General features: G+C 45.5%; 6 protein-coding genes across 13 annotated transcripts; 3 read left to right on the top strand and 3 right to left on the bottom strand.

Annotated features, from left to right (window-relative positions):
* The first annotated feature begins 7490 nt into the window (after positions 1 to 7490).
* Positions 7491 to 17258, top strand: LOC138803027 (uncharacterized). The gene is made up of 2 exons (XM_069986847.1): positions 7491 to 7629; positions 15706 to 17258. The coding sequence occupies exon 2, from the start codon at positions 15717 to 15719 to the stop codon at positions 16509 to 16511; it is 795 nt and encodes a 264-aa protein (XP_069842948.1). The 5' UTR covers positions 7491 to 7629; positions 15706 to 15716; the 3' UTR covers positions 16512 to 17258.
* Positions 7913 to 11367, bottom strand: LOC138766376 (polycystin-1-like protein 3). Its single transcript, XM_069943952.1, has 2 exons — positions 11001 to 11367; positions 7913 to 9870 (listed from the first exon to the last, which is right to left on the bottom strand). The coding sequence occupies exons 1-2, from the start codon at positions 11365 to 11367 to the stop codon at positions 7913 to 7915; spliced, it is 2325 nt and encodes a 774-aa protein (XP_069800053.1).
* Positions 17259 to 62961: 45703 nt separating the features above from the next.
* Positions 62962 to 151287, top strand: ADAMTSL2 (ADAMTS like 2). Of its 4 annotated transcripts, none has more exons than XM_069986850.1 (19): positions 62962 to 63084; positions 117794 to 117912; positions 118463 to 118605; positions 121563 to 121638; positions 122059 to 122161; positions 123710 to 123855; positions 123980 to 124103; positions 124576 to 124656; positions 124745 to 124920; positions 125248 to 125578; positions 125751 to 126096; positions 132611 to 132714; positions 135497 to 135623; positions 137230 to 137443; positions 143268 to 143423; positions 145733 to 145903; positions 146176 to 146352; positions 146889 to 147033; positions 148203 to 151287. In XM_069986850.1, exons 2-19 carry the CDS (start codon positions 117796 to 117798, stop codon positions 148319 to 148321), a joined length of 2856 nt encoding a protein of 951 aa, XP_069842951.1. In that variant the 5' UTR covers positions 62962 to 63084; positions 117794 to 117795; the 3' UTR covers positions 148322 to 151287. The 4 variants fall into 4 exon arrangements, with proteins under 4 accessions (XP_069842951.1, XP_069842949.1, XP_069842952.1 ...); XM_069986848.1 differs by lacking the exon at positions 62962 to 63084 and adding an exon at positions 111937 to 112011; XM_069986849.1 differs by lacking the exon at positions 62962 to 63084 and adding an exon at positions 116160 to 116240.
* On the bottom strand, positions 69846 to 115196 carry MYMK (myomaker, myoblast fusion factor). Of its 5 annotated transcripts, none has more exons than XM_069986857.1 (8): positions 115063 to 115196; positions 113481 to 113612; positions 111545 to 111678; positions 100353 to 101381; positions 73377 to 73491; positions 71482 to 71630; positions 71280 to 71396; positions 69846 to 70375 (listed from the first exon to the last, which is right to left on the bottom strand). In XM_069986857.1, exons 4-8 carry the CDS (start codon positions 100440 to 100442, stop codon positions 70226 to 70228), a joined length of 621 nt encoding a protein of 206 aa, XP_069842958.1. In that variant the 5' UTR covers positions 100443 to 101381; positions 111545 to 111678; positions 113481 to 113612; positions 115063 to 115196; the 3' UTR covers positions 69846 to 70225. The 5 variants fall into 5 exon arrangements, with proteins under 5 accessions (XP_069842958.1, XP_069842955.1, XP_069842957.1 ...); XM_069986854.1 differs by lacking the exon at positions 115063 to 115196 and adding an exon at positions 113831 to 114073; XM_069986856.1 differs by lacking the exon at positions 115063 to 115196 and adding an exon at positions 113924 to 114073.
* Positions 151288 to 153567: 2280 nt separating the features above from the next.
* Positions 153568 to 209297, bottom strand: FAM163B (family with sequence similarity 163 member B). The gene is made up of 3 exons (XM_069986859.1): positions 207569 to 209297; positions 160193 to 160308; positions 153568 to 158972 (listed from the first exon to the last, which is right to left on the bottom strand). The coding sequence occupies exons 2-3, from the start codon at positions 160283 to 160285 to the stop codon at positions 158589 to 158591; spliced, it is 477 nt and encodes a 158-aa protein (XP_069842960.1). The 5' UTR covers positions 160286 to 160308; positions 207569 to 209297; the 3' UTR covers positions 153568 to 158588.
* Positions 209298 to 227323: 18026 nt separating this feature from the next.
* Positions 227324 to 271258, top strand: DBH (dopamine beta-hydroxylase). The gene is made up of 12 exons (XM_069986852.1): positions 227324 to 228003; positions 228398 to 228544; positions 228890 to 229147; positions 237170 to 237346; positions 245632 to 245734; positions 250918 to 251084; positions 258810 to 258953; positions 264166 to 264204; positions 265797 to 265856; positions 266363 to 266490; positions 267060 to 267219; positions 270586 to 271258. The coding sequence occupies exons 1-12, from the start codon at positions 227668 to 227670 to the stop codon at positions 270718 to 270720; spliced, it is 1854 nt and encodes a 617-aa protein (XP_069842953.1). The 5' UTR covers positions 227324 to 227667; the 3' UTR covers positions 270721 to 271258.
* Positions 271259 to 273749: the final 2491 nt, after the last annotated feature.

The raw sequence follows: 273749 nt of genomic DNA, 5'->3' as shown, positions 1-273749 counted from the left end.
CCTTCCTCTTTCATAGTAAATGTCTCCAGATGATGCTTCGTGTTTATTTTCAGTATAAGGTGGTTTCTGGTTTCACTTCATACATCTGGAGGCTTTGTATTTCCTTTCAAAATGAGAATTACATCAGGGAGAATTATATCTCCTATTTATGGGTCCCTTTACACAGAAAGATTATCTGACAGATTATCTGCCAAAGATTTGAAGCCAAAGCCAGAAACAGACTATAAACAGACATCAGGTCATAAAGGAAAGCAATTTTCAAATACATTTCTGGCTTTGGCTTCAAATCTTCAGTCATATAATCTTTCTGTGTAAATGGACCCTATTTATCTATCGCTGCGTTTACACGGAACACTTATCGTTCGAATTTTCGCAATAACGATGGCATTTGAGCGATAATCAGCTCGTGTAAACACAGCGAACGATCAAGCGACGAGCGAGAAATTGTTCATTTTGATCTTTCAACGTGTTCTCAAATTGTCGTTGGTCGTTCACTAAAAATTCACAGATCGCTTTGTGTAAACAGTCTGTCGCCAATTTACCCTATGTGTGAGATGGGCTTAAGCAATAATCAATTTTTCAAACGATATATTGCTCTGTCTAAACGATGGTCGTTATAAAAAAAAGACATCTTTATTTCAAAATCGTTAATCATTCGATTGGGCGAATTATTGCTCCGTGTAAACGCAGCATATCTATCTCCTATCTATCTCCTATCTATCTCCTATCTATCTATCTATCTCCTATCTATCTCCTATCTATCTATCTATCTATCTATCTTCTATTATCTATCTATCTATCTCCTATCTATCTCTCTATCTATCTATCTATCTATCTCCTATCTATCTATCTCCTATCTATCTATCTATCTATCTATCTATGTCCAATCTATCTCCTATCTATCTATCTATCTATCTATCTATCTATGTCCTAACTATCTACTATCTATCTATCATATCTATCTATCTATCTATCTATCTATCTATCTATCTATCTATGTCCTAACTATCTACTATCTATCTATCATATCTATCTATCTATCTCCTATCTATCTATCTATCTATCTATCTATCTATCTATCTGTCTATCTCCTATCTATCTATCTATCTATCTATCTATCTATCTATCTATCTATCTATCTATCTCCTATCTATCCATCTCCTATCTATCTATCTGTCTCCTATCTATCTATCTGTCTCCTATCTATCTATCTATCTATCTATCTATCTATCTATCTATCTATCTATCTCCTATCTATCTATCTATCTATCTATCTATCTATCTATCTATCTATCTTCTTTATTTTGAGCAAAATAACAAAACCAATAATCATCAGCAGGTCAGGGCTTTGTTGCAACTGCCTTATGCTGCGTTTACACGGAACGATTATCATGCGAATTTGCACGATAACGATCGAATTTTGAACGACAATCGTACGTGTAAACGCAGCGAACGATCAAGTGACAAGCGAGAAATCGTTCATTTTGATGTTTCAACATGTTCTCAAATTATCGTTGGTCGTTCAGTGTAAACATTCTTTCAACGATTTCACCTATGTGTGAGATAGGCTTAAACGATTGCAAAACTATCGCATAACGATTTTTCCTTACGATATATCGTTCCGTCTAAACGCTGATCGTTACAAAAAAAACATTGTTCATTCTAAATCGTTAATCGTGCGATCGAGCGAATTATCGTTCCGTGTAAAAGGACCACTAGTATCTAGCAGCCCCCTGCTCTCCCAGCTCACATACGTCAGACTCCATCCAAACCTGAGGGGTTCCAGGTGTCTTTATATACAAAACTTACCCAAAATGCAACACTCTTAAAGCAATATACACCTGGGTTTACATTTAAACATAAAAGTGTTACAAACCCCTTCTCTTCCACAGCATACAACCATAATACATGGTGTTAAAATAAATAGCATAGAAATACACAAAATACACAGGAAAACAAAACGCACAATAGCTGCACAGCTCCTGCTCAGCCTCACCTGGCGGGAATGATCTATATGATCTATATAAACCCAGCACCCCCCTCCCCTCTGGTTACTCCTGGGAAGTTGTAATGCTGGTGGATGCTGCACTAGGCTGTCTGTGCACAAATGGGGAACCTTGGCTCTCTGGCCGTTGCAAAACTCCAACTCCCATCATGCCAGGACAGCCAGAGCTTTGGCTTTGGCTGTCCATGCATGATGGGAGTTGTAGTTTTGCAATGGCCAGAGAGCCAATTTTCCCTACCCCTGTAATAGTGGATAGAAAGAGGTTTTCCTGGCCAACAGTGAGAGACATAACCCAATGCATCATCCCCTGCCCGGCACTATCTCACATCTATCTCTTCTATTTACAGACATGACTATGTAGTGAGGGATATGACTCGGAGCGGCTCCACCACATAGAGAAGCCATGAGGATCTATTTTTGCTCTTATTGAGGATATGAAATTGAATGGGCAGAAGTGTTGCAAGAATTCGTAGAAATGGCCGACACCTCTATACACTTCTGTTTAATAGTTTCTCTTACAGATGGAAAACACAGCGCACTATGTCTGTCACATGGCGGTCGGATACTGGTAGCATAAAACATAGACCATAAAATGTATAACCTTCAGTCCTCCAGCTGTTGCAGAACTCCAATGCCCATCATGGCTGGACAGCCGAAGCCATGCTGAACTACAGATATTCTTTTCTAGACGGGTGCACTATAGGGCGGCATACAAAGTGCCTACAGCTCTATTATACAGAATCAGCGAGCCATACTGGCTGTGAGCGCTGGACTCCTACCCAACATAGTGTGTATTCTCAGGCTGCTGCTTCACCACATGTACCAGCATACCCAGCGCCATGTCCCTGCCTAGTGAATGGGGTCTTTCATATATCAGGGAGATGGATGAATGACTCTGGCGGCACATCTCTATGGAGTCTCTATGTGTGTTTGCATAGCTATTCCACCATAGAGCCTCGCCCAGCATGTCAGTTGTTGTCACTATGCGGCACGTCCTTCTATCCACTGTGGGTGATGTGTATACTTTTACTTCCTCTATAAAACCTTCCACAGTGAGCTAAGGTCGTCCCTGAAGCTGGTGGTAACCATAGCATTGTCTGGCACGACGTGTGCACGCTCCGCGCTTTTATAAATCACTTTCTTACTTTTATCCAACGCTCCTCCAATGTGTCTGCAAAACCTAGAACCCATCATCAGCTCTAAGGTTTAGGAACCTTTGATGATGTCATCATAGGTCCCTGAGCTAAAGCGCAGCAGAGGGAAGGGTTGTCCAGGCAGGGGGGTGTCCCAGACTGCATTAAATATAACAAAGGGGATTCCCAAGCGCCATGATCTTCTTCACTACTAGTTCTGGTGATGGTACATGAGGACAGGAAATCCCTGCTGATCTCTAAGCTGTCAATTGCCATCAGCCGCTGACTGTGAATTTCCTGTCCACATAGAACATGACCAGGACTAGTAGAGAACAGTAACAGAGCCTGGGTGTTTGAGGGAGGGGGCCTGTATATTATATGTTATTTTCATAGCAGCCATTGCCACATATTAAAAAAACAAAAAATCACCTCCTGCCTGTACAACCACTTTACAGGACCTTTCATGATGTCATCAAAAGTCCAGTCAGCTTTAGCCAGTTGGGGCCATGAGTGGAAACTATGTTAGAGATTGTTCTACTTGCATTGGAAACTCAGGAGTCGACTGGGGTACAGGAGCAACAGGATTCTGGAACACCGGTGCTAGGCGGTGATGGCGACGGGGCAGACTTAGTCGTCGTTCTTGCCGGACCTCCTCCTCTCTCTCGGAAAATCGGTTGTCGACTCTGGTAGCCAGTAGGATTAGATCGTTCAGAGATGTAGGGAGGTCGCGGGCGGAGAGCACGTCTCTCACCTGACTGGATAGGCCCTTCTTGAAGGTGGCTAATAGAGCGGCCTCATTCCAGTCCAATTCAGCTGCCAGGGTGCGGAACTGGATGGCGTAGTCACCAACAGAGGAGCTCCCTTGAGAGAGGTTGAGGAGAGCAGTTTCAGCTGAAGTAGCACGGGCAGGTTCCTCAAAGACGGAGCGAAACTCGGTCAGGAAGGTTCGGAGATTGGCAGCAACAGGATCATCTCGGTCCCACAGCGGCGTGGCCCAGGCCAGAGCTCTACCCTCCAATAGGCTGATGATGAAAGCCACTTTAGAGCGCTCGGTGGGAAACTGACTACTTAAAAGTTCAATATGCATGGTGCACTGAGTCAGGAATCCCCTGCACAACTTGGGATCGCCTCCATATTTACTCGGGAGGGCCAGTCGAAGTCTCGAGGTGGTTGCAGGTGGTGGTGAGAGCTGAGCTGTAGTATGCTGCTGTAAGGCGGCAGTCAGTTGCTGGATCTGCTGCGACTGTTGCTGGATTGGTTGAGCCTATTGAGCGACCACTCTGGCGACGTCATGGAGATCAGGCACCTCGCCGGGATCCATGGTTGGAGCCTACTGTAACGCCTGGAGTAGTGGATCCACTGGACCGTCACTAGGGATAGCACTAACCTCACCAGGGAGCGGAGTCTAAGGGGCCGCTGGTTTTCACCAGAGCCCGCCGCAAGGCGGGATGGACTTACTGCGGCAGGCGACCCCCAGGTCGCTACCCCTGGCTTGGTTGCTAGTGACGGCAGGCGAGGTGAGGCGTGGCAGGAGCAGTAGGCAGGAGATAGTGCAGGCAGAGGACTGTAGACGTGCTCGCAGGTGGCGGACAGGAGTCAGGAACAATGGGAAGGCAGCGGGCAAGGACTAGGGACAAGGACTGAAGACAGGAACAAGGGACAAGGACTAAGGTCAGGAACAACAGGGAGCTGGGCCAAACGCTATGGGAAGCATGTAGAGGCTCCAACACCTGGAAGGGGGCAGAGCTGGAACTTATAGGGGAGTGATTGACATGTGGACCAATTAGGAGCGCACTGCCCCTTTAAATCTGAGACAGCCGGCGCGCGCGCGCCCAAGGAGGCGGGGACGCGCGCGCCGGCCGGCACAGTGAGAGACAGGAGCGGAGGAAGGTGAGGCGCCCCCAGGGGCCGAACTAGCAGCAGCGCCGGGTCCCTGCACAAGGACCCCCGCGGCTGCATGGGGCAGGAGGAGGTTGCGGCGGCGGCCCGGAACACGGGATGTCGCCGCGGCCGTGACACCCACATAGTATCCAATCCCCCAATAGTGCCCACATAGTATCCAATCCCCCCATATAGTGCCACACATAGTATCCAATCCCCCATATAGTGCCACACAAAGTATCCAATCCCCCATATAGTGCCCCACATAGTATCCAATCCCCCCGTATAGTGCCCCACATAGTAGCCAATCCCTCCGTATAGTGCCCCATATAGTATCCAATGCCCCCATATAGTGCCCCACATAGTAGCCAATCCCCATATAATGCCCCACATAGTATCCAATGCCCCCATATAGTGCCCCACATAGTAGCCAATCCCCCATATAGTGCCCCACATAGTATCCAATGCCCCCATATAGTGCCCCACATAGTAGCCAATGCCCCCATATAGTGCCCCACATAGTAGCCAATCCCCCATATAGTGCCCCACATAGTAGCCAATGCCCCCATATAGGGCCCCACATAGTAGCCAATCCCCCATATAGTGCCCAACATAGTAGCCAATGCCCCCATATATGCCCCACATAGTATCCAAACCCTAATATAGTGCCCACATAGTATCCAATCCCCCATATAGCGCCCCACATAGTAGCCAATCCCCCCATATAGTGCCCCGCATAGTAGCCAATCCCCCATATAGTGCCCCACATAGTAGCCAATGCACCCATATAGTGCCCCACATAGTAGCCAATGCCCCCATATAGCGCCCCACATAGTATCCAAACCCTAATATAGTGCCCACATAGTAGCCAATCCCCCATATAGCGCAACAACGTAGTAGTCCCCCCCCCCCATTACTGCGTCCCGACCAGAAAAACAATAAACCAGTAACTCGCCGGTCCCAGCAGCTTCTCTCCCGGCAGAGCGCGCACTCCCGTCATCCGGGGTGCCAACCGTCACTGTACCTGATGACATCACTCTGCATGCACTATACGTCACTGTACCTGATGACATCACTCTGCATGTGCCATATGTCACTGTACCTGATGACATCACTCTGCATGTGCCATACATCACTGTACCTGATGACATCACTCTGCATGTGCCATACGTTACTGTACCTGATGACATCACTTTGCATGTGCCACCTGATGACATCACTCTGTATGTGCCATACATCACTGTACCTGATGACATCACTCTGCATGTGCCATACGTTATGTACCTGATGACATCACTCTGCATGTGCCATACGTTACTGTACCTGATGACCTCACTTTGCATGTGCCATATGTCACTGTACCTGATGACATTACTCTGCATGCACTATACGTAACTGTACCTGATGACATCACTCTGCATGCACTATACATCACTGTACCTGATGACATCACTTTGCATGTGCCATATGTCTCTGTACCTGATGACATCACTCTGCACGCACTATACGTCACTGTACCTGATGACATCACTCTGCATGTGCCATATGTCACTGTACCTGATAACATCACTCTGCATGAGCCATACGTCACTGTACCTGATGACATCACTTTGCATGTGCCATATGTCTCTGTACCTGATGACATCACTCTGCATGAGCCATACGTCACTGTACCTGATGACATCACTCTGCATGTGCCATACGTCACTGTACCTGATGACATCACTCTGCATGTGCCATACGTCACTGTACCTGATGACATCACTCTGCATGTGCCATATGTCACTGCACCTGATGACATTACTCTGCATGCTCTATACATCACTGTACCTGATGACATCACTCTGCATGTGCCATACGTCACTGTACCTGATGACATCACTCTGCATGTGCCATATGTCACTGCACCTGATGACATTACTCTGCATGCTCTATACATCACTGTACCTGATGACATCACTCTGCATGTGCCATACGTCACTGTACCTGATGACATCACTCTGCATGTGCCATACGTCACTGTACTTGATGACATCACTCTGCATGCACTATACGTCACTGTACCTGATGACATCACTCTGCATGTGCCATACGTCACTGTACTTGATGACATCACTCTGCATGCACTATACGTCACTGTACCTGATGACATCACTCTGCATGTGCCATACGTCACTGTACCTGATGACATCACTGTGCTTGTATAGCGTAACTGCTCTGTCTAATGTTATCACCTAGTGAAGTTGTGCAGTATCACTGGGACTCTCTTAGCTCCCCAGATTGGATTGCAAGCTCTGCAGCCAGTTTTTGTATGCCCCTGTTGATGCACATGGAGTCCCCTTGTTTTTATTTTAGAGTATATTCCTAGAAACATAGTCAGTGCTGTCACCTGCAGCATGGTATGTATGTGTAGTAGATGATGTGTGGCTCTCTATGTACTGACAGCTCTGACGCTGCTCTCTATGAGGGGGTAGCTGTGCTCTGTTTAGGTCTCCAGGAGAGCTGGGGGTGTTACCTGGGCTGCCTCACCTGCCCTACCTTAGAGGGAGTGTCCGCAGCATCTATCAGTTTCCCCAGCCGAGCTTCATTCACTATTCACATACCGCTGGGGTGAGTACTCGCTTTACTCTGCTTTATCTCCAATCTGTGCAAACTTTTCCCAGTTTACCAAGACTGGATCCAGCTTTCCCCTGCACCCAGAGCAGAGCGGCACAGAGCTCAAAGGTAGCCGGCTGACAAGCCGACGGTCGAGCCTAGTGAAGCCCACCGCTAGTATGGGGCAATCTGTGCCGCAGTTATGGTCCGTACTAAAGCTTTCTATGGCAGCAATTTATGGAGATGATGGATCTGTAAAACTAGAGAGTGTGAGGAGTCCAATTGAAATCAATGGGCTCTAAATTTGTGCTTGGTTGCATAATACATTTTGCAGAGATTTGAACCAATTGGACGCTGTTGGACTTTCTGGGTTCAGTATATATGGGCCTTCTATACTGGGATTGTTGGCCTTTAGCGTGCCATTAGGATCACTAGACGTTGTAGGATTGGATTTGGTGTGTGGGCCTTCTATACTGGGATTGTTGGCCTCCAGCGTGCCATTAGGATCACTAGACGTTGTAGGATTGGATTTGGTGTGTGGGCCTTCTATACTGGGATTGTTGGCCTTTAGCGTGCCATTAGGATCACTAGACGCTGGTGGATTGGATTTGGTGTGTGGGCCTTCTATACTGGGATTGTTGGCCTCCAGTGTGCCATTAGGATCACTAGACGTTGTTGGATTGGATTCGGTGTGTGGGCCTTCTATACTGGGATTGTTGGCCTTTAGCGTGCCATTAGGATCACTAGACGCTGGTGGATTGGATTTGGTGTGTGGGCCTTCTATACTGGGATTGTTGGCCTCCAGCGTGCCATTAGGATCACTAGACGTTGTAGGATTGGATTTGGTGTGTGGGCCTTCTATACTGGGATTGTTGGCCTCCAGCGTGCCATTAGGATCACTAGACGCTGTTGGATTGGATTTGGTGTGTGGGCCTTCTATACTGGGATTGTTGGCCTCCAGCGTGCCATTAGGATCACTAGACGCTGTTGGATTGGATTTGGTGTGTGGGCCTTCTATACTGGGATTGTTGGCCTCCAGCGTGCCATTAGGATCACTAGACGTTGTAGGATTGGATTTGGTGTGTGGGCCTTCTATACTGGGATTGTTGGCCTTTAGCGTTCCATTAGGATCACTAGACGCTGTTGGATTGGATTTGGTGTGTGGGCCTTCTATACTGGGATTGTTGGCCTCCAGCGTGCCATTAGGATCACTAGACGCTGTTGGATTGGATTTGGTGTGTGGGCCTTCTATACTGGGATTGTTGGCCTCCAGCGTGCCATTAGGATCACTAGACGCTGTTGGATTGGATTTGGTGTGTGGGCCTTCTATACTGGGATTGTTGGCCTCCAGCGTGCCATTAGGATCACTAGACGTTGTAGGATTGGATTTGCTGTGTGGGCCTTCTATACTGGGATTGTTGGCCTCCAGCGTGCCATTAGGATCACTAGACGTTGTAGGATTGGATTTGGTGTGTGGGCCTTCTATACTGGGATTGTTGGCCTTTAGCGTGCCATTAGGATCACTAGACGCTGGTGGATTGGATTTGGTGTGTGGGCCTTCTATACTGGGATTGTTGGCCTCCAGTGTGCCATTAGGATCACTAGACGCTGGTGGATTGGATTTGGTGTGTGGGCCTTCTATACTGGGATTGTTGGCCTCCAGCGTGCCATTAGGATCACTAGACACTGTTGGATTGGATTCGGTGTGTGGGCCTTCTATACTGGGATTGTTGGCCTTTAGCGTGCCATTAGGATCACTAGACATTGTTGGATTGGATTTGGTGTGTGGGCCTTCTATACTGGGATTGTTGGCCTTTAGCGTGCCATTAGGATCACTAGACGTTGTTGGATTGGATTTGGTGTGTCGGCCTTCTATACTGGGATTGTTGGCCTTTAGCGTGCCATTAGGATCACTAGACATTGTTGGATTGGATTTGCTGTGTGGGCCTTCTATACTGGGATTGTTGGCCTCCAGCGTGCCATTAGGATCACTAGACGCTGTTGGATTGGATTCGGTGTGTGGGCCTTCTATACTGGGATTGTTGGCCTTTAGCGTGCCATTAGGATCACTAGACGCTGTTGGATTGGATTCGGTGTGTGGGCCTTCTATACTGGGATTGTTGGCCTTTAGCGTGCCATTAGGATCACTAGACGTTGTAGGATTGGATTTGGTGTGTGGGCCTTCTATACTGGGATTGTTGGCCTCCAGCGTGCCATTAGGATCACTAGACACTGTTAGACTTTCTTGCTTTATTGCTTATGTCTATGTGACATGACAAAATATATTTTTTAGGAACTCTTTAAGTCTATGAATGTAATCAAAGGAACCCTCCGGCAGGACTGACACACTGTTATGACTAGTTTAGGGCCTAAAGGGACGGAGCTTGAATAAGGGGTTATCTAGGAATAGTAAAACATAGCTGCGTTCTCCTAAAGATGACAATTCTCACAATGCTGTTTTTGCAAGAAAGCGACCATCTTTTTCTAAGCCTGGAGAACCCTTTAAGCAAGTGGATTTTCTGCTCCCCATATAACCATATAGAATTGTTCCTCAATACGCATTCTCCCTAAGTAGCCTTCACTATCTGCAATATAATCTTACATAACTTATCATTAGCTTATACTGGGAAAGATTAAGATAAAACCAGTTTAGAGAAGCTGCGGGCCTGTACTTTCAGTCAGGGTGTGGAGCTATATTTCCATTAGGCTTATCATCACCTCTGGATGTAGTCAGCAGTGTAAATAGTGGGACCCTTCATCCTGGTGGGACCATCCTGAGGACCGGATTCTAGTGGGACCATCCTGAGGACCGGATTCTGGTGGGACCATCCTGAGGACCGGATTCTAGTGGGACCATCCTGAGGACCGGATTCTGGTGGGACCATCCTAAGGACCGGATTCTAGTGGGACAATCCTGAGGACCGGATTCTAGTGGGACCATCCTGAGGACCGGATTCTAGTGGGACCATCCTGAGGACCGGATTCTAGTGGGACCATCCTGAGGACCGGATTCTGGTGGGACCATCCTGAGGACCGGATTCTAGTGGGACCATCCTGAGGACCGGATTCTGGTGGGACCATCCTAAGGACCGGATTCTAGTGGGACAATCCTGAGGACCGGATTCTAGCGGGACCATCCTAAGGACCGGATTCTAGTGGGACAATCCTGAGGACCGGATTCTAGTGGGACCATCCTGAGGACCGGATTCTAGTGGGACCATCCTGAGGACCGGATTCTAGTGGGACAATCCTGAGGACCGGATTCTAGTGGGACCATCCTGAGGACCGGATTCTAGTGGGACAATCCTGAGGACCGGATTCTAGTAGGACCATCCTGAGGACCGGATTCTAGTGGGACAATCCTGAGTACCGGATTCTAGCGGGACCATTCTGAGGACCAGATTCTAGTGGGACAATCCTGAGAACCAGATCCTGGTGGGACCATCCTGAGGACCGGATTCTGGTGGGACCATCCTGAGGACCGGATTCTGGTGGGACCATCCTGAGGACCGGATCCTGGTGGGACCATCCTGAGAACCGGATCCTGGTGGGACCATCCTGAGAATCGGATCCTGGTGGGACCATCCTGAGGACCGGATCCTGGTGGGACCATCCTGAGAACCGGATCCTGGTGAGACCATCCTGAGAACCAGATCCTGGTGGGACAATCCTGAGGACTGTTACCTGGTGGGACCATCCTGAGAATCGGATCCTGGTGGGACCATCCGGAGGACCGGATTCTGGTGGGACCATCCTGAGAATCGGATCCTGGTGGGACCATCCGGAGGACCGGATTCTGGTGGGACAATCCTGTGGACCAGTTTCAGTCCAGTATTGGTGGGGTCTCTGGAGATTCACACACTTCCATTACCCAGTGCCGGATTTCAGATCTTGTTGTTCTCATAAGTCTCTTCTGGGGCCACTATGGGTTACTACAGGTCACCGTAGAGGAATATGTGAGGGACTAGGAAGACAAACCTGTTGAGTTGGTTTTATAGCTGGTGAGTTAGAGTTTAACAAGATCCAGGGGAGGGCATTGTCTGCAGGATACAGGGGAAGAGTGGAAAACACAGGCAGTTCATTAAGATGACGGATCTAGCCATTATACGCCAGGTCCATATCCGTGTTTCATGATATATCTCTATAGGTCAGATGGGTTTTAAACATATATTAGAATTGTGAATGCCTGCAGCCACCACTAGGGGGAGCTCACTGACTATGGATCTACCATTAACCTTAATGGGAGCTCTGTATGCAGTGAGCTTCTCCTAGAGGAGTCCGATGTATATATCAGTGTGTATACATACACAGAATATTTTGGAACTAATATCAGCGTCCTCCCATATTAGTCACATGACCTTATCATATGTGCTGACAGCAGTAATGACTTCCCAGTGACCCATGTGATTTACCCACCAAAGATTATGTGAGAAGGTCTGGTTGCTATGGTACATGACCCAATTACTGCAGCCTTAGTATGAAGTTGCTAGGCAATGTGTGTCCCTAGCAACCAGTCAGCTCCAAGCAGAACTATCACAGACATTGAGGGCCTTAATGCTTTTCAAACCTGGCTTTTCTCTGCTAATCCGATTCTAGTAAACACATATTTACATGGAGATCCCCTTTAAACCCTTTAGGCTTAGGATTTTATTCGCATTTGCCAAGAAGATTGTCTCTAATTCTGGTTATTAACGTGTTATCAGAGTGTTAGTACAGCGACTGACCTGGCTGCTGAGCCATCCCTGCCGGCCAAGGCTTGGCATTGATCTCGAGGACGGGTTTAGAGGGCGGCCTGCCAACTCAGGCTGTAGTTCATTCAGCCCACAGTGACTTAGGTTGTTGTATCGGGGAGCGGGGTCTCTGTGTCCCATAGACCAAATAATCATTGGTTCACTGAGCTCTACTAGTCAAAGGAACAACAAAAATCATTTACCTTGTCAGGTACTATTATAGTGTATGGCATAGGTGGCATCACAAATGAAGAAGGAACACGGTATGAAATCTACAGCGTATACCTAACCTTATGTGTGAACCTAAACTTAAAGGGGCTATGCAGGATTAGAAAAAGCACAGCTCCTTTATTTTAAAAAAACAGCGCCACCCCATGTCCTCAGGTTGTGTGTGGTATTACGACTCCACTCCGTTTACTTTAATGGAACTGCAAAACCACATCCAAACTGAAGACAGAAGAGGCGCTGTTTCTGGAAGAAAGTGGCCATGTATTTTCCTGGATTCTTGTGATCAGTGGAGATCCCACTTTTTAGATATTCCCCGTCCACATAAATGAGACTACCCCTTTAAGTGTTTCTGCTACTTTTGACATCACACTTGCTCCTATAGCCAGCTCTGGAGTCTATGGAACCAGTCTCCTGCAGCCAGCTAGGAAGTGGAGCTATCAATGGGGGTCTGAACTGACAGGTGTGGTGCTGTGTCTGAAAAATCTCAGACAACCCCTTTAAGTATGGCCAGGAACATGACTCTTAAGAGGCTGAAAGGTGTCCAACTCAGGCTTCAAAATGTCGCAAAGCATCATGGTGGCAAATCGTGGAAGAAAAATACCTGACGTTTACAACCTAATGAAGAGCGACTCTATCACCTTCTTGGCAGTGATATCAGAAGCGGAAGACAATAAATCCAGGAGCGGTTACGGGTGACGCCTTATACCCTGGCCCCGAGACTGGAGCTGATGGGCCCCATGCATTCATCCGTATTGAAATGCAAAGTTCAATAGGAAGTTGCAGAACTGATAATAACACAATGACTGGACCTATGACGGTGTGTTCCTCAGACAGTACTGTCCTCTAGGCCAGTCCTATTCCAGGGTCACCAGACATCCGCACCCCACAAAACGGCCATCAATGAAACATATAACATGGGAAGTGTCTCCTGCATATAGCACTGCAAGGCTACAGTGCTAACCACTGAGCCACCATGCTGCAATTAAAGGGGTACTCCAGCGGAAATCTTTTTATTTCAAATCAGCTGGGTTTAGAAAGTTATATAGATTTGTAATTCACTTCTATTTAAAAATCTCAAGTCTTCCAGTACTTATCAGCTGCTGTATGTCCTGCAGGAAGTAGTGTATTCTCTCCAGTCTGACACAGTGCTCTCTGCTGCCGCCTCTGCCTGTGTCAGGAACTGTCCAGAGCAGGAGCAAATCCTTTTAGAAAAATCTGCTCTGGACAGACCACAGCCTCTCGATTTCCACCAGACCACAGCCGCTAGACCTTTCCTAGGACTAGATGAGCTCCCTGCGTAGGTTCTGGTTATATCCGCTATTCAGTGTTTGTATTTGCAGAGAATACGGTTTTATAGAACATGTCGGGGTCGTGTTACACGGTGCGGACCGTATACTGAACGCATTAGGGGACTGTCAGCTATTGACTTACATTCCAGGCAGTGTCTGACATTGTGACCGGACAAACAAGTTGTTCATCATTCCAGAGAGCGGTGACAACCAGCACCTGCCACACATTGTTCTGTATCACTACAATGGCAGACAGCTGATCCCTGGCTGAGGGTCGCACAAACAGCATCCTCATCAATCTGCTCCTGGGAAAGCTGGGTGACAACCAATCAAATGTGTACAGTCCTAAGGATTCTCACAGCTGAGGGTTTGTTACAGTTGTATCTGGACTCAAGACTGTATCTGCCTTGATCTGGAAGTTTGTTACAATCTATAGTCTACTAGGTTGCATTTGTTTTCTTTCAAATCAACTGGTATCAGAAAGTTATACAGATTTATAATGTACTTATTGTAATATCAAGTGTTCCAGTACTTATCAGCTGTTGTATGTCCTGTAGGAAGTGGTGTATTCTTTCCAGTCTGACACAATGCTCTCTGCTGCCACCTCTGTCCATGTCAGGAACTGTCCAGAGCAGGAGAGGTTTCCTATGGGGATTTGCTGCTGCTCTGGACAGTTCCTGACATGGACAGAGATGGTAGCAGAGAGAACTGCGTCAGACTGGAAAGAATACACCACTTCCTGCAGGACATACAGCAGCTGATAAGTACTGGAAAACTTCAGATTTTTAAAAAGAAGTAAATTACAAATCTTTATAACTTTCTGGCACCATAAGAGTACTGTATTATACTGTATAGAAACATTGTACTGAGTGACAAACCTTGCTCTGCTACATTAGCACCCTTAGTTGTGTGATGCATTAGTATTGGGTCTTTGTGCAGCGACATGACGGTCTATAAGCTATAACTGGAAATCACTCGCTCCAGAGCACAGTATACGGGCCGCCACAGTTGTGGTTCTCCTCCTGAGGCAACAGGTTGGGGTTCTTTGGGGTACCCAGAGTGTCTGGAAAGCTGGGTGATCTCTGTACAGGATCTGTAATGGCCGCCATATTGGTCGTCACTGTCACCCATCTTTTCCAGAAACAGATACATACTGGGTGAATAGGACACAAGAGGGAGATTATTTGGGAGACATTCCTGGTGTGTGCAGTAACTTGTCTTCCCGTCTGCTCGAGGCCATGGTAATTCTTCTTAGATTCTGATCCTATGCGGTACTTAAAGGGTTTGTTCACACCCTTATAAAGTGAGCTGTGGGGAGGGGGATTGTTGGTGCAGTGTGGGGCCAGCTGGGAGTTGTAGAATGTAAAATATTTTTAGATGTTTTTACATTGAGTGCTAAAAGTAAGGAGCGACAAGACCCCTCTGCTGCTGCCAGTGGCTGCGTTGGAAACTGCAGGGCTGCACAAGCTTTGGTTCCGGCACAGTTTAATATTGCTAGTGCTGCTGCATGTATATTGAGCCTGGGTGCAGGTGGGCCCATGATGTTAGGGGCAAATAAGTGGAACCCAAAGGAGGCAGCAGAGATAATATGAACCATTGCACAGTTATATACCTTAGTGCATGCATATATTAGGCAGCGAGCATATTTCACACATGTTTAGATCCACAGTATGCAGAAAGTGCTGATATAGGTGACTCTACAATCTATATCCTCTAGCAGCAGGTAGATTGGGTATAGCAGAGTGACACCTGCACACCCCGTAATGTAAATGCTCATAGACTTCAGTCACATTGGAGGTCCCCTTTAAGACGTGACTTACTTCTCTACCGTTTTGTCTCCTCAGATGCAGGCAGGATGGCACACAATCACCAGGGTGTCCCAAATGCGGAATCGGAGAAGGTTCCCCGAACAGCAGACCAGGAAAGATTTCCAGACCCTTCTCTATCAAGAGCGATGATTCCTGAAGACTCTGACTTCTTTCCTTCTGTCAGTCTGGCAGCCGCCTTACTCCTTGTCTTCATCTCTGTCCTTCCTATGTTATTGCAGCCTGGAACGGCCTTTGTCCCACTACGAAAATTGGGTAACGTTTCCAGAAAAGAGGCCAATTTCCATCCGCTCATCTACATCCAGCCTCGGTCCACGCAACTAACCATAGAGGCTCTGGCCAAAAACCAGGAGAAGAACATCACTGTGTTGGCCGTGGCCAAGGAAGATGCTGCTCAGACTCTTGTATGCTTCTCCAAGAATGTAATGGCTCTTTTATCGCAAGGCCAAGGTCATCCTGCCATCAGGCTTAGAGTGGAAGTCAAGGCTCTTGAAGACATTAGGAACAGCAGTGGCACAAAAGCATCAGAGGTCTTCTCTGTTTCGGTCATAACTCAGAGAACGGGACACGTCCCCCACTGCACAATCCTAAGGCCTACAAGCCCGATGGCTGGTAATGTCCATCTAATGGAGATAGCTTCACCACAAGAGGGCGAAGAGACCATGCAGAGAGACTCTTCCTTCATAGCTCATGACTTCCTGGAGCTTGTGCAGAAGACCGGACAAGTCACAGAGATATTTGAGGTCAAGGGATCTCCAAGACATCATGAGAAGGTCCTCCATGTACTTGGTGATCCCTACCTTGAGAGCGGCATTGTATGTTGACCCAGTGGAGATGATCGAACAGAACCCAATGGGCATTGTCTGGGCTCCTCATGGTGAGGCTCACAATCTACCTGTCCTGTCGCAGATACACACACTAGAGACTATTTATCCTTTGTGTCTGAAGAGTTCTCCAGAGAACCTGGATGCTCTAGAACAAGTCGAGAACTGAATATAGAATCTCTGTTGAAATGATCTGATTGGACAGCTTGGACTTCGGGACATATGATGCTTATGATGAGTTATAGGTGTAGGGTCCCATGGTCTGCTATTGACCTGCTGTAAAAGTGTCATATCAGATCTGTCCACTAGGGGTGCAAAAGCTCCCCACAATACTGGGAGCCATCAGTGGACATGGAGACATTAAGGTGTAGGGTCTGTCTCTCCTGCTGCAGTCACCTATTATGGGAGGTGCGGGGTCTGTCTCTCCTGCTGCAGTCACCTATTATGGGAGGTGCGGGGTCTGTCTCTCCTGCTGCAGTCACCTATTATGGGAGGTGCAGGGTCTGTCTCTCCTGCTGCAGTCACCTATTATGGGAGGTGCAGGGTCTGTCTCTCCTGCTGCAGTCACCTATTATGGGAGGTGCAGGGTCTGTCTCTCCTGCTGCAGTCACCTATTATGAGATGTGTGTGGTCTGTCTCTCCTGCTGCAGTCACCTATTATGGGAGGTGCAGGGTCTGTCTCTCCTGCTGCAGTCACCTATTATGGGAGGTGCAGGGTCTGTCTCTCCTGCTGCAGTCACCTATTATGAGAGGTGCAGGGTCTGTCTCTCCTGCTGCAGTCACCTATTATGGGAGGTGCAGGGTCTGTCTCTCCTGCTGCAGTCACCTATTATAGCATGTGTAGGGTCTGTCTCTCCTGCTGCAGTCACCTATTATGAGATGTGTGTGGTCTGTCTCTCCTGCTGCAGTCACCTATTATGGGAGGTGCAGGGTCTGTCTCTCCTGCTGCAGTCACCTATTATGGGAGGTGCAGGGTCTGTCTCTCCTGCTGCAGTCACCTATTATGAGATGTGTGTGGTCTGTCTCTCCTGCTGCAGTCACCTATTATGGGAGGTGCAGGGTCTGTCTCTCCTGCTGCAGTCACCTATTATGGGAGGTGCAGGGTCTGTCTCTCCAGTTGCAGTCACCTATTATGGGAGGTGTAGGGTCTGTCTCTCCAGTTGCAGTCCTCTATTATAAGAGGTGTAGGGTCTGTCTCTCCAGTTGCAGTCCTCTATTATAAGAGGTGTAGGGTCTGTCTCTCCAGTTGCAGTCCTCTATTATAAGAGGTGTAGGGTCTGTCTCTCCAGTTGCAGTCCTCTATTATAAGAGGTGTAGGGCTGTCTCTCCAGTTGCAGTCCTCTACTATAAGAGGTGTAGGGCTGTCCCTCCATGTGCAGTCCTCTATTATAAGAGGTGTATGGTCTGTCTCTCCAGTTGCAGTCCTCTATTATAAGAGGTGTAGGGTCTGTCCCTCCATGTGCAGTCCTATATTATAAGAGGTGTAGGGTCTGTCTCTCCAGTTGCAGTCCTCTATTATAAGAGGTGTAGGGTCTGTCTCTCCAGTTGCAGTCCTCTATTATAAGAGGTGTAGGGTCTGTCTCTCCAGTTGCAGTCCTCTATTATAAGAGGTGTAGGGCTGTCCCTCCATGTGCAGTCCTCTATTATAAGAGGTGTAGGGTCTGTCTCTCCAGTTGCAGTCCTCTATTATAAGAGGTGTAGGGTCTGTCCCTCCATGTGCAGTCCTCTATTATAAGAGGTGTAGGGTCTGTCTCTCCAGTTGCAGTCCTCTATTATAAGAGGTGTAGGGTCTGTCTCTCCAGTTGCAGTCCTATATTATAAGAGGTGTAGGGTCTGTCTCTCCAGTTGCAGTCCTATATTATAAGAGGTGTAGGGTCTGTCTCTCCAGTTGCAGTCCTCTACTATAAGAGGTGTAGGACTTTTCCATGTGCAGTGTCCCACTACGTGGCTTCCCAGCAACTTTGCCCGAGTTGTCGGACACAGAACTCCAGCACTTTATTGATGTTGCACTATAATGGTATCTATTGCACTACATTGTGTATCATACTCTAGACTGATATTATGGCAGAACAAATAACTATGAATATTAAACACCCATATATGATAAAGAAGGTTCTAGAAATATCCAAAAGGTCATAAATATAAGTATTCTACATGGCGTAAACTAAGCCTACTGCTTAAGAGAATCATGTTACACTACCCAACAAGGATAAGATGGTGGATACAAGTGCCTTGTTGCAATCCAGGATCTGATGGGCAAATTTTCTTATAAACATCATTATTTTTTTTCTAAGGAAGCAATGGGCCCCTCCTCGGTAGAGCCCCTATGCAGCTGCCCAGGTCACGCATATGTCATGTCTGCCACCTGGTTGTTCACAGGTTGCGGATCTTACACCAGATAGAGGAAGACCTGATATTGTCGCTTCCAACTCATCATGTGAGTCTGGAGCCCCCTAGTAGTCACATGTTGTCACTACACCACTTAGCCTGTAGTTAGATCGCCCTCTAGTGTCTGTTTTCTGGTAATACATATAGAAGTTGTGATACCTATTATATGTAATAAACACATCAGCTTTGCATCCAGGTCGTCTTTTCATTTTCCCTTCTTTAGATCAGATGGGGGTCACTGAATGTGAACCCACAGACAACTACTGGTCTACCATTATAGAAAGGCAAACACATGACGCCTGAGACAAGCAATGGAGACAATGGATCCTACACAAAGCATTTCTATATACAATGTAAGGTGGGCCACTTATTATTGAGAGAATGCATTATTATTTATCATATGTTACAATAAGGAGGCCACCAAACTTGGCAGAGATGAGTTACAGCCAGGAGAAGCGATCATGGTTGTCCGGGCATGAAAGAGAAGTGAAAAAAAAGTGAACAACCCCAAAAGACTCCAACTTTAGACACTGAATATAACTGCACTGTGATCACTAAGAGACATTATTATCGAGTGGAGGGTACAATTACTGTGCGAAGGGCACAATTACTGAGTGGGGGGGGGGCACAATTACTGAGTGGGGGAGCACAATTACTGTGCGGAGGGCACAATTACTGAGGGGGGTACAATTACAGAGTGGAGGGCACAATTACCCAGTGGAGGGCACAATTACAGAGCGGAGGGCACAATTACTGAGCAGAGAGCACTATTAGCGAGTGGAGGGCACAATTACCCAGTGGAGGGCACAATTACAGAGTGGAGGGCACAATTACAGAGTGTAGGGCACAATTACTGAGCGGAGGGCACAATTACAGAGTGAAGGGCACAATTACATAGTGGAGGGAACAATTACTGAGCAGAGAGCACAATTACAGAGCGGAAAGCACAATTACAGAGTGGAGGGCACAATTACATAGTGGAGGGCACAATTAAAGAGCGGAGGGCACAATTACTGAGCAGAGAGCACTATTAGCGAGTGGAGGGCACAATTACCCAGTGGAGGCCACAATTACTGAGCGGAGGGTACAATTACAGAGCAGAGGGCACAATTACAGAGTGGAGGGCACAATTACTGAGCAGAGAGCAAAATTACTGAGCGGAGGGCACAATTACAGAGTGGAGGGCACAATTACAGAGTGAAGGGCACAATTACTGAGCGGAGGGCACAATTACAGAGTGAAGGGCACAATTACATAGTGGAGGGAAGGGAACAATTACTGAGCAGAGAGCACAATTACAGAGCGGAGGGCACAATTACAGAGCGGAGGGCACAATTACAGAGCGGAGGGCACAATTACAGAGCGGAGAGCACAATTACATAGTGGAGGGCACAATTACTGAGCGGAGGGCACAAATACTGAGCGGAGAGCACAATTACTGAGCAGAGAGCACAATTACAGAGCAGAGGGCACAATTACAGAGCGGAGGGCACAATTACATAGTGGAGGGCACAATTACAGAGCGGAGGGCACAATTACATAGTGGAGGGCACAATTACAGAGCGGAGAGCACAATTACATTAGCGGAGGGCACAATTACAGAGCAGAGAGCACAATTACAGAGCGGAGAGCACAATTACAGAGCGGAGGGCACAATTACATAGTGGAGGGCACAATTACAGAGCGGAGAGCACAATTACATAGTTGAGGGCACAATTACCGAGCGGAGGGCACAATTACTGAGCAGAGAGCACAAATACTGAGCGGAGAGCACAATAACTGAGCAGAGAGCACAATTACAGAGCGGAGGGCACAATTACAGAGCAGAGGGCACAATTACAGAACGGAGAGCACAATTACATTAGCGGAGGGCACAATTACAGAGCGGAGAGCACAATTACAGAGCAGAGGGCACAATTACAGAGCAGAGAGCACAATTACATTAGCGGAGGGCACAATTACAGAGCGGAGGGCACAATTACTGAGCGGAGAGCACAATTACTGAGCAGAGAGCACAATTACAGAGCAGAGAGCACAATTACTGAGCGGAGGGCACAATTACATAGTGGAGGGCACAATTACAGAGTGGAGGGCACAATTACAGAGTGGAGGGCACAATTACAGAGCGGAGAGCACAATTACAGAGTGGAGGGCACAATTACATAGTGGAGGGCACAATTACAGAGCGAAGAGCACAATAACATAGTGGAGGGCACAATTACAGAGCGGAGAGCCCAATTACTGAGCGGAGGGCACAATTACAGAGTGGAGGGCACAATTACAGAGCGGAGGGCACAATTACAGAGCGGAGAGCACAATTACAGAGCGGAGGGCACAATTACTGAGTGGAGGGCACAATTACAGAGTGGAGCGCACAATTTCAGAGCGGAGAGCACAATTACTGAGCGGAGAGCACAATTACTGAGCGGAGAGCACAATTACATAGTGGAGGGCACAAATACTGAGCGGAGAGCACAATTACAGAGCGGAGAGCACAATTACTAAGTGGAGGGCACAATTACAGAGCGGAGAGCACAATTACAGAGCGGAGGGCACAATTACAGAGCGGAGAGCACAATTACAGAGCGGAGAGCACAATTACATTAGCGGAGGGCACAATTACAGAGCGGAGGGCACAATTGCAGAGTGGAGAGCACAATTACAGAGCGGAGAGCACAATTACAGAGCGGAGAGCACAATTACTGAGTGGAGGGCACAATTGCAGAGTGGAGAGCACAATTACTGAGTGGAGGGCACAATTACAGAGCGGAGAGCACAATTACAGAGTGGAGGGCACAATTACAGAGCGGAGAGCACAATTACAGAGCGGAGAGCACAATAACATAGTGGAGGGCACAATTACTGAGCGGAGGGCACAATTACAGAGTGGAGCGCACAATTACAGAGCTGAGAGCACAATTACAGAGCGGAGGGCACAATTACAGAGTGGAGGGCACAATTACAGAGCGGAGAGCACAATTACATTAGCGGAGGGCACAATTACAGAGCGGAGGGCACAATTACATTAGCGGAGGGCACAATTACAGAGTGGAGCGCACAATTACAGAGCGGAGAGCACAATTACATTAGCGGAGGGCACAATTACAGAGCGGAGGGCACAATTACAGAGCGGAGGGCACAATTACAGAGTGGAGCGCACAATTACAGAGCTGAGAGCACAATTACAGAGCGGAGGGCACAATTACAGAGTGGAGGGCACAATTACAGAGCGGAGGGCACAATTACAGAGTGGAGGGCACAATTACTGAGCGGAGGGCACAATTACAGAGCGGAGGGCACAATTACAGAGTGGAGGGCACAATTACTGAGCGGAGGGCACAATTACAGAGCGGAGGGCACAATTACAGAGTAGAGGGCACAATTACAGAGCGGAGGGCACAATTACAGAGCGGAGAGCACAATTACAGAGTGGAGCGCACAATAACAGAGCGGAGCGCACAATTACAGAGCGGAGAGCACAATTACAGAGCGGAGGGCACAATTACAGAGCGGAGGGCACTAAGTTTGCACCAATACACTGAGGACACTTGTACTATGTGTGGTTGTTATTGCTATTACTGTGGATGGAATTAATGGGGCACCACTGTGGGGTTGGGGTGGTGGAGCTTTGCACTAGTATTGTGTAGTAAACAAAGGGGGCACTACCATAACAGAGGGGCAGTAAGAAGCCACAGTTGTTTTGTTGGGTGCTTAGGAAGACACTATTACCATGTGGTGCACAGAGGCCAGGAGTCACGGCTGGGAGATGTCATGGTGGTCTGGGCTGGATGGAGAAGATAGACTCTGAACAGAAAAGACGCACCCTGTAGTGACTGACACATATTAGTGTTTATGACAGGTAAATCATTTGGGGGCAGGGGTGATGTATCTATTGGTATAAGTCTTCTCATAACAGGGATGGGGAACCTGTTGTCCTCCAGCTGTTGCAAAACTAAAATTCTTTTAGTCTGGCAACAGCTGGAGAGCCACAGGATCTCCATCTCTGCATTATCCCATCATACAATCATGCATCATACAATCCTCAGTCCAGTAGTACACACTATAAGACACTAGATGGCGTCATAACCCAAAGAAATGGTATTATTACTATGTGCTCTGGATTTCTAGTAAATCCCAGGTCTGTACATGTCCATGGTAAACACCGAAACCTAAGTTTTGTGTATGCAGGTTAACATAGTCTGTACCTAGATGCCCCATTATTCATAGTTGATTCTCTTTAGAACGTCTTTTTACATCGAGATCAAATTCGCCTATATCATTACCCCCTGCTGGTTCAATGTCTGCACAGATTACACCCTGCTGTCACACATTGCAGGAGAAGCAGTGTTTATATCAGGTATTGTACTATAGTGTAAAGCAACAGTGCAGCTTTGGATGTGATTAGAGTAGATGACTTAAAACGCACCTGTCATTTCATAACATTTTTAAAAACCTGCATAGAATTGTTAGATTAACCCTTCAGAGTGGTGAGAAGGTGACGTTAGTGCTATCACTGATGGTATTGGGCCCCTGAGGGCCCCCTCCATGGTGCACAGATATTTCTCATTCTCTACATTTCAGGGGACAGAGGTGGGCGATTTGCCAGTAGTACACACTCGGGACATCCTTACCTTTCTCTGACCAGTCACAGCACAGCACATACTCCTCTCTGCTATGCCTGACATAGTAATGGTGCATTGTACACTGTATGCTGCTACAGATGGCATCTAGATGAGAAGGTGTGACAATTCTACTGGGGTCGTAAGGTGCTGTGTGGGCAGAAATAAAACAAAAAGCAGCCGCAAAGCAGAGAGAGGGTTACACTAAGCACTGGACTTCTGATCCTGGTGCCAAGAAGCTAAAGTGAGGAGGAGATTATACTGGAACATTGTGAACATACAGCAGTAGGTACACTGCTATTTACACAAGAGGCAAGTAACTTTACAGGTGGTGAGAGATGAGCGGGAAGCCTTGATTTACCTTTCAGGAACTGTGAGGCACATCGATAATCGGCCGAATCGCTCGGTGGAATAGAGAAAACCATCAGCCGATGATCGTGTCATCGACTGATCGTTTATTTAGGCCCAAACCTAAAATCATCGGTCACCCACCGCGCATCACTGCGTGGAATAGCGATGCGCGGCGACGTTTTGAGAAACAGCATACATTACCTCCACTCCGTCTTCCTCCCTGAATCCCGCGGCGCAGCATCAGCTCCGGAGCGGCCTGACTGAGCTGTCCGACCACTCCAGAGCTGATGCTGCGCCGCGGGACCAGGGAGGAAGACGGAGCTGAGAAGAAGCCCTGCTAGAGGTAATGTATGCTGTGAGGGCTGCAAGTGCAGTGGCCCAGAACAGGCTGTTTACTAGTTTGTATCTACCTCTTTATTATAACTAGTCCTGTTCTGGAAAGCTATGGTCCACTGCAAACTGTGTGTATTGTGTCACTCCTCTCAGTATTCAGGTCTGCTATTCCATTCATTTCTTGTATGCATATTCAGTTATCAGTGCCTAATGGTATTATGTCGCCCCTCAGTGTTCAAATATGGTACTTCTCATGTATATTTCACTGTATATGCCTAATGGTGTGATGATGCAATGGCTGGATGTCACGTGACGGCCCCTGCTTTCATGCTAACTCCAATGGCCATCGAGCTTTGGCTGGGGAATACCATGTGACTTCCTGTTCTACCTCAGTCTATCTCCTGCCACAGGGGGGATAGGTTGTGTGTTGCTGCTGCCAGGGGCGTAACTACCACTATAGCAGCCATAGCGGCTGCTATGGGGCCCGCCGCATCAGGGGCCCCATGGCCTGTTCCTGCAATACACTGGGCCCCCTGAGCCGTCATCATTTGCAGCACCGGGTGGCCCTGCTGGTCTCCTGGGTTCTGCAAATGTCCCTTTAACAATCAAAAGTTTGCTATGGGGCCCAGCCATTTCTAGTTACGCCCCTGTCTGCTGCTCCTGTGTCACAAGGCCGCAACCCTGCGGTATCTGCTCCAGCTCCACAAGAAGTGTTCCTGGCTGTGTTCTATTCTCAAGTCTCAAGATCCTCATTTATTCTCCAGATCTGGGTGCCGTTCTTCAGTCATTCCTCTCATCATCTTCTCTAATCATAAACAGCAAGTATTCATCTCAGTTTCATTCCACCCAGCATCTCAACTTCAGTATCACTACTACTCCCATCACTCAGTACGCTATCATCACAGCCTATTGCAGCATCACCCATTACTCTGCCTTATCCAAGTTTGCCTTATACCCGGTTGCATCCGGAGAGACTGTTGCTACTAGTTACCACCGTTACAATAAATATACAACTACCGTTGTCTCTGAACCTTGGCATTGGTGTAATTATTGGTGCCCTGACTAAGGACAACGAAGAATCGCATGCCCAGCCTCTGCATGGTCAGGAGCCCGGTTCTCAGCTGTGTTGCCCTCGTGCCAAAACCGTGATAATCCTCTGGTCAGCAGCTGCCCCGGTTCCTGCCAGTAACTACACCTATTAGCGGAGTGGCCCCTAGGGGCCCGGGCATCGCACAAGGACATCGGTAACAATGTCCCTGCAGCCCTTGCTAACGATTGTTGGGCCGTGGAATAGGCCCAGTAAACGAGTGCCAATCTAACAGATCGACGTTCGTTTACATCTTTGATCGGGCCCTGCTTGGCCCGTGGTATAGGACCCTTATCCTGCATGTATAAAGCCCAGAATTTCTCAGGCTCTGCCCTTCTCCTGCACATAGCACATGTTAAGCCCTGCCCTGTGTTTGACCCTGCTCTGGCTGTTACTGGAGACAGAGTTCCCCTTACAACAGGCAGTGAACAGCAGATTACAGATAAGTGAGACACCTAGTGGTCAAACTTAGACCTGTTTTCCTAAGAAAATGAAGCGGCGTGGAGGGGGGAAGGTGTTTAACCGTTAAAGTATTTGCAAAGTTTCTCAATATTTATATAGCTGGTAAGCAAGGATTACAAATCATTCTGCAGAAGAGCAGTGCACAGTGTATATGTGAAGGAGATGCCGCTGTGCGAGAAGAAGGCTAAAACGGTTACTGTGTGCAGCCAGATAGGGATCTGTGAGCGAGTCCCTCTTGGCTGCTACCTGCCATTCCACCCGCTCATTGCTGAGATGGAGATAAAGTTACCAGTCTAAACAGCAGACTCGGTGCTGGTGAAGCCTGCATGGCCTCTTCCTGAGCTCTCCATGAGGAGGGGGCGGCTGTGCCCCCAGGGCTGTTCCCAACCTGCGTCATTACTCGTCGCAGGTTGTTGTGAAAAAAAAAAGAAAAGAAAAGCTCTTGAAATGAATTATTTTTTTATTGCCAGAAACAGCTCATCTGTTTTCCCTCCATCCCTGTCTGCGCTCTCCTCTTATCCTCCTCGCTCTTCACCATTCATTTAGGCTCCTATGTTCTGCCACAGGTCTCGGCTGGCATCAGATGCGACCAGTCTCCTATGTGCCAGGGGACAGTATTTCACTGACTGCAATGTTGTCTATAGGAGTTTGGGGGAAACCATTGTATCCCAATCAATAAGATGGGTATTATATATAAAGGGTTGAATGAGCTGGCACCCAGCTGGATACAGTGCCCTCCATACCATGTGATGTCCACCCCTATACTGCTATAGGAAACAGTCAGCAAGCTCTAACAACATTGGTGAACTTAAGCAGGGATTGCTGGAAGATTTCAGCTCTGAAGCCTACAGAATAGTGAGTGCAGCTCTGGAGTATAATACAGGATGTAACTCAGGATCAGTACAGGATAAGTAATGTAATGTATATACACAGTGACCCCACCAGCAGAATAGTGAGTGCAGCTCTGGAGTATGATATAACCTGTACAGGATAAGTAATGTCTTTCTTCGATCCCATCTCTTTGATCTTCCAATATATATGAATAAATCCCATTCAGCTTGCTTCTGTACATGATAGGAATGGGAAAGGCACAAGAAGATACAGGAAGAAGAAAGGAGAGGCACCGATCAGTATCTCTGGGATAACCTTCATTCCATAGATCAGTATCTGGTATCTCTTCGATTTTAGCTGCAGCAAGAAGATTTTTCTCCATAGAATTTTAAGGGGATGTCTCCCTTGTTCATAGGGTCCTCGTGCCTGAAACCTGTGGGGGAACCTAGCCACAAGTGTTTACATTTCCTGCAGCGCCACCACAGGGGATAGGAAGCATAACATGCCACCTGTATATCAATGAGTCGTCCATATAATGCACGGACAGGTTGGGTCCTCCAGAGGGGGTGACACTCTTTCTACCTCCTCTCTGCTCTGCAAAGACCTTTTCTCTTCTATACGTTGTATAAACCAGACAAACACTTTAAGAATTAGAAAAAAAATGATTTGGAGATTTCACCAGTGTAATATTAGGCAGAATGTGTGCTCAAGATCATGGGAAAGCTGGGTGAGAGCCCCTTTAAAGGCGGCCATTTTTCATGTATTGGGGGTTTATTGGTTTTAATCAGAATGAATCTCTATGGCAGGAAATTGAAGTTTGTGCGCACAGGAAAATCGCCGTCTGGTGGAAACGTTACCACCTGGGCTATTATCCTTGTTCTAATACGTAGGACACGAGCCTCTCCCTCTACCCCCGGCCTGGACTGCTTCTGATTTGGAGGTGACACTTAAGACGTCCACCAGACCTGTCACCTGCTGCCTCTCGGCTCCCGGCAGCTGCTAAAGACATTTGGACGCCAAGTAGTTCTCCCTCCCGGGATGGCAAAGTCTTTAGATTTTGGACTGGAAGGTGCTGGAAAGCGCTGTGTCCACCGATCTTCCTCCGTCTCCCCCGGCACCTTCGCTGCGGCTTTACAAAAACATATCGCTTCCTTGATTTAATATGGGCCAATTACGGCTTTGTGCTGTTAACATCATCATCAGGACTTCCAAGAAAGGCCTTAGTAAAATAAACCAAGGTCCCCAGCCCGCCGGAGGGGGAGTCAGACAGCTGAAGCCATCCTGATATAACTCTTCTGTGACATTAAAAATGTGACTATTGAGGACTGGGGGGGGGGGGCACCTCCTTCGCTATGTCTACCTTACGTCTTGGGATGGAAAATCTGCAAGGCCACAGTAATAAATGTCCTTTCTGCATAACTCAGGGCCGGCTACACATCTGCAGATGGATACCAACTGGAAAGGAGATTACAGGCTGAGCCCTTTCCTGGGTTGTCTGCCCCTCCTAATGAGGAACAGATTGGCTGCACAATGGTACCTACCAGAGAACAAATTCCTTACCTGGAACAGCGTTAGCAGCCGGCAGCTTTGCCATCCCAGTCCATCTAACATGATATATCGCTACTGGTGCTACTGGTTCTGAACAGTGCCCCTGATCATTTGGGATTGTTACAGCGATGGACCCTAAAATTATATTGGCTGTGCAGCTGCTGCTTGGCATTGAGTGCCACTGCTCCTCTCTTTATTCTTGCTTAAATGGGACATCAGATTGCACAGAAGCAGGGACACCTGTCAAAAGGCAGGAGTCCCTGCTCCTCCACATTAGGCGGCAGTGTTGGAGGGGGTGGGGGTGTTAGGGGTAACCAATAAGCAAAGATGCCTTGTGACATTGTGCATGCTCTGCTTGATATAACAGAGCACCTCCTCTGATTCTGGGGCTTAGTCTTTCCTGACTCAGCACTGACTTCCGGGTAGGTTACTAAGTTCTCTGGGTTATCCTATATATGCAGTGAGCACCTGCCTCACTATGGTAGGGAGACTGCTCTGTGTTTGGGGGCAGGGACACCTGTCTACCACTCCCTAAGTGAACGTTTAGCAGGGCGTGATGGGAGTTGTAGTTCTGCAAAATAGAGAGCCACAGGCTGCAAAACCACCACTCCGACCATGCACTGTCAGCAGGGCATGATGGGGTTGTAGTTCCAGGCATAATCTTACCTGTCCAGGTTCCTGTTCATCTCGGGTGCTTTGGCCTCTTCTGCTCAGGTGCGGCTGCTGTTTATGGGGCGGAGATAATCGCTCTGTGCCGAGGAGCACGGGGCTCTCTGTCTCTTGCCAGAAACCGGCTATTCAGTAGTCTCAGCCAGGGCTGAAACAACTGGAAAGGAGAATAGAGCACTGCAGTTCTCCTGAACCCACTGTCAATATCATAGCTGATTCAGGAGAACTGCAGAGTGACAGGAGGTGGAGAGTGGGACTGGCGAGCCCCCTTAGCGTCTGGGCCCCTGCAACCCCTATCCCTACGCCACTGTGCAGATATTATAAATGTTATGCTGCTTTTAGTGTAATACCATGTGTTATATCAGGTGTGTTTTAGTAAAGATTATTTCATCTGAAGCCTAGGAAAGGCTTTTTGACAGTACAAGCAGTACATTAACATGGGGACTGATATGTCTGCCAGTCACCTGATTTTTTTTTTGTTTCATTGAAGACAGACGTTAAAGTAAAGATGAACAACAGTAAAATAAAGTGATTATTCCACTTGTACTCACACTGGGGTCTCCTGAAACATGATAAACCGATAAGAAAATTGAAATTAAACATGTCTGCTGTGCGGTGTTCTGGATGGGATAGTATACCTGTTTTACAGAACTTTCCTGCACATGCATTTTATGGATTCTGTTAGGGATTTTGTTTGTAACACACAATCTAATCTCATTCTCTCACAAGAAGAACTGGAGGAAACATTTCTCTCCCTTTTTATTCTACTGCTGTTAATCTATTGACTGTACACTGATGTGTGTTACTGTATACTTGTTTGTTATTGCTTTAGTATATCTGGTACCATGTACAATTTCATTTGATACGTTGCGGGCTGCATTATTCCTATAAGTGAAAGGGAAGGGCAAACTTTTAGCCATGGTTCATCACAGGTTTCCTCCACAGAGGGTTTTTCCTCTCCTTGTAAGTTGAGGATTGGTTGTGCTTGGCACAATTTTACTAACCATTTTTTAACTAATTAAGGATTTTACATGTTATGGTGGTGAACAGGTTGAGCCTTAAAGGGGTTTTTCGACCTAACAAATCTATTTTTATTGGTGCCTGTTGGGAGGGGAGGGATACTTATACTTACCTTCTGGCAGGCCCGGACTGGTAATCTGGCAAGGCGGGCAAATGCCCGCTGGGCTGGCCAGATTACCAGTCCGTGGGCCGCATAATGAAAAAAATAAATAAATAAAAAAAATCACCGCTGCGGCCCGCTGCTGACGTGCTCCTCCAATCCAATCAACGTGGGGCCGCAGCGGCCCCTCGTTGATTGGCGGAGCACATCAGGAGCGGGCCAGCCGGGTCCAGATGAGAGGGCTGCGGTGGCGGAAGGGGGCTGCGGTGGTGTGTCTTCCCCCAAGTGCCGAGAGCCGCAGACGTGCCGCGCGCAGGCACGTCTGCAGCCACCTCCACCAGGCCCCCAGCGGTGACGTCACTTCCCTGACGCGCCGCTGAGGACCTGGAGAAGAGAGAGGAGAGCCGACGCCGCCGTGGACCGAAGATCCAGCCGAGGAAGAAGCTGCTGGGAACGAGGTGAGGTGAGAATGTTTGTTTGTTTTTTTTGTTTTTTAACCCCTTCATATGTGGCTGGCCATGGGGGGGGGCTGTTCTATATTGGAGGGGGATGCAGGGGGCTATTCTATACTGGGGGATGGACAGAGGGGGCTATTCTATATGGGAGGGGGATGAAGGGGGCTATTCTATACTGGGGGATGGACGGGGGGGGCTATTCTATATGGGAGGGGGATGCAGGGGGCTATTCTATACTGGGGGATGGACAGAGGGGGCTATTCTATATGGGAGGGGGATGCAGGGGGCTATTCTATACTGGGGGATGGACAGAGGGGGCTATTCTATATGGGTGATGGACGGGGGGGGGGCTATTCTATATGGGGGAATGCACAGGGGGCTATTCTATATGGGAGGGGGATGGACAGGGGCGGCTATTCTATATTGGAGGGGGATGCAGGGGGGCTATTCTATATGGGTGATGGACGGGGGGGGGGCTATTCCATATTGGAGGGGGATGGACAGGGGGGGGCTATTCTATATTGGAGGGGGATGCAGGGGGGCTATTCTATATGGGTGATGGACGGGGGGGGCTATTCTATATGGGGGAATGCACAGGGGGCTATTCTATATGGGAGGGGGATGGACAGGGGGGGCTATTCTATATTGGAGGGGGATGCAGGGGGGCTATTCTATATGGGTGATGGACGGGGGGGGCTATTCTATATGGGGGAATGCACAGGGGGCTATTCTATATGGGAGGGGGATGGACAGGGGGGGCTATTCTATATTGGAGGGGGATGCAGGGGGGCTATTCTATATGGGTGATGGACGGGGGGGGCTATTCTATATGGGGGAATGCACAGGGGGCTATTCTATATGGGAGGGGGATGGACAGGGGGGGCTATTCTATATTGGAGGGGGATGCAGGGGGCTATTCTATATGGGGGGATGCAGGGGGCTATTCTATATGGGAGGGGGGATGGACAGGGGGGGCTATTCTATATTGGAGGGGGATGCAGGGGGGCTATTCTATATGGGAGGGGGATGCAGGGGGGCTATTCTATATGGGAGGAGGATGCAGGGGGGCTATTCTATATGGGGGGATGCAGGGGGGGCTATTCTATATGGGGGAATGTACAGGGGGGCTATTTTATATGGGGGGGATGTACAGGAGGGGGGCTATTCTATATGAGGGGATGCAGGGGGGCTATTCTATATGAGGGATGGACAGGGGGGGCTATTCTATATGGGGGGATGCAGGGGGGGCTATTCTATATGGTGGGATGCAGGGGGGGTTATTCTATATGGAGGGATGCAGGGGGGCTATTCTATATGGGGAAATGCACAGGGGGGCTATTCTATATGCGGGGATGCAGAGGGGCCTATTCTATATGGGGGGAAGTACCGTAGGGGGGGGCTATTCTATTTGGGGGGATGTATAGATGAGGATGTTGCTGGAGCAAGAAGCCTAAAATGTCTGTCTGACAGATCCCGTGGAGAGGAGTCATGGCCAGAGAAGCCTTCATGATGGCCGGAGCCAGATGGAGAAGAAAAGGAAAAGTGGACGTCTCTTCATGCAGAGAAGACGCCTACTGTGAGTGACAGGATGTAATTGCACTATAATCACTAAGGGTCCGTTTACACAGAAAGATTATCTGACAGATTATCTGCCAAAGATTTGAAGCCAAAGCCAAGAATGGATTTAAAAAGAGGAAAAATCTCAGGCTTTCCTTTATGACCTGATGTCTGTTTATAGTCTGTTTTTGGCTTTGGCTTCAAATCTTTGGCAGCTAATCTTTCTGTGTAAATGGTCCCTTATAAGGTCTTCAGAACATTTATACAGCTGGGATCTGCCTCAGTATCAGGGGTGTCACACTTCGGCCCTCCAGGTGTTGCAAAACTACAATTCTCATCATGCTTTAGCTGTCCAGCCATGATGGGATTTGTAGTTCTGTAACAGCTGGAGGGACAGAGTGGGACACCTGTGTTCTGGGAGAATATTGGTCTTTATATAGTGGCTGTTATTTGGTGCCAGTATAGTGGTATTATCCAGTCACTGTATGCTGAGGGTAGTGGGCATGGTGTGATGGTATAGTGGTATTGTCCAGTCACTGTATGCTGAGGGTAGTGGGCATGGTGTGATGGTATAGTGGTATTGTCCAGTCACTGTATGCTGAGGGTAGGGGGCATGGTGTGATGGTATAGTGGTATTGTCCAGTCACTGTATGGTGAGAGTAGTGGGCATGGTGTTATGGTATTACTCGTATTATTGGTAATATTAGTGTTTTATATAGTGGATTATATTCAGTCACAGTGTAGCGGTATTAGTCATTATGTGGGGGTAATGGCTCATGGTGAGGTGGTATTATTTGTTACTTATATACTGGTAGTATTGGAATATTGGTAGGTTTGCTTAGTAACAGTGTGGCAGTAATGTGTACAGTATGGGGATAATATTTGCTTACTGGTGTTATTAACTATGACAGTATTATCATGCACAGGAAATTCTTACCTATGTTACCATTATATATGCTAAAATTTGTCCTGGGGCCCTACTTAGATAGGTAGATAGGAGATAGATAGATAGATAGATAGATAGATAGATAGATAGATAGATAGATAGATAGATAGATAGATACATAGATAGATAGATAGATAGATATCCAGTAGGAAATGGCTATCTAGCAGCTTATTATGTATCTTTGATTACACATGAGATCAGAACTAGCAGACACATTATGAGAATTAAACCTTACTACTTATACCGCCATTATATGGAGTGCAGATTTAGTGAGGATAAAAGGGATTTAAAAAATATAGTAACTTTTGTCCAAAAACAGCGCCACCCTGTCCTCAGACTGTGTGTGGTTTTACAACTTGGCTCCATTCACTTAAATGGAACTGAGCTGCAATACCTCACACAAACTGAAGAAGAGTGTGGCGCTGTTTCTGGAAGAAGGTGGCCATGTTTTTCTCCTATAAAGGGAATCTGTGAGGTCCGTACCAGGTCTAGAGCTGTAGATCTCAGCAGACAGGTGTGAGGAGATATCACTGACAGGACCTTTAGTCCAGTGTAAACTTATATAATTGTCCTTTTCATTTCCAACTAAAGTTTCACAACAGCAGCGGCAGCAGCAGCAGCACCCTATACGTCCATCAGTCAGAGCAGGAAGGGGCGGGGGCAGAAGGTGCTGCGGTGGCTCCACCTCTCTGACACTTCAGCTGGTAATGAAAAGAACGATTATAGAGGTTTACAATGGACTAAAGATCCAGTCCCTGATCTGTACGCTGGGATCTACAGCTGTGTACCTGGAATAGACCCCACAGGTTCCCTTTAAGGGCACGTTCATACCTAATCCAATGCGGATTTGATGCTTCTGATTTAATCAGTTGAAATGAATGCATAAATATGCCACATCAAATCCGCAGCAGATCATGTTATATCATTATTTTTAGGTGCTGGTGGTGGGTTCACATGTATAAGGGAGTAGTGGGGACATGGCTAAATAAAGCAGAATTTAAGCAGTATGTGGGCTGCTGGGGTTTGATTGCCAGGGCTGATTTTAAGTCCCAGTCCGGCCCTGCCTTCTGGGCTCACGCCACCATGTCCTTTCACCGGCACCAGACCCAATCCCTAGCGTTTGCTGTGTTTGGGTTGGCTCGTGCAGTCTCTGCTCAGTCAGTCAACAGCTGAGGCAGGACATCACTGCAGCCACTTATTGGCTGCACGAGCTGACCCCAATCACAGCAAACACTGTGGACTTGGTCTGGTGCCGGAGAATGGAGATGGCGGCATGAGCCCAACAAGTAAGTATAAGTATCCCCCCTTCCAGCAGGTACCAATATACAGAGATATAGTTGGTCAGAAAACCCCTTTAAGGAGGTTGTAATGGTAATGTCCTCCACGGAAGGGCATGGTGCTCTTCAGTGGTGTCATTGGGGCCCTTAAAGTGTACTGAATCTGCTAGAATGGCAAAGCAGAATGTGCCCCCTCTTTATTGCTCTCTAGCGAGGTGTTGTATGTTAGACGGCTGGAGATCTCACAGTATTCGTGAATTATTCACTTCACTGACTTTCCTGACTGTTTTAGTCCTGTGATTTAAATAAAACAGCGGCCATTTTGACACCCTAAAAGTGTTTAGTGCGTTTATTTCATAGTCTGTGTTTATTATAGTTGGAGATGTTTTAAGGGAAGCCGTAACCAAAAGTCACGCTTGTACGTCTCACTGCTATTCTTTGAGAACCCTTTGGCAGCTGATCATCTCCTTTGGGAGCAAAGTATTGGACATGTTAAAATCCCACATGTCCAACACCATGTTCCCCGTTTGGGATTATTCAGTCGTCAGATACATTAGATCATTGACTGATCCAACCAAAATTGTCAAAATCAGCTGACTCTTATCTAATGCATACAGCCAGCTTTACTGAGTGTTGCCCACAGCTCAAGGCCTAAGCAAAAAACATCTAAAAAACAAAAAAAAAGTGTTTTTCTCACCTGTCTGTGCTCCTCTGGTGTCCTCCTCTGGTCTACAGCCGTCTCCGGCCCATTCAGCCAATCACTGACTGAGACGGGACATAGGCGGGGATTGTTGAGTGGGCTGTCACTCTTCAGCTAAGCCAATTACTTCCTGACTAGGCAAGAGTGGCAACACTGGACACCAGAGAAGAAGGACACTGGGGAGAGCGGACAGGTAAGTATAGATAAGCAAAAAATTTTTAACCACACTAAAACAGCTAATCATCTGCAATCGTTTTAGTTTAGTTCGTTTAAGCTATGGTTCGGACAAACCTGAACTTTTCCTTGAAATTCAGCTAATTTTTTTTCAGCTAATTTTTTGCTTATCTCTAGTGGTGGGCTCAAGCAACTTTAGTCTTTAATGTATGGGCACCTTAAAACGAGTGAAACTCCATTACCAATCATAAAGACTCTATACTACATGCCATCTTTAGCATCAAATACCCTTTCATAAATGTTTTAGTGGTCATCATTCTTCTACCTTTTCACTTGAGCACTGACTAATTCCACTACAGATTCCACTTGATCATTGGGGGTCCCACCATCTTTTTTTTAGACGAAAAAAAAATGACATTGTTCAAAGTTGACATCCCCTTTAAATGGTGGTGCTGTTAGGAAGGCCCTGGCCACTGCTGTATAGCAACTGAATCCTTACAGTCGAGGACCATTTTAGTAAGAGTAGCCATACCCAGTGTTATAGCGTGACCTCTGTTTCCCCTCCTCTGGTCTTTAAGTTTCGTACTGAAGCCACTGAGGAGCTTTACCATCTGTAAAGTATACGATAAGTCAATGAGACAATATCCACCTGCCTAAGAAGGCTTTTCTTCCTCTACGAGAGTCCTTCCTATGAGTGATGGCGCACCAGATCCCCACCACACACACTGTATATTTTTGCTTTGAATGAGATCTTGGTCTTTATTTGTATAAGTGATGAAAATTTATTTAATGTTTATGTATGACATCACCCACACCCCCCTCCCCCGCGCCTTGTGTTCCCCTCGTCCAATCAGTCCACCATTAGTGCAAATTGCACTTTCACATCAATGATGTCTACGATACTATTGTTGGCCCCAAATTTTGGGGGGCCCACTTGAGGGTGTTTTTTTTTCTTTTTGGCCAGACTAAGATCTATGGGCGTCTATGGCCATAAGTGAAGAAGGTTCAGTAACAGTATAGTGAAAGTCTGGCCGCTATAGTACAGTTACATTGGCCGCTATACATTTAGTATTGGCCGCTATAGTACAGTTACATTGGCTGCTATGCATTTAGTATTGGCCGCTATACATTTAGTATTGCCCGCTATAGTACAGTTACATTGGGCGCTATACATTTAGTATTGGCCGCTATAGTACAGTTACATTGGTCACTATACATTTAGTATTGGTCGCTGTAGTACAGTTACATTGGCCGCTATACATTTAGTATTGGTCACTATAGTACAGTTACATTGGCCGCTATAGTACAGTTACATTGCCGCTATACATTTAGTATTGGTCGCTATAGTACAGTTAAATTGGCCGCTATACATTTAGTATTGCCCGCTATAGTACAGTTACATTGGCCGCTATACATTTAGTATTGGCCGCTATAGTACAGTTACATTGGCCGCTGTACACACTGGCGGAACTACCGCCGTAGCAGCCGTAGCGGCTGCTACGGGGCCCCGCCGCATCAGGGGGCCCGTGACGCGGGCCCCTGGAGCTGACATGTCCTGCAGCACCCAACGGCTGAGCATGCCTCCCGGGTGCTGTAGCCGGGGGCCGGTCCCGTGCTCCTCCCGACCCGGAGACTCCTTTCCCCAACCATAGGGAAAAGGAGTCACTGGGCCAGGAGGAGCACGGGACCGGTCCACAGCGCTCCTGTCACCCCCTGTCTGATGCGCGGCTGCCGTCTGATGCCGCGTCCTAGCCCCGGCAGCGCGCGTATCATAGAGTCCTGTGTGGGCTTGTGCTGCGGTTCGACTTCCGGCACAGAGACGTGTGCCGGAAGTCGCGGCCACAGGCCCACACAGAACTCTATAATACTCGCGCTGCCGGGGCTAGGACGCGGCATCAGACGGCAGCCGCGCATCAGACGGGGTGACAGGAAAAAGGCTCGACGGGGGAGCGTGTTGTTAGGTGAGTTTTCTTTCTTTTTTTTAAACTTGCTTTCCTCGGTGGGGGGGTGGGGGGTGGGGAGAAGGGGGCATCTATAAGGAAGGGGGGGGGAGAAGGGGGCATCTATAAGGAAGGGGGGGGAGAAGGGGGCATCTATAGGGGGGGCATCTATAAGGAAGGGGGGGGGAGAAGGGGGCATCTATAGGGGGGCATCTATAAGGAAGGGGGGGGAGAAGGGGGCATCTATAGGGGGGAGAAGGGGGCATCTATAAGGAAGGGGGGGAGAAGGGGGCATCTATAGGGGGGGAGAAGGGGGCATCTATAAGGAAGGGGGGGGGAGAAGGGGGCATCTATAAGGAAGGGGGGGGAGAAAGGGGCATCTATAAGGAAGGGGGGGGGAGAAGGGGGCATCTATAAGGAAGGGGGGGAGAAGAGAAGGGGGCATCTATAAGGAAGGGGGGGGAGAAGGGGGCATCTATAAGGAAGGGGGGAGAAGAGAAGGGGGCATCTATAAGGAAGGGGGGAGAAGAGAAGGGGGCATCTATAAGGAAGGGGGGGGAGAAGGGGGCATCTATAAGGAAGGGGGGGAGAAGGGGGCATCTATAAGGAAAGGGGGGGAAGAGAATGGGGCATCTATAAGGAAGGGGGGGAAGAGAAGGGGGCATCTACAAGGAAAGGGGGGGAAGAGAAGGGGGCATCTATAAGGAAGGGGGGGGAAGAGAAGGGGGCATCTATAAGAAAGGGGGGGGGAAGAGAAGGGGGCATCTATAAGTAAGGGGGGAGAGGGGGGCATCTATAAGGAAGGGGGGGGAAGCGGGCATCTATAAGGAAGGGGGGGGAAGCGGGCATCTATAAGGAAGGGGGGAGAAGGGGGCATCTATAAGGAAGGGGGGGAGAAGAGAAGGGGGCATCTATAAGGAAGGGGGGGAAGAGAATGGGGCATCTATAAGGAAGGGGGGGAAGAGAAGGGGGCATCTATAAGGAAGGGGGGGAAGAGAAGGGGGCATCTATAAGGAAGGGGGGAGAAGAGAAGGGGGCATCTATAAGGAAGGGGGGGAGAAGAGAAGGGGGCATCTATAAGGAAGGGGGGGAAGAGAGGGGGGCATCTATAAGGAAGGGGGGGGGAGAGAAGGGGGCATCTATAAGGAAGGGGGGGAAGAGAAGGGGGCATCTATAAGGAAGGGGGGGGAGAAGGGGGCATCTATAAGGAATGGGGGAGAAGAGAAGGGGGCATCTATAAGTAAGGGGGGGGGAGGGGGACATCTATAAGGAAGGGGGGGGAGAGGGGGGCATCTATAAGGGAGGGGGGGAGAGAGGGACCATCTATAAGGAAGGGGGGCATCTATAAGGGGGGGGGGAGAGGGCCATCTATAAGGGGGGACACCATAGGGGGAGAGCAGGCCATCTATAAGGGGAGAACATAGGGGGAGAGGGGGATATAAACGTACAACATTGGGGGAAAGGGGGCCATCTATAAGGGGACAATATAAGGGAAGAGGGGGCCATCTATAGGGGGGGCAACATAGAACCTGTGTAGAGCTGAGTGTGTTGATGGCATAGTGGTCGATCGAGAGGGGGTGCGGCGGGGGGGGGGGGGGGGCCCCAATCAAAAGTTTGCTATGGGGCCCAGCCATTTCTAGTTACGCCCCTGGCTGTACATTTAGTTTTGGCCGCTATAGTACAGTTACATTGGCCGCTATACATTTAGTATTGGCCGCTATAGTACAGTTACGTTGGCCGCTATACATTTAGTATTGGCCGTTATAGTACAGTTACATTGGCCGCTGTAGTACAGTTACATTGGCCGCTATACATTTAGTATTGGCCGCTATAGTACAGTTACATTGGCCGCTGTAGTACAGTTACATTGGCCGCTATACATTTAGTATTGGCCGCTATAGTACAGTTACATTGGCCGCTGTAGTACAGTTACATTGGCCGCTATACATTTAGTATTGGCCGCTATAGTACAGTTACATTGGCCGCTGTAGTACAGTTACATTGGCCGCTGTAGTACAGTTACATTGGCCGCTATACATTTAGTATTGGCCGCTATAGTACAGTTACATTGGCCGCTGTAGTACAGTTACATTGGCCGCTATACATTTAGTATTGGCCGCTATAGTACAGCAACAATTATTCAAAAACAAGCGTGCTCAGTGTCGGACTGTTTTGTTTTGCCCCCACCAGAGGATATGATCCTAGGGGCTCACCAATGAACAACCAGTGGGAAAAGACCTGTCAGTCAGTGTTTGTGCAGGATCCTCCGGTCCTCTGGTGGGCCAGTCCGACACTGAGCATGCTAAGCAGTTCTGAGTATTCCCGTCATCCAGTCACCAAAAAAAGAGCTAAACAGTAGTACCACATAACAGTTCTAAAGAGTTTCCCTGTAGTGCATGCAGCATACAGGAAAACAATAATACTTCCCAGGTAGCGCTGCCATATAGTAGCTAAATAACTGGGCTAAACAGTCCCCTAGTAGGACCACCATACAGTAAGCAAATACCAATATCAACCATTTCCCAGGCAGCACTGCCATACTGTATCCAAATATCATGTCTAAACAGTTCCCCAGCAGCACTGCTATATAGTAACCATATAACATTGCTAAACAGTATCCAATTTCACTGCCATGTAGTAGCTAAGTAGTAGGACTTAAAGGGGTAGTGCGGCGTTTAACTTTTATTCACTAAATAACACACATTACAAAGTAATACAACTTTGTAATGTGTGTTATTTAAGTGAATGGCCCCCTTCCCCCTGTTCCCCCCACCCCGGAAGTGTTGGTGCATTATACTTACGTGCTCGCTGTCGACCCCGGCCGCCATCTTTTGTCGACGACGTCATCTTCGGGAGGCCGGCCGAACCGCTCCAGCCGTCCCTCATGCTGGCCCCCCTCTGCCGCATCATCAGCTGCTTAGCCGCAATTGGCTGAGCACAGTTATGCTTAGCCAATTGCGGCTGAGCAGCTGATGACGTCGTCGACACAAGATGGCGTCCGGGGTCGACAGTGAACACTTAAGTATAATGCACCAACACTTCCGGGGTGGGGGGAACACGGGGAAGGGGGCCATTCACTTAAATAACACACATTACAAAATTGTTTAACTTTGTAATGTGTGTTATTTAGTGAATAAAAGTTAAACGCTGCACTACCCCTTTAACAGTTCCTTAGTAGCATCGCCATATAATAACCAAATAGTGGGGCTGATCAGTTTCTCAGTAGCACTGCCACATAGTAAGCACATAGTGGGACAAAACAGTTCCGTAGTAGCACCGCCATACAGTAACCAAAACAGTTCCCTTAGTTCCCCCATATAGGAACAAAATAGTGGGGCAAAACTGTTTCTCAGTGGCACTGCCATATAGTAAGAAATTACCAGAACATGACAGTTTCCATGCTGCATGGCCATAAAATAACTTATCATCAATATCACCGCCATACAGTAACCAAATAATACTGCTGAACAGCTTTCAATACCATCGGCATAAAGTAACCAAATAATACTGCTAAACAGCTTCCAATACCACTGGCATACAATAACCCAATAATACTGCTAAACAGCTTCCGATACCACAGCCATACAGTAACCAAATAATACTGCTAAACAGCTTCCAATACCACCGGCATACAGTAACCAAATAATACTGCTAAACAGCTTCCAATACCACCGGCATACAGTAACCAAATAATACTGCTGAACAGCTTCCAATACCACCGCCATACAGTAACTAAATGATACTGCTAAACAGCTTGCAATACCACAGCCATACAGTAACCAAATAAGATGCTGAACAGCTTCCAATACCACCGCTATACAGTAACAAAATAATACTGCCAAAGACCTTCCAATACCATCAGCATACAGTCAGGGGCGGATTAACTTTACCATAGGCCCCGGGCTGTCCGCCAAGCCTGGGCCCCCCCACCCCACTGTAACTATGGCAGCACTAGCATGGTGCTCATAGTACAGGATAGATAATGTCATGATGTCCTGATTTGTGCAAAATTTTGGGTAAAAATCTGTGTTTTTTTGCAAATCATGGCAGAACTTTAGCCCGGAGACAATACACCACTGAAGGTATAAGTCTGTTTGGGTGGCCATGGGCCCTCCAGGAGCTCAGGGCCCCGGGCTACCACCCGAAACGGACCTATTATAATCCACTACTGTAAACAGTAACCAAATAATCCTGCTGAACAGCTTCCAATACCACCAGCATACAGTAACAAAAAAGTACTGCTAAACAGCTTCCAATACCACCGCCATACAGTAACCAAATAAGATGCTAAACAGCTTCCAATACTACCAGCATACAGTAACCAAATAATAATACTGCTAAACAGCTTCCAATACCACCGCCATACAGTAACCAAATAATACTGCTAAACAGATTCCAATACCACCAGCATACAGTAACAAAAAAATACTGCTAAACAGCTTCCAATACCACCGCCATACAGTAACCAAATAAGATGCTAAACAGCTTCCAATACTACCAGCATACAGTAACCAAATAATAATACTGCTAAACAGCTTCCAATACCACCGCCATACAGTAACCAAATAATACTGCTAAACAGATTCCAATACCACCAGCATACAGTAACAAAAAAATACTGCTAAACAGCTTCCAATACCACCGCCATACAGTAACCAAATAAGATGCTAAACAGCTTCCGATATCACCGCCATACAGTAACCAAACAATAGTGCTAATAGCATACTAAGAGGCCATTGGCTAATGAAAATGAGGTACAGAACATAAATAATACCCCCATAGAGTGCTGAAACTAACCCCCCTATAACAGCCAATAATCAGTGTCATACAGCCCCACTCCTCAGGGGGGCAGGATATCTGGGGGTCGTCTATCCCCCATAGCCGGAGAGTTGTATTCTGGAGATCGGCAGCTAAGTCGTTATAAGATTAGCGTATTGATCCCCAGCTTCTCGCCGTGTCACATGACGCCCGAGCGAGCAGGAAAACGGGATGAGTGCAATTAATTTCTCTGGAAAAATAGCTTGAAGGGATTAACAGAGCGACGCGTCCCAGGTAGACGGGAGTAATAGTATTAACACCACTATGCGGCATCGATCTGACAGTGCCGCTGACTCAGCACCTCACACTTAACCCTTGTGCTGCCAGAGCTGAGCGGTTGTGCCGTTTGCCACGGTTTACCGCGCCACACCTGTCTGCAGATTGTGTGCGGTATTGCACCATATAGTACCATATTGTACCATATAGTCTGTATCAGCATTATGTGTCACTGTGTAATGTATTAGTGTTCGATGCGCACTGTATATAAGTACTATGTGGGCACTGTATATCAGTATAATGTACTTACTGTATAGCAGTACTATGTGGGCACTGTATATCAGTATAATGTACTTACTGTATATCAGTACTATGTGGGCACTGTATAACAGCATTATCTAGTTATTGCATAGCAGTACTATGTGGGCACTGTATAGCAGTACTATGTGGGCACTGTATAGCAGTACTATGTGGGCACTGTATAGCAGTACTATGTGGGCACTGTATAACACCATTATGTATTTACTGTATAGCAGTACTATGTGGGCACTGTATAACAGTATAATGTACTTACTGTATATCAGTACTATGTGGGCACTGTATAACAGTATAATGTACTTACTGTATATCAGTACTATGTGGGTACTATATAGCAGTACTATGTGGGCACTGTATAACAGCTTTATGTATTTACTGTTTAGCAGTACTATTTGGGCACTGTATAGCAGTACTATGTGGGCACTGTATAACAACATTATGTATTTACTGTTTAGCAGTACTATGTGGGCACTGTATAACAGTATAATGTACTTACTGTATATCAGTACTATGTGGGCACTGTATATCAGAACTATGTGGGCACTGTATAATAGCATTATGTAGTTACTGTATAGAAGTACTATTTGGGCACTGTATAGCAGTACTAGGTGGGCACTGTATAACAGCATTATGTATTTACTGTATAGCAGTACTATGTGGGCACTGTATAACAGTATAATGTACTTACTGTATATCAGTACTATGTGGGCAAAGTATAGCAGAACTATGTGGGCACTGTATAATAGCATTATGTAGTTACTGTACAGAAGTACTGTTTGGGCACTGTATATCAGTACTATGTGGGCACTGTATAGCAGTACTATGTGGGCACTGTATAACAGCATTATGTATTTACTGTATAGAAGTACTGTTTGGGCACTGTATAGCAGTAATATGTGGGCACTGTATAGCAGTACTATGTGGGCACTGTATAACAGCATTATGTATTTACTGTATAGCAGTACTATGTGGGCACTGCATAACAACATTATATAGTTACTGTATAGCAGTACTATGTGGGCACTGTATATTAGTACTATGTGGGTACTGTATAATAGTATTTTATGGGCAATGTATGTAAGTACTATGTAGATACTGTATAATAGAATTAGGTACTATATAACAGTATTATGGGGGCACTGTATAACAAAACTTTGTAATTACTGTATGGCAGTATTATGTAGGTACTATATAACTATGATGGGAGCACTGTATGGCAGTATCATGAAGCCATTGTATGGCAGTATTATGAAGCCTTTATATGACAGTTTTATGAGGGCAATGTATAACAGTACTATGTAATTACTGTATGGCAGTATTATGTAGGTACTATATAACTGTATGATGGGAGCACTGTGTGGCAGTATTATAAGGGCACTATATGAAAGTATTATTAGAGCACTGTATAACAGTACTGTGTAATTACTGTATGGCAGTATTATGAGGCCACTATATAACAGTATGAGAGCACTATATGTCAGTATTATGTAGGTTCTATATTACAGTATGATGAGAGCACTGTATGGCACTATTATGAGGCCACTATATGACAGTATTATGAGAGCGCTGTATAACAATACTCTGTAACTACTGTACGGCAGTATTATGAGGCCACTATATAACAGTATGAGAGCACTGTATGGCAGTATTATGTAGGTACTATATTACAGTATGATGGGAGCACTGTATGGCAGTATTATGTAGGTACTATATTACAGTATGAGAGCACTGTATGGCAGTATTATGTAGGTACTATATTACAGTATGATGGGAGCACTGTATGGCAGTATTATGTAGGTACTATATTACAGTATGATGAGAGCACTGTATGGCAGTATTATGTAGGCACTATATTACAGTATGATGGGAGCACTGTATGGCAGTATTATATAGGTACTATATAATAGTATGATGGGAGCACTGTATGGCAGTATTATGTAGGTACTATATTACAGTATGATGGGAGCACTGTATGGCAGTATTATATAGGTACTATATAACAGTATGATGGGAGCACTGTATGGCAGTATTATGTAGGTACTATTTTACAGTATGATGAGAGCACTGTATGGCAGTATTATGAGGCTAATAATGACTACATTTGCCCCTTCGACACAACATATATATCTCTTCTGTGTAGGGGGAAATTGACTTTCTGCAGAGGATCTGTGGCTGATCACAACCATCAGATTGCTGCTTACGGACAGTAAGACGTGTGGCTGAAAGCCTGATGTGAACAGGGTCTTATCTGGGGGCTACTATGGCAACATTTAGTACTGGCCTCCCCGTCACCATACAGAGTCCCCATATACATCCCATAGACATTATATTATAATTCTATATTATGGCTGTACAGTGATGCCGGGACCTTAGGGGTTAACAGTAACTCCTTAGGTGCCAGCGGGTTTTGCAGTCTTCCTGCCACTGGAGCACAGCAATGAGGCCAAGGACCTTAAACTCTCCTCATTACAATTCCAGCCGCGGCCCCCTCCTCCCCCCGCTGTCTGCACCACACACCCCAGGTTTATTTTGTCTCCCTGTCTCTCCATGTCAGCCTGGATTACTTCTGACTCTTAAATGGGGTAATACAGGATTGGGGTGGACAAGCTCTGCACTCACAGAATATGGGGGGACGGGGGGAGGGGATGGGGTCTTACATATAATTCAGGTTTCTATGTACTAGTGTAGTGGCTAATTAACCCTGTCCTTGCCTGTATCTATTAAGTGGCCCTAATTATTCTATAGTGAAAGCAGTGATGTCTTCTACCATATCTGCTTATAAAGAAGTTGTCACCCAGCTTTCCCGGAGTCCTGAGTGGCACATCAGGTTATGTACATTGGTAGACGCATTTTGCCTAACTAGCCAGATCTCCCATCAGTAATACTGTTTGCCACCCAGCTTTCCCAGACTCCTGAATGGCATACCTGTCTAAGTTATTCACTGAGAATAGTGATATCACTGCCTAACTAGACAACATTGCCATGAATTAGGAGTCCTAGCAGCTATACTGCTTGCCACCCAGCTTTCCCAGGCTCCTGAATGGCATAGCTGCCTATCATTCCTTGGAGCAGGAGATGTATACCACTGATATGTAACCAGGCAGATTTGTTAATATAAACCAATACCGTGACACATGTGTAATGTATGTTGCCACCCAGCTTTCCCAGACTCCTGAATGGCATAGCTGCATAGCTATTCCCTGAGATATAAGCAGGGGGTTTATAACATTGATACATAACCAGGCAGATTTGTTAATATAAACCAATACCGTGACACATGTGTTATATAAGTTGCCACCCAGCTTTCCCTGACTCCTGAATGGCATACCTGCCTAGTAATTCTTTGAGATGGAAGCAAGGGCTCAATTATAGTGATACATAACCTGGCAGATTTGTTTAGATGAATCAAGACTGCAACTTTGCCATTATTTTTGTTGTCACCCAGCTTTCCCAGACTCCTGAATGACACATCTACCTGAGGGTGTATGGTACTACATAGAGTTAAGATGAGGATTATACAGTTTACCATACCATTCCCCTGTCTATCATTGGATGATGTGAAAATTCACCATTCAGGAGCCTGGGAAAGTTGGGTGATAAGCTTCATGGGTGCTATGATGGTGGTTTTCCTTGCCACCCAGCTTTCCCGTCATCAGACATTTGTGTTATTATCACAGGGATTATGTGTGATGTTACATAACCCGTCGCGCTGACTCCAGACCCCCACCCTGTAATGTCTATTGTGCAGTTCACAGGTTAGATCCATACATTCCCTCCGAGAGGTGCGGGCCAGACGGTCGTGTGCGTCTGATGATGGACCCGGGGAGGGGGGGAGAGAGTTACTGCTTCCCCATATAAGGGAATCCTAAACCGCCTGTCTTTTTATGGAACGTCTCCTTCCTCTGCTCCTTAGAGAGTCAGCGTGCTCCTTTCTTGGGTCACCGTCTCCAAATATACAATATCCTCATTATAAGATGTCGGACCATACATAACAATCCCCGTCTATGTATTGACCCCAATGGGTAATGATAACCCGCTCCCCACAGTTACAGATGATAGGTGGGTCACTCTATGATCATCTCATAGGGGGGTCATCTCAATGTAAATTCTATAACAGAGCCCCCAAGCTATAATAAATGTCCCCTTATATAGGAATAATACACTTTACGGGCCGTCTCACCATCCTGGGCCGTCTAGTTACAGTATAGAAAAATCTATTCAATCAAATCAGCTGTAATCTGTAAAGGATTCAATATCCCTGCAGCACCCCCGCAGGGGAAATGAGGTATTACACTGTTCTCATTAAAATCAATGGACTCTATATAATTCGCTTACATCTCTGGTCCTCCAGAGTAGGAGACACTGATAGATGAGATGTTTATGTCCTCCATCAAGTCAGTGTATGAAGAAAGAAGTGTGGATGTTCTACTACTTCTAGAATAAAGAGTTAAGACGACATGCGGAGCGGCATGGGGTAGACAGGCAGAGGAATGATTCCCCGCGGAGAGTTTAAGAAGTTTAATAGCGTTTTTGCCCTTTTATTGTTAACACGTGAATGGCTGTCTGGCAGTCACCCCCTCTCTTTACCCGCCGTCCTGACACTCGTAGAAGGAGGTGTTAAGACACGCGGCACTCCGGACGGAGTCATTACCTCCAAATTAAGCTCCTTTTCTTCTTCTAATGCTCTGTCGTAAAGGGACAAGTGCTCCTGGAGTCAGGGAAAAAATCAGGATGCAGTTTTACTTATATCATTTGGGGAAGGCTGAGTCTTGTAGTTCTTCACCACTCATCACAAGGACTCAAGAGCTTTCCTTGCTTCATGTGTTAGCACAGTGATGATGGGGCTACACTGTAGATATTGGAGGTTGTAGTGTTGGCGTGTGACGTGTTGAGGTGCCCATGATGCAGAAAGCCAAACAATGAACAAGGCCCAGTCCTTTTTGGAGGCACAGTCTGTTAAACATGTAACACAATTAATAATGGCTTGATCAGGTGTAACCCATAAAAATGGGGTGTACTAAGGTACCTGGAGCTGGCAGTCTATGATCTGGCTTGTCACTTCTCCACTCCACTCTTATCCTGAAGCAGTTCCTAGATGTTTGGCTCCCAGTTTGTATAGAAGTCTCTATTTACAAAGTGGTGCTGCAGTTCCATGCTGCGGAGTGCAGGTTTGGATGGTCTGGGGCTTGTAGTCCAGAGTCATAGGCCTTTTCAGAAGCCCCTTGGGATCCTAGGGTAATGCTCTAGGCCTACATAGCCTCTCTTCAGAGTCTGTATGTCACTCTCTTTCTTCGCTCTGTCTCTTGTCATTTGTGAAAAATGACCAGGGTTCCTACCAACAGCAAGCATTGCTGCAAGCTAACCTGGGCTTCAAAAGGAGGGAGGCCACTGTGCATCTCTCTGTTCCAAACTTTACACTAGACTACTGACTACTTCCTGTTCTTGTCGGTATAGAGGCAAGCTCCTCCCCTCTCTAGAAGGTTCTCTAAGTCCATGTGTATAGTCACATACAGTGGCTATACTGTAGCTACCAGGTGCAAATATAATTCCAGTGTAAAACACAGCAAAACAGTGTAAAACACTAAAGATACATGAAATATACAGAAAACATGGCACCTAACCACAGGCCTTCATAGTGGGACACTGCACAAAAATGGCCAGCTTTAAGATATTGCATGCGCTTTATGCTTTGTACTGAATAATAACTCAGTATGCAGTTAGCGCCCTCTTGTTGTGACTGTTGGTAATCATAATTTTACATATCTATATATCATATAACCCGATTGTATCAGAAACCTGGTATTAGACATTTCAGGCCACATGATTACTCCAATCTCACAAAAGTAATGCCTGGCTGCAAACCCACCGAGACAGCGGTCTCACCCCGCTGCAGATACATTCCTGCTCATTGTACGCAGCTCACACGTACATGCTATTCCACGACCTCTGTGTTATTTACACTTTGCCCCTGGCACGCTCCCTTTTAGTGTTGCTCGTATCGAAAAAAAAAAAAAAGAGGTGTATCCACTGTAAAGGAGCCAGCACATAAAACTCTTGCTGTGGATGTGTGCCCAGCTCCCAGTCCTGGGTTAGTGATTGTCCCGATGGTTGACGGTAACAATCAAGCACTCATTCCGAGACAGACCAGGCCCGGACTTGGCGTTACACATGTCCAAATCCAATTAGTGTCTGAAAGACACCCAGCGCGTGGTTTATTTCAGCGCGGATCTGCTCAGACAGCGCCTGATGCACAGCTTGGAAGATCTCACATGAACAAGAAAAAATGAAAAATTAAAAAAATTCATGATGGAAACGCCAAGTTCTGATAGGATAATCAATCACCCGCTACGTGTAAATCCTGACAAGTCAATCTTTTCCTTTAGTTATGTGCTTGTAACCCTTTCATAACAATAATAGAAGGGTCAGGGATTTTTTAAAATAAATCCTACATGAGGCTAAATTGTTGTCCTCCTTCCACCATTTCCACCTTGCCCGGATTTTTGCCCCTTAGGGCTCATTGCCATGTTCCCCACGAAGCTGTTTTCTACACTCCCGGCATCATATTGATACATGATGCTGGGTGGGGAGTCCACTACAGCGCTTACCCATCCGTCGGTTCTATGTTTAACGGAAGGTGGAAATAAGCCCCAATAGCTGTCCTCCTGGGGGGAAGCCACTGATCTTCTGGAAGGTTTAGGAGGCATCTACGGAGGCGTAACATGAAGGCTCTGGGTCCTAACTAGAAATGAGTGCAATTCATTGTGAGGCATTTGAACACCAGTGGATGAAGAAGTTGGATGCAGCCCTGGGGAGTCTGGGGGAACATGTATACAGCCTATGGGTGGGTTCACACTACGGAATCCACGCAGATAAACACCATTCTATGGCCGGGCCGATTCCACTGTCCACCGAAAGAACTTATACGTCAGTTCTTTCGGTGGAACGCGGAATCCACCTGGCCATAGAATGGTGTCTAAGGCACGGGCGGAAAGGGTGCGCCACCGCAAACGGGTACGGGCCATGGAATCTGCCGGGACTTATCTGCACAGATTTCATAGTGTGAACCTACCCTTTGGCATCATGGTTGTATCCCTAGGGCTGTATCCAACTTCTTCATCCACTGGTAGTCAAATGCCACACTATCGGACTCGAGCATGCTCATCTCTAGTCCTAATGCAAAATCTTCACCAGGGCCCCCATCCACAACATGTTATCTGGTGGCTACTCTACCCCAAAGGTTACAGTGCCCCCTACAGACAATTCCATAATTGCAGATATAGAGGGCCAAAAAAGTTAGACTAAAGGCATGATGGAAGAGCCCGGTATTGGTGTAGGTTCTAAAATAATGGTTAATCAAGGAACGTTCCGAAATATTCTGAAAGATTTTATGTTGCTTCTTGTTTGTTCCTGTCAGTGAATGGAGCCATTTTGTGTACATTTAGAGGCCAAATGATGATATCGGGAGGGGAGAATATACCACCCTAGGTTTATGGTTTATAATGTACATAGAGGCAGAACAAGAAAATGGGGGCTCCAATGCTATAGGAAAGAGAGAACTCAAGGGCCACCCCAGGCTCAATGCCACGGGGGCAGCTGCCTCCCATATAGTTCCATCCCTGTCCTTACGCCATCAATGTCCCCAATGTACATAATTATTCTGTCATCTTGGTAAGGCTCTGTTCATACCACTGTCATGGCTTCTCTTGGAATCCATAAGGGTCAATCAATAGATAACCGTGCCCGACCAATCCTATTCCGTCATGGTGTCTGTCAGAGTCAGATGTGATGGAGCTACCGATGGAAGCTCTGACCTAGTGTGCACGGAAAGACCGAAGCAGCCTGGTCTAGATCCTTTTTTTAAACTGATCTATGTGGGTGGTTTTAGTCGGGGTCACACCACATCTACGGTGTCCAGTAGATGGATAGAACCCACAGACCTTCTGTATCTGGGGGGCAGGAAAATGGTGGACAGCTGGGAAAGAATGAGTGCTGTCCTATGTATGATTAATACCGCCCGTCTCCCATTCCCATACATTCCCAGTAATTAGCATTAACAGCGAGATGGATTGACCTTTGACAAAAATAATCCCGCCACCCTGTGTAACTGGTAATTAAAACCGTTCAGATTAATAACGCTTTGAGTAATTGCCGCCATCCGACTTGATTATAAAGGCCTGAGGGAGCAGATGGGCGGCCAGTGTCACAGAGCGGGGGGGATCCGGGCCCGGGACGATTCCAGGCTGCGGGAAATGAATATTTATGACAGGGCCTCAAAGCTCCGTAATAAACGAGAGTCTAATCGCGGACGATTACCGAAGCTTTATTTCTTCACATTTTCTGGAGCAATAAGCAATATGCGACCTGTCAGGGAGACGAGCCGCCATAAATTACTGCGACGAGATAAACGAGAGCTATTCGCGGGCTTAATTACTGTTACAATAGTGTCATGTCTGCTGTCAGCTTCCACGGGAACCAAAACCGAGGAAAAAACGACATAGAATAAGTTTCTAATAACTCCGTCTGGGTTTCACACGCATCTTCAGGACCTATAGGCACAAAATGCTCTCTATGGAGAGTCCCGGGGCCACATTATTACTCTGTACCATTCCCAAGGGCCACTATGGTAAAACAGTATACTTACATGGAGACAGAGGAGCCCTTACTCCCATGTGTGGAACTCCAGGGAGGCAATGATGAGAAAGAAGACACGGACACTATAGAGAGGATTACACCTCTCCTAACTCATCTCGTCCTCATATACAGGGGTCTCAGAGATGACTGGGGGTGATACACTAACCAACACCCTGGTCTACTGAATACAGGGCCAGTATTCCATGGATGCTCGGTGTTCATGAAGAATGTTCACTAGTTGTCCAAGACCAAACCAACTTCCACCATACTGACCATGAACGCCATGTGGGCCATCCTTTCATACATGTCTCTTCATCATTATCAAAAACTGAGCCTTGGCTAAGAGTAGGCGGTCATTTCTACTGATTGTCAGGTATGGCGGCTACAACCTCGAATAGTCATAGTCAAATATAGTAGAGTTATTTAAGAATTGTTGAAGAGCTCCAAGGTTGGTCTGATCAAGGACAGAAAATCCCGGACCTTGGAACCATGATGCTTTGGTGCAGAATTCCTATAGACTGGGATAGTCTTTTTGTGACGAGTCATTGGTCGTGCACATTTAAAGGGATTCTCCCACATCATATAGTGCAGAAGCATCTAGCATTGCTTTCCTGTCAGTTCTAAAGCCCCCAAAATAGGGTCTTAGTTCTGTACTTCCTGATTGAGCAGTTGCTCAGTACTACAATTCCCAAAATGCATTGCTTTCCTTCAGCTCTTAGTCACAGTCCTGCACCCTGATTACTCCCCTCTCACAGCATGCCTGCGAGACCTGTTGCAGAACATCTCATTTCACTGCAGACTATTGCATAATAAGTTAGGATACAACACCTGCTGCATGCACTCCCTTCCTGCTATTTCTGTAGCATCATTCATCACAAGGCAGCAAGTACATGACAGGCAGATGGTGATGTAGGCTGGAGGGGCCGGTCGGAGGTGATGACAGGTCATTCATAAGGCGGTGCTAGAGCTTAGAGGCAGGATTCAGCCAGGCCTCCTGTGACATCAGAGGATTATGCTCTGTCTATGGAGAGAGAGGGAAATACTGGAGACAATACACATTTTGTAGTTCTTCTATTTTCAACTTCCTGTCAGGGACGGATCACACTGCATGTTGAAGCCAGTACTATGAGTGGTAACACTAGATTAGTAAGGCTGGGTTCACGCTGCGTTTTTGCAACCCTTTTTTTTTCCATCTGTTTTATGCAAAAAACAGATGAAAAAGCAGATGCATTTGTGTGCATCCGTTTTTCCATTGACTTCCAGTAAAGAAAAAATGATCAAAACACATCCTTTTTTTTGCGTACACAAAAACCTGGTCAACCACGTTTTGATCTGTTTTTTTAAATCTGTTTTCTTTTTTTTTAATGGTAGTCAAAGGAAAAAGGGATCAAAACACACACAAATGCACCCGTTTTTTCATCCGTTTTTTCCCCCTACAAAATGGATGAAAAGAAAAACACATAGCAAAAACGCAGTGTGAACCCAGCCTAAGTTATATATCTCAGAGTGATGGTTTTATTCAAACCCATTTTTCTAATCCAGTACCCCTAGGGACCATGCACAACTTGCCCAGTATCTCGTTTCTTTCCACTGGTGGCAGGTTACACAGTCTCAGAATAAGGTTGTGGATAAACTTTTTTTTTATATACCTAATTATAAATACTTTATAATTGGAGTTGCCCTTTAAGCTTTCAGCTTGTCCCTGAATAACACAAACCCCAGAGAGGCCTGGATAGGTTTGTGACCCCCTTTACTACACGCAGGATCCTGCAGTGTTCAGAGTCCCGGACAAGAATCTTGGCAGCAAACTGGAAGCTTTGATCTGAAACAATTAACACAGAAGCAGCGCACTTATCCTGGAAGGACTACTGATATGTACCCTGCCCAGAAAGACTTCCCAGAAATACAACCAAGTACATTATGACTAATGCTGATAATGACTTCTAATCTTTATCAAGGATTACACATAGAGGCTATGTTCACTGTACGTATATGTCCGGCCGGCATATTTTCGCGGCCGGACATATACGTGTTAAACTCCGGCCGGGGATTTATGTAAGTTGCGGCCGGCTACGTACGGTCCGCGAACTTACGCCCGTAGTCTATTTATGCTTCCCGAGCGCCCTACGTATCGATCTGACAGCGGTCTTTTACTTGGAAATCTTCGCCTAGCCCCGGACACCCCACAGAACCTTTTGGATCGGCAAAGAAAAGTGGAAAAATGAAGAAATCACCACTCCGTACGAGACCGCATGTTACCCTACGGGCGTAAGTTACGGCATTTTCGTCCTCAAACAATGGTCTGGTTCATTTTTTACGGCGCTGCATACGATCCTGGCGTAAGTTCTTACGTAGTGTGAACTGTGCAGCCATACATCGTATACTTTCCATTGTACGCAAACTACGTAAATCTCCGGCCGCTTATTCACGGAACACGCTACGTCCAGAGACTTACGTAGTGTGAACATAGCCAGAAGCTGTAGTGCCCAACTGTGAAAGTCAGCACAATGAAGCCTCATCCAGGAAAGGGATGGCATGAGAACTTCATACGTTTTGTGCAGGCATCTTCCTTATAGGTGTACTCCTATAAGTACTTATCAGTTGCTGTATGTCCTGCAGGAAGTGGTGTATTCTTTCCAGTCTGACATAGTGCTCTCTGCTGCCACCTCTGTCCATGTCAGGAACTGTCCAGAGCAGCAGAGGTTTTCTATGGGGATTTGCTACTGACATGGACAGAGGTGGCAGCAGAGAGCACTGTGTCAAACTGGTAAGAATACACCACTTCCTACAAGACATTCAGCAGCTGGTAAGTACTAGAAGACTGAAATTTTTTAAATAGAATTAATTTACAAATCTGTATAACTTTCTGATATCCACCTTCTTACCTCATCCTTGTGTGGTGGTTAAGTGTACAGTGACAAGAGCTCCAGTGGGTAGTATGAGGATGATAGGAGTAGTAGTGGTAAAGATCAGGTGTCACTGATTCATTCTCTTACACTCCTTCAGGTCAGCCCTGTGCAGGGTGCATGGATGATAGTGGTCTTTTCCCCTGGGGCGGGGGCGTAACTAGTATTCATGGGGCCCCATACCATAAAAAAAAGTATGGGCCTCATGAATCCTAGTATCTAGGGGGTGGTGTATGCCCGGGGTGGGGTGGTCAGCAGTAGGTCAGATGAGGCACTCACCTAGGTAATCTTCAGTTGGCTCCCATTGGGTAGAAGCATAGTAATAAGCATACTCACTATACTAGAGCTGCGATGTCCCGTGCTGGATGCAGAACTTGGAATGTGTGACATAGCTACAATGGGGAAATTTATCAAACATGGTGTAAAGTGAAACTGGCTCAGTCGCCCCTAGCAACCAATCAGATTTATTTTTTCATTCCTCACAGACTCTTTGGAAAATAAAAAGTGGAATCTGATTGGTTGCTAGGGGCGACTGAGCCAGCTTCACTTTACACCATGTTTGATAAATGTCCCCCAATGTCTATAGGCCCAGCCCGAGGCCTGTGCAGGTCCTACACTTGCTATGAGGGTTGCTCCTCCTACACGCCGGAAATTTCTATGATGCAATGTCTATGTAGCAATGATAGTGAATGGTGACCTCACTTAGTACCAGCTTACATCAGTAGGGGGCAGCATAATACCACTTCATACAGTTTCAGTACACAATGAAGCATGTCAAACAAACACCAAGAAATACACAAGGCACATAGCTTTCCAGCAACCAACTTGCTCTATGTGTCCAGGATCTGATATTGCCAAGTCTGTCAGATTTAGAAGAATGGAGTTTGAATACGACTTAAGGCCCTATTCCACGGAACGATTATCGGCCGTATTTGTAACGGCCGATAATCGCCCCGTGGAATAGGAGGCAGCGATCAGCTGACATCATTCATGTCGGCTGATCGTTGAAGTTGTTTTTCTTTCAACATGTTGAAAGACAAACGACTTATATAGCAGCGAACTGCTGCCGACGCTCCGTGTAATAGGAGCGGGGGCAGCAGACCGCCTCTATATCCTATGGGCTGCCCGGACGATCAGCGATCACCCAGGCAGCCCCCCTGCACCTCCCCGCGGCCCCTCCCGCATTCACCCGCTCGCTGCTGCCGTGCGGAATAGCAGCGGCAGCGAGCGGGGAACGAGGAGCAAACGAGCAGTAATAGCGCTTGTTTGCTCCTCTCATTTGACCCGTGGAATAGGGCCTTTAGGGTGGAATTACACGGAACGATTCACGCTCAAAAAATCGTTAAATCGTTCGGATCATCATTTAGTGTAATAGCAGAAAAAATTAAACGTGTAATAGAATTTGGCCCTATTTTAATCCTTGTTTGTTTGCAAATCGTTTGCAAGTAATAAAGCGTCATTCGGTCGTTCGCAGTAGCGGTGAACGCAGTAGCGACGACAGGACGAACGCAATAACGATCATAAGTAACGATCATCGTTCCGTGTAATTGGGTGAACGTTTTCAGGTCGTTCGCCATAGCGGTCGCTTGAGTTTGTTCATCGTTAATTGTTGAAAAATGGCTTCATGTAATAGTACCCTTACAGCTATGGGGCGATGTACAATCTTGGCTTATGTGGGATATGGGTATGTAGCCTACACAGGTTCCAGGGCGTTAGTATAACCCCTGCACTGCACCAATTGCTGCAGGTACACCCGCTATAGCTCCAAACCCAAAGGCAGCAAATTCAGCTCTGCTACATACGGCTCTTTTCTCGCATTCAGAGAGTACAGTGACCCCCCCAGTACATGCGCCATGGGCTCAGCTCCCACAGACAAGGCTGTCCAACCTGCGGAGCCTCACAGATGACATTTTGCAGAGACTATAGGACACATAGTGGACTGTCAGCCACCCCGAGGGACTGACGTACAACAGCCCCAATAAATGAGATTCCAGCAATGCCTTTTACGGGAAAATATAGACTGTTCCTAAATAGATATCTTTTCACCTTAAATGGAGAGTGAAGTGGATTTTCCTGGGATCTGCTGTCTAATATGTCCCCATATACAGTATATACTATATATACAATCCTCTTTACTATATACCATCTCCGATAAAGTGACCTCAGTTGTCCAGCAGGTTTACAATTAACATTGCCTTACCTTGCAGCACCCAGCTCTCCCAGAGTCCTGAGTGGCCAGTCTGCATAGTAAGGTAGTGATACGGGTGCAGCAGATGGATCGATGGCTATATGATATACTCAGGCTGGAAAGCTAGTCTAGGTAATTCTGTCTGTTCGGTGGTAGCCAATATGGCCACTAGTAGAGCACCCATAATCCCTAGACTCCTGAATGGCAAGTCTGACTATTCTACATATCTGCAGGCTCAGGGGCCACAGTCAGAGATATAATGCCATAATGGTTGTCACCCAGCTTTCCCAGAATCTGAAATGGTCCAGTTACACAGTGGTAGGTATACTTATCTGTGGTTTCCCTGTATCCCCTATAATACAAGACAGATGTGCTGTCAGGAAGTTGCATCATGATTCCTATAGTACTATAATGGCTTCCCTAAAGGGGTACTCCGACAATTTTTTTTCTTTCAGTTCAACTGGTGTCAGAAAGTTATAGAGATTTGTATTTTACTTCTATTTAAAAATATCAATCCTTCCAGTACTTATCAGCTGCTGTATGTCCTGCAAGAAGTGGTGTCTTCTTTCCAGTCTGACACAGTGCTCTCTGCTGCCTCCTCTGTCCATGTCAGGAACTGTCCAGAGCAGCAGCAAATCCCCATAGAAAACCTCTCCTGCTCTGGACAGTTACAGACATGGACAGAGGTGGCAGCAGAGAGCACTGTGTCAGGCTGGAAAGAATACATAATTTCCTACAGGACATACAGCAGCTGATAAGTACTGGAAGACTGGAAATTTTTAAATTGAAGTAAAACACAAATCTATATAACTTCCTGACACCAGTAGATTTAAAAAAAAAATCCTGCTGGAGTACCCCTTTAACTGTCACCCAACTTTCCAAGACTTCTGAACAGCACAACATTTGCTTCTCCCATGCGCCCTTATGATAATAAAGAGGAGAAGACAGATACCCATCCATGTGAGCTGTAACGTCTATTATATTCCTGCCACCCAGCTTTCCCAGACTCCTGATCAGAGCACCATCTGCTACTTTTATATCCTCTAATAATAACAATAAGCTGCTATTAGGGAATCATAAAAGCTGGATGACGATTCATGTGAGCGATAACGTCTACCATATTGCTGCCACCCAGCTTTCCCACCCTCCTGAATGGGAAATACATTATCCTATGCCATTAGGAAGATGTAGGTATAATGGTAACAGCAGCCATATTGGGTGTCACTCAGCTTTCCCAGGAGCAGATAAACCATCTGGATGAAGCATGTGAGATCTGGCTTCCAGGAGGATTTTGTGGCTAGGAAAGGGTTAGCGGGGCAGGGGGAGCACGTGTGCCTAGCGCCATGCCCGGGCTCCTGTGTCATATACAGTTCTGCTCGCATTCCTAACACCCAGCAGCCGTCTGTAATACGCATTTGCACTCTAAATTAAAAAGGAACTCTTGGACGAGGACGGCGCTGCGAGGCAGAGGACCAGCCTAAGCGAAACAAATTGGACTCCGGGAAACCGCGGCGGATTAACGGTGATGAATCACTGCTGCCTGCGACCATTGCTTCCAGTACGGGACCCCCATCCTCCTCCCCGTGTCATCTATAGGGTCTTCAGACGACCCCCTCCCCCTCACTATCTACTTTCATCCCTCTATTTTACTTTGCTGCAGATTTGATCCAGATTTTCCCAATCCACTTCATCTAAGAAGTCATAATGCGCAGTAAATCCACATGTGTGAACATACCCCGAAACTGACCTGAGCCTCAGTGTCAACGTACGTCAGGGTGTTCCTCATGGAAAAAGTAAAATCCGCACAAAATCCATAGTGAATCCTGACCTTAACCTGCACCAGTACTCTGTCTAATGTGCATTCACCCATACACTCATAACCTTGATGTGTTGATCATTTACCCACCATTTTGATATTAAAGGGAACCTTCCACTTTGAATAAGCAATCTGATCTATCAGCACCATGTTATAGAGCCGGAGGAGCTGAGCAGATTGATGTATAATGTTGTGGGGAAAGATTCAGGATAACCAACTATAAATCTGTATTTAATCTAAGTATAAGAGTCCAGTGGGCGGTTCTAATCAATGACTAATAGCTTATACAGGGAGGTCTATCACATCTTACGAAGCACTGTATATCAATCTACTCAGCTCCATCTGCTCTATAACATGATGACAATAGATTAGATAATATTTTCCTGGTTACAGGTTCCCTTTAAATGACTTACCTGACTACCTGTATGCTGTTCTTTTAATTTTATGATAATAATATGATTTTTATAATGATAAAAAAAAAGATACAGCTCAATAGATAAGAGCCCTTGCTATCTTTTTTGGTGACTGTTGCTTCAACCAATTTCCATCTGCGCGATAGCCTGTGCCATTTCTGATATATTTGTATAAAATTGTTAAAATTGATTCCTTACCTGAGAAAAATAGAAACTGTTGGCCACTAGGTGTCTCACTTCCTTGCAATTTGCTGTCTGCTGGCTGTTGTGAGGTGAAATCTGTCTCTGGTAACAGCTAGATCAAGACAAATTACAGGAATCAGAGGCAGGGCTTAGCATGACCTGAGAGAAACTGGACTGTGTATGATCCACCACTACTACTTTAGGTAAATCAGTACATACCAGTTTGTATACTGCTATATGTCCAGAGTGCTGGTGTAATCCCCCCCCCCTTTATTTTTGGTGTTACCTCCTCCTTGCTGTCATTCTGCTGTTTCTTTCCTTCCTGCTCACATAACACCCTGCAAACCCAGAGCATCAGTAATCTCTTCTCCCCCCATTTACCATCTGTCACCACATAGCAGAGATGATTATGTGCTTTGATTGGCCAGAGAAGTAAAGTAAAGAAAGTCCATGTGTGTGAACTACTGTCTAAAAGCCCAGCTCTGGTATCCTTCCATGAAGTGGCGAGAATAAGAAAAAGCTGCCAGTATACATATCCCTTAAAGGGGTTCTCTGCCAAAAATCAACTTGTGTCAGAAAGTTATAAAGATTTGTAATTCTATTTAAAAATATCTAGTCTTCCAGTACTTATCAGCTGCTGTATGCTCTGCAGAAAATGGTGTATTCTCTCCAACCACTCACAGTGCTCTTTGCTGCCACCTGTGTCCATGTCAGGAACTGTTCTGAACAGGAGAGGTTTTCTATGGGGATTTGCTCTGGACAGTTCCTGACATGGACAGAGGTGGCAGCAGAGAGCACTGTGTCAGACTGGAATTGAAAACACCACTTCCTGTAGGACATACAGCAGCTGATAAGTACTGGAAGACTGTAGATTTTAAAATACAAAATCCATATAATGCTCTGACACCAGTTGATTTTAAATATTTTTTTTTTTATTGCTGCAGTACCCCTTTAATATCCTTATACATGCACCTTATTGCAATTTGATCTATTATATACTATTTTTATATTTTTCAGATATTAAATTTACAGTGATAAGTTTTTTCTTCCTCCCTCTTTTTGGGTAGGTGGTAAAAGCATTGTGTATCCTTAGTTTTATTCTGTTTTATGTGATTAAGCTCATTCTATATTGCAATAAAAAACACAAAAAAAAATAAAAAAAATAAAGTTACTGGCGACTTTGATAGAACCTGAACTGACAAAACTTGCCTGTTCCCCAGTAGTTCTGTATATATTAAAATTTTCCATCTATAGCGATGGCATCCAGTTGGAGAAAGCGAACATACGATACGCTGACTTTTACTGTACCTCAGCGAGTATATACGAAAGAAAAATGACCGCAAACCACAGACGGGCTGTAAGGGAACATGTGAGAAATCAATCAGCTGGGCTCGTGGGGGGTGACGAAGCATCGGCGGGCCCGAGCTTTGCGTCAGACTGCAAGAGGTTAAATCGGGAATCCGTTAAGCGATATAGCAGGGAGCAAATAAGACACACTAGGAAGCAGGCGGAGAACTGTGCAGACCATTTAACAGGGGCAATAAAGGTATAGGATTTCAGATCATCTTACAGAAGAGGAGAATAACAGAAGCAGGAAATTTCGGTAGCAGACTTGACAAAGGTCAGCACTCCAGACTTTAACTGAGACAAAAACACCTACTTTATTGAAAACATCAAGATTTCTGGCACAGAGTCCGCTGTCCCTCCAGGCACGGCACTCGTCAGCATTAAAGGAGGGTTGGGGGGAGGTTGGACGTATACCAGACTATAGTGTCTGCTATGCTGTACTGAAAAGAGTTCTACTTCGGACTGCTCTGCGCCATTCTTCATCACGTACACTAGTGCCCAAGTGCCCAGAGGCTCCTCAGTTGCTCCTCAGCCATAGTCCACAAACATGGACATTGATAGCGTTCACTACAGTATTGGAAACAGAAGTGTCATTTCTGTGCAGAGGCTGGAGGAGAAAAAGTAAGTAAAATGTTTAATAAAGACCATTGGAGAAAATGGGTTTGCACTTGGATGAGTATAAAGAGAGTCTGGAATGAAGAAGCAGGTTCGGCAACAAGGTGTTCTCCAATCCGAACAACTTATTACATAAAAACACGATGTCACAACCGACGCGTTTTTTTGGGATGTGTAATTCTTAACCCCCTCCCGCCGCTGCACTGTAAATTAACGTAGCTGCGGCCTATGCCTGATGCTGCAGCGACGTTAATTTAGGATGATACAGGCGCAGCTGTGCATTGACATCCGCGGCGGGTCCCGGCTATCAGTGATAGCCGGAGACCCGCTGCAACTCTCAGCACAGGAGCCGTGCTCCGGTGCTGAGAGTTAGCCCTATAGATACTGTGGTCAGCACGACAGCAGCATCTATAGCTCTTCTGACAGAGAATTCTCCCTCTACAGAGGGAGAATTTTCTGTCCGCTGTCCATCGGGGCTCTGCAAAGTGATCGCAGAGCCCCGATGGTAGCCATGCTAGCTGATGGTAGCCTCAGGCTTCCGATTTCCTGGCTACGGAGGCTGGGGGGGGGGAGGGAAGGCTGGGTGCCCGTGAGCTCTGCCCCCTTCCCTCTCTCCCCTGTCACTGTCACAAGATTGTAACAGCTGCAGGGAACAGAGGAGAGGGGGCAGACATAGGGACATCAGCTTATGGGATCATTTATGATCCCATAAGCTGATGTCCTAAAACGACCTAGGCATTGATGCGTCAATGACCCCAGGTCATGAAAGGGTTAATCATGATTATACTATGATTAAGGGTTAAAGCGAATGTACCATCAGGTACATCACTTTTTTACATGAATAGAACGGCACCAGTGCAGGGATGCCGGCACTGCCGGTTCCTGCTAGTGGCGCCGGTCTATTCCGGGTTCTTGACCAGCCTGAAGCACTGGAGGTGGGCCCACCGGCCCTCAGTGTGACGAAACCCCCTCCCCTCTGTGACGTGGCTCAAAGGAGCTGAATCACAGAGGGGAAGGCAGATGGTCGCATTGGGGGCTGGCGGGCCCATCTGCAGTATCAGGCATTCTCGACCACCTTAAGTAATCTTGAGTGGTTCGCTATACCAGTTGTACAAGCCTGGGGCCCGTGCTACCAGACCTGGCACTCTGTGATCTCTCTAGCAAAATGCGGTATTCTCCTGAACTGAGAATTCTGTCACTGCTTAGGTAAGGTCCCCCTTGGTAGCCCCCTATCTATTCCTAGTCAAGTCTAAAGTAACTACAGTAAAGCCTATACAAGTAAAGCTAGCCAAGTATCTTCAGAGACTGTCCATCAAGAATCTGTTGTTTGTCTCCACCAGCGAGAGGCTGAGATTACCTATACACCCAACACAAGCACCCAGCTCAATCGACCTGTGTTGTTCACCTTGTGAAAGGCTATTTTTGTACTGCACCTTTAAACTTAAAGGGGTCATCCAACACTACAAAAACATGACCACTTGTCTCCAGTTCAGGTGTGGTTTGCAATCAAAGTTTGACTGTCGTTTAAATTTTTTTGGGGCAGAAAACAGGCAATTTTAAGAAACTTTGTAATTGGGTTTATTAGCTGAAAAATGCATTTTTATCACGAAAAAGCAGTTTGAAGCTCTCCCCTCTGTCTTCATGGTTTACTATGGAGAGAGGAGGGGTGGAGGGAGATGAGGCACCAAAACAGGACAACAAAGAGCTAACAGCTACATCACCGGGCTATCTCCTCTGACAGTCAGCACTGACCTCTCCATACTGGCTTTCACACAGCGCCCACTTTGTAATCCCTTGTTCTCTGCTGGTGACTAATCTCCCTCCTCCCCCTCCCCTCTCCATAGAACAGACAGGGTCCGACTGATGTAAAAGAGTCGAGATTTCCTGATAATGAGCAGTGAATGAGAGGGGGGGGACCTGGGGAAAGTCTTTATGTATTCAGATAATGGCATATTTGCCTAATAAACCCAATTACAAAGTTTCTTAAAATCACCTGTACTATTGATTTCTGTGGGGGAAAAAAACAAAAAAAAAAACAACAACAGTGACACTTTTAGCTTTATTCACTTCAATGGAATTAAGTAACAAACCATGCCCCCAAATTGGAGACAAGAGTGGTACTGTCTCTGAAAGCAAGTGGCCATGTTTTTCTAATGCTGGATAACCCCTTTAAGTAAACTTTGCTTTTGGTTAAGTGCTGGAAAAGTTGTGTGTCAGTATACCCAGGGGTGGGTGCTACCACTCCTGGCCACTGTGACAAGTGCCCTGTTGGTACCCAACCCCCACCCCAGCTAATACTACATCTGGCAACCTCTGAGCAACTATTTGTCATGTCAAGCTGCCCATTCTGCTGCAGTTTCTACAGGGCTCAGATGTTAGTTAGATGTTAGGGGTGTGGCTAAAGGAATGTGGATGCATAACCCCACCCACCTGATGACTCACTGTTCCCTCCCTGGCAGGAACAGGAAACAGAAATGTAACGTGACATCACAGGAAGTAAAGGAAACACAGGCAGAGTGGTCATGTGACCTATGAAGAACACAGGAACGCTCGGCCATGGCAAACGTTCCTGTGATTATGGAAGACGGGAGAGATAACTGTCAGACGACAGTCAGTAGCAGAGGTTGGACAGCACTGACCAGGAGGCACGGTGCATGACACGGGGGTAAGCATGGCTTCTCCATCCCCCTCCCCACCTGTATTAGTGCCATTTTTTGAAATTTATACTCTGGTGGAAAACCCCTCCTACTTAAAGGGGTAGTGCGGCGTTTAACATTTATACACTAAATAACACACATTACAAAGTTATACAACTCTGTAAAGTGTGTTATTTAAGTGAATGGCCCCCTTCCCCGTGTTCCACCCACCCCGGAAGTGTGGGGCATTATACTTACTCAATTGCTGTCGACCCTGGCCACCATCTTGGTCGATGACGTCATCTTCGGGAGGCGTCATCAGCTGCTCAGCCGCGATTGGCTGAGCATAACTATACTGAGTATAACAATCCTTTCAAAACTGATGTTAGAATGTTATACAGATTTGATTTGTATATTTACTACTATTTAAAAATCACACAGTGCTCTCTGCTGGCCAGCGCAGAGGAAGGTTTCTATGGGGATTCCTGTAGTGGATGAAAATCATTAACACTGCTGGTTCCATAACTGCAGAGACCAGACCTCATCTGGTATTAGCACAAAGACTGTGCCTTATGGCTGAGCAGCTGCATGCTGACCTTACATCACCAAGCACAATGCCCAGTGTCAGATGGAGGGGTGTAAAGCCGCCACCACTGGACACTAGTGCAGAGGAGACGTGTTGTGTGCAGTGACGGATCACACTTCTCTACCTGGTGCCTGATGGAGGAGTCTGGGTTTGTTGATGCCGGGAGAATGTTCCCTGTCTGACTGCATTGTGCCTGATGTAAGGCTTGGTAAAGGAGGAGGAGGGGGATACAATGGGGGGGAAGGGGGGGTTTGGGGAGCTCCTCAGGGTTCGGTCTTCTTAAAGGGAACCTGTCATCAAGACAATGCTATCTAATCTATCGCCATCATGTTATAGAGCAGAAAGAACTGATTAGATATATATACTGTATATATATTTATCTTTATGGGAAAAGGTTCAGTGTAACTTGTAACATGTTGATTAAAATCCCTGATCATTTTGGAGTCCAGTGGGCAGTGTCACTCAATGGACTGGACTCTTAGCATGGAAACATCAGAGATTTCAATTAATAAATTACAAGTTATATATCAAGATATATATCAATCCGCTCAGCTCCTTCTGCTCTATAACACTCTATAACATAATATAGATAGATTAGATAACATTGTCTTGGTGACAGGTTCCCTTTAAGAAGTTTTCAACATGATGCCGATAGCTTCGGTAGAATTTTCATGGTGATGGCTTCCCTTTTAAGGTGCAGCATAGAATAAACAGTGTCCAGGAGAGAGAGAGGTCGGCACCACTGCTATAGCAGCATAGTAAATGAGCAATCAGCAAAAAAATTGTGTCTGAACAGACTCCTAGGATGGTGAACACACAGAGGTAAGACAGTCTATAATAGTAAAAAGAAAGAGACGTGTGGCACTCACCCAAAAGTAGTGGGGTCTTCTATTTATTCATGGACACGAAGTGCAGGCAGGGAAGGGGGAAGATGGCAAGCGGGCATGTCTAGAGAGGCAACAGTTTTGCGCTACAGGTGCGCTTTGTCAAGCCCAGTGCATGAATCTGCTTTGTCAAGCCCAGTCTATGAAAACATAGAAGACCCCACTACTTTTGGGTGAGTGCCACATGTCTCTTTCATTTTACTATTATAGAATAAACAGTACAGTAGATCACTTTGCTGAATGAGATCCCCTTAGTGAGCTGGGTACATGGGAGACAAGGATACACTTGAAGGTACACCTGAAGGATAATACTTTAGGAATACAGTCTCTAGACACTTTGCGATACTGGAGTTAGACTTTAGACTTGACTGAACTGACTTTAGCTTGACTGAGAAACCTTTAGACTGAACCAGCGGTGGTGACAGTGGACTACCTGCAGGTTAGGGAGAAAGATTGGTCCTATCAAGGCCCTTAGGTACTCAGCTGTGGGGACTTTAGAGAGAAGTACTTACATCCACGGGTATGAACATCTGCCTTATGCTGTCCATGGGCACTGACTGACACAGATCCAGGAACACAGGCTCCACCTAGAGGGTAAAGCTTGCCATCGGGGAAACCAGTAAAGAAACCTAGCCCGTTGGATAGAAGAGGATAGCTGCCCAGTGTGGAAAAGAGTCCCATTATTCAAGGTCTACAGCGGCCTCGTTGCATGGCTCACTAGCAGGACATAGCTAGGGTTGAGGTGCTTGAAGAAATAGGAAAGTCTCTCATATGTAGTCTCTGCTATGCTGTGTGTATAGTATAGTGTATGTATAGCTATGCTGTATGTGTAGTAGAGTGTGTGTATAGCTATACTGTATGTATAGTATAGTGTGTGTGTGTGTATAGCTATGCTGTATGTGTAGTAGAGTGTGTACAGCTATGTCGATTGCATAGTATAGTGTGTGTATATGCTGTATGTGTAGTATAGTGTATATAGCTGTGCTGTATGTATAGTATAGTGTGTGTATATGCTGCATGTGTAATATAGTGTGTATAACTGTGCTGTGTATATATAGTATAGTGTGTATAGGTGTGCTGTATGTATAGTATAGTGTGCATAGCTGTGCTGTATGTATAGTATAGTGTGTATATAGATATGCTGTATGTATAGTATAGTGTGTGTATAGCTGTGCTGTATGTATAGTATAGTGTGTGTATAGCTGTGCTGTATGTATAGTATAGTGTGTATAGCTATGTTGTATGTATGGTATAGTGTGTGTATAGCTATGTTGTATGTACAGTGTGTATAGCTTTGCTGTGTATACATCTTATAGGATGAATAGTTGCTGTGTATTTATTCACTATTGTACAAGTGAAAAGGTTATATCATTGCTGTGTATGGAGAAACAGATTTTTGTCCCTTTGGTGGCCATGGTGACTTTTGGCGTCCATGACTTCTTAGCCTCATTGGCTGGTATATATGGCTCCGTCCCCTACATATTCTTCCTACATTCTTTCCTCGCTCAGTCCCTGAGCTTTTCCTGATAGTCTTGGGCTTAGCCGGCGCCTCCTGGCCTCATTGACGGCTTGCTCCTCTACCTGGCCTGTGCAATGATTTCAGCCCATCTGGTATTGACTGCAGTGAGTTATAAGCGGTGATTTTGCAGCATACGTGGCCTCAGACAGGACTGCCAGTAATTTCTCTTTTATTAGTATTCAATAGACCTATAAATTTGTTCAGTAACACCATGGAGAGACGTCAGGTGCATGTTCTGCCTCGCACAACCCGCCCGCCGCTTCCTGAAGGCCTCCGACAAGTCACTTTTAGTCATTTTTGAGCATTTCATGGATTCCTTCACCTATTTTCTTGCTCTGATGGATTTCTTCTCATAGTGATGGACATGTTGCTGCCAGATAGATGATAAATACTGAATATTGATTAGATATAGGTGACAAGCTATTGATAGCACATATTAGGCAGGAGGCCATCAATGGCTTGTTAGCACAGTATATGCTTGGTTTGTAGTGTATACTAATGTATTGGCCTCTATGAGATCTATTTGATCCATATCTTGGCCTATCTACAGTACCCACATAAGAGTTCCAGCCATACTGTAGGTACAGTGTAGATTTCCTTGATCCCTATATTGGGCTATCCACATTGACCATAAAAGAACCAGCCATAGGGTCTCATAACAGTGTAGGCTTCTTTCATGCATATAATGGGCTATCCATAGCACTCTCATAAGAGTACCAGCCATAGGGTCTCATAACAGTGTAGGCTTCTTTCATGCATATAATGGGCTATCCAGTGTAGGCTTCTTTGATCCCTATATTAGTCTATCCATAGCACCAACATAAGAGTACCAGCCATAGAATCTCATAACAGTGTAGGCATCTGTGATCATCATATTGGTCTATCCATAGCACCCACATAAGTGTATCAGCCATAGGATCTCATTACGGTGTAGTCTTTTTTGATCCACACATTGGGCTGGTCACAGGACCCACATAGGAGTACCAGGCATAGGGTCTCATAAGAGTAAAGTCATCTTTGATCCCCACATTGGGCTATCCACAGTGGCCACATTGGAGTGCCAGCCATAGGGTCTAATAACAGTATAGGCTTTTTTCAACCATATCTTGGGCTAACCATAGTACCCACATAAGAGTACCAGCCATAGGGTTTCATAACAGTATAGTCTTCTTTGATACCCACATTGGGCTATTCACATTGGCCACATAAGAGTACCAGCCATAGCGTCTAATAACAGTATAGGTCTCTTTCATCCCTATCTTGGGCTATCCATAATACCCACATAAGAGTACCAGCTATAGGTGCTTATAACAGTGTAGGCTTTGTTGATCTCCCACATTGGGATATCCACAGTACCCACATGGTAGTACCAGCTATACAGTGAGCCTATCCTTACCATCGGGATACACAGAGAGCCCACATAACATCACCACACCATTAGAGTATTCCACCCTCCTAAACATTGATTGGAACTTGCTGTGACCATCATCATATACCCCATATGGATTCCTTATTTCTGCCTCCCCAATATCTAAAATCACAGAGGTTCCAACTGTGTATAGAATATAAGGACTCCGACTTCCAATGCCGCTCATGTAGAGGAAGCTGCATAGATGGATCTGCCATCCCCTAACACTGTAAACGGGAAAGCTGAGACTTGTTATTTTTGGTCTGAATCCGCTCTTCAAACATGTCCTAGACGACCCGGCCAATGGTAACAAGAGGATATTTCACCATTCTCCTCTGTAAAATGTCTGCAGTATTTAATTGACAGACTGTGGCCAATTGCACCTGTCACTTAAAGGGGTTGTTCTCCCATTACAACAGGATAGGTGTATGATCAGGGGATCCAACTGCTGGGACTCCAGTGATCTTGAGAACAGGGTCCTAGGTGTCCCATTGGGATGGAGCTGTGGTCACGTGTGTGCACCTGTACTCCATTCAAGTGAACGGGAACCAGGTCCGGCCTCCACACAGTGAATGGAGCTTCCGATCCTGATAACAGTGCAGACACTGATCAGCTGATCGGTAGGGATGACCTTGTGGATGGCTCATCAGTCTGTTTCACCCCAAAACCCTTTTCAAGAAAAGCTACTGCAGCTGCATCCCCCTCCTCTCTCCTCGTCCCTGTCTGGTATTTTCTGTTGCACATTAGATGGACATTAAGTGAGACTGATCCGGTTTCTTTACAAAGATCCTGCAGAAAAGGAAACTAAAAGATGACACTTTTCTCTAAAAAGATATGTTAAATTTCGTATTGATACGCTTTACGAAACTGTGAGCTAACATGGAGTTTATGTCGAGCCGATCCTTGGACAGAACCATTAATTACGCCTCTCAGTACTGAACGTTACATTACACACAATGGATGACCCTGCGGCTTGGCTGCCACCCACAGTAACAGGTTTCCATCTCAGATTGCAAGTTATTTGGCAACCCAACCAAGCAAATGGATAAAATGAGGGCAGGACGATTGGCAGAGGACAGTACACACAGACAGATAATTGTCATCAGAGGGCCAGCTAGCCAGGGGATGAGCCAAGCTATTGTTTGGCTTTATACTAGGGGCCTCAGTCTTGTCGGGAAAAATTCACAGTCTTGCCAATTTTTTTATTACTACATGACTGCTTTTACTTCTATATAATTTTTATTTACTGTCTTGTGTAACACTGGAACAATAGCCATATAAGAAACACCATTTAAGACAAGCAAATGACTTCTCCCCGTTCATGGGGTTACGTCCTCATTCACCATACAGTGATGACATACACTTGCCCCCTAGTAGACCACATTGAAGAGTTGTCTGAGAGATTTCCATAATTCAACCCCAAGAAAGGGTTAGCACACGAGAGCAGATACTGTCAGTGTAATGTGCCGTCATGTTTATAAGAACCAGATCGGAGATGAGTAATGAGGCAGTGTTGATGTTTACTCAGCAATCCACAAGACGTGACAAGGAGTGGTCCGAGAAGCACGCCTAGACAATGCAACACAAAGGGTCTGTAAGACATCAGAAACAAAAAGTTGGCTTGGTGGGTCTCATACACTTTCCTTGCTAGGCCTTGTGGATGGTAAAAGGCAATGGGTGTGGGCCCACTGAGCTACCCTACCAATTTGGCTTTGGGCCACTCTCAAGGGCATTGTATAAGTAGCCCCTAGGTGTTCACCTATGAGTATCTGGTCTTTGCTAGGGGCTACCAGGTCACTACCTCTAAGATTAGTCTCAATGTTAGTGACAGTTGGTCCAATGGCTCAAGGGACACCAGGAGGGTGAGCAGTCTGGGTCATGCAGAAGAGTGGCAATATGGCACACGGAATTAGGCGGGAATGTAGTCCGGAACAGGCAAATATGATACCTAGGATCTTGTTGAAAAACTTGGAAAGTGTTGGTCTACTTCTCCGATCCTCCAAGTTGTTGACATCTAATAATACTCTAGTAATAACAACCATCTTCCAATAGAGCTGTCATACTCAAAAGTGTATTGTCAGGTTTCCCTCAGATTTCACATAAGAACCAGAAACCAAAGTAACCGTTTTAGTTACACCACCAGTGACTCTGTGGATCTCTATGAATAAGGCCAAAACACATCAGACTACCACTGTTAGTATAATTTTACAGTGAAGTAATAAAGAAAATTGCTTTTAGTGGAAAGTGCTGGATGTTCGTTTCCAGTTTCTTAGTGAATCCCCATATACTATATTTAAGGCTTGGGCTACAACACCAGAGGTGGACAACCAACGAAGAAACGGTCACTAATTTAAAGAAAAAATCACTGTGATTGGGAATAATGGAGAAAGGAATAAAACAGAATAATTTTAATAACCAATAAAAAACATCCATAAATTATCACCCATCTCTGTAGTCTACACATCAGAACATTATATATAAAATTAAAAAAATATACAAACTGCATTAAATAAGTACAAAAAAATCGTACAAAAAAGATATAGCTACTGAACATCGCCATTTCCTGTTCAGTGGAAATCTTCTTCAATGTTTTGAGTCAGAAATTTTTTACGTCTTGTTCTGGACAGAAAAAAACTAAAGACTTGAGACTCAATATGTTGTCTTCGCCTTTTAAGAATTCACAAAATCTGTCGAAAATCTGTGACCCCCAAAGTAGCCTATAGGCAGCTGAGCAGGACTAGCAATAGTTAACAGATGTCCCATGTTGAAGGCTTTAACATGAGCAGCAGCAAAATGTGGACCAGGTCATTTTGGCCGGATCAGTCCCATTTCCTGCTTTTTTGTTGACCTTAGGAAGAAGAAGGACGAAGGACATGGCAAGTGAGCAATGGTAGAAGCTGTGCACGTAGGTGTAGTCCCATTCCTGGAGAGATTAGAACATGTATGAATAAGACAACAGTGTGCAAAAACATTACTTGTATTACTGTGAATATTTTTTTTAAAATAAAACTTTTTGTGTATTTTGTATATACAGTATACAGTATTTCCTGGGTTCTAGAACACTACATGGGTACTTATGGTTACAGAACAACAGTCCAAGAATAGTGTTGAGCAGAGAGGCCTAACTGTTCGGGTTCAACAACTTTCTCCAGACCTGAATGCTATGGTGTATCCATGTTTTTCAAGATGCCCTAGAGCTGCATCCAACCCCTGCAGTCAAATGCTGAGCGTTTGGGTTGGAAGAACCTTGCCAAACCCAAACAGTTCAGCCTCTCTGCTCAACGCTATCCAAGAACCAAAGAAACCAAAACAGCGACACAATATCACTTGTGGTTCTAGAACAATGGCACAGTGGAACACTGAAACCAATGCCAATGAGGCAATGAAACCTTAGTATTCCATGTAATAGTATACTGGCACTACCTGGGTTCTAGTACACTACACTGGTTACTTTTGGATTTAGAACAATAGTCCATGAACCTAAACAGCGACCAATATCACTTCTGGTTTTAGAACAATGGCACAGTGGAACACTGAAACCTATGCCAATGGGACAGTGAGACCTTGGCATTCCATGAAATGGTATCCAGTATTCCCTGGGTTCTAATAATGCAGTGACCCATAGGGTTCCAGAGCCATGGCACAACGACAATTGGAGTTCTTGAGTTAAGGCACCTTTAGGGTCCATCTGTAAAAGGTGGACTATCATGAAAAGAACTATCTCGAATCTAGATCATACTGTACATTGAGAACTAACTTTTAAACAAATGGGTTGTCTATACCAGAGTTAAAGAACATAAGGTCTAGATAACACATAGGGAACATACCTCAAAGAAGAAGCGTAGCATTAAAGCCAAGGCTCCGAAGCAGAAGCCTGGCCCTATCTGCTGGGTGTAGACACTTTTATCTGGATACAAGCCCTTCTTCTCCTTCATTTTTGTCAACTAGAAAACAATGAAAAAATATTATTAGACTCAAATATATCAAATATTTCAGACTCAACTCCTACCACAACAAGCATAGACCTACCCATTTCACGGAAATCATCAACACTGCGGTTCCAATAGGCCCAGAGTAGACACCATATCCCAAACGATCCTGATATATCCTGACAGCAATGGTGAGGACGCCGAACATGACAACGGTTGACCTCCTGGGTTCATCAAAGTCACCAAGTGCTGAAGAAATAATAGACGTCACATGAGGTTATCAAGGAAGACATGAAAGCAAGAGTGTAACCACAGGTGCCGAGGCAGCAGACCCAACCAGGTCCTGGTGCTTGATGGGGCTCCAAGTAGGTGACTGGCGAGGTACAGAAGCAGAACCTGGCACTGGCACATAAGATTATGCTAATCCTAACACAATACTTGGGGATATGGGGGAGTCATATAGACCCGGTTTTTCTGGTGTCTGTAGAGCCTTTAACGTACAACGTCATCATATACTGAGGACCATGACACCATTAGAGATTTCATACTAGCAGGAGACTTCAGGAATAAGGAGAGGTAAGTATCTGCATGTCTGATCTGGGTTCTGTATTTAAGGGGTCTGCCCTGGATTTATATAGGGGGGGGGGGGGGGTCCTATTTAAGAGGACTGGTCTATGATTTGTATTTAGGATGGGCTAATCTGGGATCTATAGTTTGAAGATTGGTCTGGTGTATATATTAGTTTAGGGGGTCTGTATTTAGGGCACTAGGGGGTCTAGTTTGGGGGTTAAGGGAGTTGAGAGGGGTTTGGTCTGGAGTATATAGTTAATGTGGGGTGGGGTATCGGGGGGACTATTTAAGAGGTCTAATCTGGGGTCCTTATTCAGGGGGTCTGTCTGAGGTCTATATTTGAGGGTTTTAGCTTAGGGGGTCTGGTCTGGGGTCTATATATACATGCTCTGGTTTGGGGGTCCGCATTTAGAGTGTTTGGTCTGGGGGTCTGTATTTAATGTTTCGGGGGGGGGGGGGGGTTGTCTATATTTGAGGGGGTTTAGATTAGGGGTCTGGTGTGGGGTCTATGTATATACATACTCTGGTTTGGGGTCTGCATTTAGAGTGTCTGGTTTGGGGGTCTGTATTTAGGGTACAGTTTTAGAATGTGTATTTAAGGACTCTAGTTTGGGGGTTGAGGGGTTTGTTCTGGGGTCTGTAGTTATTGTGAGGTTTGTATTTAATCGGTTTGGGGGACTATTTAAGAGGTCTGATCTGGGGTCTGTATTTAGGGGGTCAGGTCTAAGGTCTATAATTGAGAGGTCTAGTCTGGCATATGTTTTAGTTTAGGGGGTCTGGTCTGGGATCTGTGTATATTCATGCTCTGGTTTGGGGTCTGCATTTACAGTGTCTGGTTTGGGGGTCTCTATTTAGGGGGTCTGGTCTGGGATCTGTGTATATACATGCCCTGGTTTGGGGTCTGCATTTACAGTGTCTGGCTTGGGGGTTTGGGGGACTATTTAAGAGGTCTGATCTGGGGTCTGTATTTAGGGGGTCAGGTCTAAGGTCTATAATTGAGAGGTCTGGTCTGGCATATGTTTTAGTTTAGGGGGTCTGGTCTGGGATCTGTGTATATACATGCCCTGGTTTGGGGTCTGCCTTTAGAGTGTCTGGCTTGGGGGTTTGGGAGACTATTTAAGAGGTCTGATCTGGGGTCTGTATTTAGGGGGTCAGGTCTAAGGTCTATAATTGAGAGGTCTGGTCTGGCATATGTTTTAGTTTAGGGGGTCTGGTCTGGGATCTGTGTGTATACATGCCCTGGTTTGGGGTCTGCATTTACAGTGTCTGGCTTGGGGGGTCTCTATTTAGGGGGTCTGGTCTAGGATCTGTGTGTATACATGCCCTGGTTTGGGGTCTGCCTTTAGAGTGTCTGGTTTGGGGGTCTCTATTTAGGGGGACTGATCTGGAGTCTGTATTTACCCAGATTATAGTGGGCATGCTTACCTATTAGTGACACCCACATAGACAGGGCTGTCCCATAGATACTGAAGTATTCCAGGAGATCATATCCCATGAAACATATGAAGGACAGGCCAGGACCTTCACAGGCATGAAACATCTATAAAGACAAGAGACAAAGACAGTCAGGGGTCAGGTTCTACAAAATCAGTCTAGCAGTGAAAGGGTGCAGTAGTAACAGGTGGCCATAGGGGTGACCACAGCTGACAGGCGGCACATGCTCACAGGGACTGATAGATGTTCTGCCCTAGGACCCTGTGACAGCTGTTCTGCATAGGAGATCACTGCTGTGTTATGACACACAGCACAGATGTAGCAGAGCTGAGTTTACTCTTTCATGGGATAATGCACTGGAACAGAACCTATCCACACCCAGCCACAATTGTACTGCCCCATAGACTGTAGTAGTAAAACCGCAGCAACCTATAGGTTATCGGATGATGATATCACAACACATTGTGCTGAATTACAAACTCAGCTCTTACTACGTCTATCACTGGCTACATTGGGGAAGCATTACCTGTGAGCCATTAAATAGTTCCAGACTCTGGCAGATAAGGTACATGGCGACACTGGGTGTGAGCTGCTGCCCGGGGCTCACAATGTTCTCTTAGTGAGTGCCAGGGCATAGCTGGTAATTGTGGCACCTCACCAGCTCAGGGGGGCACCATGATGCACCACCCAGCCCCATGGGGTAACTACAGGAGGTGTTAAGGGGCCAAAATAATAGATTTCAGATGACGTTATTAGGGACGTTTTTGTTAGTTATAGAGGGTGAAGAAGTGGTAGATGCACCCAATCGGCTCAAGTAGACCTTGGTATTATAAATGGCACATGGTAGGTGGGATCCCCTGTACTTGTCTGGATATATTGCCCCCTATAATGTTTTCTTCACAATACAAGGGGGTTTACTTGTCTCTTCTGTTCCTCCACATTCCCAGAATAGGCATGACATTATTGTATCTCTAAACTAGACAACTCGTTTAAAGGGGAACTCCAGCATATAAAAAATCTTTTTGAATCAACTAGTGATAGAAAGTTATACAGGTGTGTAAATTACTCCTATTTAAAATGGCCAGTCTTTCTGTACTTATCAGCTGCTGTATGTCCTGCAGGAAGTGGTGTATTCTTCCCAGTATGACACAGTGCTGCCACCGCTGTCCATGTCAGGAACTGTCCAGAGCAGAAGCAAATCCCCATAGAAAACCTCTCCTGCCCTGGACAGTTCCTGACATGGACAGAGGTGGCAGCAGAGAGCATTGTCTCAGACTTGAAAGAATACACCACTTCCTGCAGGACATACAGCAGCTGATAAGTACTGTAAGACTGTAGATTTTTAAATAGAAGTAAATTACAAATCGGTACAACTTTCTGACACCAGATAATTTTTAGAATAGATCTGAGTGTATGATTATTACAATGCAAAACAAGGTAGATCAAGGTGACTTACCGCAATGAAGAACATAGTGAAGAAGTAAACCATTGCCTCCATGTGGAACTTCCTTTTAGCAGCGATACTGATGGTTGGCACAAATGCCAGACTGCTAACAGTGGGTAATAGGAGCTTTGCCACTATGGAGCCCATTTTGGGAGGGACCTGTGGATTGGAAGAGGATTGCTGCTGGACTGGAAGAGGACTGCTTGAAGATGGATAGAGGACTGGTGGACTGGTTGTAGACTACTAGAGGACTGGTTGTAGATGGATAGAGGACTGGTGGTGGACTGTTTGTAGATGGATAGAGGACTGGTGGACTGGTTGAAGACTACTAGAGGACTGGTTGTAGATGGATAGAGGACTGGTGGTGGACTGTTTGTAGATGGATAGAGGACTGGTGGACTGGTTGTAGACTACTAGAGGACTGGTTGTAGATGGATAGAGGACTGGTGGTGGACTGTTTGTAGATGGATAGAGGACTGGTTGTAGATGGATAGAGGACTGGTGGACTGGTTGTAGACTACTAGAGGACTGGTTGTAGACTACTAGAGGACTGGTTGTAGATGGATAGAGGACTACTTGTAGATGGCTGGAGGACTGCTTGTAGACAGATAGAGGACTGGTGGAGGATGCTTGTACATGGACAGAGGACTGGTTGTAGACTACTAGAGGACTGGTTATAGACGCATAGAGGACTATGGAGGACTGGTTGTAGACAGATAGAGAACTGGTGGAAGACGAATAGAGGACTGGTGGAAGACGGATAGAGGACTGGTGGAAGACGGATAGAGGACTGGTGGAAGACGGATAGAGGACTGGTGGAAGACGGATAGAGGACTGCTTGTAGATGGGTGGAGGACTGCTTGTAGATGGGTGGAGGACTGCTTGTAGATGGATAGAGGAGGCTTGTAGATGGGTAGAGGAGGCTTGTAGATGGATAGAGGAGGCTTGTAGATGGATAGAGGAGGCTTGTAGATGGATAGAGGAGGCTTGTAGATGGAAAGAGGAGGCTTGTAGATGGGTAGAGGAGGCTTGTAGATGGATAGAGGAGGCTTGTAGATGGATAGAGGAGGCTTGTAGATGGGTAGAGGAGGCTTGTAGATGGATAGAGGAGGCTTGTAGATGGATAGAGGAGGCTTGCAGATGGGTGGAGGACTGCTTGTAGATGGATAGAGGAGGCTTGTAGATTGATAGAGGAGGCTTGTAGATGGATAGAGGAGGCTTGTAGATGGATAGAGGAGGCTTGTAGATGGAAAGAGGAGGCTTGTAGATGGGTAGAGGAGGCTTGTAGATGGATAGAGGAGGCTTGTAGATGGGTAGAGGAGGCTTGTAGATGGGTAGAGGAGGCTTGTAGATGGATAGAGGAAGCTTTTAGCCCACTGTAGAGTGCTGGAGGACTCCTGGAGGTCTTCCGCCCTGGTAGCTGTGAGCAGGACTGAGCCACAGCTGATCTTGAGGAGATTTAAAAAGTTAAATGTCCAGCACATGTGGAGGTGACAGGTGCCATGCAGGCGGGTGCTGTGTGCCATGACAGCTGATTTGTGCTATTTTAAAGCCCCTTGTACAGGGGAGTGTTAACTATCACAACCACAGATATCCTGCTCCTAGGATTATCATTACAGATCACGTCTTCTCGTTTTATAGTCATTCTCAGCCGCTCCTGGCATGTCACATGTTCTTATGATAAGTTATAGGGTATTGACCCCCAACCACTGATCAGGGAAAGAAGAGGTCTTAGTCATTGCAGCAGTGCGGACAGGGGCACCGGGGATCAGAGTCAGCCCTAGATGTGGTGCCCCATGCCCGCTGATCAGTAGGCACATTGCTCCAGCAGGGTAATACCAGGACTGGGCAGATTAGCTATTATAATGCCATCTATTATAAGGGTGGTATATCCAATCTCGGCTAACAATAAAGTGATGGCATGACCACATTAGGCAGCAGGCACAGGCGACACCATAACCACAGAGGTTGGCACAGCTGCTTACAATCCTGGCATACATGTTCTAGCACTAGTCACTCACAACGAATTTAGTGATATTCAGTGACAACCTCAAACTGAATGGAAGAATTTATGTTTAGCCCTCCAGCATTCTCATTTCACTAAATGTAGATGTAGCAGAGCTGAGTTTGATATGGCAACGTCACATTTCCACAACCATAACATCACGTGATACCTAAATGATACACCTGCATATTCAGCTCTGCTACATCGGCGTCCTCCATTCTTATATGAGGAGCTCCACATTCCATTCCATAGGATTTATGAAGATTAGGGAAGAATCTTACCACATGTCAGTGATGGATACGAGTACCTGACTCATGGGGAGGACATGTAACTACGGAGGAGCATTCTTACACACCCACCCTGAGGGGTGAAGTCCTGCGCTAAGAACATTGATGCCTATGTGATGTGTAATAAAAAGGGGTTCTCTAGGATTAGAAAAACATTCTTCCAGAAACAGCGCCACTCTTGTTTACAGTTTTGGGGTGGTATTGCAACTCTTTTCTATTGAAGTGAATGGAGCCAAGTTGTAAAACCACACACAGCCTGAGGGCAGTATGGTGCTGTATTTGGAAGAAACGTATGACAGCTATGTTTCTCTAATCAGGTGCAACTCACTTAAAGTGTCACTGTCATTTAATTTATTATTATTATTTTTTTTGCAGAAATCAATAGGTTAGGCGATTTTAAGAAACTTTGTAATTGGGTTTATTAGGTTGGGTTTTATCATGAAAAAGCAGTTTGAAGCTCTCCCCCTGTCTTCATGGTTCTCTTATAGAGAGGGGAGGGGTTGAGGGAGATGAGGCACCAAAACAGGACAACAAAGAGTTAATTTACAGCTACATCACCGGCTCTCTCCTCTGCACTGACCTCTCTGACCTCTGAAGACCGGCTTTCACACAGGTCCCGCTGTGTAATCCTTTGTTCTCTGCTCTCTGCTGCTGACTAATCTCCCTCCTCCCCCCCTCCTCTCTCCATAGATTACACAGGGCTCGACTGATGTAAAAGAGTCGAGATTTCCTGATAATGAGCAGTGAATGAGAGGGGGAGGCGGGGGGAGACCTGGGGAAAGTCTTTTTGAATGCAGATAATGCCTAATAAACACATTTTACAAAGTTTCTTAAAATCGCCTGTACTAATGATTTTTTGCAAAAATAAAAAATAAAAATATACGACAGTGACACTTTAATGGTTTCCTTTTTTATTCTTTTTTCAGCACAGGGTTTACCCGGGCAAGTGTCGGGCCCACAGCGCCTCATGGGGCCCGGTGTTCTAAAGTTCAGCTCGCTCACTGTAGTGCATGGTGATCAGGCTGAACATCAGAAAACAGAGAAAGAGCAGGACCTCTCAGCATCGTGCAGAGAGAGGGATGAAGGACCTGATCCCATGACCCCTAGGGTCTCAATACTATAGTGTGGAGATCGGCCTGGCAGAGAGGAAGAGGGAGAAGACTGAGCTGTAAGTGCTGTGTATATGTGTCTGTGTGAGTCAGTAATGTGTGTGTGTGTGTGTGTGTGTCAGTCAGTCAGTAATGTGTGTGTGTATGTGTGTCATTCAGTAATGCGTGTGTGGTGTCCCACCACGGGTGTTTCTAGTCTTTACACCCCTCACAAAAGTCTGTACTTCAAAGTAAAAGTGGTAATGAAGTAGTACCTAAGATTTGCCACTAGATGTCGCTAGTATGTATATTGTGTACCTAAGTAATGCACAGCTGGATGTAACTAAAGGGTTATTGTTTTAGGATCAGTGCACCAATGGGAGTTCTTTCTTTTTTCTACCTATCCCTACCCTTCTCTTTCTCTTGCACTCTCTTTTCACTCACAGCGTACCTTACAGATGCTGTAGAAGGAAGTTCCATGGGGAGAGGAAGTGTAGCCACACCTTAGTGAGTCTTACTCTGGCTGTTGTAGAGGAAGGAAGCAAGCCAGAAAGGTCACTGTAGTAGCCAAGTCACCTGTGGACAGTGGTTGGTCTCCGTAGAGAACGAACATACATAAGACACCTTAGCACTTGTTTCTTGAAAGCAGCACCTTCACACACTATGCAGTGCTGAACTTACACTTAGAGAGGACAAGTCAGGGATCACGCCAACCCACACCAAGAACCAGTCTAAAAGTGTAGGATAGTATCCAACAGAAGAAAGAAACTGATCTGGATAGAGCAAAGTTGCTAGAAGCCTACGTACTCTATCTTGCAGCGCTGGTGTCATCAGAGAACTCTAACCACTGTGCTCAACCCAGGTAACAAGGTCTGGGGCTTGTGTCACCCTCTAGGACGGGTCGCCCGACACTAGTGGGCAATAGGTAGTGCAAAGACCTAAGAGTTAAAACAAGTATTTTCTCTACTCTCAAGTACTCTACTTATTCTCCTTCTAAAGTTTCGGCAGAGCACATGTCTACCCTGGGTTGGGACTCTCTCGACATCCTCCTCTCTACTTCTCTGACCTCTTCTACCTTTCAGCACGCAACTCAGTCAGCACAACTATACCTCTCTCTAAATTCCCAGCACAGATTGGGTTGCTAAAGATTCAAGGATATTATCAAGTCAAGATCCTACTGTATATCACTGTATTAAGCCTTCCTGCAGTAAAGAAGAAGTTTATTTATTCTAATTGGTTATTCACTAAGCACCAACACACCAACACAGCCATTGCATCTTCCTTGGGTCATCTCCCCTTTCTGTGGGTGGCGGTACTGAAAGTCTGGGTGGGTCACGACTCCACTCCGGACCACCAGGATAAGTACCCAAGGGACCCCCAAACAGCCCGCCAGGTCACTGACCACAGGGAAAAGGGTATAGCCAGCCTATCTAAAATAAAAGCAGGTGTGCCACCATACTTGTGTGCCCAACCGGCACTGGCATCACGACAACCTAATATCTGGCTGAGCTATATCCCGACTAACCACCATAGAAGTGGCGTCACACGTTACCAGCTAGCAAGTGACTGGTCGAGCGTACACCACATGTGTGTCATTTAGTAATGTATGTGTGTCAGTCAGTAATGTTTGTGTCGTATAATAATGTATGTGTGTGTCAATTAGTAATGTGTGTGTCAGTCAGTAATGTGTCTATGTGTGTCACTTGGTGATGTGTGTGTCATTTAGTGTAGTGTGTGTGTCAGTATTGTGTGTGTCAGTCAGTAATGTGTGTGTGTCAGTAGTGTATGTGTCAGTAAGTGTGTGTCTGTGTATGGTAGTGGTGTCTCAAGTAATTATGCATAATGGATGGATGCAGGGGCGTAGCTAATGTCTCCTGGGCCCTGGTGCGAGAGGTCAACTTGTGCCCCCCCTTTCATGACCAAGTGATGCTACTGGTGTGTGTATATGTGTATATATATATATATATATATATATATACTCCAAGACAGATATTACCAATAACACCAGCATATAGGAAGAGAAAATATTATCACCATATATATTACTGCCATCCTGTTACTGTATACTGAGACCAATATTGCCAATAATACGAGTATAAAAGGGGGAAATATTACCGCCACACCACTACTATCACCACCATATTGTTATTGACCAAATGCAGTATACTAAGACCAATAAAACACAGTACCGGATAACAAGTAACAAATATTACCACCACATACTGACTAACACAGCCACATACTGACTAATGCCACCACAAACTGACTAACACCACCGCTGCTAATGAATAAGGTCCACTATACACAGATCACTATCACCTCATACAGTCATATAGAGGTGGACGCAGCTCCACACAGGTTGTATACACCATATAAATTACAGTGCAGTTATATCAGGTGACTCACAGGGGACGTCTTCTCTGAGTTCTCGGAGTTCTTCCCTTTTCATCTTCTTCTCCATCTGTCCTGGGCCGTTATGAGAACTTCTCCGAGCCACGAATCCACAGAATATGCCAGACAGACATACTGTATTAGGCTCCTCACACTGGCACCATCCTCATCTCTTTACACACTGAACATTTGTATTGGCCCCTTTACACCCTCATTTAGTGGGTAGCCCTGACACTATGTGACCCTCCTTATAGTATATATAGATGGCCCCCACTGCATGTTGCCCCCCCCCCTTATAGATGGCCTCTTCTCCCCCCTCCCCTTATAGATGGCCCCCTCTTCTCCCCCCTTATAGATGCCCCCACTCCCCCTATAGATGCCCCCACTCCCCCTATAGATGGCCCCCTCTCCCCTCCATTATAGATGCCCCCTCTCCCCCCCATTATAGATGCCCCCTCTCCCCCCTCTTAAAGGTGGCCCCCTCTCTCCCCCCCACTTGAAGATCACACCCTCTTCTCCCCCCTTATAGATGCCCCCCTCATTATAAATGCCCCCCTCTCCCCCCTATTATAAATGCCCCCCTCTCCCCCCTATTATAGATGCCCCCCTCTCCCCCCCCACTTGAAGATCGCACCCTCTTCTCCCCCCTTTTAGATGCCCCCCTCATTATAAATGCCCCCCTCTCCCCCCTATTATAGATGCCCCCTCTCTCCCCCCCACTTGAAGATCGCACCCTCTTCTCCCCCCCTTATAGATGCCCCCCTCATTATAAATGCCCCCCTCATAGATGCCCCTCTCCCCTCATTATAGATGCCCCCCTCATGGATGCCCCTCTCCCCCCCTTATAGATGCCCCTCTCCCCCCATTATAGATGGCCCCCTCTTCTCCCCCCTTATAGGTGCCTCCCTCATTATAGATGGCCCCCTCTTCCCCCCCTTATAGATGCCCACCCCTTTCCTCTATGCTAAGCAGAATTAAAAAAAAAACACACACACAAACTCATCTAACAACCCGCTCCCCCGGGGATCCTCTCAATCTTCAGGCTCGTCTGGGCCCCCGGCTGATGCACGGCTGCCGAGGGTGTCCCGTCCTATCCCCGGCAGCGCCGCGCATCAGTGAACTCTCTGGGACTTCCGGCACAGGAAACGTCTCTGACGTGCGCTTCCTGTGCCGGAAGTCAGGGCCCCAGGCGGCACAGGGGGCTCACTGATGTGCGGCGCTGCCGGGGATAGGACGGGACACCCTCGGCAGCCGCGCATCAGCTGGGGGCCCGGACGAGCCGCTCTTGTGACCGCAAGCAAAACAATGCTTGCGGTCACAAGAGTAATTTAAGGGGGCAGTGGCCTCGCGGGCCCCCCCTCGTAGCGGGCTGGGTCGCAGCTGCGACCGCTGCGACCGTGGTAGCTACGCCACTGGATGGATGGATGGATGAAGGGCCCGATGAAGCTCTGTCGCCCAAGAGCCCGCAAAAACCTGGAGCCGGCCCTGGTCAGGGCAATAACAGCGCCATAATATTAGCAAAATAACAGCACCATACTGTCTACAAAATAACAGCGCCATACTGTCAGCAAAATAACAGCACCATACTATCAGCAAAATAACAGCACCATACTGTCAGCAAAATAACAGCACTAGTGATGAGCGAATAGTGAGATATTCGAATATTCAATATTCGTACGAACATCCCTTGAATATTCGATCGAATATTTGATCCCATTAAAGTCTATGGGAACAAGTATTCGATTAGTGAAAAACATCTATTTGACCATTTGGAGGGTGAACCCGGAAGCTGGGGGATTTGAACGCTTATTGAATATGTATCGAATATTCGCGGGATATTGGTACGAATATCGAATATTCGAATATCTTACTATTCGATCAAATATCTATTCGATTGAACAGTATTCGCTCATCAGTAAACAGCACCATACTATCAGCAAAATAACAGTGCTATACTGTCTACAAAATAAGAGCGCCATACTGTCTACAAAATAACAGCACCATACTGTCTACAAAATAACAGCACCATACTGTCTACAAAATAACAGTGCTATACTGTCAGCAAAATAACAGTGCTATACTGTCTACAAAATAACAGCACCATACTGTCTACAAAATAACAGCACCATACTGTCTACAAAATAACAGCACCATACTATCTACAAAATAACAGTGCTATACTGTCAGCAAAATAACAGTGCTATACTGTCTACAAAATAACAGCGCCATACTGTCTACAAAATAACAGCACCATACTATCTACAAAATAACAGTGCTATACTGTCAGCAAAATAACAGTGCTATACTGTCTACAAAATAACAGCGCCATACTGTCAGCAAAATAACAGCACCATACTGTCTACAAAATAACAGCACCATACTATCTACAAAATAACAGTGCTATACTGTCTACAAAATAAGAGCGCCATACTGTCTACAAAATAACAGCACCATACTGTCTACAAAATAACAGCGCCATACTGTCAGCAAAATAACAGTGCTATACTGTCTACAAAATAACAGCGCCATACTGTCAGCAAAATAACAGCACCATACTATCAGCAAAATAACAGTGCTATACTGTCTACAAAATAACAGCGCCATACTGTCAGCAAAATAATACTATGAGAGCAATAACCGCGCCATACTGTCAGCAAAATAGCAGTGCCATAATGTCAGCGAATAAAAGTGCCTTAATGTCAGCAGAATAAAAGAGCCATACTGTCAGCAAAATGATAGTGCCATATAATCAGAGTAATAAGAGCACCATACTGTCAGCAAAATATTACCACCATACTGTCAGAGCAATAACAGCAACATACTCTTGCAAACAGCATAACACTGTACAATGCCTAAATAAAACCGTAAGCACGATAATACACCTAGAGAATAATACTACCAATGCTGAAATGAGAATCCCATACTAATATGAAGCCTCACTCTGTGTCCACCCTACAGTGCCATATAGTGCCTACACAGCCTCTGCCCAGCATCATCCCACAGTCTCCTCCTCCTCAATGTAGCACTAGTCACTGGCGGTTTTCATCTGGCCCAGCATGTTACATACAGTATGTGTGGTGTATGCTATACTATTGTAAACGTAGTCCACCCTATGGAATGTTCTGCTGGTATGTTTTGGCACATTTGTGGTATACTTCACGTATGTGAGCTATGTACTTTATCTTATTGTCATAGCTTTTTGCTTTTTCCATCCCATAGGGACAGTTGTCTCATTTTGTTGTCTTCTGCTCGGCCAGCTGCCTGTTCTACTCTACAACATTCTCAGAAGCCCAGGCTCGATGTCTCGTAATGTGTTCTGCTCTTAAGGGAAGGAAGTGTGTGAAAGTGAATCTTACAGACATAATGTACCGTCCTGTGAGAGGGACCTAGAGAGAGTACCGTACAGACAGGGCCATCAAGAAGCTCCTGAGCTTCACTGCTATTATAGTAGTAGTTATAGTATTATAGTAGTTATATTCATGTATATAGGGAGCAGTATTATAGTAGTTATATTCTTGTATTTAGTGGCAGTATTACAGTAGTTCTATTCTTGTATATAGGAGCAGTATTATAGTAGTTATATATGCACATCGCACCCATGGCTGACACAAAAGCTTATTCAGCTACATTTAAAACCAACATCAGAAGTTAGTATATAATTTGGCCAAACCATATTGCCTCATGTACCACATGCAGGTCTTCTGATACACATGAGTCCCTAACCAAAAAACATCACTGTGCCGGTCACTGACCACAATCCCCGCAAAAAGTGCGCAAGCAGAGAAGGGGGGGGGGCCACGGAATGGCCCCGTGACCCCATTGTCACAGGACCAGACCCTAAAGGGCCCCCCCGGACCCTGCAGGCGCCACCGGCGGAAAAAGTGGACGCCAAGCAACACAAGTGTGAACAAGCTCTTACCTCTCTCCATTCCTCTGCAGGTAGAATCGGAGAATGCTAGGAGATCCTCCCCTTATGTACACAGGTGCTTCCTGCTAATTTGGATCACATGGGTCTTACAAAGCACGAGTGCTAGCCACAATGAAAAAAGGGACAGACTACATAAAATATGCACAAGCCAAAAAGACAGAAATGGCTGCACATCGTATCAGAAGACCTGCACGTGGTACATGAGGCAATATGGTTTGGCCAAATTATATACTAACTTCTGATGTTGGTTTTAAATGTAGCTGAATAAGCTTTCGTGTCAGCCATGGGTGCGATGTGCAGCCATTTCTGTCTTTTTGGCTTGTGCATATTTTATGTATTCTGTCCCTTTTTTCATTGTGGCTAGCACCCGTGCTTTGTAAGACTCATGTTATCCAAATTAGCAGGAAGCACCTGTGTACATAAGGGGAGGATCTCTTAGTATTCTCCCATTCTACCTGCAGAGGAATGGAGAGACGTAAGAGCTTGTTCACACTTGTGTTGCTTGGTGTCCACTTTTTCTGCCGGTGGCGCCTGCGGGGTCTGGGGGGGGGGGCCTTTAGGGTCTGGTCCTGTGACAATGGGGTTGCAGGGCCATTCCGTGCCCCCCCCCCCCCTTCTCTGCTTGTGGTCGCTGACCAGCACAGTGATGTTTTTTGGTTAGGGACTCATGTGTATCAGAAGACCTGCACGTGGTACATGAGGCAATATGGTTTGGCCAAATTATATACTAACTTCTGATGGTTTTAAATGTAGCCGAATAAGCTTTTGTGTCAGCCATGGGTGCGATGTGCAGCCATTTCTGTCTTTTTGGCTTGTGCATATAATAGTAGTTATATTCTTGTATATAGGAGCAGTATTATAGTAGTTATATTCCCATATATAGGAGCATTATTATAGTAGTTATATTCCTATATATAAAAGGCAGTATTATAGTAGTTATATTCTTGTTTAGGAGAAGTATTATAGTAGTTATATTCTTGTATATAGGAGGGAGTATTATAGTAGTTATATTCCTGTATATAGGAGCAGGATTATAGTAGTTATATGCACAAGCCAAAAAGATAGAAATGGCTCCCCTTTAGGGTCTGGTCCTGTGACAATGGGGTTGCAGGGCCATTCCGTAGCCCCCCTTCTCTGCTTGCGCACGTTTTGCGGGGATTGTGGTCGCTGACCGGCACAGTGATGTTTTTTGGTTAGGGACTCATGTGTATCAGAAGACCTGCACGTGGTACATGAGGCAATATGGTTTGGCCAAATTATATACTAACTTCTGATGTTGGTTTTTGAATGTAGCTGAATAAGCTTTCGTGTCAGCCATGGGTGCGATGTGCAGCCATTTCTGTCTTTTTGGCTTGTGCATATTATAGTAGTTATATTCTTGTATATAGGAGGCAGTATTATAGTAGTTATATTCCTGTATATAGGAGGCAGTATTATAGTAGTTATATTCTTGTATTTAGGGGCAGTATTATAGTAGTTATATTCTTGTATATAGGAGCAGTATTATAGTAGTTATATTTCTGTATATAGGAGCAGTATTATAGCAGTTATTGTATATTTTTGTATATAGGAGCAGTATTATAGCAGTTATATTCTTGTATATAAGGGCAGTGTTATAGTAGATATATTCTTGTATATAGGAGCAGTATTATAGTAGTTATATTCTTACATGAAATATCTTACATGATTAGACAAACTATAGGAGAAACAAGCTCCTTCAACCATTGCAATCACGCTGTAAAATAAGAATCCTGTAAAAGAAATTGGCCATAGACCGTTCAATAGAGGTGACAGACAGGTTGTGACAGCAGTTATTACCACTAATGACTATGTATTTGATGGTTAGATGACTTTGTCGCCATGAACGGATTCACTTTTTTATTGTCAAAATCAAAATGGTCTTGAGGATAAAAACAAACGGTTCCCACCATAAGGGTTCTACCTAAAATATACATTTCTGGAGGTCTAGACATCAGAAGTGGAGCATGGAGTTTCTATAACCTCCCATCTTCTACATGCATGTACGTAAGTGATATTATATAGTCCAGTTCTGTTATCATTGTCAGCACATAAAGTCACCAGACAAGTCGTTAAGTCGTTGAGTCGTCTGAGATCTCTTCCAGTTCACTCCTCATTCTTGTACAGGACATTACTTGGAACATAGGAATGCTTCAGACTTTGACTTTTTGGCCAAGGAAACATGACTTTGAGGGATAGAAGACTCCGCTTCAGCTTATGAATGTATGATAACTAGTGATGAGCGAATAGTGAAATATTCGAATATTCGATATTCGTACGAATATCTCCCGAATATTCAAATATACTGCCATATTTATGAGGAAGCAGCCCGGTTCCTTGTCGATACTTTGTCGATAGATGGCCATACACATTGAACAGATGTAAGTTGATGGTTGAACAACGGTGGAATGAACCATCATCTGACAAACCGTCACAGCCAAAGTTGGACATGACAGTAGATCACATTGGCCATGACAGTAGATCACATTGGCCATATATGATGCTGGGTGAAGAACAAATTATCTTTCTGGGAATATTTTGACCTCCCATAAAAATAATGGATGAAAACCTTTCCCTAATGCAACATCTTCCTTCCGGCCATCGACTAAAAATCTTCAAACCCAGACGAATTCTTTCCAGACGAATCTGTTGTTGCCTAAAAAGATCCTTCATTGTTACATTTCTCCTGACAAATGATCTTTTTGGTTAAAATTGTTCCCCTTGATCTTCTTTGATGTCTACCCATACCGTAACCTTGTTCAACTGATTGAGCTTGAGATGACCCCCGAAGTGTCTTGATAACGTCTCAAAGGGTTTCTCTAAAGTGATATATATTCCCAAATCATTCTGCTAGCATGTTGGGCTAAAACGTCAGCGACCTTCCCTGTCCTGCAACAAAAGGAATTTCGGATGAAGCCGGTTCTACAATATGCCTCAAACTCTCATCCACTGAACTTCTACCAGCTGGTCTCCATTCAACCACAGCTGCTCAGAGCACCACCCGGTATACCTCTGCTACCCCGTCAGCTCCCCTCTGTCTATGGGCAATTAAAGACGTTGTAAAGGACAAGTTTTAAAGCTGAATGGAAGGTGTGAGCCCAATAAACCAGGGCAGTGAGCTCTATGTGCAGCACGGGAGAAGTCCTCATCTATACTATTTATAAAAAATATCCAAAAAATTAAGCAACTAGTCTGGATTTATAATACTCCATTATCGCTGACTCCTCTTCTTCCTAACCAAGATAGTAGAGGAAGAGAACATGGAGAAGAGTAAGGGCCGTATTCTGTCTGTAAACAAGCACTGATCTCTGTGATCTTCACTCTTTTACAAGGCATGATCAGTTAGTCGGCTGGCCCCTGGATCACTGGATCATTTCTGTGGTCCTTCTACTGCTATCAGCCTAGTACATAGGAAAATGTGCGGCCAATGCCCATTATTGGGTAAGTCGGAACGGACCCATCAGCTGATCACTGGCCCTATTAGTCAGAGTTAGAGATGAGCGAAACTCAAGCATGCTCAAGTCCGACTGTTCGCCATTTGAATATCAGCGACTGACGAAGCCCTAGGTTGTCCTGGAATACATGATACAACCATAGGGCTGTATCCAACATAGGTCTCCATCCAACTTCTTCACCCACCAGTATTCAAATGCCAAACAATCTGGAGTTGCGCTCATCTTTAGTTTGGGTGACCAACAAGTTTTTTTACACCCTGCAACCATGAGGACACATCAGTCTACATAGGAGCTGCGTACACAAAACAGTAGAGACTTTTTAAAAACATTGGATAGAGCCAGTGTAGCAGCAGGCATCCCCTTTCATGGTCTGTCTCCCGTATCCCAATGCCTGTCTTTCCTCAGTTGGTCTTTCCTTAATTCTCCCCGACTTGGAGGAATCATGGCTGACATGGGCGTTCCAGGACACGGCGTACAGCATTGCGGATGGCAGGCAGCGCTGGGCGACCTCACATCAGCTGATGTCTGGATCCCTAGATAACATTTCTGTAGGACTTTATGATACCAGGACGGTGTCCATGAAACAATGTGTTGCTGTAGCTTAAGTATGCAGGATACTATGTCTAAAAGGAACCGGCTATAATCCCTTACAGGTGTCTTAGCAATGACTTGCAGACGTCTCTGGCTGCCACCAGGTATGTTTTTTCCCATTCCTTCCTCGAATCATTCAATAGCTGAAAGTGGAAAGGCAGCCGGGGTGATTTTTTTTCCTCGGTGTAGCGAGCAGCTGTGTGACAGAGCTCCACCTTCTGTTCTCTGAAGACTCCGAACAGCTGAGCGAGACGCGGTGGAGACCAGAATGTTGTGGCTGCAGCAGCTGTCCAGACATCTCTGAGACGTATGAGACCAAGGACAAACAACACATGGTGGCAGCCCTGCACCGAAGAGGTTAAATGATGGACAATGGACTCTTATAGGGGAACTCTACCTTAAATATAGTCTGCCCTCCACTTGGGGTTAAATTACTATTCAGCTGTTTCTTAGGTATACCTATTCTTGGTGACAACAAAGATGGCTTCCCTTACAGAAACCAGCGGGGGCCTTGATGAAGGACAGCTGGAAATCGTATCTCTTTGGTTATGCAGTGCCAGCTAGGAGATAACTAGTTACATTACTTATTTAGGAGTTTAAATGGGTTATTCAGGATTAGAAAAACATGGCAGCTTTCTTCCAGACACAGTGCCACGCTTGTCCTTAGTTTGGGTGTGGTATTTCAGTTCCTTTGAAGTGAATGGAGCAAAGTTGTAATACCGCACACATATGTGGTGTGTTGTTTTAGGAAGAAAGAGTCAATGATTTTTTAATATTGGATAATCCCTTTAAGGACAGTGAGAAATAGATAGGTAATATATAGGAAATAGATAGATAAATAGATAGATAAGAGATAGATAGATAGATAGATAGATAGATAGAGATAGGAGATGGGAGGTGTGGCGGTATTACCCAGTCACAGTATGGTGGTATTGGTCAGGTCTGATGTGGCAGTGTTATCCAGTGACAGTATGGCGGTATTGGTCAGGTCTGGTGTGGTGATATCCAGTCACAGTATGGCGTTATTGGTCAGGTCTGGTGTGGCGGTGTTATCCAGTCAGGGCCGGCCTTAGGGGTGTGCGAGCAGTGCGGCCACACAGGGCGCTGTGCACTCCCAGCAGGAAGGAAAAAGCTCTTCTCCCCCGACATGTGACTGCAGCCTTGCCAATCCTCCACCCCCCACAGCGTCTCCAAGCAAACAGATGCCCCTAACTCCAGCCCCCCTCCGGACGGAGATGGATCAGCAGTGTGATCCTCCACTCTACCTACTCCTCCTCATGGGCAGAGACATCCTCCACTGCTAGTACTGTGTGGGTGAGTATATGTATGTATATGTCTGTGTGTTAGTTGAGTAAGTGTGTGTGTGTGTGTGTTAGTGCTCTCTGTGGCTTAGGTAGGAAAACTCCCAGCATGCTCCTGTGTGGCTAAGGTAGGACAACAACTCCCAGCATGCTCCTGTGTGGCTGTGTTAGGACAACAACTCCCAGCATGTTCCTGTGTGACTGTGGTAGGACAACAACTCCTAGCATGTTCCTGTATGGCTGTGGTAGGACAACAACAGCTCCCAGCATGCTCCTGTGTGGCTGTGGTAGGACAACCACTCCCAGCATGTTCCTGTGTGGCTTCGTTAGGACAACAACAAATCCCAGCATGCTCCTGTGTGGCTGTGGTAGGACAACAACAGCTCCCAGCATGCTCCTGTGTGGCTGAGGTAGGACAACAACTCCCAGCATGCTCCTGTGTGGCTGTGTTAGGACAACAACTCCCAGCATGTTCCTGTGTGACTGTGGTAGGACAACAACTCCCAGCATGTTCCTGTGTGGCTGTGGTAGGACAACAACAATTCCCAGCATGTTCCTGTGTGGCTGTGGTAGGACAACAACTCCCAGCATGTTCCTGTGTGTCTTCGGTAGGACAACAACAAATACCAGCATGCTCCTGTGTGGCTGTGGTAGGACAACAACAGCTCCCAGCATGCTCCTGTGTGGCTGTGGTAGGACAACCACTCCCAGCATGCTCCTGAGTGGCTGTGGTAGGACAACAACAACTCCCAGCATGCTCCTGTGTTGCTGTGGTAGGACAACAACCATTCCCAGCATGCTCCTGTGTGGCTGTGGTAGGACAACAACAACTCCCGGCATGCTCCTGTGTGGCTGTGGTAGAACAACAACTCCCAGCATGCTCCTGTGTGGCTGTGGTAGAACAACAACTCCCAGCATGCTCCTGTGTGGCTGTGGTAGAACAACAGCTTCCAGCATGCTCCTATATGGCTGCAGTAGAACTAAAACTCCCAGCATGCTCCTGTGTGGCTGTAGTAGAACTACAACTCCATCATCCTAAGTCCCCCCCCAATGCTCCTCCCCCGGACCAGAGACAGATGAGCAGAGACAGTGTCATCCTCCAGCGGCAACAGCTCCCCGCGGACCAGATATAGCAGCATGTCACAGCCGCGGCGGCGTCCCGCGTTCCGGGCCGCCGCCGCGACCGCTTCCTGCCCCATGCAGCAGCCGGTGTCCATAGTCGGGGACCCGGCGCTGCTATCTCCTCGGCCCCGGGGGGCGCCTCACCTCTCCACGCTCCTGTCTCCCGCTGTGCCGGCCGGCGCGCGCGTCCCCGCCTCCTAGGGCGCGCGCGCGCCGGCTGTCTCAGATTTAAAGGGGCAGTGCGCTCCTAATTGGTAGTTGCACCTAATCACTCCCCTATAAATCCCAGCTTGCCCTGTTCCCTGTGTTGGAGCCTCTACATGCTTCCCATAGCGTTTGGCCCAGCTCCCTGTTGTTCCTGTGTCCTGTCCGTTACCTGGTCCCTAGTCCCTGTTCCTGAGTCCTGTCCGTTACCTGGTCCCTTGTCCCTGTTCCTGGTTCCGGTTCCCCTGTCACTCCACCTGTTCCTGTGTCCAGCCAGTCACGTGCTCTCTCATCTGCAGACTATTGCCTGTACCATCTCCTGCCACGCCTCGCCTGCCGACACCAGCAACCAAGCCAGGGGTAGCGACCTGGGGGTCGCCTGCCGCAGCAAGTCCATCCCGCCTTGCGGCGGGCTCTGGTGAAAACCAGCGGCCCCTTAGACTCCGCTCCCTGGTGAGGTTTGTGCCATCGCTGGTGCCGGTCCAGTGGATCCACTACTCCGGGCGTGACAGTAGGCTCCAACCACGGATCCCGGCGAGGTGCCTGATCTCCGTGACGTCGCCAGAGTGGTCACTCAGCAGGCGCAACAAATCCAGAAACAGTCACAGCAGATCCAGCAACTCACTGCCGCCTTACAGCAGCAGACTACTGCCCAGCGCACACCACCTCCTGACGCTTCTTCTTCACTCCGACTGGCCCTCCCAAGCAAGTACTCTGGGGACTCTAAGTTGTGCAGAGGATTCTTGACTCAGTGCACCATGCACATTGAACTTTTGAGTAGTCAGTTTTCCACCGAGCGCTCTAAAGTGGCTTTCATCATCAGCCTATTAGAAGGTAGAGCCCTGGCCTGGGCCACGCCACTGTGGGACCGTGATGATCCAGTTGCTGCCAATCTCCGGGCCTTCCTATTCGAGTTTCGCTCTGTCTTTGAGGAACCTGCCCGTGCTTCTTCAGCCGAGACTGCTCTCCTCAACCTCTCTCAAGGCAGCTCCTCTGTTGGTGACTACGCCATCCAGTTCCGCACCCTGGCAGCCGAATTGGACTGGAACGAGGCCGCCCTATTGGCCACCTTCAAGAAGGGCCTGTCTAGTCGTGTGAGAGACGTGCTCGCTGCCCGAGACCTGCCTACCTCCCTGAACGAACTCATTCTACTGGCCACCCGAGTTGATACTCGTTTTTCGGAGAGGGAGGAGGAGGTTCGGCATGAACATTTACTAACCCGTTCCCGTCGCCATCCCCAGCTGGCGCCGGTTTTCCAGAATCCTGACCTTTCGATGTCCCAACCCTCTCCTGAGATTCCTATGCAGGTGGAACGGGCTCACCTGACGCCTGATGAAAGAATCCGGCGCCTGGAGCAGAATCTCTGTCTCTATTGCGGTGGTTCCGATCACTTCCGGCTGGGATGTCCCCTACGTCCCCAAACATCCGGAAAATGCTCGCACCTAGGTCCGGTGGGACAGGTGTCCCTAGGTGTGAATGCCACCATTCCAAGTCTGTCTATGCCAGTTTCCATCCGGACTCTCTCAGGACGAAATCATCAGACTACTGCCTTCCTCGATTCTGGGTCAGCAGGCAGTTTTATTGCGGCAACATTGGTCCAAAGATGGCGGCTACCCGTGACCCGACTAGCCACGCCCCTGACTATCTCCTCGGTCACAGGCGAAATCCTTACCGACCGTGTGTACTACCAGACCGCACCTTTAGTCCTCCAGGTGGGTCCTTTACATCAAGAAGAGATATCCTTCTACGTCCTGCCCCATTCTTCCCCCGCGGTCCTCCTGGGACTCCCGTGGCTGCAAGAACATGCCCCTCAACTGGACTGGAGAACCGGGGAGATTCTCAGTTGGGGTCAGGACTGTTCCAACCAGTGTCTCAGGTCACCTCAGACCAAGTGTACTATGTCGTTTCCTGTCCCAGCCAAGCCTCTATCCGACCTACCGGCAGAAGACCAAGACTCGGCGGATGCCTTCTCTGCCGAGGTGTACCCTCTCTCCGTACCCAAGACTAAGGTCGGGTCCTCTCACCACCGGGAGAACTCACAGAAGGTCCTCGTCCACAGACCCACAGTCCCTTGCCATGTTTTACCGCCTGATCGCCTAGCATCAGTCGTCACCTCCTCGCTTCGGAGAGTACCCCCCGGAAAGACTCATGTTCACCCTGCGCTTCGAAGAGGTATTTTGAAGTGGGGTCATTCCTCGTTGGAGGCCGGGCACCCTGGAGTCCGTAAGACCGGCCAACGGATCTCTCGCCACTACTGGTGGTCCAGTTTGTTTCAAGATGTCAAAGACTTTGTGGCTTCCTGTGCCATCTGCAGGCAAGAAAGAGGGGGAGGCCAAAGGGGGGGGGTACTGTCACAGCCGCGGCGGCGTCCCGCATTCCGGGCCGCCGCCGCGACCGCTTCCTGCCCCATGCAGCAGCCGGTGTCCATAGTCGGGGACCCGGCGCTGCTATCTCCTCGGCCCCGGGGGGCGCCTCACCTCTCCACGCTCCTGTCTCCCGCTGTGCCGGCCGGCGCGCGCGTCCCCGCCTCCTAGGGCGCGCGCGCCGGCTGTCTCAGATTTAAAGGGGCAGTGCGCTCCTAATTGGTAGTTGCACCTAATCACTCCCCTATAAATCCCAGCTTGCCCTGTTCCCTGTGTTGGAGCCTCTACATGCTTCCCATAGCGTTTGGCCCAGCTCCCTGTTGTTCCTGTGTCCTGTCCGTTACCTGGTCCCTAGTCCCTGTTCCTGAGTCCTGTCCGTTACCTGGTCCCTTGTCCCTGTTCCTGGTTCCGGTTCCCCTGTCACTCCACCTGTTCCTGTGTCCAGCCAGTCACGTGCTCTCTCATCTGCAGACTATTGCCTGTACCATCTCCTGCCACGCCTCGCCTGCCGACACCAGCAACCAAGCCAGGGGTAGCGACCTGGGGGTCGCCTGCCGCAGCAAGTCCATCCCGCCTTGCGGCGGGCTCTGGTGAAAACCAGCGGCCCCTTAGACTCCGCTCCCTGGTGAGGTTTGTGCCATCGCTGGTGCCGGTCCAGTGGATCCACTACTCCGGGCGTGACACAGCAGTATATAGTCCGGCCCTCCACCACTCTGAAGAACAGTAAATTGGCCCCCTGTGTAAAAAGTTTAGGGACCTCTGGTCTAGGGTATATATGTGCCTACTTATATGTGTATATGTGACTGTATGTGTGTCTGTGTTTGCAGGGAATATATACTGTGTGCCTGTATGTGTCTGTGTAAGCAGTATATACACTGTGGGGGAGATTTATCAAACATGGTGTAAAGTGAAACTGGCTCAGTTGCCCCTAGCAACCAATCAGATTCCACCTTTCATCTTCCATAGAGTCTGTGAGGAATGAAAACTGGAATCTGATTGGTTGCTAGGGGCGACTGAGACAGTTTCACTTTACACTCCTTTGATAAATCTTCCCCAAGGTTTCTTATTGCCCATTCTCGATGGCCGCAGTAAATATGGCCGCCGCAGAATGTGCCCATAGGTGGAAAATGTCCCCGCTGAGCAATTATTTGTCGGGTAGAACTTTCCGTTAATAACCTTGAAATTAAGATTCTCATTTGTTTTATGTGTCTTGGAAAACAAATCCAGGAAACTTCAACTCTACGTAATGTTCCATTAATTTGGAGCGCGACCGAATGAGAATGAAGACGTAGTTACTCTGTGCTTCTTGTACACGCTGAGGGTTGTTATTACTTCAAGATGCCATTGGCTGCATTGTCTTCTATTACTATTCATTACATAAGTCCTGATATTTGTTCCTGGTCCTGGGACGGCGGGCCTTCACCTGATTGGATGCACCAAACTGATGGGATTCTGCGGGAGCTTTGAACAATGTAACATTTAAAGGGGCAGTGACAACTGTTAGAACGATGTGGTCGAGTCACATCCTCATTTACTATTTCCTTAATAGACCTGAAGAGTCTTTTGGTTAAAGAAAATCTGTCGGAAGTTTTAGGGTGCTATAGTGAGGAGGGTATAATAATAAGTTTTTCTGTTTCAATCAACTGGCATGATCGAGATAACATTGTTTGATTTCCTGGCTACCAAGTCAAGTGCCCAGGAGGTGGACTTATCGCATTAGATTCACAAAACTCTCTGTATTGAAAGCTTCCTTTATCCAGCTTCTGATTGGATGTCAGGACTGTCACTCAAACTGGAGAGGAGGAGGGGCTTAAAAGGTTTAGAAGTTTTACTACAATATCTCTAGGTCCCTTGAAAGTCTACTCCAGGACATGTGGGGACATTTTTTGGTCATGCAACTTACCCAAAGCATCATTGCATCCCTCCTACATGACCTCTGTATTGGGCTTAAAAGTGATGAATGATTCCCTTTAAGACCACTACTTGTATGGCTCATAATGGAGGTGGCGGGGGAGCCTATAGATTCTGCATTGTGACTCAAGAGCTCTATAACACATTCCCCAAATATTGTTATCCAATCCTGTGTATATAAATTATGATCAGTACAAAATCGCAGAGGGGGCTTAACTTATATTTTGGTGTTTTTGTAAAAAAAATCTTTTTTTTATAGTGTAGCTTTAGAATGGGGGCAACCCGAGTCAAGGGTCGCTAAGCCATTAGCTTTATTGTAGAGACCCGTTGCGCTCCCCCAGTTCTAAGCTATGGATGGGATATAGTTTTAGAAGGAATGCTGGCTGTATGTGCTAATGTCATAGAAAATTCTCTGAGTGCAAAAATGTGTTGCGGGCCTGTCCTCCGGCCAAGGAAGTAAATTCTTTATGACACTGTTGACTTGAATTGTATGTATGGTATTCGGTTCTTCACAGCTTGTCTGTCTCCTAATCTTCTACTGTGGGTCATGGTCCACATTTCAACAGGTGTCAACTCTCGAAGGATGGACTTGGACGGCCTGACTGGAGTTGCGTATTTGTCTGCTTGGCCCGGCTCCCGAGCGAAGCGGAGGCTCATCCTGGAAAGGGTGATTGGAATGTCAATGTTTCTTATGTGCAAGCTGCAGGCAAATCCCAGGAAGCTAAGCGTCAACCTGTTCAAGGTTTTAATAATGGCTAATGTACTCTGATCGGCCGTAAGAATAAAACCACTAGCAGGTGAAGTGAAGAACATGGATTATCTGATGACGATGGCGCCAGTCACCAGTGGGGTATATTAGGTACAAGTTGGATGTCGACGTTGATTTTGGAAGCAAGAAAAATGGTGTATGGTGGATCTGAGCGACTGTGACAAGGGCTGAATAGTCATGTGTAGGTGTCGGGGTCAGAGCATCTCCAGAGCGGTCGGTCTTGTGGGGTCCCCAATATGTAGTGCTCAGTACCATCCAAGGAAGGACAATTGGGACAGGGTCATGTTTCTTTATCCTCCTCCCCCCCCCAACAAAAAAAATAAATAATAATAATAATTAAAATCCTGTTTGGTTGTAAATTTCTTTTGTGAAAAGATTTTAAAATTTTTTATAAAACTAAATTTAAACTTTGAAATGGTGATTAGAAACCTTAGAAATGGGGATTTTTTTTTTAAGTGACAAAATTGCACAAATTAGCATCTAGTTAGGTAATGGCAAAAATCCAAAATAAAGATAAAATTTATTTAAAAAAAAGTAAAAGGAATGAAAAAGACACAAATTATGAAGAAAAAGTTCTTAAAGTTACAAATTAAAACCAAAATAAAAGATTTCAAATCGGAAAGAAATCTAAAAATTACACCAGGTGCCCCCAAAAAGTGTCTCTTATACAGCGTATGACTAAACATATCTTTTTACTTTTTTTAACTTTACTTGCAATTTTTAAACGTTTTTACGAAATCACAAACTAATAATACAAAAAGTAAAAGAATAAAAATCAAGATTCTTTAGTAGCACCAATAACTTCATTAAAAGTTTTTAAAAAAACACACAAAAAAACAAATATGCACTTATAGGCCATGTTCACGCTAAAACTAGCCACTTCTAAAAAAAAACCAGACACAAAGGACAGCATAATGGCATAAAATTGACGCATTGTTAGTGCATGAGGCCCCATAAGTTGATACTTTTTGCTCCCCAAAGCTTACTTATCAGCTTTGCTGTGCAAACTGGAACAGAGCTCGCAGAGTCATCTTATTGCCAATTAAAGGCAAAGGATTTCAATGTAGATGATGTCACTGTTGTACTGGAGGAGACCTAGATAGGGCAGTAGCTTCAATGCCACTTTCTTGTCTTTGTCTCTCACCAGAAGTCAAATGCCAAGCGTTTGGGTTCATATGAACCTGGACTAACTGTAAGTTTGCTCATCTCTAATGGTCACCCTATAAAAAAAAATTAAAAATTGAAGAAAAAAAACTATATAGTAAGCTCCAGAAATAGTACATGGTCCATACCTTTAAACCAGTAATTTTCTAGGAAGTAAAGACGTTGCTCGGGACTGTAGTGATGTCTCCGAACCCATGTTAATTTATTGGCTTTGTTCTTTGAAATAATTCTTAGGAACCTTCATATTCGTTATGAAAAATTCCTGAGAATATTGGGTGAACCCCAAAAATATCACTCCTCCACATCAGACATTTTACTAGTTTGAAACTTTTTTTTACAAGCTAAAGAATAAATCATTGTTAAATATGTGCTCCTTGGAATTCAGATTGGGAATAGGGAAAACGAGGGCTCACACATCGCGCGGTGCCAGATGCAGCACTGCTTTCTGTTTTGAGACTGTTTGTTCATCCTGAGCCTCTTGGTTCCTCAATAGAACACTAGAAATGGCAACAATTGGCTTACCAGGGGTCTTTCTCAAGCCACTATATATTACTATTTACTATTACTATTATATGTCTTTATTATGCTATATTATACTATTGCTTCTACATATTCCTGGTCGGAAGAAGGGCGCAGACCCGAAACCACTGTCCTTCAGGAGATGTCCCTGCATCTCTAACACCTTTCCCCCTCCCTGTGTCTTGGACTTCCAATAAACCGCAGAAAACTTCGGTGAGTTCGAGTACTTTCTTCCTATTACAACTTCTCTGCACCCTGGGAAGTGTCTTCTTTTACTGTCTGCTCATTGGGCCGCTGATTTAACAGTAGCTATACCACAGATTGCTGATCAGTAGTGGATTATAATAGGTCCGTTTCGGGCGGTAGCCCGGGCCCTGAGCTCCAGGGGGGCCCATGGCCACCCAAAAAGACTTATACTTTCAGTAGTGTATTGTCTCCTGGCTACAGTTCTGCCATGATTTGCAAAAAAATCAATATTTTTTTACCACAATTTTGCACAAATCAGGGCAACATGACATTATCTATTCTGTACTATGGACACTACGCTAATGCAGCCATAGTTACAGTGGGTTGGGGGGCCCAAGCTTGGTGAACAGTCCATGGCCTTTGGTAAAGTTAATCCGCCCCTGGTGCTGATAGTGCCAGCGTCTGTCTCTACTGTACCACTATGTATTATTACACCCTTATTGTTATGACATTTAGAGTGCCTATATATTGCACACCTTGTGTAATACTCCATGTGGCCTATGGTGGCACTGTGAGAAAAATGAACACTTGTTGACAAATTCCTCCACTACGATCGCTGAGGGCCCTGTGATCATCTCGTTATCAGGGAACTCTTCTAACAAAATTGGATTGTCCAAAGGAAATTATAAGGCCATACGTGGTGAAATTAGAAGCACAATTAGTGACTGTATGATATTGACACATTAGTCTATAACTGGACCCGGTTCTGTAAAATGAACCTAACATTCCTCTAACAGTGAAGAAAAAACATCAGGAAAATCCTGAAGGAACACACAGCTGCATCCTGCTGACACGTCTTCCAAATTGTTCTCCGTCGGTGTCCTTCTCTGTACACACAGTGGTTCATTTACTTTTCGGATGATTGCTTTACACAGTGCCGTGGGGCTTTCCATTATTGCAGAGAACCAGCAGATATATGTTTGCCATGGCAAGTTAAGAATGACTCTGGTTATTTAATAGGCTGCCATTTAAAACAGCAAAATTACGAGACATGGGCTGAAATAAAGACTCATCGGTATGGATTTGTTGTTCAGGGGTCTGGAAAAAAAACTAGGTGAGAGCACCAGTAAGAGATTTAAAGGGTTATTCTGGCAAGTAAAATTCTTTAATATTTTTAATATTTGGCACAGGATGCTTTAAAATAAACATAGCCACCAATAAATTAGCAACCATACTCACCTCGCCTGATATCCTGCTGCTGTTTTGTTCTGGCGGCTCTCTACTGCTTTACGCATCTTTTGATGTACTGTTCCCACAGGAACTCCCAGACAGCCAATCACTGTGTAAGGCGGGTCACTGCTGAAGTAAATGATTGGCTGAGTGGGAAGTCTCTGGGGGGAGCAAAATGTCATAGCAAGCAGAGAGCAGCAGAAGAGACCAGGAGCTGACAGCACATCAACAGTGGGGGATAAGGGCAGGTGAGTATGGTTGCTTTTTTTTAGACAAATCTAGAAAAAAAAGTTGGTCGCTATAATAACCCATTTCATTGCTGTTTAAAAGATATCATTTGTTATAGTCAATGATCCAGCACACCCATTTAATGTTGGAATAAAGGGACAGCTTTTCTTAACCAAGTGCCATAAACCTTATGCTTAATTTGAAGGGCTTCATATCTTAATGGCAAAGGGATTGGCCCCAATGCAAAACCTGTAACAGGGCTCCCACCTGCTATGTGCCCTTTCACACACCTGCGCACGGTGCTGTAGGATGTTAACAAAGCTCATAATGACAACAATGGGCTGTGATATGTTATCTTACCCCTATGGTATCACTACCGTGCTGAGTATTAGCATGATGGTACCAATGGTACTGGTTTTAATGTTGCCCCCCCCCCCCCATTTATGCAGACCAGTCTTGTTTCCAGAATCATCTGCTTTCAGTTATTACATTGTTGAGTGATACAATTCTTCTGCACAGTAGAGAAAGCATAGAAGGGTCACTCATTGTACTCATCAAGTACTGGGCACCCATGCCAGCCTTCGCTCAGAGTGAGTATGCATGTGTTCTTTATGAGCTGCTATTAAACACCTTCGGTGGCGGCATATCTCCCCAAAAAAATAATAATAAAATCCATCATGCCCAACCCTTCTCTTTCCCAACACCCTCCATCAGAAGAGTCAAAAAAGCCACCATAGACATTAGATATTCAGGTGGTACTTACCATAGACATTAGATGGTGAGGCGATACTCCCGAAATCATTATTTCAACAATAATCATGTTGCACTGGACTTTAGCAATGTAGGTGATCATTGACTCTACACTCTTCTATGTAGACAACCCCCAATGTTTGTCATCATACACCAACCGGAGTGGATTAAGGTTGTGGGCAACCCTCATACTACCTCTGGGACCTAGATCCAACTAAAGGGCCCTATGGCAGCCTTATGTAGGTGGGTTGGCATGACTCTCTCTGAAGTCTATGGATGTTATGCTGACAGCCAAGCCACTGAGAAACACGAGTGGCCACCTCTTCAGCTAATTTTTGCTGGGACAGATCACCACAAGTCTACCAGGGCAGATAGGTATGGTGAGTTCCTTTAGGTTCCTGGTAATAGAAGCCCATGTGGCTTCCTTGTAGTCTTTGTACACTAACACATCACAGGTTTCTGTAGACAGCATCTTGAAGACACTTATTGTGAAGCTCCATTGTAAGACCAGGAACCATAATAAGTTTCCGCTAATTGCTTTCATCTGACTCCTCCATTCAGATATCACGTCACATGGGATTTACAGGCTTTCCAGAGAATGAAGACATTTCATTTTGTCTTTCAGATGTGTTTGATCGTCCAGTTGCTGTGAGAAAGCTTTATTTTGTCTCAGAAGCTGCTCCCGAAAGAACATCTGGATAAAATATTCTCCATTTTACAATGTAAGACCTAGAAGCTTAAAGCTGGCATATTCCCGGAGGTGGAAGTACTGCTGAATGAAGCAGCTCTGTTTTCGTACAAGACTTCCTAGGCTTCACGTGTCATGCCTCAGACGTCATACAGGTAGCAGACGTTAGATAATAAGGAGTTGTTCGCGTCCTATGAGTGGAGCAGAAACCTCTAGACCGATTCCAGGAAATATGTTGGAACCTTGCATGGCATTAATGCGAAAAATATGGTCTACTCATTGACAATTCAGATTCCGCTCATAATCATCAATTGAGAAACATTAGCATGCACCTCCAGTCGAATTACACGTTACCTGCATGACATAAAACATGGGATTCAGTCAACATTGTGTGCAATAGAAGAAGTCTTTCTTCAACCCCAAGACACTGAGCGGCGGAAGGAAATGTAGTGGGCGCCAGACAAGGAAGTCATGAGGAATGGAATAATTTACTAAAGGGATGGAAGGGAACCATGGTTGGCCGGATTTGGAATACTAGATAGTCCTCCTGTGTTAGTGACCTGTGTCCTCAATGCTTTCCTTACTTAGTTGGAAAATACCAACTCAGTCTCAGGAAGTTGCTGAAATAGGGGAAATCCTGGAGGAAGGACCTCAAAGATTGTTGGTTTTGGACAGGTTGAGGTACCAAGCTGGTTATTTGGTGGACCCTCTATCCTACCTATTGTGGATATATCCTTTGTTATTGGATGCCGGAGGGATGGCTCAGTAGTTTGTCTTTGCACTGTATATATGAACGGTATATATTTGATTATATCTACTGTATATACTGTATATATGATGCCTTTATCTTTCTGGTTATCAGGATGGGGGGGGGGGGGGGGGTTATGATACCCTGTGGCACTGCTGGGACATACCTCTTGTAACACCAGTGGTTGGCACCCACCGGCGTACAGTGTGTCAAGGCAACACCCCCACCAGGCCACTGCTCTACCTCCCCCCTCTCTCCCTCAGGCTTCTTTCTCTGGTCACTCTTGCTGCTTCCATCAAGGCTGCAGTCATTGGTCACGTGCATCCTCTGATTGCAATATAAAAGGCCAGTGCGTACCTCTCTAATGTGTCCTCCACCTGCTATCCTAGCATAACCTATTTTAGGCTGCTCTGCCCACGCATCTAGCAGCAGACGTCCAGCTTCTGCATCCCAGCAGGATAAAGGGTAAAAAACCCAGACAAAAATAAAACCCCTATTACACGCATAGCCTGATATTCGGGATAAGCGAGTGCCAATCTGCTAGACTATGCAAAAGAAGAGCCTGTGGAGCCTTATTTGAGAGTCTCCTGTAGGGAAACCACCAAAACCACTATATTAAGTGGCCCTATAAGTCAATGTCAGTAATGACAAGGGAAAAACCAAGGTCAGGTATCCCTCCACATACAGCTGTTTCGGGGTGTTGCCCCTCATCAAAGTGGAGCAGGATTCTGGCTAGGTGGGAGCAATGCCTAGTAGAGCCATAAGAGAAAGAGATCGCTGATCTCAGGGAGACCAGCCAAACAATAACACTGCTGGCTGCCGGTTAAAGCGCTAAATGCGGAGGGATATCTGGCTAGTCCTGTGTTTCAAGACTCTTAAATAAGGCTCCACGGGCTCTTCTTTTGCATATTCATGTTTCTCCGGGAGCAATTCACCTAGGATTTCACTGCATTGAGCGCTTTCACTGCATTGAGCGCTTTAACCGGCAGCCGGCATGATGGGAATTGTACTTTTGCAATAGGTGGAGGGGCGAAAGTTCCCCATCCCTGGTTTAGAGGAATGGTTCTCCTGGTTGCTGTTCAGGCCTGGTTGTCACTGAAGTGGCTATCATTTTAGCACTTGTACATTGTTAGAAAGGTCTGGCCACATAGTTATACTTGTAGGACTTATATTGTTATATATTTTTGCAAATACAGTCATGTAGCAAACTTGTCTCCTTCTCCTAATATGCTCCTCTTTCCCTCCCATTGTTGAAAGCTTGTATTCTAGGTTACAGACCACCACTCTGCTCTAAAAACAATGATCTTGCTGGTATACATATAGGGGGAGATTTATCAAACATGGTGTAAAGTGAAACTGGCTCAGTTGCCCCTAGCAACCAATCAGATTCCACCTTTCATTCCTCACAGACTCTTTGGAAAATGAAGGGTGGAATCTGATTGGTTGCTAGGGGCAACTGAGCCAGTTTTACTTTACACCATGTTTGATAAATCTCCCCCTTCGCGTATACATACATGTATATATGGTATACACATATATACATATATTATACAGTGTATATACAGTATGGGCCTCATTTATTAAGATTCTGTCCTTTTTCCCTGTTCTACTGTAGTTTGTGTCGTATTATTTCCCATCTAATTCACTAATGTGTCTCAAACCTAAATTTGTCGTTTTTTCACAAGACAAAATTAAAGCCCGGCCATCCCAGCGAACTAGAAGTGGCTGATTTTAGAATAGAAAACCTCTCCAAAAATATCAGTTTCATTAATAAATTTGTTGGTTGTGCCAGGTTTTAAAGGACACACCCACTTGTCAGATTTTTTGAGAAAAGTATGTGTCACACACCATTAGTAAATAAAGCAGAACACTAAACCACCAGGGAAAATGGATACACATAAATGGATAACATATGCCCCAATATCTCAATACATCTACATTTTATAGTGTCCCACTACGTGTTTTCTTTGTCTTCTTACTAGAAAGCAAAACTGTGTCACTCTGGCAAACCGTGGAGGCCAGCTGTCCAGACCCCTGCTGCAGCTCAGTATACCTGTATACTGAGCTGCGCCGTTACCGTGCAGCAGCACTGACAGCACTGGCTCCCTCCCTGTCAGTCACTCTTGTCGCTGCAGCGGTCACAAGAGGCTGCTCTCTGCCTTTGGTTTCGGCGCTCGAGTGACTTCACCATTGCAGTGCGACACCCGGACCCAGGTGAGTATAAGTGTTTTTTTTTTTTTATGTTATATGCTGCATGGGAGGGGGAGAGCGCAAAGGGGGGCTACATGGGAGGGGGAGAGCGCACAGGGGGGCTATATGTTTTAATGGGAGGGGCAGGGTATATACTACAGGGCGAGAGTGCACAGGGGGGCTACATACTACAGCGGGAGAGCGCACAGGGAGGCTATATACTACTGGGGGAGAGCGCACAGGGGGCTATATAATACTGGGGGAGAGCGCACAGGGGGCTATATACTAGAGAAGGAGAGCGCAAAGGGGGGCTATATACTACTAGGGGAGAGCGCACAGGGGGGCTATATACTACTGGGGGGAGAGCGCACAGGGGGGCTATATACTACTGGGGGAGAGCACACGGGGGCTATATACTACAGGGGGAGAGCGCACAGGGGGGCTATATACTACTGGGGGGGCACACAGGGGGGCTATATACTACTGGAGGAGCTATATACTACTGGGGGAGCAACAGGGGGGCTATAAACTACTGGGGGAGAGTGCACTGAGGAGCTATAAACTACTGGAGGTGCAACAGGGGGGCTATATACTACTGAAGCAGTCACCCCCTTTGTACCTAATTTCAAAGGGCCGATGAGAGAGAAAAAAATGCCAGTTTTCCCACTACTAAGCATCAATTCTGTATGTAAATAGTTCAACAACGTTTCTGAAAAGTAACAAAACACATTTACTACTGATGTTCAGCTCGGACCTTCACCTGACAATAGACCCCGGTAAGTGGACCTTCACTAGGTCTAGCTACACATACGCTTCCTTGTTGATTGTGACAGCTTCCTTTAGTCAGTTAGTTAGTGCCAGTGTTCCTGACACTAGCCTCCCAACCCTAATGGGTTGCTAGACAAGACCCCTAGGGAAACCATAGACTAGGAAGTCTTCACCCTTGCCAATGCCGAGGACAGACTACCTAAAACAGTAGAACACAGTGCCAGAAAGCCACTCTCTACTCACAAGCGCTAAAAGCCAGCTCCACCCAGAGCAGACACCTGGGACTCGTACTACCCTAGAGGACAGGTCACCCGACACTGTGGGGCAGAAGGTGGTTAGGTAAGATAACTGGGACTCCATACATGAGTACGAGGAAATTCTTACGAACACTTCTTCAACACTTCACCACATCCCGGCAGAGTACCTAGTACATTAGGCAAGGGCCCTCCAATCCGGTCCCTGACATCTACTACTGTTTCTTCTAGTAACTCACCTATCTACCTGTTGGAGTATTATTGCTGATTATTTTTGCACTAAGTACTTGAGCACTTGAGCGGGGATATGTGGAAAAGGAGGCACGTTTGCTAAATCAGTGCTGCTCCCCATAAGGCAAGGGGGGGTTAAGGCTGGTGTACGTTGTGTACTTCGTCTACGCCAGGGGCGAAATGTGAATAAATGTCTCCCTTTGAATCTATTTTTGTCTGTGATTGTCTTTGAAATAGGAACCATTTTTAAAAACCCACTCTCTTTGTGAATGTGCATAACAAGGTACCACTTCAGAAGATGTCATCTGCATCACCTGAACAGCATGTCATTTGGACCAATAGAGTATGTAGTCTGATGGCACCTTTACGAATCATGTACACAGTGACCCCACCAGCAGAATAGTGAGTTCAGCTGTGGGGTATAATACAGGATGTAACTCAGGATCAGTACAGGATAAGTAATGTAATGTATGTACACAGTGACCCCACCAGCAGAATAGTGAGTGCAGCTCTGGGGTATAATACGGGATGTAACTCAGGATTAGTACAGGATAAGTAATGTAATGTATGTACACAGTGACCCCACCAGCAGAATAGTGAGTGCAGCTCTGGGGTATAATACAAGATGTAACTCAGGATTAGTACAGGATAAGTAATGTAATGTATATACACAGTGACCCCACCAGCAGAATATTGAGTGCAGCTCTGGAGTATAGTACATGATGTAACTGTATTTTTTATGTTCTAAAGAAAGGAAATGTTAGTAACTTTTAAAAGTGGCAAAGATAACAAAGAGGTTCCAGTGGCCCCTGGTGAGAACCTGGTGAGACTCTCCTCTTTGGACTCCAATATCGGGCACAGAAGATGACAACAATTCTAATAGCACAATCTATTCTGGGTACTATCACTTTAAGATACTGTATTCCATACGTCCCCCCCATTCTAGATATGGTGCAGATGAATTATGATCGCTCCCGGATTAGAAGGGTCCGAGGTCTGGAGTAATTGTAATAGAAGGTTCTAGTTACCAGATAACCATCCAGACAGTGTTCTTGATTACAGGCAAACATCAGCTCCTTGGGTTGTCCTCTAGAAGATTGTGGCCGTTCTATGACTTTGATACAGGCGGGAAGTCTGTGTTTTATGTCTGAGTCTTAGGACTAAATAATATGTTTATCGGTGTGATTTGCTGGTGATAATGGGAGTGAGGGATGTGGTGGATAATAGTGGAGACAGGGGGAATGGTAATAGAGGGGGCACCGACCTGTCTCTTTTCCCTCGCAGACAACAATTACATACTATTAAGTTTATTTATAAAGCTTTATGGCCGTTCCTTCCCAAAACTACAATTTGGCTAGTTTTATAGTAGTTTCTGGTTATGAAAACAATTGGTCCCGAGGAGGCAAAAAGTTTTATTGTTACCCCTAGCAACCTGTCAGGTTCCAGCTGGAGGAAATTAAAGAGTCAACGGTGTTTGGTTGCCATGGTAACAATGAAACTTTTTTTTATAATTTTTAAACAAAATTTTTTAAAGCAAAGGTAAAAGAAGTCAGAGCTCTATCAAACTATAGACAACCTGAGAGGGACTCCGCATCCTCCCTCCTATGTAATGTCAGGTAGGGGCAGTTTAGGGCACGTATAGGGAGGCTTCAGCAAAGCTACAATTTTTATCATGCCTGGACAGCCAAAGCTTTGACATGATGAGAATTGTGGTTTTGCAGCAGCTGGAGGGCAGCAGGTTCCCCATCCCTGGTTTAGGGGGAACACAACTGCCCATGGATATATTGACCCCAGAGTCGAACTTAGGTTGCATTTACATGCAGTTGCAGACAAACTACAGACCCATTTGAATGATACCGTTAACATGGCTGTACCTGTTATGGGGACGCAAACCATGCTGCAATAAAACTGACAGATCCTAGTACGGATCCACAATGGCTAACGAATGGGTCTGCGTAATGTGAACAGTCACGGATACACAACTACGGGTCCGCAGCTATGGACAGCCCTACAGACGTGTTCACACACTCTTTTTTTTTATTTTTTATTAAAAAGCAGCAGAAATAACAGAATGACAGCAGTTTTTTGGCCTTCTTTTTGGCCATTTTTCTGCCTTTTATCTTTATTGCTATATAAAACCTTTTTATTTGAGATGTTTATATTTCAAATTATGCGCCAAAATAAGTCCAAAAACCAGCCATATTTTGATTAATAAAGGCTTAAAGGGGTATTCTGACTTTTGAAAAGATAGTAATTTATTGCTGGCCAGAAAAAAAAAACTATACATACTGGAAAAGGCCAAACAGATGCTGCAGCAGAACTGCTGCAGGGGATCGGGGGTAGGTAAGTATAGCTTTTCCGTTTTCATATAGCCTTTTTTGCCTGTTTTTAAGCTATAAAAAATCTTTTTGGCAAAACTAGTAAAAACTAATTAAGAACATATGCAAAACAAGTCCGTGGAGCCTTGGTTGCGAGTCTCAAAACACGGGATAGCCAGATATCTCTAGCCTGTTGCCACGGGGTGCCTCCATGATGGGGAGAGCACCACACCACCCTGATAGGTAACCCCTAAAGACCCACTCCGTTGCGAGTATTGGAACATAAATAGGGAAACAACAGGGTGGCCCCTTTTGTCAATGTCTAACTCAAGGTGCGAGTATTGCGATCATGACAAGGGCTTGCCAAGGCAGGCTTCCATCCACAGACAGCGGTTTCGGGGTATTTGCCCCTCGTCAGTGTGGAGTAGGATTCTGGCTAGTTGGGGCAATGACAAATCAACCAACAAAACACAGTAATCACTGAACTCAAGGAGAACAGCGAAAAAAATTCCAATGAAGTACTCAATTAAGAGTCTCCACTGATGCCCCCAAAAAACAGGGGCCACCCTGTTGTTTCCCTATTTATGTTCCAATACTCACAACCCAGTGGGACTTTAGGGGTTACCTATCAGGGTGGTGTGGTGCTCTCCCCATCATGGAGGCACCCCGTGGCAACAGGCTAGAGATATCTGGCTATCCCGTGTTTTGAGACTCGCAACCGAGGCTCCACGGACTCTTGTTTTGCATATTTAAATTTTTGGGGGCATTGCGTGTTGCAGTTGGATCACTTGGGCACTTGTCACGGTGGCCAGGAGTGGTGTTGGAACCCACCCCTGGACACAGGGTCACTGCGCTTGAGGTAAAAAGGGTTAACCCAAGTGTAAGGTGTAGGTGTGGTACTCGACCGGTGACGTGCTTGTGTTGTACAGTTCATCTAATGATGTAAGTGTTGTGAAGCCAGTGCCAGTCCAGCACCCAGGTGTGATGTTGGTACCTGCTTTTTGTTGTGGCTGGCTGTACTCCCCAAAATGATTGGTGACCTGCTGGGCTGTGATGGGTCCCTTGGGCTCCTGTCATGGTGGTCCTGAGTGGCAAATGACTCACCCTGACTATCGGTACCACCACCCACAGAAAGGGAAAAAATGACCCAAGGTGTGTGGCAGATGCAGTGTTAGGTGCTGGTGCAGAGGAAGAGATGACCCAGTCCCAGTGAATAAGTAGAACAGCTTTACTGTGCAGTCTCTGAATAATATAAAGCACTTTGGCAGCAAATGGATAATCTTTGTACAAGTAATAGTGCTCAACTGGGTCTGTGCTGCAGAGATATTTGAAAGTGCTGAGTATAGTAGTGGTAGCTGTATCGGTGCTTGGAGAGTTTAGAGTAGAGTGGAGCAGCGTAGAGGAAAGAAGTTTGTCAAGACAGTCCCAAACCAAGGTAATACTGTTCTCTGCTGAAACTTTTAGAGAAATACTTGAGACTTGAGAGTGCAAAGTTTACTTGTACCTGTGTTTAGACTAGTGTCTGACCACCTTCTGCCCCACAGTGTCGAGTTTCCCGTCCTAAAAGGATGATACAAGCCCCTACCGCGGTTACCTGGGTGAAGCTAAGTGTCCGAATGTGTCCTGTTTACACCTGCACTGCGAGATAGGATACGTAGACCTTCTGGTATCTTTGTCCTATCCAGGCTAGTTCCTCTGTGAATCAGGATATTGCTCTGCACTTTGCAGAGTGGTTCTTGGCATGGGTTAGGATGATCCCTGACTTTCTCCCTCTTGTAATGTCTAGCACTGCATGTTAGCTACATTAGATAGACTAGAAGAACTGAGTGTCTCTGGTCACTTCATACACGTGTGTCTAAGTTAGACTGTCCCAGACAAGGGTCCTGGCAGAGCCAGGCCCTGGCTTGGCTACAGCAGGGACATCTGCTCTGTGTGTCCTTCTTTCACAAGAATTGAGATCAGACTGATGCAAAAAATCCCCCCCCCCCCCCACCAAGTGACTACTACCTACAGAGGTATGTAAAAAACCCTACGCAAGTGGTGGAAAGGAATGTGTGCAAAGAAGAGAAGAGAAAGCATAGGTCAGGAACAAAGAGTATCTCTATTAGGCAACAAAAGTACATAATATATGAGAAACAGTGACCCTTTCTTAGGGCCCTATTCCACGGGCCGAGCAACAATGTAAACGAGCTCCGATCTGCTAGATCGGTGCTCGTTTACTGGGCCCATTCCACGGCCCCAATGATCGTGAAACAAGGGCGGCGGCCGCAGCGTTTCCGGCCAGTGATTGGCTGAGCGGTCTGTAAGTTCAGACAGCTCCGCTCCGAAGCCGATGCTGCCGCGCGGGACCAGGAGAAGCAGACCTGCGCCTGGAAAGGTAATCTATGGTTCTGCTGAAATCGTCGGTCGCGGCCACGCACCGCTATTCAACCGTAGCGATGCGCTGGTGGCAAACGACGATTTTAGGTCTGAACCTAAATGAATGATCAGCCGATGACACGATCATCGGCTGATCGTTCTCTCTATTCCACAGAGCGAAAATCGGCCGAATGGGGCCAATTTGGCCAATTATCGCTCCTGTGGAATAGGGCCCTTACCTCCAGCTATACCATACATAAGAGCTTACTCACAGAACATCTAGTGGTAAAACTACAAAATGCTACCTTCATCACCACTTAACCTAGAGAAAAAAGCTTTTGCGACAGGTGTGACATAAGAAACACCTGTGGTGGGACACTACAGTAGGTGCAGGTGCAACGACACAAAAATAAGTCCAATGGCTTGACCAAGGTAACTTTCTTTACTGGAAGAACTTAAGCGCAATACAATACAGTTGTGGTGATTACTTTAAGAGCAGGTGCAGGTGATAGAGGAAGAGAAGACTACCAGTTGAGGTAGCTTGAGGAGTGAGTATGGGGACTGTCTTGGGGGCCTTGTCCAAGTAGTAGTAAACTGTGCCGGGATGAGGTTTAGTTCAAGTGTTCAGTAGAGAAGAATACTCGTATTCACGTTTAGATGGTGTGCTATCTGACTGCCTTCTGCCCAACAAGTTCAGCAAGTGACAAGCTGGGTAGTACGAGACCCAGACCTTTACAGCTGGGTGTAGCAGACTTTCTGAAACTTACCAGAAGAGCCGTGTGCAGTCAGTAGGATATGTCAGCTTCAGCTATTTGTCCTACTGGGGTCATTACCTAGCTGTGGTTACTGCCCTGAGAATATAGGAGAGGGATCCCAGGCGTGGAAAAGGTTTCCTCAGAGGGCGGCTTCCCCCCCTGAGGGTTTAGCACTGCATACTGGAGCAGGTTACTTACATAAAAGAAGCTTTCTGGATCTGTCTCTGTGGTCCCTGACAAGGGTCCTGGCCTGGGCCAGGCCCCGCCTCACTGCAGCAGGTAGTCTCTCTCTGGCTGTCTCTCTTTATCATAAGCCCACTAACAAAAGACCACTAACAAAGACCTCCCACCAGGAACTGACCTCCCTTTTATAGCAGAAACTAAGCTTCTCAGTGATTGGTGGGGTGGTGGAAGAGAGGAGAAAGAAGAACTGTAACAGGTGGAAAAGTGAGGGAAAGTACCTGCACCTGTGATTGGTTAAAACAATAACATTTGACAGTAAACTGTTAACCCATTCCCTTCAGCTGAATTTGATAGAAAAGGCATATAAGCATAAAGCAGAGAGTGACACCTAGTGAGGAAAATACATACAACAACAACTCCTTCATCCTCTTTGTGAGATACCTGACAGAGGCAGTTTACCCAGGTGAAACTTAGTGGATCACCCGTACCGGGACACTGCAGCAGTATTATCAGAGCTCTTTAATGAAGACTTATTTGGATATGGTATAATATTAGTGTACTATATATTATTACATGGGCAGTAAACCAGTGGCACTATATGGCAGCATTACGTGGAGTTATAAGAATAACTATCTATGCTGGCAAGCAGGGGAGGCTCCACTTTGCTTATTGTTCTGGTAGGAGAGCCCCTTTAAATAGCAGCTCTGCTCACTTTCTGCAACACTTCTCTCTCATCACCCCAGCAAGAATTGTAAAGCAGCCTAGAAGAAGCCCAGAATCCTGCACGTCGGCTCAGTGGTTAATGCTTTGTTTAGGAGTGATGTCAGGGCAGACAGCAAGACAGACCTAAACAAAATGATAAAGGCATTATTACCATGAGAGGGATGCATGGTGGGGGGGAAAGGGATGGAGAGAGGGGGGTATGGGGGTCTGGGAATAGGGGCTGTGGGTGGAGAGTGTGGAGCAGAACAGGGAAGAAGGAGGGGGCTATTATAGAGAGTCAATGAATAAACTCTGAAGGAGGAGAGAAGACAGGAGAGAGTGAGGTTGAACTGTGGGTCTAAGTGTGAATTCCTGACAGTCTGTCTGACAGCAGCTATAAAAGAGAGGAGCAGTGACTGGGGCGGCACAGACGACACAGACAGACACACTGCCAGGGACAGACAGACACACTGCAAGGTACTATTATAATCCATTCCACTCAGTCTGTGTATGCTCAGGAGGAGAACTTCTATACAGATGTAGCAGAGCTGGATTTACCATTGTGCATGGTGACATCACTGTGCACTATCATCATCATCTGCAATGAACTAAATGGAAAGTTAAGATCTGCTACATCATAATTTTATATATATATATATATATATATATATATATATATATGTCAAGAGTGTATAATTGTGTGGGCACCTGTCATTCAATCTTAGTGTCAGGATACTCCACCCATGAGCATTGGGAATGACTGCTCCAAACAGGTAAGAACATTCAAGAAGGAAAAGAAGGGGGTCTTACTTAATTGGGTCTATATTTGTAAACTATTGTTCCCTGGCATCAGCCACTTGTGTTCTATAATTGTATGAATGGTGTGTATGAATGTCCTGTAGCTGGAGGAATATCTTATTCATAACAGATATTACCTCATTCTAGGGTGACTGTCCCTACCCATGGAAATTTGTTCCATTGGTCAGAACAGTCATTAACCTGCTCGGTCTCGGTTGAAAGCTTAACTCTTCTTAGCACCTAAAAGAATTATATAAGTTCTTCCCTAATGTATTCCATAGTCCAATGCCCAGGGTTCCAGGAAGCTATGATTTATGTTGCTGTTTGACAGTCTTCCCGTTGTGTATCTCCCTGTAGCTTTTGTAGTCCTGAATTGTTGGGTACCTGCTCCAAAGTACCATATAAATGTATATTTATTATGTGTACTATAATGACAACTATATTTTACCCATGTAAATAGTACTGTATGACCTGTCATATAAGGGGTGTGAAAAGTTTACTGTGTCATATCACACAAGGTAAGGACATTGAAAATTCCCAATGATCAGCTGATCACTGTGGTTCAGGCTCATGGAAACCTCCACAGTCAGCTGACATTGACAGGGAAAGTTTTGTTTGGCCACATGTTTCTCCTGCAGCGGCCACTACAGGTGGAATGTAGCATGACATGGCTAATAAAAAGGAGTCCCCAGTGTCCGCTCTACAATGTGGACAGAAGGGATCATGTGACATTCAATTTAATGTTAATAATAGAGTTGTCACTCATTTCAGTTATGGGGAAAACCTAAAAAAAAAAAGTTTGTGTTTCTAAGAATTTACTTTTCTCATTGTTGAAAAATGTTATTCAAATGACCTAAGTCTGAAAACATATGTATCTATGACAGTCTAAAACCTTAAAGGGGTTTTGCAGAAATTTGTGATTGATGACCTATCATCAGTAACTTGTGTCGGCATCTTACCAATGAGATATTGGTGACCTAACCTTAGTATCAACCACTAACTGCAGAGTCCTAGAAAACCCCTCTAAAAGTCAGTGTCACTGCAGTTATCCTCACGTTCTTCCACCCCATTACTACCCCATGGGGGCAAGGAAACTGAAATGAGCAGCAAAGCCTTCAAATAGAAATGAGAGGGAGAAATTTACTTACTCCGGTCTGTGTTACCCACAGCCTTTGTGAGACACGAATATATCTTTAGAGATTTCAAAGAAATACGTAAGACTAGGAAAATCTAAGAGTCCGACGCATTTCACCCAGCCGACATCATCGGTAGAATTTTACCTGTGGGTGAAAGAAGTAAAGATTGTATGAGATTACAAAGAAGATGTAGTGTGTGCCGCCATTGCTTCTGGTATACTGGGTGAGATCCTCCCCAGATTTTTAACCTCCTTGAATCATGTTGGGTGCAGGCATTTACATTTTGTAAAAATCCTCTTCTTTTTATTACTCTTTATATTATTATTATTTAGCCGCTTACATTCAGGTCTTTGTGCACTTACTTCTCTAGTGAGCGAGCAGAGCTGCAGTGTAAATCAAGGAAGAGGGATACTAGCCTGAGATGAGGAGAACACTGGAGGAAACCTTAGACTCACATTAGAGCAGAGGGTGCTATCCTCTCCGTATGAAGAGACCAGTAGTGTAAATAACCTCTTTATAATTTTTGTATTGGGGCCAATGGGACGTTGAAGTCACTGAAGGGCCTTCCTAAATGCCAAGGTTTACTGGTAAAAGCACCAGATTGTATTGGAATGGTTGCTTAGCAACAGAGAGCAGGGCCTGTAGGTGCCACTCCTTGTTATCAGTGTTGTCACTGATGTCCAGGAGACACTTGTATATTCAACAGCTCCATTCACAGATGCCTCTAAGATAGTATAGATAAGCAATGGGTCAGGGCATCCTTTGCGAGAGTTTACTTGCCTTCTGCCCAGTCCCTCTTCCCAGTCTCTATTGTCAGTCTGGGGCTGGCCTGCACTGACTGACGTGTTAGACAGGGTGGTAACTAAGGATAAAATGCCTAGCAACCGCAGTCTTTTCAATGGGGTTGTCAGACAGCAACCAATCTTTTTCATATTATTCAGGTCAATTAAAGAAAGATGTCCACTTCCTCAAAATAAGCTGATCATTGGTTGGAAAAGGAAACCAGGCAAAAGGTGTTCAATTTCCCTGCAGCGCCCCCAGAGGGGAGGTGGAGAATTACACTATTTTCCTGGAATCAATACCCCTCCAGAGGAATAGAATAGCTCTTTATACCTGCTGTCTGCTATTATTTATAGATGAGGGTCCTGAATAGGTCCTGACCCCCTTCTATTCACTCCCACTACCCCCTAATAATATGTGAAAATGGAATTTCTAAACCAGACAAGCCCTTAAACTGCTAGTGATGTTTTTATGAGGCTTTGATATATAACATAAAGGGAGCGCAGTCAATGTTCAGGATGTGACCCTTTAGGTTTTCTTCCTGACCCCTGTCCTACATAGGACCACCCTAGGAGTTGATTATATGACTTCATTTTAATAGGATCCAGCGCGTTTCACTTCGAGCAGCACGCTCCAAGAAGAAGAAAATTGGACAGCGCTACCCTAGAATAATATAGGAGCAGAGTCTCCAGTCATTCCAACATTTTTTACCTCACACTTAATAAATTGTCTGAAGGATCCCCACTTAATGGCCCTACAACAATATATTGTTAACAACATTGAATGGCTGCTCTTTTATAGGTTCTATCCCCACCGGTTAATCCGTGCGTATACTGTTCCTTTGGTGGAGGTTGCAGCCAGCTCCTTAAACTGCGGCTGTTCAATTCTCACTCTTTCCTCCTTGAAAGTTCATGTTAGACGTCGCACTAAGCAGTGTTTCTTGGCCCGCTCCCAGATATGTCTGGAAGACCTAATGAAAAGCAAGTGTGGGAAGACACTGAGACACCTGTCCGCCGAGGAACCGGCCAAAACCTCTGGGCTGAAGTTCATCAATGAATTAGTGTGCTTCTCAAACAATCACTTAGGAAAAGAGACGCAAGAAGGGGCGAAGGTGGATTAATGCTGACTGACGACCACATGGTTTATAGGACGGTGGAAAGGGAGGGATATTAGTTTTAAAGGAATACCCCGGTAGGGACACATAGGGGCAAATTATACTGGATGTGCACCAGAAATGGTAAATAGCTGGTTGGCAAATTGGAGCGATACACTATACTGTAAGACATTGGGATGTCACACAGGAGAAGGGCATCATCTGCTCGGGACCTCCCACTATTACCCATCTCAACGCATTTCATGTCTGATGGTTCTATAAGCCCTGACAAAGAATATCCCAATACATGTCATGTCTGATGGTCCTATAAGCCTTGGCAGAGAATATTCCAACACATTTCATGGCTGATGGTCCTATATACCCTGATATAGAGTATGCCAATGCATTTTATGCCTGATTGTCCCAAAAGCCCTCACATAGAATATTCCAACGCATTTCATGGCTGATGGTCCTATATACCCTGATATAGAGTATGCCAAAGCATTTTATGTCTGACCATCCCAAAAGCCCTCACATAGAATATGCCAATGCATTTCATGGCTGATGGTCCCAAAAGCCCTGACATAGAATATTCCAACACATTTCATGTTCTATAAGCCCTTATAGAGAATATGCCAATGCATTTTGTGTCTGATGGTCCCATAAGCCCTGACAGACAATATTCCAACGTGTTTCCATTTTTGTCTCCAATTCCTCAGGTGATACAAATAGGGGTTCGAAATACATCTACCACAATGTGTTAAAGGACCGGTATATTACGATGAAGTACAGGATATTGTCTCTGGTGTCCTATGAAGGAAACCTGTCAGCAGATTTAGGCTGTCCCAACTACAGGCAGCATGAAATACTGACCGGCTCCTCCATTATAATGACCTACTGTATGTATTAATTCTGAAATGCTGTCACCTTTTGGGGAAAACATACTTAACATATAACATGGCATGAAGAAAAGTGTCCACGTTGCGTCTCCCCTCCGGTTTCTCTGTGATCGGCATGGTTTGATTGACACATCTCTCTATATCTTGGAGCACAGAGAAGCTGGAGTGGGTTTAGTTCTTTATAACGAATGAGGCCATTGGTGTTGCCCATGGATAGGGTAGCATGAAGATACTGTCATGTTCCCTTAAAAATCCCTTTGTTATACACCATCCCCTACATCCTTGCACTAGGTATAGCATGCTGTATCAGTTTTCCTTTTTCTGGTCACACAATACCTATAGTTAGGGCTGCGCTAATGTCCATTGTTGGGCAGCCAACCAAATTTAGCATAGAATTTCCTAAAAATTCCAAACCCCTTCTAGACAGTTTATTATTCCCCTATTGACATGAAAGCTTTTTTTTCGAGGAACACTTGAAGAATGACCATTTGTTCTGGTGATTCGGGGTATTTCATGGGTGGAGGCATCGCTTCACACCGTGAGATGATCCTAATGCGCACATGTTTGTTTGCTTGTTTTGAGAGCTGATGTACGGAAGTGCTTGTCCCATGACACCACCTTCTGACTGAATGGAGTCTGTGTTAAGGCTGGCCTCGACTCCTCCATGTAATAGTAGGATTTGTTTCCTAGTCAAACATGCTGTGGCCGGAGATGAAAACTTGACCCCAGGGCTTTCTACCTCAGCTGGGTGTTCAATGCCAAAGGAACAGATTTTTACACATCTGGCCTAGATCTTTCGTGAAATTTACTAGTACATTTAGGTCGTTGATGATGGTCTAGTTTCTTAATTTTTTTTTCTTATTTTTAAATTTTTATTTCATTTTTGAAAGTTAAAATTTAAGTAAAAAAAAAAAATTAAACAGACTTTTGCCATCATGAAACATTTTTGGTGCCTTATTACTTCTAGACCTTCCCTGTCCTGATTCTAGACCCCTCTGTCCCGATTTGTTATTGAAAGCCTAGACAGCCAGGAATCCCCACTGCTCTGTTCTTAATGGGGGGGAGCATTGATGACCACCCTCTTGGCTGTCTAGGTCCTTGTTAGTATATCAGGCTCTGAAACTAATGGCACCGATAGTATGTTCCCCATGTTTGGTCGAAGCAGATTACGTGAACAAAAAATTGCTGAAGGATAAAGTCTTGTGATCGTTGGTGACTATGCTTTTTCACTATGATAACCTGACAGAGTCTTTCGCCAGTGGAATTTGTGGGACCTCAGAGAGGGAAAAGTGGAAGACAATAGCTCAGCACCACCTCTCTGACTACTTACCTGTGCAGATGATAGAGTCCCTTTAAGACCCCTTTGTGGAACCTTAAAGTGGCAAGAGTTGTCCCGTAGGTCGAATCTGACTAAAGTTCAAGTAGTCCTGAATTGTTTCTTAGGTCTTTCTTAGATCCAGAGTTCTTGGGTAAAAAAAAAGTTGCAATACGGGAAACAACTAAGCTGGTATCACTTGGGAACGGCCTCAATGAACCTTTTTATTTTCTTCTAGAAATGAGTTTTGCCCATAGGAACCTCCAACCCGTCCTATTTATTACCAGACAAAGCCTGAGCAAAGCATGGATCCCTCTTCTTATACTTCTAGGAAATGTCACATTTACTATCACACAAGTGAGTATATTTCTTGGACCCCGCAAAAATTGGCTCCGTAAGTAAATGCCGGATGGGCCGGGACTAAATGCTTTAAAGGCTCCCTGTCATTTAACAAAACTTCTGATATGTCAGACATGTCAAAAGTTTTGGTTAAATGGGGTATGGATGCTCGGAACACCACCGGACCACCGATCATAAGAACAAGAAGGGAGAAGACTGCGGCTGTGTGCTTCGCTCCACAGCTCACTGTGATCTCCAGGTGCACCATAAGGGCTGTATAGATGTAAAATGGAGCCAGTTTAGCGCAACTGGATGGAGATGACAACGAGCTAGGGAATGGGCCGCACAGCCAAATGCCTCTCTCTCCTTGTTCTAATGATTGGCGGGATCCGAGCTGTAGACCCCAACAGATCAGATAGTACAGTCATTTCTACATTGTATTGTTTTATTATTTGGGTTCTCTATGGCACATAATGAGTGGCGATGAATGGGACTGCACAGGGCACCATAGAAGCCATTGATCTGCTGAGTGCTTACTTGTTTCATTTTCTTCTCATACACTGATCAGGACATCGCTCAGACGTCTAACAGCCTGGAAGATGGGGCAGACGTGACAACTTTCTGGTGGGGGGAGTGGACCAAATGGACAGCATGTACTAGAACCTGCGGAGGAGGTGTCAAGTCTCAAGAAAGACATTGCCTTAGACAAAGGTATGGAAGCTTAAAGGGGTTCTCCACTCACTAAACACAGTGACTAGAGATGAGCACGACTTGAGCATGCTCGAGTTGGATCGCTCTGCATTTGAATACCAGTGGCTACAGCCCTAGGGAGTCCTGGAAAACAAGTATACAGCCTATGACTAGTATTCAAATGGGGGGGGGGGGGGGGGAATACAGCCTGCGCATACTTGAGTTGTACTCGTCTATAATAGTAGCTTAATTACTTAAAAATCTTTGACTTCTCATAGATCAAATGACGATGAAGGGACGGACATTGTTTAAGGCACCAGCCTTGCCAGTTATGGATGCAGAAGGGCTTTCATTAGTATGTACTGGGAGTACTGGGTAGAGTTGACATAATAACTATTTGAAAGTGTTAGGGTACGTCCACACTATGGAATTCCAGTGGACCACCCACCACAGATTCTTCAGCTCGCCCCCACTTGCGGCCGCGGGCATCTCCACTAGTCCCATAGGCTTCATTGTATCGTGTGGCAGATTCCGCTGTCCACCCAAAGAATGAACACGCTCGTTCTTCGGGCGGATGGCTGAATCTGCCAAACCATGCATTGAAGCCTATGGAACCAGCGGAGATGCCCGTGGCTGCGAGCTGCGGAATCCACGGCAGGTGATCCACCGGGATTCCATAGTGTGAACATACCCTTATACAGAAATCTACTTTTCAGAATTTATACCCTGGGGTTTCTGCCCCCATCCACCTCCAGACCCATTCGGTAGTCATAGTGGTTGTTCTTGCCCAATACTGGCAAGTTATCTGATAAACCCAATGATTAAAGGGGTATTCTTTTAAAATGTTGCTGCCCTGGCGGAGAACTAAACAAAGAGGTTGGTCTTACCCCTCCAGTGTCCTTCTGCGACATCTTTCGGCCCCCAGCTGAATGATTCCGCCTCAACTTCCAAGAGGCACTTATCTCAACAATGACAGCCCACTCAGCCTTCACTGACTGTGGCGCTGTCCCATCTTAGTCAGTGATTGGCTGAGCGGGCTGTCACTGTAAGACAAGTTTGTCTCAGAAGTAGAGACGGAATTATTCAGCCAGGAACCAAAGATGAAGTAGGAGGACACTGAGGGAGTGCGGAACGATAAGAATAGCCTGTTTGTTATGTTCTCCACCAGGGCAGCAACAAATTAAAAGTTTAAAATGAGCGGAATACCCCTTTAAGAGGGTACAATTTTGTTAATGCTAAAATGTGTATATATTTAAACATTGCAGACAGCTTTTGTACATTTTATATGAAATAAGATGAGACCACGTACTGCAAAGAAGGTGCTGGGTGGAATACTAATCCCTTCCATCAGAAGCTACAGTCTCGCTTCACTGTTCCGTTATATCAGGGATTGGCTTCATAGCACAAACCATTACTCCAGCTTACCCTTGTAACAAGAACTGACGGCCCCATGGGGTCCTAAAAATTTTTTACATGCAAAATATTCCGATATCCCTAGACGCAAGGAATGGAAAGCTGTCAGACAAACGTATAAATTACCTTTTTATGTATCCAAATGTATCCCGTTACAGTCAGTCACTTCTGCTCAGGGCTGGCAAAATCTATTTGGACAATAGAGACAGAAAGGAATACAGTAGTATAACAACCAGAAAAAGGATCCTCAGGCCTGGCCCAAATCCAGCTTGTAGTTTGACTTAAGCAGACAAAAACTTCAATCTTCATAAGGCTTTTGATTTTTTTTCTAGTCTTAGGCTGGGTTAACACTATGTATATTTGAGGCTGTATTTGTGAGGCTGTATAGCAACCAAAACCAGGAGTGGATTGAAAACACAGAAAGGCTCTGTTCACATAATGTTGTAATTGAGTGGATGGCCGTCATTTAATGGCAAATATTTGCTGTTATTTTAAAACAACGGCTGTGGTATTGAAATAATGGCCGTTATTTACTGTTATATGGCGGCCATCCACTCAATTTCAACATTGTGTGAACAGATCCTTTCTGTGTTTTCAATCCACTCCTGGTTTTGGTTGCTATGAGGACCTGACATGAGGACCAAATACAGCCTCAAATATACATAGTGTGAACCCTGCCTTAAAGTGTAACTGTCTTTTAAATGTCATTTTTCAGAAATCAATAAATATCAATAGCACAAGCGATTGAAAGAAACTCTGTAATAGGTTTTATTAAGCAAAAGAGTTTCCTTCTGTACTCACAAAGCTGTTTTCCTACTCCCCCCCCCCCCCCCCCAACCCCCCGCACTCCAGAAGAAGCAGGATTTCTGTGTCCATTATGCTCTATGGAGAGGGAAGGGGTCAAGGGGGGTGAGTGAGCACGTATAGGAGGAAAGGCAGCCCTGCACAGCACATCATCCTGCAATCTTATCTCACCAAGCTTCCAGAAAAGCCCTGACCTTTCTGACCTCTGCCCAGACAGTCTGCATACAGCAGGGCTGCTTCTCTGCTCTTCCTGCTCACTCATCTCCCTCAGTCCCTCCCCCCTCTATAGGATATAATGGACTCAGCCTTTTTTTTTTTTGCATATACTGCCTGTATTTTAGGTGTTTTTAGTGATTTGTGGCCATTTTAAACTGACTCCAGGGGTTATTGTTAGCCAATCACTTCTGATAGATTTATAGTGCTGGCTGAAGAGGGAATACTTGTGATTTACTCAGATGCTGCTCCCATACATGGGATTCACTTGGCCATTGCTTTGGTTGCTACTTACCCGTCTGGCTATACTGTACCAGAACCTGTGATCTCCCTAGTGCCATGTTATCTCTGGAGCTTCTCCCAGGGAGCTTGTGTGCAATGAACTATCCAGAACAGACTTGTTGGATGTATATTTTACTGAACACAACTTTATAATCACACTTGACCATTATTTTTCCCCAGATTTTCTTTAATTAAACATGAAATAAAATTAAAAGAAAAAGAAAAAAAAATGCATAATAAGTAAAATCCCAGTTTTCTCTTTCCAGGCGGAAATCTCTTAGTTCACTCGGGAATAAAAACTGCACTGGGACGTCCAAAAGGTATCAGCTCTGTAAAGTCCAGGTAAGGAAATGAATAATAATGATAAGTACCGTGCCACCCTAGTCTGTGATTATATCTCGTATAGCAGCTCAGCCTCATGTCAGTACAAGACACGGCCCATGGGAGAGAAAAGGGAGCAGTGTCAGACTGGCCCACCAGTGGACCAGAGGATCCTCCGGTGGGCCCCAGCTTAAGAACCTGCACTAACACTGACTATGTTGTTTCTCAATGGTTCTTCATTGGTGGCCCCCCAGGATCATTTCCTCTGGTGGGCCCCAGGTACCCCAGTCCGGCACTGAAACTAATTCAAAGGCAGAACCACTGTGCTCCTCCCCCTCAGGTCCTGCCTTAGGAATAACACAGTTTGCCACTTATTTCCCTGGATTGTTCCTTTAAGGGAATGAAGAAACCTGCTGATCTCTGGAGTGTATTTCATTGCAGGAATGTCCGAGTAACAGCAGGAGTTTCCGAGAAGAACAGTGTACATCTTTCAATTCTCACGTGTATAATGGAAAAACCTATCAATGGAAACCACTTTATCCCGGTGAGTGTCACTGCGTCTGTGATTTAAAAGAGGAAAGCCATGAAATTACCAGGTCCTCTGTACATACTGCATGGAGGGACTCCAAGTCTGAAGAAGCCATTTACCTCGGCCCTGTTAAACCAATGACCTCATTACAGTGCACATTTCCATATGGGAAAATCCCGGTCCAATTTTAATGACATTTAATGACATTTTAATGCCTTTACACACTTCTGTGGTGAGGACTGTACACACACTTAAGCACGTGGTGCTGAAGGCAAGAAACACTCATTGACTTTGCTGAATCTGTCCGACAGGTTTTAATAGTGTTTGTCTTTGTCCAAAAAGACTGTAAACTTTGCTCCTTAAAAGGAACCAATCACCTCCCTGGGGGAGTGTAAACCAGCCCCAGTACCAGTAGCTGTGCCCAGCAGTCTCCGGTGGGGCGGCAATAAAAAAAAACATCTTAATTCCACTGTCCTCACTCCCGGTATCTAGGCATTGGGGCAGAACCACGGTGGCATGTAGTCACACTGCCACTTAGCAGCCACTCACACTTGATTGGCAGCCTAAACTTCGGAAAAAGGGTTTGGCCACTTTATATTAAAATAGTTCAGTTCACAATATTAGTAGGTGCACTCACTGTATATACTGACAGCAGCTCCCTGTATACCTCACAGAGCTAAAATCAGGCTCCCCTCCTCCAGGCTGGGCTGTCCTGCTCTGTTTTGTTTCTGTCCATAATATGGCCAACATGGAGAAGCATGTGACCATGCCCCGCCCCCCGTTGTGTCCTCCATAGACATAAACAGGCTCAGTGGTGGACACTGGGGGGGCGGGGCCTGGTCACATGCTCATACATGTCAACCATTTTATGGACAGAAAAACCACAGAGCAGGGCAGCACAGCCTGGAGGAGGAGAGTCTGATTTTAGCTCTATGAGGTACACAGGAAGCTGTTGTCAGTATATACAGTGAGTACCCTTACTAATACTGTACACTGAATTATTTTACTATGAAGTGGCCAAACCCTTTAATGCAAAGGCCAATGCTTGGGCTGCCAATCAAATGTGAGTGGCTGGGAAGAGGGTGGAGGCAGCCTGACTACATGAAACTGCGTCTCTGCCCCAATTCCTAAATTTCGAGAGCCAAGACTTAAAACGAAAGATGTTTATAAATTGCTGCCCCTCCGGAGACTGCCGGGCACAGGGTTGGAGAGCTGTGCCCAGCAGCTATAAGGTACTAGAGCTGGTTCACACTACACCAGGAGGTGATTGGTTCATCAATGTTAGCATCACGATGGTCACCCATGGGGGTTGTTGCCCATGTGTGACCACCATGATTCTTACCATTCAAGTAGTAGAAAACTATTCACCCAACCCAAGCTATATCCATATTTGATCTCCAAACACAAATAGGTGTTGTGACAACACCTATTAGATTCTTAGGGACCATGATTGCCATTTCTGGAACAAGAATGTCCATTCTTTTTTTTGATAGGTTACTAGTTAGTAAAGCTGATGTATTGTTATCACCTTGTTTGGACTTATCTAAGGATGTTGGGTTCTAGATGACTATGTGCACATCTCCAGCAAGCCCTGTGACCTGCAATGCACTACGGTTGATGGTCAGAGACAACTCATGGTCCAGGCTCGGGACGGGACATCCTGCAAATACAGTGACTATCGAGGGGTTTGCGTGTCTGGAAAATGTGAGGTTTGTTGAAACATTACGGCAAAACATTGGCCAATAATTTTTTCATTTTTTTTTTTTTAAGCTTTCAACAGATGCACTTAGTGCTGCTCGGTCCATATTGTGTTTACCGTTCCTCTCTCCCCAGCCAATTGGATGTGACGGGGTTTTGTTCTCCACCCACACCCTGGATAAATGTGGTGTCTGCCAGGGAGACGGGAGCAGCTGTGTCCACGTCACTGGGAATTACAGAAAGGGAGCTTCCCATCTTGGTAAATGGTTAAAGGTTATCAATGTGCATGCTTCTCTCTCTTTTTCTCAGATACTGACGTAGAAGCATTTTAGAAACACTTTGGGAAACTACAAGCCAAATACAAGCCAATCTGAGGTACCCGTTTTGCCTTCATAGGGCAAATAATATGTGGGCAAAAAGAAACTTAAAAAGATTTACAGCTCCTTTGTGGCTCTTACGGTTTAGCACTAGGACAACTGGGACTAGGGTAACATGATTGCTTGTGCCAAGTGATACCCAAAGAAAAAGGGTTGGAAAATATGGTTGCCCAATTTAACCTATTTTGTACTCCAGTAAAAGATTGGTCCATTATGATTGCCAAATGACCAAAACTTCAGGTGGTTACTAATAGATTGATAGTGCTTCCAAGTCTCATTGGTCGGACCCTTTACAGAACCAAGACCACTTGTAGACCCAACTGTAGCCTTGTATAACATATTGGTTCCTTTTAGGGTATGCCCTAGTAACATACATCCCTGTTGGTGCCAGGGATATCCAGATAGTCGAACGCAAGAAATCTGCAGACGTCTTAGGTCAGTAATAATTACTAATGTGGTGCGTGTGGTCCCATATATGACGTCGACAAATGTTTTATAGGTCATCAAACTTTTTTGTCTCCAGCTGTTGCAGATGAATCCGGATATTACTACTTTAATGGCAACTTCAAGGTTGACACCCCTAAGAATTTCAATATTGCCGGCACTGTGTTTAAATACCGAAGACCTATGGATGTGTATGAGACTGGAATAGAATATATAGTAGCTCAAGGACCAACCAACCAAGGCTTAAACATCATGGTAAGGCATGTACAGTACTTCTGTTGGGTTGTGTCACACCATTGGTTCCCACGTTAGGTGGAATAGTTGGAAGATGACCAGAGACTAATGCTATTGTGCCATGTAGAAGGTAACTTTAGCCATGTTTAGCCAAGTCTTAGTGCTTCATTAAAGAAAACATGGTGGCATATGTGTAGGATTATGTGATAGATGGCTATTTGAAGGGCACATAATTTTGAGATGAGATGAACTCTTTTAGTATAGTGACTACAATTTGCATGTATTGGTCTTATATAAGCTAATGTGATGTGATTTAGCACTCTTATTTACCCTTGTATTACCATACAGGTATGGAACCAAAATGGCAAAAACCCATCCATCACTTTCCAATACACCCTTCTCAGGAAGCCACACTCTCGAGTCACTCAGCCAATCTATTACACATTCCCAGACTCTGACAGTGAGGAAAGCAAAGAGTTTGAAGAGGATTTTACATCTCAGAACAAAAGCAGTGGCACTAACTTACAGAAGGGAAGAGTTAAAGTGGAAACCCCAACCTTTGGGAGAACCAATTCCGGTGAGAATGGGAGCCCGGTCAGTGAGCAGCACACGAATGAAGTGTATGATGGAGGAGAGGCCATGGACTGTGAGAAGAAGGCAAAGTGTAAAGCAATGAAAGGTGAATGTCTTACTTCGTTGGGTTGGATGGGGAACCTTTGGTCCTCCAGTTGTGGGAAAACTACAATTCCCATCACGCCCGGACAACCAAAGATATGGCTTTGGCTGCCCAGGTATCATGGGAATTCTAGTTTTTTTCTATATCAACTTCACATGTCCCCCTCTTTGTATAGATTTAAGCACAAACAAGACTACTTATATCACAGACACTGGAGACCAGGACTCCTCACATAGATTTAACTCTAAGGAGTTTCTCCCTGGCAATGCCATTGCCAAGAAGTTTTCCAACAAAGCCTCAGCATCCAGGGAGACTTTTCATCACCTCAACAAAAGTAGCGGAGAACCTCTGAACTCTGTGGAGTCGAACCTGGACAACCTGTATGCTGACTACGAGGAAAATGAGGAGATGGCTGCATTTGACTTGAACGTCACCTTTTTGGAGTTGAGCGTCAACACCTCAGCTGAGACGCAGTTGACCAACGCAACGATTCCTTCTACAAATAGGACCCAGAAAGTGAGGTAGGTGAGCTCCCAAATCTGTTGTGATTCTTCTGATCCTTCTATTTAAATCATTATCTAGGAACCCCGACAGAACTTACTGAACACATGTGGTCTACATAGTCCTACTTTGTCTTGGAAATATAGATTGTAGAGGGTATAGCCAGCTTTACATGGAGGTGGTTATTCATGTTTGACTGATCAGGACATTATACCACCCCAAGTAAGTCTATGGTCTTCATGCTAGTGAGTTGGATTAGCGGTACTTGTGTCTCAAGAATGGACATGGATGAACCTGTGGGCATGGGTGAATTTGTGATGAAATGGTAGTTTAGTGGGGTCAAAAAGTAAGTCATTTCAACCTGCTGACCTTGATTGTTTATCCAACAGTCATACTGTATTTCTCCCCATATACATTCGGCATGTCCATGTGTTCCCTATGGGGAGGGGTAAGCCACAGCCAGAGTGCTCTGGTGCCCCTGTATACCTTCGAGAACAAACAGTCAGGCAGTGAAAATCCATCACACCAACCTTATCTCCATTAATATCATCTGTTGGTGGAGAGTCGGGAGGCTGCCATACACTTTATACTGTCCTCCGAAAGTAAAGTATATAGGCCCCTTTGCTTGAGGATTGCTGGGTTCAGTGTATATACGAAGAGGCGCCATTTAGAAATTTGTAGAATTTTGTTAAAATGTTCATTTTATAAGCAAGTGAAAGTACGAGAAAACAGATTTGTATTTTGTGGAAGTGAGTTTTACTCCATTTACCTACTTTCTTTTTTATTCCACCCAAAAATTATGTACGAATGTGATATAAAACTTCATAATGTACAAGAGACTGTTTACTAAACCATTTGTGAAAAAAGAATCCATTATCTTGGAGAGGCAACTCTTTAGTTTGCCGCCACTTACTGCACCTCACATAATAGCTGGGCTAATTCTTTCCCCAAGTTACAAAGAGGCTTCTGTGCAGCAAGACAGTCTAGACAGGACATTATTAGGCTGATTTTTTTTTTCTTTTAACGTTTAAATAGCAAGTTACGTTCCTTGTGGAATGCAAGGCATAGGTGTCCTGCTTAAGAATGTGAGACTGTTTGTCATTTCTTAAATAAAACATGAGACGTAAGGCATGAGATGTAGACGTGCCCAGCAATATATATGCCATGCAGACACCGACAATAACCATATGGTGCTTACGAGTATTGAAGACCCAAAGTGAAAATCTGTGTTTCTGGACGTAATGGATAGGAGCCACTATAGAAAATTGTGATGGGTCCTCATGAGAGGTGATGTTTCATGGCACTGAAAACACCATCCCAGGGTGTGTTCTCTAGTTGACCTGCTCTCCTGCCCCTATGATGACATGCTCATGGTTTCATACATATTGTTTAACCCATTAAAAGAACCTGAGCTAGGGCCACCATCTTCAGTGGCACCATATCAGCTGCAAGGGCTGCACCTTTGGTTTTTTACACTCTTGTATGAAGGACTGGTATACATAGGATTTCCTCAATGGTCAACAGGTTGTGTCCCTTGAGAGGCGATCACAGCCATGTACAGAGATATTACCCGAAAGCTCTAAACCCAATGCTCGGCATTTGACTACTGGCATCTGGAGAAGTTAGATGGCACCTTGGACTGCCTGGGAAACATGTATAAAGCATATGGCTGTATACTTGTTTTCTAGGACTCGCTAGGGTGGCAACTAACTTCTAATGACTCTGGTAGTCAAATGCCAAGCTTTGGGTTCGGAGAACATTGCCAAACCCAAACAGTTCGGCAACTCTATTCAACACTAATCACAGGACATGGGTATCGTAGGAGTGGGGCCATGGGGTAGAGGGTGACCACATGTCATTTCCTATTTCACTCTGTACACTTTTACTTATTTTTCAATGTTTCCTAGTTTCATTTTGTTAGAAATTCTACAGATTCATCCATACAGACATGCTGAACCTATTGGGCCCAATGCTGGTTTCCTTAATGCGTGGACGTTGCATGTGGTTAACTCTTTAGTTAAAAAAGCAGAAGAAGACAAGAAAAAGTGGAGATCTTCGCCAACCCAAAGAATGAGTAGTCAGCTCGGGGAACAGACATTAGGCACACCTGACTCTAAATGATGGGCATGTGATAGTATGAAGGGGGCCCTCAACGTAGTTCACCTTCTGCATTGCCTTGTCTTCTTTACATATAAGAAAAAAATCACAGGAGAGGTGGCAAACTGGTGGCCATATCTTTTGACCAGTTGCCATGGAGTTGTAAAGGTAACCCTATAATACAGCTTGATATAAAACATGAAGGGCACATGGGTGATACTGAACCTAGTAGTACCCCAATTAAAGCTTAGCTGACTTCCATCCTACATTGCCTTATAATGGTAGGGTCATTAGTAATACCCAGGAACATGTCTATGATCAGAAGCCTAAAACCACAATGTAGGCTCCATTTTTATGCTTCTATCTGGGTTAATGATAGATTGAACGGGACATGGCTTATTTTTGGAGTCCTCCAGAAGGGGGCACACCTTACAGGGAACCGTGGTTTCTTTATATGAAAGCTTCCAGGAGAACCAAAGTCAAATAGTCTAACTAATAATTTCATGACGCATTCAGACTGAGCGCAGTCCATGAAAACCTGCAGAGCTCCCGGACTCGGGGATTACATGCTGCTCTCTGTAGGTCATTTTTATTGGCCCGTGGTTTTAACCACAATGTAAAAATAACCAAGGCAAACTTCTCCAAAACTGCGGAACTCCTGAGGCGTGGAGACACGTGATCTTACATATGTGGGATATAATATGCCATACATACGACCATTTCTGAAGACAACCTGAGGGTGAAAAAACTTTAGTCTACAAAGCTCTCATCTACATCGGGTGGGATTCCCAACAATGGAAAAAACGTGTATTTATAGGGTCTTTGCAGAACTATAACATTGAGGGTCTATTCTAACGAGAGGCCATTGGTGGTCTATACCCTTGACAGGTCCCAGTATTTATGCAAACTGCCGTGGCTGGTAGTATAGCTCACCCTATTCATTTCAATGGCACACGTGGCACTACTAGGCACAGCCATGCCTATGCAAGCAGCGAAGAGGACAGTGCTAGCAGAAGCACCATGGCTTCCTTATTCTGAATGATGGGGGCCCTAAAGCTTGGCCCTTCATAGATATATTCTAAGAATAAGCCATTATCAGTCTATGAGAAGCTGTATATCATGGCCAATGGTATAGAATGGGCACCGTTGAGGATGCAGTTGCACCTATCATGAGGCCCTACAGAAAGGGGTAATGTCTTATATGCCCCTCCCCTTTATGAGCTCTCCCAGTCAACCAAAAGAGCCACGAAGAGTCACATGACACATTTAGCTGAGCATGTATCAAGTCTAACCCTCTGACTTACACCTCGGATACACATGAGCGTATCTTCCAAACCCTCAATAGAACTGTAGACAATATTAAGGACAGGATGCCTTTAAATAAATTTTTTTAAAAAAGGTATTAGTAGTAAGGTATTTATAATATTTTGTTTACAAAACGATCTGTCCAGCGCCCGATCCTTCACCTTATTGCGTATCCATTACAATGGCGCATACATCCATAAAGGGAACAGAATTGTCTTAGTCATAGCATTATCATTATTTTTTTATTATGTCTATAGTTATTAGAAAAAATTATGTATAGTTTTATATCACTCAAATAGGTGCACAGACTGTTAATCTCATGAGTCCGCAGCATTATACTTTGCTTCAAACGCCCGTCCTCGCAGTCAGGCAGCCAAAACAACACTTGACTCCAGGCCCGCACCTGCTTGCCAACTTTTTTTTTTTTTCGCTCTCTTCCCTTTTTGGCATCGACTAGTCCAGTAAAACACTGCGGGATCAATCCAGAGGGAAAGAATAGGTTTTGTTTTATAAAGCTGGTAATTTTACTGAGACACAAGTGCACACCCACCTAAGGCCAGATGGGACAGAGAAAAAAAAATACTTGAAAGAATACACCAAAAATGATGATTCCTCATAGAGACGGAACAAGGACGAAGGTCCAGCTGCTCCAACTTAACAAGTGTCCATCCTGTTGAGGGTGTCATGACTGGTTACATCAGACCCAGGTCGGAATTTACAGCATTCTTTTCTCTTAAAGGAATAGTACAGACTAAACTGATACATTGTGTTATGCCTCTAGTGGGGCCTACGAGGGCGGATCATGGCCTACCGTAAACTGCCCTCTTTGACCTGCACAAGACATAACACTGTATTTTAATTTTTCTCTTAAAAGGGAACCTGCCATCCTGAAAATACCATCCAATCTGCAGGCATCATGTTATAGAGCAGGAGAATCTGAACAGATCAATATGTAATTATATAGGAAAGATTTCAGGAAAACTTGTCATTTATTCATGTAAATCTCTGCTTATTCTGGGCTAATTAGCCAAGTGGGTGGTCCTACTCAGTGATTGACAGCTCTTTCTAGCTGACAATTAATACGAAGTACCGCCCACTACTACTACTTAGTCCATAGTAAGCAGAAGTTATCAATCTACTCAGCTCCTTCTGCTCTATAACATGCCTGCAGATTGGATGGTTTGGATGTGACAGTTTCCCTTTAAAGGAGGTGTCTGGTTCTTCATTCATGATACCACCATCACTAGGCTGGATTCAAGAGGAGTAATAAGGAGTGGCCCTAATTCGGATTTCAGTTGGCACCATGTAATACCTCATCCCCCCTGGGGTGGCACTGCATGAGAATTGAATTTCTATTTGTATTATATGGCAGATGTCAGCTGATCACTGGGACAATGTGATCATTTTGACACAAAGGCATTGTCAGGAGTGGACAACTCCTTTAAATTAATCGGATACAATGTGAAAGGTTTCATGTGATATTCTAAAGTTGGTTGTACAGTTTCTATAACTACCTCTCCTGACCTCCCCATACACATGGATGTTTGGCATGGTCAAACATTCATATTTCCTTTATGGGGAAGATTAGGTCTTGGCCAGACGTGTCTCATCCCTTCCAAAAACAATAGAGTTTAGGTGGTAGAAATCCAACATGCCTGACCCTCCTCTCCACCTACATTGTGTATGGGTGGAGAGTCAGGAGGCGGCCAAATATACAGCCTGAAGGTGGCGGCTTCAGCAATGTTTAATCCAAGGTGTATGGTTTCCTTAAAGGTCCTTATACACCTTCAATACCTTTCTACTGTCGACCTCGTTCCTCCCCATATTTTTATTCCATTTGTCTCGTATTTTTTGTAATTGTGTACCTTTCCCATTTCTCTAAAAAAAACTGCTTTTCCCCCCCAATCAGAATAGGGGGTTCTTGTTCCAGAAGACCCTCCCCCCCCCCGCAACCCCTTGTTATTGGTTATTATCAAAATGGCCGACGGACACATTAAAAGGCCTTAGCGCCTGGTATGGAATTAGATACTGCAAGAACATCATTGGTAAAAGCAACGGGGCATGCTGTTATCATTGGGGGCAAGTATTATAGTACTGTGTACGGGTTCTATAGCGATATTAAGTTCTGCATGTTATGACTATCCATTTGTCTGGTTAACGCAGACAGAAACTGCATGAACGATGCAAAAATACCGCAAATGGGTGGTTCCACTTTGGGAAACGCCCTTAGATACAATGCATCTCCCTCCCTGTACGTGTATGACAGGGCATTTTCCCCGTGATCTCCGGGACTCTCTCCTCCTGCGCCGCAGGGGCCCTTGGAGAAATTGAGCCTCTACAAAGGAGACGCAATGTCATCTCACTGTCCCAGCGCCACTCGCCTCTGCGCTGTGATGGTGAAATCGCATTGTGTAGTAGAAATGAGACAGTAACCTAAAGGGGGAAATGGGCCAGCAACGCGGCCCACTGTGCTTATCTTTGAACATCCTCTAGTTCCTTTGTGGAGGCTCAATTTCTTCAGGGGTCTCCTGGGACGTAGTGGGGAGGGACCCCTGTTATACAAGTACAAGGAAGGGCGGTGCATATTTTTAAAGGACAGAATTTTTTTAAACAATAAATGTCCTTTAAAATCTTTAAAACATTTTAATAGAATAACAAGACGAGCATATGTTCATCCGGTTTCTGTTCATTCGGAGCTACCATGGTCATGGCTCCAAGTTCGTATGACACTAGAGTCACTTGTCCCTGTTTGACCGAGGCCTTGATAAAAGTGACGAAAATCAGCCATTTTTGTTATATTCTGATCTGTTTCTATACTGGGTCTTTTTATCCCATTCTCTCTTTTTAGACAGTGGAAGCTCTGCTTCTAACCAGGCTGGGGATTCTACTTGGGGAACAGGACAGGTATGTTTTTAACACCCCAAACCAAACACCCTAAGCACACCCCTCGATAAGCTATATGTCTGTCTAATATATCTCCATATGTTCATATACAAATAAACTCAACCAGTAACCAAGTGATCGTGAAGCTAAAACCGTAAACGCACTGTTGTCTGTTGTCTTTGAGAACTGCGCCCTATTGGTGGGAACAGTAGCACGCCGCTTATAATCCTCTGTCTTGTCTGTCGATAGAAAAGGGCCAAAGTTACTGAGGAAGGTTCAGGGGATAAGCGCTGTGGACATGTACCGGTGGAAGCTATCTTCTCACGAGCCATGCAGTGCCACGTGTACCACAGGTTTGTGACATAGAACTATCTTATACTACCTGGTTTTATTTGTTTGCTGGTGGTGCATTACCAACGACTATCAGTCCTCAATTCTTAAAGTGTTCCTGACACTTCAAAAAACACTTCAAAAGACACAAGTGTTGAGCGAACATGCCAAACTGTTCCGGTACAGCAACGTCCTCCATAACAGAAAGATCGGCATTTGACTCCCAGTGGCTGGAGAAGATAGTCTTGGAAAAAATAGGTACAGCCATAAGCTATGGTCTGTATCCATGTTTTTCTTGCAGCCCTTGGGCGGCAATCAAGTTCTCCTGCTGCTGGGAGTCAAACACCAAGCATTCAGGTTTAGAGAACATTGACAAACCTGAACATTAGGCAAGTTAACTCAACACTAGTAGAGAGATATGAAAAGATCTGAATGGAAGGGATCTGGGTGTTAAGACCTCCACCAAGTGTACGGCTTTGTGCCCGACTCTGGACAGTTCCGTAGTCTTTCTATAGAAGTCTGTCTTGGCATGCATGTCTTCCCCCAGGACTGAACCCTCAGATCTCGACTTCACAACTTTTTTCTGAAAAAAGGAAATATTTTTGGAATTGGCAGCACCCATTTAAAATAAATTAAAATGTAATAACTGTTTGCAGACATGTTCATGTACAAATACTGTAACGGACGTCCAATGGAAAAAAAATACCACTATATTTGTAATTAAAAAAAAAGACCAGACAATAATTCCATATAAAAAGTATTCAGTCTACAGCTGCTTGGCACAGCGCCCCCATGTGTCTATAGGGTGAAATAGCTAACACCGAGTTGGCTTATGGTGCATAAATACGTTCTACCTGTTCCCAGCCACTTGGCTCGCTGTGCCCTGTGGTAAGATAGGCTCAGCAATATTTCCACTGGCAGAGTGGTAGGTGGGCACAGCCTGTGACTTCAGACAAGGCTCTTTTGTGAGTATCAGACCAGAAGACACTTCATATGACTCCTTGTCTGCAGGAAGGCTGCTCGCTCTGTGCCATGTCGCTTTCCTCCTGAGTGCAAAATTTTACGGTATAGTTAAAAAAAAAAAAAAAAAAGGCTGACTATGAAGACAGACACTTTCCACCAGAGTAACTTGTCATACTTCTACGTGCCCACTAACTTCTACTGCCCTATAAAATCCTTGTTCTGGAAAGACAACGTTTCTCAGTTTCAGGAATTTTTGGATTTTTTTCAGTTATTGAGGGCCAAAAACTGTCCAGGATTATTCTTCGTATCCTCAACACACAGCATGTAGTGTCGAGCAACCGTGCGTGCTGTGTCACACTACAGCACATGGCTAGCAATGGTCTCCACATTGTACATCATAGTTTGCATCCTCCATTTATTTACAAGGATGTGTTTTTATCTTTGGAGGACCCAGCATGTAATACCTCATTTTCCCTGTGGTGGCACTGTAGCGGAATTGAGCACTAGGATTTCTTGCAGTTTACAGGTGATTGCTTGGGGTCACTAGAAGGGCAATTGGCCTATTCCACTAGCCAGACCTCATGGGTCAATAAAATAGACACTATTATAACCTTGTATAAATTATTAGATCAAATTATTAGTCAAATTTCTATTAGGTCAAAGGTTTCCTATTTAACGTGTTTAGTCTCTTATCCATAGGGGGCAGCATGATCATAATCAGTGGTCGTAGGGTAAAGACACTCAACTCGGTGACAAATAGTGTTAAGCGAACTTGCTGAACTTTCAGGTTTGGCCGAACCTGAACACTCCACATTTGACTCTCGGTGGCTCATAAAAGTTGGATGCAGCCTTAGGAAGTCATGGAAAACATGGATACAGCCAAAGGCCATAGGCTGTATCCATGTTTTTCTGGCAACACTAGGGCTGCATCCTTCTTCTCCAGTCAGTCAGTGGGAGTCAAATGCCGCGCATTCTGGTTTGGCCAGTTCGCTCATCACTAGTGACAACCAGAGTCAGAAATGTACATATAAAAAAAAAAGATGTCACTTCCCTTAAAACACTTCCCTTGGTAGAGATGATGACCACAGGGAAGAGCTCCTCCCAGGAGTGCAGTGGTGCTTCAAAGTAATCTGGGTACAGAAAGTATACGCACATACTGAGAAAGGTCATACAAGTCATAGATGTAGACTACTGTGCAGCTCATAGAGAGAGGGTCCAAGCTGTTTTCATTATATACCTTTTGATCCTGGGTGGAGAATTTCTGTGCAGGACTCCCACCTCCAGAGGAACAGGCCCTTCTGTCCTGGACTGATAGACTATAGACCCACCACCCTAAAAAAGTTAAAGGGAATCTGTCAGTAGGTTTATGCCGCCTTAGATGAGGGCAGCATCAACTAGTGACAGAAATGCTAAACAGATCGATGTATTAGTTACATCATTCTGTTCAGCCGTTCTCCTTATATGCAGGAGAATAGGATTCTTGCCCCACCCCTCCCTCCCCCGCCCTCCAGCTGCTGATTGACAGGTGACTGCCTATACACAGCATGGGTACATAACTGCCAATTAGCAGATGGTGGGCGGAGTTTTCTACTTCTCATGAATATTCAGGTCTACCATAAAAAATAAAAATGAAAAAATAACCGACTAGAGAACCTCTTAGGTTTCCCTTTCATGATGAGTTTTTGTGCGTTGCAATTAAAGGTAGCTATCACAATTTATTTTTCTCATAAAAGTCACAAAAACACAAAATGAAAAAATATATGAATTTTGCTGACTTTTTGATGTTTTTTGTTTTGTTTATTCCTGGTTGTCCGGGACCTTTGGAATGTTTCACCATCGTAGGAGTGATGTCAAATTATGCCATGTGCGTTCGATACGATGGAGTAGAAGTGGACGACTCACACTGTGACGCACTGACCCGTCCCGAGCCCGTGCACGAATTCTGTGCCGGGCGGGAGTGTCAGCCAAGGTACACACTGTAGTAAACACTCATTTGCAGATTGCTTCAGCTGCCACGTTCCAGGACCAACCTTCTCACAACTTCCAGATGGAGGCGGCCAAAAATATCATCACTGCATTTTTGAAGGCTTCTGGTAGAAAAGTACTGAGTCATTTGGTGATGTGATGGATACCGAGTCATGACTGTACAACACGTTGCTGCTTTATGTCAGGGCATTATCTGATTTTCCAATGTAGAGAAAATGAAAATAAGTTTTTTTTTAATTCTCTGAAATAGCAAAACAAAAATATTCCATGTCCCGAAAAGGATACTCCACCCAGATTACATAATTCTCCTCCTGTTTTTTGTTATTTTATCCCAAATTAATCTATGAAGTCATTTCAAAATTGGTGACAACCACCCCCGTGAATGAATGACAAGCTGTCCTAACCCCTGGTACAAAAACATCTGACTACTATATATTTTTGGGGGGGACAGCCTTAACTGTCATAAGACGACACCAGTACTGTATGCACCAGTTATAGCATACTATGTATTACATGCCGGTATGTTGTGTAAGGATCTGACCACTGGAATTACTGATCCTTACTACAAGTGGGAGGGTTCTTGGGCTGGTCATGCATTGTAACTTTTTGTTAGACCTATTGACCGTACAATTAGGCCACTGTATTGTTAAGTGAGAATAAGTGAGCGCTTGAAACTCCAATGACCCCTACTGAAGATCCTCCCCCCTATGCTTAATCACAATGCCCACCTTCGAAGACATTACCATTATGGCATTCTTAAGGGTGGCTACTTCCAAGGTTCTGCCTCTTAACCACCATGAGGTTTAAAATGTGTTAATAGTTAAAATAAGTCCACCATATCTTGCGTTCAACTTCTGCTTGACTCCAGACCTGCCAAACCAAAGCCATGACTGGGTATAAAATATGCCATGTATTACTTATTGAAAGAGTTTCTTTGCACAGTCACTGTATTTTAATGATATAAGCCTATAACTTGACATTAAATGCCAAGACAAAAACTAAGAAAAAGTGCAACAGTAAATCTTCAATTCACAAATAGTCATCCTCCAGCACTTGGGAGAGTAAAGACCCCCTGTGGTGGAAACCTCTGAAAAACCATGGCTAAATAATTGTCCTTTCAACCTCTAATTCATCAAATTGAAACAAAATAGAAACAGATATACAATAATACATATTATACAGGAAAGAGATAAGCAGTTGTAGAATAATAATTAAAACAGGGAGGGCAGAGTTTTCTCCTGTACTTCTAGTGAGAGACAGAAACAAAAAAGACAGTGCTCCAATTGTGTGTTTTTGGAATGGAGTGTAAGAGGAAGAGAGAGTGACAAGACAGGAAGTTACATCTATTTCTAAACCATACCCTCATAGTACAACACTTGTCATACACTATTACCTTCCTCCTAAAGCAGGACTTCCTGTGCTTAAAGCTATAACACCATACAGGTAAGACTGCAAGAGATAGGTTCCCCCTCCCAGAGTCATGTCCCAATCCAAAAAACTATCTTTGTAGCTGTAACTATCTTCAAATGTTCTCCTTCGCTTCCTTTGTAGAAGGTCTGGTGCAGTAACAAAGCTCTCCATTGTTTTAGGTGGGAGACGAGTAGCTGGAGCGAATGTTCGCGGACCTGCGGAGAGGGCTATCAGTTCCGTATAGTCAGATGCTGGAAAATGATCTCTCCTGGGTTTGATAGCTCAGTCTACAGCGACTTATGTGACTCTGCCGATATCACCAAACCAGATGAGAAGAAGGTGTGCAGAAACCCGGCGTGTGGACCCCAGTGGGAGATGTCTGAATGGTCTGAGGTAAACGTCCATCACTACCAGTTACCTACAGTAGTAATTCTTATTTGTGAAGTTGCTTTTAGAGAAATATACCTATCATAACATTTTGGCTTATAGATAGTGGAAAACCCCTTTAATATGGTGGGCTGCATGACCAACTGGGTTGTAGACATGTCTGCACTATAGGATTATTGTAAATTGCTATGAATATTAGAAAATAAATATTTGCTTCACTCCAATGCACACAAGAAAGGTTAAAGGGGAACTCCTGTGAAAAAATTGTTTTCTTTCAAATCAACTGGTGTCAGAAAGTTATATAGATTTATAATTTACTTCTATTTAAAAATCTGAAGCCTTCCAGTACTTATCAGCTGCTGTATGTCCTGCAGGAAGTGGTGTATTCTTTCAAGTCTGGCACAGTGCTCTCTGCTGCCACCTTTGTCCATGTCAGGAACTGTCCAGAGCAGGAGAGGTTTTCTATGGGGATTTGCTGCTGCTCTGCAAGATAGATACATTATCTTGCAGTTTTCATTCTCACCACTGGGGCTAAAACTAAGCTGGGACTTCCTGTTGTGTCTGTGGTGATAAGAGGAGGCTGTTGTAAAGTGATCTGTACAGCATTGCAGCATCATGTGACACCAGTAGATAGAGGAGATAATAGCAGCTCTCTGTGGAATGACCTCTTCAAAGGTGACAGAGTACACTCAATAAAGTTTCACATTCATCTCAAGGGGACAGACTCAATCTAGTGTTGTCTATGTCCATGAGTCTTGCTGTAAAGCGTGTCACTAAATGCTGTTAAGAACAGCTCAGGCTATATGGCCACCCCCATAACGTAAAAATTAAAAAAAGTAAAATAAAAAATATTACAGTGAGGAAATAGAAATAAACTAGAATAAAAGAACAAGTTTTAGTATCTGACTCTAATTAGTTAAAGAAAACTTCAGTGACACATTCCCTTTAAAATAATCTGGGGGGGGGGGGGAATTCAGGGGGGTCTTTCCTTTATTGGGGACAAGGAAAAAGATTTGAAAATATTTTTTAAAAATTGCAGCGGGGCTATATATGGCGGTGACTTCACAAGAACCATCACCTACAATCGGGTTTACAGCACGCTGCACGCTCAGCATTTTCTGCACTCCTGCCAGCTGGAGCTCTTCTTCCTCCAGCAGCAGATGCATGAATCCGAGGGACTCCTGCCAGCTCCCCAAAGCGATGCCGTGCCCCTCTATAATTGCAGATCAGCCGGCCTAATCATATGGAGTTCAGGACGCAGCCTTGTCCAGGTGACCGCTGTGTTTGATCTGTGTAAGGTGCCACTGTGCCTCCCCCATTGTGAGTAAGACTTGGGCACATTCCTTTAGCCACTGGGCACCATTACCAGCTCAACCTAATCTCATCTTTGATCAGTCTGAAGCTTAGTGCCAGCTGGCAGAGCATAAAACAGGCTATTACAGGGTGATCTGAGCAGCATTAAAGACCCTGTGAAGTGTTTGAGAAACGCGTCGGTCACACGCTGTCCTGTCACAGAGCCCGGCACCAACTTGCTATCTCCAGGGGATGTTGGCTTATGTAAATGCAGGCTTGGCCCAGGGTGATGTCAGTTTGGGTGGCAGCTGGGCAACATCAGGACCATTAGAAACCTCTTACAGCATTGTCTACTTTGGACATTACCCTTTTCTTAAAAGGTTACCCTAATATCAAGCTGATGACAATATGTCCCACTGATGAAACCCCCAGCTGAAATCGGTGGAGGAGCCCAGCAGCAAGTGTTGTATTTCCTTGCAGCGCCACCACAGGAGGAATAAAGTATTGCCCAAGTAGTATAAAAATGAATGGGCTGTCTCCAGGCTGCCTTATCCAGAGTAGGGGTCTTATAATACGGCCTGATATTCTATGTACGCGAGCGCCGATCTGCTAGATCGACACAGGCTAATTGCACAGCTAAACGTTCGTGCAGCAAAGACTATATATGTATTATATAGTAAGTGATGTCCGTGCAGCCCTTGCTGCAAAATATAGAGAATAATAAAGCTATACTTACCTCACCACACACCCTGGTGTCCTTCCATCGTTCAGGCTTTTTTCTGCAGCTGGCACTTCTAGGACTTCTCTGAAGTGACAAGCCACTCAGCCAATCACTGGCTAAAAAGAGGAAAAGAGTCGCGGCCAGTGATTGGCTGAGCAGCCAGTCACTGCAAAGATGGCTTCAGAAGCTTTAGCAGTGACTGCTTGTATTACTTTCTCTGCACTTGAAGACAATGATCAGCCAATGATTGGCTCCTCAGCTGATCCTTGGTGGTAATCTGCCATATCAGGCTGATTCAGCAGATTATCACTCTGTGTAATAACAGCTGATTGTGTCATTTAATCCTGCCCAAAAATCATCGGCCACTGGGCGCACATCACTGTGTGTAATAGCGATGTGCGCCCGACAGCTGATAAATGTGTAAAAAAATGTAATTTATACATACCTCTCCTTGCTCTCTGTGTTCTCCTTGCTGATGACAGGACACTCAGCCAATCACTGGCCGAGACGGGACAGTGCCAGAATCCTGCTCCACACTGATGAGGGGCAACACCCTGAAACAGCTGTATGTGGATGGTAACCTAGCCTTGGTTTTTCTCTTGTCATTACATTGACTTATAGGGCCACTTAATATGGTGGTTTTGGTGGTATCCTTTTTTCTTTACTTCCTGGTTTGGGCTGTCCCATGATGCACTTTGTCTCCTGTGATGTCTAACTTACTCTGTAAAACTGTTAGATAGCTTACAGCTTGTTCAGCCAATCAGAGCTGAGCAAGATGAGTCATCTGACAAAGGGAGGCTAACAGGGCTTAGACCCGCCTCCCTCTTGAGGGGGAAAAGATAGGGAAGAGGGGCAGATAGGTGATTGAAGCATATTACAAAGTTATATTACTTTGTAATGTGTTTCAATTACTGGGAAAAATCTTTTTGCTGGAGTACCCCTTTAAAGCTCAACCCCATTAGCATTGATAAAGAACTGTATGATATTAGCCCCTATAGGGTTTGATGTATAATTATATATATCATTATAATTTTGTTTGTAGTTAGGTTCACAGCCAAGTCCAAATTTTCGATCACGTCCAAAACCAATTTTCAGATCCTTACTGAATTTTCTTGACCTGGATGAATATTACTTAGCTTACTGTTCGGGGGGGGGGGGGGGGGGGGGGGGGATGGGACACCATCCTACATTTCTTGCTCTGCCTTCATGAGGACGCACATTAAGTAATAGATATTTGAGCATTCTGTGAAGTGATCTCACACCTTAAACCAGATGTCTTGGCGGAGGATAAGTATGGGCAGCTCAGCTGTCTTCTTGTCTGGAGACTAATCAGACTTGTAGGTAACATTAGCTGGGAATGTTGACAGGAGGTACAAGGCAACCCACAGGCAGGACGCCATGTTTTCAGGTAATGGGGTCCCTCCCGGTAAGCCATGTCTTACATTTTCCTCCTTCTCATCTTTCCAGAGAATCCTTCTATCCTCCCCATATTAAACAGTTTGCCAGACACTGCACCCACGTCTAGAACTGATTGTTCTGCTCTCACGTCCGGGAATGTCGTGTTTCTTAAAGTGTAATTCCACTTCTGACAATATTCCATAAATCTACATAAATAGCTGAATGACTGCAATTTTCACTTTCAATTTCACAAATAGCTTCTTGCAGAATTCTGCAGGTTCCTCTTGGAAACAGACCACTGCATGGTCGTCAAACATGTTGTAGTGTCCTAGTACAGGTGAGTCTGTATTCCACCTGTCGCAAGGTATCTCGGTCAGGTGTCACACTCTAGGATGAAGGGTGCTATTTTGCACTTTCACCACTTGGTGTCTCACTGTCCCCTTGGACTTGTACTGCCATACCTGATACTCTGTGGGCTCTCCTTCTGTTGCTGCTGTTGAGATGAGAGGGAAGCCTGGATTTACCTTTCTGGCAAGCTAGGGATCCTCTGCAGGACAGAGACAGGCTGACAGAGTGTAGTTACACAGCCAGTGCCTCCCCCCTCCCTAAGTGGCTAAGCACTGCCCTGACTTCCTGTATTACATCCTGGTTTGCCTGTTATAAGAGAGAGACTGAGCCTAAGGGTCCTATTCCACGGGCCGAGCAGGGCCCGATCAACAATGTAAACGAGCGCCGATCTGCTAGATCGGCGCTCCTTTACTGGGCCTATTCCACGGCCCGACAATCGTTAGCGAGGGCTGCAGGGACATCGATGTCCTTGCAGCCCTTGTTTCATACATTACCTGTCCAGGTGCAGGTCTTCTCTTTCTCCCGTGCCGTAGCAGCAGCTTCGGAGCGCCCTGACTGAACTGATAAACCGCTCAGCCAATCACTGGCCGCGGCGTGCTGAGCGCTCTGTCAGCTCAGTCAGGGCGCTCCGAAGCTGCGGCGGCGCGGGAAAACGAGAAGACCTGCACCTGGACAGGTAATGTATGTTTGTGAAATCGTTAATGTTTGTGAAACCGATGATTTTAGGTTTGAACCTAAATGAACGATTAGCCGATGACACCATCATCGGGTGATCGTTCTCTCTATTTCACGAGGCGATAATCGCTCCGTGGAATAGGCCCCTTACAGCAGGCAGTGAAAAAAGATTCAGGGAAGTGAGATAAGAGGTGGCCAAGACTTTAGGTAAATGGAGTGATTTAAAAATATGTTACAGATCATGTAGACTATCTCATGAAGGGAAATTAAAATGACAGTAAACTCTTCAGTGCTCAAGCTTTGTAATATATACTATCTTCTAGCTTGGTTCACAATGGCCCATGGCCACCATCTAGATACTTCACCCTGCATTCTAATCTTCTCTTGCAAAGTGACTGCTGAATACTTTTTGCTACCATGGGCATGACCACTGTCATTTACATTACCTAATACTACCTAATACCTACTTTTTGACGTGATAATTGGATATCAGTAGGATGGAGAGCCCTGAGCGTGCCACCCCGCCTGTTTATGTTCCCATCCTGAATTAATGTGCACCATACTCAACAACAGCTTGCTCTTCAGAAGATACCGAGCCTGAGGAGCCGACCAATTACTTTTTATAACATTTTATTTTCTAAGTGGTAAAGTTTATGAGCTGCAAAACCTTTCGAGGCTCCTGTTCCTTTGATATGCACTTGCTTATTTTTAATGTTATAGATCAGTGTTCTTCAAGTTGTTCTTTGAGATTCCATTAGATGTATTCCCATAAAAAAAAAATTATATGCATGGTAGCTTGTTTGGTGGAGTCCGATCAATGTTCCTTGAGAAAAAAATGAACCATGCAAAAGGTCTAGAGGAACTAGAGTCCAACAAGGACACCTTTGTTGTGGCACCTTCGGGAGGGTTCACAATTTGTATGTATCTAATGTGTGGTTACCCTGGTAAACAGTGGCAGAAGTTCCTCAGATATTCACTAAAGGTCACATTTCACACCTAAACCTGTGCAATCGAATATGTTCCCCAAAGTCAACAAAATTTTAGGGACCAAGTGAACTAAGAGTAGTTGTGGCTCATGTTGAGTGAACTTGGCGAAAGTTTGGGTTCGGCAATAATCGTCTAAGGCTGAACATTTGGCATTTGACACCTGGCATCTAGGGACGTTGGATGCCCACTCCAGATGCGGGAGTCAAATGCCAAGCAATTCCGGTTCAGACTAATGTTGCAGAGCCCGAACTTTGGCCAAGTTTGCTCAACACTAGTTGTCGCCTAAGTTAAAGGATATTGGATTTAGTCACCAAACAGTGGCTTGACCTTTTGTTGTGAGAATTGGTTAACTTTGAGTAAATTCTACAGAAATCCAAAACCTTTCATACCCTTTCTTCTACTTTTCAGTGTACAGCAAAATGCGGGGAGCGCAGCATTGTCACGAGGGATGTACGCTGTTCAGAAGATGAAAAACTCTGTGACCCCAGCACCCGGCCACCATCAGAGAAGAACTGCACAGGACCCTCCTGTGACCGTCAATGGACAGTATCAGACTGGGGACCTGTGAGTGCTAAAAGCTTACACAATCGTTACCTATATTATGTTTAGAATGGATGATTAGGTTAAAAAAAGGTAAAAACTCCCTAAAGTTCAACTCATCCCAAAAATCTTAGTTAGCGAACTAGATGTCCACAACACAAGTCCAAGGTAGTCATAGTCCTGTATCCACAACTTGATGGCCACCTCCAAGATATTATATGCCTTAGCAGGATCTCATAGACCCTGTTTTGGGCACCACTATGACATTCTATTGCTTCTTGAGGATCTCCTTGATGATAAGAGACCAACCCATCATACCCCGCTGTCATTGGGAATTAAGTTTATTCCCTTTTCCCCCAACCTCACACCGCTTGGATCATTGGCCAATCTGTAAACGTAATCAGCAAGTTATAGCTGACTTTGATCTAAAGAGCTTAGAACATGAACATGTATGTAAGATATATGCCGTATTTAGGAGGCATTTCCCATGCTTGGATATCTCTACAAAACAAGCATCTCGTGAGTTATCAGGCAGCGTCCACAACCAGCCCCAGAGATGTGAACAGCTCCATGCATTATACTCACACGTTCTACACGATTAACATAGAGAAAAAAGGAGGCAGTGATCAAACGGGAGCCATATCTCCTTCTCCAGGAGCATTTTCTGTCCATTTAGCTGTCAAGAGAAGCAAGGAACAGAAGTCGCCGTAGCCTCAGACGGCATATGTTCTCTTTAGAAACTGCATCCCTTCTGGTGAAATGATGTCGGTCCATTAAAAGATTTCACAATCTACAAATAATCCAATTATCTTCAAGCGAAATGCAACTTCTGAATCTCTTCTCAGGGCATTTACTGATATCGCTAGGCAACAGTTTCCGGCCCGGCTGCCTATTTATAGTGGAAATTGATGAGTTTCGGGGAAGGTAGGAAGAAGAGTTGGAAGAGGCAAAAGCCCACAAGGATCTGGTGGCTAAAGGACAGGCAATTTGGTGTAAAGCCTATCTCTATTTGGTTTGCAGTGTTATTCACTCAAGAAACCCTTCAGTTCATGGACCATATTTTCCAAGCTTGACAGTGTAGCCTGCAGAGGTAGTCTTCTCTACCCAACAGAACTTACATATGGAGCTACATGCACTCAAATAGTAGTCACCCAAAAGAAAGAAAAGTGGTTGCTAAGCAAATTGAAGAGCCAAACACACTAAAGATGCCCATAGACATTAGAACTGCTGAACTTCTATGGTGGGCTATCTTATGTGTATAGCGGTTACCAACTCTCCCCCACTGGTAGAGATGAGCAAACCATGCCGAGGTTTGAGTTCATACGAACCTGAACCATCGGTATTTGAATTCCGCTGTCTTTGGGGAAGGGGGAGACAGCCTGAGTTCTGCCTGGAAAACTGGGATACAGCCTATGACCTAGGCTGTATTCCTGCTTTCCAGGCAGCACTCAGGCTGTCTCTACCTTCCCCACCGAAAGGGAAGACTCTAACTTCCCCACGGAAGGGGTCACTCATCTCTACCTAAAAGGATTGGATTTGGACTTGTTGGATTTCAGTATGCTCAGTCTATTGTTCTAGAGGAGTCTGGAGGGGGGTAATTCCCCTCTCACTAGTAAAAGCTAATTTATTCTTGGCCAGGTGACTATTGGGCCAAGAGCTATCTATACTTTATATACTTGATACTGCTGTCGGGGGAGATTGGACACAATGGATTTTCACCACTTGTTCCTTTTGTTCTCTGAGAGATAAGCGTGTCAGCAGTCTGGTGGTGACTTACCCCTTCCTTAGGGTCCTTTTACACGGAGCGATTTTTAACGACTAACGATAAACAATCGCAAACGAGATTGTTTATCGCTAAACTGAAGTCCTTCACCATATTACACAGAACGATAGTCGTTATCTATGATCATTACTACGATCGTTACTGGGATCGTTACTATGATCGTTTGCGGAACTTGAGCGAACGAATGTGTAATTACAGCGAACGATTAGCGAACCATTAACGATAATTTTAGGTTCAGATCTAAATTAACAATCAATGACATATGAACAATTTTTCGATCGCTGCCTGCAATTACACGATTATCGCTTAAATTCGAATGATATAACGATTTTTCGCACGATAATCGTCTTGTGTAATAGGGCCCTCACTCATAAGGCATGGCTGTACATTCATGTGTATGGGGAGGACAATAGTGATAACCGTCAGCTGAATGATCATTTAGTTGAAGATGCATAGGCAACTTGAGTGAATACCGGCACTGAAAGTAAACAAGTCTAAGAAGTAAGATTTATGTCCATGTTGTTGCTTTCCATCCCTCTTTTCCCCACAGTGCAGTGGATCTTGTGGCCAAGGGAAGATGATAAGACATGTGTACTGCAAAACCAGTGACGGCAGAGTGGTCCCCGAGTCCCAGTGCAATCTAGAGACAAAACCATTGGCCATCCATCCATGTGGGGACAAGAACTGTCCTGCGCAATGGGTGAGCCAGGACTGGGAAAGGGTAAGTTCATTGGCTAGTAGTAGTATCTGTAATTGGTGGGTATGTCCACCTAATGTGACAAATGGACCAAAAATTGTGCTACCGATAGGAAAACTGGTACCCAAAGGGGCTCCAGTGGATCTGCCAGTGATTTCACAAGTACAATGATATACAGAGTGATTCTACCGGAAATGTAGATAGTATTTGGTTGCTCACAGAGGCATGTCGTACCAGCATCCCAGTTCACACAGTCACTGGTAATTCTGTTATTACTTCTGTCTCCTTTTCTGCAGTGTAACACCACTTGCGGCAGGGGAGCAAAACAACGAGTGGTCGATTGCCTTGAAGTTGCCAATGGTAAAGTCAAGACCCGCAACCCTGCCGATTGTGACATTGCCAAGAAACCCGCTGAGGAGAGCACCTGTTTCGAACGACCGTGCTTTAAGTGGTACACTACCCCCTGGTCTGAGGTAGGAGACCCTGCTACTCTTTACATAAGAGATTTTCCGGCCTCTTTGGACGTCATATGTATCATGTAGACAGACTGTTACTTGACTGCCAACAGATGATTAGATTTGGGGTACTGGTGCCAGACACAGCTTTACTGCACAGCCTGGACAGGCATCACTGTGGTCTCCAGTTGCCAAGATCTAAACAGTGTGCCGCTTGTTTTGGGATAAATCTAATTAACCCCTTAGAACTAAATATTTTTTTTAGTATTAAGAGACTTTGTAGTATCGGAAGATTACATATATTAGCAGTATGGTCACAAGTTCAATGACATTCAAGTTCAAACTTTAGAGTTCCAGATATCTGCATACTGTGCAGACAGTACAAGATCTGGGTCACCACTAAATACACGAAGCTTCCAATGATGCAGTAACATGAGCAGCACAAAATAACAACAGAAATATTTTATGGGGTATTAGACTTCTAATAGTAAATGGAAGACATCAATAGACCGTTCATCACAATGAGCTACGTTGGGTTTCTTTTTACCTTGCAGTGCAGCAAGACCTGTGGGGTTGGAGTCCGGATGAGGGATGTCAAGTGCTTCCAGGGAAGAGACATTGTTCGTGGATGCGACGTCTTGGTGAAACCGATTGGGAAACAGACTTGTGACTTGCAACCTTGCCCGACTGATCCACCAGGTGAGTCCAAGAGTGTAACCCGTTCCAGGGTTGTAGATCCAGAGTCAGCTAACCTTCATCTCTACACTGCCAAAAGACGACCATCTGAATCCTCTAGGATTATGTAGGGTCCATATGGAGTAGATAATGAATATTGTGTAACTGGCTTTGGGCAAGGATGGGGGGGGGGGGGGGGACTAGAGATGATCGAACACCGGAAAAAGTTAGGTTCTATGGGACTTGAACCTTATTGAACCTTCCGCATTTGGTTCCTGATGCCTTCCCGCCCCGCGGGGAAGGAGGAGACAGCCCTAGTACCGCCTGGAATTGCGGGATACAGCCTATTACCTAGGCTATATCCCAGAATTCCAGGCGGTACTCGGGCTGTCTCCTTCCCGACGGAACAGGAAGGCATCGGGAATTAAGGTTCGACAAGGTTCGAGTTCGATAGAACCTAACTTTTTCCGGTGTTCTAGAGGGGACGAAAAGAAGGAAGGACACAGAGGTCAAATGGACAACCATTAAAACTTTGAGAAGTAGTGTAGAAGAGTAGAGGTAAGGAAGTGACAACATGTCAGAAAATTTTTTGTCACTATTGTCAAGCCAACTTGTTGAACTGTTCAGGTTCGGCAACGTTCTCCAAACCCCAAAGCTTGGCATTTGATTCCCAGTGGCTGGAAAAGTTGGATGCTGCTCTAGTGAGTTCTGGAAAACATGGATACAGACATAGACTGTAGACTGTAACTATGTTTTCCTGGCAGCCCTATGGTTGCATCCAACTTCTCCAGCTGCTGGAGGTTGGGGCTTGAAGAACGTTGATGAACGTGAACACTTCGGCAAATTCGCTCAACGCTTTGGCCTGACACTAATACTCTGGCAGCAATAACCACCATAACACAACCCTCTAAAGGGCGGTGGGTAGTGAACACTATATAAATGCTCTTTATATAGCGTCATCTCCCTCAGGTTCCAGTTGAGAAAAATTAAGGTTAAATACATTGGAGTAAATCTGTGATCCTGCAGGGATACCTGGAGTATGTCAGGGCCAGTGATTTGTACTGTAATTGCCTATTATATGACGGGATGCTATGCCTGCTTGCTGTATATCCTATTTACTCCAGTAATTTCAGGACTAATAGGTTCATGTGCATTGTCTCTCTGTATAACAAGCTCTACCTCTCTTCCTCTAGATGACAGCTGTCAGGACCAGGCTGGAACAAATTGTGCTTTGGCTATTAAAGTGAATCTGTGCAGTCACTGGTACTATAGCAAGGCCTGCTGCCGATCCTGCCGCTCTGCCCATTCATAGGACCTTCCCTCTATGAGACAGAGACTCTGCAGGCAAAGGGAAACGTGACAGGTACCATGACACTAGGGGGCGCTCTGCCCTGCCCAACCTAGGAGCCCCTGAATAATATAACCCATAAACCCCACGGGCACATAGACTCCCAATAATACCAATACATGACCATAGTTGCTGGATTGGAGGCAATGGTCAGTCATTCCAGTTTACCCTTGTTAGACACTGGTGTGCAAGGATTTTGGCTGTAATTAAAAGGGCTGTCCAGGAGTTAAAAAAAAATAGGATCTTTCCACACACAGCGCCACCTGTGGTAAAAGGCAATGTCTGGTATTGCAGTGTTTTACAGTGGATTCTAAAATTCCATGAATAAATAGGGCAGCACAGACAATGGTGGATATTGGTTACTTAAAGGGAATGTAGGGAATCTATCACCTATTTTTTCTTTTACTAATCAGAGGCAGGTACTGAAGCATTTACATTTTTTTAATGTTTCTATTTTCTGCTTAATTTTTTTTTTCTTTTACATTACTATGGGGGGAGCCATAGGATCATTTAGACACATGCTTTACAGCAAACCCTATAGACCATAGGACACAACAGACAGGAACTGTCCTATTGAAATAAATGATGAAAGGCTTCTGGGCATAGTCAGTGACCCTTAGAGAGGTCACTGTACAGGGAAGGGGGCGCTGTGTTGTGACATCTATAGTGTGTTGCTCTGTTATCTATATACTGGTGTCACCCGTCACTGTACTTCTATCTGTGGTGATAAAAAGGACACTACTGTGTAAAAACAGGAAGTCTAAGCTTAGTTTTAGGCCTAGTGGCCAGAATGGAAACTGCAACATTTTAGGATTATTTCAAAAATATACATAGTAAAATGAAATTTTGGGGGGAAAAAATGAACATGTTACCTTTAAGTGAAAAGTAAACTACATCTATTCACTTATTCATGCAGCCTTAAAATCCACTGGAGAACAAACAGAGAATTCACCTTCTAGTGAGTGGAGCTACCAGACACGGCCCATGACTAAGGGTGCCCTATAAAGACATTGGGGAGATAAGGGTAATAACACCAACCATTTTGGTCATGGAATTTGCATGTTTGATGTCCTGACCACCGCTACTGCAAAAGTCCAGTGGGCGGGTCCTTCTTCCTCTGTGCCCAGATGTTCTCAGCTTCCTCCTCTTGACTATGATTGACAGATTTTGACTCCAATCAGATTACTAGAGCTGTCAATCATAGCTAAGACGAGGGGCTGGGGAATCTTTTAATAAAACGCAATGAACCCCCCTCTAGAAGTATTTGCCATAGCAGAGGCTGGGACCTGAAACAAGGCTTTACTCATTCCACTCCTCACTCCCACTAAACCCACACCAGTCCACTCCATGTGTCGCCTCTTACCATGCCTCTTACGGCCACACGATAAGGCGCCAACCAATGACGTCTCTCATTGGACGATGCTCTTCCAGGAAAGACTCCACTTAGGACACATGTTCATTTTTGGATCTCCAAAACTTTTCCATAGCTAAGTTCAGATCTGCAGGACTGTTTTCTGCTGGAGAAAGGTTGTTAGACCATAAAACTCCACCTCCCAAAACTTTTACTAGTATCGTAAACCGTATCGTAGAAATCACGGAACCTTCTAAGCCTGTACCTGGGTTATGTCTAACAGCCCTGTTACCGCTCAGCTGGTGCCACCACCAAAGCTCCTTGCCCCAGAATTTTTTTTAAGTGATCAAAAAATTTTAATTTGGGTAAACTATTGGCCAATGACTCGTATCGGAAGTGTAGACGTCCTCCTACACCAAACATACTGTGATTTACAGGCATCGTAACGTGGGGGGAAAGATTCTAAAAAAAAGTTCTTTTGTATTTTATGTTTCTCACACTGCACTTTAGTAGGTCCAGCCCGGCCACCACACTTGGGGGTTCAATCATCACCTGCTCGGTCGAGTACTCAAGGAGGGTTAGGTGGAACTGTAAGAGTTGTATTTGCTTTCAGGCAGAAGAAATAGACCCATGCTGCTTTGTCACATTATGTATTTTCTAATTTATCCTGTGTAATTTTATCAGAGACTTTTACCGCGGACGGTGGGCCTCTGGCGCTGCCGCCATTGCAGAACCTCATAGGGTATTGGGTGCCATGACCTTCGGCCATAGCCGGGAGCCCAGGGGTCATCCGGTCCGACCTCTAACGCATTCCTCATACGGAAAGAAGTATAGCTATTGTCCACATGAACTTGTAATATGAAGGTGTATACTTTTAGAATGATGTATCCATACATATAATGGTTATTACCATGAGCTGTACAGAATTATACTCCTATTACAGACTGACTAATCTAAGGGTCGGACCCTGGGAGGTCATCTTGAAGGCAATGTCTCAACGCTTCTCAACCATTTATTTAAAGGGGTTATCCAGGATTACAGAAACAAAGCTGCTTTCTTCCTTAAATAGCGCCACGCTTGGCCTCAGTTTGGGTGCGGTATTGCAGCTCAGTTCCATTGAAGTGAATGGGGATGAATTGCAATACCGTACACAACCAGAAGACAGGGGCGGCGCTCTTTCTGGAGGAAAGCAGTTTCCTGGATGAACAAAGATTTTCTTTTCAAAGCTGCTTTCTCCCAACAACAGCGCCACACCTGTCCATAGGTTTTGTCTGGTATCACAACTCATATCTATAGCAATGAATAGGGCTAAGCTGCAATACAATATTCAATTGTGAGAAGCGGCTGGGGTTCTTTAATCCAGACAACAGACTATAGATTCCCAATTATTCATGTCCGGAGGACTATAAGTCTATGCAAATAATAGATCCCCCCGATACCGACTGTGATCAGTACTGTAACCCACTCCCTGATAAGGATACTGAGTGGATCTAAGTCACCATTTACATAAAAGGGGTATTCCACTCAGACATAACTTTTCATATGTTGCTGCCCACGTTGAGACTAACAATTCATTCCATGCTGGTTATTATCTACTCCTTCTCCACCTCCCTTCTGAGACAGATGAAGTAAACAAGTTCCTGGCAGGCTTTATCTGCAACGTTGTAGCTTCTTTGTTATCCTGAGAGGGTTAATCACATTGAGTTCATTAGCAACCTAACCTCAGATTAACCCTCCCAGCATTACAAAGAAGCTACAATGTTGCAGATAAAGCCTGCCAGGGACTTGTTTACATCAGCCATCTCAGAAGGGAGGAGGGGGAGAAAGGCTCACACACAGATTTGTGTGTCTTCAGTAGGGATGAGCGAACCGGCAGAGGTTCGGGTTCGTATGAACCTGAACTCTCGCCTTCTGATTCCCGCTGTCTGCCTGCTCCGTGGAGAGGGTGGATACAGCCTGAGGACCGCCTAGAAAACTGGGATACCGCCTATGGCTATGGCTGTATCCCAGTTTTCCAGGCGGTCCTCAAGGTTGTATCCACCCTCTCCACGGAGCGGGCAGACAGCGGGAATCAGAAACCGAGAGTTCAGGTTCATACGAACCCGAACCTCGGCCGGTTCGCTCATCCCTAGTCTTTAGCAGAAAGCAGCAGCTCAAAACTGGGGGAAGGAGACTGTATAGATAATAACAAGTATGGAATGAATTGTTAGTCTCACCATGGGCAGCAACATATTAAAAGTTATGTTTGAGTGAAATACCCCTTAAATGTCAAGATTATAGAAACTAGTTAGAATACTGGCCACAGGCGTACATTGGTATCAGCAGTGGTGTGGAAGTGTTGTCATAGGCGCAATGTGAAGGAGAAGCTGCGGGTGATATTGCCTCCAGGATGCATTCTACAGGGAGATATACGACAATCTCGGATATATCTTCTCATCTACGCTCTTTGTTAAAGGAATATGCCTGGACTTTGTATCTGAGCAGAACCAGCTTTCCTTACAGTATATTTGCTATAAATAATTCACTTTACTCACATATAATGCTCCTTTATGGTAACGTCTGTGTACATTGTAATAAATCTTGTATTTATAGTACTCGGTCTTACTTCTTTATTGATGAATGCCGATATATTGACGAATATCGATACTATCACAGAGCTATACGAAAGATGGCTGTTCTATAGTTAAAGGGGTATTTCCAACTCTGGATCACACACTTATCTCAAGATCGAGGGTCTCCTGGCCTCCAAGAGGGGCTCTCAAATAACAGGTGCAGGTTATAGAGGTCACTTGAGTAGAATATAAGATGATGTCCTAATATTAGGTGGATTTCCATCAACTGAACTCCATTTTTTAAATAAACAGCTCCAAATCCACTTTATAGACAAAGAAAATTCTGCAACCACTACGAGAGAAGTTTAGTAGCTTAAAGGGGTATTCCACGCAAACATAACTTTGAAATATGTCGTTGCCCATGATGAGACTAACAATTCCTTCCATACTTGTTATCATCTATTCAGTCTCCTTCCCCCAGTTCTGAGCTGCTGCTTTCTGAAAACACAAAAATCTGTCTGTGAGCTTTTCTCTCTGTGCCCCCCTCCTTTCTGAGACAGCTGATGTAAACAAGTCCCTGGCAGGCTTTATCTGCAACTTTGTAGCTTCTTTGTAATGCTAGGAGGGTTAATCACAGTGAGTTTATTAGCAACTTGACCTCAGATTGTCCCTTTCAGCATTACAAAGAAGCTTCAAAGTTGCAGGTAATGCTTGCCAGGGACTTGTTTACACCATTCCTCTGAAAAGGGAAAAGGGGGAGATGGAGCCAAAAGCTCACACACAGATTTTTGTGTTTTCAGCAGAAAGCAGCAGCTCAGAACTGGTAGAAGGAGACTGAATAGATAATAACAAGTATGGAAGGAATTGTTAGTCTCACCATGGGCAGCAAAATATCAAAAGTTATGTTTGAGTGGAATACCCCTTTAATGCATGCTGTTTATACACTGAATAATAGCATAATAATAATAATGATAATAATAATAATAATAATAATAATAATAATAATAATAATAATAGCAGCACAGTGTTGTCCTAAAGTGCCAGAATTTATTATTTGGCAGGGGATTTGGAGCTCTGTATCCTGACCGCCATGAAGATATATGAAGGATGGCCAGAATGTTGGATTTGGATTACAGATAGGCTCTAGAATCCCAATTATCCATGTCATTAGTATCTGCATATAATGGAGCCCCCGCTGTGATCAGTGCCCGCCGCGATCAGTGCTGATCCCACATCGGACATAAAACATCACACAGACGTAGTCTTTAGAAAATCTCCAAATAGTAATTTATTTCAATTCAGTTCATTGTCTCAGTGAGTCCTGAAATATCCTACAACAAATTAACAAATGTGCATTTTTTTTTGTTTATTGTCGTGAAACATGAATTTTGATAGGCTGAAATAAATATATTGAGTAATAAATAGAAGAAAAAGCAAGCAATGACCAAAAGGCAAGAAAAAGAATCAAAACGCTTGAGTTGCCTACACACCATGGAGGCGCCATTTGGTGGGCTGGAGCGATAGTCCCAAGAATGGGTGGTAGGTCCATCACAGGGAAAGAGGCCCCTCTCCATCCCGTCGGAATCAGAGACAGAACCAAGGGTTTTATTGGAGCGGAATCTGTCATTTTACTAGATTATTACTAGAGTATTAGCTCTTCTGCAGAAACCAGTGAGCGTGCAGCCTATCTAGTCTCTAGCAATCAAAGCAATCAATGAGCGTGCAGCTTATCTAGTCTCTAGGAACCAAAAGAATCATTGAGAGTGCAGCCTATCTAATACCCAATAACCAGGATTATAATTAAGACGCCAGCCTATCTAGTCTCTAGCAACCAAAGTAATCATTGGGAGTACAGACTATCAAGTCTCCAGGAACTACATGAATTATTACCTGTGCAGCCTATCTAGTCTCCAGTAAGTAGAGGAACTATTGAGAGTGAAGCCTATCTAGTCTCCAGCAAACAAAAGGAATCACTGAGAGTGCAGCCTGTCTAGTCTCCAGCAACCAAAGGAATCACTGAGAGTGCAGCCTGTCTAGTCTCCAGCAACCAAAGGAATCACTGAGAGTGCAGCCTGTCTAGTCTCCAGCAACCAGAGGAATCACTGAGAGTGCAGCCTATCTAGTCTCCAGCAACCAGAGGAATCACTGAGAGTGAAGCCTATCTAGTGTCCAGCAAACAAAGGAATCACTGAGAGTGCAGCCTATCTAGTCTCCAGCAACCAGAGGAATCACTGAGAGTGCAGCCTATCTAGTCTCCAGCAACCAGAGGAATCACTGAGAGTGCAGCCTGTCTAGTGTCCAGCAAACAAAGGAATCACTGAGAGTGCAGCCTATCTAGTCTCCAGCAACCAGAGGAATCACTGAGAGTGCTGCATTTCTATTCTTCAATGACATAATAGAGGAGAAACAACATCACCAATACTGATACCCGTCCATTTACTAGAAATATAACTGGAAGTGCAACATTTCATGAAGTCTATCCTGCTCTAGAAGTCAGGGATGCTCTACAGCTTCCAGATATATGAGGGAGGGGCTTATCTGATAGAATTCAGGAACATGTATGGGTAAGCTTAAAGTGTGCACAACTCTGCACACTGAACCGGCGGCAACGGTGAGAGTGTCCAGGAGGCGGGGCCTATACTGTTCTGTGACCTTTGCCTGCTCCGGCACAGGTAAGTTTGACATATAAGGTGTTATTACCATCTTAATGTTTTATTTCCATTTATAATAAGTGCCGCCGGTTCAGTTTGCAGATCTGGGACCGATTTTATACACATCACACCAGCCCAAGAAATATCCACCTCCACCATTTATAGGCAACAGATACACCTTAGAAGCCACAGAGCTCTTCAGAAAGCTTGCACAAATGATTAGTCGGCTAAAGTAGAAAATTGCACAATTCACGTTCCTGAGCAAACAGTGAGACTGCGAGCAAGTCACACACCCCGAACACGACCTCCACTGACATGAATGAAAGATGCATGAAAGACCATATCAGTTCCATTGTCACATGAGACGGTGATTGTAGCAGAACACAACCCATTGCAAGGCGTTGACCATGATACTGTGAAGTTATTCGGCAGTCCGGTGAATTATACATGGGCTCAGATCATTTCTCCAACAGATTTAATGTTTCTGGTTCATGGTGGACCGGTAATTGAAGTCCCACTCTCGTAGTCACTGTAGAGTTCCATGTTGTCCCATACCATATTTTTAAAAAATTTCCATACCTTTGACCTCACTGGTTTCTCGCAAGGACTGTCTGCTAAATATGAATTATTTTTATATATTCCAGAATATTCCATTTTATTGCTAAAGTTGTCACTTCTGTGACTTTGCTGCTGAAGAACAGGAAACGTCAGTACAAAGATACTCTTGGCTGTTGGGCAATGTTACGTAGACCATGAGATGTCAGTGATTGACCTCAGATTGACAATTTACCACCAGGACCAGTTTGAGGGTGATGGATGTTTTCCGATAACCATGTCTGAAATGTTTTTGGTCATTACTATCCATTGGCTCTGAACCCAAAAGAGACCTAAAGATAGAGTAGTGTGAACTATGGTGAAGAACCTAGGCTGGGAATCTCCACTTCTGGGGGTCATGAAGATTCCTCCATGAAAATGTTGTCTCTTCATCTTCATCCCTTCCTAGCATCCCCATTTGAGGAAACCCCTCAAATTTTGAGCAGTTACCTGGCGTGGAAACCCCCTTCCTAGACAATGGTCATCTTTCTTTGATGGATCCAAAAAGAAGGCAGATCATGGAATAGAAAGGATCTTCATACTGTCCATTGCTAACCACGGGGGATCTTACAGATCTCTAGTGGCACTAAGGGTTCTATAGTAATGCCCCCAAATATTGTCTGAACATAGACAACCTATGTATATTCTAAAGTCCACTACAAGGCTTGGTCATGTTGCCCTCATATATATCTTGAAGAAACCCGTAGAAGTTCCCCACTTCTCTTTGCCCATCACCTACGATTCTTTTGATTTAACGTCTGCTGATCTCTCTGCTGGTGCTCCCCACCTAAAATTTTTAGTTCCATCATTCTAGTCTACTTTTGGAGAACTTACAACCAAATGTCCATGAGATACATAAGTATGTGGGAGGCTGTCACAGCCCTAGACCACAACCGTTTGCAACTTCCCTTCTTATACCCCATGGATGGACATGGGTCAATAGGAAAGACTGGGCCCCGACCCTTTGTCTTGGGCTAGTTGACCTTCAATGGGGCCTATTAGAAGAAGCTTCCAGAATCAAGCTAGTCCCATTGCTCTATACAGAAGGGGAGCATACCGTATATGGTGGCTTACACTAAGGAGATCATAGCTGGAGGGTTGTCAACATTCTCCAATTCTGACCTCTACGGCGGCCTGAATCTGCACCACCAGGGGGCACCATTAGCTTTGGCTCTATTTACGTTTCTGTGAGTAAATGGAAAGTTTCACACGAGTTTCCTCCATCGTGCTGACTAAGGCTGCATCGCCTTTCACCTGACAGACATCACGGTCTGGACTCCGTGTATCCCTCTTATATTATACATGAAGCTGGTAATTCTGCTCCACAAAGTTGTACTGAAGTGTAACTAGAGATTAACGTGCGGGGAAGGATGACGGACCTACAGTGACAATCGTGGCTGGCCGTAGACCTGACACTATGAGCCATGGCAGGGCAGATAGGGCTGCTAATTTCTATGGAGGTTAATATATATATATAAATATATATATATATATATATATATATATAGAGAGAGAGAGAGAGAGCTGCTCTTCCTAAACTAACAGGAGTAACTGGAGGTAGGGCAGAATAAATGGTGGTGATGGGGGACTCCTTATTGTTTATCCCATTGAATTAGCTGATAACAGAGAACGATAGCACACAGTGTCGCCATTTTCAGTGTACCTGGCTATACCTATCATACTGGTTTAACCCAATTACAGCTATCGGATCTCAGTATTGCACAAGCTGTTCTTCAGCAGCTGAGGCCTCTTTATTTATTTTTTTGTCATGGGCTTGAGAGTATCATGAGTGCTGATTTAACCTCGCGTATACCACAGACTCACAATCACAGATTCACACCAAACACAGTTCATATAAAAATATTCCCGCCATCCCTTAAAGTTTCTGACGCCTTATAATGACCTGGAATTTTTTATGAACTATATACAGAGAATTCCTTTAAGCTGGCCATACATATAAGATAACTGTTGGCCAGACACTCATCTCTCTGCCCTGTCCCCCATATACATGCACGCTCAGCCTGGTCGAGCATGCATGTGTTCTGAACTGGTGGGGAATTCCAGACCCCTCTTTCCAGGACAAAAAAAGGATTGGGCAGTTGAAATCCAAGATGCCTGATCCTTTTCTGATCGGCTGATCTACCTTGGATTGGGGGTCTGGCCAACATTTATCTGATGTATATGTCCACAGGTAAACATCTTACATTTTGACCCTTATAAATCACTTTATATACTTCTCTATGATAATTTGATCGCCCCAAACATTTGATAATCCAGGTTGCGGTAATACCAGATTAAAGGAACTTCACTGTATATAGATTTTGAAGTCTACAAATTTTAAAAAATTTACACATTGGGTTACATGTTATGGCTGGGAGGAGTCTTCTGAAATTTTTTGCGCCCCCTTTTATCCGTGCAAATTTTTTTCACTTATATCTCCAACCCATTGGGGTCTACCTACAGGTGGAGCCTATTACAAAAAAAAAGTCATGTCCTTTTTCCCCGCCCATTGCATACATACCGCTATATCCTTCCAAGTTGCGCAAAAGCCATCCATGAAAAAACGTCAAGTCCCTCTTTCATATGTAAAAAGTACAATACACAGCATGTCAATGAATATAGGGTACAAATAAAGTTTTGTTGAAAAAAAAATATATATTTTTTTTTTCAATAATCAACTGCGGCAGAGACTTTCCTTTGTGCCACCATTTTGTTTTTTGCTTGCCATGACGTATCCTATATTTATATCTGGTCTATGGTATATAAATACATTCATGGTTAAAAAAAAAAAACACTTCACCGATAATTCTTCTTGGTCATGAGATAGAAGCATGAACAGGAAGGAAGTTTTACTGTGCGTTTCTGGGGATTGAGGGAATTTTTTTTTTTTTTGCACAATATCGACCACAAGAGGGAGACAAAGTTTTCAAAAAATTTGTAGACATCTGGATTCAGAAAAAAGGAAAAAAAGAAGAAAACAGATGCCGGTGATGATGATGTATAGAGAAGTGGTACTGAGCAAAGCCAAACATGCCGAGGACTGAAGAGGGGGCGGCATCATGCCAGGAGGTGGCGCTCCGCCCTCACACATCCGTGCTGATACTGCGGCTTCGGGAAAAAGCCTCCCTCATGGCTGACAGGCGGTTGGGATTAAGAACCTGCAAATTGCTCAGATTAACCGGCAGTTCGATCTCTTCCTGGCTGATCGTCTTGTAAGTGATGCGGTCGCCGCCATTTCTGATCTCGTCCGGTGGGTGGAGGAGGAAAGCTGGCGGTTCATTGTGGGAGCAGCCCTGGCACACGCTCCTGCAGTGCTGATGCTTCTTGTTGTAGGGGGAGGCGTAGATGGACGGGCCATTGGCTAATACTACATTCCGGTTGCAATGTACCGGTGGGAAGCGGGAATGGACAGCAAAGTCTGGTTCTTCCTCATCCTCTTCCGAGTCCTCCTTCTTGCAGCAGTAATACTGAGAGAATCAAATACAACATAATGAATAAGTGTGGCACTGTCTACGTGTCAGGGCTCTATTATACAGAGGATTATCCGCCATACAAGAATAGACACTAGGGGGGAGATTTATCACACATGGTGTAAAGTGAAACTGGCTCAGTTGCCCCTAGCAACCAATCAGATTCCACCTTTCATTTTCCAAAGAGTCAGTAAGGAATGAAAGGTGGAATCTGATTGGTTGCTAGGGGCAACTGAGCCAGATTTACTTTACACCATGTTTGATAAATCACCCCCTAGGTGTCTCACTCTCCTGTAATCTACTGTCTACTGCTTGTTGTTAGGGGAAATCTGTCTCTAGTAACAGAGACAGCAAGAGAGAACACAGGAAGGGGCTTGATGGCAGCAGTAAAAGCAGAAAAATCACCTTCTCACCACTCTGGAGGAGTAATGTAACAAAACCATGCAGAATCTTTAGAATCAACAGGTATACTTTAACATACAGTATGACCCGGCTGTTTTATATATATTTATATATATATATATATATATATTACATAAAATGTAAAGTCACGTTAGGATTATATTGCCCATCCTGTAGTGATCCTGGGTCACATCCTGTATTTTACTCCAGTGCTGTACTCACTATTCTGCTGGTGAGGTCACTGTGTATATACATTACATTACTTATCATGTATTGATCCGATTTACATCCTGTATTATACTCCAGAGCCGCACTCACTATTCTGCTGGTGGGGTCCACTGTGTACATATATCTTATTACTTATTCTGTACTGATCCTGAGCTATAGCTTTTATACATGAAGTATGATACATAGTGTAACTCAGAATCTGAACAGACTAAATCTCAAATATCTTCCCCCAAACTGACTATCTATGACTCTCCAGAGTGTCCACACTGTTCCTAAAAGGTAAATCAAGGTTTCCCTGTTCTGTACCAGCCATAAAGTTCTGTGCTGCTGTCCCTCGTGTAAATGCTAGTGCTGTCTCCTAAATGTAGCCCCCCTTGTAGTTTGTCCAGACTTGCCAACGCTCTGTAAGCTGACATTTTCTCCGATCCTGTGTATAGGGTATACCTGTTTCAGGTTGGAAATCCCCTTTACAGTATTGTACACAGTGCCTGGTGTTGTCGGTATAGGCTCTAATTCTCTCTGACTAACCTACTCTGTTCCTTCTCTCCATCTTGCTTTCTCTTTCACTAACTCGGAGATCATCTTACCTGTAGCCGGCAATAGCAGAGAACGGCGATGATACAGAGAAGGATAACAGTCGCTAATATTCCACCGGTGATGACCACAGTCCCGGCTGTCATTCGACCGTCTCTCCATTAACCACCTAAGAGATGAAAAGACATTGGTATTAGAGGGTAAGTCACATGACACAAGACCCGGCAGGGCCGAAATCTTCATGACATCAGCATAATGTCTTCTCGACCCAGTTAACTCCATAACTGCTCCTCCTCAGTCATAAGCTTCAATGCTATGGGGTATTGTATCTGTTCAGTATTGCTGCTTCTGATTGGCTGTGGACACTGTGAAAGCATTTCATATTGGGTATTGTACTTATTGTGAGGGTCTTTATTAGTAATTTTCCTTCCTTCTCCTTCTCAGTCTCCAGCCTCGCTCTCTCCTCTCCTGAATGACCTATAGACTGATCTGACTGGTAACCCTTTCCTATATAGGAGCTGTCTTTCCCCAGTTACTTCACATCTACTCAGAGATATTTCAGCCAATCTATTCTGCTCGGCTTTTTCACAGTCTGGGAATGGTCTCTGCCTGACATTCGCCCCGCGCTCCATCTGACTTGCAGATTAGGGAGATTAATATCCGTCCTTTATCAGTGTTATCCAGAAGTAAGAACGGACCAAGGATCAATCAGGAACGTCATCCCGCTGATTAATGGTCCTGAGTCTCCAGCCGTGATGTCATTGTCACTCCGGGGCCAAACACTATCATCTATCTCCTATCTATCTATCTATCTATCTATCTCCTATCTATCTATCTATCTATCTCCTATCTATCTATCTATCTATCTATCTCCTATCTATCTATCTATCTATCTATCTATCTCCTATCTATCTATCTATCTATCTATCTATCTATCTCCTATCTATCTAACTATCTATCTATCTCCTATCTATCTATTATCTGTCTATTTATCTCTCTCCTATCTATCTCCTATCTATCTATCTATCTATCTATCTATCTCCTATCTATCTATCTATCTCCTATCTATCTATCTCCTATCTATCTATCTATCTATCTATCTATCTATCTATTATCTGTCTATTTATCTCTCTCCTATCTATCTATCTATCTATCTATCTATCTATCTCCTATCTATCTATCTATCTATCTATCTATCTATCTATCTATCTATCTATCTCCTATCTATCTATTATCTGTCTATTTATCTCTCTCCTATCTATCTCCTATCTATCTATCTATCTATCTATCTATCTATCTATCTATCTATCTCCTATGTATCTATCTATCTATCTATCTATCTATCTATCTATCTATCTATCATCTGTCTATCTCACTCTCATCTATCTATCTATCTATCTATCTATCTATCTATCTATCTATCTATCTATCTAACTATCTTTCTATCTATTTCCTATCTATCTATCTCCTATCTATCTCTCTCCTATCTATCTATCTGTCTGTCTGTCTGTCTGTCTGTCTATCTATCTATCTCCTATCTATCTATCTCCTATCTATCTATCTCCTATCTATCTATCTATCTATCTATCTATCTCCTATCTATCTATCATCTATCTATCTATCTATCTATCTCCTATCTATCTATCTATCTATCTATCTATCTATCTATCTATCTCCTATCTATCTTCTATCTATCTATCTATCTATCTATCTATCTATCTATCTATCTATCTATCTAATACAGAAGTAAAAGCAGGTACAGCACTCAGGGTAAGCTTGCATTAGGTGCCAGCTTGTGACCAATGGTGTATATATCCAGGCTATATAGTAGAATGACTGCAGCTTTCCAGGTATATGTTCAAACAAACGTGTTTATTGTTGCCATGTAACAGAGCGCACACTTTCCCACGACCCCCCTTACTTGCATGGGCAGTGAAGACTAACTGCCAATACTAGTGGGACAGATCATCATTACAACTGAGCATGTGTGACCACCTTAATGGGTCATATCCAGCAGGTTATCAGAACAAGCCAGGCTCATGGGGGACCAGTAAGTCTATATCTCTCACACAGGACAGTCTCAGAAATACTTGTACAATGGAAATATGTTTCATTTCATATAATCCATCAGTTAAGGCTTATTTATTTTCACAGCACAACCCCTTTAAGTCTTTGCCCCAGGTGAATGTACCTTCCTTATACATGTCAGCTGTCCAGCTTCAAGGAATACTTCATCTTCAAGAATTCAACACGGACATCACAACTTATCTGTCACACATGAAAGGTCAGTCCCTTCCCCGGAAGGAGCGACCAATAGTAAAGGTGACCTTGTAAACGGAATCTCTGTACAAATTGTTAGAGTTGTGTGACATGACAACCCTCGACCTTCTCGGCTGCAAGGTCAGAGGTTAAAGACTCCATTTCATCAAGATGTCAACTACTATATTATATATATGTTTACAATGGCTAGCTTCCATTTCATCATTCTGCCTGACCACCCTGGCGTAGACACTAAGGAGCATCTCACCCACCCTCTTACTTAAAGGGGCACTATAGTTATAAGAGCTAAAACAATCTGGACAATGGACAATTCATAGACATAGGGGGAGATTTATCAAACATGGTGTAAAGTGAAACTGTCTCCGTTGCCCCTAGCAACCAATCAGATTCCACCTTTCATTCCTCACAGACTCTTTGGAAAATGAAAGGTGGAATCGGATTGGTTGCTAGGGGCAACTGAGCCAGCTTCACTTTAGACCATGTTTGATTAATCTCCCCCATAGACTACAAGTGGCCTCTATATGTGATATTACATGGCGGCCAGTTGAGTGAGGGACCTTTCGTTATAACATTAATATATGCTTATAGGGTATAGGGACAGGGTTTGTCTTTACAACCACATTTATGGACAGAAGGACAATTAAAGGTGAGATCAGGCCACTAGACCACCAGAGGATCCTTCAAAGAACTTCAAATCTGACACATCAATGGGCTTCAAAGGCCACATTTAGAGGTGATTTGGGGCCAGTTACTAGTCACAGAGGTCAAGTTCATTCACAAGTAACATGGTGGATGGTCTCCAGAATCTATACCTCCGGAAGGCCCAAGACAAGCCATCACACAATAGTGAGCACCGTGCTATATTCTGCCTCTATCGTCTGAGGAAGACCACTACTGATGTATATAAGTTGTAAAGAAAATTTTGACAAAAATTTGCCCAAATTTTTTTGCTATTATAAAGTAATTAAAGGCACTTCCTTCCTTGTACGAATTCTTGTAGTAATGTCTAAGGCCTAAAACAAGACATCATCTCATCTGCCAGAAGAACATGCCCCTGGGGGAAGCAACTGGATGACTCTCCTTCTAATGAATGCTTTCCTGCTCGTCCGCCGGCTTCATCCATGCGTGATATATAGACCCTCCTGCGTCACGGTGGTCCGAACCTGTTTACTTCTCTACTTAGCTCTCAGCTACTACTTGCCAGGGCTGCGTACAGCTTGTAATACTGTCATACTGTGCGGAGGGAAGGACAAGATTAACCGAGCAGTCCTTGGCAACCACCAGGGAAGGTCCACATCTGCTATTATGGGAGAGACAATGGCCCCTGTGTGCAGCCTGACATCCATACACCGGCTATAATTTATCCACGCTATTTTTAATATTGGGTTTCTGTCTGTAAACTGAATATGGATGAGAGTCTCCTGCTCGCTGCAGTTTCTTCAGCTCCGGGACCGTCATGAACCTGAATCACTCAGTCCACTCCGTATAATATTAAATTACTTCCAGACTGCACTGCTCTCATGTGGAGGTGGTGAAAGGGGGGGGGGTGCTCTATCAATGGTCTACACAAGAAGTCATCCGGAGCGGTCACTTTTGATTGCCGAATTGTGAAGATTTCGAGTAATCACCAAGAGAAGAAAGGTGCTCTCCAATGGGGCGCTCCTCCATGATGGAAAGACTGTGCATCCATGGGATTTATTTGGACAATGTGCTTCGAAAGGTTTGTTCCTTTCTTCGTTGGGTCCATCAAACCTGCGGTTTCAGATCTGTCTGTAGACAACTTATGGAACTCGACCAACGATCAAGAGAATGGAGGTCAATCCAATGGAAGGCCAGCACACACGTTCGGACACTCTATGGGGCTTCCAAACAAAGCTGGTGGACTCCTGCTTCATTCCCACGGAGGACAACTGAGCTCCATTCTCAAGATCTGTGGAGGTTCCAGGGGTTGGACCCCTGTCAACCAACTGTCAATAGGGGAAAACTTTTTAATTTTGGGAAAACCCCTTTAAGGCAAAATATGTTGGACTAAGATCCCCCCCCCCCCCCCCCCCCCCCAATTTCTTTGTGCCTCTGGCTGCTTATATGGCACAATCTACACCTATTAGGGTCCTTGCATGAATTATAGTTTCAGTAAAGGGCCATGGACATTGCACACTGCTAAGCCACGTCAACTTTTATAAAACTGTTATGGCCGGTGCAAAACATTGCAATTTTTTAGGCATTTGTTCCTGGCATTCAAGGTTTATTAACCTATTAGTTAACCATAGACCTCCTTTAACCACCTTGACCACCATTCGGGGGGGCACCCAATTCAAACACCTAGATATAAATTAAAAAGCCAGATATAGGGTGCAGGTTCTGCCCAGGACATGGAGACAATAGTGATATACACGGCACACAGTAGATGAGGGGGCCCTGCTCCAGATTGAGCACTAGAGCCCAGAAGGGACACGTTACCTCTCTTCTCTATCCTCCGCCAGGTACAGCGGCTACATCCCTACAACCAGCTATTTTTTTAAGCCACCTCTTCTGGGCTTTCGAAGTATCTGATATCTCAGGGACAGATCTGGAGATGACCTCGAGAAGTGGCTGAAGCGCGTTGTGTGTCCCGAGAGAGAAGACATTGTCATGTAGCTACATCCGAGCAGTCGACCATGCAACGACTCCGAACAGCTCATCCTTCCCCGGAGCCCTGACTTTTTATACTGTTGATATACTCATTTTGTCAGATGCAGCCGTGAGAGGGTGACATATCCACCTGCCGGGACCAGCTGGAGTGACCTAATATTGATACCACCCATCAGCCTAATGCAAAGTGACAGCGGCGCTGTAGGGAAGCCTGCTTCTTGCCATCTGAAAGCTGTTAGCGCTCTCCTAGACTCCCCAGTGACACCAGATCCCCTGGTCTACACAATATACGCTATACTGCTTACTGGAAATAAACCTTAAGTTTATACACAGCTACATGGTGCCTATCCTTTGTATAGGTTGTGCCTGGTATTGCAGCTCAGTTCTATTCACTTAAATGAGGCTGAGTTGCAATACCAGGCACGGCCAATGGAATAAGATGGCGCTGTTTGTGAAGCAAAAAGTCGCCTCTCCTAATCTTTTACTATCCAGTGTGAAGAGCTGGTGCATGAATAAGTCAGTGAGTGTCCCCGGTAAATCTGCTTGGCTCATAATACTCTATAGAAATGAAAGGAAATTATACCAAGTAAGTCAGTGATCTCATTTAATTTCTATTATGTCTCTCTAGTAAAATCCATCTCCAGCTTCGAAATAAAAGAAGTCCTTTAGATTCCGGATTTAATTTTGTAATTACTTTTTTTTTATGTACAAAGAAGTAGGCGACTGCTTCCCTCTAGTGTTCAGCGGTGAGAATGCAGTCACGTATAACAGGCAATGTGCTTGGTATGATGTATATGACATGTGCATGAACTGCTCCTCAGGGCCCTCGATTACATTATCATAGTCCATAGAATCCAATCAACTAAGAAAAATCCAATAAGAACTGAAATGTGTCAGAACTCTTCAATTCCATCTCCCATAGAGCTCCGGCTACACGGCTGCCACAGTGAGCTGTAATACTAACCACAGCCCCTGACAATGCCCGCCACCCATAACAATAATAGCAACAACAGTGAGCTGTAATACTAACCACAGCCCCCCCTCCCCCCTCCCCAGTTGTGATGGGAGCCACAGTGCCCCTACAACAACTATAGCACTGGCAACCCCCCCAACAATAATAGCAACTAAGGTAAGCTGTAATACTAACCCCAGTGCCCCTAAGACTTACTGTATCCATAACACCCCTGAATTACTGTATCCACTACACCCCTGACTTACTGTATGTGCAACGCTTCTGACTTACTGTATCCACAACACCCCTGACTTACTGTATCCACTACACCCCTGACTTACTGTATGTGCAATGCTCCTGACTTATTGTGTCTACAACACCCCTAACTTACTGTATCCACTACACCCCTGACTTACTGTATCCACTACACCCCTGACTTACTGTATGTGCAACACTTCTGACTTACTGTATCCACTACACCCCTGACTTACTGTATGTGCAATGCTCCTGACTTATTGTGTCTACAACACCCCTAACTTACTGTATCCACTACACCCCTGACTTACTGTATCCACTACACCCCTGACTTACTGTATGTGCAACACTTCTGACTTACTGTATCCACTACACCCCTGACTTACTGTATGTGCAATGCTCCTGACTTATTGTGTCTACAACACCCCTAACTTACTGTATCCACTACACCCCTGACTTACTGTATCCACTACACCCCTGACTTACTGTATGTGCAACACTTCTGACTTACTGTATCCACAACACCCCTGACTTACTGTATCCACTACACCCCTGACTTACTGTATGTGCAATGCTCCTGACTTATTGTGTCTACAACACCCCTAACTTACTGTGTCTACAGTACCCCTGACTTACTGTATCCACAACACCTCTAACTTACTCTATGTACAACATCCCTGACTTTCTCCACAACGTCCCTGACTTACTATATCCACAACGCCCCTGATCTACTGTATCCACACCCCACTCTTACTCTCCCTACAACCTCTCTGACTTACCACAACACCCCTAACTTTATGTGTCTACAACACCCCTGACTTCCTGTATCCACAGCACCCCTAACTTACTGTGCCCACAACACCCCTGACTTACTGTATCTACAAAACCCCTAACTTACTGTGTCTGCAACAGCCATGACTTACTGTATCTACAACACCCCTAACTTACTGTGTCTGCAACATCCCTGACTTTCTCCACAACGTCCCTGACTTACTGTATCCACAACGCCCCTGATCTACTGTATCCACACCCCACTCTTACTCTCCCTACAACCTCTCTGACTTACCACAACACCCCTAACTTCATGTGTCTACAACACCCCTGACTTCCTGTATCCATAACACCCCTAACTTACTGTGTCTACAGTACCCCTGACTTACTGTATCCACAACACCCCTAACTTACTGTATGTACAACATCCCTGACTTTCTCCACAACGTCCCTGACTTACTGTATCCACAACGCCCCTGATCTACTGTATCCACACCCCACTCTTACTCTCCCTACAACCTCTCTGACTTACCACAACACCCCTAACTTTATGTGTCTACAACACCCCTGACTTACTGTATCCACAACGCCCCTGATCTACTGTTTCCACAGCCCACCTTACTCTTCCTACAACCTCTCTGACTTACGTTATCTATGAGGTCCATAACTTACTCGGTCTACAACGCCCCTGACTTAGTTCAGCACAGATTAGAGATTTAAATTATGGACCTCAATCTGACTATATGTATAAAAACCTTCTTACTTCTACCCCCAATATACTACTCCCAATCTCTATATTCCCAGAGCCCCTTGTAATGGCCTCTATACACCACTGAAGGGAATCTTGGAGAGCACTCGATGAGAAGAATATAGTCTATGGCAGAACAGCTGGAGAAGATGAAGCTGAATTCTTAATTCTTCCCCCTGGACCCTAAACAGTTTAAAAGCTTTATTACATACGGAGTGGGTCCTGCGAGAGAACTTCACACCCTCCTCCCAGCGCCATCCTACGACCTGAGCGCATCCTGGCTCCCTCTCGCCATAATTCACCATGCATCAGTGCGCTGCTTTCTACATTCCCCGCACTGTAATTCAATTCTAAGAGCCCATATATCAGCTCCCCAAGGCTACCTGCAATGCTAATGCCGTGCTGACCTGAAACACACACATATATACATCAATAGCTGCTTCAAAGCCACTCATTCCCATAGATTTCTCATCTCATCTGTAGGTACAGGCAAATTACATTGCTTTAGTCTCAATGGGACCCCCTGCACCCCCCGGACAAACATGATCTGATGGACGCAAAGTTGATAGAAGTGTGTACTGGATCCATTAACATAGATTCCTATGCATACTATTAATTCATTATTAGCGTACATGGACATCATACTGATGGTGTACAAGGGTTGGGGTCCTTCCATTAGGTTAAAGGGTTTGTTAAAAGATTATAGAAATAGCATCAGTCGAGTCAATGGGCTCGAACTGGTCCTTAGTCAAGCTGCAATACCGGACACAGCCTATGGGAAAGGGTGGTGCTGTTTCTGGATACCCAATGCAGTTATTGCTATAGGATTGTAATATTCAATGGGAGCCAGGGGTATTGTTACGAAACAGAAGGGTGATCCCTGCAATAACAGGGACTCTTGATATATGTTATCAGTATTGTATTATATAGCTATACCCCCTTTGGGGATAGGCAAGTCTGGTAATGCAGTCATTACAATACCACATACAGTCAATGCAGGAAAAAAATAAGATCCTTAATCTGAACAATCCCTTTAAGAAAAATCATGATTGCTTCTTTGTGGATGTAAGAGCCCCATGCACACTAATGCCTAGCCATGTCTGGATTATGAGGAGATGGGCAGGTCCTTCTTATTTCCTGACCCACTTTCTCCATGCTGCCAATGAGGTTCCATATGGTCTGCTTTCTGCATATTATATAACACTGCGGCCCTCAGGCCCCATCCACTTTATACATTTCCTCTGCTCTTTCCTACAATTATGTAATAAAACACATAAAAGCATCTCCAATCTCTGATCATTTTTCATTGCTGTGACCAACGTGGCAGAAGTGACTCCAAAATGTCAGACAAGGTAATAGCAGCAGAGAGAAGCATAAGAGAGTAAAGGGGAACTCCACCCAAATAGGAGTGTGTGCTACATTACGTGGATCACTCCACTGCGGCCAGACTGTCCCTGCATCTTTCCCAGATACTCACCCCTCCTCACCGACAGAATCCTCCTCCATTCCCGGGCACCACAGTGGGCAACCTTCCGATGCCGATAGTAGGACATTGTCTACATGGAGACCTCAGACCAGACTTCATAACTACAGACCCCAGACCAGATCCCATAACTACAGACCCCAGACCAGATCCCATAACTACAGACCCCAGACCCAATAACTACAGACCCCATAACTACAAACCCCACACCAGACCTCATATCTACAAACCCCAGACCAGACCCCATAACTACAGACCCAAGACCAGACCCCATAACTACAGACCCCAGACCAGACCCCACAACAACAGACCCCATAACTACAAACCCCAGACCAGATCCCATAACTACAGACCCCAGACCAGATCCCATAACTACAGACCCCATAACTACAAACCCCAGACCAGACCCCATAACTAGACCCCAGACCAGACCCCAGACCTCATAACTACAAAACCCAGACCAGATCCCATATCTACAAACCCCAGACCAGACCCCGTAACTACAGACCCCAGACCAAACCCCATAACTACAGACCCCATAACCAGGGCCATTTCTGGGGTCTCTGCCGCCTAAGGCAAACCTCAGGCGGCCACCCCTCACTAGCATTCCCCCCCCCCCCCCCCGGAGTAGCAAGCCTAATAGAATCTCCCGCTCCGATCCGACCGCGGCTCCCGCCGACACTTCCCACATGCTGGAGGGCGGGCGGAGGGAGATGCTGGCTGACGGCGGGGGACAGCAGTGAACAGACGGCAGCGGGACAGGACAGCTGGATGCTGGCAGATGGCGCAGGAGCCCGTCGGGGGACAGTGGTGAGCAGGAGCGCAGAATCTGCCACCTGAGGCGGAATACTTATTCCGCCTCATGGCAGAAGCGGCCCTGCCCATAACTACAGACCCCAGACCCCATAACTACAAGCCCCAGACCAGACCACATAACTACAGACCCCATAACCAGGGCCCCTATCTCCCGCTCCGATCCGACCGTGGCGCAGATGGCGCAGGAGCCCGTCGGGGGACAGTGGTGAGCAGGAGCGCAGAATATGCCACCTGAGGCGGAATACTCATTCCGCCTCATGGCAGAAGCGGCCCTGCCCATAACTACAGACCCCATAACTACAAACCCCAGACCAGACCCCATAACTACAGACCCCAGACCAGACCCCATAACTACAAACCCCAGACCAGACCCCATAACTACAGACACAATAACTACAGACCCCAGACCAGACCCCATAACTACAAACCCCATACCAGACCCCATAACTACAGACCCCAGACTAGACCCCATAACTACAAACCCCATAACTACGAACCCCAGACCAGACCCCATAACTACAGACCCCAGACCAGACCCCATAACTACAGACCCCAGACCAGACCCCATAACTACAGACCCCATAACTACATACTGTCTGAATAGAACAGATCCCAGTCTAGATTCTGCAGGAATAAGGAGAGGTCAGTATCTGTAGAATCTGGGCTCGGCTCTTAGGGCTTTGATCTCTTGGTCTGTATTTAGGTTGCTCTGGTTTAGGGGCTCTTGTTTCAGCACTGTATTCAGTGGGTTTGGCTTGGAGTTAGGGCCTGATTACACAGGACGATTATCGTGCAGAAAATCTTTAAATCGTTCGAATTTAAATGATAATCGTTCTGTGTAATTGCAGGCAATGATCGAAAAATCGTTCGTATGTCGTTGATCGTTGATTTAGATCTGAACCTAAAATTATCGTTAATCGTTCGCTGTAATTTCACATTCATTCGCTCAAGTTCCGCATTTTTTCACTAATCATTCAGTGTAATAGCAAATTGCCCATTGTTTTTCTGGGATCAAAAGGAATAAACAATCATAGTAACGATCGCAATAACGATCATAGTAACGATCGCAATAACGATCATAGTAACGATCGCAACTAACGATTATCGTTCTGTGTAATATGGTGAACGATTTCAGTTTAACGATAAACAACCACTTTTGCGATCGTTAATCGTTAGTCGCTAATCTTTAAAAATCGCTGAGTGTAATAGGACCCTTAGTATTAGTTTAGTAGGGTTCTAGGTCTGTAGTTTAGGGGTCTGGTATGTAAGTGTGGAAGTATCAATATAGGGAGTTGGCTCTAGATCTTATGGTTTTTTAGGGGATTTATTTAGGGTCTGTTTGTGTTTTTGCTCTGGTCTGCTCTCCATGTTGTTTACAGGTCTGGGGTCTGTATTTAGGGGTCCGGTCTTCAGTCTGTATTACTTGTCTAGTCTATGTTCTGTATTCATTTCGGTGATCTGGTCTTCTGTATTACTTCTGGGGTTTTGGTGTTTATATGTAGGGTTCTGGTCTATCATCACTTTAGGGGGTCTGGTCTGCGGTCTGTTACTTTATGATCTTCGGTTGGGGTCTTCCCTGAGATCTGTGTCTGTTTAGGAGTTCTAGTCTGTGAGTTTGTACTTAAGGGATCTGTATTTGTTTATAGGACCCAGTAGTAGGGTCTGTTTTTATCCTAGGGTTAGAGATGAGCGAACCTGGAGCATGCTCGAGTCCATCCGAACCCGATCATTCGGCATTTGATTAGCGGTGGCTGCTGAACTTGGATAAAGCCCTAAGGCCATGTGGAAATCATGGATGTAGTCATTGGCTGTATCCATGTTTTCCAGACAACCTTAGAGCTTTATCCAACTTCAGCAGCCCCCGCTAATCAAATACCGAACGTTCGGGTTCGCATCGTCTCGAACCCGAACCCGGTTCGCTCATCTCTACCTAGGGTCTATATCTCCTTAGTGGGGTCTGGTATAGGGTTTGTATTACTGTGGGATATCTGGCACTTTTAATGATGTGCCATATACAATCCTGGCTTCTCCTTAGGTGTCACAGGGGCTATTCTTCAGGATCCAAGGCTTAAGGGTACATGATCCACTACTATAGCGTCACCCGTTACTCTCCGATACCCCGATGTCTTCTTTTGTGGTCGGTGGTGGAATCGCTGCTCCCCTATTGGGCTCAGTGGTCACAGAATCTCATATCCCAGCATGTAATATCAGAACAGCCCCATAGAGCTAAGCAGGTGTCAGGCGGCAGATGTTCTCCAGCCATGCCATACAGACTTAAAGAGATTAGCACTAGTAACAAGACGGCTAAAACCAGGGCTGAGATTAGATTTTATGGGCAGCTGCTCTATAAAGACGCGGCCATAGACCAACACAAACATCCTAATCTGATCAGCTGACAAGGTGTCTGGGAGGTAGAAGAGATCAGTATAGCCCATACATTGTTCTGCCGCAACAGACTGGGTCCAGTATGGAGGAGAGGAGCTCCACACCTGAGACAGCAGATCATGCCCCTGGACCAGCTTCATTATGATTCATACTGAATCAGACATTGGTGTAGAATATTCCACCACCTTGCATCACCAGGTGTAATATAATATACTTTCTGCATGATATACTCTGTAATCCAGGTTAGGAGGTTGTACTAAATTAGAAACAGCACCACTCTTGTGCATGGGCTGTGTCTGGTACTGCAACTTAACCTCATTCATTTATATACTGTAGACACAGCCCATGGACAGAAGCAGTGTTCTTTCTTATGTTCATTCTCACAAAAACTGGGCGGGGGCGGCGTTGAAAGGCGGCACGGACCCGCCTACGTCATTGCAACAGCGCCGGGGGGGTGCTCAGGAGGCGGCGCATGCGCAATGACTGCTAATACTGTGCGGCCGGACAATGGACGGATCGGGAGGCAGGGGGAGACGGACAACCACACGACACAGGCGGCGCTGGCCTAGGGCACGATCGCTCTAGGCCAAGCCTTTTTGGCACAGCTACAGCCCGAATAAAGTATGAATTTCAGCTTCTGGAAAGCAACACCAGCATGGATAAACATACCAGCAAAAGAACTTCTCATCAGCTAAAAGAAGATACAAGTAGTTGGGGGGGGGGGGGGGGGGGGGTCACAAAGTAGGTGCAGAGTCGCTTTAAGAACAAGCCAAGTGTTCACATGTTTTGTTGGATCAGGAGAGACAGCTGTTGGCCAAGCCTTAAAGGGAATCTAGCATTAACATAGCTCATACTAACCTTTTTATATGAGCATATCGACATGGTGACACTGAACTCAATGATGTCCTCGGTTTTCAAATCAGTTTCACTGTTCCAAATATATGGGCCAAAAACCTTACATGCAAATTAGCTTACTCGGTACACTAAAGGTGGTCCCAGCACCCCCAGTGCGCCGATTTCCCCACATGCCGATGATGTCACTTCATCAATATTCATGATGATTAAACTGTGATGTCACTCCCAGCCTGAATCACTATCTATATTGATGAAGCTGTATCATCAGCGGGTGGGAAAGCAGAGCACTGGGGATGCTGGGACCATCTCCAATGTACCGAGCAAGCTGAATTGCATATACGTTGTTTTGGCACATATCTCCTGAACGGCATAACCGATTTAGAAAGTGAGGACATTGTTGCGCTAAGCGTCACTGCCTCAATCTGCATACAAAGAGGATAGTATGGATTATGTTAATGCGAGACTCCCTTCAAGGTATCCTTATGCTAGATCAAAAGCAGAGTTGATGAGAACAGATGATTTCAACTTAGAGGATTGTTCATCAGGTCAGATTTTATGAAGAACGATCATCTTGGCCGAATGGTGACAGATATCATTGTCTGAAAAGAAGTTGTAACATTTTTGGCCAATAGTCTTACGACACATAAGGACAGAACTAAAGATGAGCAAATCTCAAGAACCTCAGGTTCGTCCAAGTCCGAACTTTCAGGATTTGATTACCGATGGCTGAAGAAATTGGATGCAACCCTAGCGAGTCTTGGAAAACATTGTAGGTTGAACTTGGTGGACTTGTCTCTTTTCAACCTTAATAACTATGTAACTATGGATAATGCCTATGGCTAGAGATGAGCGAACCTGGAGCATGCTCGAGTCCATCCGAACCCGATCGTTCGGCACTTGATTAGCGGTGGCTGCTGAAGTTGGATAAAGCCCTAAGGCTATGTGAAAAACATGGATATAGTCATTGGCTGTATCCATGTTTTCCAGACAACCTTAGAGCTTTATCTAACTTCAGCAGCCACCGCTAATCAAATGCCGATCGTTCGGGTTCGGATGGACTCGAACCCGAACCCGATTCGCTCATCTCTACCTATGGCCTATGGCTGTGTCCATGTTTTCCAGGCAGCCTTAGGGCAGCATCCAACTTTTTCAGCCACTAGTAATCAAATGCTGAGAGTTCGGGCTACGACAAACCTGAGATTGGTCAAAGTTTAGTCACTTCTAGACAAGAACTTTTGCCCATGGAAGTTGTCTGAAGAAAAGTTCTCAGAATGCCCTCAGAAAGATTGTGGGAGATTTATCAAACATAGTGTAAAGTGAAATCAGATTCCACTTTTCATTCCTCACAGACTCTTTTGAAAATGAAAGGTGGAATCTGATTGGTTGCTAGGGGGAACTGAGCCAGTTTCACTTTACACCATGTTTGATAAATCTCCCCCATAGTGTGTCCTTCCCCGCTTGTCATGGATCATGTGTGGCCAATATTGGCTAATACGGCCGTATCTGTGAAATGACACTGACACTCCATTGGACACTGTTCAACCATCAACCTATTATTGCCTGATGTACACGGCCACCTTTTGGGTTGGACTTTTCCATCTTCTCAGTGTGATGCCGGTAGATATCTCCATTAGTGATAAAACCAATCCCTCCCAAGTGTGTGAGTGTTCTTTTCTCTAGAGATTTATATTCAACTCACGGAGGAAAGGAAAGCAATATTTCAGGACCTTCACGGGACGTCTCGTCCCATCTATTAGCAACACTACTTCCATTTCTTAGGCTGTGAGACTCAGCTTCTTCCATTTAACTTAATCAATGAGACATTGCTTACCAGACAGGGATGTGGCGGCACAGACAGGACACCCTGCCAGGCTACTTTATCATAACATAATTCCTACGACCTTTCACTGCTGATGAATTCAGTCCTATAGATCCAAACATTGAGGATGTGGAAGACTAAGCCGGCAGAATGCAGAAGCCAGGAGACAAGATAGACTTCCCTGCTCCTCCCGAATGTCATATGAGGTCACCAGAGGCCGGAGATCTGCCAGCAACCAATATACTGGTATTGGGTATAGGTGGCGTTGTAATCCTGGAAATCACCTAATGACGGATTAAGCGGCTCTCTTTGACCTGTGAAAGTCGATCTAGTTTAGCAACAGTCACTAGAAAGATTAGGGCAGACAGCCAAGAAAGGATCTTTTTTTATCCAGAGGACAGAATAAGCAAAAAGGGCATTTGAGAATCCCCGGAGGAGAGCAGGAAGATGGCTTCATGGCAGGATGGATTTCCGTGTATTCAGCCATAGGAAACACACAACACTTGTGTATCGGGGAAGCCCAAGATTCAAGTATGGCATAGTAAGAGGTCGGCAAACTTACCGCTCACCCCTGAATATGGCAAATTAGTTTCTCGTCCACGGCTTTGGTCCTCAGACCCTTGGTGTTCAGTGCTTTGGCGCCTAGTGCTGCTATTGAAGGATTCAGTGTCCATGTCCGTGGTATTCGAGGGTGTATATACCATAGAGACAGATAAGACGGCTGCTAAAGAGAGAAGGGGCCCACTCCTGGTTTATCCTATTCCTTTGCTATAGACAGGAAATTGTGCAGGACTCCTTTAACCAGTGATCTGCATTGTCAGCAAAGAAAGAGATGGGGTATTGATCTAAGGGGTCGTGGAAAGCAAGGAAGGATAAACAGCAGACCTTCTGTTACATCAAGTATATAGATATAAAGATGATAGATAGATAGATAGATAGATAGATAGATAGATAGATAGATAATCCCTGAAAGGATAAATAACTAAGGAATTTCCCACTATGTTTCTGATGCTGTGACTGACCTTCACAATGAGTAGACATGAACTGGACACTGATGTAGTGATGTGCGCTGTGTAGGCGTTCAGGCCTGGGATGATCCAACAACCTCTGCTGTTTGCTGAACGCCCCTCGTGGCAGGACCCTGTGCCCTCATCGCACTAGACCCCCGCATTACCATGGTCCCGCCAGGCACTCAGATCAACTTAGTCATGCTTCTGGCTGCTGGAAGGGTCGGCCCCTCATGCACAATGACATGCAAGCTACAAATTATCTTTAAAGGAAAAGCCAGCGCTCCAGCAAGGCCGCCTGACTCTATATTTTATAGCTTCATTACTTCTCCTGCTGTGTTATGCTTCCCATCCTCCAGACCTTTCGCTGCCAGTAAATATATCTCTCTCAAAGTGCAAACCCTGCTTACTATTCATCTCTTCAGCAGAGGTCATGGAAAGTAGGATTGTCCCTTTAATGCCACCCGCCTATTTGTCAATCCCCCATTTCGGTAAGAGATGGTACAGGCGGTGTTCCTACAGAGATATTTCCTTCCATGCAAACATACAGCCTATAAACTCTACCCTATTCATTATTACGATGGCTCTAAAACTTGGACCCAACAGAACTGATGGTTAGAACTAAGAATTTTCTCAAAAATGTACATTTCATGACAGTGGCAAAGCTCAAAACATGTATAGGACCTGTGGTTGATACAGAGCCAAAGAAGAGCTGGTTCCTTCCTCTCCAATGGCCAATGTGAACCTAAACCGGACTCTAAGAAATATGAATAAGTCCTACAAGGAGACCTCTTGTCCCTGGGTGGCATGGCCTACGGGAGAGTACGGGAACAGACAATAGCTCTTCCTGTCCCAAGATGAAGTGACGGCTTGGCACCAGGAGATTGACCCAGTTTCGATCCTTACTATGTAGACCCGAATAGGCCGCAATCGCGTGGAGCAAAATCTTTACAATTTAGGCTGACATCGGATACATTGCTTGTTCTTTTCTCATTCCAAAACCCGTCCCTAGATAGGTCTTTTAAGACTTTGTACGTGGTATTGTGAAGCATCCCTCAGGCCTGCTAACCAAGATACAGAATACGAATGGAGAAAAAAATAATTAGAGCACGGAAATGTAATTACGAGAAAGAGTAATATTTTCACTCGCTGCGCTGCAGCTGTTATCAGACATCCTAGCTCTTGATTATGTCTAATTCCTCCCAAATGGTCGGGATTCAAGGCACAGAGCGCTCGCCTGTGAACGAAGCAGACACACAGCAGATACAGGAGAGAGGGAAGGTGGCCGTCCTCATGCCGCTCAGCCATTAAATCTTAGAAGGATTTCAGAAAATCAATTGCCGACATCTTCAGGCAGCTTATCCAGACCTTGCCAAGCAACAATCCACCACCGGGTGGAACCAGTCTATGTGCTGAGAACATAAGAGGGATTTGTCAGTCTTATAGCATTACATGGGCTTCAGGGAGGGTTTTGTACCTTATAGTCTACACAGCGATGCCAACTCTGCTACCCTGGATGGTTGACTTGTGCCCCCTCTGTCATATGCAAGTGTGGAGCAATTCCAATTGTCAGTCAAGAAATGGAAAGTCATGCTCTACGTTGACTTCTCCAAAATTGTAAACTAAAGCTACAATATGGTTGATTTCGTGTGATGGTTTATACGAATGATCCCACTAGCATCACCATTCAGACGGACCCTTATCTAATGTGTTTTGCCAGCTCAAGAACACAACCCAAGATTTTGAGTTCCTGAGTCATCGTCTACCATGGCCTAGACAAGAGTAGGTTGAGGTTGAGTCATCTAATGAGTCATCTTTTGTTGTCCATGGAGAATTCCTTGTACCCAGGCCTCCAATGACATCATATATGGTCAGTGATGACTTATAGCGACATCATCATGACGTCAAACGGGCTAGGGTTCAACTATTGAGCTATTAGTATGAGATCACATTACACCCTAGTAGTAAAAATGTTGGGTTTAGAGGCCAGGTGTAACTACATCTCCTGTATACTGTATACTCCTAATCCTACTGTACACTCCTAAACACTAAACCATTGATCTATACAGGCGATGACCTCTTTTATCAGTACGTCCTTATTTACACAAAAATATTATTGCGAAGCAGCAGAATATGTGACTCTACGAGAAGGTTGGGAAGACGTTCCCTGGAGGTCGGTTTACACCTCGGCCTGTCACTAGTGTCGCTTTTCTATTGAACTATATAATAATATATCTCTGCGTTCATCTGGGGATACAATAACCAGCAGGCTATTTCCAGATCAATTTAACAAGTCCCTTCAGCAGAGGGGGGAGGGATGTTCTTAGCCGGAGAATGAAGTTTATTGATGGCCCCTTAATGACAGCGAGCGTCTCAATTGTATTATATCTAGAAGCGAAACCTGGTGGTAAATATTTATATAGACCTGAGTCTTACTAAGTGCCCCCTAATATTCACGAGGGTACTAACTTAGGGTTACAAGGGAGAAGTGACATCAGTAAGACGGTACACATTCAACGGAACAGTCTATCAATTTATTAGGAACTGGGGAGATCAGTATGGCACTTTATATTGATGAGGACACAGTCCTAGTCTATCAATTCAATAGGAAGCAGTGACCTCACTAACATTACATGTTCAACAGAAGACAGAATATCAATTTGGTAGGAACCAGTGACATCACCAACATACTTCATATTGATGGGGGCACAACCTTAGTGTATCAGTTTACTGGGAAGCAGTGACATCACACGACATTAATATACTATCTATCAATATATTAGGAAGTGTTGACATCACTAAGACGCTTCATATTCTTGAGTATGTGGCCCACCACCTGGATTCAGTGAGATCCCCGGGACACTTCATGTTGATGTGGAAGCAGACTTCCCCCTGGATCTAATGCTATCGCTATCATAGTTCATAATGGGGAGCACATGACCTACCAGAAGAGATGAGCGAATATGGAAACCATTGGCTGCATCCATCTTTTCCAGCCACCAAGCCATGGGTTCATCTGAACTTACTGTAGAGTAAGTTTGCTCATCTCTAGCTACCACCTAGATCCAGCGACATCACTGAGGCTCATCATATTCATGAAATTATGGTCTACCACCTTGATCCAGTGGCATCGCCGATATACTTCATATTTATGAGATCACTGTCTACCTCCAAGATCAAGTGACGTCACTGAGACATTCCATACTCAGGATTATGCCGCCTTCTTCCTGGATCCAGTGACATCACTGAAACACTTCATATTCATAAAATTATTGAGCGAAGAGGCTGCAGAGTTCGGGTTTGACAGTGTTCTCTGAACCCGAGTGCTCTGTACTTCACTCCCTGTAGCTGCCTATGGCGGTATTTAAGTTTTCCAGGACTCCCTAAAGCTGCATCTAACTTCTGTAGCCAAGTCGAGTCAAATGCTGAGTGTTCGGATTACGAGAACATTGCTTTACCTGAACAGTTTGGCCTCTCCGCTCAACACTACTTCCTACCAAGAAGATCCAGTAAAATCACTGGGTCATCTCGGGTTCATGGGATCACTGCCTACCAGCTAGGTCAACTGACATCACTGAGACACTATGGGGACATTTATAAATAAAGCCCAATCTCTTAGTGTGAAACTGGCCTGACCTGCGCCTGCCGTATGGCGTAAATCATGGTAAATCAGGTGCAGGGGAGGCCATGCCTCCTCCCCGCCTTGGCTCCCCATCTCCCCTAGGGACACAGCAGGCGTACACTGGAGAGAAGAGGTGAATCTGCATCTTCTCCCGGTATGTGCCAGTGCCACAGCCTATATAAACGTCCCTCATATTCATGGATCAGCATCTACCATCTAGATCCAGTGATATCACTGACATCATGAGGACACCTGCTGCCAACCAGATCAAGTCACCTCATGAGCACACTGCCCACCTTCTGGATCCAACCACTGAGACGTTTCATCAACTAGATTAAGGTCTCTATTACACGGGACGATTATCGTGCAAATTATCGTTATATCGTTTGAATTTGAACAATAATCGTTTGAAGTCCATGCAGGCAATGATCAAGCGATTAAGGAGAAAACGTTCATTGTTTGTTTGGTGCTGATTGTCAATCATTGTTAATCATTCGCTGTAATTCTGCCTTCTTTCACTAATTGTTCGGTGTAATTCCACATTATTCCTTCATTCGCTGGGATCAGATAGGTAAACAATCATAGTAACGGTCCTACTAACAATAGTAACTAACCGCTATCATTCTGCGTAATATGGTGAACGACTTCAGGTTGTTTATAACCGTTTATCGCTAATCGGAGAAAACAAGAAATCGCTTTGTCTAATAGGACCCTTACTCATCTACTCCTACCATCTACAGTAGATCCAATGACATTACTGACACACTTTATATTCATTAGGACGCCGCCTTCCTTCTGGATCCAGCCATACCATAGTGGCGAGGACTCATCCTAATCCCTGGCACCAGACATATTCACTCATTTGGTAAAAATAATTAAAAAAAAAAGGGGGGGGGGGGGGAGCTATATTTTTGTAACAAAGAAATATTTTGGTCGTATACTGCTCAGTATTTGTGCTTTTGGTTTAGCGAATGGTGGGAGCGAGAACAAAGTTAATATCAATAGCAGCATACAACTCTGCATTATCATTCTCTGCGCTGAATAGACCCATAACCCCCCATGAATACTATGCAGATGAGGGCCCAAATTATTTTTAGAAATTGCTAATAAAAGTATAAAAGGGAATTTAAAATAAAACTATATGAATTCCAAAAGCAAAGAACAAATGCAAGAAAATCATGTCAGCTTTTACTGAGACTTTGAGGAAACAAATATTTCTTTCAGTCTGGGATGAGTTGGTTCAGCCGGGGTCTACACACAGGACTATAGGACATATGGAAGGAATCTGATGCTAGGAATACATCTAGATTACATTTATTAAACAGGGATGGAAATAAATAAAAAGTATACCCCCCGGCCACCCCCGCTCCCCCACCGCGATGGAAGTGCCCATCACTAACTACCATGTTTCTCCAAAAATAAGACAGGGTCTTATGCATCAACCTCTGGACTACCTGCATATATTATACCTCCCTCCCCCCTCTGTAATTGTTCCCCCATACTGTATACATCACCCTCTGCAGTAAGGCCTCCATACTATATACCCCTCTCCCCCTGTAGTTGTTCCCCCATACTGTACACATCCCCCCTCTGTAGTTCTTCCCCCATGCTGTATACCTCCATCCCTCCTCTGTAGTTGTTCCCCCATACTGTATACATTTTCCCCTCTACGATAAGCCCCCCCCATACTATATACCTACTACCCCCCCCCCCCCCCTCTGTAGTTGTTCCCCTACACTCTATACATCCCCCTCTGCAGGTAGTACCCATACTGTATACCTCCCTCCTCCCTCTTTAGTTCTTCCCCCATACTGTATACATCACCCTCTGCAGTTAGGCCCCCATACTGTATACCTCTCCCCCTGTATTTGTTCCCCCTATACTGTGTATGATCCCCCCCTAGTTGTACCCCCATACTGTATACATTTTCCCCTCTACAATAAGCCCCCCCCCACACACTATATACTTACTTCCACCCTCTTTAGTTCTTCCCCCATACTGTATACATCACCCTCTGCAGTTAGGCCCCCATACTGTATACCTCTCCCCCCTGTATTTGTTCCCCCTATACTGTGTATGATCCCCCTCTAGTTGTACCCCCATACTGTATACATCTCTCCTTTGCAGTAAGCCCCCCCCCATATTGTTTACCTCCCTCCCCCTCTGTAGCTGTTCCCCCTATACTGTATACATCCCCCCTCTGCAGGAAGTCCCCATAGTTTATTACTTCCTCCTCCCTCTGTAGTTGGTCACATCCCCCCAATTCCCCATATACAATGTCCCCTACTGTGCATCTTCTTACCCCTCCCACCTCCCCTGCAGCTTTGTGTTGAGCAGGAGGGGGCGGAACATAACATGTCTGGCTCTGATTGGCTGATGCTAAGGGCCCTATTCCACGGGACAATTATCGTTCGCATAATCGTTAACGATAAACGATCCAAGCAACCGCTATTGCGAAAGACCTGAAATCGTTCATCCATTTACATGGAATGATAATCGTTACTTATGATCGTTCTTGCGGTCGTCTTGTCATCGCTATTGCGTTCGTCACTACTGCGAACGACCAAACGACATCTTATTCAATGCCAATGATTTGCAAACAAGCAAAGATAAAAATAGGTCCAGGTCTTATTAAACAATCAACGATTTCTCATTCGGTCGTTAATCGGTAACTGCTATTCAAACAAATGATTATCGTTTAGATTCGAACGATTTAACAATAATCGTCCCGTGGAATAGGGCCCTAAGCCACCCAGTGTCAGGGATCTGGTCAGCTGGCTGTAACTACGGCTTATTTTTTTTGGCCTTATATTTCAAGCCTACTCCACAAAACCTGCAAAATGAAGCTACGTCTTAGTTTCGGAGAAATATAGTACATCGACCCTGAAGAAGTGGTCTGCATTTATTTTCTTGAGCTGTCGGGATGAGTATACCAGGTCAACAACCCGAAATTGCATTTGATATTGGGTATGAGAAAAGTTGGAACCTCTATGGGCTGAATGAACCACAAATGAAAGGTACCAAAGTAGACAACCAAATATCTATGGGCACCAAGAGGTGCCACTACTATTGCTGTCAGAAAAAGCAAGTTTTCTGCAAGTCCTCTTCTGTTTTCCGGGGGGTATGGAAGGTAACATAATTGTTTGGCTCAGCTAAGCTGCACGTCAATGGTGGACTGAAGATAAGGGTCATATAATGTGCCATTTTTGGCCGGTAGTTCTGGCTCTGGAGCGCTTGGAGAAAATAATAAGCAGAAAAACTTCAGGGCGAGCGATAGTAATTGACATGAGATGCATCTTATTTGGCATCTTAAGGAAAGAAGTCAAAAGTGTGCGAGAAGATGGATGAGGCATTCGGCACATTGACTTGCATTGCCTCGGGATGAATAACTCATCCAAAATTTTCTTTTAAGCAATATGGGATTTTGTGCTGAGTTCACAGACAGCAAAAGCTGAAGGGTTCATTGTGAGTCATTGCCGGGGAAGCCAACTTAGAAGGAAAATCTCCGCACTTCTGCTTACCCTGCCAGAACTCCTTACTGAGGCCTTGCACTATGCCGACATCATATTGTATGGAATAGATACAATAACCTGATAAAATTGTCTTCTTCGGAGCGTTGGTCGAGCGGGAATTTCCAGTGTAAAATGAAACTTAACCTTTAATACTGGCTGAACGGCCAATGGAAACTCTATTATCTTTGTACATTTAGTTTATTACTCTTTTCGCTTATTTTCAGATCTGTTTTATTCTGGGTGAATAGGAATAAATCTATTACTACCAACAAACAGAAACTATATTATGCTAGCTACAAGATAGAAAAACAGCAATATTGCCTGATCGGGGGATTCTATTGTCACCCATTCTAGTCAAGGCAGTTACGAGGACAATTCCTGATAAGTTTCCAACCTAAATGTCCCCTATATGTGCAAAATGGAAGCCAATATGTATGATGTCTATGCAGATAGTGTATATGGCCTTCCACTAAGCCCTCTCGAGTAGGAAGAGTGGAAAAGGCTAACATGTAGGACCCTTCTTAGGGTTGGGAGGAGAAGAACGGGGTAATGGACCCATAAACCAAGAGGACCTTTGGTAACAAGTTGGGTAACGATTCCCTTTGGCACAATCGATAGTTGTTACTCAACTCAAATATCGGTAGAAATGTCCAAGTAGGATTACAAGATTTCCCCCTAAAGACAATTTAGAGGTAAATTAACTGGTAATAGATTTATTTTGGGGGAGAAGCTCTTCACTTAGAGAACACATGGAACCTCTAAGGAGCCTTCACCACTTACCATACTCCATGGCCATTGAGAGAACCTATCTACCATAAACTGACCTCTAGAGATGGGTGCAACTTGACCATACCCAAGTCCGAATGTTCAGCATTTGAATACCAGTGGTTCAAGAAGTTGGATGCAGTCCTAGGGAGTCCTGAAATACATGGATACAGCCTATTGCTCAAGTTGCGTTCATCTCTACTGGTTACAAGTGACTTTGGCTACTTTTGAGGAAAGATTCAAATGAATGTCTCTCGACAGGGATCCGGTGGGTTCTGATTCTCAGAGGTGAAAACCAAACTATCTGCCCAGGGGCCTCCACCAACCTTCACCCACCCCTGCTCTTTAACAGATACTGAAGAACCAGCATGAAGCTGACAAGCTAGACAACAAAAAGAGTAGTCACTTAGGTTCTACCGGCGTCTTCCGATCTCTCGGCTTATAATTTCCTGTGACATGTCCTAGCTGTAGAAATACTGCAAACCCAATGCTTTCTCTCAGAGAGATTTATCTCTCGCCGCCACCAGATCAGCTGTAAATTTCCCTCGCTGGGAAAATAAGCCTGGGTTATTTAGTGTATTTTGCCTAGTCGGCACTGCAATTTTATGTTTACAGGGTATGGGAATCAATAGAGAGAGACGAGTCTCAGGTCCAGGGCCGACTGCAGGGTGGTTGGGGGCCACATATGTTCACCTTTACCCCAGTACTAGATGAGTCGTAGACAAGCTAAGATTCATTTCACTGGCCTATTCACATATCTATATATCATAACCAAGCAAAGTTGCCTGTTGGCGCCTCTCCCTTATATCTAGCACTGTGCATATTCACTCCTTCCTCCAATTGTACCCCTGAGTGGACACAAGACAAAAAGGGATTTATACTGGTCCCCAAATCAGTGGCCATGATCCAAGGCTGTGAACAAGAACTTGGTGGAGCCTGAAATGCGTTGGCATCGGAAAATTGCACTGGACCTCTTACCATATGATGGAATTAAATAGAGCAAGAACTCAAAACTGTTTATGCTGCAGATGGAGTTCCCCTTTAAGAATGTATCTCTATAGAGGTTTGGACCATATCGATCTGTTTACAGACAAGAACTAACAGTCAGGTATCTTACATTCACCCATCAACCAATGTAGGAGGAAAGAAGTGATTGGTACATGGATTCTATGCGCCCTTAATTATCCACTTTCTGTTCCTTAGTCTTCAAAACTGTTCAGATCGTTCCAGCTGCAAAGACAGCGCAATAAAAATTTCCTTTGTATCCCCCGAAATGCCTCCTCTTAAATGGAATGACTCCCATAGCTCCGCTTAGCATCACGCAGATCCTATAATTCCTCTCCACAATGACAACGCATAACTCACCCAACAACAGCCTATGCAAAACAATATGTAAGGAATGACAAATGCGGAAACGTAGGCGATTCTTCACCCCGTGCCGCACCGCGCGGGGAGAATGTTTCAATCTCTTATCCTGACTATGACATACGCATTTGCTTTTCTAAATGCAATTAGGCAGGACCTTGGCCTTTGCAATAAAACGCATGACCAACCCGTCTACGTCACCCTGACAGGACATAAGGAATCACACCAATGTGTCTGCAACTATATACTCCCCCCCCCCCCCCCCCATCACATCCCGATTATTCATTGTCATGACATGAGTCTCAGTTCCAGAATAATTGGCAACAAAATGGTAGGTCAGATATAAAAAAAAAAAAAATTATACTATTATAGTGATAATAACTGGACATCACAGATTGTACACTACTATATGGCCATCAGATGTAAAGACTGGGGAGAACTTCTAGGCACCACCATGGGCACCTACCTAGCCCAGTCAAACAATCTTACAAAAAACTCTCAGTATTGTGATCTGCTTTTCTAGACACCTTTCACGGCCATCATAAATATTGCGCAGTCAGTGTACGGCCCTTTAAATTAAACAGGGCAGCGTTTGACTGACGCGAGCAAATTAATCCGTCTGATCATCAAATAAACAAACCTCCGCTTTTCTTTTTCTTTTTTTTTTTAATCTGGCTAAGTGAAGCGTTCAGATTGGAGGCCGCATCGTAAGCCCCGGCTGTCTCGATGGCTATCTGGCTATGCTCTCTTAAACATTCCTAATGAAATAATGAATGTTTTGCCTCTGATAACAGAATCCTTCCGTCTCTCCGACTTCCTTCGGGACTTTTCCTCGCCGGCCAGAGGAGGTTTAAAAAAAAAAAAAAAAGGAAAATAAAGAGCCGCTCGTGGCCTAGGAAACTGGACAGTGAAGCTCTTGTCTAATCAATTATGCTGACCATAATTTAACATACGCAATGCTTGTACCATAGGGAGAGTGCGCTACATCCGCAGAATATATTACAGCTTTACTGCCAGGAGACGACTCAATGTAGGAAATCGCTTTTTACAATGTGCCTGCGGTTATTCACTTCATGCTCACTGCTTGGGTGTTTGGCAAAGGATAGATGGGGCCGAATTTACCTGCATTTCACGATTATCGGCCAGTAAAGGGGAGGGGGTTATTTCAGCACAGACGTTGATAGCATATTGATAGCATATCAATGTCTAGTCGGCAGCGGCCCAACCAGTTTTTCTTGGCTTCTTTTATAGGCCACACTGTAGGGCCATTATACAAAAAGTCCTGTTTAAAGAAGTGCACCTGTCATTTCGAAAGAGTCTTAGCCCTTGAGAGTGCAGAGAAGAAGATTTCAGAGCCCCCTCTATGGCGTGCAGCTATTTCCAATTCTCTCCATTGACATAGTTCTGGAGTGGACTGGACTACACAGGCTGGCACTGTGCTAGGCTCATGGCTTACAGAGTACAATGGAAGGAGAAGAGGTTACTGATGCTCTGAGTTTACAAGTGATATGTGAGCAGAAAGGAAAGAAACAGCAGCAGCACAGCATGGAAAGGGTTACACTATGCACTGAGAAGCTAATGGGAGGGTGAAGGAGGAGATTACAATGAAGCACTATGGGCCTGCAGCAATAAATACACTGGTATTTACACAAGGGACTGTTGCACCTAGCTGTATCAGTGTTTTAATTATCAGGCACAGTGTGGATCCTCTTTAGTGGACATATTAGTTAAATTCTTAGGTCCACAGCCAATGCTTTATTATGCTCTTCTCTCTCCAGCACACAGCCATACTTCCTGTGTTCTTGCAGTGTCCCAGAACAGACCATTTATTTGTCACTTTATCTCTGCACCTTTATTATAGCCAGTTCTGTTCTGGAAAGCTATGGCCCACTGCAAACTGTGTGTATCGCGTCACCTCTCTCAGTGTTCAGGTCTGCTATTCCATTCATTTCTTGTATGCATATTCAGTTATCAATGCCTAAGGGTATTATGTCGCCCCCCCCCAGTGTTCAAGTATGGCACTTCTTATGTATATTGAGTCCTATATGTCCTAATGGTGTGATGATGCAATGGCTGGATGTCACGTGACTGCCCCTGCTTCCATGGTAACTCCAATGGCCATTGAGCTTTGGCTGAGGATACCATGTGACTTCCTCTCTACCTCAGTCTTGTCTTCCACCTTAAGGGGGACAGGTTGTGTGTGTGTCCTCTCTCCCCTGTCAAGAGAGAGATACGTGTGCTCTGCTGCTCCAGTTTCACAAGAAGTGTTCCTGGCTGTGTTCTATTCTCAAGTCCTCAAGATTCCCATCCTAACCACAAGATCTGGGTGCCGTTCTTCAGTCATTCCTCTCATCATCTTCTCTAATCATCAACAGCAAGTATTCATCTCAGTTCCATTCCGCCCAGCATCTTATCCTTAGTATCACTACTACTCCCATCATTCAGTACGCTATCATCACAGCCTATTGCAGCATCACCCATTGCTTTGCCTTATTCAAGTCTGCCTTATACCCGGTTGCATCCGGAGAGACTGTTGCTACTAGTTACCACCGTTATAATAAATACATAACTACCGTTGTTTCTGAACCTTGGCATTGGTGTAATTATTGGTGCCCTGACTAAGGACAACGAAGAATTGCTCGGGCTCCGCATGGTCAGGTTCCTGCTGGTTAGCTGCATCCCCTCGTGCCATAACCGTGACCTAACATCTGGCAGGCAGCTGCCCGGGTTCCTACCCGGTACTACCATCTACCACTACTCTCAGCGGAGTGCCCAGCGCATTCTTTTCTGGACTGTCTGTTACTAGAGACAAATTTTCCCTGACAACAGACAGTGAACAGCACATCACAGATAAGTGGGACACCTAGTGGCCATGACTTTCGAGCTGTTTTTCAGAAATAACAGGGCTCCAGACTAAAAAATTTACCTAGGAGCCATTGGCTCCTAACCTGAAAAATTTAGGCGCCAAATAGAATATTTGGTCGCCAACATTTTAAAACATGTAAAATTAATGTTATGTTAAATGGGACTTACTGTGTGCAGAGGCCACGGCAGCCTCCTCCTCCTTTAGATCCTTTCTTTTCTTAGTTTGAAAACGTTCAACATGGAAACTTGCAACTTGACAACCATATACCCCCCTGCTGCCGGTGTGTTCCCTCAGCCAGCTGCCATCTTACCGGCAATGATCTACTATATATATAGCCCCCGGCAGCCGATGACATATAGCCCCTGTGGCAATGTATATGGGAAGTGGTACTGTGCAGTGTATATACATACAGACACTGAGGGAAGTGGTACTGTGCAGTGTATATACATACAGACACTGAGGGAAGTGGTACTGTGACTATACATACAGACACTGAGGGAAGTGGTACTGTGCAGTGTATATACATACAGACACTGAGGGAAGTGGTACTGTGCAGTGTATATACATACAGACACTGAGGGAAGTGGTACTGTGCAGTGTATATACATACAGACACTGAGGGAAGTGGTACTGTGCAGTGTATATACATACAGACACTTAGGGAAGTGGTACTGTGCAGTCTATATATACAGACACTGAGGGAAGAGGTACTGTGACTATACATACAGACACTGAGGGAAGTAGTACTGTGCAGTCTATATATACAGACACTGAGGGAAGAGGTACTGTGACTATACATACAGACACTGAGGGAAGTGGTACTGTGCAGTCTATACATACAGACACTGAGGGAAGAGGTACTGTGACTATACATACAGACACTGAGGGAAGTGGTACTGTGCAGTGTATATACATACAGACACTGAGGGAAGTGGTACTGTGCAGTGTATATACATACAGACACTGAGGGAAGTGGTACTGTGCAGTGTATATACATACAGACACTGAGGGAAGTGGTACTGTGCAGTGTATATACATACAGACACTGAGGGAAGTGGTACTGTGCAGTCTATACATACAGACACTGAGGGAAGTGGTACTGTGCAGTCTATATATACAGACACTGAGGGAAGTGGTACTGTGCAGTCTATATATACAGACACTGAGGGAAGTGGTACTGTGACTATACATACAGACACTGAGGGAAGTGGTACTGTGCAGTCTATATATACACACTGAGGGAAGTGGTACTGTGCAGTCTATACATACCCCCCCCCCCTCGCACCCCACACGCACTGACTACCGCACCTGGCCGCCATCACAACAGACACAATACCAATCCCCGGCCCAGGCCGCGGTCCCCCCACACACATTACTGGCCGGCCGCCACCCCTGCCGTCCCTCCGGTTGTACTCACCCACTATCTAAGCTTGGTGCCGCTGGGGTGAACTTGAAGAACCGCGGCGCCGGGTGAGGAGAGGCGGGAGAGAGGCGCTGGAGGAGTGTGGCGCCTCTGCGGCCGTCCTTCAAATGAATGACGGACGTGCTGGATGACGTCACTGGAGAAGCGTGTCCCCGCACACGTCAGCCAGCACGTCCGTCATTCATTGGACGGACGGCCGCAGAGGCGCCACGTGATTCGGCGCAGCGTGCGGAAGGCGGAAGTCCTTAAAGAGACAGCGCGCCGCCGGGGCCAGTCGCAAATGGCGCCCAGATTAATAAATCTGGGCGCCATTTGCAAGATGTCAGTCGCATTGGCGACCATTTTGGTCGCCATCTGGAGCCCTGAATAAGGAGTGATTTTTGATAAAAACAATGATTCACATATATTTTAGGAATCTCACAGAGGTAAGTTGAGGTGAGTTGGCTCCTGTCCCACTCTCTTACACCCCCCACCATAATTCTCTTCCTCATGAGGGCTATGGTCATCTAAGAACAGCAGTCCACGTGGAGTTATTTTGTCCTGAAGATTTAATTCAAAAGCAACCTAAAGGGGTCATGTAACTGTTTCCTTGTGGTACCACATCTCACATTGAAACATTTTGGTGTGAACAAGGCTTAAAAGTCCCCATACACCTTATACTTTAGTCACCCACAGGTATGAGGTGTATAGGGCTCTCCCTACCGTCCACCGACAGATGAGGTCAGCGAAGATACGGATGGGGTGTGATAGAAAATTACTGCCCGACCCCTTTGTTCTGGGAGAAATAAGGCACAGTCAGAGCTCTCTAGTTGCTGAATAACCCTCCTCTCTCTGTAGAGAACACAGGATCGCTCGGCCATGCTCAGCCATGGAGAGGATGATCGGTTATTAAAGGAAAATGGCCACCTTATTTCAACCGTCCGTATAGCCAAACCATTGCTTAGCTGCTGCCCAGGTCCCTCTATGCCATCATGGACCTCCAGATAAATGGCTGCCGGAAACACATGGTGCCACTTATCTCCCAGGATCAAGAAGAATTGGGCAGATTACTATCTGTCGCTAAAACCCCCAATGATAGATGTAAATGGACATTGATTCCCTTCTGCCCATTATAAACCTGAGGAACCTTATTCGTCCTTGTCTGGCAAGTTGCTAAATATTCTATGGGGCGATCTTCCATAAAGCCTGTCTATAGCCACTTAACCCATAATGTAGCATCCCCTGTACATATGTGCAATCCCAGCTGGCTGCAGATGATGGGAGCAGCATAGCCGCGGCAGCTGAGGATTGCCGGGTGACCGCCCCTGGCTGGCAGCACCTCCGCCCAGCCGCAGAGTGAATCATGGGTCTAACCGCATCTGGAGACACGTGTCGCTGAATATGTATTAGGCTGCATTGTTTACAGTCTTAGCTTATAGTCTTGGCCGTTCAGATTCTATGTCAGGGACTCGGAAGAAACTGTCCAGAGCAGGAGAGGTTTTCTATGGGGATTTGCTGCTGCTCTGGACAGTTCCTGACATGGACAGAGGTGGCAGCAGAGAGCACTGTGTCAGACTGCAAAGAATACACCACTTCCTGCAGGACATGCAGCAGCTGATAATTACTGGAAGACTGGGGATCTTTTAATAGAAGTAAATTACAAATCTATATACATTTCTGACACCAGTTGATTTGAAAGAAAGAAATTTTTTCGCAGGATGACATTAGAAGAACCTGGCTTCTCTCTTTCATGGATAGTGCCGCTCCTATGGGCTACAAGTGTTACTACAGCTCACCACCATTAATGTGACCACTGCAATATACCTAACAGTGGGTATTTTTTATGACTACCACCTCAGGACGGCAGTAAGGACTGGCACACATAGGAGGATGGGTAATCCGGATGGTCCCTCCTAGGGATGTGCACAGCCAGTAGTTTATATATATATGTATATAGCGATAATCTTCCCACAGCTTCTGATGTGCAGCAACGGACATTGATAGAATTGAACATAAATGCTGCGCCATGTGAACAGCGATTAGAGAGATTTCCTGGCCCCGGGGGGCACGTGCCAGGCATGAAGAGCTAAGAGTCCCAATAGAGCAGAAGCACATAGACACAGATGAGCAGCGACAGGGCAGTCATTTATCGCTCCTACGTGTGCAGTCACCAGTAAAGAGCGTTATTCAGGCCGGCCGCACATTACACAGCCGCGCCCCACCTTCACCCCAATGTTCTCATGGATCTTCTCACGTTTGGATCCAATTCTAAATGTGGCGGGAAAAAAAGATTATAAGTCTAATGCCTGAATCCGGACATAGGGGCCAAGGCTTCTTATATGGTATATAGTCCTTATAGCTATGACAGGGTGAGGGGTGATATAATGTATAGCAACGGTCTATTATATATCAGTGTGGCATTACAGGGTCTCATATTGTGCCCACTACAGTGTCAGCCACGTGCACCCCAACCTGTGTCAGTTACAGGACCCCCACACATTGCCAGCCACATGCACCCCAACCTGTGTCAGTTACAGGACCCCCACACATTGCCAGCCACATGCACCCCAACCTGTGTCAGTTACAGGGCCCCCACATATTGCCAGCTACAAGACCCCTATATAATAATAGTCACAGGTCCCCCACACATTGCCAGCCACGTGCACCCCAACCTGTGTCAGTTACAGGACCCCCACACATTGCCAGCCATGTGCACCCCAACCTGTGTCAGTTACAGGACCCCCACACATTGCCAGCTACAAGACCCCTATATAATAATAGTCACAGGACCCCCACACATTGCCAGCCACGTGCACCCCAACCTGTGTCAGTTACAGGACCCCCACATATTGCCAGCTACAAGACCCCTATATAATAATAGTCACAGGACCCCCACACATTGCCAGCCACGTGCACCCCAACCTGTGTCAGTCACAGGACCCCCACACATTGCCAGCCACGTGTACCCCAACCTTAGTCAGTTACAGGACCCCCACACATTGCCAGCCATGTGCACCCCAACCTGTGTCAGTCACAGGACCCCCACACATTACCAGCCATGTGCACCCCAACCTTAGTCAGTTACAGGACCCCCACACATTGCCAGCCATGTGCACCCCAACCTTAGTCAGTTACAGGACCCCCACACATTGCCAGCCACGTGCACCCCAACCTGTGTCAGTTACAGGACCCTCATACATTGTCAGCTACGAGACCCCTAAACAATAACAGGCACAGGGCCCTCATACATTGCCAGCTACAAGACCCCTATATAATAATAGTCACAGGACCCTCATACATTGTCAGCTCCAAGACCCCCATACAGTAATGGGCACACGACCCCCGAACAGTCACAGGACCCTCATACATTGCCAGCTACAAGACCCCTGTCTAGTTATGGGCACAGGACCCATAGTCACAGGGCACTTATACAGTGACTGCCACAAGACCCCTCTACAGTAACGGGCACAGGACCCCAGATAGTCCCATGACCATGTCAGCCACAAAACCCCTATACCTGACAGTCACAGGACCCGGAGTGTCAGCCACAAAACGCTAGTAACGGGAACAGGACCCCTAAACAAATGCAAAACCCTCATACAGTGTCAGCCACAAGATACCTATATAGTAATAAGCACAGGACCCCCAAACGGTCGCAGGACCCTCATACAGTGTGAAGGGGCCCCTATACGGTGTTAGCTCCAAGACCCCCATCTAGCCACAAGACCCCTATACTGCTCATGTATACAGTAATGGGCACAGGACCCTCATACCGTGTCACCCACAAGACCCCTATATAGTAACCGCCACATGACCCCCAAACAGTCACAGGACCCAAATCCAATTCAGCCATAAGCCCAAAACAGTCACATGACCCCGTACAGTGTCAGCCACAAGAACTCAGAACAAGAAGCACCAGTCATCCCTGCAGCAGCGGCCGAGATAGTCTGTAAGTCTTTCATCTAAACCTTCTATATACCACAGCACTGGGGCACAATGTATCATCTTAAAGGGACATCCCCCCTAACCTATTGGTGGGCCGGGTCTGGCCTTCCTACTCGGTGGGGGGCACACATGGGCGTTCTTTACCAGGATGCTGACTGCCCTATAGTTATGACATGACTATTTCTGAAATACAGTATTTGGGGGCAGTGGGTAAAGGGGGGCACAAAACCGGGGGTATAAGCAGGATGGGGAGTTTGTGTAGATAAGAGAAAGGTGTAGAAAAGAAACTCTAGATGAAGACTTTATGGTGGTCTGGGCCAGATGAAGAAGAACATGGAAAGTGAACAAATCCAAGAAAATAACTGGATGTAACTGCACTATAATCACTTATACAGACAGCAGTGCCTGTGTGGTATCTACCCAGTCAACCCAGTCTGTAACAAGAACCCCTATAGGGACATTACTAAGTACACCGATAATGCGGTCTATAGGGACATTACTAAGTACATTGAGGCGGCAGTATATAGGGACATTACTAAGTACATTGAGGCGGCAGTATATAGGGACATTACTAAGTACATTGAGGCGGCAGTATATAGGGACATTACTAAGTACATTGAGGCGGCAGTATATAGGGACATTACTAAGTACATTGAGGCGGCAGTATATAGGGACATTACTAAGTACATTGATGATGAGGTATATAGGGACATTACTAAGTACATTGAGGCTGCAGTATATAGGGACATTACTAAGTACATTGATGATGCGGTATATAGGGACATTACTAAGTACATTAGGCCACAGTATATAGGGACATTACTAAGAACATTGATGATGCGGTATATAGGGACATTACTAAGTACATTGATGATGCAGTATATAGGGACATTACTAAGTACATTAAGGCGGCAGTATATAGAGACATTACTAAGTACATTGAGGCGGCAGTATATAGGGACATTACTAAGTACATTGAGGCACAGTATATAGGGACATTACTAAGTACATTGAGGCGGCAGTATATAGAGACATTACTAAGTACATTGAGGCGGCAGTATATAGGGACATTACTAAGTACATTGAGGCGGCAGTATATAGGGACATTACTAAGTACATTGAGGCACAGTATATAGGGACATTACTAAGTACATTGAGGCACAGTATATAGGGACATTACTAAGTACATTGAGGCGGCAGTATATAGGGACATTACTAAGTACATTGAGGCGGCAGTATATAGGGACAATACTAAGTACATTGAGGCGGCAGTATATAGGGACATTACTAAGTACATTGAGGCGGCAGTATATAGGAACATTACTAAGTACATTGAGGCACAGTATATAGGGACATTACTAAGTACATTGAGGTAGCAGTATATAGGGACATTACTAAGTACATTGATGATGCGGTATATAGGGACATTACTAAGTATATTGAGGCCGCAGTATATAGGGACATTACTAAGTACATTGAGGCGGCAGTATATGGGGACATTACTAAGTATATTGAGGCGGCAGTATATAGAGACATTACTAAGTACACTGATGATGCGGTATATAGGGACATTACTAAGTACTTTGAGGCGGCAGTATATAGGGACATTACTAAGTACATTGAGGCGGCAGTATATAGGGACATTACTAAGTACATTGAGGCGGCAGTATATAGGGAGTCGGGACATTACTAAGTACATTGAGGGGGCAGTATATAGGGACATTACTAAGTACATTGAGGCGGCAGTATATAGGGACATTACTAAGTACATTGAGGCGGCAGTATATAGGGACATTACTAAGTACATTGAGGCGGAAGTATATAGGGACATTACTAAGTACATTGATGATGCGGTATATAGGGACATTACTAAGTACATTGAGGCGGCAGTATATAGGGACATTACTAAGTACATTGAGGCGGCAGTATATAGGGACATTACTAAGTACATTGAGGGGGCAGTATATAGGGACATTACTAAGTACATTGAGGCGGCAGTATATAGGGACATTACTAAGTACATTGAGGCGGCAGTATATAGGGACATTACTAAGTACATTGAGGCGGCAGTATATAGGGACATTACTAAGTACATTAAGGCGGCAGTATATAGAGACATTACTAAGTACATTGAGGCGGCAGTATATAGGGACATTACTAAGTACATTGAGGCACAGTATATAGGGACATTACTAAGTACATTGAGGCGGCAGTATATAGGGACATTACTAAGTACATTGAGGCGGCAGTATATAGGGACATTACTAAGTACATTGAGGCACAGTATATAGGGACATTACTAAGTACATTGAGGCACAGTATATAGGGACATTACTAAGTACATTGAGGCGGCAGTATATAGGGACATTACTAAGTACATTGAGGCGGCAGTATATAGGGACAATACTAAGTACATTGAGGCGGCAGTATATAGGGACATTACTAAGTACATTGAGGCGGCAGTATATAGGAACATTACTAAGTACATTGAGGCACAGTATATAGGGACATTACTAAGTACATTGAGGTAGCAGTATATAGGGACATTACTAAGTACATTGATGATGCGGTATATAGGGACATTACTAAGTATATTGAGGCCGCAGTATATAGGGACATTACTAAGTACATTGAGGCGGCAGTATATGGGGACATTACTAAGTATATTGAGGCGGCAGTATATAGAGACATTACTAAGTACACTGATGATGCGGTATATAGGGACATTACTAAGTACATTGAGGCGGCAGTATATAGGGACATTACTAAGTACATTGAGGCGGCAGTATATAGGGACATTACTAAGTACATTGAGGCGGCAGTATATAGGGAGTCGGGACATTACTAAGTACATTGAGGGGGCAGTATATAGGGACATTACTAAGTACATTGAGGCGGCAGTATATAGGGACATTACTAAGTACATTGAGGCGGCAGTATATAGGGACATTACTAAGTACATTGAGGCGGAAGTATATAGGGACATTACTAAGTACATTGATGATGCGGTATATAGGGACATTACTAAGTACATTGAGGCGGCAGTATATAGGGACATTACTAAGTACATTGAGGCGGCAGTATATAGGGACATTACTAAGTACATTGAGGGGGCAGTATATAGGGACATTACTAAGTACATTGAGGCGGCAGTATATAGGGACATTACTAAGTACATTGAGGCGGCAGTATATAGGGACATTACTAAGTACATTGAGGCGGCAGTATATAGGGACATTACTAAGTACATTGATGATGCGGTATATAGGGACATTACTAAGTACATTGAGGCGGCAGTATATAGGGACATTACTAAGTACATTGAGGCGGCAGTATATAGGGACATTACTAAGTACATTGAGGCACAGTATATAGGGACATTACTAAGTACATTGAGGCACAGTATATAGGGACATTACTAAGTACATTGAGGCGGCAGTATATAGGGACATTACTAAGTACATTGAGGCGGCAGTATATAGGGACAATACTAAGTACATTGAGGCGGCAGTATATAGGGACATTACTAAGTACATTGAGGCGGCAGTATATAGGAACATTACTAAGTACATTGAGGCACAGTATATAGGGACATTACTAAGTACATTGAGGTAGCAGTATATAGGGACATTACTAAGTACATTGATGATGCGGTATATAGGGACATTACTAAGTATATTGAGGCCGCAGTATATAGGGACATTACTAAGTACATTGAGGCGGCAGTATATGGGGACATTACTAAGTATATTGAGGCGGCAGTATATAGAGACATTACTAAGTACACTGATGATGCGGTATATAGGGACATTACTAAGTACTTTGAGGCGGCAGTATATAGGGACATTACTAAGTACATTGAGGCGGCAGTATATAGGGACATTACTAAGTACATTGAGGCGGCAGTATATAGGGACATTACTAAGTACATTGAGGGGGCAGTATATAGGGACATTACTAAGTACATTGAGGCGGCAGTATATAGGGACATTACTAAGTACATTGAGGCGGCAGTATATAGGGACATTACTAAGTACATTGAGGCGGCAGTATATAGGGACATTACTAAGTACATTGATGATGCGGTATATAGGGACATTACTAAGTACATTGAGGCGGCAGTATATAGGGACATTACTAAGTACATTGATGATGCAGTATATAGGGACATTACTAAGTACATTGAGGCGCAGTATATAGGGACATTACTAAGTACATTGAGGTGGCAGTATATAGGGACATTACTAAGTACATTGATGATGCAGTATATAGGGACATTACTAAGTACATTGAGGGGCAGTATATAGGGACATTACTAAGTACATTAAGGCTGCAGTATATAGGGACATTACTAAGTACATTGATGATGCGGTATATAGGGACATTACTAAGTACATTGAGGCGCAGTGTATAGGGACATTACTAAATACGTTGAGGCGGCAGTATATAGGGACATTACTAAGTACATGGAGGCGGCAGTATATAGGGACATTACTAAGTACATTGAGGCGGCGGTATATAAGGACATTACTAAGTACATTGAGGCGGCAGTATATAGGGACATTACTAAGTACATTGAGGTGGCAGTATATAGGGACATTACTAAGTACATTGAGGCGGCAGTATATAAGGACATTACTAAGTACATTGAGGCACAGTATATAGGGACATTACTAAGTACATTGAGGCGGCAGTATATAGGGACATTACTAAGTACATTGAGGCGGCAGTATATAGGGACATTACTAAGTACATTGAGGCGGCAGTATATAGGGACATTACTAAGTACATTGAGGCGGCAGTATATAGGGACATTACTAAGTACATTGAGGCGGCAGTATATAGGGACATTACTAAGTACATTGAGGCGGCAGCATATAGGGACATTACTAAGTACATTGAGGCGGCAGTATATAGGGACATTACTAAGTACATTGAGGCGGCAGTATTATAGGGACATTACTAAGTACATTGAGGCGGCAGCATATAGGGACATTACTAAGTACATTGAGGCGGCAGTATATAGGGACATTACTAAGTACATTGAGGCGGCGGTCTCCGGGGACATCATTCTCCCTTAAACCCTTTCTCACAGAAGATGTGCATGTCAGGACCGTGTTAAAAGAGCTTGGCTTATACCGCAGGAACAATGGACTGGCGGAGCGGTGATGGATTACGCCAATCTTTCATTCTGCCCTCCGTCACTTTGCCGTCCCTCCACCCCGACACTAATCATCCGCAGCTCACATACAGAAATCAAACTAATGCCCGGATTTCCTAGCAGATTACTGCAATCTTATTTTCTCCTTATGTCAAGTCTCGGCCTTTGATGGCGGCTTAAATCAGAATATTCCTGTGATCCGCGCTCAGATCATGAAGGGCGGCACCACTCATGTTGATGTATATGGAATGTGTGCCAGGCTGTGCCCACGACAGACGCTTAATCCTGAGAGGATAGCGCCAGGGAACTAACAAAGAGGAGCTCAGAACAAGAAGCGCCAGTCATCTCTGCAGCCCAGATAGTCTATAAGTCTTTCATCTAAACCTTCTATATACCACAGCACTGGGGCACAATGTATCGCCTTAAAGGGACACCACCCCTAACCTATTGGTGGGCCGGGTCTGGCCTTCCTACTCGGTGGGGACACAAGCATGGGCATTCTTCACCAGGATACTGACGGTAGTGTTTGAGGATAACTATAGTTATGATATGAATATTTCTGAAATATAGTATTTGGGGGCAGTGGACAAAGGGGGGCAAATAGGGCAGAACCAGGCACAGAACTGGGGGTATAACCAGGTGAAGAAGAACATGGAAAGTGAACAAATCCAAGAAAACAACTGGATGTAACTGCACTGTAATCCCTTATACAGACAGCAGGACCTGTGTGGTACCGTATCTACTGCTAAATAGTAACTGTAACAATATTGGTCTGTGTATAGCGTGTTCCATTCAGTAGAAGTATAGAGGGAATATTTAAAGGGGTACTCTGAAAATAAACTAAAACAAACTGGTGTTAGAACGATATACTGATATGTAAATTACTCCTATTTAAAAAAATCTCCAGTCTTCCAGTACTTATAAGCTGCTGTGTGTCCTGCAGGAAGTGGTGTATTCTTCCCAGTCTGACACAGTGCTCTCTGCTGCCACCTCTGTCTATGTCAGGAACTGTCCAGAAGAGAAGAGGTTTTCTATGGGGATTTCTTGACATGGACAGAGGTGGCAGCAGAGAGTACAGTATCAGACTGGATAGAATATACCACTTCCTGCAGGACATACAGCAGTTGTGACTTGTGACTAGAAGACTTGATTTTTTTTTTATTAGACGTAATTTACATATCTGTATAACTTTTCTGGCACCGGTTGATTTAATTAGAATTTTTGAATGACTTTAATCACTATACAGGTTACTATTGGTCTTACTATATTAGGTTACTACTGTGCAGTGTACTTATTCAGTAACAGCATCACTATGACAGTGTCACTATGCGGTGGTAATATCTGATCGTGGTGTGGTAGTATTATATATTGGTATTAGTGTAGTGCACTCTGTTTAATAGCAGTATGCAGGTAACATCTGATCCCTGTATAGTTGTAGTATTTGCTAATCTGATCAGCAAATCCTCATATAGAGTGATGATGATGATGATGATGATGATGATGATGATGAAGCTGCGCTGTGGTTTCAGCCTCTAGAGCAGCGCCCGCTGGCATCTTTGATGTAACTAGGTGGACAGGCGAGGTCACTTATTTTCCCAAGACATTTAGCACACAAAGCAGGGAAGAGCGTCCGTCATGTCGCTGTTTGTTACCGGGGGCAAAGCAGGGCACAGGATGACACTGGCAGGGAATGCCATGGGAAGACGGCACAGAGCAGCACACTGCTGCTTCCTATAGTAATGGCCGTTACATAAACCAGACTAAAGCAGCTAATCTGATATTATACAGGTCATAGAAGATTACACAATAAGACTGTTTTTTTTTCTTTCTTTTTTTTCATAAACAGCGCCACGCTTGCCTATAGGCGGTATCCGGTATTGCAGCTCAGACCAATTAATTTGGAAAAGGCTGAGCTGCAATACTACAAACAACTGATGGGAAGCAATGTCCAGCACCTGGCTTCTGTGACATATACAGATCTTCATAAAATCGCACATAGGAATAGGGATAGTAGAGGATGAGTTCCAAGCAGGGGGATAATAGTGGAAGCATTTCAAGCAGGTTACTGCTCTTAAAAAGACTCTGTCAGTAGGTTTATGATGTCCTATCTTAGGATAGCATAAAGTAGTGACAGAGAAGCTGAACAGAATGATATATCACTTACATTGTTCTGTGCAGCTGATCCAGAGATATCCTCCTGTATAACATGGACAATAAGTAGTCCTCTCCATTGTGTGCATGAGCCCAGTAGTCCTCAATATTCATGAGAAGCAGAAAACTCCACCCACCAGCTGCTGATTGGCAGTTATCGTTCCTTGCAGTGAATAGGCAGTCAACTGTCCATCAGCAACTGGAGGGCGGGGGAGGGGTGTGGCAAGAATCCTATTCTCCTACATATTAGGAGAACGGCTGTACAGAATGATGTAAGTAATACATCGATCTGTACAGCATTTCTGTCACTAGTTAATGTTGCCCTCATTTAAGGCGGCATAAACCTAGAAGTTCATTGCCTTCATAATGTGATACCATCCATTGTACTGAGCAGAGTCGGACTGGTACATGGTCCCATACAGTGTTTAGCCGTATTCAGCTGCTGTTCTAATCCACATTAAGGCAAGAACCATTCTATCCTTTCCAAACATTCTATCCTTTACTGTAAGACATGAAGGGCAGTCAATACGGAAGATTGCATTGGAGTTATCTTTATGTGCAGTCATGAAAACCATCAAACTCCATGATGAAACTTGGTCTCCTGGGGCCTGGCCCCAGAAAGAAAACAGTAGAAGCCCATTAGATTAGAGCCTCCCTGCACTGTCAGGGCAATGTTGAGCCACATGTTCCCACAACCTGCAGAGGGAAGGGAAAAACCATGAATCAAGTAGGTCTATGGTCTGCGTTCCATGCCGCCATAGCTCTGGTACAAAGGTGCCATGATTGGTCTCTCTTGGCCTCAAGGTATAACATTATTCTTCATCAGGCTTTCCTGGTATCCTGGTTTCCAGCTTGGGTTTGGCTTTGCCTGGTGACAAGGACCTGACATTGACTTTTCGATAACGATCAGGTTTCAGGTTTTCTTCTCCATATGCCTATTTGGTATTCACCCAACCTGTCTGTTCCCTCCTGAGAATGGCCAGATAGTTTTGCCTGTTGCTTATATATCTCTGAACAAAGAGGTTGGCCATGATTTTCCATCTCAGCCAACCCCAATCACCAGTGACATTATCTGTTGGTGGTTGTTCTAGATAGCTCCATGCACCCTAGATTGAAGGCAGATTTTGGCGCGAGTGGTGGGTTTTGCCGGTTAGAGTCTAAAGTCTATGGGAACCTTTAGGGCGGATCATTCAACTACAGTAGATAGGGACTGCAGTGTAGGTAAGAGTAGGGCTCGAGTGACCCCTACCTAATGTGACAGGAAATCTGAACACTGGCCATGTCCTTGTGAGAGGTGAGCGATGAGTTCTACATGGGTGGTCTCCATCTTGAAGCATGGAAGTGATATTATGGTGTGGAGGTCCTTTGCTGGTTATACGGTTGCAGATTTATTCATAATTCACACTGCACCTAACCAGTATGGCTACCTCAGTGTTCTGAAGCGAGAGGCCATCCAACCTGGTTTGCTCTTAGTGGGACCATCATTCGATTCTCAACAGAAGAATGACCCTAAACCACCTCCAGGCTATGGAAGGACTGACTGACCAAGAAGAAGAGTGATGGAGTGCTAGGTTGGATGACATGGCCTCCACAGTCTCCTGGCCTAAACTCAGTTGTGATGGTTTGGGATGAGTCAGACTGGAGAATAAGACGGAAAACAGCCAAGTGTTCAGCACCCCTGGGAACTCCTGTGGGAAAACCATTCCAGGTGACTACCTCATCTTTATGACCACACTTGAGGATATTACAAAGCAATGATTCCAGAAATGAACTCTTAACAAGGAATACCTGTTATTTAAAACCCTTCCAGGTGACTACTCTATAAGGATGATTGAGAGAACGCCAATAGTGTGCAAAGCCATCACCAAAGCAAAAGAATATAAACCATGCTCTGATCTGTTTAACCCTTTGTTATGTCTTCATTATGAATCAACAACATAGTGGGAAAAAAAACCTGGAATAAAAAACCTCTGCCTGGTACTGTATACGGGTATATTCCCCTGGAGCAGATCTGTTTCAGACCTCTCTACAACTGAAGATCAGTTCTGTATCTATGGGATACCCCAGAACATTATTTTTAGCACAAAATATTCCGTGCCACAGAACTTTTTGTTGCCACTTTTTGGGTAGATTACGCTTACAATACCTTTAGCGCTATAAAGTGTAAAACTAAACGATAAATCCATTACTTATTGGTTGACGTTGAATTTTTAGCCTCAAATATTAGGATCCTTCTTTAGGATTCCACTAGTTTTTTTTTTCTGTATTCCATACTCCCAAAAACTATTATACAGATATTTGCGATATCCGTGACCATTTATAATGACATCCAGCTTCCATCTTGTAGTTTACATCACTCCACGCTGTAGCCTGAATGTCAGGAATAATTACCAGGGCCGCCATATATCACTGTCACTAATTTTCCCTTTTTATTACTGAATGTAATTATTTTCCGTCAGTCTCCGGCTCCCCTCGCTCTGCATAAGCAAAGGGGACGCGAGATTTAGGGCTAATGACTTCCATCCAGAGACGCTTCCTCTTCCCGATCCTCAGGTTTCAATCCTAATGAGTTCCTATACAGGAGTATGGACATATGTCATGCCGCCACCAGCCAGCCACTGCTTTTATGGAATATTATGGTTTTTTGCTATTTTTGACCAGAAATCAGCAAGGGGGCAGATGTACAAAGAGTGAACAATGAAATCCTGCCACAGGGAGAAGATAGACCAAGCTGATATATGTCACTTTCTTCCCTCTGATGTTTCAAGAGAGCTAAGAAAAGATAGATAATTCTTAACGCCAAGAAAAAAAAATCTCTTTTACTGTCCGTTTTATAGAGATTATCACCCTAAGCGTAGAAAATTGCTGTAAAATAACAGTATATCAGTCTTATTAGCTATTAAAGTTATTTTTGGTGGTGGAAAATCTTCATTGATCGACTGATCTTAAGTGATGCTGGCTATACAGTTCCGCTACAGTGGCCACTACAGGAAAAATGAAGTATTGCATGTCCACTATTTAAATGAATAGATGGGCTGGTACCAAATAAATAGGGAATCCCCCTCTAGCATCTCCATATGACCTAATAGGACAAATGGAATGGGGTTTTCCTGGATATATATAACCTAGTTTAGATTTTTCTTAAATCCTTATGATATCAACATTTGTTTGGGTATCCTACTGCCATGGTGTATTCTAGTCAGATAGACTACACCATGACCCCGGCTTCGACTTTACAGCAGCAAAGATGAAGGAAGGTGCCACTCTTCCTGGAGTGCCGCCTTGCTTAGTCTTTGCTGTTGTGTATTCTAGTCAGGTATCCTGGCACCATTTGATAGCATTATACTGCACGCTCTTAAAGGGGTTACATAATTTTATAAAAGTATTAGTCTCCATAATTGACAGCTGCCATAAAGAGCGTCTCTCTCTCTGGAGGACCCAACATGACCATATAATATACAGACAGCCTATTGGTTTGCATGGGAACTGTGCAATACTTTATCTAACCTCTGGAGGCACTAAAGAGTAACTTTACCAATGCTTTCAGGTTCCACCACAGATTACAGGTGATCCCTGGGGATACTGTGTGATCAGGTTATTGTGGATAAACCCTTTTAGTATAAACTGACCAAAATGGAAGACTCTTTAAAGGGGCATTTCCATCTCAAGAAGTTATTCCCTATCCACAGCATAGGGATAGCATGGTGATGGCTGATCACAAGGAAAACTGTGGCCGAATGAATGGAGGACGCTGCTCATGTGCAGCCAGCTCTCCATGTATTCTCTATGCAGCCTGCGAATACTGCCGGATGCTGAGCATGTCACATGTACTTTATATCAAAGGGATTCTGGGAGAAAAAAAAAAAAAAAAAAATATATATATATATATATATATATATATATATATATATATATATATATACAGATATATATACAGATGACTGATGGTTGGGGTCTAGCGGCCAGGAATCTATCTGTGATCTGTATATATTATATACATATAATGTTATTGTTGCATTTAGCAAAAAAAGTAAAAAAAAACACATAAATAAATAAGTAGGTTTGAGTGCAAGTGAAGGTTACAAAGCCGAACAGACCCAGTGATCACGCTGCGATATGTGCATGGTAAATATCACGGAAGATGTCACAGACCATACAAATGAATGGTGGTCACGTCCTACATGGTCCTCCCATGTCCAGCACAGTCAGAGTTGCTGCTTTGAGCCGGGCTGGTTTTCTTCACTCTCTACCTAAGGCCTTTCACACAAGCATATTACACGCTCCGATTAACAGACACAAGTCCTGGCCGGACCGCTGGTCTGATGACCTGTGAAAGCCAACAGGCAGGAACACTGCAATAACCCGAAACTATTCCTGACGATAAAACTATAGTCCTGGCCACTAGGTGTCTCACTTCTCTGCAATCTGCTGTCCACTGCCTGTTGTCAGACTACGCCTGTCTCTAGTAACAGCTAGATCAGGACAGAACACAGGAAGCAGGAATAAGGCGTAGTTTGTAGGAGAGAAAGAAAGCCTGGACTGTGTACCTGCAATCTGAGCCAGTCTGCCAGCAAAAGACGCACAAAACTAACATAAACCAGGTGTTTGGGGGGCACATACTGCGTTTGCACTTATGACTTGTAATATTCTCCCCCCTCCATACTGCAGGAAACCAAATCACATCACCCTATAGTACCTGAAAGTGTGATAGTCATAATAGATATATGTTTTATATGATATCTATTAAATATTACATTCTTATCATTTCCAAACCTTGTTTTACTATTCTTTTTTGCTAAAAAAAAAAAAAATGTTAAATGGCATTGAATGGGGACATTTACCTGTAGGTCACTGAGTAAAATGTAACCTTAGTCCCCACATCCTATCTGATTCCTGGAGGCAGAATAATTCATGGGGGGCGTAAATAATCTGAAGCCATGTATTTTATTGCAGTATGTGCTGACCTTTGCAGATATACATGATACTGCTGCTCTGTCTCTATTCCAGATTTAATGGATTTGGGGCCCAATAAGGAGAAAGTATCAGGATGAGAACTCAAATGGAAATTTAATAAGCAAAACATGCAAAAACAGATCAAATACACAATAAAAAATATATATAAATATTTATATCTAAAATGAATATAACTCACCATAATGCACATATAGCAATAAAAAAGAGCTATAAATAATACATATATATATAGAGAAGTATTAAAAAAATAGTAATAAAACCCCATCCCCCTTCTCTCCATATAGGCCACAGTGCCCAAATGCTTGACACGCTGCATGGTACGATACCAGGGACACTAATCACACTACTCATCGCAATGCTTGACACCGACCATTCATTTCCTGCAAAGTAGACAGGACCATTTTGTTGACGCTCCTGACAAGAGGATTGAAGGACACTTCAGTGCAATCCAAACACTAACACATCCACTCGCATATGGTAATAAGTGTGACCCTATACAGGACCACGCCGGAGAAGTAGACGCCTTATAACCCAACCAGACGCAAATATATATCATCAGCAATAGCAAGAAAATAATGTCATTATTCAGAATAATTTTATTTATTTTTTATTGTATCATTACTTATTATTATGGATAATACAGCTATTGTTTTAAATAGACTTTTTTATTACATTATTTTTACTTTTTTATTATTATTTTGTGGTAGCATCATTATTTGTATAATTATCAGTAGTTTTACTATTTTATTATGACTATTATTTTTATCATCGTCCTTAGAGGTGAGAGAATCATAATTATTGGTAGTGGTGGGAGTATCATTATTTATTGATATTATTAATTATGGGGGAATCATTATTATTATTGTTGTGATGATGATTATAATAATCACGATTATTAGTATTATTGGGGTGGGGGTATCATTATTTTATTATTATAATGATTATTTTTAGGGGTGGAGCATCACTACTACTTTTTTGTATCATTTTGATTATTATTAGGGGTTGAACTATTATTACTTTTTTATTATTATTATTATTATTATTATTATTATTATTATTAGAGGTCGGGGGGGATTTTCCCTTTTATTGTTATTATTAGGGATAGAGATATCACTATTTTATTATTATTATTTTTAGGGATGAGGTATCACTACTTATTTTGATTATTATTAGGGATTGACGTATCATTACTTTATTATTATTATTATTATTATAATAGGTGGGGGTGATTTTTTTCCCTTTTATTATTATTATTATTACGGACAGGGATATCATTTTTCCCTTTTTATTATACCAATTATCCGGGGAATATTAAGGTACGCCCCTCCCTATTATTTCATATAATATCACAGAACATAAACTTGAGAGGTCAGGGCTATAGCCGAATATAATGGGGGTTACTCTTGAAAGGGTTAAAGGCGGCGTCCATGAAGGAGCCCACCACTGACCTATCACCCCTAATGTTTCAGAGATGACAATGAAGTTTTATTTCCGCCCCTGTGGGAATTGATCGGAGAGGAGGTCATTAAGGTGACATTCTATTAGGGGAGCCGGCTGGTGGGGATGTAAATGGCCGTGAATATTCCCAATACATTATAGACACACAACATGCAATATATGGGGACGGCAGATCTACAGACCCCCCTCCACATAGTGATTCTCACCTTTAAACAGTGGAAGACCCTTGGCTGTTAGGTGAGGTCCAGCATGCAGACCATGAGGCTGGAGCCTGGTGTGCTTGGTCTCAGTGTGTAGACCCCAACCCTGGCTGTGACCGCTGCAGGTGCTGAGCGTTTTATCTGGCGTCTTGGCAGATGAGGAGCTCAGAGATGAGGAGCGGGGTCCATCCTGGTGCTGGGTGCATGGAAGGAGGTGGGAAGGCTTCTCACTCAATTACAAGGGATGCTGGACTCATGTGGAGCCTTCTTGTACTGTAGCTCAGCTGTGGGAGGACTGGGTCATGTCTTTGGGGTGCAGTTTTGGGGTGCAGTTTTGCATGCAGGGTTCTGTGTCCAGTTGAGTAGTGCCGGTCATGCACAACCTACAAAGAGTCCCATGGCTGGCAGAGGAGATGGCCGTGTTGTCCTATCTTCAGTGATGAGGTGACCCAGTGGACTGGATGCAGTGGACTGGTTGTAGTGGACTGGTGGCAGTGGCTGGATGCAGTGGACTGGTTGTAGTGGACTGGTGGCAGTGGCTGGATGCAGTGGACTGGTTGCAGTGGACTGGTTGCACTGGGACTGGTTGCACTGGGACTGGTTGCAGTGAACTGGCTGCAGTGGACTGGATGCAGGGGAGTGGTTGCAGTGCACTGGTTGCACTGGACTGGATGCAGTGGACTGGCTGCAGTGGACTGGCTGCAGTGGACTGGATGCAGTGGACTGGCTGCAGTGGACTGGATGCAGTGCACTGGATGCAGTGCACTGGTTGCACTGGACTGGATGCAGGGGACTGGATGCAGTGGACTGGATGCAATGGACTGGTTGCAGTGGACTGGTTGCAGTGGACTGGATGCAGTGGGCTGGTTGCACTGGACTGGTTCCAGTGGACTGTTGGGGTCCTATCTCCAAGAGTTCCTGATGGTTCCTTACCTGGATCCACCACTACTCCCAAGCACTGAGGAGCTGTATGGAGTCACTGGTAGGGTGCCCAGTCATTAGGATGGTCTTCCAGGCGATGCCCGGTAAGATGGTGGGATGTCTTGGTTGCTTTTTTGGTTAAGACTTAGACGTTCTCCAGTTTTCAATGAAAAGTTAAAGTGATGGTTGTCTTGAGAGAAACACACTGGTGGTCTCCTAGGTTCAGTCCTGTAATGAGGTCCTCCCCCGTGAGGGTTGATGCCTTTGCCAATGTTTCAGGTCACCTCTTGCCTGGGGTTGTGGGGTGCCTGCAGTGTCCTGCGCTCTTCTCTATGGTTCCTGAGTGGTGATGGGTTCTCAGAGGGTTCTCAGAGGGTGCTGAGAGGGTGTCCTGCCCTCAGGACTACAGGAATGAGGACTGGAGCAAAGTACAAGGCTGCTGATGTCCTGTCTGCAGAGTGCCTGCTCTTGGGGTGCTGGCCTGTCCTCAGGGCTGTCCTCAGTCCTCAGATGGTCTGATGTCTTCTCCTCAGTCAGTCTTCAGTGAGAGCTGGGGGTCCTTCTCCTCCCCGCAGTAGGGGGCCACTCTTAGCTCTCACACTGATGCCAGCGCTGAGATGCTGCTGATCACTGACTGCTGCTCCTTTCGCCGCTGCTGCTGCTGATGTTATTGTCGGTGCACGCGCATTCTTACGCGCCCGCGGACGCGCATCGATCCCGGAGTAGAAGGTCCTGCGCGCACGCGGCCAGGAGGGGGGCGGGGGCGCGCAGGTTACGCGCGTCCCCGCCGCCGGAGCTGAGACGCGACCGGTGACGTGATAATTACTGGTGGTTACTGGTAGCTGACGTCATAGGGATCCGCTCAGGGTGAGGGAAGGACGTTCCCAGGCAAAGTGACCGCTGTAGTCAGTGTGTGTCTGCATCAGCATCAGGGCATACATGCAAATGGAGTTCTGACCTTCACTCATCCTCATTGCACTAATGTAATGGTATATAATATTGCAGAGGCTGATGGGGGAGGGGAGGGCTGAAGTTATACATCTGTGTGATATATTATATCTAATACATCTATATTATATCTACTGCATATATATAATGTCTACTACATATGTATATTATCTACTGCATATATATATTATATCTACTGCATATATATGTCTAGTACATGTGTGTATGTATATATATATATATATATATATACTGCATGTATATACCTACTGCATATATATAATGTCTACTACATATGTATATTATCTACTGCATATATATATATTATATCTACTGCATATATATGTCTAGTACATGTGTGTGTGTATGTATATATATATATATATACTGCATGTATATACCTACTGCATATATATAATGTCTACTACATATGTATATTATCTACTGCATATATATATATTATATCTACTGCATATATATGTCTAGTACATGTGTGTATGTATATATATATATATATATATATATATTGCATGTATATACCTACTGCATATATATATAATGTCTACTACATATGTATATTATCTACTGCATATATATGTCTAGTACATGTGTGTATGTATATATATATATATACTGCATGTATATACCTACTGCATATATATAATGTCTACTACATATGTATATTATCTACTGCATATATATATTATTATATCTACTGCATATATATGTCTAGTACATGTGTGTATGTATATATATATATATATATATATACTGCATGTATATACCTACTGCATATATATGTCTAGTACATGTGTGTATGTACATATATCATAAACATCCATTGCATATAATATTATTTACTGCACATATATATATATTATATCTACTGCATATATATATATATATATATATATATATATATATATATATATATATATATACTGTGTGTGTATGTATATATATAATGTCTACTACATATATATTATCTACATACTACTACATCTACATCTCTCTATATATATATCTATTGCATATAATATCTGCTGTATATATATATATTATATCTACTGCAAATATTTGTCTTGTACATATATATTATCTACTGCATGTATATAATAGTATATCTACTGTATATATGCCTAGTACATATACATTATTTACTGCATATATATACCTATATTATTATTATTATTATTATATCTACTGCATACAGAGGCACAATGTTGATACTGTGTATTATTAGGCCCCCTTCACACGTATGGAAAAACCATCCGGATTTCCTATCAGGAAATCCAGACGGATTTCCGGACCCATAGACTTTTAGATTTTTTAGAACCGGTCCTATTTTCGTCCGGAATTCCGGCCCGGACGCCCCCATAGAAGTCTATGGGAGCGCCCGAGCTCCGGACGCTTTCCTGATGCATGTCAGGAAAGTGTCTGGATTCCGGACTCTCTACGCACCCCCCACCTGTACCCCTCTACCCCCGAACTCAGCGGCCTGCACACGGCTCCCTCGGCTGCGCTGCTCCTTGTGTGCCCCGGCTTCCGGATGGTGCCGTGCCGCCACCCGCCACTCCCCCGCACATCAACGCCCGCCACCCACACCCCCCCTCCCCCGCCGGACCACATCGCCCATCGCCTGCCGCCCGTACCCCGACCCCCCCCCCCCCACCCGGACCTCATCACCCGCCAACTCCCATCATGCCTTGCTGACAGGTCATGATGGGAGTTGTACTTCTGCTGCCTGTGGCCATCCAGGTTGCTGAAGTACAGCTCCCATCATGCCCTACTGACAGGTCATGATGGGAGTTGTAGTTCTGCAGCCTGTGGCCATACAGGTACACTAGGGGCTGTGTGGGTACCTGTGATTTATGTTGACCATATTAAGAACTATTTTATTTTTTTCTCATCAGGAAATCCTGAAGGTTTTTCCTGATGGTAAAAACGGATTACTGTCAGGAAATCCTGATACTTTCCTGATGACATTTGAGGTCTCCTGATCAGGATTTCCTGACAGTAAAAACTGACACGGACGTTCTCAGTTTTTTCCTCTATTGCAGACCAGTATATGTGTATTGTATGTTGTGCTGTGACTATATGTTCCTATCTTTATGACTTGGTAACATGGCGGCAGGGACGTTCACCCCTGGACATCATGTGGCCATTAGCAGGGAGACCCCATATTTGCAACAAAACAGGTGTTTCCCACCCACAGTGCATCTGATTATCTGTTATTGCTCCACTGGGGTGTACACCATTAGGAAAGTGACAAGGGGGCGTGTCTGGCCTGAACCAGCCAGCCTAAGTGTACTGTAACCACCAAGTGTACAGTGACTATTGGATACAACCTGCTTAAGCTCTTCTGCAGTGATGTATGTGTAGACAGTATATATTCACCATCTATCACATACCACCTCTTCCCTCCGGTGTATACCTCAGCCTCGGTGTATACCCTGACCGGAGCAGGGCCCATGGGGTGGTGGAGGTTATCATGCAATTAAAAGGAATACACACGGTCTCTAGATGGTGCGCGGCGCCCACAGTCCTGACATGACATGACACTTTTTTCAGCGTATAGCGGAATACGCCGGCCCATAGAATGGTGTCTATGGGGCCGGCGGAAAGGCGCCCAGATGTGCGGGCGGACAGCTGACGGAATTCCGCGGACATTGTCCGCGAGAATTCCGTAGTGTGAACCCACCCTTAAACCGGAAATTCAGGTCTCCTTGAATACCAACATGTAATGTGATCAGATCCTGTGGGGGTTGTGCACATTGTGACCTCATTGTTAAAGGGGTACTCCAGTATCAGAAAATTGTATATAAATAAAGTATAGTGTATAGTGTTCTCACTAATAGTGCCGCTGCAGTGGCTTTTGCCTGCTTCACCCCTGACAGGAAATAAAATATAGCTGCACAGCGTGTATTGTCTCCAGCTCCCTGACTCCTCCCTCTTTCCCGTGATAACGCATCATCCTCTGATGTCACAGGAGGCGAGGCCGGATCTTGTCTATGAGCTCTATCCCCGCCCCCTGAGTGATGTCACTATCTCTGTCCAGCCCCCCCCCCCCCCCAGCCTATATCACTGTCTCCTGTCATATACACAGACACATATATGTCTTTGTGGCATTTAGGGGGTGAGGTGTGCTGAATTATGTCACTGATTGTGCAATAGTCTGCAGTTAAAGGGGAAGTTTGATGATTTAAAAACCCAGTGGGGGTCCTGGAGCGGCTATCCAGCACTGGACAGCCCCGCCCCCCTTTCAAAAAATCATGGCAGTGCCTGACTTCTAGTTCTGCAACAGTTTTGGGTGGAAAACTGGCAAGAGTGCTGGGGGAGGGGAGCAGGCAGGGTGGGAGGACTAAGGGAAAACAATGCATTCTGGGACTTGTAATGCTCAGCAACTGCTCAACCAGCAAGTACAACCACAAAATACAGAACAGAAGGATTTAGAATTTATGGTCGTTTTAGAACTGGGACGGACAGGTAAGCGATACTGTACGCTTCTGCAGCAGGTTTTTTTTTTTCCACCTGATGTTGGAGAACCTATTTAAAGGGATTATCTCGGATTAGAAAAAGCACAGCTACTTTCTTGCAAAAAAAACAGCGCCACCCCTGCCACCTGTGTGCGGCATTACAACTCAGCTCCATTCGCTTCAATTGGACTGTGCTGCAATTCCACACCCAAACTGAGGACAGGAGAGGTGCTGTTTCTGGAAGATAACGTACAAGTTTTGCCAAGCCTGGCTAGTCTACTGCAGGGTAAGGGAACCTTGGCTTTCCAGCTGATGCAAAACTACAACTCCCATCATGCCTGGACAGCCAAAGCTAACGCTTTGGCTGTCCAGGCATGATGGGAGTTGTAGTTTTGCACCAGCTGGAGAGCCAAGGTTCCCTACCAGTGGTCCCTTCTCTGTATGCCGCCATTGGCCTTGGATTGCGGACATGGCTGTAAATCCCCATTCGGTACCACTGGACCTGAGGCCATTGCTCTTCTCTCCTATTCCCGGAATCTGCCACCCACGTGCTGTCACCCATCGCCTCCCACACAGTACATGCAGCACAGCCTCCTCCTATGCATTGGAGGGTTGCGATCCCCTCTCTCTGATTCCTTCTCTATATAGGAGAGTTTCCATTTCACACCTCTCTCAGCAATGAGCTTAGCATGTAGGGGGATCCGTATGTAATCAATTATGTCTCCTCAATAATTAAAGCCGTCAAATCACCCATTAAACTCTACATGAACAGACAATTAGGAGGGCTGCGTATCAATAATTTACCGCCATGCCGTGTACCTTCGCAGGGTGGGATTCGCCATGTGACTCCTACAATTAAAAGTTCATGATTTTTTCATAATTAAGTCATGTGATGGGAGATCTGGGGGCCGAGCTGCAATACCGCTCACAGCCACAGACAGGAATGGCGCTGTGTTCCCCTAGCCTGGTTACATAGGTCCCCAACTAAGACGAAACTACAACTCCCAGCATGATGGGAGTTGTAGTTTCTCACAACTGCACAGCTTGTGGACTGCTCCCCTATATTTACAATAACCTTTTGGGACAATCCATTATTTATATAGCGCCAACATAATCCATAGCGCTGTACAGCACTCACATCTCTCCCTCATGCAAACATAGGGAGAACATACAAACACTAACCACTAAGCTACCGTCCGTTTAAAGTGGAACTCTGGCAGAAAAGAAAATCTTCAGTTATATAGCTTTGTAATTTACTTCTATTTAAAAAACTCCAGTCTTCCAGTACGTATCAGCTGCTGTATGTCCTGCAGCAAGTGGTGTATTCTCTCCAATGTGACACAGTGCTCTCTGCTGCCACCTCTGTCCATGTCAGGAACTGTCCAGAGCAGCAGCAAATCCCCATAGAAAATCTTTCCTGCTCTGGACAGTTCCTGACATGGACAGAGGTGGCAGCAGAGAGCACTGTGTCAGACTGGAAAGAATCCACCACTTCCTGCAGGACAAACAGCAGCTGATAAGTATGGGAAGACTTGAGATTTCTAAATAGAAGTAAATTACAAATCTATACAACTTTCAGACACCAGCTGATATGAAAGGGAAAAAATGTTTACGCCGGAGTACCCCTTTAAGGGTATGTTCACACACGTTGCAGATTTGCAGATGTTGCAGTGGTGGCGGCGGTGTATAGCAGTGTATAGTGGTGGCGGCGGTGTACAGCAGTGTATAGTGGTGGCATCGGTGTATAGTGGTGGCGGCGGTGTACAGCAGTGTATAGTGGTGGCGGCGGTGTATAGCAGTGTATAGTGGTGGCGGCGGTGTATAGCAGTGTATAGTGGTGGCGGCGGTGTATAGCAGTTTATAGTAGTGGCGGCGGTGTATAGCAGTGTATAGTGGTGGCGGCGGTGTATAGCAGTGTATAGTGGTGGCGGCGGTGTACAGCAGTTTATAGTAGTGGCGGCGGTGTATAGCAGTGTATAGTGGTGGTGGCAGTGTATAGCAGTGGCGGCGGTGTATAGCAGTGTATAGTGGTGGTGGCGGTGTATAGTAGTGTATAGTGGTGGCGGCGGTGTATAGCAGTGTATAGTGGTGGCGGCAGTGTATAGTGGTGGCGGCGGTGTACAGCAGTGTATAGTAGTGGCGGCAGTGTATAGCAGTGGCGGCGGTGTATAGCAGTGTATAGTGGTGGTGGCGGTGTATAGTAGTGTATAGTGGTGGCGGCGGTGTATAGCAGTGTATAGTGGTGGCGGCAGTGTATAGTGGTGGCGGCGGTGTACAGCAGTGTATAGTAGTGGCGGCAGTGTATAGCAGTGGCGGCGGTGTATAGCAGTGTATAGTGGTGGTGGTGGTGTATAGCAGTGACAGCGGTGTATGGTGGTGTATAGCAGCAGCGGTGGTGTATGGCTGTGACGGTGGTATATAGTGGTGATGGCGGTGTATAGTGGTGGCAGCTGTGTATAGTAGTGTATAGCGGTGGCGGCAGTGTATAGCAGTGTATAGTAGTGTATAGCGGTGGCGGCGGTGTATAGCAGTGGTGGCAGTGGATAGCGGTGGCGGTGGTGTATAGTGGTGGCGGCAGTGTATAGCGGTGACGGCGGTGTATAGCAGTGTATAGTGGTGGCAGCAGTGTATAGCGGTGACCAGTGTATAGCAGTGTATAGCGATGTATGGCGGTGTATAGCAGTGTATGGTGGTAGTGGCGGTGTATAGCAGTGTATAGTGGGGGCAGTGGTGTATAGCAGTGACAGAGGTGTATAGCAGTGTATAGTGGTGGTGGGGTGTATAGCGGTGACAACAGTGTATAGTGGTGGTGGCGGTGTATAGCAGTGTATAGTGGTGGTGGCAGTGTATAGCAGTGTATAGTGGGGGAAGCGGTGTATAGCAGTGACAGAGGTGTAGAGCAGTGTATAGTGGTGGTGGGGTGTATAGCGGTGACAGCAGTGTATAGTGGTAGTGGCGGTGTATAGTAGTGTATAGCGGTGGCGGCGGTGTATAGCAGTGGTGGCGGTGGTGTATAGTGGTGGTGGCAGTGTATAGCGGTGACGGCGGTGTATAGCAGTGTATAGTGGTGGCAGCAGTGTATAGCGGTGACCAGTGTATAGCAGTGTATAGTGGTGGTGGTGTATAGCAGTGTATAGCGATGTATGGCGGTGTATAGCAGTGTATGGTGGTAGTGGCGGTCTATAGCAGTGTATAGTGGGAGCAGCGGTGTATAGCAGTGACAGAGGTGTATAGCAGTGTATAGTGGTGGTGGGGTGTATAGCGGTGACAGCAGTGTATAGTGGTGGTGGCGGTGTATAGCAGTGTATAGTGGTGGTGGCGGTGTATAGCAGTGTATAGCGATGTATGGCGGTGTATAGCAGTGTATGGTGGTAGTGGCGGTGTATAGCAGTGTATAGTGGGGGCAGCGGTGTATAGCAGTGACAGAGGTGTATAGCAGTGTATAGTGGTGGTGGGGTGTATAGCGGTGACAGCAGTGTATAGTGGTAGTGGCAGTGTATAGTGGTGGCGGCGGTGTATAGCAGTGTATAGTGGTGGTGGCAGTGTATAGTGGTGGCGGCGGTGTACAGCAGTATATAGCAGTGTATAGTGGTGGCGGCGGTGTATAGCAGTGTATAGTGGTGGCGGCGGTGTATAGCAGTGTATAGTGGTGGCAGCGGTGTATAGCAGTGTATAGTGGTGGCATCGGTGTATAGTGGTGGTGGCGGTGTATAGCAGTGTATAGTGGTGGCGGCGGTGTATAGCAGTGTATAGTGGTGGCGGGGGTGTATAGCAGTGTATAGTGGTGGTGGCAGTGTATAGCAGTGTATAGTGGTGGCGGCGGTGTATAGCAGTGTATAGTGGTGGTGGGGTGTATAGCGGTGACAGCAGTGTATAGTGGTAGTGGCGGTGTATAGCAGTGTATAGTGGTGGCGGCGGTGTATAGCAGTGTATAGTGGTGGCATCGGTGTATAGTGGTGGCGGCGGTGTATAGCAGTGTATAGTGGTGGTGGGGTGTATAGCGGTGACAGCAGTGTATAGTGGTAGTGGCGGTGTATAGCAGTGTATAGTGGTGGTGGCGGTGTATAGCGATGTATGGCGGTGACACATACCGCGCAGTAATAATACTGTAAATAATGAGTCTTCTCCCGGAGAGCCCAGGACAGGTGTGCGGAGGAGAGGACGGTAACACGGCTCTATCCCCATCTCCGGCTCTAGATTCCCCCAGGGACTGTAATCTGCCGGTATCAATCTGCAGCGCTCCAGCAGAACGCCGCTCTATATCCGCCTGTGATTCCAACAATCTTCTCGGCTGGATTAGAGGTCACTGACCTTATTTTGTTCCGTAACAATGTGTCAGAACATTTCACAGCTTGGACTGCGGGCTTCAATGTGGGATATAATGGTATAAACCTCACTTATATCTGTCGTAACACTTAAAGGGGGGCTCTGCTTACTGTATAGGGGGACCCGTGATGGTGTGTGCAGGCCCGGTAATAACTGGCAAACCAGGGGTTAACTGTACTGAAGTCCACTGTGTGCAACCAGATAACAAATCCTCCTTACAGCACAGGGTAGGAAAGTTAGTCTTTTAGATCAGTGCTATGGTCACAGGAAAAAAAAAGTGCTTTTAAATCGACTGGTGTCAGAAAGTTATATAGATTTGTAGTTTACTTTTATTTAAAAATCTCTAGTCTTTCAGTACTTATCTGCTGCTGTATGTCCTGCAGGAAGTGGTGTATTCTTTCCAGTCTGACACAGTGCTCTCTGCTGCCACCTCTGTGCATGTCAGGAACTGTCCTGAGCAGGAGTGGTTTTCAGTAGTTATTTGCTGCTGCTCTGGACAGTTCCTGACATGGACAGAGGTGGCAGCAGAGAGCACTGTGTTAGACTGGAGAGAATACACTACTTCCTGCAGCACATACAGCAGCTGATAAGTACTGAAAGACTGAAGATTTTTAAATAAACTAAAGTAAACTACAAATCTATATAAATATCTAACACCAATTAATTTGAAAGTAAAAAAAAACTTTGCTACCCTGTGCTGTAAAGAGGATTTCAGCAGCAGTTTCTGGATCTGTTGTGTGATCAGAGGCTTACTTGGCCGTGTCAACCCTTGAAGCAGTCATTGATTTAAAGGGGTTAGGCAGGATTAGAATAACATAGCTCATTTCGTGCAAAAACAGCGCCACCCCCCCATCCTCAGGCTGTGTGCGGTATTACAACTCATCTCCATTCACTTTAATAGAACTAAGCTGCTAAACTGCACCCAAAATGAAGACAGTAGTAGCGCTGTTTCTGGCAGAAAGCGCTCATGTTTTTCTAAGTCTGGATAACCCCTTTAATTACCCCTCTAATGAGTCCTTTCCCCTAATGTGTCACCTGACCATACTCATAGTAGGGTCCACCGGGTCCTGGCTCCACTCTACAGGGGCAGGGAATGCATTCACGGTACCCTGGGACCTAATGCATTTCCAATGCAACATCCAATGGCGCTGTAGTTCCCTGCCGACCCCTGGAGACATACTAGGCACCTGCATGTGGTTACATCTCTTTTCCTACAGAGGGCGGTATTTTATTGCCCCTCAAACAGAAGTTGCCCCATAGAACTGCAAGGTGTCAATGATCAATGTGTTCTGCAATCCCCTCTACTTCTCGCAGGTATCTGGGTTCCTTCTGGGCCAGGGCAGCCTGTCTGAGGGCAGTTTTCTTGTCCACAAGGGGGCAGCATACTGTATGCAGAATAGTCACCAATGTTCTAAGAATGGGAAATCTCTGCTTCTCTCTGATCAGCGTCCATAAATTCTCTCTTGTGAAATGACTTTATTCTCCATGTGATGATGATATCAGCCGTGACTGGAGCTGCCCTTTAAATCCCCAGTGCTCCGGTTTGTCATTAGGCGGAGCGGCCGCCATCATTAATAGGGGAAATGTCATTGCGGATCAGCGTGACTCTTCTGTATAGAGGATTTCCCATTAGGGAATCAGACAATGTGCACAGGGCGGTCCAGGCACGGCTCAGCCGCCAAACATAGAAAGCAGACGTCTTCCTTTGCACGGGGGCAGTGTGCGCCAATATTACCGGGACACTAAAAATCCTGTCTGTTATCCCCAGGGACGGGACCTGTGCGGCGTTCTGGGGGTCGTATGAAGCCAACTCCGTCCTCTCCCATACAGTCTCCTGATTGGCTGGAAGGCTACAACCATCGGAATTAATAGGGCAAGACAACACACACCATTATCTGTCTCCACGGGACTGGACGGATCATTTTATTTTGCTTGACTTGCAAATATCTCGGTATTAACTCCGCTGCGGCCGAAACAAAATTAATAAGGACCCCGGGAAAGAGGCTGCAGGCGTCTGCAATGGGAAAAGACGAGAAAAACCGTCTACCGGGGGTGGTCTCTGCATCCGGGGACGCTGGGGGGTGTAGTATTATCACAGTCCATTGTAGAGGGGGTGGCCCATATATCAACGTTATAAGTGTATGGTCAGTAGCGGACTGACAGCTGGGACCCCCACCACTATGAGCATAGGGGTCCCAAGTGCCATTGTTTGCTGGATTGGACCTCTAGCATACTCCCTGGAGTATTCAGTCATTCTGTGGACGGATGACGGAATCCGCCCGTGCATAGAATGGAGTCTATGATGCGGGCGGAGACGCGCGAGCGGCGGATTCCACGATGGATTTTACATCGTGTGCACATACCCTTACACTGACAGCCTATTGATTTCAATGGGGAAGGTGTAATGCTGCATTTCCCCTGTGGTGGCGCTGCAGGGAAATAAAACACTAGCAGCCAGATTACCCAACAGATCGCCCTATAGAAAGAGGTTGTCCAAAGAGAACATCCCCTTTAATTCTTTTTTTTTTTTTTAAATCAACTGGCATCAGAAAGTTATATAGATTTGTAATTTACTTCTATTTAAAAATCTCTAGTCTTACAGTACTTATCAGCTGCTGTTTGTCCTGCAGGAAGTGGTGTATTCTTTCCAGTCTGACACAGTGCTCTCTACTGCCACCTCTGTCCATGTCAGGAACTGTCCACTGTAGTAGCAAATCCCCATAGAAAACCTCTCCAGCTCTGGACAGTTCCTGACATGGACAGAGGTGGCAGCAGAGAGTGCTGTGTCAGACTGGAAAGAATACACCACTTCCTGCAGGACATACAGCAGCTAATAAGTACTGAAAGACTGGAGATTTTTAAATAGAAGTAAATTACAAATCTATACAATTTTCTGACACCAATTAATTCGAAAGTAAAAAAAAATAATCATCTGAGTACCCCTTTAAAAGATACATTTAAATAGTAGGGGGAAACCAAATTCTTCACGCCTGCTCCTTTTGGCACCCTCAATGTCACGTATGAATATTAAATGTACAAATCATCTACACTATTTCCAGAAACAGCGCCACTTTTGATCACAGGCTCTCTATGGTATTGCAGCTCTCGAAACAATGAGGCTGAACCGCACTACCAGAGACAGCCTGTCATCAAAGGTGGCGCTGTTTCAGAAAATAAAACGATTCCTATAAATATGGTATCTAGCATTCGTATTATACTGACAGCTCCAACTTTTTTTTAGGCGACTTACAGGAAACATTGTATCCCTTCCCCTTAACAGGCAATCAATTAATTCCATTGACCTACAAGTAAATTGGGTAATTATTGCTTTCCTCCCCATTAGGATGACTCCAGCCGGGCGTACGTGTGTCCGATCACCCGTCACATGCATACCTTGTCCCCTCAAGGCTTCATTTTTTGTGTGTGTGTTGCGTCACAGCGTCCATGATGGTAAATTCAATAAAGCCATTGAAGAAGCGAAGATGGGCAAAGCGAGAATGTCATGTGGCCTGGGGCGGCGGGGTCTGTTCTCAGCACTCATCCAGTCTCCGAGGAGCAGGTGCCGCTCTCTGTGGATAATCCAATTATCTGATAGGCAGGAGAGCCCAGCATTGTGGCAGCTGAAGAGACAGCGCCCGGATCAATGAGACCTCAAGTGTAAACTGGTGCTAAATGCTCCTTGTAGCATCAACAAGACGCCCGGCAGCAATAGCCAGAGGGCCTTCCCTCATGGATCAGGATGGATCTCCGGCAATGACATGTCAGGTTTGATGTAGAATGTAATATTCTCTCTGGTACATGAGAACGAGTCTTAAAGGGCATTTCCTCTGGTGACATTTGTATATGTGGATCTTATGGGCGACATTTATAGACATGGTGTAAAGTAACACTGGCTCAGTTGCCCCTAGCAACCAATCAGATTCCACCTATCATTTTCCAAAGTGTCTGCGAGGAATGAAAAGTGGAATCTGATTGGTTGCTAGGGGCAACTGAGCCAGTTTCACTTTACACCATGTTTGATAAATCTCCCCCATGGAATTTGTGACAATTTAGGGGAAAAAATAGACATATAATGGTCCTATAATTCAGGACCATGATGCCTTGCAGTAGGAGCTGCAACCAGACTTATCCTAAACTGGGAGGGGCTTAGGAGAAATCACGCCTCCTTTCTGTTGGGAACCTGTGACCCCTCAGCTGTTGCAAAACTACAATTCCCATAATTCCTAGACAGCCAAAGCTAAAGCTCTACCCAGGCATGATGGGATGTAGTTTTGCAACAGCTGGAAGGTCGAAGGTTTCCCATTTCCCAGAATAGGTCAATCCAAGCTCCTATAGCAGTAGAAAGGGCTCAGTCTATGGTCCCTACACCTATGGCTAAATTACGAAGGAATTTAGGTAATGGGAAGGAGCTGGGGCTGGGGAAGTGGGGGGCATGGATTGCCTGGTGCTACTGTAAACACCATGAAGTCCAGTGATGACTAGTGATGGGCAAACTTGCCAAATGTTCGGGTTTGGTCGAACGTGAATGTTCGGCAATCGACTCCCGGGCCGCCAGGAAAACATAAATGCAGCCTATGCCAATGGCTTTATCCATCTTTTCCAGGACTCCCTAGGGCTCCATCCAATTTCTCCAGCCATCGGGAGTCAAATACTGAGCATTCAGGTTCAAACAAACACGAATGTTGGGCAAGTTTGTCATCACTAATGATAACATTTGGGCCCACACCTGGGATCACCAGGTAGCTGGAGAAGTGGAATGCAACCCTAGGATTAGAGATGATCGAACATCGGAAATTTTCAGGTTCGAACCTTCGTCATTTGATTCCTGCTGCCTTCCCGTTCCGTGGGGAAGGTAGAGCCTATTAACTAGGCTGTGTCCGTTTTCCAGGCGGTACTCGGGCTGTCTCCACCTTCCCCACGGAACGGGAAGGCATCAGGAATCAAATGACGGAGGTTCGAGAAGGTTCAAGTTTAATCGAACCTGAAAATTCCCGATGTTCGATCATCTAGCTAGGATAGGGAGTCCTGGAAAACATAGATACAGCCGTTGCCATAGACTGCATTCATGTTTTCCTGGCAGCCCGGGAGTCAAATGCCAAATGTTTAGGTTCGACCAAACCCAAACATTCAGCAAGTTTGCTCATTACTATTGATCATTGGACTTCATGGTTTTTAAACTAGGATTGGACAATTCATGCCTCCCCCCTTTCTATTACCTAAACCACCCCCTCTCGTAATGTAGACATAGGTGTAGGTACCATAGACAAAGCCCTTGCTACTGCTATAGGAGAGACGGGGCCTTAGCTTGGGTTGACTTATTGTGGTGAGCTTGTACTGCTCTGCACTACTTGGCCAGTGATGGTAGTGTTGTGACACCAGTGCTAGTCCAGCACACAGGTGTGATGTTGGTACCTGCTTTAGTGTGGCCGGTCTGTAGTGCTCCCCAAATGGTTAGTGACCTGTTGGGTTGTAATGGGTCCCTTGGGCTCTTGTCATGGTAGTCCTGAGTGGCAATTGACCCACCCGGACTGTCGGTACCACCACCTATAGAAAGGGGGAAAATAACCCAATGTGTGCGGCTAGTGTATATAGGTGCTGGTGCGGAGGAAAGGATAATATAAAAATTTAACAGCTTTACTGTATAGTCTCTTAGTAGTACAAAACACATTTGCAGCAAATAGATAGATATTTATGGAGACTTCAAGGCTTAAACTTGGTTGTGCAGAGGAGATGCTTGAAGAAGCAGAGTAGAGGTAGTTGTAGCGATGCTTGAAGAGTTGGAAGTAGAGTAGAGTAGCGTAGAGGAGAAGAGAAGAGTTTGTCAAGGGAGTCCCAACCCAATGTAGCAATGTACTCTGCCGGAACTTTAGAGAGAATACTTTAAAGTGAGAAGTTTACTTGTACCTGTGTTTAGACTGTGCCTGACCACCTTCTGCCCTACAGTGTCCAGTGACTCGTCCGCCTAGGGTGATACAAGCCTCAGTCGTAGTTACCTGGGTGAAGCTAAGCTCCCGGGGGTGTCCCAGTTACCTGCACTGGGACATAGGATACATAGACCTTCTGGTAGCTTTGTCCTATCCAGGCTAGTTCCTCTTATGTATCAGGGTACTGCCCTGCACTTTTTAGACTGGTTCACGGCATGGGCTAGGATGTTTCCAGACGCTTCTCGCTTTGTAGTGTTTAGCACTGCATAGTAGCTATAGTAAGAATACTGAAAGAGCTGAGTGTCTCTAGTTGCATTTGCATACACACGTGTCTTAGACTAGACCAGCTTGCAACACATAAGAGCATACATATAAAAAAAAATACTGACATCTAGTGGTGAAACCTTAAAGTGCACTCCATCACCACCTAATCTTTTTTTAAGAGGTGCCAAGGAGAGACACAAAACTCCTGTGATGGGACACCACACTATTCTCGGAAAGGAGATAAGGACAAACATCAAGTTCTAGAGGCTGTATATTAATCTTTGCAATGTCCCCCCACCCCTTTGCATTATATACACCTCTGACTATAACTACAGAATCATATGTAAATGTTTAATATATGTGACCTCCGCCTGTTTCCAAACTACCGCTATCCGCATGGCCAGACCGCCGGAGCTTGCTGAAAGTCGCTGATATTTGTAAAGGCTTAACTTGATTTGCATCACAATTTGTCAACAACTTCTGTCTGGTATCTGGATGGCCATGTATCCAGAAGAAATCTGGATAAACTCCATGCAAATACCGCATAGATGCCAGGGTATAGGGGGTAATGTGCCTAGCTTATGTCAGGTTTTGCTTCTTTAATGTCTCTGTGTTGTAGACCCTTTAAGGATTTTCTTGATGGTTGCAAATTTCAACTAAAGCACAGAAGCCTGGGAATCGCAGTTCGCTCCGGGGAGCGCTTTTCGCTAAAACTTGCTAGAACAAAACTTGTAGGTTGTTGAGTGCATTGGTTATACTCCACTCACAGATTACTGTTGACTTCACAGAGGGCTCAGGACAAGGTTAACTTCACACAGGACTCAGGACACTGTTCATAACAGTCTGCCTAGCAGTAGTCACTAATTGACAGTTCAACTTACAACACTGTAGGTAAACAAGAGGAGGGTCACTGTTACTATTTGGCCTACTCCTGAGAACTGTTCCTTATACTCTGGGTAAAAACACAAACTACAGTCTGGTGGGTACCTACCCTTGGGCAATGACATAGCAGAAAGCACTCGGTGCTGCAGGGGTATGGCGACCGGTAAGTATACCTGCTTTATTATGTTCCCCCCAACCCCTTCCCACATTGTAAAATGCTCTGCCCATCCCCTGCCCACATATAATCAAGCCACACAACAGGCCTCAGGGTAGCCAACCTTCCTCAACACAGTGCTGACTATGATAACACCTTACAGACCCCTATTTGACCACCTATCTCCACCACTTGGCTCTTTTCAGGGTGGAAGACTCCCACAGCCCAAACCATCATCCTGGTACTGACCCTTCTCAAGGTGGGCAGGGTGCTTATCACACACCAATTCAGCAACAGTCCATGCAGAGTTCTGTGAGATTTTAACAGCTAGACTGTTCTAAAGTAGCAAGGTGTCTCCAGGCCAGTACACCACATGCTCTCTGTGACCATCTCCTGACCTTGTTTGGTGATATCTATCTTGCAACTTTCACCTAACCGGTCTCCTGAGATGCCAAACGACCCACAAAACACAGGTTCTGTGTATTATCTTTCAGCCTTCTGCCCACCACATACCTTGCAATGAACAAGCCTTTTCGGCCTCCAAGCCACTGATGCACCAAGAAATAGCAGGTACTGTCTGACCAGGTTTACCCACAGTGGATAGGACCCAGTACCAGTTGTTTACACGGGCAAGTTTTAGTTCTGCTTGACATCACAGGTGAACTATGTCTCGTGGCACCAAAACATAAACTTTTACCAGCATCACAAAACATACCCACATCAACATCAACCATTACCTGGGTCTACTGTGCCACCAACCATCTCTTCATCAGGTACTGTGGCCAATTCTGGCTCACAAGTGAAGGAAAGTATGTGGTCCTCCATTTTAAGGATGGAGGCTGAGTTGGCAAATACCACCACCAACAGATAAAGCGTCACGTGAAATTCAGTTCAAGTGATTGGTCCTGAATTTTGGAAATTTGGTCTTTGATAGAAGTTACCACCATTAGCAGTTAGAGTATCATCTAAGATTGGTGGGAGAAAATTAAGGAGGAGGTTGGGACGGTTAGGGATGTTCGGAAGGTTAGGAAGTTCTTGATCCTCCATTTCTAGTCACATCCTGGATTGGAGCGAGGAACTATGCCCATTCCATAGGAATAATGGTGGAAGCCCTCTATTTCAGGTATGGGATTATTGATGGCAGGTACCACCACCAGTAGATTGGAGGGACAAAACAACTTAGACTTCGAACATCATGTAGGGAAGACATTGAAAACAGAACAAGAGCTTGGTCCTTCATTACAGGGATTGGGTCCATGATGGAAGGTACAAAGTACTGGTAAAGCACCGATAGATGTAGAGATAGAAATGAAGCATTATAAAGGCCCACCATGTACCACCACCAGCACAGATGACCATTTTGTAAGGTCTCTCCTTCCTCTATGCCCCCCCACGTGATATAGAGTGATATGAATCTTTATCATTGATAAATTATTTTATAGCTCACTCAATATAACACTACATAACTCCTACAACAGCGATTAAGACAAGGACCATGTGATGCATCCTCATGTGCCATATTATGGATGGAACTGAAGAATCCATCACATTTGTTGTTTTATTCCCCCCAGAGAATTGGCAGGGTCCCGCTTTAGGACAAACAGTTACTTGTGTTTAGAACACAGGAAACAGCTTGGACCGTATGCTATAGGCAGAAGTCATCGGAATGGCAGAACCCACAGTCCTTCTGTTCCGTTCACACAAGGTAACGCCAAGACAATCTCACAGAGCTATTTTCTCTACACAGAGTAGATGGTTTCTCTTATTTCTTTTTGGTCACCAATGAAGCCCCCTACGAGAGAGTATTAGACCCTCTTCTTTTCAACATATGTATTAGTTTTCCTCCCTGAGAACAAAACCCAATGTGCCTGATCATTCTCTTAACCTGACTTGTATAGTAGTGGTGAGTGGACCTGTCAAACTGTTTGGGTCCGGCAACGTCCTCAGAACTTGAAGCTCAGCATTTGGTCACCGTCAGGGAGTCCTAAAAAAACAGCTATGACTGTATCCATGTTTTCGTGGCAGCCCTGAGGCGGCATCCAACTTCTGAAGCCATGAAGGGTCAAATGCTGATGTTGGGGTTCGGAGAATGTTGCCAAACTCAAACAGTTTAAAGGGGTACTCCAGCGGGGGGGGGGCATTTTTTTCCTGGGACCGTGGAGGAGGTGGCTGAGGGAAACCAATCCAAGCCCAGCCACTTCATATAAACTTCAGTACACTGCACTATAGTCCGGCATTTCATTACTGGTGACTGAAGAAGATGGATGCAACCCTAAGGCTGCCAAGAAAACATGGATACAGGCCAAAGGCCTTATCCATGTGTTCCAGGACTCCCTAGGGCTGCATCCAACTCCTCCACCCACCGCAATTCAAATGCCGAACGATTGGACTCAAACATGCTCGGGTCGCGCTGACCTCTATTCTACTATATACCATTTAACATTATCAGATACAGTATTTATTGCCTCAGATTCTGTTCCTACTGGTTTAGCCACTGTTTCTTTGCTTTACCTTTTATTTGAGGCCTTCTTCTTCCTCTTTGTCTCTGGTTCATCCAAACCCACCCCTGCCACCTTAGGACCCCTGCCATCCCACCCCTGCCACCTAAGGACTCTAAGGACCCCTGCCTTCCCACCCCTGCCACCTAAGGACTCTAAGGACCCCTGCCGTCCCACCCCTGCCACCTAAGGACTCTAAGGACCCCTGCCGTCCCACCCCTGCCACCTAAGGACTTTAAGGACCCCTGCCATCCCACCCCTGCCACCTAAGCACTCCTGCCGTCCCACCCCTGCCACCTAAGAACTCTTTTACTCCTCCAATTGCATTGTTATCATATCACCCATCTCTCTTACACATATACCAACAGGTAAGATACGTCTAAAGTTTTGAGCGTGATTTTGTTTAAAGGGGCAAATGCTCTTTAGAATCTGGCAAGATCGTATGTACCCGGGGTGGACATTGAGGTTGGCAGCAATTGTCATTCGGAGACGTAACAGGCATTGAAAGTCAGTTAAAGGCTACATGGACATCTCCAATTAGGGCCCATTAGTCTGTGGCAGCCAATGAAGACAACATGGCCCCAGGCATAGAAGGCAATGAGATTTGCAAACAACTAAATGTGATTATAGACCTTTGCTGACCCAACCTGCTGAAACGAGCCGAGGTATAAAAGTCCTCAGCCGGGCGACTGCCTCCTGTTCACACACTGAGATGGCTCCGAGGAGATCCTGCTCCTTCTCACACCTGAGGATCTCCACCGTGGTCCCCATCTACTTCACCATGCTGGGTCTAGTGTTGGCGCTTTCCATGGTCGCTCGACATGACACAAGCCAAGTGTCCAGCTCCTTCCCATACAGCGTCCCCCTGGACCCCGAGGGTTCCCTCCAGCTCTTCTGGAATGTCAGCTACGCCGAAAAAGTGGTGAATTTCCAGATTCTCATCAAAAACCTAAAATATGGGATGATCTTTGGCATGTCCGACCGGGGAGAGTTCGAAGGTGCGGATTTGGCGGTCCTATGGAGCGATGGATACAGATCTTATTTCGGAGTAAGCAAACTATCATTTTTCTTATATATATATATATATATATATATATATATATATATATAGTGCTGTTGCATGATGCAGGCTGTCAGGGTATGATAGGAGTGGTAGTTCCACAACAGCTTGAGCGCTCCAGGATAGATAACAACTTCTGTAGTATTATGCCGGCTGTCAATGCATAATAGGAGTTGTAGTTTTCAACACCTGGAGAGCCGCACAAGTCTGCACATTGCTGATGAATTGCTGTAATGTAGACTTTGTTCATGGACTGGTCATTTCTGTTACATTGTTTCATCACCTGCGAATGATCAGGAAGCACAATCAATGGCAAATGGCAAACTCGGCTCTGCTTCATCAGCTTTACATGTACTATGACCAATACTTACTTAATTTCCAGGATGCCTGGAGCGACAAGGACGGCCATCTACATATCGATTCCCACCAAGACTACCAGCTGCTGTCAGCACAACAGACGCCCGAGGGTCTCTATCTTGTCTTCAGAAGGCCGTTCACCACCTGCGACCCCAATGACTACCTTATAGAGGTATGCTGGCTTTACTTCCCTATTGCATCCATAGGCGTATAAGCTATAGGGGCTGACCTATATGAGCTATAGGGCCACTTTTGCTTGTTAGTCAATTAGAAGATACTACTTCTTCTATCATTTGCAGTCATTCAAAATAAGTAGGTCGCTGATACAAGCTTGTATGTATTTCTTATGCGATTATTAGTTGGTCTTCCAATCCTGCTCTGCCATTAAGACCTGGGGGCATCTGAGTAAAGTGAGCCATTATTCTGGGAAAGTGGCTGCTATATATATATATAGAGAGAATGTATGTACCAGTTAGAAAACTCATGATATGTCCAAATTTGACCACTTCTCCTCCAGGATGGGACCGTGCATCTAGTCTATGCCCTGCTGGAGAAGCCATTCCAGTCCCTATCAGCTATCAATATCTCCTTACTCCACCGGGGACTCCAGCGGGTGCAGCTACTGAAGCCAGAGCTCCGTGCCCCGCACCTCCCCAAGGATGTCAAAACAATGGACGTCCGAGCGCCGAATGTTCTTATTCCAAATCAAGAGACAACTTACTGGTGTTATATTACCGAGCTGCCGGAGGACTTCACCAAACACCACATAGTCATGGTAAGACAAACCGATACCCCTCCATTGCCCTAGATATGGCCTAGAAACTTGTCATACCCCAAACATTTTTTATTGATTCCCCCTTGAATTAGTTTCTTCCTAAGGTGACCATCACATAACCTTAAAGGGATACTCCAGTATCAGAAAAATGTATTAAAATTAAATTATCACACAAAGATATATAACTTACTGGTCTAATAACCAATAGTACTGGTTTTAGCAGTTTTTTGCTTGAAAATCTCCTGACAGGAAGTTTTGTCATCATTTCATTTTTAATGTGGTATTGTCTCCAGCTTCCTATTTCCTCCTTCTCTTGAGACAACGCATCATCCTCTTCTGTCTCAGGAGGCTTGGCTGTATCTTATCCCTGCCTCCTGAGTAATGTCATCACCTCTGACCAGCCCCTCCATCGTCCATCACCATCTCCCTGTCATATATAAAGACAGGGCAAGCTCCAGGTTTTTGTGGCCCCTTGGGCAACAGAGCTTCAGCAGGTCCCTTTGTTGAGCAAATCATGTAGCGACAGTATAACCAACAACCTCTGTAAAAATATTAGTATCCCCCCAACCCACACATTGACCCATTTACAGTTAGATAGCAATGGTTCAAGGGCTCTGCACATCATATAAGTGATTAAAGTACAGTTACATTCAGTGACTCACAGGAGGCGTCTTCTCTGATTGATGGAAGTTGCTCACCTTTCTTTTTTTTCCATCTGGTTCAGGCCATCATGAAAACACCTCCTGGCCACAACTCGCAGAATCTACCAAACATTTTAGTCTTCTCTCTCATACAGTATAGGTGTTCTCTGTGCCCCCAAATAGTAGTTAGGTCCCCTGTGTGCCCCCATAAAGTAGTTAAGCTTCTTTGCCTCCATATAGTGGTCAGACCCCTTTGTGTACCCCATATAGCAGTTAGGCATTTCTGTGCAGATAATGTCCCCCATGTAGGCATCACTTTGTAAATAATCACCCCTGACAGTTATCATCCCCCAGTAGGTCGTATTCTGTAGAGGCAACCCCCCTTAAAGCCCCCAATATGTAGTATCCCCAATAGGTAGCCAGTAGATGGTCCCTTGTGTAGTCCCCCTTTAGTAGATAGCCCCCTGTGTAGTCCCTCTTTAGATGATAGCCCCCAGTGTAGGTTCCCTTTAGTCTATGGCTCCCAGTGTAGTCACCACTTTAGTCCATGGCGCCCAGTGTAGTCACCACTTTAGTCCATGGCGCCCAGTGTAGTCCCCCGTCAGTATATTAAAAAGCAGAACAGAGATAGCGCTCCATGGTGCGGGACCAATGATACAAAAAAAGACAGGAGAAATTTGGATTAGGAATAAAACTGTCAACCTCCCTCCACCTGGCAGATTTGTGCAAGGCTGAGGCACAACTCTCCAAATGCGTGAATGGTGACTACGGTGTACAGCCTATCCTGTATACCCATGCCAGGGCAGTGTATAGATGCAGACCTCCACTCCTCAAATAGACAGGTTTTGAAAGGCGCAGCTACTCCAGAGAGATGTATATAAAAAATTTATTAAAACAATAAAACCATAAACAGTGCTATGGTTTGTCGTGTCTGTCAAAACCTGTCTATTTGAGGAGTGGATGTCTGCACATGTCAGTATATGCCCCCCAGTGTAGTCCCTCTTTAGCAGATGGCCCCTAGTATAGTCCCCCTTTAGTAGATGGCCCCATTTAGTATATGACCTCCAGTGTAGTCCTCCTGTCAGTATACTGCCCCCAGTGTGGTCACAACATCAGTATATGGCCCCCAGTATAGTCCCCCTTTAGTAGATAGCCACCAGTATAGTCCCCCTTTAGTAGATGGCCCCGGTGAGTATATGACCTCCAGTGCAGTCACAACATCAGTATAAGGCCCCCAGTATAGTCCCCCTTTAGTAAATGGCCCCCAGTCAGTAGATGCCCCCCCCCCAGTGTAGTCCTTCTTTAGTAGATGGCCCCTAGTCAGCAGATGCCCCCAGTATAGTCCCCCATTAGTAGATGGCCCCCAGAGTAGTCCTCCTTTAAGACATGTCAATTCTTCTGCGCGGAGAGAGGAGGCATGTGAGCCCTCCCATAGACAGCCAGTATGACACAAACGCTGGCGGAATTCTGCTGCGGAGGGTTCCACCGCGGAATTCCGCCAGTTTTACTCCGTGTGAACTGGCCCTTACTGTATAGTATAGCAATCATCATGAGTATAATGTATAGTACGTGCATAAACCTGAAAAAACAGCAGTTTGTAGATACAGAATGGAACTGCAGATCCCCATAGTGCATTAGCGTAGTACAACAGGCTAGAATAGAGAAGCAGGGCTGCTGTCAGGGGTCTGTGTGGTCACATGACAGCAATGGAAAGGTGTTCAGCATGGACCAATCAGGAAGTGAGAATCACAGAGCTGTGCGGAGGAAAGCGAGAGAAACTTTATATGCAGCTGTGTAAGTGCAGGCACATTATAGCAGCAGTGTGTATAGCTGAGTGTGAGTGCAGGCACATTATAGCAGCAGTGTGTATAGCTGAGTGTGAGTGCAGGCACATTATAGCAGCAGTGTGTATAGCTGAGTGTAAGTGCAGGCACATTATAGCAGCAGTGTGTATAGATGAGTGTGAGTGCAGGCACATTATAGCAGCAGTGTGTATAGCTGAGTGTGAGTGCAGGCACATTATAGCAGCAGTGTGTATAGCTGAGTGTAAGTGCAGGCACATTATAGCAGCAGTGTGTATAGATGAGTGTGAGTGCAGGCACATTATAGCAGCAGTGTGTATAGCTGAGTGTGAGTGAAGGCACATTATAGTGGCAGTATGTACAGCTGAGTGTAAGTGCAGGCACATTATAGCAGGAATGGAGAGGATGGGAAACACAAGGACCAACAGAGACTGCAGGGAGCATGAAGGAATGAGCAGGGCATTTGTGGACGCATAGAAGGGTTACAGCTATGGAGAGATTACCTCCACAGTCCTGTCCCCTGATGTAAGCCCCAGCCTGAAGTGGATCTGCCCTGATTTGGAAGGCGAGGGAGATTTCCTGGGTCAAAGTACAGTGCTGTAGACCACGCTGGAAAGCCATAGTCTGCTGTGTACCGAAATGTTCTGCAACTGTTTGGGGCAAGGAACTGGTAGGAGTGCTGTGGGAGGGGAAAGCAATACATTCTGGGAAATATTACTGAGCTCAACCAGGTGGTAGTAAGAAGTCATGAAAGGGCTTCATGATAGGACTACAGACTCATAAAACAAATAGATTTTTTTTTAGCTTTTCACCAAAGTCCTCCCACCCTGTCTACTCCCTTCCCACAGCACTCCCGACAGTTCCCCACCTAGGGCAGTTGCATAACATTTTACTACACAGCAGACTATTGCTCTGCAGTCAGTACATCTGTAACACCTACTGCATTCAATCCCTGTCCGCTCCTCTGCCTGTGGCAATGTTTAAACACCTCATTATTTCATAAAGGTTCCAATAAAGAAATATATGTATCTTTGTATAGGACAGGGAGAGGGTTATGTAGACTGGAGTGGCTACTTGTGAAGCCTCAATGTCTGGCATCAAGTCAGGGCTATGTATAACTATACAAAGCTCGATTTTAATAACTTAGCTTAGTTCACAGTCTAAGGCTATGTTCTCACTAAGGCTATGTTCTCGTGGTTACAACGGCCGTGATCTCTGCGGTACTTACGTAGTGCTACAGGCTGAGTGAATCCCGGACGGAGTGAATAAACATAGTATACACTTCGTCCGGGATCCCTAGCGGCGCCATAGAAAACTGACATCAGTTTTCTGCGGCCGCTATTCAATGAATAGCGGCCGCAGAAAACCCTGTCAGTTCACACAATGGAGCGAGCGGCTCCGGCCGCACGCTCCATTGTGTGCTGTGGGGAGTTCTGATGCGTCCGCATCAGAATTCATCGGCGCTAAAGATCAGCGGCCAGGTCATGGAACGGCCAGTCTTATACAGCGTGTAAACATAAGGCAGAGGGAAAGGGGGTATATTTTTCCTATTTGCTTCTGTATCTTGGTGTATGTTTTTCAGTGTCTTGAAAAATGGAGATGATTTTTGTCCCTGTATATAATCATTGCAGCTCGCTGCTCCTCTGTAAAACCGTGCCTTCGAATTGGATATAAAATTAGGCTTTGCCATAGGAAAAATGTGACAGACGCCGGAGCCGGAGCCCAGTTCTCTCTCAGTTCTTCCAGTTGACACTGAATTGTAATTACGCGGGTAATTATACACGCAGAACGGAGGATGTCACACTGGTGATTTGTGTCAGGCTTGTTTGCCATACCAGCAGAAATGCCTCCACAAATGATGAAAAGATTTGGGGAAGAAAATTCCACTCATAATGACGAGACATTTCCTTAGGCGTCTCCAGATTAGAAAATTGCACCCTGCCGGGTGACAGACGCTTCAGTCAGTTCTGCACAATATAGAATAGGAAAAGACCCCAGCCCCCCAGAACAGGGAGATCCCATTTCAATATGCACTACATGTTTCTCTGCAACAACATACAGGAGAAGCCCTCGAGATCCGGCATCCCAAATAGTGTAACATACAGGAGGACAGGCTCACATGAAAAGTTACTTATCCTCAGTTACATCTTGTATTATACTCCAGAGCAGCACTCACTATTCTGCTGGTGAGGTCACTGTGTAAATACATTACATTACTGATCCTGAGTTACATTGTGTATTATACTCCAGAGCTGCACTCACTATTCTGCTGGTGAGGTCACTATGCTATTACATTACATCCTTTATTATTCCTATACGTTCCATTACTTATCCTTTATTATGCCTATACGTTGCCTGATACCGCATAGAACATGATGATAACAGGTGCTGTTTACTCATCCTGCTGTGAGATTAAAACTCTCCTACTCATGTGTTAATATAAAGATGGAAGCCCCAGGACTCCCACCTACCCACCCAACCATCTTGGAAAAACACCATTTTTTTTGTAAGCTGTAACATTGTTATTATTTTCTGGTAAAATATATAAACCCAACTTAACAGTCCTTAAATAATAGCATCATACAGTCCCCAAATAGTAGTGTCATACAGTCCATAAATAATAGCATCATATAGTCCCTAAATAATGTCATACAGTCCCTAAATAATAGCGTCATACAGTCCATAAATAATAGCATCATACATTCCATAAATAATAGCGTCATACAGTCCCTAAATAATAGCGTCATACAGTCCCTAAATAATAGCGTCATACAGTCCCCAAATAGTAGTGTCATACAGTCCATAAATAATAGCGTCATACAGTCCCCAAATAGTAGTGTCATACAGTCCATAAATAATAGCGTCATACAGTCCCTAAATAATAGCGTTATACAGTCCATAAATAATAGCATCATATAGTCCATAAATAATAGCATCATACAGTCCCTAAATAATAGCATCATACAGTCCATAAATAATAGCGTTATACCGTCCATAATAGCATCATACAGTCCCTAAATAATAGCGTCATACAGTCCCTAAATAATAGCATTATACAGTTAATAAATAATAGCATCATATAGTCCATAAATAATAGCGTCATACAGTCCCTAAATAATAGCATCATACAGTCCATAAATAATAGCGTTATACCGTCCATAAATAATAGCGTCATACAGTCCATAAATAATAGCATAATACAGTCCCTAAATAATAGCGTCATACAGTCTATAAATAGGAGCGTCATACAGTCCCTAAATAATAGCGTCATACAGTCCATAAATAATAGCGTCATACAGTCCATAAATAATAGCATCATACAGTCCCTAAATAATAGCATCATACAGTCCATAAATAATAGCATAATACAGTCCCTAAATAATAGCGTCATACAGTCCCTAAATAATAGCATCATACAGTCTATAAATAGGAGCGCCATACAGTCCATAAATAATAGCGTCATACAGTCCATAAATAGTAACGTCATACAGTCCATAAATAATAGCATCATACAGTCCATTAATAATAGCGTTATACAGTCCATAAATAGTAGCGTCATACAGTCCATAAATAATAGCATCATACAGTCTATAAATAGTAGCGTCATACAGTCCATAAATAATAGCGTCATACAGTCCATAAATAGTAGCGTCATACAGTCCATAAATAATAGCATCATACAGTCCCTAAATAATAGCATCAGTTTATAAATAATAGCATCATACAGTCCCTAAATAATAGCATCATACAGTCCATAAATAATAGCGTTATACCGTCCATAAATAATAGCGTCATACAGTCCATAAATAATAGCATAATACAGTCCATAAATAATAGCGTCATACAGTCCATAAATAATAGCGTTATACAGTTATTAAATAATAGCATCATATAGTCCATAAATAATAGCATCATACAGTCCCTAAATAATAGCATCATACAGTCCATAAATAATAGCGTTATACCGTCCATAAATAATAGCATAATACAGTCCATAAATAATAGCATAATACAGTCCCTAAATAATAGCGTCATACAGTCTATAAATAATAGCATCATACAGTCCATAAATAATAGCATCATACAGTCCATAAATAATAGCGTTATACCGTCCATAATAGCATCATACAGTCCCTAAATAATAGCGTCATACAGTCCCTAAATAATAGCATTATACAGTTAATAAATAATAGCATCATATAGTCCATAAATAATAGCGTCATACAGTCCCTAAATAATAGCATCATACAGTCCATAAATAATAGCGTTATACCGTCCATAAATAATAGCGTCATACAGTCCATAAATAATAGCATAATACAGTCCCTAAATAATAGCGTCATACAGTCTATAAATAGGAGCGTCATACAGTCCCTAAATAATAGCGTCATACAGTCCATAAATAATAGCGTCATACAGTCCATAAATAATAGCATCATACAGTCCCTAAATAATAGCATCATACAGTCCATAAATAATAGCATAATACAGTCCCTAAATAATAGCGTCATACAGTCCCTAAATAATAGCATCATACAGTCTATAAATAGGAGCGCCATACAGTCCATAAATAATAGCGTCATACAGTCCATAAATAGTAACGTCATACAGTCCATAAATAATAGCATCATACAGTCCATTAATAATAGCGTTATACAGTCCATAAATAGTAGCGTCATACAGTCCATAAATAATAGCATCATACAGTCTATAAATAGTAGCGTCATACAGTCCATAAATAATAGCGTCATACAGTCCATAAATAGTAGCATCATACAGTCCATAAATAATAGCATCATACAGTCCCTAAATAATAGCATCAGTTTATAAATAATAGCATCATACAGTCCCTAAATAATAGCATCATACAGTCCATAAATAATAGCGTTATACCGTCCATAAATAATAGCGTCATACAGTCCATAAATAATAGCATAATACAGTCCATAAATAATAGCGTCATACAGTCCATAAATAATAGCGTTATACAGTTATTAAATAATAGCATCATATAGTCCATAAATAATAGCATCATACAGTCCCTAAATAATAGCATCATACAGTCCATAAATAATAGCGTTATACCGTCCATAAATAATAGCATAATACAGTCCATAAATAATAGCATAATACAGTCCCTAAATAATAGCGTCATACAGTCTATAAATAATAGCATCATACAGTCCATAAATAATAGCATCATACAGTCCATAAATAGTAGCATCATACAGTCTATAAATAGTAGCATCATACAGTCCATAAATAATAGCATCATACAGTCCATAAATAATAGCATCATACAGTCCATAAATAATAGCGTCATACAGTCTATAAATAATAGCATCATACAGTCCATAAATAATAGCATCATACAGTCCATAAATAATAGCGTCATACAGTCTATAAATAATAGCATCATACAGTCCCTAAATAATAGCATCAGTTTATAAATAATAGCGTCATACAGTCTATAAATAATAGTATCATACAGTTTCCAAATAACACTGTATTTAACCAGTCTTGAGAGCCATTGGAGGCGGGGTGTTATATAGTAATGTTTTCCTCTCCTGTCTCCACAGTATGAACCCATCATCACGGAGGGGCACGAGGCCGTAGTCCATCACATTGAGGTCTTCCAGTGCTCGGAGGACTATGACACTATCCCTCACTACAGTGGACCCTGTGACTCCAAGATGAGGCCACAAAGACTTGACTACTGCAGGCACGTCCTGGCCGCCTGGGCGATGGGAGCCAAGGTTGGTATAAGGGTGACGTGCAGCGTACAAGGCTGGGAGCCAGAGATGTGTGTAACAAGCTGCACAACCTATGGCGTTCTTACGTAACAAAGTGCACAACCTATAGAGTTCTTACATAACATGCCGCTCAACCTATGGCGTTCTTACGTAACATGCTGTGCAATCTATGGCGTTCTTACGTAACATGCTGCGCAACCTATGGCGTTCTTACGTAACAAAGTGCACAACCTATAGAGTTCTTACATAACATGCCGCTCAACCTATGGCGTTCTTACGTAACATGCTGCGCAATCTATGGCGTTCTTACGTCACAAGCTGCACAACCTATGGCGTTCTTACGTAACATGCCGCACAACCTATGGCGTTCTTACGTAACATGCTGCACAACCTATAGAGTTTTCACGTAACATGCGGCGCAGTCTATGACGTTCTTACGTCACAAGCTGGACAACCTATGGGGCTCTTACGTAACATGCCGCACAACCTATGGCTTTCTTACGTAACATGCTGCACAACCTATAGAGTTTTTACATCACATGCGGCGCAGTCTATGGCGTTCTTACGTAACATGCTGCACAACCTATGGCGCTCTTATGTAACATGCTGAGCAACCTGTGGCGTTCTTACGTAACAAGCTGCGCAATCTATGACGTTCTTACGTCACAAGCTGGACAACCTATGGCGTTCTTACATAACAAGCTGCACAACCTATGGCGTTCTTACGTAACATGCTGCACAACCTATGGCGTTCTTATGTAACATGCTGAGCAACCTATGGCGTTCTTACGTAACAAGCTGCGCAATCTATGGCATTCTTACATAACATGCTGCGCAATCTATGGCATTCTTACGTAACATGCTGCGCAATCTATGGCGATCTTACGTCACAACCTGCACAACCTATGGCGTTCTTACATAACAAGCTGCACAACCTATGGCGTTCTTATGTAACATGCCGCGCAATCTATGGCATTCTTATGTAACATGCTGCACAACCTATAGAGTTTTTACGTAACATGCTGCGCAATCTATGGCGTTCTAACGTAACATGCTGCACAACCTATGGCGTTCTTATGTAACATGCTGCGCAACCTATGGCGTTCTTACGTAACAACCTGCACAACCTATGGCGTTCTTACGTAACAACCTGCACAACCTATGGTGTTCTTACATAACAAGCTGCACAACCTATGGTGTTCTTATGTAACATGCTGCGCAATCTGTGGCGTTCTAACATAACATGCTGCACAACCTATGGCGTTCTTACGTAACATGCTGCACAACCTATGGCGTTCTTACGTAACATGCTGCACAACCTATGGCGTTCTTACATAACTGTAACGCCTGGAGTAGTGGATCCACTGGACCGTCACTAGCGATGGCACTAACCTCACCAGGGAGCGGAGTCTAAGGGGCCGCTGGTTTTCACCAGAGCCCGCCGCAAGGCGGGATGGACTTGCTGCGGCAGGCGACCCCCAGGTCGCTACCCCTGGCTTGGTTGCTGGTGACGGCAGGCGAGGCGTGGCAGGAGCAGTAGGCAGGAGATGGTGCTGGCAGAGGTCTGTAGGCGTAACCGCAGGTGACAGGCTGAACACAGGAGCAATAGTGTAACAGAGGAGCAGGAACCAGGAACGAGGACTAGGGACCGGGTAGCGGACAGGAATCAGGAACAAGGACTAGGGACCAGGTAGCGGACAGGAATCAGGAACAAGGACTAGGGACCAGGTAGTGGACAGGAATCAGGAACAACAGGGAGCTGGGCCAAACGCTATGGAAAGCATGTAGAGGCTCCAACACCTGGAAGGGGGCAGGGCTGGAACTTATAGGGGAGTGATTGACATACAGGCCAATTAGGAGCGCACTGCCCCTTTAAATCTGAGACAGCCGGCACGCGCGCGTCCCCGCCTCCTAGGGACCGGACCGGAGCGCGGTGACGCGAGGCGCCCCCCGGGGCCAAAGCAACAGCAGCGCCGGGTCCCTGCCTATGGACATCGGCTGCTGCAGATGCGGGAGAGAGGGTGCGGCGGCGGTTTGGAGCACGGGACGCCGCCGTGGCCCTAACAGTACCCCCCCCCCTTTGGCCTCCCCCTCTTTCTGGTCAGCAAGAATTCCTTGATGAGATCCTGATCCAGGATATTAGATTCGGGTTCCCAGGATCTCTCCTCAGGACCAAAACCTCTCCAGTCCACTAGGAAGAAACGTCTTCCTCTGACAGTTTTCATCGCTAGGATGTCTTCAACAATGTATACGTCGTCAGAGACGGCTTGTGGAGTGGAGGACGAAGCTTTACTGGAGAGGACCACTGGCTTCAAGAGGGAGACATGGAAGGAGTTCGGGATTCGCATAGTAGGGGGTAGACGGAGTTTGTAGGTGACTGGGTTAATGCGTTTTGGCACTGAGAAAGGGCCAAGAAATCGAGGACCCAACTTGTAGCTGGGAATCTTGAGACGGACATACTTGGCCGAGAGCCAGACTTTATCACCTGGGAGAAAATTTGTGGCAGGTCTCCTCTTTTTATCAGCCTGGTTCTTCATGCGTTCAGAGGCTTTGAATAAGGACTGTCGAGTCTGTTCCCAGATCGACTGAAGGTCAGAGATCAATTCCGCCACGGCAGGAACCTCAGATGATGGAGAGAGAGGCAGAGGAGGACGAGGGTGATGCCCGTAGACCACATAGAAAGGAGACTTGCCTGTGGAACTCGAGTCCAGATGGTTATAAGAAAACTCTGCCCATGGAAGTAGATCGGACCAGTTGTCTTGGCGGCTGGAAACAAAATGACGTAGGTAGTTACCCAAGATCTGATTGACTCTCTCCACTTGCCCGTTGGTCTGGGGATGATAGGCAGATGAGAAGTCCAGCTTCACTTGGAGCTGCGAGCTGAGGGCACGCCAAAACTTGGAGACAAATTGAGAGCCTCGGTCGGACACAATGTGAAGAGGAAGTCCATGCAGGCGGAAGATTTGTCGGAAGAACAACTAAGCCAGAGGAGGAGCAGAGGGTAGTCCAGGAAGGGCCACGAAGTGAGCCATTTTAGAGAAGCGGTCAGTCACCACCCAAATTACTGTATTGCCCGCGGATGGAGGTAGGTCCGTGATGAAATCCATCCCTATGTGGTGCCAGGGACGGTCCGGGACTGGCAAGGGCAAAAGTAGGCCGGCAGGTCTTGACGGGGTGACTTATTCCTGGCACAGACTGCGCAGGAAGCCACAAAGTCCTTGACATCCTGAAGGAGATTGGGCCACCAGTAGTGACGGGAGATCAATAGCCTGGTCTTTTGAGCTCCTGGATGCCCGGCCACCAAAGAGGAATGACCCCACTTCAAGATGCGTTTTCGGAGTGCGGGGCGCACATAAGTCTTACCGGAAGGTAGTCTCTGCAGAGTAGAAGTGGCCACTGGTACTAGGCGATCGGAAGGTATTATGTGACGAGGGGATTCCTCTTGCCCCATGACATCGGATTCTCGGGATAATGCATCGGCCTTTATATTCTTCTCGGCTGGACGGAAATGAATGGTAAAGTTGAACCGAGAAAAGAAGAGGGACCACCTGGCCTGCCGGGGATTGAGGCGTTGAGCCGATTGGAGGTAGAGGAGGTTCTTGTGGTCCGTGTAGATGTTAACGGGATGTCTAGCCCCCTCTAGGAGATGACGCCACTCCTCCAGTGCCAACTTAATAGCCAGGAGTTCACGGTCTCCAATCGTATAGTTCCTCTCGGCAGAGGAGAAAGTCTTAGAAAAGAACCCGCAGGTTCTGGTCTTGCCTGATGTGTCCCTTTGCGAGAGGATGGCTCCTGCGCCCACAGAAGATGCATCGACTTCAAGAGAAAACGGCTTGGAGACATCTGGACGGACTAGAGCAGGAGCAGAGGCAAAGGCAGACTTTCGGCTATTGAAGGCTTGTTCGGCCTCTGGAGGCCAACGTCTGGGATCCGCCTTCTTCTTGGTGAGAGCCACTATGGGTGCGACCAGGGAAGAGAAGTGAGGGATGAACTGCCGATAATAGTTGGAAAATCCAAGGAAACGTTGGATAGCTCTAAGTCCCACAGGACGTGGCCACTGGAGAACAGCTGAGAGCTTGGCTGGATCTATCTGTAGGCCCTGGTCGGAGACAATGTATCCAGGAAATGGCAGGCTGCGCTGATGGAAAACGCACTTCTCCAGCTTGGCATACAAATGGTTGGCCCGTAGTCTTCGTAGAACCTGCCGTACATGGGACACGTGGGTCTGCTGGTCGTGGGAGAAGACCAGGATGTCGTCAAGATAGACAATGACTCAGACATAGAGGAGATCGCGGAATATATCATTCACGAATTCCTGGAAGACCGCTGGGGCATTGCATAGGCCGAATGGCATGACCAGATATTCGTAGTGCCGATCTCTGGTGTTGAAAGCGGTCTTCCATTCGTCTCCTTCACGAATACGGATCAAGTTATACGCTCCCCTGAGATCCAGCTTGGAGAAGATCCTAGCTCCACGGAGACGGTCGAATAGTTCGGGGATTAGCGGAAGAGGATAGCGGTTCTTAACAGTCACCTTATTCAAGCCCCGGTAGTCTATGCATGGGCGGAGGGAACCGTCCTTCTTCTGCACAAAGAAAAATCCAGCGCCAGCGGGAGACGTGGATTTACGGATGAAGCCCTTCTGTAAGTTCTCCCGGATGTAGGAGGACATGGCTTCAGTCTCGGGCACAGAGAGAGGGTATACTCGACCACGTGGAGGAGAAGTTCCTGGAAGAAGGTCTATAGGGCAATCATAGGGCCGATGAGGTGGTAGAGAGTCCGCCTCCTTGACCGAGAAGACATCAACGAAGTCTTGGTATTCCACCGGTAATCCGGATAGAGGCTTGGCGTAAGCAGGTGACCTCGTAGAGCACTTGGGTTGAGGAGACCTCAGACACCGATTTGGACAGTCCTGACCCCAGCTGAGAACCTCCCCAGTTCTCCAGTCCAGCTTAGGGGTATGTAATTGCAGCCAAGGAAGACCCAGCAGGATGTTGGAAGAGGAATGGCGCAAGACGTAGAAGGAGATCCTCTCCTGATGTAAGGCGCCCACCTGGAGGACTAGGGGTGCAGTCTGGCAGTGCACAGCTTCGGTAAGAATCTCGCCCGTGACGGAAGAGATAGACCGGGGTTGGGCTAGCTGGATCACGGGTAGCCGCCATCTTTGGACCAATGAAGCAGAAATGAAACTGCCAGCAGCGCCAGAGTCGATGAGGGCAGTAGTCTGGAGAACTTGCCCAGAGGGTGTCTGGATGGAGACTGGCATAGTCAACCTTGGAGAGGTGGCATTCACACCTAGGGAGGCCTCTCCCACCGGACCTAGGTGCGAGCGTTTCCCGGACGCTGAGGACGTTGGGGACATCTCTGCCGATAGTGATCAGCGCCACCGCAATAGAGGCAGAGATTCAGCTCCAGTCGACGGGCCCTCTCATCAGTCGTCAGGCGAGCTCGTTCCACCTGCATAGGAACTTCTGGAGACGACTGGGGCATAGGAGCAACGGGATTCTGGAACACCGGTGCCAGCCGGGGATGGCGACGGTGCAGACTCAGACGCCGTTCTTGCCGGACCTCCTCCTCTCTATCGGAAAACCTGGTGTAGGCTCTGGTAGCCAGTAGAATGAGTTCGTTCAAGGAGGTAGGAAGGTCTCGGGCAGCGAGCACATCTTTCACTCGACTGGACAGGCCCTTTTTAAAGGTGGCAATTAGGGCGGCCTCATTCCAATCTAGTTCTGCGGCCAGGGTGCAGAACTGGATGGCATAATCACCAACGGAGGATGTTCCTTGAGATAGATTGAGGAGAGCAGTCTCAGCCAAAGACGCACGGGCAGGTTCCTCAAAGACAGAGCGGAACTCGGCCAGGAAGATTCGGAGATTAGCAGCAACAGGGTCATCACGGTCCCACAGCGGTGTGGCCCAAGCCAGAGCTCTACCTTCCAATAGGCTGATGATGAAAGCCACTTTAGAGCGCTCGGTGGCAAACTGACTGCTTAGAAGTTCAATATGCATAGTGCATTGGGTCAGGAATCCTCTGCACAACTTGGGGTCACCTCCATATTTACCTGAGAGAGCCAGTCGTAGTTTTGAAGAGGCTGCAGGAGGTGATGACTGCTGAGCTGTGGTATGCTGCTGTACGGCTGCAGTCAGTTGTTGGATCAGCTGTGACTGTTGCTGGATCTGTTGAGCCTGTAGGGCGACCACTCGAGCTACTTCACGGATATCAGGCACCTTACCGGGATCCATGGTTGGAGCCTACTGTAACGCCTGGAGTAGTGGATCCACTGGACCGTCACTAGCGATGGCACTAACCTCACCAGGGAGCGGAGTCTAAGGGGCCGCTGGTTTTCACCAGAGCCCGCCGCAAGGCGGGATGGACTTGCTGCGGCAGGCGACCCCCAGGTCGCTACCCCTGGCTTGGTTGCTAGTGACGGCAGGCGAGGCGTGGCAGGAGCAGTAGGCAGGAGATGGTGCTGGCAGAGGTCTGTAGGCGTAACCGCAGGTGACAGGCTGAACACAGGAGCAATAGTGTAACAGAGGAGCAGGAACCAGGAACGAGGACTAGGGACCGGGTAGCGGACAGGAATCAGGAACAAGGACTAGGGACCAGGTAGCGGACAGGAATCAGGAACAAGGACTAGGGACCAGGTAGCGGACAGGAATCAGGAACGAGGACTAGGGACCAGGTAGCGGACAGGAATCAGGAACAAGGACTAGGGACCAGGTAGCGGACAGGAATCAGGAACGAGGACTAGGGACCAGGTAGCGGACAGGAATCAGAAACAACAGGGAGCTGGGCCAAACGCTATGGGAAGCATGTAGAGGCTCCAACACCTGGAAGGGGGCAGGGCTGGAACTTATAGTGGAGTGATTGACATACAGGCCAATTAGGAGCGCACTGCCCCTTTAAATCTGAGACAGCCGGCGCGCGCGCGCCCTAGGAGGTGGGGACGCGCGCACCGGCCGGCACAGCGACGGACAGGAGCGCGGTGAGGTGAGTCGCCCCCCGGGGCCGAAGCAACAGCAGCGCCAGGTCCCTGCCTATGGACACCGGCTGCTGCAGATGCGGGAGAGAGGGTGCGGCGGCGGTCCGGAGCAGAGGACGCCGCCGTGGCCCTAACAATAACATGCTGCACAACCTATGGCGTTCTTATGTAACATGCTGCACAACCTATGGCGTTCTTACGTAACACGCTGCACAACCTATGGCGTTCTTATGTAACATGCTGCACAACCTATGGCGCTCTTATGTAACATGCTGCACAACCTATGGCGCTCTTATGTAACATGCTGCACAACCTATGGCGTTCTTACGTAACACGCTGCACAACCTATGGCGTTCTTATGTAACATGCTGCACAACCTATGGCGCTCTTATGTAACATGCTGCACAACCTATGGCGTCCTTATGTAACATGCTGCACAACCTATGGCGTCCTTATGTAACATGCTGCACAACCTATGGCGTTTTAATGTAACATGCTGCACAACCTATGGCGTTCTTATGTAACATGCTGCACAACCTATGGCGTTTTAATGTAACATGCTGCACAACCTATGGCGTTCTTATGTAACATGCTGCACAACCTATGGCGTTCTTATGTAATATGCTGCACAACCTATGGCGCTCTTATGTAACATGCTGCACAACCTATGGCGTCCTTATGTAACATGCTGCACAACCTATGGCGTCCTTATGTAACATGCTGCACAACCTATGGCGTTTTAATGTAACATGCTGCACAACCTATGGCGTCCTTATGTAACATGCTGCACAACCTATGGCGTCCTTATGTAACATGCTGCACAACCTATGGCGTCCTTATGTAACATGCTGCACAACCTATGGCGTTCTTACGTAACATGCTGCACAACCTATGGCGTTCTTATGTAACATGCTGCACAACCTATGGCGTTCTTATGTAACATGCTGCACAACCTATGGCGTTCTTATGTAACATGCTGCACAACCTATGGCGTTCTTACGTTATGTTTTATTCTTCTCTAGTCATAGCTACAGCTAGCTTCAGAATCCTCCCAGATTCCTATTACCAAGCAGCAAAGCATTGTGGGGGCTCAGAGGACAGTGTACTTAGATTTTAGCATTTAAGTCACATGACTGACAGCAAAATGGAGAAACTGTTGTCTGTTTCCAAGGGCAACCAGCAGAATTTTGAAGTAGCTCCAAAAGTGAAGTATTGATGGTATTTAGGGTGCACTGAGTGGCGGTATAGGACGTCAGAGCTGGGGGGGCCCCCACCTCGCAGGTGTAACGGTGGCCATCTGTATTGCAGCCATTTTATTATCCCGATGATGTCGGTTTGGCGTTCGGAGGTCCCAGATCTTCTCGGTTCCTTCGACTAGAAGTTCATTACCACAACCCCCTGGAACTAAAAGGTAAGTCTGTATGTCATCCTCATACATTACCTGCAGATCATCTCATCTCTAGCTAACCTCCTAGTTTACATCTTTATCCGCCCTTCCAGTCTCATACATCACCTGCAGATCATTTCATTTCTATCCAACCTTGCATACATGCATAACCTGCAGATCATCTCATCTCTAGCTACCCTCCTAGTTTACATCTCTATTTGCCCTTCCAGTCTCATACATCACCTGCAGATCATCTCATTTCTATTCAACCTTGCATACATACATAGCCTGCAGATCATCTCTATCCGCCCTTCCAGTCTTATACGTAACCTGCAGATCATCTCATCTCCATCCAACCCCCAGCCTCATACCTAACTTACAGATCATCTAATCTCCATCCACCCTTTGTTTCACGTACAACCTGCAGATCATCTCATCTCTATACACCCTTGCAGTTACACATACACTCACCGGCCTCTTTATTAGGTACACCATGCTAGTAACGGGTTGGACCCCCTTTTGCCTTCAGAACTGCCTCAATTCTTGGTGGCATAGATACAACAAGGTGCTGGAAGCTTCCTCAGAGGTTTTGGTCCATATTGACATGATGGCATCACACAGTTGCCGCAGATTTGTCGGCTGCACATCCATGATGCGAATCTCCCGTTCCACCACATCCCAAAGATGCTCTATTGGATTGAGATCTGGTGACTGTGGAGGCCATTTGAGTACAGTGACCTCATTGTCATGTTCAAGAAACCAGTCTGAGATGATTCTAGCTTTATGACATGGCGCATTATCCTGCTGAAAGTAGCCATCAGATGTTGGGTACATTGTGGTCATAAAGGGATGGACATGGTCAGCAACAATACTCAGGTAGGCTGTGGCGTTGGAACGATGCACAATTGGTACCAAGGGGCCCAAAGAGTGCCAAGAAAATATTCCCCACACCATGACACCACCACCACCAGCCTGAACCGTTGATACAAGGCAGGATGGATCCATGCTTTCATGTTGTTGACGCCAAATTCTGACCCTACCATCCGAATGTCGCAGCAGAAATCGAGACTCATCAGACCAGGCAACGTTTTTCCAATCTTCTACTGTCCAATTTCGATGAGCTTGTGCAAATTGTAGCCTCAGTTTCCTCTTCTTAGCTGAAAGGAGTGGCACCCGGTGTGGTCTTCTTCTGCTGTAGCCCATCTGCCTCAAAGTTGGAGGTACTGTACGTTCAGAGATGCTCTTCTGCCTACCTTGGTTGTAACGGTTGGCTATTTGAGTCACTGTTGCCTTTCTATCAGCTCGAACCAGTCTGCCCATTCTCCTCTGACCTCTGGCATCAACAAGGCATTTCCGCCCACAGAACTGCCGCTCACTGGATGGTTTTTCTTTTTCGGACCATTCTCTGTAAACCCTAGAGATGGTTGTGCGTGAAAATCCCAGTAGATCAGCAGTTTCTGAAATACTCAGACCAGCCCTTCTGGCACCAACAACCATGCCACGTTCAAAGGCCTCAAATCACCTTTCTTCCCCATACTGATGCTCGGTTTGAACTGCAGGAGATTGTCTTGACCATGTCTACATGCCTAAATGCACTGAGTTGCCGCCATGTGATTGGCTGATTAGAAATTAAGTGGTAACGTGCAGTTGGACAGGTGTACCTAATAAAGTGGCCAGTGAGTGTATATAGCCTGCAGATCATCTCTAAATATATATATATATATAACATATATACATTGTATATACAGTGTGTGCAGATCCTCTCATTTCTGTCCAGCCACCAGTCTCATAAGTATCCTGCAGATCATCTTATCTCTATCCGTTCACTCTTATATAACCTGCAGATCATCTCACCCCCTTTACAGTCTTATCCATACCGTCTGCAGACAATCTCTTCTCTATCTACCCTAACAGTTTTATCCATACAGCCTGCAGACCATCTCTGTCCCCCTTACAGTCTGATACATACAGCCTGCAGACCATCTCTGTCCCTCCTACAGTCTTATACATACAGCCTGCAGACCATCTCTGTCCCCCTTACAGTCTTATACATACAGCCTGCAGACCATCTCTGTCCCCCTTACAGTCTTATACATATAGCCTGCAGACCATCTCTGTCCCCCTTACAGTTTTATCCATACAGCCTGCAGACCATCTCTGTCCCCCTTACAGTCTTATCCATACAGCCTGCAGACCATCTCTGTCCCCCTTACAGTATTATACATACAGCCTGCAGACCATCTCTCTCCCCCTTACAGTCTTATCCATACAGCCTGCAGACCATCTCTGTCCCTCCCACAGTCTTATCCATACAGCCTGCAGACCATCTCTGTCCCCCTTACAGTATTATACATACAGCCTGCAGACCATCTCTCTCCCCCTTACAGTCTTATCCATACAGCCTGCAGACCATCTTTGTCCCCCTTACAGTATTATACATACAGCCTGCAGACCATCTCTGTCCCCCTTACAGTATTATACATACAGCCTGCAGACCATCTCTCTCCCCCTTACAGTCTTATACATACAGCCTGCAGACCATCTCTATCCCCCCTTAGTGTCTTATCCATAGTCTGCAGACTATCTCACCCCCCTTACAGTCTTATCCATACAGCCTGCAGATCATCTCACCCCTATGTAATAAATATTATGACACTGGCGCTGAAGTTTTTTTTATTCGCTAGGAAGGAAAATTAAAATTTTTAATAATAAATCTATTTTCCCAAAATCGACTTGAAGCCTAAAAAAAGATAGGATTATAAATAGCAGCGGCGATACCTAGCAACCCCGCGCAGCCGCCATAGGCCCCATCTGCTCCACCGGCAGCGGCTGAAGGGTTAATGTGCCGGTGACTCCCACTGCCAGCACCGCCATTAGCAGGTGTGAGAGCAGTGTGTGCCAGGCAGGACGGGGGCACGGGGGGCCGGGATAGTACCCAGTGCTGCCCCCTCCCCACAATCCGCACAGGGAGACACCTGCGACCTGACCCGACGTATCTGTGCGGGGTGACGGGGTCACATGTCAGGAGGAGACCCAGAGACACACTGAGGCTGGCACCATGGGCCGACACTGGGGGTACAGGATAGTGAGACTGGGGGTACAGGATAGTGACGGGGTACAGGATACTGACACTGGGGGTACAGGATAATGACACTTAGAGTACAGGATACTGACACTGGGGGTACAGGATAGTGACACTTGGGGTACAGGATAATGACACTGGGGGTACAGGATAATGACACTGGGGGTACAGGATAATGACACTGGGGGTACAGGATACTAACACTAGGGGTAACGGATAGTGACACTTGGGGTACAGGATAGTGACACCGGTGGTACAGGATACTGACACTTGGGGTACAGGATACTGACACTGGGGGTACAGGATAGTGACATTGGTGGTACAGGATAGTGACGGGGTACAGGATAGTGACACTGGGGGTACAGGATAATGACACTGGGGGTACCGGATAGTGACACTTGGGGTACAGGATAGTGACACCGGTGGTACAGGATACTGACACTTGGGGTACAGGATACTGACACTGGGGGTACAGGATAGTGACATTGGTGGTACAGGATAGTGACGGGGTACAGGATAGTGACACTGGGGGTACAGGATAATGACACTGGGGGTACAGGATACTAACACTAGGGGTAACGGATAGTGACACTTGGGGTACAGGATAGTGACACCGGTGGTACAGGATACTGACACTTGGGGTACAGGATACTGACACTGGGGGTACAGGATAGTGACATTGGTGGTACAGGATAGTGACGGGGTACAGGATAGTGACACTGGGGGTACAGGATAGTGACACTTGGGGTACAGGATACTGACACTGGGGGTACAGGATAATGATACTCTGGGTACAGGATAGTGACACTGGGGGTACAGGATAGTGACCCTGGGGGTACAGGATAGTGACACTGGGGGTACAGGATAATGGCACTTGGGGTACAGGATAGTGACACTGGGGGTACAGGATACTGACACTGGGGGTACAGGATAATGATACTCTGGGTACAGGATAGTGACACTGGGGGTACAGGATAATGGCACTAGGGGTACAGGATAGTGACACTGGGGGTACAGGATAATGGCACTAGGGGTACAGGATAGTGACACTGGGGGTACAGGATAGTGACACTGGGGGTACAGGATAATGGCACTGGGGGTACAGGATAGTGACACTTGGGGTATAGGATAATGACACTAGGGGTACAGGATAGTGACACTTGGGGTACAGGATACTGACACTGGGGGTACAGGATACTGACACTGGGGGTACATGATACTGACACTGGGGGTACAGGATAGTGACACTTGGGGTACAGGATAATGGCACTGGGGGTACAGGATGATGACACTTGGTGTACAGGATAGTGACACTTGGGGTACAGGATAATGATACTCGGGGTACAGGATACTGACACTTGGGGTACAGGATAGTGACACTTGGGGTACAGAATACTGACACTTGGGGTACAGGATAGTGACACTGGGGGTACAGGATACTGACACTGGGGGTACAGGATAGTGACACTTGGGGTACAGGATAGTGACCCTGGGGGTACAGGATACTGACACTGGGGGTACAGGATACTGACACTGGGGGTACAGGATAATAATGACACTGGGGCTACAGAATAGTGACACTGGGGGTACAGGATACTGACACTGGGGGTACAGGATACTGACACTGGGGGTACAGGATAATAATGACACTGGGGCTACAGAATAGTGACACTGGGAGTACAGGATAGTGACACTGGGGGTACAGGATAGTGACACTGGGGGTACAGGATAGTGACACTTGGGATACAGGATAGTGACACTCGGGCTACAGGATAGTGACACTTGGGGTACAGGATAGTGACCCTGGGGGTACAGGATACTGACACTGGGGGTACAGGATACTGACACTGGGGGTACAGGATAATGATGACACTGGGGGTACAGGATAGTGACCCTGGGGGTACAGGATAGTGACACTGGGGGTACAGGATAGTGACACTGGGGGTACAGGTTAGTGACACCGGTGGTACAGGAAGGATAGTGACACTGGGGGTACAGGATAGTGACACTGGGGGTACAGGATAGTGACACTGGGGGTACAGGATAGTGACACTGGGGGTACAGGATTATTACTTTTGGGGTACAGGATAGTAACACGCTCACCACCTGTCTTGCTTTCTAATAGGGCTACGAGACTCCTCTGGTATTCGTCTCCATTACACTCCGTCCCTGAGGAGATACGACGCGGGGATCATGGAGCTCGGCCTGGTGTACACCCCGGTGATGGCCATCCCCCCCCACCAGACAGAATTCACCCTGACTGGATACTGCACAGACAGATGCACGGAGGTGGTGAGTGTCCTGTGGGGGGCGCTGTAATAGGCCGCACACCCAGCAGGAGATGCTATTACATAAGATTTCCTAATCCCTTCTGTCTGTCTATGAGGGAAAATACTTCACATAATGTTTGGGAAACACGCCGAGCCCAGTACTACTTCCCTTTTCTGGATGCTAGACATAAAAATGTTCTGTACGTGCACAGTCCTACTTCCCACTTCTTTTCCTGTTCTGTACATGCACAGCACTACTTCACACTTCTTTTCTTGTTCTGTACATGCACAGTACTACTTCCCACTTCTTTTCTTGTTCTGTACATGCACAGTACTACTTCCCACTTCTTTTCCTGTTCTGTACATGCACAGTACTACTTCCCACTTCTTTTCCTGTTCTGTACATGCACAGTACTACTTCCCACTTCTTTTCTTGTTCTGTACATGCACAGTACTACTTCCCACTTCTTTTCCTGTTCTGTACATGCACAGTACTACTTCCCACTTCTTTTCCTGTTCTGTACATGCACAGTACTAATTCCCACTTCTTTTCCTGTTCTGTACATGCACAGTACTACTTCCCACTTCTTTTCCTGTTCTGTACATGCACAGTACTACTTCCCACTTCTTTTCTTGTTCTGTACATGCACAGTACTACTTCCCACTTCTTTTCCTGTTCTGTACATGCACAGTACTACTTCCCACTTCTTTTCCTGTTCTGTACATGCACAGTACTAATTCCCACTTCTTTTCCTGTTCTGTACATGCACAGTACTACTTCCCACTTCTTTTCCTGTTCTGTACATGCACAGTACTACTTCCCACTTCTTTTCCTGTTCTGTACATGCACAGTACTACTTCCCACTTCTTTTCTTGTTCTGTACATGCACAGTACTACTTCCCACTTCTTTTCCTGTTCTGTACATGCACAGTACTACTTCCCACTTCTTTTCCTGTTCTGTACATGCACAGTACTACTTCCCACTTCTTTTCCTGTTCTGTACATGCACAGTACTACTTCCCACTTCTTTTCTTGTTCTGTACATGCACAGTACTACTTCCCACTTCTTTTCTTGTTCTGTACATGCACAGTACTACTTCCCACTTCTTTTCTTGTTCTGTACATGCACAGTACTACTTCCCACTTCTTTTCCTGTTCTGTACATGCACAGTAGTGTTGCGTCCTAACACAGGTGTGCTACTAAGTTTCCTGTGCACCTCGGCAAAGTAACTCACTCAGGTTCTCACAGTGGGGTGAAGGAGAAGTGCATTGTTTGTTTTTTCCCACTAGGTGTCGCTGTTGAATTCTTTGTATATGGTATATTGAGCACAGCTGAAGGAAGCAATAATTATAATAATAATAATTGTTTGATGTCAGCTATTTGTTTTCCTCCTGTCACCTCATCACCTATCCTATCACCTCTCTTCTCTCTTGTGCACACAGCCCCACCAATCCCTCGCTAGCTAAGGGAACCCTATAGAAAGAAGCTAGTTCCCGGTGGGAGGGTCTTGAGTCTTTGGTCTTTAGTCAGGAGTGTTAGAGAGAACAAGACACAGAGAGAGTTTTCTTATGCTGTTACCTATTTCTAGCATGCAGTGCTAGATCCCTCAGGAGGGAGGACATGCTCTTAGGAGAACCATGTCCACGCCAAAGATACCATCTACACTACACAAGGCAGCATACCTGAGATAGGTACTGACTCAAGTAGGACAAAGCTGCAGTTAAAGTCTACGTACCCTACTATAACGCATGGCTTTTCTGGGAAACCCTTAAAGGTCTGCTCCACCCAGCGCAGGGACCTGGGACCTCATACTACCCTAGCAGGACGGGTATCCCGACACTATAGGGCATAAGGTGGCCAGATCACAGATATCTATACATGAGTATGAGTTCCCTCTCTTCTCTGCGACACTATCCTGGCAGAGTACACAGCTACATTGCACAGGGACCTCAAGACGCTCCTCTACTCCACTCTACCCTTACCTATAAAGTCAATTACAACTTCCTCTTGCCTGCACCTTCATTCCAAAGTGCTTTTATTGTCTTGTATTGCACTGAAGATTCTAAGTAAATAGAAGATACCTTGTTTAACCTATTGGACTCTGGTCTATCATTACCCGTCATACGGCAATACTACTTCCCACGTCTTTTCTTGTCCCGTATATGCACAGTGCACAGTACTACTTCCCAGGTGTAATTCCTTCTATCTTGTATTGTTCTGTAAGGTATGTGCACAGTACTACTTCCCAGGTGTAATTCCTTCTATCTTGTATTGTTCTGTAAGGTACGTGCACAGTACTACTTCCCAGGTGTAATTCCTTCTATCTTGTATTGTTCTGTAAGGTACGTGCACAGTACTACTTCCCAGGTGTAATTCCTTCTATCTTGTATTGTTCTGTAAGGTATGTGCACAGTACTACTTCCCAGGTGTAATTCCTTCTATCTTGTATTGTTCGGTAAGGTATGTGCACAGTACTACTTCCCAGGTGTAATTCCTTCTATCTTGTATTGTTCTGTAAGGTATGTGCACAGTACTACTTCCCAGGTGTAATTCCTTCTATCTTGTATTGTTCGGTAAGGTATGTGCACAGTACTACTAAACATGCATATGCTGGATGTACTTTTTACTATGTAAATGCACAGTACTACTTCCCAGTTCTGTGCTCTCGGCCTGTGCCCTGTGCCTATCTCAGGGTGTAGATCTCTGGGCCTGTGCACAGTATCGCTGTAGTTTGCCCATGTAATCCTTTCATACCCGCTTTGGCCGTACCCGGTAATGCACCATGCAGCCGGTGTGTCACACAAAGGGTTACCGCTCCCTCCTCCTCGCCCCGATCCCTGTCGCACTTCAGAACAAGCTGCATATTTATGTGAACACGGCTGTCAGGGAATACTCCGGATGATTGCGGCTCGTCTTCATGCCGCACCGGGAGGAATCTTTGATACGCGCTTATTCTGGTGTCTGCGATTTGTTTGTTCTTTGATAGATTTTAGTTTTCCTTTATGAGAACAGAAAGATTTCCCTGTAACAATTAATAGTGGAGTCAGCAGCTGTGTGCAGTGCTATATACGGGGACAGCCCATGCTACACCGACACGCCATACTGCACATATATACCCCCACACTATATACATACGCCATGCCGCACACATACCCCATGCTACACCGACACGCCATACTGCACATATATACCCCCTGCTACACCGACATGCTACATGCTACACCATACTGCACATATATACCCCCTGCTATATACACACGCCATGCCGCACATATATACCCCACACTATATACACGCCATACTGCACACATACCCCACGCTATATACACACTCCATACTGCACACATACCCCAAGCTATATACACACGCCACACTGCACACATACCCCACGCTATATACACACGCCATACTGCACATATATACCCCACACTATATACACGCCACACTGCACACATACCCCACGCTATATACACACGCCATACTGCACACATACCCCACGCTATATACACACGCCACACTGCACACATACCCCACGCTATATACACACGCCATACTGCACATATACCCCACGCTATATACACACGCCCTGCCGCACACATACCCCACGCTATATACACACGCCATACTGCACACATACCCCACGCTATATACACACGCCATGCCGCACACATACCCCATGCTACACCGACACGCCACACTGCACACATACCCCACGCTACACCTACACGCCATACTGCACACATACCCCACGCTATATACATACGCCATACTGCACACATACCCCATGCTACACCGACACGCCACACTGCACACATACCCCACGCTATATACACACACCACACTGCACACATACCCCAAGCTATATACACACGCCACACTGCACACATACCCCAAGCTATATACACACGCCACACTGCACACATACCCCAAGCTATATACACACGCCACACTGCACACATACCCCAAGCTATATACACACGCCACACTGCACACATACCCCACGCTATATACACACGCCATACTGCACACATACCCCATGCTATATACACACGCCATACTGCACACATACCCCACGCTATATACACACGCCATACTGCACACATACCCCACGCTATATACACACGCCACACTGCACACATACCCCCATGCTACACCGACACACCACACAGCACACATATCCCATGCTACCCCGACAGGCCATACTGCACACATATCCCATGCTACACCGACACGCCAGGCTGCACACATATCCCATGCTACACAGACATGCCAGGCTGCACACATATCCCATGCTACACGGACATGCCAGGCTGCACACATATCCCATGCTACACCGACATGCCAGGCTGCACATAAATCCCATGCTACACCGACATGCCAGGCTGCACATAAATCCCATGCTACACCGACATGCCAGGCTGCACATAAATCCCATGCTACACCGACATGCCAGGCTGCACATAAATCCCATGCAACACCGACATGCCAGGCTGCACATAAATCCCATGCTACACCGACATGCCAGGCTGCACATAAATCCCATGCAACACCGACATGCCAGGCTGCACATAAATCCCATGCTACACCGACATGCCAGGCTGCACAAAAATCCCATGCTACACCGACATGCCAGGCTGCACAAAAATCCCATGCTACACCGACACGCAGTGTCGGACTGTGTTACCTTGGGCCCACCAGGGAATTTGATTCTAGGGGCCCACCCAACATACACCAGATATACCCAGCGCCAAACCTTTCACGTTATTATAGCGACTTTGCACAGAGCTGCGTATGTGACCAGAGATGCTAGCTCACTGCTAGTAACTTGTCAGCAGGTTAACATATAAGAGTTACAAATGAGTGCACATAACTCACAGGCGTGTGCAGCAGTGCTGGAGGATTATATGTTATCCTGGAGCTGCTAAACAGGGATGCCCACCTCATGGTCAGGGGCCCACTATGGGCTAGGGCCCACCGGGGGATTCCCCCGCTCCCCTGTGGGCCAGTCCGAGCCTGCCGACACGCCACAATGCACACATACCCCATGCTACACCAGCTTGCCATACTGCACCCCATGCTACACCGGCACACGATACTGCACATATATTGCACAGAGGGCCCACACCTGCTGTCTGCCTGTGCCAAATAACAAGCGTTCATCTGACAGCTATATACATTTAAGAGGGATGGGAACCTAGATTGTACATATAGATATCCCCCCCCCCCCGTCTATGCCCTCTGAATACCGACATATATACATATATACCAGCCATAGATATACCTGACACATTCTTTCAAGGTAAATTGGACGTTTCTCTGAATTATTGACATGTGAGGAGCCATGAAGGGTTAGAGGCCAGTGGGATCATGTGCAGGGAGCGGGGGCAGATACTTTCTGAGGGCCATTGAATTGTCACTAATGTCCTGCTATTCTCACACCTGGGGACCACCAGCCCGCTCTCCTTCTTCTGGCTACAATTTGCTCAGTACAATGTTTTCTTGCTCAGGGGTCGGATTCACGGACGCTGTGGCCTGCAGAGTGGCAAATAAGCTCAGCTGTAAGGCTAAAAATACAGAAGTAATCCATCCATAACTATTATCCCATACAATGCATCAGCCACCGAGCGGGTAATTCCCCATTATTACAGGACTGCAGAGCCAGGCCAAACCTATACAGATCCGGCTATATGTGAGGATGGAGGGATGGAGGGATGGAGGGATGGATAGATAGATAGATAGATAGATAGATAGATAGATAGATAGATAGATAGATAGATAGATAGATAGGAGATAGATAGATAGATAGATAGATAGATAGATAGATAGATAGATAGATAGATAGGAGATAGATAGATAGGAGATAGATAGATAGATGGGAGATAGATAGATAGATAGATAGATAGATAGATAGGAGATAGATAGATAGATAGATGGGAGATAGATAGGTCGGAGGTAGAAATAGAATGCTTGAGAAGAGAGAGAATACTTGTGCCTGTGTTTTGACTCTTTGGTCTTCGTACCACCTATTGCCCTACCAGTGTCGGGGGATCCGTGCTAGTGGGTGACACTTGTTACCTGGGATCAGCAGAATGCTTAGGGTTCCCTGCATACACCGACACTGCGAGATAGAGTTCATAGGCTTCTAGCAACTTTGCTCTATCCGGATCCTTTACTTTTCTTTATGGATACTGTCCTGCACTGTGACTCTCCTTGTCCACGACGTGGGTTGAGATGATCTCTGACTTCTCTAGTGAAGGTCTAACACTGCATATTGTTGAGGGGAGTTACTTGAGAAGAAACTGTAGGTTGCATGTGCCTAGGTCTGCTTCTAGACTGGGCACTGAGACTGGGGACCTGGCAGAGGGCCAGGGCCCAACTTGACCGCTGTAGAGAACGTTCTGGCTTGTGTCCTAGAGAGTCTAGTGGCAAAAGACACTACACTTCCTCTACCCATGTGACTTCCTATCTACAGCCCCTGTAAGGTGTGCTGTGAGTGGGTGAGGAGTGCATAAGTGAGAAGTAAAGAGAGAGATAATAGGATAGAAGAAGAAAGTACTCTCATTGGTCTACAGATCCATGTGACATACAAATAAACAACGACCCTTTCAATACTGCAGCTGTGCAATAACTGAGTACATATACTGACAACAGCGACATCTTCTGGCGAAACTTTGTTACTACTACATCACCACTTACATCCAAAAAGTACAGGCTTTTATGAAGGGTGTAACTAATAGCAACACCCGTGGTGGGACACCACAATAGATAGATAGATAGATAGATAGATAGATAGATAGATAGATAGATAGGAAATAGATAGATAGATAGATAGATAGATAGGAGACAGATAAATATGAGATAGATAGATAGATAGATAAATATTAGATAGATAGATAGATAGATAGATAGATAGATAGATAGATAGGAGATAGATAAATATGAGATAGGTAAATAGGAGATAGATAGAAGATTGATAGATTGTTACTACTACATCACCACTTACATCCAAAAAATACAGGCTTTCATGAAGGGTGCAACTAATAGCAACACCCGTGGTGGGACACCGCAATAGATAGATAGATAGATAGATAGATAGATAGATAGATAGGAGATAGATAGATAGGAGATAGATAGATAGGAGATAGATAATAGATAGATAGATAGATGATAGATAGGAAATAGATAGATAGATAGATAGATAGATAGATAGATAGGAGATAGATAAATATGAGATAGATAGATAGATAGATAGATAGATAGATAGATAGATAGATAGATAGATAGATAGAAAGCATGCTGCAGGGAGGTTAGGGCATGCTGTGACTTTTAGTCCTACAGGTCATGCCCGCACTGAAGCGGCAGCTGAATCCTCATTTCACAGTTATTTTTTGGATGGAGAGGTTGCATATCTTTCATCGCCTTCTCCGTCCCGTCTTGTCCTCTCATGCAGAAGAGACACTTACATGGAGCTGGGATGAATTAATAATTGAGGAGCACAGAGAAAACACGCGTTTTAAGGGTTTTTTTCATTTTCTGGATTAAACTCATCATGCAGGATACAGGGGCATAGCTAGGGCAAGTTCCGGGGTAGAAGGTGCACCAGGGCCCGGTGGCTGCTGTGGCACCTCTGTAGGCCAGTGGTTACACACTATCGACTATTGGATCCCATCAAAATCTATGAAGAGGTTCCGCCAGGCTATAGAACTGTGTTAGTACATGTAATATCCTTGTGCTCTATGTTCTAGGCTCTTCCATCAGACGGGATTCACATATTTGCCTCTCAGCTTCACACACATTTAACAGGCCGATCCGTAACCACCGTGAGGGTGCGGGATGGGAAGGAGGTGGCCATTGTGAATCAAGATAAACATTTCAGCCCCCACTTTCAGGTAAGGAGTCTTTAAGCCTGGGTGTACATACAGAAGGGGTGTACATACAGAAGGGGTGTACATACAGAAGGGGTGTACATACAGAAGGGGTGTACATACAGAAGGGGTGTACATACAGCAGGGGTGTACATACAGGAAGGGTGTACATACAGGAGGGGTGTACATACAGGAGGGGTGTACATACAGGAAGGGTGTACATACAGGAAGGGTGTACATACAGGAGGGGTGTACATACAGGTGGGGTGTACATACAGGAAGGGTGTACATACAGGAGGGGTGTACATACTGGTGGGGTGACCATACAGGTGGGGTGTACATACAGGGTGTACATACAGAAGGGGTGTACATACAGGAGGGGTGTACATACAGAAGGGGTGTACATACAGGAGGGGTGTACATGCAGATGGGGTGTACATGCAGATGGGGTGTACATACAGGAGGGGTGTACATACAGATGGGGTGTACATGCAGGAGGGGTGTACATACTGGAGGGGTGTACATACTGGAGGGGTGTACATACAGAAGGGGTCTACATACAGGTGGGGTGTACATACAGGTGGGGTGTACATACAGGGTGTATGTACTGGAGAAGTGTACATACAGGAGATGTGTACATACAGGTGGGGTGTACATACAGGTGGGGTGTACATACAGGGGGAGTGTACATACAGGAGGGGTGTACATACAGGTGGGGTGTACATACAGAAGATGTGTACATACTGGAGGGGTGTACATACAGCAGGGGTGTACATACAGGAGGGTGTACATACTGGAGGTGTGTACATACTGGAGGGGTGTACATACAGGAAGGGTGTACATACAGCAGGGGTGTACATACAGCAGGGGTGTACATACAGGAAAGGTGTACATACAGGAGTGGTGTACATGCAGAAGGGGTGTACATAAAGGTGGGGTTTACATACTGGAGGGGTGTACATACAGGAAGGGTGTACATACAGGAGGGGTGTGCATACTGGTGGGGTGTACATACAGGAAGAGTGTACATACAGGAGGGGTGAAAATACTGGAGAAGTATACTTACAGGAAGGGTGTATATACTGGAGGGGTGTACATACAGAAGGGGTGTACGTACAGGAGGGTGTACATACAGGAAGCGTGTACATAGAGGAGGAGAGTACATACATGAAGTGTGAACATATGGGAAGGGTGTACATACAGGAAGGGTGTACATACAGGAGGGGTGTACATACTGGGGGGTGTACATACATGAAGGGAGTACATACAGAAGGGGTGTACGTACAGGAGGGATGAAAATACTGGAGAAGTATACATACAGGAAGGGTGTATATACTGGAGGGGTGTACATACAGGAGGGGTGTACATACAGGAGGGGTGTACATACAGGAGGGGTGTACATACGGGAGGGGTGTACATACAGGTGGGTGTACGAACAGGAGGGGTCTACATACAGGAAGGGTGTACATACAGGAGGGATGTACATAAAAGAAGTGTGTACATATGGGAAGGGTGTACATACAGGAGGGGTGTACATACAGGAGGGGTGTACATACAGGAGGGGTGTACATACAGGAGGGGTTTACATAGAGGAGGGTTTACATACATGAAGGGGTGTACATTCAGGAGGGGTGTACATTCAGGAGGGGTGTACATTCAGGAGGGGTGTACATACAGGAAAGGTGTACATACAGGAGGAGTGTACATACAGGAAGGGTGTACATACAGGTGGGGTGTACATACAGGAGGGGTGTACATACAGGTGGGGTGTACATATAGGAGGAGTGTACATACAGGAGAGGTGTACATACAGGAGAGGTGTACATACAGGAAGGGTGTACATACTAGAGAGGTGTACATACAGGAAGGGTGTACATACTAGAGGGGTGTACATACAGGAAGGGTGTACATACAGGAAGAGTGTACATACAGGAGGGGTGAAAATACTGGAGAAGCGTGTATATAGAGGAGGGGTAAACATACAGGAGGGGTGTACATACAGGAGGGGTGTGCATACAGGAGGGGTGTACATACAGGAGGGATGTACATACATGAAGTGTGTACATACAGGAAGGCTGTACATACAGGAAGGGTGTACATACAGGAGGGGTGTACATACAGGAGGGGTGTACATACAGGAGGGATGTACATACATGAAGTGTGTACATATGGGAAGGGTGTACATACAGGAAGGGTGTACATACATGAAGGGTGTACATACAGAAGGGGTGTAAATACAGGAGGGGTGTACGTACAGGAGGGGTGTACGTACAGGAGGGGTGTAAATACAGGAGGGGTGTACGTACAGGAGGGGTGACCATACAGGAAGGTTGTACATACAGGAAGGTTGTACATACAGGAGAGGTGTACGTACAGGAGGGGTGTACGTAAAGGAGGGGTGAAAATACTGGAGAAGTATACATACAGGAAGGGTGTATATACAGGAGGGGTGTACATACGGGAGGGGTGTACATACAGGTGGGTGTACGTACAGGAGGGGTGTACATGCAGGAGGGTGTACATACAGAAAGCCTGTACATAGAGGAGGGGTGTACATACAGGAAGGGTGTACATACAGAAAGGGTGTACATACAGGAGGGGTGTACATACAGGAGGAGTGTACATACAGAAGGGGTGTACATACAGGAAGGGTGTACATACAGGAGGAGTGTACATACTGGAGGAGTGTACATACAGCAGGGGTGTACATACAGGAGGGGTGTACATACTGGAGGAGTGTACATACAGGAGGGGTTTACATACAGGAAGGGTGTACATACAGGAGGGGTGTACATACTGGAGGAGTGTACATACAGGAGGGGTTTACATACAGGAAGGGTGTACATACAGGAGGGGTGTACATACAGGAGGGGTGTACATACAGGAGGGGTTTACATACAGGAGGGGTGTACATACAGGAGGGGTGTACATACAGGAGGGGTTTCCATACAGGAGGGGTGTACATACAGGAGGGGTGTACGTACAGGAGGGGTGTACATATAGGAAGGTTGTACATACAGGAGGAGTGTACATACAGGAGGGGTTTACATGCAGGAGGGGTGTACATACAGGAGGGGTGTACATACAGATTAGGTGTACATGCAGCAGGGGGTACATACAGGTGGGGTGTACATACTGGAGGGGTGTACATGCAGTAGGGGTCTACATACAGGAGGCGTGTACATACTGGAGGGGTGTACATACAGCAGGGGTGTACATACAGAAGGGGTGTACATACAGAAGGGGTGTACATACTGGAGGGATGTACATACAGGAAGGGTGTACATACAGCGAGGTGTACATACAGTAATGGTGTAAATACTGAAGGGGTGTACATACAGGAAGGGTGTACATACAGGAAGGGTGTACATACAGCAGGGGGGTACACACAGCAGGGGTGTACATACAGGAGGGTGTACATACAGGAGGGGTGTACATACTGGTGGGGTGTACATACAGGAAAGGTGTACATACAGGAGTGGTGTACATGCAGAAGGGGTGTACATAAAGGTGGGGTTCACATACTGGAGGGGTGTGCATACAGGAGGGGTGTACATACAGGAGGGGTGTGCATACAGGAGGAGTGTACATACAGGAGGGGTGTACATACAGGAGGAGAGTACATACATGAAGTGTGTACATACAGAAAGGGTGTACATACTGGAGGAGTGTACATACAGGAGGAGTGTACATAAAGGAAGGATGTACATACAGGAAGGCTGTACATACAGGAGGGGTTTACATACAGGAAGGGTGTACATACAGGAGGGGTCTACATACAGGAGGGGTGTACATACAGGAAGAGTGTACATACAGGAGGGGTGTACATACAGGAGGGGTGTACATTCAGGATGGGTCTACATACAGAAGGGGTGTACATGCAGGAGGGGTCTACATACAGGAAGGGTGTACATACAGGAGGGGTCTACATACAGGTGGGGTGTACATACAGGGTGTACGTACAGGGGAGTGTACATACAGGAGGGGTGTACATACAGGTAGGGTGTACATACAGAAGATGTGTACATACAGGAGGGGTGTACATACAGGAGGGGTGTACATACAGGAGGGGTGTACATACAGGAGGGGTGTACATACAGGAAGGGTGTACATACAGGAGGGGTCTACATACAGGAGGGGTCTACATACAGGAAGAGTGTACATACAGGAGGGGTGTACATACAGGAGGGGTGTACATTCAGGATGGGTCTACATACAGAAGGGGTGTACATGCAGGAGGGGTCTACATACAGGAAGGGTGTACATACAGGAGGGGTCTACATACAGGTGGGGTGTACATACAGGGTGTACGTACAGGGGAGTGTACATACAGGAGGGGTGTACATACAGGTAGGGTGTACATACAGAAGATGTGTACATACAGGAGGGGTGTACATACAGGAGGGGTGTACATACAGGAGTGGTGTACATACAGGAGGGGTGTACATACAGGTGGGGTGTACATACAGGAGAGGTGTACATACAGGAGGAGTGTACATACAGGAAGGGTGTACATACAGGAGGGGTGTACATACAGGAGGGGTGTACATACAGGAGGGGTTTACATACAGGAAGGGTGTACATACAGGAAGGGTGTACATACAGGAGGGGTTTACATACAGGAGGGGTGTACATACAGGAAGGGTGTACATACAGGAGGGGTGTACATACAGGTGGGGTGTACATACAGGAGGGGTGTACATACAGGAGGGGTGTACATACAGGAGGGGTTTACATAGAGGAGGGTTTACATACATGAAGGGTGTACATTCAGGAGGGGTGTACATTCAGGAGGGGTGTACATACAGGAGGGGTGTACGTACAGGAGGGGTGCTCCTGCTGCCCGCTATGTCCAGAGAACCAAATACTGGAGGACCTTATTAACCCTTTCACACCTCCTGCAGGGCTTTCAGGCTAGTTTCCCACTGTAGTGTATGAAGTAAGAGTCCACCAAAAAAGTTGAGAGCCCTGGGGCAGCAGAAATTTTTAGTCATCCTGTTAATAACGCCACAATCTGGTACAACAACAAATCATCTCCAAATGTCACTGGTTTTCTAGTTTTATGGTTGCACGCCCTATTACAGTATATTGGCTTGTTGTGGCACTCCATGCTCTCCACCTCCATGCTGCATTGCATTGTCAGAGATGTTGTGTGCAATGTGTCTGAGAATAACTAAAAATCACCCACTCAGATGACATTGCATCAGCTGATACCAGTCTCTACTTCCGTCCACAGGAGATCAGAATGCTCAAGAAGCCTGTCCACGTGTCCCCGGTAAGTGAAAGCCAATGTCTAGTGTCAATAATCCAACTAGAAACACGGACAAAGTGCGGACATCTCGATTGTCGGTGTGTTTTAGAGCCAATATTTCTCCAGTATCTGCAGTGTTCGGCCTACAGCCTAAAAAGTACATAGGTCAAGCGTATCCATTGGGTCCCATTTACCCAATGGATGATGGAAAAAGCAGCATAGTGGATATAGTCGGGAGGCCTCCATACACATTAGATGGTTTGCACCAGGTGGGTGAGATGTGTACAGCTCTTTCATGTAGAGTTATTCTTTAACAACATGGCCGCCCCAGGTCGATAGCTTGGCTTATTGGCTAAGCCCCGATCCCTTGGCCTGTAGTCAGCCCTAATTCCATGTGATGTTTCCTCTCATTAACCTTCACCCCGGCCCCTTCCATCTTCTGGATCAGGATCAGGAAGTTCCTTTTTTTTATTAATCTATGAATCAGATTGTTCCGGCTTCTACAGAAGTCAATACCACTTATGCAGACGGCGCTCTCCGGCATCTCTACATGGTAATGGCCTATGTGTACCGAGACATCAAGGTCACCACGGTATAAGCACAGAGTGCGCACCACGTATACAGCAGAGACGAGCAATGGCTGATACAGAGGGTGCGAATCAGCTGCCTGGATCTGCAGGCCCCTCTTCTATGACATTGCTTTACTTCCAGGAATAGCGCCCCACTTGTGTGCAGGCTGTTTTTGGTATTGCACCTCAGCTCTATTCAAGGCAATGAAGATGAGCTGCAATACCAGACACAACCCATAAACAGGGGTGGCGTTGTTTCAGAAAAGTGTAGACCATAATGGGCCTGGGACACAAGGTCCTAGATATATCTACTGTCCTCCATGACTCTTGGGCCAATCCCATGATTGACAGCAATGCAAGAGTAGAGTCCTGTACAGGGTATCACCACCCAATAGCAAAGGGGATGGATGGAATCAAGCATGGCTGTGGCCCCTACTACTAGGGGGCCCCAATAGCAGACGTATGGTCTTCCTATATAGCATGGTTGTTAACTGCCATTACAGAGCCCATAGATGCCATTTAAAGGGATTTTTTGGCAATGCCCAGGGAGGGGGTGGCCTTTCAGTGGCAGTCACTGAATAGCTGAGCGGCCTGTGCCATCACCGTTCAAAACCCGGAAGCGGCCGCACACTGGTGGACCGGAACAGCAGAATACGGGCGGCAGCACTGGAGCCAGGGAGGTAAGTAGATGTAATTGTTTGCACCCACCTCCTCCCAAGGCACTGCCAAAAAAAGCATTCCTGGCTGGACAACCCCTTTAATGAATCCATAGATAGTCGCTTTAGTTACACAGCATGTTTGTCCATGACTTAAAGGGGTTTTCCAGGACTAGAAAAACAGCGCCACCCTCAGTTTGTATGTAATATTGCCGCTCTGAATTGAATTAAATAAAGCAGAGCTGCAATAACACACACAGCCTGAGGACAGGGGTGGCGCTGTTTTGGGAAGAAAGCGGCCATGTTTCCCTAATCCTGGATCACCCCTTTAACCTTTTCCTTGCAATAAAACAAAGTAGTAACTAAATATGTTCTGTACTTTGACTCACAGGGGGATTTGCTGGTAACAAGATGTTCTTACAACACAGAAGACAGAAGCCGAGTTACAGTGGTGAGAGTTCACGTAATGCCGGCGTCTTAAAACGTTTCTTGTAGCTCTCCCCAGGTGCTCAATCCCATTCCGTGAAGAACTAAGGTTGGAGTAATTCTGGATTACATAAGCTTATCTGGCGGCTATCGTCTCTAAGTTTCCTTCACTCACTGATTCTTTATTACGGGAGACAGCTCAGTAATTCCCGTCTTTTATGTGGCCCAGTCTCTTAAAGGGATTCATTTCAAGGCTGCGTAAAAAGTAAAACAGCGAACAGTAAAAACATACAGTGCAATAAACAGCCATACAGTATGTATATAACTGTACCCTATGAAAAGATGACAGCACCTTATAGTGCCCATATAATACTGCCATATAGTTTAATATAACAGTATACTAACAGTTTTATACAATGACTATAATGGCACACAAGGCACCATGTCTACATTGTGGCGGGGCAAGGTGGTATGGCCCCTCTAAATGGTGGAGGTCTCTTACTTTTATATTGTTGTGTTTTTTTTTTGCAGGGCGGGTTCAGTATTACCGATGAGATGTGTGTGAACTATATACACTATTACCCCCGCACCGAGCTGGAACTGTGCAAGAGCCATGTAGACACGGGATATTTGAAAAAGTACTTCAACCTTGTGAACAGGTGAGTAAGAAAGCTCCGCGGGGGCGGGGTTAGAAAACCTGATAGCCAATCAAATCACTGGATTGAGAACAGAAGCAGGAGAGGAACGTGCTGATATTGTGGGCGAAGGACAAGGCTAAATATAAGAGGGAGAATATTCTAGAACATAGGTGCCAAACTCTGGCCTTCCAGCTGTTACAAAACTACAATTCCCATCATGCCTGGACAACCAAAACCAAAAGGGTGTGTTGTGTAACTATGGAAGAGCCCTGAGGGGCTTACACACCTGATTGGAGTATGAAGCTTTATTCTGTAGTCTACTTTTGAATTAATGTTAGTCTATATATTAAGTCATACAGCGCCCCCTAGTGAGCGTCACCGTTCCTCCAAACAGCTGCTTCCATATTGGGACAACCCCATGTATAAGCGTTCACCACCTGCTCTTTAATGTGAGAGGCTCCTCTAGTGACAGGGACATGTGGTACAACACGCTCATATACAGAACACTGCCCCATTGTTATAACATATACACAGGACCATACGTGACACAGTGTCGGGGGTCGCCCCATTAACAGCTGTTCCTTCCATAGATTCAGCGGGGATGAGGTCTGCACATGTCCGCAGTCAGCTGTCACCGAGCAGTTCAATGAAGTCCCATGGAATTCCTTCACCAGTCAAGTCCTGGATTCCTTATATAGTTACTCTCCCATCTCCATGCATTGTAACAAATCCTCCGCTGTGAGGTTCCCGGTGAGTATTATACAAGCTACCTACCACAAACAGCGTGTTCTAGGTCAGGGGTCATGCTTAGATCCTGGGGGGAGCAGAATCATATCAGGGCCCATGTATGAACTTTGGACACAGCAGAGTCATGTGCAGGACCGATGTCAGCACCAGGCAGTCCTGAACAGGGACCACAAGGTTACTGGACCTATATACATGCTGTTAGGTCCATATGTTGAGGGGGCATTGAGAAGAAACCCACTCCTCCATAACCCTAAAGGACCCGGTACACATCAAGCTGTCAACTGTATTGCAATAGAAGTAAACTGTAAATTAAGATTAGGTTTACAGGGGTTATCCAGTGTTAGAAAAACATGGCCACTATCTTCCAGAGACAGCACCACTCTTGTCTCCAGTTTGGGTGCAAGTTTTGTAACTCGGTTCCATTGAATTGAATGGAGCTTAATTGCAAACCACACCTGACCTGGAGACAAGAGTGGAGCTGTCTCTGGAAGAAAGTGGCCATGTTTTTGTAAAGCTGGATAACCCCTTTAAGGCGTGATTTAAAGGGGTATTCCTTCTTCAATCATGGCTGAGTCCTGACTACGCATGTGCTCCTCTCTCTTTCCATGTTGGGCCCCGGCCAGTCTGCATGCTACAGAATAGAGATGAACTAATTGAGATGAGATTACCCCTTTAAGTTAGTCAGTCTTTATTTACTACTGAACAGCCCTGTCCTCACAGAGTTTCTCCCCACAGTTGTAGACATCACTTTTCCAAAAATAAATGCCGAGGTATGAAGCCCTGAGATCCTAATACAACACGGGGGCCTCATAAGTAAAGTGGTGGAGGTGTGAGGTGTAGGAGGCTTTGGACCCTTGTGCAGCTCCATCCCCCTATATAATGAAGGACAAGCCTGGCTGAGGTAGGGAGATGAGGACCACCGATCCCACTATACATTCCGTCGTTTTTTCCCGGCACTGATCCTCGGGTTAATGTATCCAGGCCCGGCAGCCCACGCGCTTCTTAAGGATCGCTGAAGAATACAAATTCTATATAGAGGTATAGCGGGATCAGGCTCTCCAAACCCCTCGTTTTATAGACCGCGAGACACAGAAACCTATAATTCCTTAATCTGTGCGCGGCACAATCTTATACGGCACTTTTCTCCCTTCGCCCGTGAATACGGCTTTGTTTTCACTCCGAACTGGGTGAAATGTTTTCCCACGGGGAAGGAACAAGTAATCTTTTTGGGATAAACACTACTAATGCGCTGCTCACCCACGCTGCTAGTGAGATGGAATAAACACGAGTCCCCCCCCCCCCCCTACACCCCCCATCGCTCGCTCTCCGAGGAGGAGGCGGAATCTCTCAGCGCTTTCTTTTTTTTTTTTACTTGGCGTAGAATAGAAAAGGTATTTTATATCTCGGCTCTTTCTCTCCGCTCTGTGGGAAGGTGTTTGTAGGAAATTGAATGACAGATTTCATGCTGTATGGAGCAGAAAGAAGAGGGGAAAAAAGCTCTATTGAAAAATCGCTTCGGAAATCTGCTGGGAGTTACCTGGGTGAATGGCCGAGAATAAATATATTATGTACGGGGGACCGGCAATGACGTGTATAGAAGAGAGGGGGCCCCACAGTGGAAGTCAGACTGCGGCCCTCATTACGCTGCTGGGCTTTACCACCCAGGTCATCTATTCTCTCCATGACCCCAGATTCCCACCAGAACGGCTATAGTACGGGGTTCGCTTCTCCGCCGTCCTCATATGTGGTTGACAAGTGCAGATTAATTTCATCAAAACACAGAACTTTCTCATGTGGTGGCACAGCAGTCTTGGTGGTTTAGTTAGGCACCAAGGCTTAGGAGTTACATAACACCTAAGCCCTTATTACATGTGGCGGCAGCGAGTGGGTAAGTGCGGGGGTGGGGGCGCCCGGGTGATTGCTAGATCGTCCAGGCAGTCCATAGAGGTTAGTGGTGGTAACGATTTTGAAGTAACAATTTTTTTTTATAACGATCAGCGTTTAGACGGAACGATACATCGTACGGAAAAATCGTTTTGTGATCACTTAAGCCTATCTCGCACATAGGTAAAATCGTTGAACGACTGTGTACACGGAACGATCAGCGAATTTTTTGCGAACGACGATTTAAGAACATGTTGTAAGATCAAAATGAACGATTTCTCGCTCGTCATTTGAGCGTTCGCTGCGTTTACACGTACGATTATCGCTCGAATTCAATCGTTATCGTGCAAATTCGAACGATAATCGGGCCTTAAGTGTCCTAACAGACAAAGCAATTTTTAACAATTAACAATAAACGAGATTGTTTATTGTTAACATGAAATCGTTCACCATATTACACAGAACGATGGCCGTTAGTTATGATTGTTACAGCGATCGTTTACTCCATCTGATCCCAGCAAAAGTAGGTTAGCGATTAACAATGATTTTAGGGTCAGGTCTAAATCAACGATACACGAGCGATTTTTCGATCATTGCCTGAAATGACTTAAATGGTTGAGTTAGTAGAACCTTAAAGTCCCTGCCATTACAAAAAAACTGGGGCCATGTCCAATGCTTTGATCAGGAGACAAGTGCGGTAGCACAATGCGTTTCCTCTCTATCAATCTCATATAATGGAGCCGCCTAGATGTCAGAGTCCGGGAGTGAAATGCGCTACAGCTGGCTAATTGTCTTGATCAGTAAGGGTCTCTGCAGTATAGAGATTTTGACATGTCCCTGTGACCATAGGTACTCTTTAAAGGGAAACGTTAGAATCTAACCTACTCATATCTCCCTATAGTGCACAGTGTGCTGAGGATGAAGGTAGGTTTCTTACCTTCATCCTCTTCACCATTTCCACATTATTTAGCAGTTTATTTGTAATGCTAATTAGGGGTTTAGGTGCACTGGGGGCGGGACTACCTGCACCAATCTACTCCTAGGTGGCCCTCCCAAGGGTATCAAATCATGTCATCTTTGGATATTGATATATAAGAAGATATTATAGGTTAGGGCATCACCCCTTTATATAGCTCACATTAACACTTACTCCCTACCCGGTAGTAATGGGAATGGGACCAACCAGGTCCGGGCTTCCCCATACCCACATCCCCCATACCTCCCGAGTGGCAGCACTACTACCTTGATGGAAGGAGCCTGGCATATGGGCTTTGGAAAGAAGTAATGGGAGAGATTGTTGGCCACAGGGTGTAACCACCTAAATGCCCACACCAGTATTGGCATTGTGATATTGGCCTTGCGGCACTGCTACTACTGCCCCAGTATCTTCTATTTCTATGTAGTGCTAGTGTTCACCATGGAGTCATCTGACTTGATCCCCGCTTACACGAGGCTGGGCTTATTATACTGTATCCTATTTTTCAGGGTGATTGGGAAAGGCAGCCATTGCCAGTGATTAAAGAAGCTTTGCCACCCACTGCCACCAGCTGCCCGCGCCAAGAGGACTCCGTGTCTGCAGGACCGGCTCTAGTGAATATTAACAATCTGGGATATCACTAAGGACACAGAATGCTACAAAATTCTGTAAATGATGGAAAAAAATCAATGTTTCTCTTTTCTTTCTTTTGCTGCTAACAATCAGTACGCCACCTATTGCCACCTACAAGCGATGCCAAGCGTCAGGGCCTAAAAAAAATGCCAATATACAGTATTTTTGTGAAAAAAAAATAATCGATTTTTAGACGGATGAACAGAAAAAATGCATTTCTACAATTAAGCCAGGGCTACATAGCAAAACACCATAGTAATAGAATATGACTGCTTAGGGACTCTTAAAGGAGATTCAGCTTGAAGTTTTAAACATCTGACAACTCGTAGGTGTTTTTCAGCTGATGATCAGAAGAGGTCCGACACTTCTTCATGTCCCCTCATTCCTCTGTTATCATATTATAAATATTCAGATTTGAGAAAAAGAGGTTTTTATAGAGGGGGGGCGCTGTTTCATTGATAAAAGGAAAGTACTTGATGGCAGCAGTGGTGAACTAAGGAACTGCAAGTGATAGTGAGCAAAGATAAATGAACCGAATACCATCTGGAAAAATACATAATAATAAAAATAGTTTCTAATCTACTGATGTGTGATATGGGTATTTCTGTATATATATATATATATATATATATATATATATATATATATAGATATATATATATATATATATAGATATATATTAGAGCAGGAGGAACTGATCAGATTGATGGATAGAAATATTCAGATTTAGGCCATGTTTAGTGTTGAATAAACCTGAGGAAACTGTCCACGTATGGCAACTTCTCTGAACCCGAATGTTCTCCATTTGATTCCTGGTGTCTGGAGTAGTTGGATGCAGCCCCTGTGAGTTCTGGAAAACATGGATACAGCCTATGGCTGAACGGTGAAAATGGTTTAAAAGACTGTGTGTGAATGTGGCCTAAGGTTATGTTTCTATGAGCCATAAAATGGGCCAGAAACTGTGCGAGTGTAGCCGGAGCTGTCAATCATTAATGTAAATCGTTCCCTTTTATGAGTCCAGTGGGCGGTCCTATGTGATGATGGACTCTTTCCTATTGTCGGGACCATTCCATGGATGCGTAAGCACTTAGGGGGAGATTTATCAAACATGACGTAAAGTGAAACTGGCTCAGTTGCCCCTAGCAACCAATCAGATTCTACTTTTCATCCCTCACAGACTCTTTGGAAAATGAAAGGTGGAATCTGATTGGTTGCTAGGGGCAACTGGGCCAGTGTCACTTTACACCATGTTTGATAAATCTCCCCCTCACTCCGGGATAAACAACCAGTTATACTAAATCTATTTCCACAAATCTACACATCATTCTACTCAGCTCGGTCCGTTCTGTGACATACTGCCCACAGGTGGGACGCCATAGTTAATGGAAGATCTATCTACTCATCAATGAAGACTTAGCTGTGCCCGGGGCGGCATCCATCTTCTTCAGCCACAGGTAATCAAATGCTGAATGATCAGACTCCAGCTCTGTAAGTATACATCAGTTGGGCTCTTAAGGGTTATCCAGCGCTACAAAAACACGGCCACTTTCTTAGAGAGACAGCACCACTCTTGTCTCCAGTTTGGGTGCAGATTTTGTAACTCAGGTCCATTGAAGTGAATGGAGCTTAATTGTAAGCCACACCTGACCTGGAGACAAGAGTGGAGCTGTCTCAGGAAGAAAGTGGCCATGTTTTTGTAGCACTTCATAATCCCTTTAAAGGGGTTATCCAGTGCTACAAAAACATGTCCGCTTTCTTTCGGAAACAACACGACTCTTGTCTCCAGTTCAGGTGCAGTTTGCAAATAAGCTCCATTCACTTCAATGGAACTGAGCAGCAAAACCCCACCCAAGCTGGAGACAAGAGTGGGGCTGTCTCTGGAAGAAAGTGGCCATGTTTTTGTGGCGCTGGATAACCCCTTTACCAACCTCATATCCCATCTAATCTCTCCCGAGAGTCCTTGAAGTCTTTATAGACTTTGGTGCCATTGTCAGGGGATCGGGGGAATAAAACTTAGCAACTTCTCGAAAGAAAGGGAAAACTTCAGCGGAGTCTTCATCATCTTGGCCTGGAGTCAGTTAAATGTAATCTTCATCTTCTTGTTTGGCGCGTTCTCTCATACATGAACATGAAGCAGCACACAGCTGGCACAGGAGATGGGCAGCGCCCTCATGGGACTTTGCTGAAAGCCTAATGAATCTTGGAAAGGTTAAACTGTGCAAAAACCTGGATCTTACATAATGTCAGGGTGGTGCCTGGGTCTGGCTTTGGCTAGTTGGTAGGAGCAGCACTGGGCCACCCAATGGCAACCGCACCACCTTTACGGGACTAATGATAATAGCTTCATGTAACCACTAAAGGGGTTATCGAGAATTAGAAAAACATGGCCACTTTCTTTCAGAAACAGCACCACTTTTGTCCTCAGTTTGTGTCTGCTACTGCAGCTCAGTTCCATTTAAGTGAATGGAGCTCTGTAATACCACACACAACCTGAGAACAGGGGTGGTGCTGTTTGTGGAGGAAAGCAACTATGGTTTTTTAGTCCTGGATAACACCTTTAAATCAACTGGTTTCAGAAAGTTATAGAGATTTTTAAATAGAAGTAAATTACAAATCTAAAGTGTTCTAGTACTTATCAGCTGCTGTATGCCCTGTATGTTTTCTTCCCAGTGTGACACAGTGCTATTTGCTGCCACCTCTGTCCATGTCAGGAACTGTCCAGAGCAGCAGCAAATCCCCATAAAAAACCTCTCCTGCTCTGGACAGTTCCTGACATGGACAGAGGTGGCAGCAGAGAGCACTGTCAGACTGGAAGTAATACACCACTTCCTGCAGGACATTCTGCAGCTGATAAGTACTGGAAGAATAAAGATTTTTAAATAGAAGTAATTTACAAATCTATCTAACTTTCTGACACAAGTTGATTTGAAAGAAAAAGATTTTCGATGGACAACCAGTCTTCTGTCTCAGCATTACAAGAACTAAAGCAGTGTTCGTCCTGAGCTATGGGTTGCTATGCATCTCCACTCTAGTATTACAT

Source organism: Dendropsophus ebraccatus, chromosome 10 (assembly GCF_027789765.1).
Source record: "Dendropsophus ebraccatus isolate aDenEbr1 chromosome 10, aDenEbr1.pat, whole genome shotgun sequence".
Lineage (NCBI taxonomy): Eukaryota > Metazoa > Chordata > Amphibia > Anura > Hylidae > Dendropsophus > Dendropsophus ebraccatus.
This window is presented reverse-complemented; position numbering and strand designations above follow the sequence as displayed.

Bases quoted from the DNA above. Each gene is read 5' to 3' on its own strand.
- LOC138803027 (XM_069986847.1), top strand. From the start codon at position 15,717: ATGGCACACAATCACCAGGGTGTCCCAAATGCGGAATCGGAGAAGGTT.
- DBH (XM_069986852.1), top strand. From the start codon at position 227,668: ATGGCTCCGAGGAGATCCTGCTCCTTCTCACACCTGAGGATCTCCACC. The intron at 251,085-258,809 runs GTGAGTGTCCTG...TCTATGTTCTAG, and splicing joins CAGACAGATGCACGGAGGTG to GCTCTTCCATCAGACGGGAT. The intron at 265,857-266,362 runs GTGAGAGTTCAC...TTTTTTTTGCAG, and splicing joins ACAGAAGCCGAGTTACAGTG to GGCGGGTTCAGTATTACCGA.
- ADAMTSL2 (XM_069986850.1), top strand. From the start codon at position 117,796: ATGAGTTTTGCCCATAGGAACCTCCAACCCGTCCTATTTATTACCAGA. The intron at 121,639-122,058 runs GTAAGGAAATGA...ATTTCATTGCAG, and splicing joins ATCAGCTCTGTAAAGTCCAG to GAATGTCCGAGTAACAGCAG. The intron at 124,921-125,247 runs GTAAGGCATGTA...ATTACCATACAG, and splicing joins ACCAAGGCTTAAACATCATG to GTATGGAACCAAAATGGCAA.
- LOC138766376 (XM_069943952.1), bottom strand. From the start codon at position 11,367: ATGGTCCCACCAGAATCCGGTCCTCCGGATGGTCCCACCAGGATCCGA. The intron at 9,871-11,000 runs GTCCCGCTAGAA...CATAGACATAAG, and splicing joins AGAATCTGGTCCTCAGAATG to CAATAAAGCAAGAAAGTCTA.
- MYMK (XM_069986853.1), bottom strand. From the start codon at position 74,976: ATGGGCTCCATAGTGGCAAAGCTCCTATTACCCACTGTTAGCAGTCTG. The intron at 73,492-74,841 runs GTAAGTCACCTT...TTGTCTTTATAG, and splicing joins TCACTATGTTCTTCATTGCG to ATGTTTCATGCCTGTGAAGG. The intron at 71,397-71,481 runs GTAGGTCTATGC...ATTGTTTTCTAG, and splicing joins TGATGATTTCCGTGAAATGG to TTGACAAAAATGAAGGAGAA.
- FAM163B (XM_069986859.1), bottom strand. From the start codon at position 160,285: ATGACAGCCGGGACTGTGGTCATCACCGGTGGAATATTAGCGACTGTT. The intron at 158,973-160,192 runs GTAAGATGATCT...TGATTCTCTCAG, and splicing joins TCTGCTATTGCCGGCTACAG to TATTACTGCTGCAAGAAGGA.